Source organism: Artibeus jamaicensis, unplaced genomic scaffold, assembly GCF_021234435.1.
Source record: "Artibeus jamaicensis isolate MK-2021 breed Jamaican fruit bat unplaced genomic scaffold, CSHL_Jam_final scaffold_804, whole genome shotgun sequence".
NCBI lineage: Eukaryota > Metazoa > Chordata > Mammalia > Chiroptera > Phyllostomidae > Artibeus > Artibeus jamaicensis.
The window spans coordinates 1458941-1729670 of NW_026522055.1; the positions used below are offsets into that span (position 1 = coordinate 1458941).

Genomic DNA, 270730 nt, shown 5'->3' on the forward strand with positions numbered 1-270730 from the left:
TTTGCAAAACTGACAGCAGTGACTTCGTTGAGTCTGCGACCATTTATTTAACTGTGCTGAACACGGGACACTTGTCTCAATTCTCAGCATAACCGCTAGAGGCAAGGATCGCATTGGATTTCAGCACCTAGGACAGCTCCCGGGCTCCCAGTTGGCTTTCAAATCATTTGCTGGATGACTAGATCACCCCGTCCTAGCCTTTGTGAGTAGCAGAACAAGCACAGAGAGGTTGAGAGGCTTGCCCAAGGACACGCAGCTACAGAAGTTGAACCCATGCAGACCGTTTCACAGTCAGCCCTATGCAGGGTGCGACCCTCAGCCCCGGAACACAATCTGCCAATCTGCCAATCTTGAGACCCCGGTTCGCTCCGCCCTTGGGGACTAGTCATGCTCACTGAGGAGCTCACCCAGGTGCCCTTGCACTTTCCATTTAGGGGTGTAGGCAGGCACTCACCCCCAAATCACAAGGTGAGAGCCGGTGATCAAGGGGATGTCTGGGCCCCCCAAATGCACACCCATGCCATTTTAATCGGACTCCTCCTCTTGAAGACGCAATCCCTCTGTCTACCCCCCAAAGCTCCCCAGCCCCGACCGGAAAGCCTTCCCAGCACATAAACAGGACGCAATTTTTAAATGAAAAGGAAACTTTAATTTTGGTGGGGAATGAGAGGGTGGGTGGAAGGGGCCATGACACTTTTTCTTTGGGGGGGGGTGACATGCGGCAGCTTCTGCATTGGGCGGTTCATGCACCCAGGGTGGGCGTGGGGGAGGCTTGGGGGAGGGGCCGTGCCGACCCCTCCCTCCCGGCCCTGGGGGTGGGCTGAGAAGACCCGCCGTTAGCACCAGAGTTGGACGATTTGCAGACCTCTCCTCCCCTCGCTGACTCCGGACACCCGCCCCCATCCCTGAGAGCGCCCCCTTGCCACTCCCCCCCCTACACGTGGACAGGCCAGGCCCGCCCCACCCACGTTTGAGTGAGAGAAACTTATTGCTGTGTGTGTTGGGGGAGAGGGAGCCGCCGAGCTCGGGAAGCCCCCCGCCCTTCCCCCCTCCCCGGTCGCCCCGCCCCCGCCCCGTGCGCGTGCGTTCCCGGAGCGCAGGAGCGGCGCGCATGCGTGCGGGGAGCGCGTCATGCAGCGCATGCGTGTAGTTGCGGGCGCCCTGGCGGCCGGGGGGGTGGTGGTGGGGTGGGGGCGGGGAAAGGGGAGCGGGACTTGCGAGTCGTCCCTTTAGCTCGCTCTCTCCCGGTCCCCGAACCCCACACTGTTTATTGATTTGGGGAGGGGGGCTGTGGGGGTGGGAGTCACGTGTTGTAGAGGCTCATCATGATCGTGGTTATTTGTTAAAAGCTGAACTAAAAAGCTGGGTACGTGTGGCAGGTCGGCGAGCGCGGGGCGGGGAGACGTTGGGAAGAGGTCTGTACCCTTTGGAAAAGATCCTCACCCCCTTTCCCCGCACCGTTTGGCTTCCGTGAGGGTCTGGGGAATCTGGGGCGGGGGGGGGGGCTTTTTTTTTTTTTTTTAAGAAGTTGAACCCTTTGGCAATATAATCAGTCCCCACCCCCATACCCTGGTGTCTGGAGCCCCTAGCCCTTTGCCCCGCCACGCTCCCCGCAGAACCTGCCCCACCCCTCACCCCTGATTCGCCAGGGTTTAGGGTCCGAGGGAAGGATGGGAGGGGGGGACTCAAAATGCCCCTTGCATAGGAATCGTTGCATCAAGAATCGCGCTCAGTGGACCCTCCTCCCCAACCCTCGGGTGGGGGCGGTTCCTGAGGCTGTGGGAGCAGAGGGAGGAAGGTTGCTAATTCTGTGGACCCCCCCAGCTCCAAAAGGGGGGGTCCTCTAAAGATTCTGGGACCGGTGCTGTCCCCGGGCGTGGGGGAGGTAGCGCATCCTTGAGCCAGGATGGGATATGAGAAGTGGATTTCCACCCGCGGGCGTGGCGGGGCGAGGAACGCCGGGGGATGGCGGGCTGGGGTGCCAGCCCGAGTGGGCAGGCTGGCCTTTCCTAAGCTCCTGATGTTCCGGTGTCCGGCCGTTCGGCCACAGTCTCTGCTCGACATGGAGACACTTCTGACCTAAATAAACGGTGTTCTGGCCAAGCAGCAGTTGTACCTGGACTTACCGGCCTAGGTGCGAAGTGCCGTGAAAGACAAAACCTTTCCGGCGTTTGTCCTGGCACTTGCTAAAACCTCAGCGCTTTGGCAGAGGCACAAGCACGACCCTCGGGGAGACAGTGGTATCCATGAAGAGGGTACCACTTAAGGGAAGATGCTGTTGGGGGGCAGGGTTGGGCCTTAGAAAGGAGGTCCCCTGGAAAGGCCAGGTCCCCTGGAATTGCAGACAGGTTGGGCCCATCTGGGAAATTCTAGCGGCAGGGGAACCTGAGGTGGGTGTCTGATGCCAGAGATGTGGGGGTGGGGGTGTCTGGTGGTTTGAGGCCTGAGGATTTGGGGGGTGTCCAAGAAATGTCCGGGACGGGGAAGGTTTTGGAGCATCCCAAAGGCTGAAAGTGAGCTGCAGAGCGCGGCCACCTCTTGGAGGACTGAGAGGTGCAGGGATGCACTCCAGGGAGTGGGCGGCGGTGGAGGGCAGCATCTGTGCGCAGAGGCTACGTTCCAGGAGTGTGTGGAGGTTTGGGGGGATGCGGGGTGCCAGGGCCCGAGTCAGGAGTTCTGGGTGCAGGTCTCATGTCCTGGGAATCTCGGGGAAGTGTCGGGGGAGTTTCGTGTGCCGGGGCCAGATCGCCCCGGGAGGTCCGGGACCAGAGGCCTGAGTCCATGCAGCGAGAACCGAGGCGAGCAGATGGGGGGGCGGGGCGAGAGGATGCCATTCACCAGAGGGAGCGTCCTAAAGGCTGAGAGAGCCGTTGTCCACAGTCCCCTCCCCACTCCCATCTGGGCTCAGCTCCGGTTTTTGGCTTGGGTCACTGTTCCTCCTTCCCCCACGTTGTCACTACTTATTTTGTAAAAATCAGTGCATGATGGGTTGCCCTCCGGGGGTGCAGGGCAGGAGGCCAGGAAACCCTCCTGTGGCTTAAAGGCCAGCCCTGCCCCCTTGAGGTCCCCACCCCTTCCCAGAGTGCCCCTTCCCGCAACCGCGTGGCATGCAGCCCCCCCGGCGCTTATTGCTGAGGTGGAGTTGTGGGGGGAGGGGTCCGGGCTGAGGGAGGCATGCAGAGTAGGGGGAGGTGCCCCAAATGTAACTGGCATAATTTGGACATATTTACACGAGTTGATGGGAGGGGATGTCCTATGGCTCATGGAGACCTGAGAAGGCTTTATTTGGGGGGTGGGGCGGAGAGTTGAGGGGCACGGGCTTTGGCCCCTCCCCTCCATCCTGGGGCCCAGGTCGGTGTGAGGGGCCCGGGGGTGTCTGCTGGCATGGTCGTCTCCGTTGCATATTATTAATGACTTTTTGATTTTTTAAAAAAAACCCTTTCCCCAGCCCCCCACCCCCAGCTCCTTTGACCTTCTTCCCTGTCACCCCCGAGTCCCCCCACGGGGGGGAGGGGAGCGCTAGAGGATGGAGGGCAGGGCCGGGGGAGCGCGGCGGGCGGCCCTGGGAGAGCCGGGGGGAGTGGCAAGGGGCGCGAGGCGCAGGGACACCCCGCTCAGGCCCGCGATGCTGCTCAGGCTGCGGGATTTCTCGTAACCTGGGGGGAGGGGCGGAAACACGGGGAGGAGGCATGGAGCAGGGGGGCATGGGGAGGGTCCCATAGACGGGGAGATCCCACGACAGAGGGAGGGAGGGAGGGAGGGGGGCAGGAGAGAAACGGGCAGAAGGAATACCAGATGGAGAGAGATAAGAGACGGTGAGACACACCAAGACACAAAAAGACGAGGGAAAGAAGCAGAGAGATGGACAGAGGCGGACCAAGGAGATGGAGAGAGAGAGAGAGAAGTGAACAAATCGGACAGTCAGTCGCATCACGGAGAGAGGTTCAGACATGGGGAGGGGGGAGAGACTCAGGGTTAGGAGGCAGGGTGGCGCCCACCGAGCCTCCCCCACCCCACCCCCACGCAGCCCGGCCCCCCTCCCCTCCCCGCATTGGCCCCCTCATCTGAGGCAAAAGGGTAGGGGGGGCAGCAAGGCGGATGGTGGCGGCAGGGGCATCGGCGGGCGCTCAGGTGGGAGGCATGTAGGGGAGCAGCGTGGGGAGGACTTGGGAGGGGCTGGCAGAGCTGTTGAGGTGGGGGGCTCAGCTAGATGTCGAGAAAGGAGAGGGGGCGCTGTGAGGGGCTGAATGAATGGAGCCGAAGCCCTGAAGGGCCCCTGGGGCGGAGAATAGCTTGGAGGGCAGCCTGGGAGTGGAGGCTCACCTGAAGGTCACGTGCGGCCTCTTTCAGGGGCTAGGGACCCTCACTGGGAACCGTCTGATGGGAAGGTTCTAACCGTGTCTGAATAGCCACGGGGATCTAAGATCCGGGCGCACGTGAGTGGTTCCTTTGGAAGCTCGGCAATGTCTTAACAGTTCTGCCAGTGTCGGGGGCTTTTCTACGCGGTGCCGAGGGGTCTGTCTGGACAACGGTGTCTTGGCCACAGGAGAGCGAGCCTGGGGGGGTGGAAGCCCACTACCTCGGGGACACCCCGTCCCAGCCATTTCCCATTGCTAACCTGGGGGGAAGGGGCAGGGGGGGACCGAGGGTCTCGCGAGGTCTCAGGCGGTGACAAGAGCTGGGGACAGAAATACACAGAGTCATGGTGGGGGGCGGGGGTGGTCATGGGGAACCCCCCCAACACAGCGTCACTGTTGGGGGGTCGGAGAAACGCCGGCTCTCTTCCTCCTCTCTGGTGTTTTCCGGGGGAGGGGAGCAGTGAAATGGGGGGCCGCCAGAGACATCAAATATGGAAGGAGCTTCCGGGGTGGCTGGGGTTCTGGGGGAGGAGGGAGGAGGGGAGAAGGGGGGCAAGGGAGGAGGAGGGGGAAGGCTGGGGAGGAAGGGGGAACAGGTGTCAGGTGTTAGACTCAGGTGGCTGGTGGGGGCAGATGGAGAAGAAGGGAGAGGTCACCGGGCAGGTGGAGGACCATACGGGAGAGAGGGGCCTTGGGGGGAGGGGGGAGGGGGGAGGGCAATCGTGGAGGGCGGGTCATGGAGGGAGGAGAGGAAGAAGGGGTCCAGGATCCAGTCAGCCCCATCCGCTCCAGCCATTATTTGAGTTCAATGAATGAATTTTGGCATCAGAGGCGAGAGAAGCAGAGACCACCCCCACACACACACCTCCAGCCCCCCCTCCCCCGCACCCCCAAATCCTCCCCTCTCCCCCTCAATTCCAAGGGGCCCATCCAGACCTGGGGGGTGGGGGGGACAAAGGATGGGAACAGGCCTGGGTGCAAGCAGGGGCAGGGGTGAGATGGGGGTGGGGAGAGGCTGGTAATGAGATGAAAATGGAAGATGGTGTGGGGGGGGGCTGACGAAAGGGGAGGCGGAGGGATGAAAAAGCCACACGGTCCCCTCTGGTTCCCATCCCCTCCGCTGTGTGGCCTGGGACAGTCACGACCCTCCCTGAACTTCCGAGGAACAAGGGGGCTCAGACAGGTCTGTCTCCGGACCCTCCCCACCCCTCCCCACGTCCCACTAGTCTCTCCTCAGGCTGCGGGACAGGGATTTAGGTCGTGTCTGTATTTCTAAGGAAGAGTCCACAGACGTGTGTGGAATGAGGAAGTGATGGGCCGAATTCCCTCAGGGGGGCTCTTCATCCCTTTTAAAATCAGCCCAGCCTCTCCCCTTGTCCCCAAACACCCTCTTGAACCTTCCGCACGGTCTGCCTGGCACCCCTCTCCCTTCAGCTGCCCGGCTGCGGCCACACTTCCTTCCCTGATGCTTCTTCCAAAACCCAAACTCATCCCACCCCGGGACCTCAGGACCTTGGCACCTGCTGTCCCCTCTGGCTGGCTGGCCCTTTCTCCCTTCCGGGTTTCAAGTCACCTCAGAAAGCTCCTCCACAGGCCCCCTTATCTAAAGGGGCAAGAGGTTGTTTTTTGTTTTGTCTTTTAAACTTGTTTATTTTCTGCTTCCTCCACCCAGGGGGTATCAAACTTTTCCTGGAAAGGGCCTGCTAGTTTGGGCTCTGTGGGCCACACAGTCTTTCCCAACTGTTCTATTCTACTGTCCCAGGAAAGCTTTATTTATGAAACGGCCAGCCGACGGAGCTGGCCCCAGGGCCGGACTGTGCCACCCCACGGCCCAGAGCATAAACTCCGCGGTGGCGGATTCTTGCTGGGCACGATGCCAGACCTTCAGTGCCTGGAACTGTGCCCTGGATAGTTAATTGCTGGATGGATGGATGGATGGATGGATGGGTGGATGGAGAAATAGAGCAAGGGGTTAGCTAGGGACATTGGGAGGGTTACAGAAGATTCGTTAAATTCTGGCCTGGGCTAAGTGCTTGGTTATGTTCACTGAATGACTCACTGACAACTCTCTCTTCCCTCCGTCCCCTGATGTCCCCAGGGCCAGTGCTGGCCCTCCCCCTCCTGTTCCCTGACTCTCTCTCTCTCTCTGTCTCCTTCCTCTCCATCCCCACAGCCCAGGGATGACCCAGGCTCCAGACCTGTCCTCTCCCCTGGTCCCTCATCCCTGTCTCCAGTGCGTCCCCGAGGGCCCAGAGCTGACCTGCTCTTTCCGGACAAGGCCCCGGCTCTCAGCCCAGCCCTGCCCTGCGTTCCTGCCTCATGGTTGTACGTCAGCCCCCAGTCTCCCAGCTTTGCTTGTGCTTGTCACTTGCGTCACTATTGTCACCTGGGATTGTGTCCTCGCTGGCAGTCAGGATAACCCTGTCAGTAGTTATCAGTCCCTCCAGAACGTCTTTCCTGTGGCTTCCTCCTACCCCCGGGGGTGTTCCTTTACTCTATGGCCCTGGGCCACCTCCATGTCCTCGTATGTCACCCGAAGGGGTGACTTCCTCTATCTGTGTCTGCCTCTCCCAACGAACGGAGAAAATGAAGTCCCAGGCGGGGAATCTGTGGGTGCTTTAGAAGCTGCTCCCAGGCGACTAAAAAAGAGGCTGAGTCTTTCTCATCCCATTATGCACCCCGAAGAGTGTCCTGAGTGTGCACCCCCTTTCCTGGGTTGAATTTTTAAAAAAACCAAAAGGGGGGGTGCAGGGAGAGAGATGTCAATGGGGGTGAGGATGGGGGTCAGTCTCGAGGGCGGGGAGGGAGGTCAGGCATGTGGGGGGGAGGGTCAGGGTTAGTTGTGGGGGGTCGGTGAGGGGCAGGGCAAGTCCTGGGCGGGTGAGTGCAGGGTCAGTGTCAGGAGTGAGGTTAACTGGATGGAGCTCTTCATGGCGAAGGGGCGGGAGTCTCGGTCAGTGGGAGCTGCATTGTCTCAGAGGGGTTAGTCGAGAGGCAGGGGTTCAGAGGGTGGGGGCTACTTACCCCGGGGGGGAGGGGGTTCGTCCACTAGGGGGATATCCAGGCTGCAGCGTTGGCGTTGAGGTCGGGCAAGAAGCTGGGGGGGCCTGGCTTACGCCAGTCTGGGGGGAGCAGTGGGGGAGCACCGGTGGCTGGGGGTGGGGGAAGAGGCCAGAGGGTCGGGGTGGGGGAAATGGAGATGGAATAAAGACAGGTGGAGGGTCAGTGGTGAGGAAACTTGGGGTTGGGGGGGGCTCTGGGAGGGAGGAGGTTTGGGGACGGCAGGGGGGAAGGGAAGTCCAGCACCTCCTCCCCCATCCCCCTCTCCCCCCTCCCCTGGGGGAGGGGGGAGAGAGGGAGGGCCCCAGGGGTCCAGCGGAGGGCACCTCACCTTTCCGGATGGAGCCGTCAGGGGAGGGAGCGTAGTCAGTGAGGAGGAAGCAGGCTCGGTCCCGGCTGTAGCGGCCCCGGCTCCCGGGGGTGATGGGGCTCTTGTCTTCCGGGGACATGGCGGGCTGGTCGATGGCCGGGCAGTCCTCATGGGCGAGGGCGGCTGCTGCTGGGTCCCCGTTGGGGCGGGGATCTGTGTCCCCAGGGTCAGACAGAGACACAAAGGAAAGAGTGAGGCACGGAAACTCACGGTGGGGACACCGCTAGCCAGGAGAAGGTGTTGGCCGACTTGGGTGCTGCAAGTAGGTGACTGAAGGGCAGGGTGCGGAAGGAGGTGGCCGGAGGGCCCGACTGGGGGCAGGGCTGATGGGCTTGGGGAGTCACTGGGGAAGAGGGAGCAGGGGACAGCACTGGACGGAGGGGGGTAGAGGGAGGGCCCTGAGTGCTAAGAAGAGGTTGTCCATCCAGGTGTCAGGCGCTGGGAAGGGCAGGGCTGGGGCCAGGTGTGGGGCGTTCGGCACCCATTGGAGGGATGGGCGGAGGGGGACACGGGGAAGAGGTGGGTGGACAGCAGGGCAGGACTGGGGTTGGGCATCGGGTTGGCACACACGCTGGTGGGAATGTCGGGGGCTGGGAGGTGCTTGTTGAGGGAGGGATGCTGGGTGCCGGTAAGGACACAGCGAGGAAGGGTTAGAAGGTGACAGATGAGGGAGGGGGAAGTGGGGGTCCCCCAGGCTCTGACTCGAGCTATTTTTAATGGGTGTGAAACTGGGTCAGCGGCTGAGGGAGCAAGCCAGGGGGGCCGGGCGGCCCAGCTCCCTTTCTTGACCTACTTAAGGCTTGGGGGTGGGGCCCACCGGCCTCTCCCTCCTCCCCCGACTAACACCCCAATCCCTGCCTCTGAGGCACAGACTCCCCTGGGGGTGGGGAGGGACACTCAGGGCACGGCCGACTCTTCTCCCAACTGGCTGGTCCCACCTTTTCCTCTTGACAACACCTCTGTGCACCTCTCAGACCCCTCTCTGCAGAGCCAGGGACTGGGCCCCGGGTCCCAAGTCACTGCCCAGTCCACCCGCTGGGCCTGCCTCCCCTGCCATTCTCAGACCCTTAGTTTGTAGTCTTAAGTCTCACTTCCTCTCTTGGTCTCACTGTTTGATTCAACCTGAACTCTGGGCCCCTGACCGCCCCACCCCTCCCTCCGCCTCGGTCCTCTCTGGCTCTCTCTCCCTTCTCACTGGCAGTCTCCAGGTTTCAGACTCTGTGGCCTTTAGACTTTTTTTCAGGGCGTCTGGGAAGCTCAGATGCCGCAACCATCTCTTGGCCTCTTGTCTCCAGCCAGCCCATGAATCGTGTGTGACATTCTCTCCCTGGGTCTCTCCTGGGCCCCCCCAGCCCCCCAGTACTTTGGTGGCGAGTCTGTCTCTCTCAACAACTGTCTGTCACACAAAATCTCTGTCCTTGTCTATTTCTGCGCCCCTTCTCTGGCCTCAGCAATCGCCACTCACTTTTCTCAGCCCTCTCTGTTGCTGACGCCCCGTCTCTCTGAACCTCAGCATCCACCTCCTGCCCCCCTCGAAACCTCCCCAACTCCTCCCATGCATCTCCGTGCGCCCCCACCCCATACACCCCTCAGGCCCCCTCCTCACCTGCCCGGTTGATCTCAATTACTTCCTCCTGAGCCAATGGGCAAGGCTCCCCAGGGGCTGGCAGAGGGGGCAGCCCCATGATCCCGAGCCCACCCGCTCCCCCCCTGAGCAGCCCCGGGTGCGTGTGGGGCCCTGGTGGGTAGGCCCCAGCCATAGTCACCCCCATGGAGGGCGGGGTGATGGGTGGCGGGGGGCTGATACCACCACTGCCATGGTGAGGGTGGGGCGGGGGCGGCGGGGGCGGGTCAGGCTTGCAGTAGTTGGGAGAGCCGGGCTGCGGGGGCCGGGGTATGTGTTTATTCTTCTTCTTGGGCAGCTTCTGCTTGGCCATGGCCAGCGAATAGTACATGCCAAAGTTGTTGACAATGACAGGCACGGGCATGGCGATGGTGAGCACCCCGGCCAGGGCACACAGCGCCCCGACCAGCATCCCCGACCACGTCTTGGGGTACATGTCTCCGTAGCCCAGGGTGGTCATGGTGACCACGGCCCACCAGAAGCCAATGGGGATGTTCTTGAAGTAGGTGTGGTTGGAGCCCAGAATGTCATCCGGGTCGGCGCCAATGCGCTCGGCGTAGTAGATCATGGTGGCGAAGATGAGCACGCCCAGCGCCAGGAAGATGATGAGCAGCAGGAACTCGTTGGTGCTGGCCCGCAGGGTGTGGCCCAGCACGCGCAGCCCCACGAAGTGGCGCGTGAGCTTGAAGATGCGTAGGATGCGCACGAAGCGGACGACCCGCAGGAAGCCCAGCACGTCCTTGGCGGCCTTGGAGCTGAGGCCGGAAAGGCCCACCTCGAGATAGAAAGGCAGGATGGCCACGCAGTCGATGATGTTGAGGCTGCTCTTGAGAAACTCCACCTTGTCCGGGCAGAAGGTGATGCGCATGAGGAACTCGAAGGTGAACCAGACCACGCACACGCCCTCCACGTAGGTCAGGAAGGGCTCCGTCTCCACCTCCACGTTGGTGATGTTCTCCGGCGGGGCCCCGGGGATCGGGGAGGCCTGCGTCACCGTCTTGTTGCTGATGTGGATGAAGCCCTCGTGGGTCTCCAGGCAGAAGGTGGTGATGGAGATGAGGATGAAGAAGAGGGAGGCGAAGGCCACATACTGCAGGACAGGGCAGGAGAGAAGGCGAAAGGTGACCCGGGCATCTGGTCTACCAGCCATCTCCACAAGACCCTCCCAGTGGTTCCTTTTCCCAGCCCCAAACACTTCCCTCTCATCCTCCCCCCACTAGAGCTAGTAAAAGGGAAGGTAGAGGATCACCTCTGAAGGGGTGGCCAAAACGCACGGGCAACTGATGTCCTGGAAACAATTTCCGGCCCCAAGCTCTGTCTTCTAGACCCGCCCCTCCACTCTCCTGTTCCCTGTGCCCCATCTCTGGGCTGTACTATGGGACCCAGGTGTAGGAGGGGAGACTTAAGATCACACATCCTGTGTCTCAGAGGGTTTGGGGTGGGCCTGGAGCTGAGGGGAGGGGAAGGTGAGAAGGTGAGAAGGTAGGGAGGGAGGCAGAATCACAAGATGGCTAACAGTAAACTCTTGGGTTTGAGTCCAGCTTCCCCCCTGTCTAACTTGGGTGAGGTGGCGAAGCTTTCTAAACCAAGTTTTTACAGGATTATTGTGAGGATTATGGTAGGTAAGTAAACAAAGGTGCTGGTCAAAAGAACAATGCTTGGCCCAGTGTGTGGCACTCAGTAATGTTTGAGCTCTTATGAGGACACAGGGGCATCGGGTTTTTTTCTTTTTTTGGGGGGGGGCAAGGCCAAGTCCTCAGAAAGGAGTCAGGGTTTCCTTAGGCTCTCACTCAGAGAGGGCAGGGCAGGGATGGAAGAACAGAGGGGAGGAGAGGTGTTTGGGCCCTGAAGCGGGGAAGAAGTTCAAGTCTGCTGAAAGAGAGGGGGATAGATATGAAGAGAGGTGGGGTTTAAGGCTCTCAAGAGGAATGGAGGGTCAGGGGCCTAGACCTGGGAGACAGCACAGGACTTAGGGCCAAAGTAGGTGAAGGGGCTTTTCAGAGGTGCAGAGAATTGGGGGTGGGGGCATGCTTTGGTCCTCTCAGGATGGAGGATGACCGGAGTCCTACCAAACTGTGTTGTGGGTTTTGATGAGGAAGGGAGGGCATGAAGATCTGGAAGAACTGGATGGATCAGGCCCCTTCAGATGCCAGTGGGCTTTATCCAATACACGGTGAAGGAGTGAGGTTAGTCCTTGGATAGGGAAGAAAATTAATGTTGGGGCAAAGAGGGGGCTTTCATCAGATGGGGAGAGGAGGTGGAAGGCTCTGGGGTTGCTGAGAAGAGAGGGGGGCCGGGGTCCGGCTGCAGAGAGGACCCTAAATCCTGGGGAGGGTTGCGGGGGTCAGCGTGGGCCCTTTCTGCCCCGCCCCCCTCTTCGTTTCTCCGCAGTGGTTTAAGAGGCCAGAGGCCGCCGCAGAGCGCATGCCTGGAGCTCCCCCGCGCCTGCTCCTAGCCGGGTGCTCGGCTGGCTCAGGATGCGGCACCGCAGTGGGGGCGGGCGGCCCGGGCCGGGGGGCGGGGCGCGCGGCGGCCAGCACCGCGGACAGTTCCCCCGCCGCAGTGCGCAGCCGCAGGGGCTGGGAGCCCTCTTAACCCCTTCGGGGCTGCAACCCAGCTGGCCTCGCGCAGCCGCAGTGCTGCCGCTTCGCCGCGGGAGGCCGCGGCCCCGAGCTGTATTAACTCCTTCCCTCCCAGGACACAGAAAGGAAGGTGGGCTTCGCCGCAGTGTGCAGCTGTAGAGGCTGGACAGCATCGGGACTAGTTTAACCCCTGGTCCCGAGAAGGCTCAAAAGCAGAAGAGTTAGGGCACAAAGTCCCTGTAGGAAGAAAAGGAGAGATTACGAGGAAGGGGAGGAGGGGGAGGTCGGGCCAGACCCTCCACTTTTCATTGGTTTCAGCTCCCAACTCTGCCAAGCTATCTCACTTGAGGCTGGAAAGTGAATGCCATGCCTTGGACACTCAAAAATATTTGTGGAGTCAATGAGTGACCCCTGTAGCTTGTCCCGGACATCTAGCCTCACCTCAGCACCCTTCAATGGGGTCGCAAGAAGGAAGGGCACCCCAGACCATGGGGCGAAGGGGCCACCTAGAAGCCCGACGGGGCATGTAGGGTCACGTCCCTTCTGTACCTCGTCCTCTCCACCTCCCCCCACCCAACCCCAAATCTCGCCAACTCAGCGCTTCCCCGGGACCAAACTTTATGCGGAGCCTCCGGGCCCCCCTCCCCGTTGTTCCCTCCCCCAGCACGAATGCGGCACTGCGGCTCCGCGTCCTTCCCAGCTCAGGACGCGGCACCGTGGGGGGAGGGGGCCGGACTGGCTCCTCAGGGTGTTTAGGTTCCCAGGAGGCTAGGAGGGGTCCCTGGAATCGCTCTTTCTCTCTTTCTAATTCCCCCCACGTCGCACTACCCTCCTCTCTTCCAACACGCGGAGGAAGTTAGGAGGAAGAGATTCAAGGGAAAAGGGGGGTGGGAGGCCATTGAGCTTGGAAAGTTACAAATGTTTGAAGTTATAAAAGTTTTTTTGGGGGGAAGATGGAGGGAGCTCGGGGAAAATCTGGAATTCAAGGGAGATAAGGGTGGAGGAAATATATGGCTGGAGTGTGTATTCTCTTTGGTTCACCTTGGAGTGCGGGGAGAAGCTGAAAAGCTGGGTCCAGGGCTTTGGGCTGGAGGGAAGGAGCTGAAAAAGGGGGAGCAAGCAGGCCTGGGGGCGGGTGGAAAGATAACAAGGCAGGGTCGAAAGAACTGGGAGCTATTTTGAGAAGGAAGTTTTGGGGCTGACAACTTGAGGGAGGTCCCAAGGATTAAGGTTAGGCAAAGTTCTGGAGCAGAGAAAAAGTCCTTTATCCACTAGGGGAGGGGCTGCAGTCCGGGGATGGGGGGTGTCCCAGAGGGAGGGAATGGAGGCTGTTCAGCTTAAATGATGGAAGGAAGACGCTGGGAGAATGTACGAGTGAGGAGGACGCAATTCTGGAAAGCTCAGGGGAGGTCCTGAAGAGAACAGGCATATTATTGGGGGCTCAGGAGACACAGAGGACTGAGAAAGCCTCTGGGCAAGTCTGGCACTTTACAGGGCAAGTCCTTGGAATGGGAGTTGGTGTGAGGGATGCACGAAGGGACTTGAACACAGAGAGGTGCAGAGGGTCCCAGGAGGAAAGATGTCCCCAGACTTATCACTGCAGTGAAGGGGAGGGGAAAGTGTCTTAGCCAGATCAAGTGGTCTGGACTTTCAGAGGGGTTCGGGATGTGCTGAAATTAGGGTGGGGAGTCTTCTGAGACTTTGGCAGAAGAATCCGGTGGGGGGGGGTGTCGAAAATAGTCAGGAGACTCAAACTTCGGGGTGGGGGGTGAGGGAGGGGGCAAAGATAAAAGGAATCAGGGAGGTGTTGGGAGAATGGAGGAACTGAGGACTGCAGAGGGGGCTTCTGGCAGGGGTCTGCAGGGGGCTGGGAAAGGAGGGCAGGTATCACAGGACTTGGGATACTTTGGCCGAGGTTTGAGGAAAGGTCTTCTGAGAGTGTCAGAAGGGGAGAGGTTGTTCAGAAGAGCCCAGGAGCAAGTTTCTAAGGGTCTAGGGTGACCTAGAGAAGTGGGGTGGTACTTGAAGGAATCTCGGGGTTTCTGAAGGTTGGAGAGCCATCCTGAGGATCTGAGGATGGCCGGGAGAGGGGGGTGTGTTCCGAAGAGTGCGGGAAACTCAGGGTTGGGGGTAAAGGCTTCTACGAGACTGGGAGGCTGAGAGAAAGAGAGGGGCTGGGATCGGCCATAGGATTCTGAGGGTCTGGGAGTGCGTGGGGAGGAGAGAGGGGTGGGGACTCCGACGGCACGCTCACCCTGGCTGCCCGCGACGAGTAGGGGTCCTCGAAGAGCGCCCACACTCGGGGCTGCCAGCGGCGCCACCACGTGCCGCCCGCGCCGCCCGCGCCCCCTGGCGGCCCCCCGGCACCGCCGCCTGCGTCCTGGAAGCAGAGACGCTTGAGTTCGCCGCCTGCGCCGTCCAGGCCACCGCCGCCCGCGCCCGCCTCGTCGTCCAGGCCCGCGTCGTGGGCGCCCCCGGCGTTGGCAGCGTTGGCGGCTCCCGAAGAGTCGGGCGCCTCGAAGGAGTCGAGTGCTTCCTCAGCATCGCGGTGCTGGCGGTAGGTCATCCAGCAGCAGGCTTCCACGTCGGTCTCGTCGATGCCCCAGAAGCCGAGCTCCTCCTCGAAGAGCGGCCCGCACACGTCGGCCGGGCAGTGCAGCTTGCCCGTGCGGTAGTAGTTGAGCACGTAGGCGAAGACGCCCGGGTGCCGGTCGAAGAAGAACTCGTCAGTGCCGGGGTCGTAGTCGAAGCGCGCTGCCGCCTCAGGCTCCGTCAGACCGGCCAGACGCGTCCCCGGCAGGGTGCGCAGCGTCGAGCGGTACGTCTCATGGCGCACGCCGCCCACGTTGATCACGATCTTGCCGCTGTCGCCACCGCCGCCGCCGTGCCTCCCCATGGCCGCCGCCGGCAGCCCGGGGCATGGCTCGGCGCGCCAGTCCCCGGGCCCTTGGGATGCCGGGGGGCCCGCCGGGGACGCGGCAGGGCCGGGCTGCGCAGGCTGCTGCTGCTGCTGCAGCGGCGGCGCTGGCGGCGGCGGGGTGTCGGGAGGCTGCGGCGGCGGCGCAGGCTGCTGCTTGCTGGCCCCCTGGCGCCGGCGGAAGGAGGAGACGCAGACTGAGCTCAACATTGGCCGGGGGGGCGGGGCTGTAGGGGCGGGGCCTTGAGGGCGGGGCCTCAGGGGAGAGACAGACGGGATTGGGTGGGAAAGGCAATAAATAAGAGGGCGGGGCCTAAATTGGAGATTAACCGAAATGATTGGTCTGAGGGGTACTGAGGCGGAGTTGAAGACAAGAGAGGGGAGATGGGCGGGGACTCTAACCGGACCAAGCAGAGTGGGGTGGGGCAGCAGATAAAACACACGGACTGGATCTTTCCGAGAGCAGGGGCGGGGCGAGGTGTTGTAGGAGGTGGGACGCACCTCTAAAGTTGGCTGGGTTGGCAGCACAGAAAACCCAAGAGGCGGGGTTAGATATAAGAAATCTGATTAAAATGAAAAAAGGATGGGGCGGGGCAGAAAAAAAGGGACAAGTCCAAGCTATTTAAAGAAGCAGGATCAGCCTTGAAGGGCGAAGCGAGGGGGCGGGGCCACAGTGGTGGAGACCGCTCTGAGTGGACAGAGAAAAATCGCGGGGTCAGACTTAAAGAGTGAATAAGCAGAACCTGGTGGGGAAGGACATCTGGAGACTGCGGGGTTGGGCTCCTAACATTGTTCGGATGGGGAAGGATGGATCTTACAAAGAGGTGGGGTCGAGAAAGGTAGTAGAAATTTCTTGATTGGTCTGGCACAGTGAGGGGGCGGGACTAAATGAGTGCGGGAGCTAGAAAAGGAGAACGGAGAGTATGGTAATGCGAAATGGTATTAGGCTGTTAAAAGGGGACAGGGCAAAAGTTACATGGACGGAGACCCAGTGAGAAGGGGCGGAGATGAGTGAGGCCTGAGAACCTGAGAGCGCCTGGCTAGGAATACCGGTCGGGACGAGGTAAAGAAGGGACTTGGTCGGGGCTTCAGGTTTGGCCTGATTAGACCGGGCTGTACCGGGGTAATTAGTGTCAGGGTGGATGGGGCGGGACTAAGGAAGGTGGGTGGGGTCTACTAAGGGTAGTAAACGTCTTGAATGGGCTGTGGGAGGGCAAGATTAAGGGAGGGCCGAGTCATTAAGGGGTTTGAAAGCAATCAGGCTAGGCTGGGGCGGGGTAGGCCTAAGAGAGTAAGGAACGGGAGATGGGGATGCTAAGGGACCTGTGAAGTGTACAAAGCTGCTAGGCTGGACGGGGCGGGAGGGGAGACCTGGAACGAGGAGTCTTGAGAACTAGAGAACCTGGGAGAGAGTCCTAAGAGTCAATGCGAACTTAGGGGCTGGGGCGATAACTTCCAACTGGTGAGGGAAAGGGGACTAGGTCTAGATAACGGCCGACTGCAGACAGAAGATTCAAAGGATGGATGAAGACTGATAAAGAAAGAGCCCTATGAAAGGAAGAGGGGAGAAACCAAAGCGCTGCCGGAAGCACAGCCTAAGGCGGAGGCAATGGGCGAGGCCAATGAGAAACCGGGCGGGGTAAGGTGAAAGAGTCCTGGTGGAAAAGAAGGGAAGTGGGCGGGGTTAGTGGAGGGGCGGGGCCAGAGCTAGGCTCACTGCCCAAATGCGGCCCGGCCCCGCCCCCTAGGCTGGCCTAGCGGCTGGGTAGCAGGGCGCAGGCGCAGGGGTTGGGGCGGGGCCAGCAGCTGCGGCTGGGGCTGCGGCGGGAGGAGGTAGTGCCTGTGGGAGTGGAGGGGGCGGGTCAGGGTTGCGGGCTTTCTCTGGCTGCTAGGTCCCTGGCCCGCCGCCTCCCTCTGCAGGGCGGCGTGTGGTTCGTATTGCCCCCCCACCTACCCCTGCTTCCGTTTCTGTGTCTCTTTTTATTCTCTTTCTCTTAGATTTGTCCTCCCGTCTCTGCCCTCACCCCTCTGAGACCCTGGCCTCTCTTTTCTCAGTCTCCCTTTCTCTGGGTCACTGTCCCATTGTTCTCTGAATCTGTTTCCCTTCTTGAGTCTTTGCCTCCCTTCTAAGCCTCAATTGGCTCTCCTACCACCGTGTCTCGATACTGCCACCCGAGTCTCTTTCTCTTGGTCTTTGTACCTTTCCCTCAGGGATTTGCCTTCCTCTCTGGACCTCTGTCCCCCTCTCCCTAGGTCTCTTGTCTCTCCTCCTTGTGTCTCTATTCCACACTACCCCCCTCCCTGGCTTTGTTCTCCCACTCTCTGGATTTCTGCCCATTCATCTGGGTCTGTTCCCCTCACTCTTGTTGTAGGACTTCCCTCCCTGTATCTTTCCCCCCTTCTCTGTCTCTGCCCTCCCCCCACTGCCTTTTCTTTCTGCGCTTTTTCTTTTGGTCCCCTTCACGGGTCCCTATCCCTCTCCTTCCGAGTCTCTGCCTCTCTCTCTCTCTGCTAGCACTACTTTGGGACTCTGTCCCGCTGTCCTTCAGTCTTTGTCCCTGTCTCTGAATCGATGGATCTCTGTTCCTTTCTCTCAGGCTCTACCCTCCCCCATTATCCCTTCTAACCCCCATCCTGGCCAGGGCTCCAGGCTGCGTCACTGCAGAGCTGTCCTGCAGACCAGAGAGGTAGTTTCCGTCACCCCTCAGACTCGGGGCTCCCCAGTGTCCCTGATCCAGGATCCTCCAGTAGTCCTCAAGCCCCCGACAGGACCCAGGAGGACAGAGAAAAGACATCGGGGCTTCCAACTCCTCTCTGTCCCGAATTTTGGTGTATCCCCAGGCAAAAACAGTGAATCCTGAGGTGAGGGCTTGGGTTGAATGAAGTTCTGGGCAAGTTAGGGGTGGGGGGTGGAGGCTGGAGCAGGGATTGGGTAGACTCTAGGGGTTAGTAGTAGTGGCTAGGGTAAGGACCTTAGTCAACCATCCAAGATTATCCTCACCATCCGACCCCCACAACTCTACTTTTCTGCTTTTGACAGCAGCCAGGCACGAGATCAAGTTACTAAATCAGCATCTTCGCAAAGGTCAGGTGTGGGAGAAAGTGCCGGCTGGGTGGGGGTGTGGGGCTGGATAGGGGAGAGTATGGAATGAGACCCTGGATTAGGGACCATGGGAGGTGGAAGGAGGTGGCAGCAAGGAGCAATAGGATGGTCCAGACTCCGTCAGACCCTGGGAAATTGGATGCCATCACTCCTTTATGGCTGTCCCCAGGCCCCTCCAGGATATGTGAAGGACTTGTGGGCCTGGGTTCTCCATCCATGCGGGGGGGGGGCTTCTGGAGGCAAATGAGGGCTCTGGTTATGGGACACTCAGCCCCTCAGACAGACCAGGGCAAGTGGACTCGATTTTTAGCGACTGATACTAAGAACGGGGAGGCCAGTGTCCACATCTTTAGATCATTTGCCCGTCCCTCCTCTTTCCCAGTCTAGCCTTTCCCAGGTCCTCAAAGCACAAAATTCCTGAAAGGTCCTAACTCCCACCTCTATCATCCTCAGCGCCCCCTCCCTAAATCTCACTCCCCCATTTCCCAAGGTCCTGGAATTGGGAGTCTTTCCGTTCCTGACTTCTAACATCTTGCTTCCCCGCCCCCATATCTATCAGTTCCAGATCCAGGAAAGAGGTCTCCCGGACACTAAAGCTGAAAATGAGGGGACTTTGCCCATGATGTTTGTCCCCCGAGATCCTCCAACCGCCTTTGGCCTGTTATTGAGGGGGAATATCTCCACTGTAATCTTTGAGTCCCCGCCTCCCGAGTCCCCCGCCTCCACTACTGGGATTTGGACTGCCTTTCCGCCCCGGTTCCCTGAGCCTTTGTACGCTCCCCCGTACTCACCCCTAGTCGAGGCGGGGCGGGGATGGGGTAATCCCGGGCTGGCGATGGGGGGAGGGGTGACCCAGCTCTGGGCAGCAAAAGGCTGCGGAGGGGTAAGTGACATCATCGCCGGAGGAGGGGCAGCACAGTTCCCCTCAACTCGGGGGCTTCAAGCCCCGCCTTTAGAGGGGTCCAGGACCCAAGAGGAGAATGATCAGGAGATGAAGTCTCGGAATGACATCGCCTCCCCTTAGAACGAGAATCGGAAAACCCTTTACAATTGCAGCCAACAGCCATTGCCACCTGTCGCTGCCGTCGCGACCTATCGCCTCCCACCTTGTTGTGTCTGCGCCCGCCCCCGGCAGGCTGTGAACACGGCCTGGACTACGATGCCCGTGATGCTCCGCGGGCGGAGTGCCTTTGACGCAGTGTAATCGTAGAGCTTTGTGGGGTTTGTAGTACAGGACACCCACACCAGTGTGAACCCTGAAGGAGCGATACCATCATCCTATCCTTAATTACAGAGGTCCGGACACTAGTTTTTCCTCTTCAAAAATTACCCATCTAAAAATAAAAAAAGCTACCCTGGTAGGTTCAATGGAAATAGCGAATTTTTACTGAGTAGCGGGGCCTCATTTATCATAGTGTGCACGGGTCAATCCAGGGCTTCAAGCACAACTGCGCCTGCGTGAACCCACCCCTTAGCTGTCAGGCACCCAGAGAGCGAGCGCGCGCCAGCCCTACTCGGGCACCTTCTTTCCTGTTCCCGCGGTCAAAGACTGCCACATAGCTTCTCAAAAAGACATCTCCAAGGATCCAGAAGGGCCCTGCGGGCGGAGGCACGTCCAGAGCACCAAAGCCAGACAAGCAGACACGGATGCCACCCAGAGTAATCTGCAAGATGACAAGCCAAGCCACTGGGTGTCACGCCCACTAAGCTCGCTTCTTCCCCGGAGCCAAAGCTTCACCCTGCCCACTAACTACCCGGGCACAAAAATGGTTTCTGTGGCCTCTACTTCGTCTCTGGGTCTTGAGTTCTCACTCGCAGCTCCACCCTCTCACACTCCCACTTACCTCGCCACTCTGACGTCTTTGTGAGCACTACCTACCTGGATGACATAGTCCTGGGCGGTGAGGTTAAACCAGACGCCCCCAAGGTTAAAGGAGATTGGAGGGAGCGTTGAGATTTTCGAGCACTGGATAATGTGCTGAGGAAGAAGAGGAACGAGCGGAGATGAGGGATTCCTGCTCTGCTCGAATGCTATCTGCGGCTCCCCAGTGCCACACCTTGCTGGGCAGCTCGATGTTCAGGGCCTCCTGTGTCTGGCCCTGCTGCCTTCTCTAGCCTTCGCATCTGGCCTTTCACCCTGTGCAATTGTCAGCACTTCCCTTTGGCTTTCTTTGAATCAAACTGGTGGCTCGTTTGGGGGCCCCCAGGTGCATTTAGTTTGTTTTACACAGTGTCTAAAATGTTTTTAAAACCCATTACCAACTGTGTGCTATGGCGGTATACTTTGTATCCTGTGGAGTCTGCTGCTGCGCAACCTTATACAAGTTACTTAACCTCTCTGCCTCAGTTTCCTACCTGTAAAGGGAGATGATAATACCTCATAGGGATGTTGTGTGAGAAAGAAATGAGTTAGCTTGGTGAAAGGGTGACACATAGTAAGTGCTATTATTATTATTATGTACAAACCAGGGTCTTTCAAATAATGTTGTCAGGTTTCTCCAACAAACCAGAAGGTCTGGCTTTCCTCACATACTTGGCTGGAGCTGAGAGCTACCTTTTTAGATTGATGGGGTGTCTGCTCTTCGGTTCGCCTCAATTCCCACCACTCCCAGGGTCCTAGCAATACCATATTAGGCTATTATTAATAACCCAAGAAGTCTATCTTCCTGAGCAACCACTAGTCATGACTTTGTTGAGGAGGCCAGGAATGGGGAGAACAAGGTTGCATTAGAGATTGTAGAACACTCTGGGAAGATGATAACAGCAACAACAGAGGCAGCAAAGCATTGTCGTGAGCACCTTAAAAAGATTAATGGATGCAACCCCAACACACCTAAGAGGTGAGTATCGGTAACCCTGTATTAGGGGTTAGGAAACAGGCCGAGGAATGTTAAAGGACTTGTCCAGAATGGATAGCCAGCCAGGAAAGGCCGAGCTGGATTCCAACCCTCGGCCTTGACCACTCTGATCTACCGAGTTCCTTTGGCTCATTAAAGGCCTACATACGTCTTAGGCACTTGAGTTAGAACCTCGGGAACTGAGTTTACTCCACTGTCTCAGAGGCACTAAGAGCACAGTGATGGAGTCACAGATATTCAGACCTGGAAGAACCCTGCGTCATCATCTCCACACATCCACTGAGTCACTCAGTGCAGACACTCGGGAGGTGTCCTTGCTTCCTCCCACTTCCCCCGGCCACTCACAAGCTCCAGTGCCTTCTGCTCTTGAAATACCGCCTGGCCACCTGATTCCCACCCTCTGGCCCCAGCCTCCCGAGTCCTCACCTCCCCCCTCAACAGGGGAAATCCCCCGATGGCTTTATTCAGGGCCCGGATCTCCTCCCAGGGTCCCGTGATGAGAGACGTGCCCGTGTCCAGAATGGCAGCACAGCCCTGGGCACAAAGAGTCAGCCCTGTGCCCACCTTCACACTGTGAATGCAGAGGGAGCCGTCACTGGGGCCAGTATCCCAAGGGTCCCAGTCTGCCACCTCCTCCCTCAGACCCAGGAGCCCAGGTCCCCAGCCCTTCCCACCTCGGACCCAGGGGTCCGGGCCCCCAGTGCCCTTCCTGCCGGGACACTGGGGATAAGTCTCCAGCCCACTGCTGCCGACCTAGGCGGCCAGGCCCCTCACCGCTCCATGTGGACCTGCCAGTAGGCAGGGACTGTGACTGGCACGTAGGTGAGGGGTGGGATGTAGTGTGCTGGGTCCGAGCCCCCTAGAACCAGCTCTCCTCCGTCAACCACTCCAGGGTCCCTGCAGAGACAGAGTGCTGTCAGCGTGTCACCAGAGTCGGCCCTGCCAGCCCCACGAGTGGACGAGGGTGGGTTTCTGGGTTCGGGACGGGGCAGCGAGATACAGGCAGGGCCTAGGTGTTGGGGCTGGAGGCCAGGCAAGAAGTGCAAAGAAATGCAGCTTTTCTTGGTGGAGATGAGGGTCTTACAGTCTTGGAGGCTTCCTTGTGTGGGTGGGGGACTTCCTCGTTTGGCTGTGGAACGTGGGACTTTGGGGGGTAGATTTTAAAAGAGCTCAGTTGAGCCAAAACTGATGAATAGGCCAGGAGTAAGGCCTCTGAGGTTCCTTTTGGGGGAAAATTTAGGTGGAGCATTGTGGTTTCTGACTTGGCTCCAAAAGGTGTGATTGTGCAGGAATGGGGTGGCTTCCTAGTGGGTGGGGAGACTTTGAATTGCATGTCTTAGAATTCAGAGGCCACAGGCTTTCTGGCTTGGCTGAGAATGGTGGGAGTAGGGGGCAGGACTTCCTGCAGATGAGGGGGCGGGACAAACCAAGAGGTGGGTGGGACTTCCTGAGTAGGCTGGTGGTCAGAATAAGGGAAAGGGCACAGGATTCTCTCTACCTGTGGGGGATGGGCCTCTAGGAGGGAAGGTGGGGACTCCCCACCCCCTCCCCTACCCCCATGGGGGGGAACTTTCTGAGCTTCCTAAAAGGTGAGTGGATCTGGGATAAAAATGGGCAATTCCAGACTTCTGCTGTGTTTTCTCAGATGGAATTTGGGCTTTATGGTGAGAAGGGGGATTCTTAATGACTATTTGATTGAGTAGAGCATGGGATTCCCTGATTTCAGTTGGAAACATAGAGCTTTAAACTGATCATGAGCTTCTCTGGCATATCCGAAGGTGCTGCTTAGTGAGTGGGACTTATACATAGGGCTCGGATGTTCCTTGTATTGGGTAGGTGAACTTCAGGTACTGGGTGGATGACTTCCTAAATAGAGGAGCTCAGTGACTTCCCGAATGGAAGGTGGAACTTCCTGAAGGTGGGCGGAGCTTCCTCCTTGGGCTTAGGGCTCACAGGAAGGTAATCCCTCTCCCGTTACCTGTTGAGGTGGAAGGAGAAGACAGGCTTATCCAGTACGCCTTGGTCTACCAGGGAATCCAGTGGGGGCTGAACTCCATCCACAGCCAGAATGGGGAAGCCGAGGCCCAGTATCCCATCGAAGAGGGCAAAGGTGAAGACCAGACTGGGCTCCCACAAAGCCTCCCCAAAAATCACCGATGCACCCGTGGTTCCCCCAATCTAGGGGAAGATTCAAATGGAGTCAGACACTTCTGCGGGGACATTTCCTACATACCCCTGAGAGGCCCCCAGCCAAGGACATCTGGAAACAACTCCAGCTGCTCAGAAAGCCTCACCTCTCCCCTTAGGGACGCCAGCCCCTTTAGCCAGGAAACCCGCCTCCATGCTTGGGAAGCCCCGCCCACTGGCCCAGGACGCTCACCCTCCTCAAGCCCCTTCCTAATACATTTTAGACATTGGGGGTTAGCCTTCCTGGGGGCAGAGGTCACCCACAGTCAGCTTGTCCTCGCTCAGGACGCCACTGAGCCGCCCAGTTCCGTATTGAATGGCGAATTTAGTCCCATTGGGCTTGAAGGAGCTGGAGGCGTTGGAGTTGAAGCGGTTGTGGAACCCTAGGTCAGAAGGTCAGGGAGCCGTCACTGCGGGAGCAGAGTGTCCCTTGGGCACCTCAGAATCCCTTGGGAAGCTGGGATTCCCCCTTCTCCCTTGAACCCCGCTCAGCCTCACTGTCCCCCACGAAAGCTCACAGCAGGGCGGACTGAAAAAATGGCATCTCTTGGACGGGACCCAGAGATTGGAGGAGCCAGTGTCAAAGACGACTGAGAAGTTTTGTGGGGGCGTCCCCAGCCCAATTGTCCCATAATACTGGGCCTGAGAGAGATGAAAAAAAGAAAAAAAAAAGAGAGAGATGATGAATGGAGAACTTAACTTGAGGGCGGGAGGGCGGGGGCTATGGGGGGGCTGTGACTCACGTTCATGAAATTGGAGAGAAACACAAGGGTGGAATTGCCCCCAGGGGAGGGGGCCCCCAACCTGAGGGCCTCTCGTGGGCTTCCCCATCCCCTCAGTGGGTTCAGGGGCCCGCTTCCCGTGTAGACTCGGCGAAGAGGGACCCTGTGGAGAGGAGAAGACTGAAGCCACCTTCGTCCGGAAGGTATTTCAATTCCTTAACAGTTAAGGAGCAGTTACATTTAAACAGTCCTAAAATGACATTCGTCCCTTTGAAGGCCACTGGGAAGCTGATGTGGTCCCTGGTGACGATGAGTTCGACACCCGTGCATGACACCCTCTACCACGGTCTTTCCCAAATAGAATATAACGACCAAGCAAACATCATCGTGGCCCTACATGTAGGTAGTACCAGTCATTCCCAGAAACCTAAAATAACGACCTTCCGGGTAACCCCGCCCCCCAAAATACCTACCAGGCCACTGTGATAGAGTTTCCCAAGGCTCCACAAGAGCAAACCCACCGAGACAGGCCTTCCCCAAGACTTTTCCAGAAGAGACCTTCCAAATACCCCAGGGAATGGGCACTTGCCAACTTTTCTGAACACCCTTACATAAAACTAGCCTTTGCGAAAAGCCGTAGTTCGGGAAGCTGGAGACTATTTTCCCCATCACTGGGGGAAGAAATATAAGCACCAAAACCCAATTTCAGTCTTTAAACTAAAATACAATCCGGATATATCAAAGGCTTAATGTGAAGCGTAAAATTGTTGGAGCACTGGCAGGAAGTAAAATGTTTCAATAACTCTCGTAAGAGGACAGCTTTTCTAAGGGTGATACTAAGGTCAGAAATGTTGGGAATATTGCTGACTGTAACTCGTAGATTGTAAACCTCTGGGCTCCCTCCCCTCAACACAGAGCACTGTAAATAAAGAACAACAACAACAACAAAACTAGGGGAGCCCTGGCTGGTGTAGCTCAGTGGATTGAGTGCAGGCTTGCGAACCAAAGGATCCCGGTTCAATTCCCAGTCAGGGCACATGCCTGGGTTGCAGGCCAGTTCCCAGCAGGGGGCCCACAAGAGGCAACCATACATTGATATTTCTCTCCCTCTCTCCTTCCCTTCCCCTCTAAAGATAAATAAATAAAAAATCTAAAAAAAATCTAGAGGAAATAATTGCAAGCTGTATGTCGGAGTTCATATCGTATACCCAAAGAGCTGCTACAAATAAATAAAACAATCCAGTGTTGGGAGACGGTTTCTCCCATTTCTGTAGAGGCAGTGACTGCTTTGGTCCAGACGGGCTTGTCTAGATTTATTTAGTTATTTATTTACAGACAGAGGGGAAGGGAGGGAGGAAGGGGGAGAGAGAGCAATGTGTGGTTGCCTCTCGTGCGCCCCCTGCTGGGGACTTGGCCCGCAACCCTGGGCATGTGCCCTGACTGGAAATTGAACCTGCGATCTTTTGGTTCACAGACCAGCACTCAATCCACTGAGCCACACCAGCCAGGGTAGAATGGCAGACTTTTTTGCAAAGGCTTTCCAGGCTGGCTGTCTTTGTTGCTGCCCCCACAATTGTCAGTGGAGCAAGAAAGCAGCCATACACAACATGTCTGTGAATTGCAAAAACAGGTGACAGGCTGGCCCTGGCCAGGTATCTCAGTGGGTTAAAGTGTTGCCCCAATAGGCCAAGGTTGCAGGTCTGATCCCTGGTCAAGGCACAAACAAGAATCAACCAATGAATGCATAAATAAATAGAACCATGCATCAATGTTTCCCTTTCTTTCGTTTCCTCTCTCTCTCTAAATTTAAAGAAATTAAAATAGCCCCCGGCTGCTGTGGTTCAGTGGATTGAGTGCCGGCCTGCATACGGAAATGACACTGGTTTGACTCCTGGTCCGGGCACATGCCTGGGTTGTGGGCCGGGTCCCCAGTTGGGGGTGTGGGAGAGGCAACCAGCTGATCCATGTTTCTCGCACACATCACTGATGTTTCTCTCCCTCTCTTCCCCTCTCTAAAAATAAATACATAAACTTTATAAAAGAAATGCACTTGGCAGGCTGGGTTTGGCCCTTCACCTGAGTGTTTGCACTGGGCTGAGCTCTCGATGGAGTAGATCTGAGGCCTGAGAATTTGGGTCTCTTTTATTTTTTTAAGATTTTATTTATTTTTAGAGAGAGGGGAGGGAGGGAGAAAGAGAGGGAGAGAAACATCGATGTGTGAAAACATCGACTGGTTGATCGCTTCTTGCACGCCCCCAACTGGGGACCTGGCCCGCAACGCAGGCACGTGCCCTGACTGGGAATCGAACCAGTGACCTTTAGTAGGTCCACGCTCCATCCACTGAGCCACAGCAGCCAGGGCTAATTTGCATTGCTAAGGAGTCCCCGCGTCCTGCAATGCATTGCTGTTAGTCCCGGGACAACGCTGGGAAATATGGCCGAGGTATTTTAGGTAACACAAGCAGGTCAGCAGACCTCATGTGCAGGGATATTTTTTTACCTGTCTGTCGTCGCTCCTTGGCGCCCTGACTCCCACTCACGGCTTTGCCCTCTCCCCTCCGCCACTTGGGTTTTGAGAGGCTCAGGAATGTAAAGTGGGGACAACCTTTCCTGGAAGGCTGTGCCCTTCCCCCGCCCTCTAGAGTTTCAGCCCAGACGTAGAGCGAAGGAAGGGAGAGACTGGGGGAGTCACTGCCCAGATGAGGGGAGGGTCGTTGGGGCCCGTCCCCCCCACACACACACACACTGGACTTAACTGAGACCTAAACAATTTGGAAGCTGCAGATCTCCCCAGATCTGTTGGTGGGGGGAGGTGTGTCACGTTCTGGAGACCCCCAGTACCAGTTCATCAGGGATCAGGCAGGGACCTGCGGGGTCTTCCCAATCATAAACGTAGAGGAGGGGGGGCTGGTCTGCAAATCAAGGGTCTCTGGGCTGGAGGATCTTGGACTAAAAGGGCAGGGGGTCTTAGAAGAGAGAAGTGGGGAGCCCTCAGGGCCGAGAACCCAGTTTGGGGTCCCTGCAGCCAAGAGATAGCAGCCACGGGTCCTGGGGCGCCAGGGTAGTCCATGAGCTGGGAGCTCCAGACGTGAAGGACAAGAAGGGGGGAGTGGGTCCCAGGTTAAGGGGGTGGGGGTCCCCAGTACCGGATCAGCGCGGCCCCGATGGGCTGCAAGGTCAGCAGCAGCGGCAGCAGCAGCAGCAACGGTGCAAGAGACATCTCTGGGTACCCTGGTGTGGGCCCAGGCATCGGGCAGCCTCTTTTTGTATCCCTCGCCCCCACCCCACCTCAAGGCCCCGCCCTGTTCCCCGCCTACCTCCGAGTTTCAAAGGTGACCGCGACCTGAACTCTCTTGGTGGGTCACACAGGGGGAAGCGGGAGGTATCTTTGAGAGGACACGCAGAGTATTTTTGGCGGGTTGCAGAAGTATTACCCTGCGTCACTGTCGCACTTCGCTCTCAACCTCGGTGGTGATGATGGCGGGGGTCTCCTGTGCCCCAAACCCCCATCTTTTAGCTGGTATCGCCTTTACTCATAACTTCCACTTCCTTTTTCTTAGACTCATTAACCACAAGGGTTTCTTGAGCAAGCAAAGGGACGGATGGGATGGTCGGCGTGTGGGTACAAGGGTTGGGGGAGGGGAGAGGGGCCAGACTAGACACCCTCCTTTCTGTCTTAAGCGGCACCTGCAGCGTGTGAGCCTCCCTGACTCTGTATTTCATTGGGAAAATACTGAAGCACAAATAAAATCGCCCATAGGCCTCGGCCGCTCCACCACCGAAAACTAACAGCCCAGGTGGGGTAGTTCAGTTGGTTATAGAGCATGCTCTCCATGCACCAAGGTTGTAAGTTCGATACCTTATCTGGGTACATACAGAAAGCAATGAATGAATGCATCAATAAGTGGAACAACAAACCGATGTCTCTTTCTCTCTCCTTCTCCTTTCTGTAAAATCAGTAAATATAAAAAATTAAAAATAAAGAAAAAGCATAAAAACCATTCATGGTGGCTCTCTGTCTCTAGGCCTGCCCCTGTTTTCTTCCCTGAGGAAACTTCTCAAAAATTAACGAGTTTCAGAAAACCTGGTTAAAATGCAGATTATTGGACATCGCCTCAGAGATTCTGATTCCAAAGGCCTGAGATCCAGCCCAAGAATCTGCATTGTTCAACAAACCCACTGATCACGAGGCCAAAAGCATTGGTGAGAAAAATCTATTCAATTATTTTTGGTTTACCAAGCTTAGATTTATATATCTATATCAGCAGGCACTTTAATTTAAGTAAAGATAAGACATTGCCCCTGGCAAGTATAACTCAGTGGACTGAGCACCTGCTTGTGAACCAAGGGGTTGCTGGTTTGATTCCCAGTGAGGGCACCTGCCTGGGTTGCAGGCCAGGTCCCCAGTAGGGGGTGCACAAGAGGTAATCACACACTGATGTTTTTCTCCCTCTCTTTCTTCCTCCCTTCCCCTCTCTCTAAAAATAAATAAATAAATAAAATCTTTTAAAATTTTTCATCAAGCTGTACATTTAAGATTTCACATTTTACTTTAGGGTAAGTTTTACCACAGGAAAAAATTTAAAAATAAATATAGAGATGACTACCAGAAAAACAATCAAGTGCTTACGTTTTTACAACTCTTTAAATGCTCTGCCCAATTACATGAATTGGAAAGGCCTAGAGAACAGCAGGCTGGGGAGGATGTACTAGTCAGCTAATGCTATGTAACAAACCACCCCCAAACCGAGGACTGTAAGACAGAAATAATCATTTATTATCTTCTGTGAGCTCTCTGAGTTAGAAATTTGAAAGCAACTTGGCCACGGGGTTGCAGAGATGTCCTGAGATCGTCATTATCGAAGGTGTGGCTAAGCCTGGAGGGCCTGCTTTCCATATGACTGGTGCCCAATTCTAGAACATGGGCTTTTGCTCAGGATGATGTAGCAAGAAAGCCCCTGAGGTGGACCAGGCAGAAAATAGATATTGCAGGATGAAGTTCCAAGGCAGGGGTGGGGGAGTCCCAGGCAGAGAGGTAGGACCTAAGATCCCCAAGTTTCAGGAAGCTTCTTCAGCAGTACCATGAGGAGGACATGGGCATTCAGGGGAATCCTCAAGGAACAGAGGCCCAAGGGTTGTACAAACAATGAGGCAAGAGAGTGAGGACATATTGCAAATGGAAAGTTTTGAGTAGGGAGAGCAGAAGGGAATCAGGGCCTGAGTGGAGGCTGGGCCTCTTACAACTTTTCCGAGCCTGGCCTTGGGAGGGGCAGTGGCGTGGGTCCCTCCGCACAGGGCCCAGGAGTGTCCTTGAGGTAAGCACAGGCCAGTTTCTTTCTGATAGCTTCTATTTTTTTTATTTTTTAGCAAAAGAAGAAGTGAGAGCGAAAAGGGGAAGGGATGCTAGAGGTTTAGACAGAGAAAGTAAAAAGAGAAAGATTTTTTTTTTAAAACGTATTCATTTTATTTTATTTTTATTTTTGCAGTGTTTTCTTTTTTGAAGTTTAATCTCTTTTGTATTGTTTTCATTGCTATTTAGTCCCCTTAGACCTCCCTCACCCCAGCCATCACCACGCTGTGGTCCATGCCCGTGAGTCGTTTTTCCTTTTGGCCCAATCCCTCCGCCCCCTAAGCTCCCCCACTAGCTGCTGTCCTAGTCTCCATCCATGAGCCTGTCTCTGTTTTGCTTGCTAGTTGACTTTGTTCATCAGGCTTCACATATAAAAAAATGATTCTGCCCTGGATGCTGTAGCTCAGTGGATTGAGCACAGGCCTGCGAACCAGAGGATCGCGGTTCAATTCCCAGTCAGGGCACATGCCTGGGTTGCAGGCTGGTTCCCTGCAGGCCAGTTCCCAGCAGGGGATGCACGAAAGGCAATCATACACTGATGTTTCTCTCTCTCCTTCCTTTCCCCTCTAAAGATAAATAAATAAATAAATAAAAAAATAAAATTAAAAAAAAAAAAAAAAGATTCTTCCCTGGCTGGTGTAGCTCAGTGGATTGAGTGCTGGTTGCAAACCAAAGGGTCGCAGTTTTGATTCTTACTCAGGGCACATGCCTGGGTTGCGGGCCAGGTTCCCAGTGGGGGCCACAAAAGAGGCAACCACACATTGATGTTTCTCTTTCTCCCTCCCTTCCTCTCTCTAAATATAAATAAATAAAAATATCTTAAAAATGATTCTTGAGAGTCCTAATCAGTGTGGCTCAGTTGTTTGGGTGTCATCCCGCTCCATTTCCGGTTCCATTTCCGGTTCCATTTCCAGGTCACGGCGCACACCCGGGCTGTGGTTTGGTCTGTGGTGCATTCCAGAGGCCGCCAATGGATGTATTTCTCACATATTGATGTTTCTCTCCCTCTCTCCCTTCCCCCTCTCTAAAAGTAAATAAATACACCAAATTTATTTTAAAAACATGATTTCAGAGAGACTGGAGAAGAAAGCCGTGGATTGGCTCTGAATGTCCAGTTGGTTTTCGCAGTCCCGCATCTGAAGCGTGTCCTCTCACCAGCCCAGCTGGGTGAGAGCAGACACAGACAAGGCCAGCGCTCATTTTCACCAGAGTTGGGTTTTTTTCCAGCAAGTAAGATGGAGGGAGTAAGAGCAAGGGAGTTAACATCATGTGCGTAAGGACAAGATGATCATACAACAACCCAAGCTTCTAAAGAAGGAAGAAAGATCAACTTCAAGGAGTGCATCATCACCAAGCCCTTATTATATGAAATGTTAAAGGGACTTATCTAAGAAAAAGAAGATAAAAAAGATGAGCAGTGAAAGGACAGGAAACTCACAGTTATCAACAACCACACCTAAAACAAAAGCAAACTAAGATGACAGCTAGATCAGGAGCAGAACCATAGAAATGAAGATCACGTGGAGGGTTAGCAACAGGGGAGTGAGAGAAGGAGAAGGGGGGAGAAGGTACAGAAAATAAGTAGCATAGACAGTAGATAGAAAATAGATAGGGGGAGGGCAAGAATAGCATGGGAAATATAGAATCTAAAGAACTTGAGACACGTGGTCATGAACTAAAGGAGAGGGAACAGTGGGGGAGGGGCTGTGCAAGGTGGAGGGGAATGAAGGGGGGAATAGAACAAATGTAATGGCATAATCAATAAAATAAAAAATATATTTTAAAAAAAGAAGGAAGAAAGGACAGGAGAAGAGGTGAAAGAAACAGAAAAAAAAAAAAAAGGGGGCCGGATCAAAGGATAATCGAAGGATAAGAGGAACCAAGGGCATTACAGAATTGAAAGGCCTGACCTGCCAGGGTAGTTCACTACGTTAGAGTGTCGGCCCCTGAGCCAAGTTTGTGGGTTCCACCCCCAGTCAGGGCACATCCAAGAACCAACCAGTGAACATGTAAATAAGTGGGAAAACAAATCTCTTTCTCCTTCTCTCTCCCACCCCCCTCCTCCTCTCTCTTTCTCTCTCAGTCTCTTCTCACTCTCTAAAATCAATAAATATATAAAATCTTTTAAAAAAGATTTTAATTTATTTATCATTAGAGGAAAAGGGAAGGAGAGAGGGAGAGAAATATCAATGTATGGTTGCCTCTCGTGCGCCCCCTGCTGGGAACTGGCCCACAACCCAGGCATGTGCCCTGACTGGGAATCGAATGGTGATCCTTTGATTCGCAGGCCCGTGCTCAATCCACTGAGCTACACCAGCCAGGGCTAAATATATAAAATCTTAATTAAAACAAAAGAACTGAAAGGCCTACATGATTTGGTCCTGCTCCCTTTCTGATGTCACCTCTTTCCTCTCTGCCTCGTTCACTATGATCCGGCCACGTTGGTGTCCCCGCTGTTCCTCAGACACGCCAGAATCGCTCCTGCGTTGGACTTCCGCACAGGTTGCTCTTCCTAAATGCCCTCCATCCCAAATATTTCCAGTCTCCTTTACCCTCATCTATTTTTTAATTTTTTAAATTTATGTATTTATTTTTTAGAGAAAGGAGAAGGAAGAGAGAAAGAGAGGGAGAGAAACACCAATCAGTTGCCCCTCCCACGCCCCCACCTGGGGACCTGGCCCACAACCCAGGCCAGTGCCGACTGGGAATCAAACCCACGACCTTTCGGTTTTCGGGAGGATGCCCAAAGCCCTGAGCCACACTAACCAGGGTTACCCTGGTCTGTTTTTGTTTCTGTTGTTTTTAAATCTTTTTTTTTTTCAAAGACTCAAGGCTTCCTAACATTTTCTTGACCCTACGTTGGCATCCGTTGTAAGCCATGTGCGTGTTGGAATCAGTGAGAGTGTCTGTATTGGCAATTTACTGCCTGTCTTTAATGACTGTTTCCCACTAGACCAGTCGCCACAACCGCAGAGTTCTCGCTCGGTTTCCTTCCGCCCTGTTCCCAGCCCCTCGGACGGTGCCTGGCATCTAGAAAATACTTGACACAGACTTTTAACAGCCCACTTTGAGCACCGATGGGGGACTTCCCTGACACAGCAGACCCAGAGTCCGTTTCCCTAGCGTAACTTTCACCACGTCTTCAATATTTGTAATACTCTCATTTTTTTTAAAAAAAAGTATTGATTTGAGAAACATTGATGTGTGTTTATTTATGTGTTCTACATATTTCTTTATTAAAAAACATTTTCTACATTTAAAATTTTTATTTATTTTTAGAGAGAAGGGAAGGGAGGGAAAAAGAGGAAGAGAAACATGAATGTGTGGTTGCCGCTCACGCGCCCCCTACTGGGGACCTGGCCGGCCTCCCAGGCATGTGCGCTGACTGGGAATGGAACTGGAAGCCCTCAGGTTTACAGGCTGGCACTCAATCCACTGAACTACACCAGCCAGGGCTGTGCCATATATTCATATATTCATGTATACACTCGCTGCTTCTTGTATGTGTTCCAACCCGAAACCAAATCCGCAACTTTGGCATATCAGGCTGATGCTCTAATCCACTGAACTATCTGGCCAGGGCTAAACACTCGCGTCTAGACCTTTCAGGATCCACCCACCCGGATTCTGCCTCCTTCAGCCCCAGCCTGCAAATTCCTAAGTGGCCGCATGATGGTGCTGTGGGCCTATTTTTCAGCCAAGATTCGCTCTTCCGGCGCCGCCTCCCTACCCCTGGTCTTTTTCCTTTTTTCTTTTGAGTCCTAGTTTCTGACCGATTCAAACTTTATGAACCATGTTCCTAACAGCTACAAATCTGAAGACTTGTGGTTATTCCCTATGCAGTACAGGGAAAATATTTTATGATAGCTTATTTTACATGAATCCTGATAATATAGTTACCTTTGTTTTTCATGTAAATTTCAACATAAATTCTCTGCAAATCTTAAAAACATTAGTATACTGCCCGACTATACACATACTATTTTTATATTGTCAATGACGTTTGATAAGCTTTCTTGTAACCAAGAACCAATCTCTTAATTCAACGTAATTTCCTGCCATCCAACAAGCATTTTTCTTTCTCTCTTTTAAGTATTGTATTAGTTTTTTTAGAGACAAAGGGTAGGAGGGAGAGGGATGGAGAGAAATATTGGTCAGTTGTCTCTGTACACACCTGGATGAGGAACCAAACCCGCTTGTACCCTGACTGAGAATCTTGCGGGCTGACTCAGCCCACTGAGCCACACCAGCCAGGCTACTAGATTTTTTTCAACCCACCGTTTTAATTAAGAGGGGGTTTATTGTTCACATTTTATGGAGGGGGAGAACTAACATGCGGTAGGGTGTGTGTGTGGGGTGAGGCAGCCCTCTGCACTCGGTGGGGATTTGAGGCTCCACAAACTCAGAGTCAGTCCAGACGCCTTGCTTTCCTCCCAGCTGCCTATTACTGTCGTTCCACAGTCCACCTACCGGGATCAGTCACGTGGGCTCGCTAGCTGCAAGGGAGTCTGGGAAGTGTAGTCCACGTGTAGTCATCAAGGGCAAGAGACAGTTTTTTATGTGAAAGCTCAGCCAGTTTTGGACACATGACTGAATCTCCATTCCTCAAGGATCTTACCACCTTCCCTCCTATCCCCTTCACTCAGCACTGGCCACCCTGGCCTCCCTGTTGCTTTTTAAACATGCCAAAATGATTCATATCTCATATTATTGATAACATGACTAAGACTTGGCCAGGATTTTGGAAAAACTGCACACCTACCACAATGCTGCCTGAGGCATGTTAGTTGATGATACAACACCCCTGTGTCACACTGCACTGTGGCTTTCAAGTTCACAGTCACTTCAGATTTTAAAGATCTGTATCTTACTGTATTTTCTCTCTCATGTACCTATGTCAAAGTTGCTATCACTTTATCACAAACCCCGTTTATTTCTCCTTTGTATTACAGTTGGTAAAGTAAATTGTATTTTGTCATGGGAGGCATGGTTAAGCTAAAGTATCCCTGGATTTCACTTTAGAATAGTAAAAGCAGAATTGCATGTTACAAATTATTTGTGATAGAAAAGAGATAGAATTGGTTATCAGAGATGTGCAAATTAAAACCCTAATGAAATACCACTTCGAATCTGCTAGCATGGCTATAAGAAAAAAGACAGATAATAACAAGTGTTTGTAAGGATGTAGAGAAGTGGAAGTGTAGAAATCCTCATGTACCGCTGGTGGGAATATAAAATGGTGCATGCAGTCTGGCAACCCTCAAAAGGTTAAACACAGATGCCCTGGCTGGTGTGGCTCAGTGGATTGAGTGCCAGCCTGCAAACTGAGAGGTCACCGGTTCGATTCCCAGTCATGGCATGTGCCTGGGTTGCAAGGCCAGGTCCCTAGTTGGAGGTTTGTGAGAGGCAACCAATCGATATATCTCTCCCTCTCTTTCTCCCTCCCTTCCCCTCTTTCTAAAAATAAATAAATGCAATCTTTTAGAAAATCGAATTAGATTCAGATAACAAAACTGACTGGATGCTTAGATATGCTAGTCACTGCCCTTCCCAAATCTTCACACCCTTCATCATGTTACCGGACAGGAACCGGCCCAGAGCAGGTCTGCCCGGGGCCTGCCTGTCGTGTGGGGGCTCCTGACTTCAGGCAGGAAAGACCCCACAACACAAGTCCGGATGATTTTAAAAGCTTTATTAAAGCTGGGGACCGTGAAACAATGAAGGGCCTAGGATAGAGGCGGCAGCAGGAGAGAAAGGAAACAGAAAAGTGAGCTGAGGCAGGGCTGCTGTCGGCTCACTGGAGAGTCAGAGAAGAGGGGGCCTTGCAGACTAGTCATGGCAGCCGGTCTCGGTGACACCTGCCTGTTTTGGCTGCTTTGCTGGGCTCCAGCTGAAATACAACTGAGGCCTAGATGTTATCTCTAGGGAGGAAAGATCGGGGCGGGGCGGTCAAAACTGCATGACAGGAGACCAGCCACCGGAGGAAAGACCCCTGGGGGTGAGGTCCCCCGCCAGTTTGGCCTGTTGCTAGGCACGCAGGGCTTTCGGCCTCGGTGACCACCTACATCTGGCTGTAAATTACTCTCCCAGTTTGTTCAGCTCTGTCTCCGTTTCCCCATCGCACTTGCCAAGGAATAAGAAATACAAATCATTTCCCCCGTTTTACAGATAGGTCCACTGAGATTGAGAGTGAGGTGGCTTGTCCCCAAACTGTCGCAATTCACCTTCAGCCCTTTGTAGTGAAAAGTTAAACACGACACTACCATCTGCACGAATAAACGCAGCTCCCACAGCCTGGGCTGTGTATCTGAGCCTGGCCCAGTTCTTGCTTTTTAGTTCATGGAGCCGTAATGACGATGCAATGCACTCTGGTGCCCAACTTATAGATGGAAGAACTGAGGCATAGGACGGGTAAAGAACTTGGCTCAGCCCTAAGTGCTGTGGCTTAGTGGATTAGGTGCCAGCCTTCGAACCAAAGGGTCGCTGGTTCGATTCCCAGTCAGGGCACATGCCTGGATTGCAAACCAGGTCCCCAAGGCAGGGCATGCAAGAGGCAACCACACATTGATGTTTCTCACTTTCTCCCTCCCTTCCCATCTCTCTAAAAATAAATGAATAAAATCTTTTAAAAAAGAACTTGTAGCCCTGGCTGGTGTAGCTCAGCTGATTGAGCAGGGGCCTGTGAACCAAAAGATCACGGTTCGATTCCCCGTCCGGGCACATGCCTGGGTTGCAGGCCAGTTCCCAGCAGGGGCCAGTTCCCAGCAGGGGATGCACCAGAAGCAACCATACATTGATATTGCTCTCCTTCTCTTCCCTTCTAAAGATAAATAAATAAATATTTTTTTAAAAAAGAACTTGTCTCAACATTACACACCGAGAAAGCAGCAGAGACACCTGTTCAGCTATCCCCCAATGCCCACCTCAACCACTCTTTTTATTTATTTATTTTTAAAAGACTTTATTTATTTATTATTTAGAGAGAGGAAGGGAGGGACAAAGAGAGGGAGAAAAATATCAGTGTGTGCTTGCCTCTCAACTGCCTCCTACTGGGGACCTGGCCTGCAACCCAGTCATGTGCCCTGACTGGGAATCAAACCTGCCACCCTTTGGTTTGCAGGCTGGCACTCAGTCAACTGAGCCACACCATCCAGGGCTCAACCACTCTTTTCAATGGCAACATCCTCAGATGAGCAACCCCATGGCTCCAAGGCCATGTCATAATGGAACCAACGCTGCGGCTCTGGTCCACCTCTCCGAGCTTTTTGTTCCTGTGTACGAAATGGGAATAACCCGTCATAACTAAAAACATACTTTTTGAGTACCTATAAACAATTTCTCACTAGTCGATCAGAAACTGCCCCTCCCCCTACACGAATCTAGTACCATCTATCTTTTTTTTTTTTTTTTTAAGATTTTATTCATTTATCTTTAGAAGGGAAGGGAAGGAGAGAGGGAGAGAAATGGCAATGTATGGTTGCCTCTCGTGCATCCCTTGCTGGGAACTGGCCTGCAACTCAAGTATGTGCCCTGACTGGGAATCAAACCACGACCCTTTGGTTTGCAGGCCTGTGCTCAAATCCACTGAGCTACACCAGCCAGGGAAGTTTTAATTTTTCTTAAAATAATAAAGCATAATATGCAAAAAAAAAAGTGTATTTTCAGCTACACAAAAATTCACCAATTTTGATGTCTTTTTAATTTTTTTAATTTAATTTATTTTTAGAGAGAGGGGAAGGGAAGGAGAAAGAGTGGGAGAGAAACATCAATGTATGGTTGCCTCTCATGTGTCCCCTACTGGAGACCTGGCCTGCAGCCCAGGCATGTGCCCTGACTGGGAATAGAACCAGTGACCCTTTGTTTCACAGGCCAGTACTCAATCCACGGAGCCACACCAGCCAGGGCTTGATGTCTTTTTTAAAAGCACTTTGATATGACAGCTGTCATAATACAGTTGAACAAAACTGCATCAAATAAAGTTGAAGACAACTAAGCACTACTACAGGTATCTCACAGAAAAAAAAAAACGAACTTTTTTGCCAACCCAATAAATCTGATTATCAACTTCCATCTTTTCTCCGTTCAAATATTGTTTTTTTCTTTAAACATGAAAATGTTTAAAGCTATTAGTTGCATTTTTTCTTGGTAGGGGAAGGCTACGCTATTTTCTTTAATTCTTCCTGTTACCAAGTTACTTTTGAAATGTTTTTATTCTGGGCTTAGGTTTGTTAATTAAGTTATTTACAACCAATAAAAAGAGCATCTCCAAAATCCAAAAACTTAACCAAGAAGGGACCAACGTGCTTTAACTCCGCCCTGTGTGAAAACAACCTATAGCTAGGGAGATTTATAGCCAATTAAATCTTTTGCCGGGAGCCCAGGGGGGAAACACTCTGCGCCGGGCGGGAAAGTTTGGCACTGGCCAAGTCGGTCGAACTGGATGGGTCCGGAACTCTCCTGCCCGCCTCCTGCGGACCTAACTAGGAGGGAGTACGACTGCCCCGCGGGACGATCGATTTGGCTAGACCTAGGCGGACCGGAAGTCCGTCACCCCGACTCCCCTCCCCTTTCCGGAAGTGATGCACAGTGGGGTTGCCGGAAGAAGTGGCGAAGTTACTTTTGAGAGGACCGGAGCGGCGGCGGTGTACCGGGGAATAAAGAGGAGGAGAACGAGAAGCAGAGCAAGGGGACAGAGGCCAGGTGCATCAGAGTGTGGGGTGACGCGGGAGGAACCCCAAGTCCGGGGCTTCCTGGAGTTCCCAGCGCTCTTCTGCTCAGCCCCTTCTCTCCTCCCTCCTTTCCGTAGCTCGCGTCGCCCCCGGCTGTTTCCAGGGCAACGGGAGTAGGAGACCCCGCGAGAGACCGCCCACGAGACCCTCTCGCGCAGCCATGAGCCCCGCCCCCCACTGGTGTTTGGAGAGGGGCGGGATCTGGAGCGAGGTGTGGGGGCGGAGCATGATGGGAGGAGATGGGGCGGGATTGGGGGGGAAGGGTGCAGATGGAGTGGGACAAAGTGGTTGGAAGGCGCCTAACGGGGGGAGTGAGGGTGGAACCTGGAAGGGACCTAGGTGGAAAAGATAGGGGCGGAGCATAATAGGAGGAGGCGGGGACAGAATGAGAGGTTTGCTTCCTTAGTAGCGATGGGACGGAGTGGGAGTACGTGAGGTGAAACTTAGTGGGAAGGAAAAAGTGAGTGCAGAGCAGGATTGAAGTAGAAGGGGCAGCGCCTGGATAGATTAGGTGGGCGGAGTCTACGGAGTGGGAAATCGAGAGGAGGGCGTGGCTTGATGCCAAGCAGAGGCTGTTCTGGAGCAGAGGGGCGCGACCTATTAAAATAGGAGGGAAAGCTTTGTAGATTGACAAGGGCTGGGGTTGATGGAAGAAAGGTGTTCCCCTCAAGACCTGGGGCTGACCCAACCTGACTCTCCCTGGTCCAACAAGGCTCTCAGTCCCACTGTATTTTGCAGGCTGCTCCGTGACCCCACCATGTCCACCCCTACTTCTAGTTCCCAGAATACCCCCTTGCCTGGTGAGTGACATCCCCCCTTCCCAGCCCAGCCCACTACCCCATCACACACTTGCCAGGAGAAACTCACTGTACCTCCCTCTTCCAGGAAATGACCCCCCTCAGCCCAGCGCCCCCTCTTCTAAACCCCTTGTAAAGGAAGAGCGTCCTGAGCCGTGGCCTGGGGGTCCGGACCCCGATGTCCCAGGCACTGATGGGGCCGGCTCAGCCTGCAGCGTGGGTGAGATGGGGCCCAGAGACAGGGGCTGGGCGTTGGTAGGGGAGGCTGGGGGAGGGATGTAGGAAAGGAGAAAGGTCAGAAGTGTGGATAGGAGACTCCGATTTCTTGTTGATTTTTTTCCTTCTGTTCCTCCTTAATACTACTCACTTTGATTCATTCTTGGGGTTGGCTGACATACACATCTTTCCCTGTAAATCACTGTCTCCCCGGGTCACCCTCTGTACTCCCGCTCTTGGCCTCCGATCTCTTGCGGGCCTGTCTTTCTGGCTGGTGTCTCTCTGGCTCACTCATGGCTTCGCTCCACCTGCTGCAGTCATCCCAGACCCAACAGAAGAGCCAGAGCGCAAGCGCAAGAAAGGCCCCGCTCCGAAGATGCTGGGCCACGAGCTGTGCCGAGTGTGCGGGGACAAAGCTTCCGGCTTTCATTACAATGTGCTCAGCTGCGAAGGCTGCAAGGGCTTCTTCCGTCGCAGCGTGGTCCGAGGCGGGGCCGGGCGCTATGCCTGCCGGGGCGGTGGAACCTGCCAGATGGATGCCTTCATGCGACGCAAGTGCCAGCAATGCCGGCTACGCAAGTGCAAGGAGGCCGGGATGAGGGAGCAGTGTGAGTGCCGGGGAGGGAGCAGCCTGGCCGCTGCCCAGCCCTGGGGCCTCTGCTGAGGCCTGCGTGTCCCCAACAGGTGTCCTCTCAGAAGAGCAGATCCGGAAGAAGAAGATTCGGAAGCAGCAGCAGCAGCAGTCGCAGTCGCCCACAGGGCCAGGAGTCAGCAGCAGCTCCACCTCTGGGCCTGGGGCCTCCCCCGGAGGGTCTGATGGGGGTGGCCAGGCCTCCGGGGAAGGCGAGGGTGTCCAGCTAACAGCTGCCCAGGAATTAATGATCCAGCAGTTGGTGGCGGCCCAGCTGCAGTGCAACAAACGCTCCTTCTCTGACCAACCCAAAGTCACGGTACTGCCCCTTCTGCGGCCTTGAGGGGCAATGGGCCTGGCATGGAAAGGGAGAGGCTCCGGAGGGCAGGGGCTTGGAGAGGAGGGTCTTCCAGGGTGCAGGCTTTGCATCAAGGGGCCCCCATGGCCTTGGGTTCTTGGGAGGAGTTCCAAGAATAACTGTTCCCCACACTCCCCCAGCCCTGGCCTCTGGGCGCAGATCCCCAGTCCCGCGATGCCCGCCAGCAGCGTTTTGCCCACTTCACGGAGTTGGCTATCATCTCGGTCCAGGAGATTGTGGACTTTGCCAAGCAGGTGCCCGGCTTCCTACAGCTGGGCCGTGAGGATCAGATCGCCCTCCTGAAGGCGTCTACCATTGAGGTAACAGCCAGCCAGCCCATCTCCAGCACTGCCCTTCCCTCCTGCCTGCAAGGAGCCCCGGAGATAAGCCCGAGGACAGACACCAGAAACCGCCAGTCCCGGCCTTTGTGGGGATGGCATTCTGTGGGGGCTGGCGAAGTAGGAAGCAGGATGATCAGAAGTTCCCGTGGGCCAAAGTGGAAAGGAAACTAGCTGAGGCTGAGGATAATTGAGGGTTGGGCTGGAGGGACCCACTTTAGAATGTGCCAAAAAGGCTATTCAGAGAAGTTGACATTTGAACCAGAACAATGGTGACGAATAAGGACCGAGTGCCTAGTGTGTGCTAGGCTTCATTTCCAGTGCAGGACCTATGTCAATGAATAAAACAGCAAGAAATCCCTTCCCCTGTGCCTCCAAAACACCTGGGGAGAGTGCCCCGAGGGGAAGGCACTGTACATGCTGAAATTGGGGGAGGGGGAGAGCTTGCAGCCGGCTGCTGTGGCTGACAGCGAGAAAGTGAGGGGGGCAGAGGGACCAGGGGTGATCCTGGCAGGATCGGCCCCCATTTGGACCAGGAGCAGAGGGACCTCTGGCTAAAGGGGCCACGGGGAGTCCTCACGCCCCTGCGCACCGGTCCCTGCTGCCCTCAGATCATGCTGCTGGAGACGGCCCGGCGCTACAACCACGAGACGGAGTGCATCACTTTCCTGAAGGACTTCACCTACAGCAAGGACGACTTCCACCGCGCAGGTGCGGCTGGGAGCAGGCTGCGGAGGGGCGGGAGGCGGAGGGCTGCCCCATCCCTGTCTGCATCTCCAGTTCCTTCCTCTCTAAAGCGGGGTGAGGGTCCAGGCACCCTGGCAGTCAGGGAGGGGCACGCTGATGGAGTGCCGACTGTGCCCAGCAGGGTGAGGTGCAGTGAGACAGCGGGGTCTCTGCTGTCACCTCAGGCCTCTTGGTGGGGATTAAGAAAAGACACTGCCTTCCCTCCCAACCTGGTCTCACCAGGGGGAGGCTGGTTCTCGGTCCACTCCGAAGTATGCGACTGACCCAACTGTGCAGGGCACCCCTGGTCTCTGCCCTCGACCAGCACTGCACTGCGGGGTGCGACTCAGGTGGTGGGCAGAGGAAGGGCAGGTGCGCTGAGGCAGGAGGAGTGAGGCGTGAGAGGCATCACCTGGGGAGAGTGCGGTGGGAAGCGCATTGCCCACCGAGAGCTGTGTGTGCAGAGGGCTCTGTCTCTCTGCCTCTGATCTGCCTTAGTCGGCCCTGCTTCCTCCCTGGGGCCCTTTCTGCACTTCCCAGACGTCTGCTAAATCCTTCTTCCCTTTAACTCCTGGCCCTGCCAACACCCAGGACAGTCCCGACAACCCTGTTAGTATGTGAGCTTGTCAGGGGAGCATATGGGGGAGGGGAGGGGCAGTATGTGCAGAGGCCCTGAGACGAGAAAGAGCTGCATGGATTTAAGGAACCACAAGGAAGCCCAGGCAGCTGGAGCATAGAGATAAGGCTGGGGTCCCACCGCCTTATCCACTGCCACAGCCACAGGCCAGGCCTCAGCTGTCACCCTAGGACATTGCAGGGGTCTCTCGCTGGCCTCCTACCTCCACCCCTGCCCAGCATGCTTGTTCCCGTAGCAGTCGGAAGGATCCTATTAACGCCCTGGCCAGCTCATGTGCCTGTGCTCAGAACCCTCCATGGCTCCCATCTCCCCGGGAGAAAAGTGTACCAGGGACCCCCCCCCGCTCACCCTGCTCTAGCCACGCTGGGCTTTTCTTTCTTTTTTAAAAGCTTTTATTTATGTATTTTTAGAGAGAGGGGAAGAAAGGGAGAAAAAGAGGGAAAGTAACATCATTGTGTGGTTACCTCTTGAGTACCCCCTATTCGGGACCTGGCCTGCAACCCAGGCATGTGCCCTGACTGGGAATCCAACCTGTAACCCTTTGGTTTGCAGGCTGGTGCTCAGTCCACTGAGCCACACCAGCCAGGGCTCTTCCCTTTTATTTGAAGCCACCAAATGCGATCACGCCTCAGAGCTGTTGTGCTTGCTGGTTGCTCAGCTCTGAAATAGGGTGGCCTCATGGCCCAGAGGGCCAGCCAGGCCCGGCGGAACAGCTGGTCGTATGCCGCCTGTGACACGCACACCCTCGTACCCCTCTCCATCCCCTCGTTCAGTGCTCAGAGGTCACCTGACAGCAAGGCCTTCCTACAGCGCCACCCCCCAGTGACCACCTTGTCTGAGGTGCTGACGTGATTCTCAGCAGTCCCATTCCCCTTCCCTGCGTCCCCTTGACCTTTAGTCCTCATTGATGTCTCACAGTCTGGATCGGTGACAGATTTGTCTGTTACCTGTTCCCTCACCCCCAAACACAAGTTCCACTGAGCATGGCCTTTGTCTCGTAAATGGCTCAACCTGGGGCATGGCAGGTAGAGGTGCCCGGTGAAGTTTGAGGAAGGAATGAATGAGTCACTCTTAGAACTGAGAGTGGGTTTCGCCCTGAGAGCAGTGGAAGCTACCACAGGGGGTGACGCGATGTGACCTCGGCTTAGGAGCTTTTCCTTTTCCTGGGGAGAGGTGCCGAGGAGCTGGGAAGCAGCGAAGGTGGGGACAGGGCAGAAAACACTGAAGAAGCGGTCGCTCTCCTTACTCCCTCACTCAGGCAAGATGTGCGACAAAACTGCTCTGTGCCAGGCACTTTTATCCAAGGCAGCAGGGACACAGAGGGGAGCAGAAGTGACAGGAACACTATGACAGCTGCCGTTTTCCTCACCCTCCCGGGCAGAGTCAGAGTCCTGGTGAGGGGGGCCCTGTTTCGGGGGGGGGCGAGTTTATGAGGCGGCCTCCCACCCTGCAGGCCTGCAGGTGGAGTTCATCAACCCCATCTTCGAGTTCTCCCGGGCCATGCGGCGGCTGGGCCTGGACGACGCGGAGTACGCCCTGCTCATTGCCATCAACATCTTCTCCGCCGACCGGCCCAACGTGCAGGAGCCGAGCCGTGTGGAGGCGCTGCAGCAGCCCTATGTGGAGGCGCTGCTCTCCTACACTCGCATCAAGAGGCCACAGGTAGCAGAGCTCAGCCCCGCTGGGCAGAAGAGACACAATCCTACCTTCTAGAGAGGGACAGAGTCCAGACCTGGGTGGGGTCAGCCTGGGGTCATGCATCCTTGTCTAAGCCTGGCTTGTCTGACCCCCAGCAGCACTCTGAGCTCTGGCTAATGTCCTGTCCGCAGAGCCTGTCCTCAGGGCCCCATGCCTTCACCAAGGAGCCAGGGGTGGGGTCCCCATGGCCTCGCTAGCTTCCGGCTCAGCCTGGGGAGGGAAGCCCTCCCAGTAGTCCTAGCAGGCCAACCAGAGCCTCACAGGGCAGGACCCTGCCAGCACCCACCAGTCTCCCATCCCCCACAGGACCAGCTGCGCTTCCCTCGCATGCTGATGAAGCTCGTGAGCCTGCGCACACTGAGCTCCGTGCACTCGGAGCAGGTCTTCGCCCTGCGGCTCCAGGACAAGAAGCTGCCACCCCTGCTGTCTGAGATTTGGGACGTCCATGAGTGAGGGGCCCGGCCACCCTGCCCTACTGCCCTGTGCTCTCCAACGAATGGACGTGGCCACCCCTTTCTCATCCTCGGGTGGTGAGGAGCGAGGCCTGGGGTCCCACCTTGTGGCTTGGAGCACAGGCCCTGGCCCTGCCGGCCCTTAGCCCTCAGGATAAGCCCCAGTCAGGGTCCAGGAAGCTTCCTCCCTGCCCACTGAGTCTTCCTGAGAGGTATGTGTGGTCACAGATCCTGACCTCTGACCTCTCCAAGCACTCCCAGCAGCCCTCCCTGCCCAGCTTACACCTCAAGCCCACTGCGCAATGCACCTTGAACAGAAGGAGGGGAGGGCCCATGGCTCTCTCCCACTGCCTGAGAGACCTCAGGCCCCCCTCTCCCTCTGCTCCTTTTATTTAATAAAAACTAAAAAAAACCACACACACACAAAAACAGGAAAATAAAATATGAATAGAAACCCGCCCTGAGCCAGAGTGAATCCGAGATGGACAGGAGATGGGCTGCCAGGGTCCTTGGGGCAAGTGCTGGGACTGTGGTTGGGGTTGGGGAGGTTCACGGTGACTGGGCACTGGGAGTTGGGGGGCATCCCAGAGAGCCCCCTGATGGTCCCAGCGTCACCTATCTGTACAAGGTGAGTTGGAGCCAGCTAATGAAAGGCGGAGAATTTAAGTGATGAGGGGATTGGGGCATTCACTCAGTCAACAAATACTTGCTGAAGCCACCTGTGGCCATTCTGGGGACCCAGGCGTCACCCAACAAGTCGGTATGGAGCAGTTCCTATGTACCAAACACAGCTTTAGGCACTGGAAACATCAGTGAGCAAGACAAAGTCCCACCTCAGAGGTGGTTACAAGTCAGGGCTGGCGGTCCCAGTGATAGGGGAACAGCTAGAATGTAAGGAAATAAGGGCTTTAACGGGGGCAGCAGGTGGCAGGGTGGGTGCTGGAGGAGAAAGGCAAGGCTTCACAAAGATCCTGTCCTAGCTGAGGCCTAGGCTATGAGAACAAGGAACCTGGGCCCCCAAGGGCACATGCCGGCTCTAGAAGGTGAGAGGCCCGGTTGAGTTCAGAATAAGGAGGGAGACCATGGAATTCTCTTAATTCCTCTTTTCACTTTGCGAGGCCCTCGTGGAACATCGAAGGGAGCCGGATGGACGTCCTGGCCGAGGGTAAAGGGGGTTTACTTGGAGATATGATCTGGGTACTAAAAAGTGTGTTTTATATAGGACGGCAGAAATAAGAGTAGTTTTAAACGGTGAGCCGGGCGCCGCACAGGTGTGCCAGACCCGCGCTAAGTCTAGTTTACAAAGGAGGGAACTGAGGCCGTGGGACGGGAGAAAAGACCAGGCTGGGACCTGAGCCCGTGCAGCCCAGCATCTCCGGAGATGGCAGACAGCGGACTGCCAAGATGGTCAAGATGTTCAAGCGGTTCTCTGGAAGTGGCCTCGGGCAGCAGGGGGCGGGTGGGGGGGTTGTTTGGAGTTGGAGGAGGCTGCGCGCGCAGCGCCGGAGGGCTGGTGGGTGGGAAGTGTGTCCTAGGGCTGCTGCACCAGCATCCTGCGCGCAGCCATCCAGCGGCACCGAGGGGCGTAACTTTGCGCCGCACCAGTCAACAAGGGCGGGGTTTGTCCACGTGAGGACGAGGCCACACCCAAATTGAAAAGAGAGGGCGTGGTCCTCCCCGGAGTTAGAAGGATGGGGTGTGGCTCAGGGCCATGTTGGGCGTGGCCTGACCCTACTTGGGCGGGAGGGGCGTGGCCCATCTTGGCGCGCCGCGGATCTGAGCCTGCGCGCGAGGGAGTCAGGGGTCACGGCGGCGTAATCTGTGGCGGGAAGCGCTGTTTGAAGCGGGTGAGTAAAGGAACAAGGAGAATTGCAAGGGACTCCGCCTGGCAGAGAAAGGGGCTTGAGGAGCCGGGCGCGTAGGCCTGAGAGAGGGTTGTGAGGGGTCGCTTGGTCGTGGCGGCCGGAGGGACTCCCTTGGCTCAAGGGCGCGCGGAAGTGCGGCTGGGGCCGGGCCGGAGGCGCGCGGGGCTGTGACGGGGATGGGGGTCCTTTGGCGTGTTGCTGGGAAGTCATCGCTGGCCTCCCAGGCCCGGGGCGAGGTGAGGAACGCATTCTGGAGGGTCTTGAGGGCCACTGAATCCCGGTGGCGTTGGGGGACTGAATTGTACACGTGGGGGCATGGCGTCATTATTTACCAAATACCGAGGACTCTGTGCCAGGCACTTCCAGAGAAGTAAAGGCTACAGCAGGAATTAGTCAGAGTAGGTTCCTGCCTCAGGCCAAAAGAGACAGTTGACAAGTGATAAGTAACAATGATAAGGCAGTGCTTTAAGGCTTTGATACGCTATGCCAAGAGAAATACAGCAGATTATCCAACTTCTTTGGTTGGAGTGCTCAGGAATTCCTCTCTGGGGAAGTGACATGGGAGAGAGGTCAGCCCTGTAAAGAAAAACCCCGGGCAGAGGAACAACAAAGGCCTTGAGGTAGGGAGGAGCTTGTCGCGTTTGCCGAGAGAACAGGTGAGGGCTCAGAAAGTGTAGCTGGAGCGGAGGGAACGAGCGACGGTGGAGATGAGCTAGGGAACCAGATCCTGCAGGGCCTTGTAAACCTAGCCGTAGGCTTTGGCTTTTATTCTGGCTTCAGTAGGGAGCCGTGGGAGTTTCTGAGCCTCGGAGCAACGTGACGTGCCCTACGTTTGGAGAAACGCACCTGCTGTGTGAAGATGGAACTGGAGTGGGAACAAGAGTGGGAAGAAGGGGGACAGACCAGTTAGGAGGCAAGTGGGTGACCCGCCCTGCAGTGCAGGTGGAAAGAATCCCGTCGGGCTCAGGTTGCCTTTCTGCCAGCAGGACAGGTAGGGAAGAGGAGCCCAGGATGACTGGGGCTTGTGGTCTGAGCAACAGGCTGGATGGAGAAGGCTGAGGGAGAGCCGGTTTGGGGGCGCTGCTCTGCTGGTGGAGCTTAGACGGGGTGAGTGGGCAGGGTTTAGGGGATGGTGTCAGAGTCCTAGCTTTGTAGCCCCACCTACTCCAGGAACCTGTCGTTGCTTTGTCTCTCCTCTTCCATCCTACACTTCCCCACGCAGGCATCTTCCCTCCCTTAGAGAGGTCCCTTCCCCACTCAGGGCCTTTGCCACACCCTTCCCTCCTCCTGGATGCTCTTTCCCTCTCTCAGTCCTTCAGTCGGCTGCTCTGTGGCAGGCCCTCTGAGGGGCACAAGGGAACCAGGATAATTCTGTTCAGTTGGGACAAGGAGAGGAAATCTCCATTCAGAGTGGTTTCAGCTACGCAGAGGCAGGGGTAGTCTCTCTGGGCCCAGAGGAGCTGGGGCTCTGGGAAGACTCACGGGGTCGGTGGCACTGGAGAGCAGTCTAAAGTGACATGATTCAAAAGTGGCCTGCGTTCCAGCACTGTGCTGGGGACTCTAACTTAAGCAAGCCTCTGGCCCTGAATAGGGGGCACTCCCAGCCTGAAGCTGTCCCGGCTGGGGGTGGACACACGCAGTTACAGGAGCAGGAGCCCCAGGGGTGGGCAGAGGACCAGCCCGGAGGCCTGGGGCCAGAGCTGGGTCTTGAGGATGCAGAGGAGTGAGGTGCCGGAGAAAAAGGAGCATTTCCTTCAGCAAATGCTTCGAGAGGCCCTGCCCTGGAGGGGTCTCTCTTTAGTGAGGGAGTCAGACAGAGGCCCCGGGTGGTCTGAGGCTGCGACCAAGGGCAGCAGGAGTCAGGGAGGCCCAGTCTGTCTGCCCCTCTGGGCAGAGGGCAGGTCACCTGTGGATCTCCCCTGATGCACCCGGAGGCCAGGTTCTGGGGTGCTGGCCAACAGCAGGCTCTAGGGCCAACCTGCCTGGGACTGAACCCTGGCTGTGCCCTTGTGATCTGTCTGTGCCACCTTGGGCAGGTAGCTTCACCTCTCTGGGCCTCGGCTCCAGTAACTGTGTATCGGGAAGTCATTCGCCGCACCTACCTCGGAAGTTTTTGTGACAAGTCCATGTGTTCCCTCCTTCATTCTTTCCGAAGATGTTTATTGAGTATGTTCTCTGTCTCAGGCGCCTCTCCCAGGTGTGTGAGACATAGCAGGAAACAGAAAACAAAAGTCCCTGCTCTCACAGCTCCTTGTGGGGACAGACAATAAACAAGGTAGTAGTCCTGGCAGGTGCGGCTCAGTGGAGTAACTGAGTGCAGGCCTGCAAACTGAAAGGTTGCTGGTTTGATTCCTGGTCAGGGCACATGCCTCGGTTGTGGACCAGGTCCCCAGTTAGGAGCGTGTGAGAGGCAACTAGTTGGTATATCTCTTGCACATCCGTGTTTCTCTCCCCCGCTTTTTACCTCACTTCCCATCTCTCTAAAATAAATAAATAAAGTTAAAAAAAAAAGACCACAAGGTAATAAGCTGGGGCTCTCAGGTTTGAGTGCAGAGTGCTGGACCCCATTCCCGAGGGCTGGATTCCGGGAGTCTGGGCAGGAGCCTGATAATTCACATTCCAACAAGCTCCCACCCAAACTCAAGCTACGGGGGTCTGGGGACCACACTCGGAGAACACCGGGAACTGATACAGTGCCACAGTCAGTGACAAGTGGCTTCAAGGAAAATGAAGCAGGGAAAGGTGTTGGAGGATATCAGGACGGGGCAGCAGGGCTGTGCTTTTAAAACAGGCCTCACAGAGAAGGTGACATTTGAACAAAGGCCTGGCGGAGGGGCGGGAGGGAGCCGCAGACAGGGCCATCTGGGGAAGAACATTTGGGGGGGCAGAGGGGGTAACCTGTGCAAAGGTCCTAAGGCAGGACCAAGCCTGGAGTGTTGGAGGAACAAGAGAGGAGGCAAGTGGCTGAAGCTGCGTGAGCACTGGAGACGAGGGTAGGGAGGTGGCGCCTGAACGGGGGCAATTGTGCAGGGTCTGGTGGGCCACCATGCGGACTTGACTTTAACTCAGCATGAGACAGGCCCCAGGGACTGGCTCTGAGCAGGGGAGGGACGGGCTGACCTGCCCTGGGTGCAACAAAATCCTTCTGACTGGGGTGTGGAGAGCACACGGAGCGGGCAGGGTGGGATGAGGGAGACCCGGAGAGGCTCTTCCTTCATTCAGCAGGCGTTTATCCAGCAGCCTCTCTGTGCCAGTCACTGGTGTAGGCTCTGGCCATACTTCGGTAAAGCTCATCTTCCAGCAGGGAGAGACAGACAAACAGCAGGGCGCAAAATACAGAAGCCAACGGCCTGAGAGAGCTGAAGGACCAGACAGGGCAGGGGAGCCCAGCAGGGGCCTGGGAAGCTATGGGACTTCCGTTGGGAGGCAGAGCTAGTGGGATTTGCAGATAGAGCCAGCATGCAGTCTGAGGGGAAGGGAGAAGTTGGGGCGACTCCATGGCTGTCGGCCTGATGAGAGCTACTGTTTATTGAACGGGGAACGATCGGGAGCCGGCTCTGCAGTCTGAGGAGCCTCAAGAGACATCCTCATGGCGTGGGCAGCTGCGCCTGCTGTCAGCTTGGGGCCTGGGGAGCGGGCTGGGCCGAGGCACCAGACTCTAAGGCAGGAGCGGTGGGCGCAGAGATGGCATTTAAAGCCCTGAGGTTGGGAGAAATGGAATGAGAACACTGAGGGAGGGCGGGTCATGGAGAAACCAGCACCCAGCGTTATGTTCCTGCCACAGGCGCTGGTCAGGATCAGCTGCTGAAGGAGCAAGAAGGGAGAGAGCACAGGGTTTGCCGAGCTCCTGTCTGAAGGCAGGGTGCCCGAGGGGCACTGGGGCCGCCTCCTTCTAAAGGTGCCTTGCCTGAGGGTGCGTTGAGGGCCGGGCCTGGGATAGGGAACCAGCACAGGAACTTGATTTTGCTGCTGCCCACACCCTCCCTCCCACCGCACCCAGTCTGCCACAGCCCACGGACCCAGGGCAGCCAGCCGGCCCCCTTGTGCCCCACCCTGCCAGGTCAGGCCTGGCCACTCCTCCGGATTCCTGTAAGCCCCTCAGCTTGCTATAACCCACAATTTTGAAAAAGTATTTATTTATCCTGGCTGGTGTGGCTCAGTGGATTAGTGCCAGCCCGTGAACCAAAGGGTTGCCAGTTGGATTCCCAGTCAGGGCACATGCCTGGGTTTCGGGCCAGGTCCCCAGTAGGGGGCGCATGAGAGGCAACCACACATTAATGTTTCTCTCTCTTTCTCCCTTACCCTCTGTCTAAAAATAAACACAATCTTTCTTTAAAAATTTATTTTCTTTAGAGAGAAGGGGAGATTAATCAGTGTGAGAGAGAAACATCAACTGGTTGCCTGTCTTATGTGCCCCAACCAGGGATCAAACCCAGCCTAATCATATGCCCTGAGCAGGAATTGAACCAGTGACCTTTTGCTTTTGTGAGATAACACTCAACCAACCGAGGCTGCCCCACATTTTCTAAAACTTTTTTTTTTATACAAAAGGTAACACCCTAAGTCCACTGTTCTGTACCTGGCTTCACTCTCTAACAATGTGCCTTTCAGAGCCCTCCAGGTCGGTACACAGGGCACTTCCTCATCCCTTTGTCCAGCTGCATAATATTCCATGAGGTGGAGTTGGTACCATTTATTTAAACAGTCCCCCCAGGGGAGAACATTTAGGTGGTTTCCAACCGTTTGCCATCGCAAACAGTGCTGCCGGAAATACCCTGGTAAACACAGGTTTTTATCATGCGACAGTGTACTTGTAGCATAAAGCCCTGGATGTGGAATCGTGGCCGCCCCGCTTTGATTTGTTAACTGAGGTCTGATTTACACAGAGTGACACGTCCTGTCTCAGGCATACCCCAGGGTGTCCGGTGCGTTCCCATCACCCCAGAAACCCCCCCACACCTCCTTCCTCCCACCCCAGAATCGGCCCCTGGCCTGATTTCTAGCACCAGAGGTTGGTCGATCCTACAACTCTGTGTGAACGTCAGCGTACAATAGATGCCCTTTTTAAACGGAGGTGAAATGACCCACTTTGAAGGGTACACTTAGTGGCATTTAGCGCGTTCACCGACTTGTGCATCCACCACCTCTGGTTCCAGAGCATTTCCGGCACCCCGAAAGGAAACCCCTCACCCCTCTGCAGTCATTCCCCATTCCCCCAGCTCGTGCTCCAGTGTCTGGCTTCTTTCATGCATGTTTGAAGTGCGTCCATTCTGTGTGTGTGTTGGTAGCTGCCTCCTGTCTACCACTAAGAAATGTGCCTTTGCGGACCAACTTTTGCTGTGACACGTCCCAGTCGGCTCAGGGTTTTTCTGTGCTGCCAAGGTCTAGGCTAAAGTGCTATAACAAAGAAGCCCCAAAGCATAGTGACCCAGGCAAGATACAAATCTTTTCTCCACATAACCATCCAAAGGCAGGCAGGCATGCAAGATGGGCAGGTAGCTCTGCTCCAGAAAGGTTGTCAAGGGCCCAGGTTCCTTCCATCTTGTTGCTCTGTGTTACCTGTGGCGTGGGTCTTGTCCTGGTGGTCAAGGTTGGCTCCAGCCATCCTGAAGGGGGAAGAGGCAGGACAGCAGGCTTCTGCTTCAGGCTGTTCCAGAAGGTGAACACTTTCTGGTCACCCTGGGTCCATGAGCTAGAATTCAGTCATGTGACCATCACCCAGCAGTGCATCCTGGGAAATGTAGTCTCAGGCCCGCTGCCTGTGGCAGCTCCAAGGCGAGGGATCTGTTGCAAAAAGGACCAAATGAGGCTGAAATGCGGGAGGGGGGTTGGTTATGGGATCTAGAGGGTTTTTACTTGAACTTCGACAGCTGACTGTCCCTAATCCCCTCCTCCCTTGCAGCTGGGTCTCAGCCTGGCACTGAGGCATGTATGGCTTTAAAACTTTTTAAATAATTTCAAATATACAGGAAAGTACATTTGAAAGAACAAAGAAAGTACAAAGAACAAGTGAAGCCAGATTCACCTGTTTTCACATTTTTACCCAGTTGGTTACGACTTGCGTGCACACTTAAAAACATTTTCAAAAATATTTCCATAATAGTTATTTACCTCGGAAATACTTGAGTGTTGTTTAGAATACGCTCACCAAACCACAGTGAAGCTACCAGCTCAGGTAGGGTTAACCTGAGTCCAGTCCCAAGTCTAATCTACCAGAGGATGTGTGCCTTCCTGTCAATACATCTTGTCTCAAAACAGACCCCCGATAGTGTCTCGCAGGTTACAAGAAACATAAATGCAACTGAATAACGATTTGATGTGGACGCACTGGCTGTGGCGGCAGAGAGGGGGCGAGATGCAGTGGCAGCGTGTTGACACCTGGGGAGGCCTGGGAAGGGGACACGTTCAAAATAAAGAGTGCTTTTATGTTTGTGACGGCGCGGGCAGCCTCAGAGTGTTCCGGCTGGGAAGGGTGTATGCGTCAGGGCGCTCCCTGGCGGCTGGCACAGCGCTGGCCTGTTGAATGAAGGCCTGTGCTGATGGGCTGATGGGTAGGTGGTAACATCAAGGACGGGGATTTGTAGGACAGAGAGCGGCGTGCTGAGGACCAGGCCCGTGACCGTGACCCAGGTGGGGACAGGGCATGGCAAGGGGCAGGTAGCTGGGGACGAAGGGATGTCCGGGGCGCAGACATGTGAGGCGAGGGCTAGACTGCGGTGGGGAGTGGGGTGTAATCATATTGGATAATTATAATTATATTGGATAATTACACCCAATGTAATTACATTGGGCAATTACGTGTGGAGCACCTGGAATGCGCTGGCACCTGCGTGCCTGCAGGTGGCAGGCCTGCCCCGGCCCTCGGAGCACGTCACGGTGGGCGCAGGGCGGGCGTGGAGGACACGGAACCCTCACCCAGCCCCGACTGGCCCAGCAGGATGCATGAAAAGCGGCGGCCGGGCCCGGGGCCCGGGGTGCCCCCGAAGCGGGCCCGCGGGAGCCTCTGGGAGCAGGACGAGGCGCCCCGGCCGTCCCAGTTCGAGGAGGAGCTGGCGCTGATGGAGGAGATCGAGGCAGAGCGGCGGCTGCAGGAGCAGGAGGAGGAGCTACAGCCGGCCCTGGAGGGGGCTGCGCACAGTGAGGCCCGGGACCCCTGCGCCCCCACCCACCCTGCCTCCGAGCTGGGAGTCAGCCACAGAGCTCCCCTGTCACCTCTGACCTCCTTTGAGTGCCACAAAGGGTTGACCTTTCACCCCACAGCATTAGTGCTACCTCTGTTGCCTGTCACTTTTACTCTGACCTTGACCCTGCAATGCCTCCTGAGTTTTCTGCCTGGTCCAGACCACCAGCTCCGCCTGACTTTCCCTTCCCCAGGCCAGGCTGCGGGGGGACCACCAGTCCACGTGGCCCTGCCTTTCCTCCGCAGGGCAGCTCCCTTCAGTGGCGGTAGATTCCCGCTGGCTTCGGCCCACCCCGCCCTCCCTGGACCCCGAGAAGGAACCCCTCATCTTCCAGCAGTTGGAGATCGACCATTATGTGGGTGAGTCTGGGGGACAGAGGACTGGGGTTGGCCGCTGGGCCCCTGGGGTGGAGCCCGGGGCAGGTTAAGCCCCGTGGCTCTGGGTGTGGCAGATGGTCCCCGGCGGTCGGGGCTGGGACTGCCCTGAGGAGCCTGGGGGGGGTCAGAGTTCAGAGGTTAGGGGCCAGGTGGGAGGGGGTGTGACACTGCGAAGAGGTAGGTCAAGGGGGCTGTTTAGAATGACGGTACTGTCTTGTACCCCGATTCTGGTGGTGGTTCTGTGAACTCTACATGGGTTAAAGTTCATAACTTCATATACGCCAGGTAGATTTTACTTTCTCAAAAAATTTTTTTCAATTTTTTGCCGAAAACAGGTCGGGGTTCCCACGAGCTATGGGGTGGAAAGTGGGCCGTAGGGGACAGAGTGGCATTGGAAGGGCCGAGACGAGGTGGCGAGGCCAGTGCAGCGGCTGACGTGGGCGGCAGCTCCTCAAGCAACAGGAATGGGGGGCCTTGCTCCCAGCGCAGGAGGGGTGGGGGGGACAAGCCTCGGAGGAGTCTGGGGCAGCCCTGGCTCACCCCGGCACACCCTCAGGCCCCTCGCGTCCCCTGCCTGGGGCGCCCCCGCCGCCCCCCGGGTCCGTGCCCGTGCTCCGCGCCTTTGGGGTCACCGACGAGGGCTTCTCCGTCTGCTGCCACATCCACGGCTTCGCGCCCTATTTCTACACCCCCGCACCCCCTGGTGAGTGGCCCCAACCCAGAAGACCCCTCCTCTCCCCTGACCACCTGCTGGCCCCTGCACTTCTGACGGGCCCTCCCACCCCCAGGTTTTGGGCCCGAGCACCTGGACGACCTGCAGCGGGAGTTGAACGGGGCCATCAGCCGGGACCAGCGAGCGGGGAAGGAGCTCAAGGGACCGGCCGTGGTGGCCTTGGAGCTCTGCTCACGGGAGAGTGCGTGCCACTGGGGTCGGGTGGGGGGGGTGTCCCTCTGGACCGGTGCCAGCCCCTTCTGTCCCCCACAGGCATGTTCGGGTACCATGGGCACGGCCCCTCCCCGTTCCTGCGCATCACCCTGGCCCTGCCCCGCCTCGTGGCCCCTGCACGCCGCCTCCTGGAGCAGGGTGTGCGTGTGGCAGGCCTGGGCACCCCCAGCTTCGCGCCCTACGAGGCCAACGTCGACTTTGAGATCCGGTAGAGCCCCCACCTGGCCTCTCCGCCCTCCGCCCCACTCCCCCTGGGCCGGCCTCCGCCCACTGACCTCCTCTCCCTCCAGGTTCATGGTGGACGCCGACATCGTGGGCTGCAATTGGCTGGAACTCCCTGCTGGGAAATATGTCCTGAGGACGCAGGAGAAGGTTTGGGGCCCCCACCGGGGGTGGGGGACAGGGAGCTGCGTCCCTGCAGCCACTGACACACCCTGTCCCTCAGGCCACCCTGTGTCAGCTGGAGGCAGATGTGTTCTGGTCGCACGTGGTCAGCCACCCGCCAGAGGGGGAGTGGCAGCGCATCGCGCCTCTGCGGGTGCTCAGCTTCGACATCGAGTGTGCCGGCCGCAAAGGTCCGTCCCCAGGGCGGGTACGTGGGCAGTGGTGGGGATGGAGCGAGTGGGCAGGCCAGGGGGTGCTCTGGCGGCGCAGCCACCCCGGTGTGTCAGGAGGGAGAGGCCGGGGGTCCGGTCCCCATCACCCCCTCCTCCCTCTCCACGCACAGGCATCTTCCCTGAGCCCGAGCGGGACCCCGTGATCCAGATCTGCTCGCTGGGCCTGCGCTGGGGTGAGTCGGAACCCTTCCTGCGCCTGGCGCTCACCCTGCGGCCCTGCGCCCCCATCCTGGGCGCCAAGGTGCAGAGCTACGAGCGGGAGGAAGAGCTGCTCCAGGTGACTCTTGCCCCGAGTCCCCCTCATTTTCCTCAGCACCCCACCCCAACCTCCGCACCCCAAGCTCTCCTGATCCCAAGACTCGTGCCCCCGGGTTCAGGTCCCCTTGCATCGAGGGGTGAGCATTTTCCCTCTGGGCTCTGCACTATTTCCAGAAACAGCTGCCTGGTCTTTCTACCACAGGCAGGAGGCATCTAGGACTGCTTGTGAGGGCTTCTAGAACATTCCAGAGGATGGGGGAATTCATGGCAGGGGGACCACCAGGATGACAGGTGGGGTGTGTGCCCTCGCCCCCTGGCAGGCCTGGTCGAACTTCATCTGCACCATGGACCCCGACGTGATCACCGGCTACAACATCCAGAACTTTGACCTTCCTTACCTCATCTCCCGGGCCCAGCACCTCAAGGTAGGGCGGGCGGTGGGGGAGGCTTCACTTCAGACACCGCTCCGGCGGCTCAGGGTGGGGCGGCCACCCCACACCTCCCCCCACCCACTCCCTTGTGGCCCTGTCCCTGTGCTGATCCGCCCGGCTCTCGCCTGCAGCCTGCCAGCCCCAGCAGCTCCAGAGGCATCCCCGCAAACCCTGTTCTGTCTTGTCCCCACCCTGCTCCAAGTCCCGGAGCTCACCGTGGTGCCTGCGGGTGGGACAAGGGCTTCTGTGGTTCGGAGGTGCAGACTGAGCGAGGAAGGGGTGCAAGGCCTCGTCTTCTAGGCTGTAAAATATGTCAGCAAGGAACTAGGAAATGGAGGTTCCTTGAAGAATGTGGCAAAACCTGGGTTACTCCCTCGGGCTGGCACAGCCGAACCTCACCGACACGGGCTGTCTCGCTGTCCGGGGGTTGCACGTCCAAGATCGAGGTGTCCCAGGCTCAGTTCCCTCTGAGGCCTCTCTCCTAACTCTGGCAGCCTCGGGGTCCTGGGGGCTGGACGGCCTTCTCCCTGTCTGTGCTGCGTCCTCTGGCTCTGCCCGGCTGCTCCAGTTGCCCCTTGTCCTGAGGACACAGTCACACAGGGTCAGGGCCCCCTCATCCCCTGCGCCCCGTTGCTACAGCCTGGCTCAGGCCCCTGCCCGGTCCCTCCCGGGGCAGCATCTCCAGTGCAGACACCTCTCCTGACCCAGCTTTCTGTACTGACCCTGTTTGGGCTCCCACCCAGCCGTTCCCCAGGGCCCCACCCTGTGCACCTACCACCTTCCCACTGAGCTCAGCGTCCTCCCGACTGCTCCTCTGCCTACCTGTCTGGGTACAGCCGTCCTTGCCCCCGTCACCCTTAACAGCTGCCAGGCCCCTGACCCTGCTGGTCCAGCCGGGAGGGGGCTGCGTTGTACGGAGGCTCGAGGGTGGTCTGGGCTCCGTGCCCCTGGCACAGGCCTGGGCACCCTGGGTCAGGGCCACCCGCCCCCTCTGCAGCTGCCCGCCCGCTGTGCCCCCCCAGGTGGACGACTTCCCCTTCCTGGGCCGCGTGGCCAGGCTCCGCTCCACCATCCGGGACTCCTCCTTCCAGTCGAAGCAGACTGGCCGGCGGGACAGCAAAGTGGTCAGCATGGTGGGCCGCGTGCCCATGGACATGCTGCAGGTGCGGCCATGCAGGGTGAGCGGGCGGGCAGGCAGGTCAGTCTGCTCCCCGAGGGGCCACCGCCCCGGGCCTGTGCCCACCCTGCGCCTCCGCCCCAGGTGCTGCTGCGGGAGTACAAGCTCCGCTCCTACACGCTCAACGCCGTGAGCTTCCACTTCCTGGGTGAGCAGAAGGAGGACGTGCAGCACAGCATCATCACCGACCTGCAGGTGCCCCCCCACGTGACCTCCAGCCCCCATCTCCTGCCCCTGACCTCTGATCCTGTCCCCTTGTCTACTCCTTTGACCTCAGCCTTCCCTGGACCTTCCTGACCTTGGACTCCAATCTCCCACCCGTGCTCCTGACCTTCACCTTCACCTCCTGCCCCCAACCCCTGTCCCTGCCCTGCGGATGTAACTATTTCTGCTCGCTCACCTGACCTCTAGCACCGTGCCCTTGACTCTGCTCTCACACACACCAACCCTTCACACCGCTCCCCCCTCCCTCCGACCCCCCGACTCCCGCTCCCCACCGCGATCCACGCCCTCTCCCGGCCCCCCTGACGCCGCTGTGGTTGGTGCCCATCCCCAGAACGGGAATGACCAGACGCGCCGCCGCCTCGCCGTTTACTGCCTCAAGGACGCCTTCCTGCCGCTGCGGCTGCTGGAGCGGCTCATGGTGCTGGTGAACGCCATGGAAATGGCGCGCGTCACCGGCGTGCCCCTGGGCTACCTGCTCACCCGTGGCCAGCAGGTCAAGGTGGTGTCCCAGCTGCTGCGGCAGGTCAGTGGGCGGAGCCCAGGGCGGGCCTCCGGTCCCTGGCCAGGCCCCTCCTTCCCGTCCCCGCCCACCCGCCATTTCCGGTTACCTCCCCTCCCAGGCCATGCGTGAGGGGCTGCTGATGCCCGTGGTGAAGACAGAGGGCGGCGAGGACTACACGGGAGCCACGGTCATCGAACCCCTGAAAGGGTGAGACCCCGAGGCTGGGCTGGTGTGGGGGCAATGGGGGGGGGCTCTAGCCCTGACCCTTCCTGCACCAACAGGTACTACGACGTCCCCATCGCCACCCTGGACTTTTCTTCACTGTACCCATCCATCATGATGGCCCACAACCTGTGCTACACCACGCTGCTGCGGCCCGGGGCCGCCCAGAAACTAGGGTACGCGCCTCCCACAGCACAGGGACCCCCAGGCGTGCCAGGGGCCGGGCTCGGGCAGGTGGGGCCGGGGAGCAGAAATAGTGAGGAGGGGAGGGAGGCTTGCAAGAGTTGGGGGGTAGCGGGGAGGCTTGGCGTCACCCCCCGCCATCCTCTGACTCAGCCTGACCGAGGACCAGTTCATCAGGACGCCCACTGGTGACGAGTTTGTGAAGACGTCGGTGAGGAAGGGGCTGCTGCCCCAGATCCTGGAGAACCTGCTCAGCGCCCGGAAGAGGTGGGCTCCGGGGCCCCACCCACCCCTGCTCAGAGCTCAGACTTGCCCAGGTTCCTGGCGATCCCTGCGCCTCGCGGGTTCCCCCTAGCGCTGCTGCTCTTCACTTAACTGCAGCGGCTTGTGAATTAGAACAGGTCGCCCCCTCTGGCAGCCCCCCTCACCCCAGTGCTGACCCCCTCTGAGCAGTACACCACGCATACACCCACACCTGGGACCCCTGTGCTCAGACCGGGCCTCCTGCCCCCCAGACCCGGGACTCCGCCCCAGTGACCTGTGCGCCTCCCCCTCCCCCCAGGGCCAAGGCCGAGCTGGCCAAGGAGACAGACCCCCTGCGGCGGCAGGTCTTGGACGGGAGGCAGCTGGCACTAAAAGTGAGCGCCAACTCTGTGTATGGCTTCACTGGCGCCCAGGTGGGCAAGCTGCCCTGCCTGGAGATCTCGCAGGTGAGTGCTCGGTCCCCACAGCAGGCGGCGGAGGGCACGTGCTGTGAGGACCAGGCCTCTCTGCGGTGGGGCCACGCCCAGGAGTCTGGGCCCCAGTCGCCCCCCTCGCTGGCCTTTTCAGAGGGGTGCCTGAGTGACTGCCCACTTGGTTCAACACATGCCGGCAGAGTTCGAGGTGGGTCCCGCAGGTGGCGAAGTAGATGAGAGTTCGCCCTCCTGCAGCGCCCAGCCTACTGGGGGCCTCGAGGCGGACGGGAGCAGATGAGTGTGCACAGGCGCGGTCACCACGAGCTCTGCAGACGGATAAGATGGGGAGGGACCCGCGGGGCCGAGGACACGGGGGAGAGCAGCGGTTTTACCCATCCTTCACCGGCTGCAGTCATCCTCACACCCCATGTTCCCGGCAGCTACACCCAGCCCACATCCTCCCCTGGGCGGTCCCATGGGGGCAGGGGAGCGGAGCGCAGCCCCCCCCCTCCCTCCTGCCCACAGGAGAGCTGGGGCTTGGGGTCACGCAACAGCAGGGTCAGGCTTTAGCACTTTGACTTGCTGTGTGTCCTTGGTCACCGCACCATCAGGTATGAGGGCCGCCCCTCCCTCCCCGGACATGAAGACCCCAGTGAGGAGGATCAGCTGGTCCAGGGCCTCCCTCCCCACCCCCGGCAGCATCCCAGGGCTGTTTACCGGGGCAGCTGTGTGCTGGGGCAGAAAAAGACCCACAGCGCGACCACAGACGCTCTGAGGTCTTGCCCAGCTGGGAGTGGAGCTGCAGCTCATGACCTAAGAGGGCCTTCTGGAGGCCTCCCTGTCCAGCTTTACCCCCCCCAGGGGGGTTGGGCCCCTGTGCATCCCAGCCTTGGTTGCCTCCATCCACGGGGAGCTCCCTCCCGACCTGGCCATTGTGCAGGCCCTCGAGTGGCTCTGGGCAAAAGGCTTGGAAGAACTGCCGGTGGGAGGGGCTGGGGCACACCCACAGCACCTGCAGCTGGGTGCTGGCCTCAAGGCCACCCTCAGATCCAGGGACTTTACTAGAAGGATTCAGAGACTGAGAAGAGCTGTTAGACTCTCGGTGAGGATTTGACGCTGTGAACAGAGAGATACAGATCGGCCAGAGGAAAAGGTGCCCCGGGGCAGCGCTCAGGCCAGGCCACGCCCCAGCTTCCAGTTTTGGGGGGGGAGGCTGCCGTGCAGACAGACAGCGCGTACTTCTGTCGGTGGTGGGTGGTAACATCCACCGGGCATCACCTGCCAGTGCTTTTATTGGAGGTTGGTTACAGAGGCCCTGCAGAGCCCTGTGTGGCTGACCTTACTCTCCAGCCCGTGCAGAGCTCAAGGTGATACCGTGGCCCCAGGTGAGCAAAGGCCGTTGTCAGGCAGGACCTTCCCGGGCCTCAGAGGTTCACTCGCAGGGGCCAGTCCAAAGCCAGGCCTCGTTCTGGGCAAGGCGGACGCCTTCCTGCATGCCACCCTGTCGTTGGCCACTCACAGTCCCTGGGGGCCTCCCCCAGCCACCTGGGATGTTTAGCCACCAGGCTTTTTTAGTCCCTGAGCAAGGCCGGGCGAAAGGGTGCAGCCGTGCTCCCCTGGGGCTCCCTCCGAGGGGCCGCAGCCGCTTCCTGGCCTCAGCGCTCCGGCCTTTCTCTCCGTGCCTTTCCCTCTGTCTCTCTCCTGCATCTCTTCTCTCTTTGCTTCTTTCCTTATTTCTCTCTCAGCCTTTTGGAGCAGGGGGTGGGGGGGAGAGATAATGGAATACTGCATCCTTCCAGAAAAAGATAGGAAAAAAAGACGAACATAGAACAACAGAGCAAATAAAAGGTAGGTAGTAAAGTTGTGGACTGAAGCGCAGACCTAATGGGTAGTCACACTAAATGTAAGTGGCCTAAACGCTCCAGTTAAAAGTCAAAGATTTTTTTCTTCCCTGAGTGGCTTGGGCATTGCCCCACACACCGGAACGTCTCTGCTTTGGCTCCTGGTCAGGGTCCGTGCCTGCGTTGTGGGCCAGCCCCCTGCAAGAGGCACCCAACAATGTTTTTCTCCCTCCCTTCGCCTCTCTTTGGCAAAATTAATGAACTTTTTTATTTTTTTAATTCAAAGATTTTATGACTAGACCCAAACAAACAAAAACAGGCAAGTCACACTCATCCTTCATTGTGTTTGCCCCTCCTCATCCCCAGCCTCAGTTTCCTTGTTTTGTTTTTTAAGATTTTGTTTGTTTATTTTTAGGGTGAGGGAGAAAGAGAAACATCAATGTGTGGTTGCCTTTTGTGCGTCCCCTACTGGGGACCTGGCCTGTAACCCAGGCATGTGCCCTGACCGGGAATCGAACCAGTGATCCACCAGTGATCCGTTGGTTCGCAGGCCGGTGCTCGACCCACTGAGCCACACCAGCCAGGGCAGTTCCCTCATTGGTAAAATGAGGCTGTTGGGCAGGAGTAGTTGCTCCCAGAGGCAGGGGCAATGCTCTCCCTGGCCACACTTGACAATGTGCAGTGTCATTTCCAGTTGCCCAAGGAGGGGGTGGCACTGCCGACTTTCAGGGAAGGGACCATGAATGTCAGTGGTTTCGCACTATGAGGAGCTGCCGGCACTGTCACCAGATGTCACATCGCCTCAGTGGGGAGAGCCTGAGCCGGTGACCTCTTCCGGGCCCGGCGTTTCCGACACTCACCCGATGCAGTCACCTCCTCCCATGTGCCGGGGACCCACTCTTTCCAACAGGCCATTGGGGAGCAGCTTAGTCTCCCCATTTTGCAGATTTGGAAACTGATGACCAAAGTGGCAGAATGCTCACCCAAGGCCACGCCTCCAGGAAGCAGTGGAGCTGGGACCCTGAGCCCGTGTCCACAACAGACGGCCCCCAGGCCCTCACCACATGGTTCTCTCTCCAACAGAGTGTCACTGGGTTCGGGCGCCAGATGATTGAAAAAACAAAGCAGCTGGTAGAGTCCAAGTACACGCTGGAAAATGGCTACAGCGCCACTGCCAAGGTCAGGGGCCGCCCTGCCTGCTGTCCAGAATGCACCTGGGGGCATGCCTGATGGGGGGAGTTCACGGGTCTCTCAGTCACACACGTCCCCTCCCAGGTGGTGTATGGGGACACCGACTCCGTTATGTGCCGGTTTGGCGTCTCCTCTGTGGCTGAAGCGATGGCTCTGGGGCGGGAGGCTGCTGACTGGGTGTCGGGCCACTTCCCCCACCCCATCCGGCTCGAGTTCGAGAAGGTAAATGCCCCCTCTTTCCCCCCGTCCTGCGCTCCGAGTGGGCAGGTGTGGGCCTTGCTGGTTTTGGGGGAGCCTCTCGGGGTGCTTGCAAAGCTTACAGGTGCATCCATGTGGGGTCCCTCAGGTCTCTCAGCATCTGGGAAACCCCAATGTTCTCAGGGTCTCCATTCTGGGGGTGCCCTGATCAGGGTGCTCTGAGCATCCCATTGGGTTCACGAGCCCCAGTTTCAGGGTATTTCACTGTGTGGATTCTTCTGAGTTGGGGGCCTCGGTTTCCAAAACTCCCAACGCCTGGGCTTTGGGCTTTGCCTGATGCATGGTACCTGTTTTTTATTGCTGTTTTAAGATTTTTATTTACTTTTAGAGAGGGGAAGGGAAGGAGAAAGAGAGGGAGAGAAACGTCAGTGTGTGGTTGCCTCTCATGAACCCCCTACTGGGGACCTGGCCCACAGCCCAGGCCTGTGCCCTGACTGGGAATCGAACTGGCGACCCTTTGGTTCCCAGGCCTGAGCCACACCATCCAGGGCTGCACGTTCTGTTTCGACAACCTCGTCAGTCTGGAGCGGCTCTGGTTTGGACTTCCCCAGTGCCTGTCAAGTGTGGGGTCCATCCTGGGTGGCAGGAACTCTGACAGCCAAGTCCTGGATCTGGGGGAGGGGGGGCGGCCATTGCCTGGGGCTCCCCGCTCCTGGTGGTCAGTGGACTTGGGCCGGGAAATCTCACACCGGACTTCATCCGCAGGGTCGGGCTGCGGGGCACGGCCGCTCTGGGATTGAGAGCCCCCAGTGCGGGGCGGTCTTTGTTTCAGGGCTCACTCCAGGCCTTTATCCCCTCTCTTTGCGGGGTGCCCCCGTCTGCCTCAGGTTCTGTCCCAGATTGGGGGATCCACAGGCTTCACCCCAGTGCCTGGATCTCCTGTTTAGGGCCTGATTCTAGGTTTGTCCCCATCTCTGTTTCCTATTTGGGGGCCCTGGTCTGGGGGTCCCCAGCAATCCCATGCGGAGGTGATCCCAGTCTCAGGTGTTGAGGTCTGATCACCCAAGCACCCCAATCGTAGGGCACAGGAAACATACGTATCTCTCTGTTTTGGGGGGTGGGGGGGTCTCGGGGTTGGACACCAGTACCTGCAGCCTTAGGGGTCTCAGCCTCGGGCACCCCACAGGTCTACTTCCCGTACCTGCTCATCAGCAAGAAGCGCTATGCCGGCCTGCTCTTCTCCTCCCGGCCGGACACCCACGACCGCATGGACTGCAAGGGCCTGGAGGCGGTGCGCAGGGACAACTGCCCCCTAGTGGCCAACCTCGTCACTGCCTCGCTTCGCCGCCTGCTCATTGACCGGTGGGTGTGGGGTGGGGGGCGCCTGGATCCAAACCTGAGGCCAGGCCCCGGGTCTCCTCCCGCAGCCCCAGGAGCCCCAGCCCTCCCTCCCCGGGGGCACAGGTGGCAGGCCAGCAGCTTCTCGGTGCAGAGGAGTGTGGGGTTGGACAGCTGTGGGCTTGTGGCCTGTGGCTGGGCCCTCAGCAGCCACTTGCGATGTCCCATCTGGCCCACAGAGACCCCCAGGGTGCCGTGGCCCACGCACAGGACGTCATCTCAGACCTGCTGTGCAACCGGATCGACATCTCGCAGCTGGTCATCACCAAGGAGCTGACCCGCGCGGCCGCTGACTACGCCGGCAAGCAGGCCCATGTGGAGCTGGCCGAGAGGTCCGTCAAGGTTGGGGGAGGGGGGGTTGTCTGGACCATCTAGAAATAGCCCTACCTGCCAGCTGAGCCCGCCACTTCCTGGCTCCTGCCCGCCCTCACCCCCAGCCTCCCCGCAGGATGAGGAAGCGGGACCCCGGGAGCGCGCCCAGCCTGGGAGACCGGGTTCCCTACGTGATCATCAGCGCCGCCAAGGGCGTGGCTGCCTACATGAAGTCCGAGGTCAGGCCCACCTGGGCTGCCCACACCCGCCCTGCCCTCCCCGCTCTCACTTCTGCTTTCCGAGCCGGTGGGAGGGTGTTTCCCTCCGTGCGCCCCCGGGGGCCCTGGCAGCCGCCCCCAGCACAGCCGGGAGTCGGCTCCGTGATGCTCTGCTCCCAGGCCTCTCTGTGCCTTCTGAAGGGTCCCCCTGCCCCCACCCCCGTCCTTCTGACCCCTCCCTCGCTCCCCCTGCAGAGGCATCCAGCCTCACTGCACACAGCCTCCCTCCACCTCCGCCCATTTCCAGGTCCCTCTCTGTCTCCTCGACCCTCGTTCTCCAAACCTCTGGTTCCCGCAGATCCGCACCCACCCCTGTCCTGCCCAGATGTCCTGTGACCTCTGACCCCCACACTCCGGACTCAGTCCCTAGTTCTCATCCAGCCTCCGACGACAGTCCTTGTCCCCCTTCATCATCACCGTGAACGCGGGTCCTTTCCTGGTGACCTGAGGGCCCCACCTGTGGATCACAGCACCTGCGGCCAGGCGTCCCCTATGACCTGTGACCTGATCCCAGGCTGGCCACTCCCCACAGGACAGCACCGTGCCCAGTGACCGCCCCACACCGTGGTCCCTGGTCTGACTGGGGGACCCATCAGTGGTCTCGGTGCCCTTCGCCCCAGCATCCTGCTCTCCGCTGCCCCGCCCCTGCCCCCACTGCCCTGGCCCTGCTGTGGTGTGACCCCGCCGCCGTCCGCTCTGCCCGCAGGACCCCCTGTTCGTGCTGGAGCACAGCCTGCCCATCGACACGCAGTACTACCTGGAGCAGCAGCTCGCCAAGCCGCTCCTGCGCATCTTCGAGCCCATCCTGGGCGAGGGCCGCGCCGAGGCCGTGCTGCTGCGTAAGGGGCGCCCGGGGCGGGCGGGGGCGCCTGGGGGCTGCGGGGAGGGAGGACACCTGTCCACGCCTGACCCCACGCCTCGCCGGCAGGGGGGGACCACACCCGCTGCAAGACCGTGCTCACCAGCAAGGTGGGCGGCCTCCTGGCCTTCACCAAGCGCCAGAGCTGCTGCATCGGCTGCCGCACGGTCCTCGGCCACCAAGGTGAGCGCAGGCCGCCACCCCCCACCCGTGACGCGGCCCCCCACCCTCCATCCACCTTTGCCCAAGGTCCCCAGCCCACAAGCTGGCACTGCTGACCAGACAGGGCGCTGCCCCTGGGTGGGGGTCTCCTCTGCAGTCACCCCGGGAGGGTCCTGGGCCCCCCACCCTGGGGATTCCCCAGGGAGTTTTCCCCACACACTCGCTCCCTTGTTCTCTGTCCCTGGGGACTTTCAGGAGTCGGGATGGGCAGCGGGCGGGGAAGGGGCAGGGACGGAGTGGCCCAGACCCTGGCCGGGTCCCAGCTCCGTCCAGCTCTCCCGTGCTGACCACGCCCACCCCCCAGGAGCTGTGTGCAAGTTCTGCAAGCCCCGGGAGTCGGAGCTCTACCAGAAGGAGGTGAGGGGTCTGGCTTGCGTAGGGGAGGGGGTTCGGGGGTGGGGCAGAGCCAGGGCCGCTGCTCAGACCCACCGTCCCCAGGTGTCCCACCTGAACGCCCTGGAGGAGCGCTTCTCACGCCTCTGGACCCAGTGCCAGCGCTGCCAGGGCAGCCTGCATGAGGACGTCATCTGCACCAGGTGCCCCTGCCTGGCGGGCCCCCTTGCCCAGCACCCTGACCGTCTGCTCAGGACTCTCTGAGCTCATGGAGCTAGGGCCCAACTCCAGGGTCTCAGGAAGCAGCGTGCGTGCATGCACAGACACACACACACACACACACACCCCGTGCCCCCCGCCCCCCCTCTGCACGGTCTCACTGACCCTCAGCGTCCTGGCCTGCCAGATGGGCCAGTGCCCCTACCAGAGGGTGGGGGCTACTGAGCAGGGCAGGGGCAGGCACCCCCTGTCCGCCGGGAAGTGGCTGCGCGGACCCCCTCCCCCCCGGGTGGGGCCGGGCTTTCCCCAGGGAACGGGTGGGCGGGGCGGGTTCCCACGCCAGGTGACAGGTGATATACGGCTGGTGCCCCAGGGCCTCAGCGGGCACCCGCTGTTAACGGCTCACACCCCCACCCCACCCCCGGTGCCCGCTGAGCAAACAGCCTGGGAGGGGAGGGGGGCGGTGGGCAGCAGGCTGGGGCCAAAGTCCTGGGAACGGTCCCACTCCATCAGTGGGCCGTTCAGCGGGGCTCAGGTGCAGCCCCAGGCAGCCAGCCCTGACCCTGACCCTTGACCCCGCCCACAGCCGGGACTGCCCCATCTTCTACATGCGCAAGAAGGTGCGGAAGGACCTGGAGGACCAGGAGCAGCTTCTGAGACGCTTTGGGCCCCCTGGCCCGGAGGTCTGGTGACCTCTGACCTCTGCTGGCTTCCCCTGAGGGCCAGGGGGGGTGGGATTGGTGGAGAATCAATAAAGTTTGGGCCTTTTGTTACCTGGTGTTTTGGGGTCGGTGTCTGAGGGCACAAGGTCCACCGTCAGGCCCTGGCCCAGGTGGGGTGCTTCTCCTCTCTAGGACCCCTGACCCCCAGGATGCCCCCACTGGACCCCTTCTCCTCTGTGCATGGCCCCTGGGCTCCCACCTCTGCTGCCCGCCTCAAGGGCTAGGTGCCTCAGTGTCCCCCTGGGGACTGTGAGCACCTATAGGCACCCACTCTGCCCTGCCCACCCTCCCTGGGGGCCAGCTGGCCTCCAGGTGCCAGCCGGTTTCCTCCGGGCCTGGGGCAGCCCCTGGCACGGAGGTGCCCACTCCCCACCCGACCCAGGGGCCTCCCCTCCCACGTCACACCCACGATGTTTCCACCTGAGGGTCCACATCCGCTTCAGAGCTGTGTTTTCCTCGGGGACAGGCCCCCACCTGTGACCCCGACGTCACCGGCCAAGGGCCCCTCGGCTGCCCCTTCACTTTTTAGGGGTCCCCAAAACCCGTTCTCCCATCTCCCCTCAGGGTTGCCCTCTGGGCTCCCAACCATGGGGATCCCCAAATCCAGAGGGCTCCTGGGCCCGCCTCCCTGCCACGTGACCCGGAGGTTGTGCAATCCAGCCCCCTCCCCCGACCCCCTCCCTGAGGGGATTTTCGAGGAGGGCTGAGCTCACAGCGCCCTGCCGTCCAGGGGGCCGGGCCGAGGTATAAATACGGGTGGTGGCTGCCGGAGCGGCAAGCCCAGCCCTGCACCACCATGCTCGCCCTGGAGGCCGCACAGTGAGTGAGACCCCTGCACCTGCCTGTGGGGCCCAGCCCGCGGCACCCCCAGCCCCTCTGCCAGGCCTCCCCCAGCGGTGGTTTCAGGTGTCGGCCCGCTTTGGGGGTGCAGGGGCCCATGCTCACAGCTCCCCATCTGGGTCTCTTTTTTCCCTCTGATTCTCTCCTCATCTGGTTCTCTCCATCCCCTCCCTGCCTGCACTCGGACCCCACCGACCTTGTGAAGCTTGTCTCTCCCCACGGCTGTTGTCTCCCAGGGGGCCTCCATCTCTGTCTGTCTGTCTGTCCCTGGGTCCCACTCACTGTCCGCTCTGTTTCCTGCCTCACCTTCATGTCTCTCCTTCACCTATTGCTCCCCCTGTCCATCTGTCTCCGCTTCTCTCCAATTCTTTGTCCACCTGCCTCACCCGTCCTGTCCCCCACGGGCCCCCCACCCCATCTCTGTCTATTCTGGGCCTCACTCAGTCCTTACGTCCCTGTGGACACGTCTCCCCACCTTCCTTCCTCCCCTGCTCTCTCCAAGTGCCCCCACCGAGCCCCAGTCTCCCCACCTCGGCCGGGGCGCCTCTCCCACCCTCTCCCCGTCCAGGGTGGACCCATTGGACCGACTGGCCAACGGAGGCCCCACCCTGCCCCCCCGCTTGCCCACTGGCACCCCCATCTCTCTGGGGACTTTCTCTCCCTCACTTTCCCTACCCCCCCACCAGCCTCTCTCTATGCAAATCCCAAGGGGAGGGGGGACATTTGCCTGGCTCCCGCCCCCCACTTCCTGTCCCGGTGGGGGAGTGGGGGTGAGTGGCGGGGCTGCTCTCACACATGAACACAGAGAGCGGCTGGTGGTCACAGCTGCAGCCGCCTCTGCCCCGCCGACCCCAACCACTTCGAGACTCAGGTGGCGGAAGGCACCCCTGACATGCCCTTGTGTGTCTCCCCCTCCAGGCTTGAGGGGCCACACTTCAGCTGTCTGGTGAGTTGGGGCCCTGGGGCCGGGAGGGGTGGGAGGGCGCACATGGCCCCTCTGTGACCGCCCTGCCTCAGTTTCCCTCTCCACTCCTTACTGTCACTTTATCTTCTCTGACCCTCCCTCAGTGTCTTCCACCAACACCCTCCCCCCCCTCAATCCCCCCGCCCCCTGCCCCAGCTCTGGCACAGCTTCTTTTCCGACATCTTTCTCCTTCTCTCAGGCTCTGGGTCCACTTCCCTGGGGCGGGGTTGGGGGGGGGCAGTTCTTTGTGTCCTTGCCCTTCCAGCTCTTTCCCTGTCCATCCCACATTCAGCAAGTCTATCCCTCTTTCCTTCTCTTGCTTTACATTTTCAAAATTTTGGAGTGTCATATATCAGACGTGCACTACAATACCTGAAACCCACAGTCCAGTCCGGGAAATAAAATCTCACTCGTGGCCTTGAAAGACACCCCCTTTGGGTGTCCCGCCCTCCTCCTCCTGATGAGTTTTGCTTTTTTGAGAAAGTGGAGGCACCACGACTTACTAGGAGCTGGTTAAATGACACATCTGCTGTTCAGCTCGGTGAGGTCTGACCTTAGGCACACTCCTGGGCAACCTCCAATCAGAGCAAGATGCAAACGTCCTGTCAATACCCCCTTGTGCATCGATACCCCTCTGATTTTTTCCACCATGCGTCAGTTTTGCCTGGTTTTGAACTTTCCGTTAAGTGCATCCTGCAGAGTGTCCCCTTTTGGGTCTGTCTTCCTTTGCTCAACACCAAGCGTGTTTCAGGCATTGGCTCTTTTTCCTGGCTGTATAGTACTCCACCCCAGCCCTCACCCCTGGGGCTATCTCCTGCTTTTAATAAAGCTGCTCTGCTTATTCTTCTTAAACTAGGCTATTTTATGGACCTACATTTTCAGTTCTCTTGGGTTCCTACCTAGGAGTGAGTTTGTTGGATCTCAGGATGGTCCGTCTCCAGCTTTAGTCTTGACGAGACTTCAGTTGCTAAAGCAAAGTTGATTGTTGGGATGAATCGAAGCCACCGAGGTGGATAAAGGCAGCACTGAGGCCTTGCTTCTGCAGGAGAGCTTCCGCCCCCTCACCCTTCACCCCCCGCCCTCAGGGCAGGCAGGGCTGGGGGAATTCTTATGATATAGTGACCGCATTCCAGCGAGGGGCTGGGGCTCCTGGGAGCCCGCCGTGTTAGCAGGAACTGGCTGCCGCCTCTCACTGTCTGTGTGTGTCTCCCCCTGGGTCCCCGTGGGTTTCCCACGTTGCGTCTGTCTCCTCTCTCTGTCTCTCGCGCTCTGGCCGTGTCTCTGTGTCTTTCTCTGAGTCCCTGTGCCTCTCTCGCTCCTTCTCCCACCTCCTCTCTCCTGTCCCTGTTGAAGTCTCCCACCCGGTCCGGGGTGGGGGGCCGGGGCTCCTCATGACCTGCCCCCTTCGCCCCACCCATCAGTACCCGGATGGAGTCTTCTACGACCTGGACAGCTGCAAGCACTCCAGCTACCCTGACTCAGAAGGGGCCCCTGGTGAGCAGCCCTGGCCCAGACCCCTCCCCATGAGTCCCTTGGGTCCATTTCACGGGTGGGCAGCCAAGGCTCCGAGCGGGGTGGGGGCCGTCCCATGGCAGAGCGGACCGAGGTTAGTGCAGACCTGCGGCCCCCTCCCCCGTCCTCTCCCGCAGCGGGCGTCCATGCAAATCCTGGGGTCAGAGATTTGCACGGCCCACAATGGCCCCTCTGTGCTAGGGGCTTCCAGGGGGAGGGTGCCACGGCAGGACCTCCTGGCTCCTGATGCGGTGCCCTTCCCCCAGACTCCCTGTGGGGCTGGACTGAGGCCCCGGCTGTCCCTGCCACCTCCTATGAAGTCTTCGACCCAGCTGTGGTCACCTTCGGCCACCCCCAGGATGTCCAGCTCTGTTACGGACCCTCCTCGACCTACGCCCCTGTGGGGAGCCTGGAGTCAGCCACCAGCCTGGAGGCCCCAGGGCCCGGCTTCCCAGCCTACCCCACGGAGGACTTCCCTGGCCAGGTGCGCGGCAAGGAGAGAACTGGAATCCCCACCATTTGATTGGCATTTGCTGGGTGCCAGGCGCTGACTCCCTCCCTCAGACCAGCCTCTGAGGTGGGGAGCTGTGAGTGCCACATCACTCGGACCACCCGGCAGAGGCACGGGCGCGGTGGCTGTCACCCGTGTGGCGCAGGCTTCCGTGGAGGTGGTCCGGGTGACCCCTGACCCCGCTATCGAGGTCTGAGCCCAGCCAGGGTGCGGGCTATGAACAGTGGGGAGGCCCACAGCCTGGGCCCAGGAGGAGGAAGCGGAGGGAGGGAGAGAAAGGGGACCCCCTTCCTGCAGGTGACCCTGACCTTCCGTAGACCCTGGGTCCCCCGGCCTATGCCCCGTACCCCAGCCCCGTGCTGTCAGAAGAGGAGGATCTCTTGCTGGACAGTCCCGCCCTGGAGGTCTCGGACAGCGAGTCGGATGAAGCCCTCGGGGCTGGCCCCGAGGGCAGGGGATCCGAGGCAGGTATGTGGGAGCAAGTGGGGAGGGGGGCTCCCACTGGAGATGGGAGGAGGGGCTCAAGGACCATGGCTTCCCAAGTACCTTCTACTCCAGCACTGAAGGCAGTATCCAGATTGCTGTGTGACCTTGGGTAAGGGCCTCTACCTCTCTGTGCCTTGCTTCCCCATCTGTGCAATGGGGATGACTGCTCCCGGTGGCTGGGAGAACTGAGTGGGAGAATATTGTAAATGAGATGGCAGCACTTGGCACAGAGTCTGCGCTCAGTGGCTCTTCACCATCATTGTCGACATAACAGCGGTGGAAATAGTCACAATCTTAGCTCTCTAGCGAACCCCTGCTGCCGCCCCCCGCACCCCCCCTGCCCAACATCCATTAGGTGCCCCCTGGGGGAAGTCGGGACCCATAGCAACTTTATCTGAGCCTCGGTTTCCAATCTGTAAAATGAGTCGTCGCCGCCACCCCCATGTCTGGGGGTTATGGTGGAGAGGAACGGAGCTCATAATTGTAAAGCCCCTGGCATGAAGTTTGTAAAGGTAAAATACACACACACACACACACACACACACACACACACGCACGTAAGCCTCACTTATAGCTGAGGAGACACCAGCTCAGAGAGCTTAAGTAAGTCACCAACCACCCCAGGGTCACACAGCCAGGAAATGGCAGAGGCGGGGCTCTTGCATCCAGTGCTCCGCTGTGGCCACCTGCCCCAGTTCTGAAGGAGCCAAGGAGTCCGAACTCCTGGCCTCCTCCAGGATCCCAGTCCCCTGCGGGGCTAAAAGGCGGGGCTAAGAGGCGGGGAGGTGGGAGCTGGAGAACGGCCAGGGAGATTCAAACCCGCCCCAGGTCTCTTCAGCACCAGCCGGCTCTCTGTTGCAAACCTCTGAGGCCCTTTGTTGACCCATTTCACAGAATCTCTCATCCTGGGCTCAACGAATATGTATTCCTCTGCGTTGGCCACCCAGCAGAGCACAGGGTAGAAGCAAACCCTGAAAAAGGAAGCAGGGAGGGGCCGTGGGGGTTCTGGGGTAACAGCTTTAGGCCGGGAGAGGAGCTTGCCAGCTTTTGGGCAGGGCACAGCCACCTCCCTCCCCCTCAATTCTCTGGGGGAGGCGGGGCAACTGAGGCTGGGCGGGGCCAGGGCGGATGAGGGGGCAGGGTTCGCGGAACACAGTCCCTAACGTGCTCACTCCCCCAACCTCGCAGGCGCCCGCAAGAAGCTGCGCCTATACCAGTTCCTGCTGGGGCTGCTGACTCGCGGTGACATGCGCGAGTGCGTGTGGTGGGTGGAGCCAGGAGCCGGGGTCTTCCAGTTCTCCTCCAAGCACAAGGAGCTCCTGGCGCGCCGCTGGGGCCAGCAGAAGGGCAACCGCAAGCGCATGACCTACCAGAAGCTGGCCCGCGCCCTGCGCAACTACGCCAAGACCGGCGAGATCCGCAAGGTCAAGCGCAAGCTCACCTACCAGTTTGACATTGCGCTGCTGCCAGCCGCCCGCCGGGCCTGAGCCCCGCGGGGCTCTGGGGGCTGTTGGGCTCCACGCTGGTATCACGTTGGTGTCCCCTCACCCTAGGTCATAGGACCCGTGGATCCCCCACTCTGTGGGGGTGGGGGGGCTGCCATAACCCCTAAGCCCTGCCCAGGGCCCCTCTGGGATTCCCTGGTCGTGTCCAGGGTCCCCAGGATCTTCAGGGCTTGGGTCGCAGGACCCATCGATGACTATGTGGGGTGGGGCGGGGCAGTGCTCCCAGAACCCCAAGAGCTTCTCCGGGATCTCCTTGTCTGACGTCCCCCAACCAGGCTGGGGACCTCGCTGAGATCTCTTGTATGTCTGTGATCCCTCAGTCCCACGTGGGGGAGGGGGAGGCCACAGGTTTTCACACCAGAAGGGGGAACTGCCAGCCACCGAAAGCCCTGTCCAGGGTCTCTGAGATCCCTGCTCACGAGTGAGTCCCTCCTGTCAAATCTGGGATCTTCTGGTTATGACTGGGGCCTTCTGGGACCCCTGTATCATGTCTCAGATTGCCGTGCCCAGCTGTGACTCTCGTCCTCTCTGTCCCCTCAGATCTCTTGGTCATCATCTTTGAGATCCCGTAATTTGTCTGGAATTGTTCTTCTCTTTTTTTTTGGTGTGTGTTTGGAATTCTCCAGTCACGTTTAGGGAGACTCTCTGGCTTCTTCCCATTGTGTCTGAAAGCGATGGTCAGGTCTGCGGTGGGTCATGGAACCTCATGGAACCCTGGCTGTCTGTGCCACCTCCGGCCTCCCCTTGTCTGCTGAGATTCTCCAGTCACATCTGTGCCCCCACAATGGGATTTCCACTTGATATGCCCTTTTCGGGGCCCCACCAGCGGCCCTGAGTTGTCATGGCAACCCCCCTCTCTCCTGGGGTGTCCTCTGTTGGCCCATGCCCCGGGCGGGAGGGTCATTCTGGCCACTCAGCTGCTTTCTGGGTGACCTTGCCCCCACCATCACTGTCATTTCTAACCACAGGTCCCAAACTGGTGACTCCGCACCCCATGCCTTACCCCTCACGGGGCAAATCAGGTCCCCCCCCCCATGATCTTTTCTTTAGTTCACTTTACAGTTTTATTTTTGTTTCTTTTGAATGGGGGATCCAAATGAGCCAATATTTTAATAGAGGTTTCCACGAAATCCTTCACTTAAAACTTTGCACAACCCAGTGACCAGCTTTGCGGTGTGAAGAGAGGCTGGACCAAGGCGTGGCCCTACCAATGGGCCTCTGTCCTCCAGCCCATCCTGGACCCCAAGCCCCTCAGCTGTCATGCCCTGGCGACTTCTTTCAGTTGCCTTGGCCCTGGACCATTTGCATTTCAACCCCTGGTGTGACCCCAGCTGGAGGTGAAGTCTGGCTGGACTGTGGGTGTTCTGATTAAAGACCCGCTCCTCCCGGGCTTCACAGTCAGAGGCTGCTGCTGAGCGGAGTCCAGGTCCCTGAGCCTGGGTGGCTGGGGGACCTCAGGTCAAACGTTGCCTCTGGGCTTCCATCATCCCTTCTGTGAAAGGGAGTCCTGCCCGGAAGTCCGTTGCAGCCCCTGTGGGCGGGCCTGTGATACATCTGAAATCCACCCCCCACCCACTGCTGGCCAGGGGGGCGAGGAAGGAGAAACTCGGACCGGGAAGTGGAAAAGATCCTCACAGGAGCAGGAAATGGCTGGGAGCAGAGCCCAGGCTGGGACTTGCCCTGGAGAGAAGGACAGCCCCCCTCCCTACATGGGGGGAGGGGACAAAATGTCCTCCCCAGGGCCTCTTGCAAATGAGCTAGTTACCTTTTGCAAAAACTATCATCACCCCAAGCATGGAATGGAATTAAATAAAGTAAAATAAAATAAAACAAATCAAGGTAGACAGACCTTCTTCTAGAACCCTTTGTCAGGGACTGCTGTGCTGCTGGTCGGCCAGGACCTGCTGGCCCTCAGGGACCGTGGGACACTGAGGCAGTTAGAGCCGGGCCAGGCTGAGCCTTGAAGGCCGTGTAAGGGGCTCTTCCCTGCCCTCCCTCTGCTTCCCTTTCTGGCTGGGCATCTGCCCCTCACCCCCAGCCCCTCTTCTAGGTTTCTGTCCTCCCTCTCTGAGTCTCCGTCCCCCTCTCTCGGGATACAGCCCGAGGGCTGGCGGTGCTAGGCGCCTTCCTGGCTCCCGCGTCTCCACCAGCCCTCCGGGCCCGCAAGGAGCGCTCCGGTGGTCTGCCTAGCAACTCGTGACGCCACGGGAAGGCTGCCGCCGGGTTGGCTGGACGCTCCAGGAAGGCGGGGAAGTTTCCGGCTCAAAGGGGGTTTTGGAAAGCCGGAGGGGGCAGACGGGCGAGAAAACCTGGAGGGGCTTGTCTTTCTTTATACCGGGTCCCTCACCCTGGGACAGCACCTCCCAATCACCCGATCCTTCACCTTAACCCCAAGCCCGCCACACCCTTCTTGTCCCTCTCTTTCTCACGTTGCCCCTCCTCCCATAACACCTGGGGTCTCCAAGACCCTCTCTCCCCAACCCCCTCCCCCGACGCGGCATCCAGCCACCACCACCCCTCATTCAGAAAGCCACAGGTCCCCCTGCCGGGAAGGGCGCCAGCGTCCGGGCACCCCTCCAGGGCCTTCCCGGCCTCCCCACCCGCCCCCGCTGTCCGCACGCGCGACCGGTGCCCGCCGCGCCCGCTCCGGGAATCGTCCTCAAGAGCCGTCAGGGCGCGGTCCCAGGAGGGGCAGCGGCCAGTCCGGGGCCCCAGGTGGCCGGGTCCCCAAGCCTGGGCTTGTGCTCGCTTCCGGGGACCTACATCGGAGTCCTGGAGCCTCAGTGCCCCCTGCGGGCGCAGAGACCTCCTCCCCCGGCAGCCGTCCTGCCTCCTCTGGGAAACCGGGCCCTCCCCCCCGGGCTCTGGTTTCCCGAAAACTACTGACTTGCAGATACTAAGAATGGCTTTCTAGACCCTGTCTTCTCCCCACCCCCACCCAGGAGTTCAGGCCCTCATCCTTCTTTCCCCCAGCACCCAATAATCTGGACTGCAGGTCCTCTCTGCCCTCGGACCTCCTCCCTTTGACCCAGGAGTCCAGACCCCCGGCCCCTCCCCCCTCGGACCCAGGAGTCCAGGTCCCCGGCCCCTCCTCCCTCAGACCCAGGAGTCCAGTCCCCGGCCCCTCCCCCCTTGGACCCAGGAGTCCAGGTCCCCGGCCCCTCCTCCCTCGGACCCAGGTGTTCGAAGACATCCCCCTCCTCCCCGGGGACCTGGCGGTCAGCCATCTCTCCTTGGTCTGTCTGTTATTTGCTCCATAGAACAGGCGGACCGCGGGCTGGCAGGGGAGGGTGGGAAGGCCACGGATGCCTCCCGGGGCCTCCTGGGAGTCACTGCACTGTTTAAAGAGTCCCCCTTGGAGGCCCGCTTGTCCTCCCCAGGGCCCAGAGGGACACAGCTGCGGTCAGCGGAGCCGGAGTTTGCCGTTATGCCTGAGGCAAAGCCAGGTGGCTTCCAGCGCCCCCTCCCTGAGTGGAAATGGGTCCTCCTTTGTGAACGGGGACTAGGGTCTCCTCTTTTTGTGATGTCGGGAGAATGGGGCGCCTCCTCTGTGTGGGGGAGGGGTTTCCGCCCTTGGGTGGGGTGGCTGTCCCATATCTGCGTTGGGCCGAGGGTCCCCTTTCCCTGTGCGGTGAGGGGATTTCTTTGTAGGGAGGTAGAAGGCCAATCTCTGGGTGCAGGTGGAGTCTGATTATGACCTTGAGCCCTTCTTCTGGGTGGGGGTGGGCATCCTGGGTGTGAGTGTGTGTGTGTGTGTGTGTGTGTGTGTGTGTGTGTGCAGACTGTGGAGTGTGCCTGGCGATGGGGTCTCAGCAGAGCCACTTGTCTGAGGATTGGGGGTGTTCTCTGGAAGGGATGGGGTCCTTGTGTGTGTAGAGATTATGGATTCCTGTCTGGTGAGGAGAGCTCTGTATTGAGGATGAGGAACCCCCTTTCTACGGGAATCAGGGCTTCCTACATAGGAATGAGGGGACCTTCCCAAAAGGGCTGAGAGCCTTACTTTAGTGCAGACCGGGGGCCCTTTGAATGGGCCTGGGCCACTGGTGGCACTTGTAGATATGAGGACAGGGAAAATGAACAAAAGAGGGAAGTCCCCAGGGAGGGCCCCTCCTTTTGGGGTGTTCAGGCCACTGGACAGCCCAGGTCAACCAAGCTGTGGGGTGGGGGTCCTGTCCCTCACTGCGTCTGGGGCCCCAGTGGGCCAGGAACCAGCAGGAAGGGCAGGGCAGGGCAGGGCAGGGCAGGGATGCTGTGGTCAGCACGGGGTGTCCAGTTTCCAGCCCTGGGGAAGAGCTAATTTTACCCCCAGGACCCAAAAGGTTAGGGCCCGGTGGCCTGGACCGATGGGGCAGAGCCTGCCTGGGGCAAGGGGAAACCTGATCCCACAGACTCGGGATTAAAGATAGATTTACGGGAATCTGTCTGCGTGAGTTGAACTCCCCGTGCCAGGGAGCAGGGAGAGACTCCTGCGCTCTGGGAGGGGCGGGGCCTGCGCTCTGGGAGGGGCGGGGCCGAGCGCGAGCTCCATCCTTCTGAACACCTGTCTCACAGCGGCCAAGAAGGCCCCCAAAGGCAAAGATGCGGCCAAACCAGCTCCCAAGGAAGCTGCTCCCCCAGAGGCTGCTCCCTCGGAGGCTGCTCCCTCGGAGGCTGCTCCCCCGGAGGCTGCTCCCCAGGACGTGCCCCCAGAGGGGGCTCCCCCAGAGTCCCCCAAAGGTGAGAGAGTGTCCAGTGGGCTCAGCAGAACCCAGACCCCATCCCCCAGGCTGCCCTGGCCCTTCTGCACCCTCTCTGTCCCCCACAAGGCCCCAGAGCTGACCCGCCCCTTCCCAGCCTCCCAAGGCTCCCCAGGGCCCCCAGGACAGAGCCCAGCCCCTCAGCTTGACCTTCAAGCCCCCACCCAGCACCTGGCTGACGCACCACCGAGTCCTGCCAGCGTGGGCCGCTCTGCCCATCTTTACCCCTCTCCTTCCGCACAGCCCCGTTCAACACCGTCCATCCCACCCCCTCCCATTCACAGGTGGGAGAGCTGGGGCCCAAAGGGGTGGGCGCGCCTGGCCAAGGTCACACAGCTTCCCCGGTGACAGGAGGTCATTCCCAGGTCAGGAAAAACCATTTCATGCCAGCCATGGTCTTTGGCTTCAGAGCAGAGGGTCCCCTCCCCGGCTCTAAGTCTGGTCCCCAAAGTAACCTATTGCCCCTCCCAGCTGCCCTAAACCCTAATCCTGTCTCCCAGCAGAAGTTCCCTCTGAGGAGCAGTCCCCCGTTGCCGAAGAGCCCACAGGCATTTTCCTGAAGAGGCCAGACTCTGTGTCGGTGGAGAAAGGTGAGGGGGGCTTGGGGGACGAGGGGCTGGGGGCCTGGACTCCTGGGTCTGAGGGAGGAGGGCCTGGGGGCCTGGACTCCAGGGTCTGAGGGAGGAGGGGACAGGGGCTCTCAGCTTCACCGCCCTCTCTGTAGAGTCCCCGGTTCCTGCCTGGGCGCACTCCCTCTCATCCCCCCCACCCCCTCCCCTACCCAGGAAAGGACGTGGTGATTGTGGCCAAGGTGAACGGGAAGGAGCTCCCGGGCAAACCGACCATCAAGTGGTTCAAGGGCAAATGGATGGAGCTGAGCATCAAGAGCGGGGCCCGATTCTCCTTCAAGGAGACCCACGACTCCGCCAACAATGTGAGGACCCTGTGGGACGCGAGGGTGTGGGGGCTGGGCCAGGCGGTGGTGCAGGCCCTGCTTTCCAGAAGGCCTGTGAACACCTGAGATGTGGCCACGGGCCTTGATCTCCGGGGATGGAGGTTGTTCTGAGGTTAGGCAGGCTGCTCTTGGGCACGGTGTGTGCACTCCCAGAAAAGTCTCAGGGGATCAGGGGTCAGGGGCCCGGGCCCCCCAGGGTCAAGCTTATCCCAGCATGGGAGAGACCACTGCAGGGTGCAGGGAGGACTTGGAAGCAGAGCTGTGGATGGGCTCGGGGGGTGTGGGGTGGCGCTGGGGGAGGTCCCCTGAACCCACACTCCTGGCCCCGGCCCCCAGGTGTACAACTTGGAGCTGCACATTTCGAAGGTGGTCCAGGAGGACCGCGGTGACTACCGCCTGGAGGTCAAGGCCAAGGACACCTGTGACAGCTGTGGCTTCAACATCGATGTGGAGGGTGCGCTGGTGGGGGCGGGGCCACGGGTTGTGGGTCAGGGGTCAGTGTGGGAGGAGAGTGTAGGGATGTAGCAGTGAGGCGGGGTGCAGATTCAGTGGCCCGGGTGCTCCACGTTGGGGAGACAGTCGACATGCTGAGAGCGTGAGGGGCTGAGGGTTCAAGCTCCCCAGATGCGCCTGCAAAGGCTCAGGAGACAAGCTACGTCAGTCCCGGGGTCGCGGCAAACAGACTCCAGAAAGAAGCGGCAAGGACGTGGGAAGTGAGGGAGCTTCAGGGTTAAAGAGTAAGGGCCGTGGGTTTAGAGTGAGGGCGTATGGGATTCATGGCAGGGTACACAGATTCTTAGGCACGTGTATGGAGCCCCGAGGGTGTACAGATACTGGAAGGGGTCTATAGCCCAGGATGTGGGGGAGCTTCAGTCAGCAGGGCACAGAGAATGAGCTTAACTGGGCCTGGGGAGAAGGGCGCACTGGCCCAGGTGTGAGGGGCGCAGGGTGTGCAAAGAGGGCGGTGTGTGGCAGGCACGGTGTGTGTCCAGAAGCAGAGGGTGTCTGGGCCGCACTGGGAGAGCGTGCTGGCTCAAGAGGTGGGAAAAGAGGCGGCGCCGGCCTGGAGGCTGGGGCCTGGAGGGGCTCCCGGTGCTGGATCGGGACATGCCTGCAGCTCGCCTTCCCGTCCCCCATGGCCTCTCCCCAGTGCCCCGACAGGACTCCTCCGGGCAGAGTCTGGAAGACTTCAAGCGCTCGTGAGTGACCCTGCACCCTGGGGACAAGGGGAGGGGCTACCTAGGGCGAAGGGAGGACATGGGGACCCAGGGTGAGTCCAGGGGCACCTCAGCGGAGTTTACACCCCGTCTCCGTGGCCACAGGAATGAAGGGAAGTCCGAAGACGCCGGAGAGCTGGACTTCAGCAGCCTGTTGAAGAAGAGGTGAGCCCCACCCTCTGGCCCAGAGAGGGGAGCTGGAGGCCCACAGAGGAGAAGGTGGCGGGTGAGGCCCCACTGCCCCAGCTGCTTCTTCACCCACCCTTCCACCACCTCCTCCATCCAGCTGCCCAGCCATCTGCCCACCAGTTCCCCTACTCTCCTACCCTTTAACTCTTCCTTCTGATGCCCACTTTCCTATGCATTCAGGCTGCAGCTCACCTACTCATCCATTTGTTCACCCAGCCCAGCATCTGCCCAGCCATTGGTCCACCCGCCCATCAATCTCCTCCATCCATCCAACCAGCTACCGGTTTCTCCATCGACTAATCCATCTCTCCACTCACTTACCCACTTGCCCATCCATCAACCCACCTATCCATCCATCCACCCACCCCCTTCTCACCTGTCCTTCTGTCTGTCTGCCAGGACACTCAGCCACCTGGTTCTGAACAGGGAAGAGATGACTTCTGATGTGGGGGCCAGAAACATCCCTCTGGGGCAATGTGGGGGACGCACTGGAGATGGGGAGACTGGAGGGAGGCCAGGAGACTGGGGCCACGGTCCCGGAGGGAGAGCATGAGGGTACCAGGTCCAGGGACAGAAAGTGACGCGGGCAAGTCACACAGCAAGTGGGCGGAGAAGGCAGCGGGAGACCGCATGGTGGCCCTGCTGCTCTCCCGCCCTGCAGGGAGGTGGTGGAGCAGGAGAAGAAAAAGAAGAAAGATGACGACGACCTGGGCATCCCACCTGAGATCTGGGAGCTCCTGAAAGGGGCAAAGAAGAGTGAGTACGAGAAGATTGCCTTCCAGTACGGCATCACCGACCTCCGGGGCATGCTGAAGCGGCTGAAGAAAGCCAAGGTGGAGGTCAAGAAAAGCGAAGGTCAGTGCGGGTCTGAGCGAGGTGGGCCCTGCCCTTAGGAACCCCAGAATCATGGGGATCTGATGTTTGGACCCTGGACCTGTCTTTTGGGAACCTCCATGTAATGGAGGCCTGTTCTCAGGGCCCTCCAAGTTCATAGGAAGCTTAAACAGAGAGGGGAAGGGAAGGAGGAAGAGAGGGAGAGAAATATCCGTGTGTGGTTGCCTCTCATGCGCCCCCTACTGGGCACCTGATGTACAACCCAGTTATGTGCCCTGACTGGGAATGGAAGCAGCGACCCTTTGCTTCACTGCTGATGCTCAATCCACTGAGTGGATGATGCTCAATCCACTGAGCCACACCAGCCAGGGCCATAGATGGCTTCTTGACTTTGATGTTGGAGAGCCCAGGGTCTGGGGAGGGGGACTTGGCAGCTTGGGGGATGACCAGGGCAGGGAGAACCTCTGAGCTCCACCCACCTGCATCCCTCCACCTCCAGCCTTCACGAAGAAGCTGGATCCGGCCTACCAAGTGGACAGGGGCAACAAGATCAAGTTGGTGGTGGAGATCAGCGACCCAGACCTTCCCCTCAAGTGGTTCAAGAATGGCCAGGAGATCAAGCCAAGCAGCAAGTAAGTGCGTGGGCTAATCCCTGGGTGGGGGACACCTGGGGCCCAGAGACAGCACCCGGAAATAAGGTTGGTCATGCTTTTTAAAAAAAATATTTTATTTATTTATTTGTTTTATTTTTGGAGAGAGGGGAAGGGAGAGAGGAAGAGAGGGAGAGAAATATCCGTGCGTGGTTGTCTCTTGCTCGCCCCCTACTGGGGACCTGGCCTGCAACCCAGGCCTGTGCCCTGACTGGGTATCAAACCGGGCCCTCTTTGGTTCACAGGCCAGCACTCAATACACTGAGCCATGCCAGCCAGGGCCTAGATGGGTTCTTTTTGTTATTATTTTTTCCTTGGCTGGCTGTGTTTTCTCAATTTGTCGGCATGAGCATTTGGGCTAAGAAACCCGGCTATATTAGTGAAGGGGCAGTTAAGTGGCTGTAATAGAGTCCCATTCTAGAGTACATTAAGTTAGAGAGGCGGATGGCTAGTTGGTGGAGGCAGGGGGCCACCTCTTCTCTCAGAGACTTTTCCGAGACCCACTGTCCTTATTTTTGGCAAGACCGTCTGCATGGTGGAAGCTGCGCCTGGCAGATGGGAAAAGGAGAAGGAGAGAAGTCCAGAGCAAGTGCTCAAAGTTGGAGACAACCCAACATTTACTCACATCACACCCAGCTGCACATCACACCCAGCTGCACATCACACCCAGCTGCAGTCCACTGGTGCAGCTTCCCAGCTGCAAAGGAGGCTGGGAAGTGTAGTTCTCTAGGGGGGCGGCTGTGTGCCTGTGCTGAGTGGAAGGAGGAGCTGGGTGGGGGTGAACGGTTAGCATTTCATCTGTGGGTATTTAAACACTAGAAGTTGGACTGTCTGTGCCCTCCCACACACTTTCTCTTGGAGCCAGGGTGGCTTGCCTGGGAACTGGCCGGTGGCTCTACCCCAGGGCTGGCATCTGCTGCATGCCCCACACTGAGCTGAGACTTTTGCACCAGGTACGTGTTTGAGAATGTTGGTAAGAAGCGAATTCTCACCATCAACAAGTGCACGATGGCGGATGATGCTGCGTATGAAGTCGCGGTTGCCGATGAGAAGTGTTTCACTGAGCTCTTTGTCAAAGGTGAGGCCAGGGTTTGGGCCGAGCTTGGGGGGCATCAGGGTCCTGGCGGGGGTTCAGGCACTACTTGACCTCCTGTCTTCCCTGTGCCCACAGACCCCCCCGTCCTGATTGTGACACCCCTTGAGGACCAGCAGGTGTTTGTGGGCGACAGGGTGGAATTGGTAGTGGAGGTGTCAGAAGAAGGTGCCCAGGTCAAATGGTAAGTCACCCTCTGCCCCTGACTTCCATGCAGGTACCGACAGCTTCTCTGCATCAGCTCTGACCTTCGTGGCCTCTCACGGAGGCTGGGGACCTTTGTCCAGTTGTCCCTAGGAGGCTTCAGCTTTTCTCTCTAAATGCTGACCTCCACCCTCTAGAAATTCTAGAACAACATCTACCTTTTCCTGATCCCCTTTTCCTGATCCCTAATATCTCAAGTTTATTAAATCATTTATTCATCCATTTGATCACTCGTCTGTCCTTTGGTCTATCAGTTCATCCATTCATCTTCCCACCCCCCATCCACCCATCCATCCATCCATCCATCCATCATCCATCCACCCACCCATCTACCGATCCATTTGTCTATTCCCACATCAGTTCACCCATCTGACAAATATATATCAAGCATCTCTTGTGGGGGGGCATTCTTCCATATGTTGAAGATGTAATGGAAAGAAAATAAGTCAGCGTGGTACCTGCCTTTGTGGAGTGTACAACCTGGTTAAATTTCTGAAATGTGTGGGTGTGAGCGGCGGAGACAGGTATTAGTCAAGTCATCACATGAGTAAATGTAAAAGTTCCGTTTTGACAAGGGTTTCGGAGGAGCTGTAATGGATGCTGTAACCACTTTTTAATAGGAAGAAGGGACTCGGGAAGTCAGGGAAGCCTCCCTGGAGGAGGTGACGATGGAGCTGAGGTTGGAGTGATGAGGAGGTGGAAGTGAAGTAGGAAGGAAGGAGTGTCCCAGGCAGGGGGAGCGTCACAATATTTGGCATTTCTCTGTGACCTCAGGACGACCCCCGTGTTCTCTCCTCTCCCCTATGCCCCTTTTTTGTGTCTCCGCACCTCCGACCGGGACCTTGAGGCATCTCCTGGTGGCTCGTGACCTCCTTCTCTTTTTGTTCCTGTGACTCTGCCAGTGGCCCATTCATTGCAGATGCCTCTGCGGAGCTTAAACTCTCCTCCCTCCTGTGACCTCCCTTGGACTCCTGAGCCCCACTGAGGACGGTCTCTGTTGCCCCTGACTCACCCTCTGACCTCCAGACCCAGGGCTGTGCAGGGCCCTCACCTCCCCCTTCACGTCCCCTCCACCCAGGATAAAAGACGGCGTGGAGATGACGAAGGAGGATTCCTACAAGTCGCGGTACCGCTTCAAAAAAGACGGGAAGCGTCACTTGCTCATCTTCTCCGAAGTGACCCTGGAGGATGCAGGTCGCTTCCAGGTCATGACCAACGGCGGCCAGTGCGAGGCCGATCTCATCGTGGAAGGTACGGGGCCTCCCTGTGGGGCAGGGGCCTCTGGGCACAAGCCTCTCCTCGCTGCTCCAAGTTGCTCAGGCCCCAGATTTCGGAATTGTCCCTGACGCCTCTCTTTGCCTCACACCCTACAGTCCGCCATCCACCAGCAGGTCCTCAGAGGAGATCCTGACTCCGCCCAGGTCTCCGTCCGCGCATGCGCGGACCACTGAGTTGGTTCCCTCGCTGGTCACTCTGATTCCACACCAGCCTCACTTCTACACACACACACATGCCAGAGTGGTCCGTGTGAAAATCATGTCAGCCCTGGTTAGTGTCGCCCTAATACAACAAAAAGGCTGAGAGTTCGATTCCCGGTCAGGGCACCTGCCTAGGTTGTGGGCTCAATCCCCGGTCGGGACATGTATGGGAAGCAACTGATGGATGTCTCTCTCTCTCTCTCTTTCTCCCTTTCTCTCGCTCTAAAAAAATCCATAAATATATTCTGGGGCGAGTATTTCAAAAAAAATGTAGGTCCGATGGTCAACACTGAACACATCCTGTAGTCTAGGTGACGGTATTGTTCCCACGTGCACTCGTGGTTTTCTAAGTCGTCACACAGTCAGGGGAAGCTGGGTGCAGGGTCCATGAGACTCTGCATTATTCTCACAAACTCCTGTGAGTCTACAAGTTTTTTCCTTTTGTTTTAGACTTATTTATTTATTTATTTATTTATTTATTTATTTATTTTTAGAGAGAGGAAACTGGAGGGAAAAAGATACGGAGAGAAACATCAATGTGTGGTTGCCTCTCGCGTGCCCCCTACTGGGGACCAGGCCTGAAACCCAGGTATGTGCCCTGACTGGGAATGGAACTGGCAACCCTTTGGTTCGCAGGCCATTGTTCGATCCACTGAGCCACACTAGCCAGGGCTATAATTCTTTAAATATGCAAATTATGTATGGGTCAAATAAATTATGTCATAAAAAGGGGAAGTTTTAAATTTACTGACGTGGATGTATTTCCAAGACACAGTAATTCCTTACTTAACGTTGTTGACCACTTCTTAAAAGTGTGGTGAAATGATATATAATGAAGCCACTTTTACCGTGAGCTAAGTGACATTGGCAAGATTAGGTTCCTACAACTTCCGATCAACGTTATAACAAGACAATGTTGAAAGAAATGATGTTATTCGAGGACTTGCTACATATTATTAGGTGAAAAAGCAAATATGCTTTTATTTGTGTATGGGGGAGGGGAGGAGGGAGTGGAGGAAGGGAGAAAGGAAGGGAAATGTACATACACATCAGCTTTAGACTGGGTGCATGATGCCTTAGGGACAGGGACCTAGATCCTTGGAGGTGGGTGGGCGTGAGATTTTTTCCCCCTCTCTATCTAAATCTTCCTCTTATTTTATTTTTAACCATGTAAATGCATTGTTTTATTTATTTTTTAAAAGACCGTATTCATTTTTAGAGAGGGGGAAGAGAAGGAGAAAGAGAGGGAGAGAAACATCAGTGTATGGTTGACTCTTGTACGCCCCCTACTGGGGACCTGGTGCACAACCCAGGCATGTGCACTGACTGGGAATCCAATCAGTGGCCTTTTCATTTTCAGAACAACATCTACCCCACTGACCAACACCAGTCAGGGCAGCATTGTTTAAATTTTTTTTAAATGTTAAGAAATTTTTTAAAAAATTTAAAAATGTCCATCAGATTCCAGCTGTCCTTTCACTGCCCTGCGTGGCTCCGCCTTGCTCAGATTCAACAGGAAGTTTTCTCCGAGACCCACACGCCCGCCCCCGGCTGTGGCCCTGTCTCCCCAGCTCTGCCAGTGCCACCTCTCTTGTCTGTCCGAACTGACCTGCTTGCTGTTTCCACACCAACAAGCCTGCTTTGCTCCGAAGGGCCTTTGCGCACGCCATTCCCTCTGTCTGGGGGACTCCCGCATCCCCACTCGGGCTTTGTCGCTCCCCCTTGTTGTATGTTTATGTGTTTCCCTGCTCACTGCCCGCCTCCCAGTTAGAACCTGAGCTCCACAAGGCCATTGATTGTATCTGCGTTGTTCGTGGCTGTTTCCTCGGTGCCTGGAACAGTCGTTGGCACATAGTGGGTGCTCACAAATATCTGTGCACTGACCAGAGTTGTGACTGCTCCATCTCCTTCTCTCCTCGTCCAGAGAAACAGCTGGAGGTCCTGCAGGACATCGCGGATCTGACAGTGAAGGCCTCGGATCAGGCCGTGTTCAAATGTGAGGTGTCCGATGAGAAGGTGACGGGCAAGTGGTACAAGAATGGGGTTGAGGTGCGGCCCAGCAAGAGAATCACCATCTCCCACGTGGGCAGGTGCGGAGGAGACTGTGGGGGTGGGGCATGCGTATCAGCTAGCTCTAGCTGCGTAGCGACCATCCCTGGACTTAGTGGTTTCAAGGAAGAAGGATGTATCGGGTCGAGTCTGTGGGCTGGCGGGAGGCTGGCTGATTTCGGATGGCCTGTGTCACGTCTCTGTGGTCAACTGGGTGTTAGCCCAGCTCAGCTTCCAGTGCTCCATGAGGACCTCAGGTGGGGGGATGGGCTGCCTCTGCGCTGGTCCCTGTGACGCCTCATCTCCTAGCTGGTCTAGTCCCGGCATCGTCACGTGGTAGAAGCAGGTTATGAAGGAGAGGAAGGGAATGCGACTCTTCGGCCTGGGCTGGGAACTGTGTCCATACCACTCCCACCATGAAGAGGGGAAAATTTGTGGCCATATTTGCAAACAGTCTACTATGGGGATGGGAGGGTCCTAGCTAGGGAAACACAGGCCTTGGCCTGGCTGGTGTAGCTCAGTGGTTTGGGAATCATCCCACAAACCAAAAGGTTGCTGGTTCGATTGCCAGTCACTGATGTGCAAGAGATACATTCGTCCATCAGTTGCCTCTCACATGCTGCCTACTGGGGACCTGGCCCGCAACCCAGGCACGTGCCCTGACTGGGAATTGAACCGATGACCCCTTGGTTAGCAGGCTGGCCATTCAACCCCCTGAGCCACACCAGCCAGGGCTCAGGGAGTTTTTCAAGTGCTTTACAACCCTGGGGTGTATTGTTATCGTTACTTGTATTTTACAGATGAAAAATGAGGCACAGAGAGGTTAAGTAACTTGCCTACGGTCACACAGCTAGTAAGGGGTCAAGCTGAGGTTTGAACCCAGCATTCCAAAGGCCAGAATGAAAAGGGTGGGTGTGAGCCTGTAAATTGCATGGAGGAGGATGTTTTTCCTAGGTAGTCCCCAGGGTGACCTGGCCCGACACGTGCCCTGTGTTCCCCACCCCTTAGGATCCACAAGCTGGTGATCAATGACGTCCGGCCCGAGGATGAGGGGGACTACACGTTTGTACCTGACGGCTACGCCCTGTCTCTCTCGGCCAAGCTCAACTTCCTGGGTGAGGAGCCCCCTTACCCCCAGGGCCCCCCTGGGGGTTAAGTTTCTCTGACTGCCCCCTGGGGCGGGGGGTGGGTGGGGAACAGCAGGCACCTGCCCATCACGGGGACAGTCAAATAGAAGATGGGGGAGAGCACTGTGTGTGCTACAGCGTGACCGTGTGGGGACATGTGAGACAGCCACAGCCCAGAACCCACCCCAGCATCCCAGGTGCCGGGAGACACCAGACCCTCCTCTCTGCCTCGGGGGTGAAGGTGGGACACGGGCCCGCTGACTTTAGACCTAACTGTCCAGTCTTCTGTGTTCCCCAGAAATCAAGGTGGAGTACGTCCCCAAACAAGGTGAGGACTGGGGCTGCTTTGGTAACTGAGGCCCAGACTCCTGGGTCCGAGGGGGGAGGGGCTGGGGCCTGGACCCCTGGTCTGGGGGAGGGGGCTGAGGGGCTGGACTCCTGGGTCTGAGCTGGGAGGGGCTCTTGGGTTTTCATGGCTGTTGGAATCCAGCTTCTCAGGAGATCCCGTGGAGGCAGGATTGGGACGGTCCCACTGCCCACTGCCAAGTCCCCCACAATCCCGTCTGTGCCCCCAGAGCCACCGAAGATCCACCTGGACTGCTCGGGGAAGACCTCGGACAACTCGATTGTGGTCGTGGCTGGGAACAAGCTGAGGCTGGACGTGGCCATCACAGGGGAGCCCCCTCCTGTGGCCACCTGGCTGAGGGGGGATGAGGTAGGGCGGGCTTCCCCCGGGCGCTGTCTCTCCCTCTCAGCTCTGCTGGGCGACTTGAGGCAAGTTGCTTTCCCTCTCTGAGCTGCAGTTTCAATGTAAAATGAGGATTATGATTCTTTCCTCAGGGGGTTGTTTGGAAGATTGGAAATTCCGTTTGTCCTCCCCATGGCCCTCTCCCAGCACATGGTGGGTGCTCCGTCCATCCGTCTGTCCATGCATCCTCCACGCACCCATCTGTCTTCCCATCCATCAGTTAATTGATTAATTCGTGCATCCATCCACTCATCCACTATTTAACCCAGTTGTCCATCTGTTATTCACCGGCCAACCCAGTTATCTATCTGTCCGTCCATCCATCCGACAAATATTTTTACCCTGCATGTTCCAGGCCCTGGGACAGCTCAGTTTTTCTTCTCTCTGGGCTGCAGTTTCTGCTTCTGTAAAAGGGACACACTCAGTGCCCTTCGCTCAGCCAGCAGCCCCTGAGCCCTCCCCTCTGCCGGGCTCTGTGCGCAGGCGCTGAGGTCACAGGCCTTCTGGGAGGGAGGCAGACCGGTGCGGGATGGTCGCTGTCCAGGGTGATCGGTGTGAGATAAAGGGAGGTGCTGGAAACTGTGGGAATTCAGAGGATGGGGCCATCACTGCCCATTGAGAGCATCCCGGAGTGCTTCCTGGAGGAGGTGACTTTGGGGCAGGTCCTAAAGGATAAATAACAGGAGAGCAGATGGAGAACGGGGTGAGGGTGCTGCGTGGGACGAGCCAGGGTGGGGTTTAGAGGATGAGGAGGGCTGTGGGGGGTGGTAAGGCCGTGCAGGTGGAGCAGGTCCTCTTGCGCATAGTATGGCGGTGGGCAGGCACAGGGGGCGGGGGGCGGGGACTGAGCGCAGGGGAGGGGCGGAGGCGGAGCACGGCCATTCGGCGGCTGTGTCCAGGTGTTTACGGCCACGGAGGGCAGGACCCGCATCGAGCAGCGCGTGGAACTCAGCAGCTTTGTGATCGAGAGCGCGGAGCGGGCGGACGAGGGCCGCTACACCATCAAGGTCGCCAACCCCGCCGGCGAGGACGTGGCCTCCATCTTCGTGCGGGTTGTGGGTGAGCAGGGGCAGAGGAAGGGGCTCAGCTCGGGGGGTGGTGCCCCGTGGCCGTGAGGGGCCCTTGACTCTCCTGCCTCCCACCCAGATGTCCCAGACCCCCCGGAGGCTGTGCGTGTCACCTCGGTTGGAGAGGATTGGGCCACCCTCGTGTGGGAGCCCCCCAAGTATGACGGAGGGCAGCCAGTCACCGGTGAGTGTCTGATACCACAGTTCCCATGACCTCCGACCTCCTGTCCCTGCTAATTTCTCCTTAGTCTCCTCAGGGGTGGCGCCCCACCCCTGGTTTCCAGCTTTGACTCTGGACATCCCTTCGGTCTTTGCATCGTTCTTTACTCTCTAACAACGTGGGTTGGGTCAATCACCTGGGATTTTCTATGACCCTTGACCCCCCAATTCATGACTTATGTCCCTGCCTGCTCACTGACCCATGCATGACCAGTGTGACCTCTGACTGCTGGTGACCTTGAGGTCAACCCAGGATTCATGGCCTCGTGCCTGTCTGGGCCACGTGGCCTTTTGATGTGACCCTCACTGCCCCCTACTGCCCTTTGACCCCCCCACGGCCTCTTCATGACCTCCCACTCCTCTCTGCCTGGCGGGGCGTCCAGGGTACCTCCTGGAGCGGAAGAAGAAGGGCTCTCACCGCTGGATGAAGCTGAACTTCGAGGTCTTCACGGAGACGACCTACGAGTCCACCAGGATGATCGAGGGCGTGCTCTACGAGATGCGGGTGTTCGCCGTCAACGCCATCGGGGTGTCCCAGCCCAGCCTCAACACCAAGCCCTTCATGCCCATCGGTGACGCCCCTCTGCCCCCGCGCCGCGCCCCTGTCTGCCTCTGACCTGGGCCCTGTCCATCATTGTTCTCCGACCCTGCACCCTGGCCTTTGACCCCACGGAATCTGCTAGTGTCTGTCACCTCCCATCCAGTGACCCAACCCATGGACCCCTCAGCCTCACCCACCCGCCCAACCCCTCCCAGACCCAGTACACCTGCGGCTGACCTCTGTGACCTTGCACTCCATGCTGCGGCCTGAGTATCTCGCTGACCTCTCACCTCTCAGACTAACAACTGTCTCTGTCCTCAGAGACTTCGCTGTCCCTTGCTGTCTTGTTTTAGTGACCCTCGATGACATGTCCTCGCTCAGTGACCTCTGGCCCACCGTAATGATCCCTCTCTGACCAGTGACTCCATCTCTGACTCCTGACCTTTCCTGCTGACCCCTGATGTAGCCCCCTCTCCCCTTTCCCTGGGTCCTCACAGCACCCACGAGTGAACCCCGCCACCTGACGGTGGAGGATGTGACAGATACCACCACCACCCTCAAGTGGAGGCCTCCAGACCGGATCGGGGCCGGCGGCATTGACGGGTACATGGTGGAGTACTGCCTGGAGGACTGTGAGTGGCCCCATCAGGCCGGGTGGGGGGCCGCGGCTGGCCCGGGCCCAAGGGGGCGTCTGGTCCCGGGGACCCAAAGTAGGACAGCGCAGGGGCCCATCTGTGAGGCAGTGAGCCGCCCTTGCGGGATCGGTGTTTACCTGAATCCCCGGGATGGGGATGGGTCAAGCCAGGCCCTCACTGGCCAGCTTGCCCCCTCTCTCCCTCCTTCACTCCCTCCTTCTCTCCCTCCTTCTCTCCCTCCTCTCTCCTTCCTCCCTTTTCTCTTCCCCTACACCCATCCTCCAAACAGCTGTACCTTTTCATCCATCCATCTTTTCATCCAGGTATTTATCTATTAGTTATATTCCTTCTTCATCTTTTTTGTTCATTTATTCATCATCCATCTATCCATTCATCCATCCATCATCTATCCATCTATCTTTCCCTCCTTTTTTTTTACCTTTTATTTCTCTCTCCCTCCCTCCCTTCCTTCCCTCCCCTTCTCCTTCCTTCTTTTCTTCCACTTTCCCACCTAGTCATCCATCCAAACCATCTCTCTGTGTCTCCAAAAATTCTTTGGATCATCCAGCTAGCCATCTCTCCTATAACATTTTTAATACTTTTAAATAAATATTTTATTTATTTATTTTTAGAGAGGAAGGGAAGGAGAGAAGGAGAGAAATATCAATGTATGGTTGCTTCTCGTGAGCCCCCTGCTGGGAACTGGCCTGCAATCCAGGCATGTGCCCTGGCTGGGAATCGAACCGAGATTGTGTGGTTCCCAGGCCCGAGCTCAGTCCACTGAGCTACACTAGCCAGGGCATCTCCTGTAACATTTTTATGCGTAAATCTCTCTTCACTACCATCTTTCTTCCCTTCCCTTCCTTCCTTCTTTCCACTCATCCATTTACCTGGTGGCCATCCATTTATCTATTAACTATCCAACCATCCATACATCTACCTATCTATGGTCTGTTCATCTGTCTATCCACTCACCCATCCATCCCTCCATCCGGCCCTCTGCCCAGTCCTACTCCGTACATCCAACTCTCCATCCTCCACTGAACAAACATGCATTGTCATGGCTATGAGGACATTGCCAACGTGGTCATCCCACTGGGAACAGAGATGAGATCACCTTTTTCGTTGTTGTTCACTTTGTATTGAATTTATCAGAGTGACATTGGTTAGTAAAATTGTATAGGTTTAGCCCTGGCCGGGTAGCTCTGTTGGTTAAGCATTGTCCTGATACGCTAAGGTTGTGGGTTCGATCCCTGGTCAGGGCATGTACAAATCAATCAAAACCAGATTTCTCTCCCTCTCTCCTTCTCCTCTTCCCCTCTAAAGATAAATAAATAAAATCTTTAAAAAAAAAAAAAAAAAGAATCAATGAATGCATCAATAAATGGAACAACAAGTTGATGGCTCTTTCTTTCTGTCTATCTCTCTTGCTCTCCCTAAAATCAATCAATAAATTTAAAAATGTTGATGGACCCTGGCTGGTGTAGCTCAATGGATTGAGCTTGGGCTGCAAACCAAAGGGTCACAGGTTCAATTCCCAGTCAGGGCACATGCCTGGGTTGCAGGCCAGATCCCCAGTGGGGGCCATGTGAGAGGCAACCACACATTGATGTTTCTCTCTCTCCTTCTCCCTCTCTTCCCATCTCCAAAAATAAATAAATTTATTTTTAAAAAGTTGAAATTTTATAGGCTCAGCTGTACAATTCTACAACACATCACTTGTATATTGTGTGTTCACCACCCCAAATCTTCTTCCATCACCAGACGAAATCATCTTGACTCCGCATCCCAGGTCTTACATACAGTCAGACAGATGTGGGCTCGAATCCCACCCCTGCACTTTCTAGCGGTGTGGTCTTGGGCAAGTTTCCGTGCCTCAGTTTCTTCATCCAGAGATGGCGGACAGTTCCCACCTTGTCAGGGCACCGCGACAGCTGTGTTTGGTAGTGAGTGTGTGTACGCGATGGATGGCGTCTTTCCCTTCCCTTCCTAGTGCTCTTCACTCCACTCCCGCCCCTGGGGACCCCTCCCCAATCTGTGTCATCGCCACCCGCTCCTTTCAGAACCTCCTCCTGCTGGACTTCGCCCTGGCTCTTGTTGGTCTGACCTACGTCGGGTCCCAGTGGGAGGGCTCCTTCACAGAGGCAGGTCCTTGCCCTCTCTGGACCTTGATGTCCTCATCTCTGCCACGGGAACAATGAGGAGTGGAGGTGGGAATAAGGAGCTACCACCTGGTGACAAGTGCTGAGTAAATGTCACCTGCTGCTAGTTCGAGGCCCGGGAAGGGAGGAGCAGCAGAGGGGCTCAAAGGAAGGTTTGGAGGAACCCCGACCCTCCAGGCCCCGCCCCTCTCTCGCAGCCGAGGACTGGATCCCTGCGAACGCGGATCCCATTGACCGCTGTGGCTTCACCGTCAAGAATCTGCCCACGGGAGCGAGGATCATCTTTCGGGTGGTTGGGGTCAACATCGCGGGGCGCAGCCAGCCGGCCACCCTGGCTCAGCCGGTCACCATCAGGGAGATCGTCGGTGAGGGACCCCTGACCCCCACCCCACTCTCCCAAAGACCAGTCCTTTTCCTGTCATCACTCGGGTCTCCCCCAGCAACCGCGTAGCCAGGGTCTCAAGTGTCCCTGGCCCAGCGCTGAGCCCTCCGTGTGTCTGTGTCCTCAGAACAACCCAAGATCCGACTCCCCCGCCACCTCCGCCAGACTTACATCCGCAAAGTGGGGGAGCCCATCAACCTCCTCATCCCCTTCCAGGTGCGTGGGCCGGGGCGGGGTCGGGGTCGGGGGTCAGGGGGTCAGGGGTCAGCCTGCACCCGGAGAGCGCCCGGCTGACCTCTGCTGCCTGCCCTCCTCCCCCACGCAGGGCAAGCCGCGGCCCCAGGTGGTGTGGACGAAGGGCGGGGCTCCCGTGGACTCCTCCCGCGTCAACGTGCGCACCAGCGACATCGACACCGTGTTCTTCGTGCGCCAGGCGGCCCGCTCCGACTCGGGCGAGTACGAGCTGAACGTGCAGATCGAGAACATGAAGGACACGGCCGTCATCCGCATCCAGGTCGTGGGTGCGTGGCCAGGGAGGGGCCGGGGCAGCTGGGGTGGGCGGGGGGGCGAAACGACGAGGGCGGCCCAGGAGCGGGGAGGGGAGACACCGACCTGGGGGAGGGCGTGAGGGGCAAAGGGCAGGAGGAGGTGAGGCCGTGGGAAGTGGGGGGAAGGCCGACGCAGGGACGTCAGAGTCCGGAGGGGGACAAGGTGGGGGACAAGTGGGGACCCTCGGGCTGGCACGCAGCACCTCCCGCCCCTTCCAGAAAAGGCAGGGCCACCGTTGGACGTGACGGTGAAGGAGGTGTGGGGTAGCAACGCGCTGGTGGAGTGGCAGCCCCCCAAAGACGACGGGAACAGTGAGATCACGGGCTATTTCATCCAGAAAGCCGATAAGAAGACCATGGTGAGAGACGGCCCGGAGGGGCGGGCCACGGGGTGGGGGTGGGGCGGGAGGGAGGATGGTGATTCTCGGAGCAGGCGCTGCTGCTCTCCTTTCCCAGCCGGGGAAATGGAGGCACCGAGAGACTGGGAGAAAGGGCCCGGGCCGGGAGGGCAGGCTTTGGGCCGAGACTCGGTGCATGATGGGTTTTCTTTTTCTCTTTGATGGTGGTGAAGTTCCCCTAACAAAATGTGGCATGACCTTTAAGGTGGCATCTAGTACATTCCCAGTGTTATGCAACGGTCACCTCTATCCACTCCCAAGACATTTTTTTTCTTTTTTCAGTAAAAGATCTTATTTATTTTCTTTTTAGACAGAGGGGAAGGGAGGGAGAAAGAGAAGGAGAGAAACGTCAGTGTGTGGTTGCCTCTCACGCGCCCCCTACTGGACAACTGGCCCACAACTCAGGCCTGTGCCCTGACTGGGAATCAAACCGGCGACCCTTTGGTTTGCAGGCCAGAGCTCTATCCACTGAGCCATACAAGTCAGGGAGCCCCAAGACGTTTTCATCACCTAAAAGGAAACCCTGTATCCATTCCCTCCCACCCAGTCCCTGGCAACCCCCAATCTGCTTCCTGTCTCTATGGATTTGCCTATTCTGGCCCCTTCCCATGAACAAAATCACACAAGGGGTGGCCTTTTGTGTCTGGCTTCTTTCACGCAGCCTCGTGTTTTCTAGGTATCAGTGGTACATTTTAGCAGCTCTCAGAGTTCTATCCCCTTTTCATGGCTGAGTAATATTCCGCAGCCTGGATGCTGCCACATTTTGCTTCTTCATCCATCCGTTGATGGGCATTTGGGTGATTCCCATTTCCCGGCCACTGTGAACAGCGGGTTTTCTTAGCTCTGTGCACACTGGGCTGTGTTTGTCTCATCCTGGCCCTTCTTGTGTGTGTGTGTCCCTGACTTTTCTGGCCCTTCCCGGTCCCCATGCTAGGAGTGGTTCAATGTCTATGAGCACAACCGCCAAACCCACTGCACGGTGCCCGACCTCATCATGGGCAACGAATACTATTTCCGAGTTTTCAGCGAGAACATCTGTGGACTCAGTGACTCCCCTGGTCTTTCCAAGAACACAGCTCGGATCCCCAAGGCGGGTATGGCCACCCCCCTCTGCAAGGTCCCATCCCCGCTCTTGGCCGGGGTTTGACGGGGAGTCCTCTGCATCCCCCCACCCCTGGACTCGAAGTTGATGGCAGCTGGTGACAGAGGAGAGGTGTTTGGGGGCACAATGAGGATCGGTCACCTCACAGGTTCACCTCCCCTCCCCCAGGTATCACCTACAAACCTCCTGATTACAAGGAACACGACTTCCGCACGCCTCCCAAGTTCCTGACGCCGCTGCCGGACCGGGTGGTCGTGGCTGGTTACGCTGCTGCTCTCAACTGTGCCGTCAGAGGCTTCCCACAGGTGTGTGCGTGTGTGCGTGCGTGTGTGTGGCCCTGGAGGGAGACCTTCAGCAAGGTGGAGCCCCTGCAGGCACAGGGGGTCCCATTACACCCCCTCTTCCTCTCTGACTCACCTCTTCTCGGTTCATGAAATTTGCTCCCTTTTAATTGGCTGGTCCAACCCACCCGCCACCAGTTTCTCTAAATAAAGTTTTATTGGAACATGGCCTTACACAATTGTGTGTTATCTGTGGCCGCAGAGACCACGGGGCCACAGAGCCTGAACTGCCAAGTACGTGGGCCTCTCTGGATCCACTTACCTGGTTCATTCATTCACTGCATCTGGTTATTTATGTCATTCATTCACTCAGTTTATTCTTTATTTTTTAATCCTCACCCAAGGATATGTTTATAGATTTTAGAGAGAAAGTAAGGGGAGAGAGAGAGAGAGAGAAGGAGAGAAACATCGATCCGTTACTTCTCACATGTGCTTGGACTGGGACTCAAACCTGCAACCTAGGCATGTACCCTGTCTGAGAATCAAACCTGCCACCTTTTTGGTGTACGGGACGATGCTCCCACTGACTGAGCCATCCAGCCGGGGCTCGTTCATTCTTTCAACACATATTTTCAAAGGCTTTCTGTGTGCTGGTGAATTGGATAAGGCATACCCCTAGGGGGGAGACAGCCTTAATTCGACATCACACGAGTGACTACAAAATTGTAAAGGGTGATAAGTGTGCCGGAGAAGTAGAGCAGGCACGAGAGGGTAAAACAAACAGCCTTGAGGCTGGGGAGTGACGTGGGAGCTGAGACCTGAGACAGGCAGGTGCTCATTGGTGAAAAGGGGAGGAAGAGCAGTCTTGGAATCGGGAACAGCCAGTGCCAAGGCCCTGAGGTAGGGACCTGTCTGGTTCGTTGGAGGTGGCCACTGTGGCTGGGGCAGAGGAAAGCGAGGCCACGCGAGGGGGACACACGAGGAGTGAGCTCTTCCTCTGACAGAAGAGGGGACTGAGGGTCGGAAGAGGGACGAGGCCAAGGTCATCCCGCCAAAATGAAGAGGTGGCCCAGGCAGAATGAGGATTCAGGTCTTCCTCCCAAGACCCATGGTGCCATCGCCCAGGGGACCGTCTGTCAGCGGGCCTCCTCTCCTGCTCCCCTCAACAGCCGAAGGTGGTCTGGATGAAGAACAAGATGGAAATCCGAGAAGATCCCAAGTTCCTGATGACCAATTTCCAGGGGATCCTGACGCTGAACATCCGCCGCCCGACCCCCTTCGATACCGGGACGTACACCTGCCGGGCTGTCAACGAGCTGGGGGAGGCGCTGGCCGAGTGCAAGCTGGAGGTCAGAGGTGAGTGGCGGCCCCGCGCGCGCATGCGCCTTACAGGGCCAACCGCGTCTGGCTGGCTGGGAGGACGCGGGGTAACCACAGGCTGCTGCAGGGCGACCAAGCAGGGCGTCGGAGCACCTGACCGGCTTGGTCAGTCGTCCGAGGATTTCCCAAGTTGTTGAAGGACAGAGGAGTGAGTGAGGAGAGCTTGGCAAATGCTTTTGAAGGTCTCCAGTGGGGAGGCGTGTGGAAACACATGCGTGGAAACAAACGTGGATAGTGGCGCAGGGCCTGGGGCTGTGGGAGCCCCGAAACCTGCCTCCCTCCCGCACAGCCTGTCCCCACGCTCTGTTCCTCCTTGCCTGCCTCGGCCCCACAGCCCCAGCCCCGAAGGTCATCCTCTTCCTTCTGAATTCCCATCTGGCCAGCCTCCCCAGCTCCCTCCCTGTCTCGCTCCCATCCGCCCCACACAGGGCCCTAGAGGACTCTCTAATCCAGGGTTGACTTGCCCTCCATGGGCTTCCCAGCAGCCCTGGAGCCCCTCAGCCTGGTGTCAGCGTCCCGCATCTCCCCACCCCTCTCCAGCCTCCCGTACCCCCATTTTCCTCCACATTGTTCCGGCCACACTAAGCTGCTGGCAGTTGGACAGACTGACCAGCTTCCTCCCGGCCACTCTGCCCACTGGGAACACACTTCCTCACCTCCCCCACCTCGGCCTTTCCTCCAACCAACTTCCTCCAGTCAAGGCTCTGTGGGGAGGCTGCTAACCAAGTCCCATAGAAGTGGCTCTCAGAGTCCCTCCCCGACTGTGACTTCCCCTGGCCCTGATGACAGCCCAGCAGACAGAAGTGGCTTCAGACCCTTAACAAGGGTCCAGAGACCTCCACGCCTTCCTGATGGTCATTCCTCCAGGTTGACCCAGTTTCTCAAGTTCTGTCCCCTTTATCAACTATTGAGTCAGCTCCGAAATATCCCCACTTGAGGATTCCAGTGACAGCCCGTGTCGCAAGCCGCTGCTCAGAAATCCCTGATCAGAATGTCCCAGTTTGGAGTTCAAAGCTACAGCAATCAATCACCGGGCACAATGGGGTGGCTCGCAGGGTGGTGAAGGGGAAACTTGCGCCCCCTGCTGGCCAACTGAACCCAGCAAGCAAAAGGGCCTGGTGGGGGCACTGGAGCTGCGGCAGCCAGGTCCCTGCAGACCCTGAGCCACCCTTGTCTCACTTTGCCCACAGTGCCCCAGTGACACTCTCTCCGACCTGCCCAGATCATTGGCTGCTGAGTCCTGCCCCGACCTCCCTGAATAGTGTTTCCCTTTGAGGAGGTATCACTGAGAAGATAAGAGTCTTGTCTGGAAACGCACGTGTCTGTCTTTCTTGAGTCTTTGCTCTGCCTGCCTCCTCCTGTAGGGGCTAAGCACCTGGGGGTGGGTAGTGGGGACAACCAGGCTGGAGTGGCCACCACCGAAAGGCAACAGGCCACATGGAGGCCGCCATCTTGGAACAGCTACTTTAGCAAGGCCGCTGTGTTGCCGTGGCAACTCCATGGCGTCTGCGCACTCCAGGTGACCTGGAGGGATCCCTGGTAGAGTAGCTATCAGGAGTAGGGGTGAGGCAGGCCAGCTGCTGCGGCAACTATGGCGAGTGAGAGAGGACCTAAAGGCCAGGCTGGGAGGGGTGCTCTGGTGAGGTAGCCATGACGGCATGGGGGTACTAGGTCTCAGGGGTGCCCCCCAGTGGCCAGATGTGATGCCCCGAAGTCCATGCGGAGCCGCCCGGGAAAGGCTGCTTCTGCCAGGCGGCCGTGTTGAATTGCTGACCCCCTGATTCTCGGTTCTTAAGTGGACAATCTTTTGAACTTTAATAATTCATCTCTCGGGCCCAAAAGTAGGGTACATAGCTCTCTGGCCCTTTGGGGACATCAAAGGGTGTTGGAGGAGGAATCGGAGTCCCCGGAGTGAGAAGCCTTGCGGGGTCCAGTCTGGCATCCATGGCCCAAAGCTGCGAACAAGAGGGTTTGTCTCAGAGGCCTTGGCCGCACCCGTAGTTGCAGTTTGGGGTGGGTGGGGGGCCTCTGTCCTTATCGGGGAGGCAGGGGGAGCGGATGTCTCCAGAGGAAGAGGCCCCTCGGGTTCCCACCTTCAAGGACAGGCGCCCCTCCCCTCCCAGGCCTGATCTTCCCTGCAGGCCCCGACATTCCCTCCCCAGATCCCGTTGTGGAGAGAGGCTGGAACGGGGCGGGGATGCCCAGTTCCGGAACTAGGGCCACTTTAGCTGGCGCACTGTCCCTGAGGCGCAGACTTCAGACTCTTTCAGGAATCAGGAGTCCAGGCCGTTGCACTTCCTCTCTTAGCCACAAGCCCTCAGGCCCCCGAGTCTGACCCGGTCTCCCGCCTCCTCGCAGCCCCGCCCCCTCACCTCCAATCGCTAGGTCAGATCCTCTTCTTCTTCCTCGTCGTCCTCCTCCTCGTTACCGTCCTCCTCCTCCTTCTCCCAGGTGTTGGCCTCCAAGTACTTTTGCGTGAAGTGTTCGGCTCCCCGGGCCGGGTGGAAGCGCAGGCGGTAGAGCAGCCTCACCCACTGGCCGAACTTGCGGCAGCGGGTCTTGTGCGGACCCCGAAGCTGCAGGTAGAAGGCGCGGCCCGTTTGAAACTTGACCTTGAGCTGCCAGTGCCTTTCGTCGTGGACAAAGAGCTGGACGAACTGCAAGGGGAACAGACTGGGCGGACGGGAGGGGCGCTCTCAGGTCCCGAACCTCCCAGACTCCGTAGCTCGTAGCTCGGGCGCCCTCGGAGTCCGGGGCGCCCACATCGTCGCCGCTTTCTCCGCCCGGAAGGAGTCCTTTTCCACTTTCTCTGCCTCTTGAACCTCACCCATCCCCAACTTCCACCACACCACAAAGCACGCTTGGTGTCTCCCGCCGGTCCTCCTTCCTAAATCCCAGACTTGAACAGACAGCCTCTTAGCTGAAATCAAGTTCCATTTGGATGCTGGATCCACATCGGACACAGAAAATGCTGACCTTATCCCCAGCCCAAACCCTCCTCTCTGTACTCCCAGTTTTAACTACACCCTCCCAACTTACTTGGTCAGTCAGAACCGTGGAGTCCCTCTTGACCTGACTTTCTCTCTCACCCTCATCCAGTCCTGCCACCGAATTCTGATGGCTCTACCGTTAAAATGTATCCATAATCCGACCGCTTGCAACTCCCTCCAACGCTTTCCCTACAGTCGAGCCACAGTCGTTTCCCATCTCGGGCCCCCAGCTCGTCTGTTCTCCACGCAGCCGCCAGAGGGCGCCGGTCAACACCTGAGTTGGCGCGGAGTCAAAGCCAAGTCCTCACCTCCCGCTGGAGGCCCTGCAGGGTCTGCCCGCTTTGTTCTCTCTGCCCTCACCTCCCGCCTACTTCCTTGGCTGGCTCTACTCCAGCCACACCGGGCTCCTCGCTGTTCCGTAAATCTGGCAGGCTTGGTCCGACTTCAGGGCCTTTGTACAAGCTGTTCCCTCTGCCTGAAATCGTCCTCTAGCCGCCCCCCTGGCTTGGCCCCTGCGTTTCTCTCAGGGAAGTCTGTTTACCACCTTTGGCCCACTTGCAACCATGTCTGCGCTGGCCGATATCCCCATGGTCCCCTGAGTGATGTCCCCTGCCTGATGTCTCCACAGATCTTTTATCACGTTGGAACAACTGCTGTTTATTCTGTCTGCCTGCCCAATAGAAGGTGCTATTTCTGTCACCCTCGCACCTGTGCACTTGGATGTCCACTGCCTGCCACCCTGGCTGTTATCCCAAGACATGGGACACAGCCTCGGTGGCAGGCTCCATCTATGTCATTCCCCAAATGGAAGAATAACAGCTGAGATTGATAGAGAGCTTACTTTGCGCACTTTTACCTAGTTTATCACCAAGCAGCCCCGGAGGTGGGTCTCCCCTTATCCTCATGTTCCAGGTGAGGAAACTGAGGCCCGGATAGGTAGGGGGAGTTGACCAAAGCCAGTGAACAGGTGAGGCCAGGGTTTGAACCCAGGGCATCCAAAGGCGGCCTTTTGTTCAAGGATGTTTCCTACTACGTTGTAACAGTGTAAGAGTGGTGTCCAAGGGGCCAGTTTTTTCAACCATGTACGGCCACCACAGGGCCTGGTGGCCGGTACTCGTGTCAGTACGAACTGAATACTGCTCTCCTGCCGAGGGAGTGAGCAGAGGGAAAGGCAGTACGTAGTCTGGGCCTGCGACTATTACCAGGCAGCGCACACGAGATGCCCATCAGAGACGGTCCAGAGGAACTCTGGGCTGTAAGCTGGTTAGCAGGGAGGTGCCAGGGTGAGTCTTGAGGCTGAGTCTGCAGAGCAAGTTCAATATTTTCACTCCGATGGTATGTTTATTTGGGGGCCAGCAAGGGGAGGGTGCGGCAGGAGACTATGAAGGTCAAAGCCCTCCCTTAGCACCTTCCAACCGCAGGTCATGACTCAGTGGGTAATTATGGGTAATTATACTACACCCATAGAAATATTTTGGTATTTGCTGCTGGAGTTGGATGCAGGAGCCTAGGACGGGAGAAAAGTATATTTTGTGTTATGTGTGTTTTATGTCTTGGTGTGGATCTGCATTACTTTTTTTTAAAAAAAGATTTTATTTTTAGAGAGAGGGGAAGGGAGAAATTGATGTGCGAGAGATACATCGATCTGTTGCCCCCAACCAGGGACCTTGGCCTGCAACCCAGGCATGTGCCCAGACTGGGAATCGGACCGGTGACCTCTGTATTTGCAGGACAACACCCAGCCCACTGAGACACACCAGTCAGGGTGGATCTGCATTACTTTTTCCGTGAAAAAAAAAACAAGGATCTGAAGAGGCACTGTGTAGCGTGACACAGGAGTTTGAGCGCCGTGAGGTCAGAAATCATGAGAAGCCTGAGGTTCTGATCCTGGGCAATCCTCGACCCCCTGTGAAATCCTGGGCAAGTGGATCCCCTCTCTGGGCCCCAGTTTATCTCTTTGGAGGATGGGGCTAAGGGGTCCCACCATAGAAGAGTGTGATGTCAGAATTGAGATAATGTGAGGGGCCAGGGTGTGCTTGGCATGTAGCAGGTGCTGCAGGTCATTGCCTTGACCCCTGCCAGGGTGTCACTGCGGACCGACCGTTCCCCCTCATGTCTGTCTATCCCTGATTTTGTGCCCCTGCCGACTGCCCTGTCCTCGTTCTCCTGGGTGGCCAGCAGGCCAGAGAGGACTGGTAGTCATCCAAGGCTCCTGACCCTAGGGGTCATCTGGGTGAGAGGAGGTGCTGCTGGGAGCCTAGGACGGCCTGAGCTGGGGAGCAAGGAGGTATGGGTGGGGGTGGGGGTAAGGGCAGTCACCCAAAGAGCTGCAGGTGTCCGTTCTCCTTGGCAGGGCCCGCCAGCAGCAACAGGTCTGGGAGTTCCAGGGCTGGACTGGAGGATGCCACCGCCATGGTTACTTTGTTGGCAACTTCTCCTAACCGGGTCACCTGGGGTGGGGGTGGGGGGGTCAAGGGTTAGAAGCTGGATAGATGTGGGCAGATTTGTGGAGGGATCAGAGACAAGAATCTTGGGAGGATTAAGGGTCAAGAACCTAGTGAATTAAATACCAAGATGGGAGTCAGATACCCTGAGGTCAAAGGTCAAGAGTCACACAGTTGTTAAGTCAGGGAAACTGAAGGGAATCCGAGGCCAGGCTTCATAGAGAAGTTAAGATCCGGAGGGATGGGGAAAGGGGTCGGTCAGGAATTCCAGGAGATACATATTATCGGGGAGTTGTCACGAGGGAGAGCCGGGGTTGCCAAAGCCAGGAGGTCAAGACTCAGGCTGCCGCTCAGGGGGTCTTGGGGCTCCACACCTGCACGAAGTTGCTCTCAAAGATGGAGAAGTCTCGCAGCTGGTCGAACTCGCCGCGCAGAAGGTAGCGCTGGAGACGTCCAGGCCGGCCCGTGGGACAGGCTGGAACCAGGGCACGTTCTAGGGTCGAAGTTCGGGGATCTATTCCAAGAGGCTGCTGGGTCGGACACCCCCGGCTGGCAGGGCCGGGGGCAGCCCGGCGCTGGGAGCAGGGGTTTCTGGGCTATCGGTGTCCACTTCGCCGACCCCATCCCTCACCTGGTGCAACCCGTCCAGGCCTGTTTCCGCCATCCCACCTGGTCCCACCGCACCTGCTTCACGGGGGGCCGGCTTAGGCTCTTGCCCCTGCTTCATCGCAACGCCCTGCCCCTTTGGGGGACGGAGGGAGGAGCCGAGGGAGAAAACCGACAGGCGGGACCACGTATTCTGTAGCCGCAAAATGGTGCGGACCAGGAGATGCCCCCAATTGTGCCGTCACCCGACGGACGCTGGCCACCCTCCGTACGTCAGGCCCCGGGAGCGGGCAGGCGCTAGTGCGCAGACGCCAGCGCAGGTGCACAAGCGGTAGGTTGCAGTCCGTTTCTCCCGGCGTGCTCTGCGGCTCCCAGCTCACCTCGCCCGTTGGCTGGTGGGAGGGGAGCAAAATGGCGGCGGCCGGAGCTGTGGCCAGTAGGCTGTTCCTGCTCTTGCTGGTGGCGGCCGCAGCTCCCAGTCGCGCGCGAGGCAGTGGTTGCAGGTCCGGAGCCGCTGTACGAGGGGTAAGTACTCATTGACTCGGCACGGGGGGGTGAAGCCGACGGAAATCGTGTCTCGGACTTTGAAGTCGATTGAGGTGGGAACGGGGCTGCGCAGGGCCGAGATGGGAGAGAGGGGAAAGAACCGTAGAAAGCGAGTCGGCAGTCCTGCGCATGCAGAGGCAGCACAACTGGAAGAGGCAAGGGAAAGCGTGAGGGGGCAGGGCTCCGGTGGGATTTTGGCATCTGCACGTTGTTGCGGGGAAAACAGAGCTGCGTTCAAGGTTGCCCTCTTGACGTTTTGACTGTGAGCATCTGTACTCATGAATATGCATGAGGAGGTGTGGCCCGGATGGAATACTGGCTAATAAGACGTCGGGCAGCTAAAATGAAAAGAGCGGGCGGGGGTTGGGGAGTGCTGTGGAGAGATTGGAGAGGAGTTCTGCCGGCTGAATATGCACGTGGAGGGCGGGATCTTGATTTGTAGGATTAAAATATGGAAACCAGGTTGCGCAGGTGCAAGGGCGCAGAGGTAAAATAAATTTGGCGATTTGGAGGAAAGGAAGGTGTGGATCCTCGTTTGTGTTTGATAAAAGGCAGAATTAGGGTGGCATCAGGGCTATCGAGGCAGTTAAGGTGAAAACGAGGCCGCCTGGATATTATTAGTTTGGAAAGGAAGCTAAGGTGCCCTTTAACTCAGGAATATTGATGATACTAGGCATAAAAATGAGCCAGAGATAGTTGTCTTGGAAACGAGCTTACTGATTCTTTGCAGGCTCTGCTTTGCTGGGGACCGTCCGGATCTTGAATTTTCATGAAATAGGCGGTTCAGGGAGGAGCTGTGGGCAAGCGGCAGTGTTTAGAGATGAGTATGAAAGCGAGGGCTCTCTTGGGCCTCACTCGGAGTCCTCTCTGTCAATCTGCAGGCGGGGGCGGAAGGTCGAGAGAGTGAGGGCTGTGGCACCGTTGGGCTGCTGCTGGAGCACTCATTTGAGATCGGTGAGTTCAGCGATGTCCCCGCCTTGCCCCGCGCCCTGTGAAGTCGGGAACCGCAGTCCGGGTGCTGTGCAGTGTGGAACACCATGCTTTCACTAACAGCTGGGCCTCTTGAGAGTGTGTGTGCATTACACTGGGGCGGTGGGGGAGGGGAGGGCACTAGAGAATAGGAACTTGCCTTGAACTCTTCTGCACCTGTAAAGCAATAATAACTTCAAAGCAGACTTTTCTGACCCGTGCCCTGCACTAGATGCTCTGCATGTATTAACTCAGACATCTCATGACAGCCACGCAAGGCAGTAGGTGTTAGGGGTAACTCCGTTTTCCAGAAGGGAAAACTGAAGCTCAGAGGGGCACCACACAAGATCCTCTTGTAAGTGGATGGCAGGGCTGGGACCCACCCCAAAGCCCAGCCTAAACTGCCAGAGGGCAGACGTCAGTGTGGCCCAGGTGTTAATAATCCAGTCTGGGGCCCTGGCTGGTGTGGCTCAGTGGATTGAGCACTGGCCTGCGAACCAAAGGGTCGCCGGTTTGATTCCCAGTCAGGGCACATGCCTGGGTTGCAGGCCAGGTCCCTAGTAGGGGATGTGTGAGAGGCAACCACAGACTGATGTTTCTCTCCCTCTCTTTCTCCCTCCTTCCCCCTCTCTATAAATAAATAAATAAAATCTTTAAAAGTAGTAATAATTACCAAGTCTGGGCTCTCAGACTTCCGGGGCCCTTGTTGTAAACCTGGAAGCTGGGGCTGTCTGAGGACCATCCGGGTCAGACCCCAGCCTCAGCCTGGGAAAGCTGTGTTGAGCCTAGCTTGGCCCAGCGGCTGGGAGCCCTTGGGCTCTGTAGCCCTGTGTTTTGCAGCTTGGAAAACTGAGGCTCAGAGAGGTTACGTGACTGTCCCTGGGTCACCTGGCAAGGCAGAAGCAGGGCTTAGGAGCTGTGGGGTTCAGACATCTGCCCAGGTGTGAGGATGTGGTGGGGGGTCCCTAATTTGCCAGCGGGAACATGGGGGCTCAGGTTGGGGCCTCGAGCTGGTGGCTGCAGCGGTGAAGGGTGCTGTGCTGGGGTGCTTGCTGAGCCCAGGCTCCCCGCAGATGACAGTGCCCACTTCCGGAAGCGGGGCTCCATACTCTGGAACCAGCAGGACAACACCTTGTCCCTGTCACAGCGGCAGCTCAGCGAGGAGGAGCGGGGCCGCCTGCGGGTGAGGAGGGGACCCCGGGCTTGGCAAGCAGGGGAGACACAGGTGCCTTAGGGTGTTACACGTGCCTCAGGGCCTTTGCTCGTGCTGCCACTCCGTCCAGCACACCCTCTCCATTGGTTTTCACACGACCAGTCCCTCTTACCCTTCCAGGTTCAGCCAAGGTGACTGACAGTCAGTTAGGCTGAGTTTGGCTTTTGAGGAGGAGGAGGTGCCCCCAATAGCTATGGTCAAACAGCAGGACGTTGTTTCTCCCACAGCCCTCCTCATGGCCTTCCCGAGGGCTGGGCTCCTCCCAGGCCAGCTCGGTCCTCCCCACGCAGGGTGTAGGGAGTTGCTGGGGCTCCTGTGGGGCTCCAGGCTGCAAGGTAGACGAGGAGAAGAAGGGGCTGAGGGAATAGCCATATTTTAGGGAAATCTGGCAAAAAGCTGCCATAATCCACTTCCACCCTATCCCTGTGGCCACATGTAGCTGCAAGGGTCCTGGCCCTACGCGTGGTCAGCTGGGTGGGAAGAGCCCTGGGCATCCTCAGCCTGGCTGGCTGCACAAGACCCAGGCAGGGCCTTGTGGCCCACGGGCCTGGTGGGGGGCTGGGCTTAGCAGGGGCTGGGCATCCCTCTCACCGCCGACTGCGTCTTCCCTGCAGGATGTGGCAGCCATGAACGGCCTGTACCGTGTCCGGGTCCCGCGGCGGCCTGGGGTCCCTGATGGCCCCGAAGCTGGCTACTACGTCTCCTCCTTTGTCCCCGCGGTGAGTCAGTGACGAGGACCAGCCCTCCTCCCACCAGTCCCAGCCTGGTGTCCACCATCTGTGACCTAGTATTTATGGACAGGGAGGCGGGGGTACTTGCACTTGTCCTTGCCCTTGAAGTTCCCCCCAGCTGCTTCCATGTGGTGGTGGGGCCTGGGGATGGCTGCTGCACTTGGGCTGGTGCCCGAGGGGGGCTGGCAGCCGTAGAGGCTTTGAAAGGTGCTTCTGGGGCTGTGGGAGGGGCAGGAGGCTCCGGGGTCCCAGTGAGGGCAAGGCCTGGGCAACAGCCCCTGCTCCCCCTCTCCCGACCCTCCCCACTTAGTGCTCCCTGGTGGAGTCGCACCTCTCGGATCAGCTGACACTGCACGTGGACGTGGCTGGCAACGTGGTGGGCGTGTCGGTAGTGACGCACCCCGGGGGCTGCCGGGGCCACGAAGTGGAGGACGTGGACCTGGAGCTGTTCAACACCTCTGTGCAGCTGCAGCCGCCCGTCACGGCCCCAGGGTGAGCGTGCGGGATGGGGGCGCAGACAGCCCCTTCGGCTTGGCCACGCCCCCGCCTTTCCTGCTGTTCCGGGGGCTGGCCCCATCCCTCACCACGTCTCCTTCCTCCACCCCCAGCCCGGAGACCGCGGCCTTCATTGAGCGCTTGGAGATGGAGCAGGCCCAGAAGGCCAAGAACCCTCAGGAGCAGAAGTCCTTTTTTGCAAAATATGTGAGTGGGGTACCACCTGTCCCCCTTCTGAATGAGCCCCCTTCCCTTGCTGAGTGCCCCCTGCCCTGCTCATCTCCCCAGCCTCCTGCTTGTGGGCCCTGCTGCTCTCCCTTGGGGCCTCCGTGCCTGTCCCATGGCCCCTGGGCTGAGCCTAAGCCCCACGGAGTGGAGCAGCTGAGGGCTGCAGCCCATGTCAGCCCGTAGCACCCGTCACGGGCGTCCATTCTCAGTGAATAGCCGGCGCAGAGCTGGCATTTCGGGGAACCCAGGCTCCTGGGCCGGTGGCAGACTCGGTGTGGGGAGCGTCAGTCTTGAATGGAGGCCTGTTGGAGGAAGGGCCTTGAGGAGGGCTGTGGGGAGGGGAGGGGAGGGGCAGGGGCAGCTCTAGGAGGGGGCGAGACCAGTGTCCAAGGGAGGGTTCGAAGTCTGAGCCACTCGGGCCAGGGCTGTGGGCGTGGAGTAGGGGTGGTGGAGATTTCAAAGGCACGGTGTGGTCTGGAAAGAGGGGCAGCTGGTGGTGGCCTCCAGGCCCGGAAGGCAGCGGCTTCGGGCGTTTGGGGCGGCAGCACTCTGGGCCAAGGCGCCTGGGAGGCCAGTCTGCAGCTGAGGAGGGGACGCCCGGGAAGCGTCCTGGGGTCGTGGGCCCTGTACTGCCAGGGAAGCTCTGAGGTCGAATCCTTGGACCTGGGGGTGCTGGGGCTGGAGGCAGCCAGTCCCACCTGTGGCTTGGCTGGGCCTGTGGAGGCTGGTGTGGCAGGGTGGCCGAGGCCGCGAGTGAGAAGATGCTGAGCCCTGCCGCAGGGGGCGCAGTGCCCGCGGGGCCCCTCACCTCAGGACAGCCTGACAGCTGGGTCACAAGGAGACTGAGGCCCAGAGAGGCCTAGAGCTCGCCTCCCCTGGCGGTGCCCTCCCTGGTGGCTGCTGGACCCTGTGGCCACCATGGGCCCTGACCCACGCCCCCTCCCTCCTCAGTGGCACCTCATCCTGGGGGGGGCCGTGTTGCTCACAGCCCTGCGTCCTGCTGCCCCTGGGCCCGCGCCATCACCGCAGGAGGCCTGAGTGAGGACCGAGCCCCCTCCCGCCTCTGCCCCCCCTGCACCCCGGCTGCCCTACCCCGCCCGTAGTGATGTAGGGGACCCGGGCCCCTCTCCTCACCTGGCTTCCTCTCACGCCAGCCCCCACCTTCCCCGCCCTGCGGGAAATGCTGCTCGTACTCACCTCCCTTCTCTCTGTTTCTCTGTGTCTGTCTGTCCAATGTCCTGTCCTCCTGTCTGGCCCGCAGTGGATGTACATCATTCCTGTCGTCCTCTTCCTCATGATGTCTGGAGCGCCAGATGCCGGGGGCCAGGGGGGCGGCGGCGGCGGAGGTGGCGGCGGGGGCAGTGGCCGGTGAGGGGCCTGGGGCCAGTCAGCGCCCACCCGTCCTCTTTCACCCAGGAGACTACTTTCCTGCCCAGAGTGCCCGTGTCCTTGGTCACCCCAAGAGTCCCTTCCCTGTGGGCCTTGATGTTCCTGTCAGGAGCTGGGTGGCTGCACCCCTGGCCCTGTTGGCCCCCCTGCAGTCCCAAGGGCCTCCCTTCACCCACAGTCTGGGGCCCATGCTCCTGGGCCCCTCTGATCTGGTGGCTGACACCCCCAATACCCCCAAGCCCTGCAGTCCGGGAACATGCCCATGCTCTCCAGCCCCTGTGCCTTTCTGGGTGGCCCAGCTCCTTTGCCACGCTCCTGTCACTCTCCCTTGGGGGCACAGGGCGGGCCTGGGCAGCTGGGCTGGCCGTGCCCCGGGCCCTGCTCTGCCCTTTTTCTGCCCAGGATGCCAGAGCCTGTGGAGGCTTCTGGGCTCGAGGGAACGATGTTTAAAATCAGCACAAAGTGAAGCAGCTGCAGGGAGCGGAGCCCAGGGCCGGGGGTGGGGGGTGGGGTGGTGTGTGTGTGTGTGTGTGTGTGCAGCCCCGCCCCACCTGAGCCGTCCTCCCTGGGATACTGGCACCAGGTGAGGCCGCCGGGCCTTTGCCGTGTATTCCCCACACTTGCCGGTTTAAAAACATTGACGAGAATGGGTTGAAATACTTTCAAAGACCCACACCTTCCGGCAGCTGAAGGCTTCCTGATGTACATGCGCATGTAGGGGTCGTTGGTTGGGTTGGGTTCCGGCGTTCGCGCGGTGGGTTACGCAGAAGCCCTGAAACTCAGCCTTTGTCGTTGTGGCCAGGGACGCTGCTCTGTGTCACGTGGCCGTGTATGAAGCTGTCCCCCCACACGTCCACCACTTACGGTAGCCCGCTCGCTGCTTTCCGTGGTTATAAATAGGCCTACGGTGAGCCAGCCCATTCGGTGTGAGTCTGAATTGCTTCCTGGGGACACGTGATCGACATAGTGGCGTCCCTGGGGCAGTTCACAAGTATTTGTATGAGCAGGTGGTGCAGGACGGGATGTGGTGGAAGTTGTTCCCCTCCTCGCTTTTATCCTCTTATTTCCTCCTGGAGCGTGTGTATGGAGCACAAGCCAGCAAGGCCGCTGTTAATCCCCCCCCCCACTGGGTAACATGAAAGTCGAGAATGCCACAGGCCGTCTTGCACCTGGCTTCACTCCAGCTGCCCAGAGTGGCCTGGTCCTCCTCACCCCGCCCTCCCCAAGGCCCCTGGGCTCGGTCAGCTAGGAGTAGCGAAGCTCAAAGCAGAAACTGGAATGGCTGGGGCGGATGGCCCTTGCAAATCGGTTCCATGTTGCTGAGTTGCCTCCACAGGGCAAACTCTGGTCCCTGGTTCCTCAGTCTCGCACACAAGGCTGGGCGTCTCTCTTAAGGATGAGGCGGGCCCTGGCTGATGTGGCTCTGGGTCGAACCCCTGCCGGCGAACCCAGGGGTGGATGGATGGTCAGGGCTCACGCCTGGGTTGTGGGCTGGGTCCTCAGTTGGGGGTGTGCAAGGAGCAGCGGATCGATGTTGCTCTCCCTCTACTTCCCCCTGCCTTCCCCTCTCTCTAAAAAGTAAATGAAATAAAATCTTTACTTAAAAAAGAAAGGACGAGGTGTGGAGCCTGGCTGCACGGGGGTGACCTCACCAGTTTGTTTTTTTTTGTAGCTTTGTACGTAAAACGGCGGCGTCCTGGCTGTAACTCCCACAGGCAGGAGACCGAGTGAATTTTCCCGTCTGTTCCGCAGGAAATTCCGTGGCTCTTTCCCAGGTGATGCCCCCCCAGTGCTTTCTCTGACACTGTTCCTGACTCAGAGTTCTTAACCCTTCGTGTGCCGTGCAGACAGTCTCCCCACCCCCCAGCCATTCACCCAGCCATCTTGTCAGTGTTTAATGGGTTGCAATTAAGATCTTTATCTGATGACATCCTTTTCCTCTAAGACTTTCTCGATCCTGGCACAGTTACTCTGCAGTATATTCTAGTCATCGTGTGAGCTGGTGTCGGCTCCCCAGGGCTCTGTCCTTATTAAATTCTCCTCCAGTTTCTCTCCCGTCCCTGGAGAGCTGGGCCACGCTTCCTTTTATGGGCCAGGGGATCCGGGGATACAGCACGAACATCAGAAGGTGCAGAAGGGTCTGCTCACCCAGCCCACACGGTGTCCTCTCACCAGGGGCCACCCGAGTTTCAGTCTCGGGGGGCTTTGTTCCAGAGACATTCTCCCCACGCACAGGTGATCCTGTCTGCCGATGGTTTCCCAGTAGCGTGTTGCTGTCCCCCCCGTGACAGAAGTCAGAGAGGTTTCCTCCTGGGACATAAGGCGTGAGTCCTCTGTGAAGTGGCCGGCCCCAAGCTGATCTCGCTGCCCCTGTCCTCTGGCCTGCAGGGTCCTTCGGGAAGCTGCATTGGTTTGTCCGCTGTGTGCGCATTTGCAGGCCAGACGGGGACATGCTGGGGGATGTTGTCCTTTCCTGTGTGGCCACATTGGTGGTTCCACACCCACCTCCAGCTCAGCCCCCCGCTGGTCTTCAGACCCAAATGCTGCCCCAGGAGGTGCCTCTGGGACCATGAGGACGTTCATGCCGCCGCCCGCCCAGTCTCAAGGCCTGTGGTGCAGCCTGCAGTCAGCAGTGCTGCTCTGCCCCTCCCGGCCTCCTCCCTTCCCCTCTGTCCCTGGGACCACAGCCCTGCCCTCATCACCCCCACTGGGACCGCCGGCCCGGCCTCCTCCTGTCTCCACCATTCCCTCTCCAGTCCACCCCCCTCACGGGGGCTTTCTGACGTCTGGGCCACTCTACTCCCCCCCAGCTCACAGCCCTCCTGAGGCTTCCCAGTGTCCTCAGGACAGAGTCCCAGTCCCTCAGACTGGCCTTGATGTGTATTCTGTGTTAATTACCTCTGTCCTCCCCAGCCTCGATTAAGGAGTCACTTAGATACTGCCAGGCAGGACTGCCCTGCCAGCAGTTCCCACCCCACCCGTCTCCCCACAGCCCCGCCCCCTCTTTCTGCCCCCACTGAGCTCAGACCGCCCCCTCCCCAGCCTCCTGACCTCAGGTCTCAGATGGGGCAGCACCTTCAAGGTGATTGCCCCTGCTCCCCAGTTTCCCGCCTCACCCCGTGGAGGCCCTTCTTTGCCCTACAAAATACCACCTGCCCCCCAGCGTTGGCGAAGCCGCCTTTCTGCCTGGGCCCTTCCCACTGGCATTCAGGTGACCCTAGCACAGAACTTCGTGACTGGCTTTGAAAATGCATAAAGCTAATTTTAGTATGTTTAAAAGCCTCCTTACTACCCTAAATTGTGCACTGTGGCGTGTGGCTTTTGGAAGCGATTCTGTGGGCGCCTTCATTTAACTCATCTGAGAGACTCCGCGGAGGGCGTCCCTTTAGCCGTCACTGGCTTCGGACCCACTTCCGGTCACAGAGGGATAGCGGCCTCATCACAAAGGCAGCACGTTCAGCGTGGCCCAGTTCTTGGAACTGGGCTCCCTTCCTTTGGTTCCCACCCGGTCCCATGTGCATTTCCATGGCAACACAGACTCTACCCAGAACAACTGGAAAATACATGAAGTCCAGAGGTGTGAATTGGCATCCAAGGAGCTTGCTGAGAATATGTATTGACTACGAGTTAAACATTTTATTTTTACAGGCTTTTGAAAATTCTCCCTCTCTCCTCCTTACCCACCAACACCAACGCCCCCGCCCCACCCCGAAATCCTGCATTCTAGTCACTGTCCATGTTTGGGGGGCCGGTCCCAGGTCTAATACAGCTGGGTTGCAGTTCCACCCTCTGCCGCTAGGTGGGGACGGAGGCTTCCATGCAGACCGTCAGGCCTCAAGCAGACCCAGGTGTCCCCCTCCGTGGAGAGAAGTGCCCTGCAGGGGGCGCGGCTGGTCCTTTGGGAAAGTCGGGTTCCCACGAAGCCTCTGTCTTAGCAGATGCTGTTCCTCAGGAACACTGGGTGTCTGTGTTCTCCGCCCTGTCCACTGCCGATGGGCTTCGTGCTGCCTGAGGAGAGGAGAAAGCAGAGGGCCGGGGAGAACGGAGCAGAAAGGAGCCATTTCTCTGCTCGCTGAGCTCGGACTCGGGGATCAGCAGAGTCCAGAGGGAGCTGGTTCTGGGCAACCCCAGGCCTGCCGCTTACCTGCTGTGTGGCTTTAGGCAACTCGCTCCCTGTCTCTGAGCTTCTTTGCTTCCTCCTTCCCGGGCCTGGGACAGCTCTCACTCCTCCAGGCAGGGTCCAGAGTCCAGGACAGACAGAAAAGAGAAAACATGGGCGTCACAACGGTCCTTCCACCCCAGGGCCTCTGGCCTGGCAGACCAGCTCCAGGCTTTCCCGCCTCCTGCCCCAAAGGCCTGTGAGGAGCCCTGGATGGGCTCCCGCCTCCGGCTCCGAACCTGGAAACCTCAGAACATTGAGGGCAGGGGAGGAAGGCAGAGAGAGAGAGTGAGGGGGCCTGGGTGGGGCGCAGGATGCAGAGTGAGGGGGGCTGGTGAGGGGAGAACCATGGGTGGGGGGAGAAAAGAGGTGACGGGTTCATGGAGGAGAAAAAGGAATTGGGATTGAAAGAAGGGAGGGGAGAGAGAGAGAGAAACTGGGGACAGGAGACGGTGTGAGTGGGAGAGAGAGTTAGAAAAGGAGAGATTCAGAGAGAAGAGAAATCCACGGAAGAGGGAGAGAGGAGAGAAAAGAGATGGAAGGGAGAAAGGGGGACAAGAACGTGCTGGAAAAGTAGGATGAGGGGAGAAGGAGGGGAAGGGGGTCACTCTGAGGAAGGGAGGTGAATGAGAGACCAGACAGCACCAAGGGAGGGCCTGAAGGTGGACAGGAGGAGGGAGAGTTCAGGCCAGAGGAGGGAGAGGAGGGAGGAGGAAGACAGGCTGTGAGACAGGAAGGGAAGGGGGAGGAGAGAGAGAAACAAGAGAGCAGGGCTGGAGGGCTGGGGGGAGGGGGGAGGGGTTAAAAGGTGAGTGACGACTGAAGGCGGCAGAGACCAGGCGAAGAAGAAAAGAAGAGGCCGGGAAACAGGACAGAAAAAGAAAAGAGGAGTGTGGAGAGAGAAGGGAAAAGGGAAGAGCCAGGAGCCGGATGAGGCAGAGAAAAAAACGAGGGGAGGGAAGAGGGCAGCTGAGAAAGGAGAGGAGAGGAGGAGGAGGGTGAGGAGGCTGAGGGAGCCGGAGCGGGGACAGGGAGAAGGGGGGAGGGTGTGGGCAGAGGAGAGGCCCCAGGGAGAGACACGGGTGCAGAGCAGAGCAAAGAGTGAGGAAGGTGCGGAGTGAGAGTGTGTAAGCAGGTGTGGGCGAGGGGCTGGAGAGAGGAGGAGAGGGGCGGGAGTTCGGGCGAGAGGGCGGCAGGGGCTGAGCGGAGAGAGCGCGGGCAGACACGCACCTGCACGCGAGCACCTCCGGAGGCCGGGAAGGGGGCGGCCCCGGCCGAGGACCCGGTGCAGGGGTGGAGGGGGAGGAGGCCAAGGGTGGAATCTGAGAGGCAGGGACAGTGTGAGCCAGGGAGGCAGGGGTGGGAGGCAGCCTGAGGCCAGGGCGGGCGGTGGTCTGCCGGAGTCCCGGCCCTGCCCGCTGCTCGCGCCTCTCTCATCTCCACTGCCTGGCAGCCACCCCTCAGGGGTTTTTTTTTGTGCGTGTGTGACCCAGGGAGAGAAAAATGGACAAGTGGGGAAAAGAGAGGCTGTACAGAGCCAAAGGTGTGGCAGAGCAAGGGGCTGGGTGAATAAAGTGGGAAGGGAAGGGGGGGCAGCAAGAGGGGAGACAGAGAAAGAGATGTTCAGAGATAGACAGAGGGACAGAGGGACAGAGAGAGACAGAGGAGGACAGAGAAGGAGGCCGAGAACGACCCAGAAGAGGGAAGGGAAGTTGAGCGTGCCCTTCCCAGTCAGGGGCACCGTCCCTTAGTCCCCTGGCTGCAGACCAAGGAATGGTACAGCTGCGGGGGCTGGGTGGGGGGCAAGCCGGTCATCGATGGTCCGGGACCCGGCAGGACATGGAGTGAGCTTCATTAACCATCACATCCACCACAGGACTGTCGGCTCGGAGGCGGGATGAGAGTGTCACCAGCCTGCAGAGCTGGCTGCCTGTCCTGTGGGTTATCTGGTGTCTGCCAGGGCCTCCCAGCTGTTGCAGCAGCAACAGGAGACAGGGGAGGGGTGGGGGTGGGCAGGGGTGACCGCCTGGAGGGGGGGGGGGGACAGAGAGTGACGGAGCCGCTCCGGGAAGACGGAGGGCGGGGAACCCGAGGGGGAGATGGCGGGTTATAGCCCTCGGGCCAGAGGTGGGGCCGAGAGGGACCCTGACATCGGAGGAAAGGGTGGGGAGTATAAAAATGGACGGAAAGAAGGTACAGGGGTGAGGACAGACTGGGAGGGACAGAGGAGACCCCCGTGGGGGAGGAGGGGATGGGCGGAGGGGCAGAGACAGGGACAGAGCGGACGTGACCGCTGCAGGCAGGAGGAGCGGGGAGGCGGCGTGAGGACCCCGGGGAGGGAAGGGAACTGGAGGCGACGGGGCCGGAGGAGGAGCGGGGTGCAGAGGGCGAACCTGGGCGCAGAGGCCCCCAGCCTTGGCGGGCTGGGGGAGGGAGGAGACGTTTCCAGAGGGGGGGGTGGAGGAAGGTGAGGCGGAGACGGGGACCCAGGTCCAGGAAGAGCAGCAGGGAGGCATGTGGGTGAAATAAAGAGGAATCAGCGGCCAGGCCTGGGGTGAAGGGCAGGTGGGAGGACTGAGGAAAACCTGTGTGTGTGTGTGTGTGTGGGAGGGGGGACAGACAGAGGGACGGTGCAGAGATGCTGTGATCCGGATGGGGGAGGGGCACCGGCTTGTAGAGAGAAGTGGAGGAGGTTAAGAAGATGTGAGCTGAGCCGGAGAGGGGAGCGGGTGCCTGGAGGGCGGCGGCTGTCAGAGAGCAGAGACCGGGTGACGAGGAGCAGAGCTGAGAAGGGGAAGGAGGGGGTGCAGAGAGAATGGGATTCGGAGAACGGGAGGGAGAGACCGTGAGGCAGAGAGGGAATCGGAGAGAAGCAGAGGCGAGGGAAGTTCAGAGGAAGAGAGCGCACGCCGCCCGCCAGGGAATGGGGGGGAAGGAGGGGGGCCGGGGCTCGCAGACGGAGAGACGGGCAGAGAGGTGGTGACAGTGAGCCGTGGCCGGACGGCCGAGTTCTCTTCCCCACCTGAGCCTCGGTTTCCACGTTGGCTCCCCAGCCGCGGGGAGAGGTAACCACTCGGGGCTGGCCGACCAGGGCAGCTTCGGGGCCCATCGGGGGGGCGCTGCTGCCTCCCAGGGTCTGTCCCAGCACCGTCCGTTTTCCTCCCTCTCACGGTCTCACTCAGCCCCCCTCTCCCTGCCCCCTCCCCGCTGGGGAGAGACTACTATTATTCACCACGAAGAAATCAGACCAGAGCCCCAATCTGCTGTCCCCGGCATGGCCCCCGCTCTGCTAGAGGACTCCCGAACCCCTCGGTCTGCAAGCTCAGAGCTTCCCACGCTGAGAAGGAAGGAAAGGGGGATGAGAGGAAGCCCGTGGGGCGGAAGTGGCGGGGGAGGCCAGAGGGCAAAGGGGAAGCGTCGGTGTGTGTAAATTACCAGCACACAGCTGGTGCTCAATTAGTGCCCTCCTCTCCTGGTGGAGAGCAGGATGAAACGGAGAGTGTGAGCAGGGGAGGCCATGCTTGCAAAGAGCCCAGCACACCGTAGGTGCTCAATAAATGCACCACCCCCTTCTTCAGGAGAGAAGGAACAAGTGAGAAATGAGGCAAAGAAACCGCCACGGAAGAAGAACAGAAGGAAGGAAAGTCTAGAGAGACGGGGCCGTGGGTCGAAATGGCTGGGCAAACAGCAGGTGCTCATTAAGTGTTAGCTCTTTTCCTAGAAGAAGAGAACAGGAAAGGGAGGGAGAGGAAAACTCTAGTAGAGAGAATGAATAGGAGGAGCTGTGAGGGAAGGAATCTATATAAAGCAGTGGGCACACAGTAGGCACTTAATAAGTGCCCATTCCCCTCCCTGGCAGTGAGCACAGAAGGGGCAGCCCAGAGGAGGAGGCAAGCAGAGAACAGAGCCCATGAGGCAGGCAGTGAGGGACAAACAACATGTAGGAGGGAGGGAGCCGCATACAGCAGGTGCTCAATCCATGCCTATTGCCTCCCCTGGGGATTGCCTGCTGGGCCCAGAGCAGCGGGAGAAGCCAGCTGAGAGAGAGCCAGGGAGAAGAGAGGAACTGTGGGAGAGAGTGTGTGGGGGGAGGTGGTGGGCACAGGAGGCGCTCAATAAATGCACACTGTCTTCCTGGGAGGAGAGAACAGGAAGCAAAGGAAGGCCCTGAGACGGGAGGGAGGAAAGGAGGGCGCGTGCAGAGGAGGCCACAGGTCTGTCCAGCAGAGGGGCCAGGTAACTGAGGAGTCAGGCAAAGGAAGGAGAGGCTGATCCTGGGGCACACAGAAGGCGCTCAATAAATGCCTGTGCTCTTCCCCAGAAGGGAACCCAGGGAACACAGTGAGGGAGAAAGAGGCAAGAGGAGAAATGGGGTGTTAACTGTCAAATACAGTAAGCGCTCTGTAATTGTCCTGTTTTCTTCTCCAAGTAAGAGCAGAGGGAGCAGAAAGAAGGGACAGGAGTCGGAGCTAAAGGAACAGGGGGAATTGACGGAGTAGGGGGAGTGTGAGAAAATTGGCTGGCACACAGTAGGTACGGAGGAGAGAGAAAGCACAGGCCACCGCATGGCATACCACTGGGGCTCTATAAATGAGGGTTCCATGCCTTGGAAGAGCAGAGACGCCAGGGAGAAAAGGGGAGAGAGCGGAGACGGGAAGGAAGAGGGTGTGAGGAAGGGACGGGCTGTGTGAACTGCCCGGCGCACAATAGGCACGCATCCTGTGTCCATTCCCTCCCCAGGGGTGGGGGGCAGAGAGTCAGAAAGGAGAGGAAGCCGAGAGGGAAGGAAAGAGTGCAGGCAGGAAGCGGAGAGGAAACGCACGCAGTAGGTGCTCCATAAATGCCCATTTCCTGCCCAGGGGAGGCCCGGCAGATCAGGAGGGAGGGGGAGGAAGCCGAGGGGAAGGGGCCGAGGTGCGGAGGCAGTGTGTGTGGGGACAGTGCCTGGCGGACGCTAGGAACTTGCTGGATGCCCATTTCCCCCCGAGGAAGGGGGCCGGGCGCTCGGCGGGGCAGAACCAGCAGCGGGCACCGGGAGGGGCAGGGGAGACCCGAGGGTGCCCGCAGAGGCCAGGAGGCATTTCCGGTACCTTCAGCAGGTGGACACTGGGAGCAGGTGAACGGACACTGGAAGGGAGGCCGGAGGAGGAGCAGGAGGCTGAGGGTGGAGGCCTCCCGGGGGCGGCCCCGCCCCCAGGCCCAGCCCACCCTCCCCCACCCGAGCTGCCCCGGGGCAGCCGGGACAAGGGCGCTTTGTCCCTGGCCTGGCACGGCCTGGCGGGAGGGTGGGGGTGGGCCACCACGGGGTGTCGGTCTCCGAGCCTCTCATCTCCCCGCCTCACTCTCTGTCCCGGCGTCCTGCTGTCCGTCCCACATCTGAGTCCCCCGTCCCGTCTTGCTCTCCGGGTCTCCCTCTACGTCTCTCCGTCTCTGTCCCCCGCCCCCCCCCCCCCGGTCTGCCTCTCAGCCTCGGTGTCTTGCCGTCTCCGGGAAGGAGGACCCCCAACGCAAGCCGTGGCCCCGGTTCCTGCCCAGCACCTGCCGGGGATCGGGGATCAGGGCGGGGGCGCTGAGCTCAGAGTCAGAGGAGTGGGGAAGGGAAGGAGGCACAGGAGCGAGAGAGGCGGGGACAGAAACAGCTTTATTCTGCACAAACCACCACAGAGGGGCCCCGCCGGGCGCATCGGGGAGCTGGAGGGAGGTGGGGTCAGGGGTCAGTGAGGGGGAAAGAGAGACAGAGAGAGAAGAGGGAAAGAAAAAAACAAAGAAATGAAGGAAGAAGAAGGAAGGAAAGTGATTGAGAAACCAAGAGAAACACAGACAGGAAGGAGAGAGAGGGCTGAGGAAGAGTTGGAGATGGGGAGGCAGGGTCAGAGAGAAGGGGGGAGAGAGAAAGGGCGAGAAAGAAATGGAAAGAGGGACAAGAAGAGAGAGACCCGGGGAGAAAGAGGCAAAGACTGTGAGAGGGAGGTAGACAGAGCCGGGAAAATGAGAGAGAGAGAGACTGAGAGTGAGTCAGGGCCGGAGCTGCTGCCTGGGGAAGTCGAGGAAGGACTCTCTCTCACCTGGGCTGGACCAGCCGATTTAAGGGGCGCCCCAGGGGCGGGGCTGTTCCCCTCACTGCCATATCTGGTCAACCTCCAGCTCCACAAGCTAAATCCGGCTTCAGCTGTCAGCACCACAGGGCAAGGGACAGCTGTCCCCCCCAACACCTGCTGTGACACAGCAGGGCCCCTCCTCCTCACCCCTCCTGCAACTGGGGTGGGTGCTGAGAGGCCCCTGCGGGTCTGGGCGAGGCACCCGCCATGGGCAGCCGGCACCCCCAGACCCCCACCAGCTTTGGGACCTGCGGGCTGGCTGCTCCGGGGCAAGGGACAGCCCGAGTTGCTCCCGAGTAAAGTTGGGGGCCCCAACAGGTGGGGTGCCTGTGCACCATAGGAGCAAACAGTAAATGCCCAATCGGTGCACTGGCTTCCTGCCCAGGAGGAGGGTGAGTGAGTGAGGGGGGCCGGCCAGCCTGGACCCTTCCCCTCCCCGAACCCCCCCTCCCTGGTTCCCCACTCGGACCATATTAGGGCACAGCTGCAAAGGCACCTGGGGAGGTCACTTGGGGCCCAGAATAGAAACACTCAGGAAGTCTCCGCCAGGCTGTCTGGGACCCGGTGGGACAGGCGACAGGCGCAGAGGGAGGAGGGGGCCCCCGGAGGGCCCAGGGAGACAGACACACAGAGACGGGCCAAGAGACAGAGAGAAACATCCAGAAAGTGAGACCTCTTAGGACACAAAGCAGGAGACAGGGGTTCCGAGACCCAGGCTGGGGTCAGGGGGCCAACTGGGTAGGCAGAGAGGGGAAGACCCTAGAAGGAAGTTGCCCGGCAGGGTGGGCTGGCTCAGAGTTGGGGTGTCTGGGACCCCAGCCCAGCCATTTTTTCCCTCCTGTGCTGGTTGGCTTCTACAAGTTGCCCTTCGACCTGTGGAAGTCGTGGGAACTGGCATCCTCTATGTCCCCATCCCTGCCTTGTGGCCAGTGGCCAGCGGCCAGCTTTCACCGGTGTGTGAGGCTGGTGTCTGCGCCCTGCCTGCTTTGGGGTGTCAGGGCCAAGCTGGGGCCCTGCCTGCCTCTCCCAGTCCCCCACCTCCTCATGGCCTCCCATTTCCGCCCAGCCCTAAAGGGGGGCCCTGCTTTTGCCCAGGCCCCTCTGTACCTGCTTCCTTCCCTGGGTTCACACACACCCATGCCTCCCAGGACAGGCCATGACCCCTGAAGTCTGACCCTTGTTTCTGGCCCTAGTCCTGCACCTGAAGTCACCCAGCTTGCCACGCCCCTTGCCCCCCACTGACACGGGTCCCCCTAAGCCACTGCTCTTCCCCCCATGTCTCAGCGTCGGACCCCTGGGCACCTTCTTCACTCCCTGTCCCCCTCAGCCCAGAGCCTGCCAGGCCCAGACCCATCCTTTCTGTCACCTCCTCTGTCCCCAGGGCCCTGGCTCAGGCCTCATCCTCTCCCATCGGGACCCTCAGCCTCCTCCAGGGCTTCCAGGCCGTCCATCTGCCCAGCACACCCAGAGGGTCTTTCTGCACCGAGGACTGACCTGCCCCCCACCCTAGCCCCAGCTCACCTTTGAAGGCCCCCCAGGTTCGGGCCTGGCCAGGACCCACCCTCAGCTCTGGTCCCCTCCTCAGACAACTGCTCATCGCCTCCCTCAGCGGTCCTTGTCTCAGCACTGTTTCTGAGTCTGGAAAGTGCCCCGCTGCCCCCGAGAGCCCCTCAGCCTTCCACAGCCAGCCTCCCCAGCCCTCCCACCTTCCTTGGCCCCTGAAGCACCCCAGACCCCCGGACAACGGGACAGGCAGTCCTCCTGTCCCCTTGAGTGTTCCTCCCTGCCTGGGAGCTGGGGTGCACAAGGGCCCGGATGCACAGGCCCAGCCCGGTGCTGGGGCTCAGGAGACAGCTGGGAAGCAGACAGAACAAGGGTCCTGCAGAAGGGGACAGCAGGCCCCCAGGGGGAGGACACAGACCAGGACGGGGCCTGATCAGGTGACCATGTGGAGGAGACACCTAATGGGAGCCTGCCCTTGCTCTGTTCAAAATTGCTGCTGCCCTGGGGACTGTCTTCCCCCTTTGTCACCTCTGCACTCTCCCCTCCTACCCTGCCCTTCTCCACACAGGCACACGCCTGCCCCAGGGCCTTGGCGCCAGCTGCGCTCTGGGCCTTGGGTGCTTTTCCTGCAGACCTGCCCGTGGCTCCCTCCTTCCCCTGCTTCTGGTCAGTGCTCAGTGGCACCTTCTCTGGGAGGCCCACGACCCTGAGTGACCCCGACCGGCCAGCAAGTCTCGGCTCCACGCGGCACACATCCAGTCAGCAGTGCTCAGGGGGGTCCCGCCAGGCCAGGGGCCTTCTGGGTCCGGGGGAGGCTGCGTCCCTGCCTGCTGTGGCCCTCCGTCCCTGGCCCCTTCTGTCTGCACAGCGCCACCTTGTGGCCCCTCTCGGACCTTGCTTCCCTCTTCACAGCTGCCGCCCCTCTCCTGCCTCCCCCTGCACTTCTCCAGACCCTCATGATTCTCCCCGGAACGGAGGAGCCTGTCTCCCTGTCTGAAGGTCGGCTGCCAGCAACCTCAGTGCCCAGTTCCCCCACCCTGCCAGGTGACCAAATGCATTCCCAGTTCCCCGGATTAGGACCAGGCCGTCTTTGGGGACCAGTACTGCAACCGATGGAGGATGGAGTCCAATCAAGACCAGAAATAAACCCTTGCTTCCTGCCTGTACCAATCCCACCGAACCTTCCAGAGGGCACCTATCTGTGGGCTCTTACTCTGCCCCTCCCCCCACCGGGACAGGGGCCTCACGAGGGCAGAGGGGAAACTGAGGCCAAAGGGGAGTGTGGCCCACAGGAGGCCGCAAAGGTGGGAGGCAGCAGAGAGCCAGCGCTGGGGCTCCTGGCGGGGCCCGCCCGGGCGACCAGCGTCGTGGAGAAACAGGGGTCACTGCGAGAAAGGGGCCCCAAGGCAGACGCCGGCCAGGCCAGGCTGGAGCTAAAGAGCAGCTTTACTGAGGCAGCAGCGCGCCGGGGGGGCAGGGCGGGGCCGGGCTCCGCGAGGCAGCGAGGTGAGGTCCGGCCCTTTCTTGCGCAGGAGCTGGGCGTGGACTCGCAGCACCGCGCGCTGGGCCGGCAGCTGTGGTTCCGTCCTCGGCGGGGTCAGTGCGTCTGTAGCCAGCAGCCCTTTTCCTCCACCTCCTTGGTCACCACCAGCAGCACCTGGCACAGGTCCTGAGCCAGGGCAGCCTCCAGGAAAGTCCTGGGTGGGGAAACGGGGAGGCTGAGGCCCAGGCGGCCTGGCTGTCAGCTCTTGGGGTGAGGGGCCAGTCGTCTCCCCTCACCTGACGCCATTCTCATCGCCCAGGGCCTCGGGCGCCCGCAGCTTGGAGTCCAGGTTGTAGTAGACGCCGTCCACCTGGCGCAGGGCCACCCAGTGCCGCCGGCGCAGCGGCAGGGACAGCAGCCCCAGGGACACGGGCGAGGGCAGGTTCAGGATCAGCCCCAGCACCTGGGGCAGGGCCAGCTGGGACAGGGGCCTGTGCGGGCGGGGCAGGACCGCGTGGTCAGGGCGCAGGGTCGCTGAGCGCGTGTGGCTGGCGGAGCAGCAGGGCCGCGGAGCTACCCAAGGGTTCACCTCAACCCACCCACCCACCCACCCAACACGGGGGCTCCTTCCTCACCCATCCACCCATTACCCGCCCACCCATTGAAACCTCCCAGCCAACCATCCGCTTCCCATCCACTGTTCATTCCACTACTGCCCACCCACCCACGCCCCCAACCACAGTCCACCCCACTGTCCACCCACTCTTCACACGCCTGCCACTGATCTGTCCACTCTCCACCCCCCACCCACAGCTCCCCCGCGCAGTCTGACAACCGTCCACCATCCTACCGCCCACCGTCCCAAAGCCGTTCACCCACTGATGGAACCGGCCACTGTCCAGCCAGCTGCCGACCCCCCAACTTACCCACCGCCCACTTGAGCCTCTTCCAGTCTTTACCCGACCACCCCCCGTCCACCCAACCACCTGTCTGCTGGCCACTGCCTGTCCACGAACTACCCACCTTTCATCCACTCGGCCGCTCACTCACCCACCGGTTCCTACAGCCCACCACCCAGCTGCCACCCACTCGACCCGTCCGGCCACTGTTCACTATACGGTTAGTCATAGCGATCCCGTGAACCCACCTGTCACCTACATATCGACAATCTAGGCACCCCACGTATCCCTCTGCCCCCCCACCCCCTCTGCCTGCCAGCCACCACTCACCGTGCAGACCCTCCCTCCCTCCCCGAGACCCACCCATCCCCCTCCTGCCCGCTTGGCCCCACCCCAGCCAGCATTGCCCTTGGCCCAGCGTGCCACGCCCAGCAAGCAGGTCTCTGTGCTTGGGGCCCCACCTCCTTCGGTCCCACCACACAGCGGCCAGGCCCAGCCCCTGCAGGGCGGCCATGATCACGTTGACGTCATAATTGCCAGTGCCCAGGAGGCTGCGATGGGGGTTCAGCCGGCAGTCTGGGGCCAACCTGGATGGAGGGGTGTTGGGGGGGGGTGGTCAGAGCCTGAGTTGGGGCCCCTAAAAAGGCCTCCGCTGCCCAAGCGTGAGCGTCCCAGGGTCTGGGAGTTGCTCGGCCTTTGAACTTTCCCCTCTGCTCAACCCCCAGGCCCCATTCCTCCTGCCCACCCCTCCCCCACTCTCTGGGTCCTCTCCTCCGGCCACATCTCCCCTCCCAGGCCTCGCCCTCCTCCACCTGGACCCTGACCCAGCCTCCAGTCTCTTCTCTGCAGGCCAGCAGGGCCTCGGGTTCTTTCTGCAACTGGTGGTGGCCCTGCCCCTCCCCTGGTCCCAGCCTCCCGGGTGCCTGTCACCTCAGGAGAGTCCCAGCCCCTCAGCCTTCAGGATCCCACATGGTCAGGTCCCTGTGGCCTTCCTGGCCTCAGTCCTCTTCCCAGCCACCTGTTCCCAACCACATCTTTCATGCTCCTGCCCCCAGCCTTGCCTCTAGCTTTCCCCTAGCCCAGCAGGGCCCCCCAGCCACCACTTGTCTCTCTGGTGACAACAGCATCTTTGTTTTCCCCCCCTGGGCACTTGGTGGGCAGGGCAGGGGAGGGGTTGGAGAGGGAAAAGCTTGTATTATTTTCCTGTGTATCTGTTTTCCTGGCCACCCTCAGGGCAGGGCTCCCATGGGACTCTGGGTCTCCAGCGTGGGCTTGGTGTGAAAGAGTCGCTTGCCCCCTTTCCTGAATGACAGAGGAGATGCACCAGCCCCCTAACCATCAGCCTGAGGGGCTGGGACTCAGCCTGAGGATGCTGGGGGGCCCTGGGAGGGCTGTCAGCAAGCGGTCACAGGGTCCCCGGTGGATGCTCATGTCGGAATCTGACTGGAACGGAGAGACTGGAGGCCGAGGGGAGGGCCCAGAGAACAATGGGGCCTGAGCTGGGGCCAGGGGTGTGTTTGTGTGTGAGCAGATAAGGCAGAGAGATAAGAAGAGCTGGAAATCTTGCATAGTGAGGAGCAGCAGTATGGGCTGCCAAAAGGAGGAAGCACACCAGGCAGAAAGAAGCGGCCATGCAAAGGTCCAGAGGCATCGTAGTGGGGCTCCTTCACTCCTGGAGAACAATGTGGTTTGAGGGGAGCAGCGAGATACGAAGCTGCAGAGGCAGGTGGGGAGCAGAGCACACAGGGCCTTGTACATCAGGCTTCTGGCCGTGGGACTTCTCCCAGGCATGCCGGGGAGCCAGCGGAGGGCTGTGGTCCGGGGAGGGGCAGAGGCAGTGCTGGGGTGCACGCAGAATGGATTGGAGGTGAGGAGGAAGCTGGGAGGCCAGAGGGGCAGTGGGTGCCAGGATCCAGAGAAGAACAGGTGAGGTAGAGATGAAGGCCCAGAGAAGAGGAGGTGAGGCCCGAGTCCCAGGGTCCAGCCCAGACAGGTGATGTGGCAGCAGAAAGCCCCTGGGCTCTGCCCCGCTGCTTCGCTAAGACCCCGGTGGGTGGTTGCGCCTGCGAGCCCTGCTTCTGCAGGTCCGCGGTGGACGATGGTCACCTCTTGCAGATCTCATCGGCCGCCTCCTGGCTAAACAGCCGCTGCTGCAGGACGTTGTTGAGGGCGTGGATGGCGCACAGCTCCAGGCGCTGCCGCTCGTGGTACACGGAGGGTGGGCCCGCCTGCGCTCCCGGGCCCTGGGACATGCCGCCCTCCGCTCCTGCTTGGGAGGTGCGGGAGAAGGCGCTCAGGGGACCGGGATCTGGAGGCCCAAACTGTCAGCGGGCTCTGGGGCACTGCCGTTGAGGCGGAGGGCTGGGTGCAACCTAAGGGGCCGCTTAGCCCCTGACTCTGCTCCCCAGGCACTCTTCTGGCAACAGGGAAACTCCATCCCCCGTTCCTAGGAAAGACTCCTTTTTCTGCTCATCTAGCAACAGAGGACCACCCCCAACACGTCCCTAAGTGAAAGGGTCCTATGGTTGTCCCTTCCCAGGAGAGGAACTCCCCCTCCCCCTGTCCATAGGTAACGGGCTCCCTCTCAGGCTACCTAGCAACAGAGAAACCCCCCACCCCACTAGGTAACAGGTCTCTCTTCTGGTTACTTAGCAACAGAGGAATCTTCCTCCTCCTGTCTCTAGGTGACAGGGTCTCTTTTGGTCGCCTAGCAACAGACGACTCCCCTCCCCTGTCACCAAACAACTGGGTTTTCTCTTCCTGTCACCTGGCAACAGGGCCCCTTCCCCGGACACAAAGTAACAGCCCTTTCCCCAACGCACCCGAACTGCCGCGCTCGCTCGTTGCCAAGCAACTCCCCTCACCCCTCCTGCCTCTCTGCTCCCCGGAACCAGGGGCTCCCGCATCCCCCTGGGCGGCGGCTCTGGGCTCCGGGTGCGGGGTGGAAAGGTCGGCGCTGACTGGGCAGGCGGGACGGACTACAGCTCCCGGCATCCACAGCGTGGCGGACTACGACTCCCGGCAGCCCTCGCGAGGACCCTGGCACAGCTTCGAACTCTGGGCGGCATGGCGCCCGGAAGTCCGCTAACTGCCCGGAGAGCGCGGAAGGGCAACTTCCGTCACTCTCTGCGGTGAATCGCTAGTGTGCCCTGTAGAAACTTCCGCCTCCTCCCACCACGACATTCATCGCGATAGCTTCCGCGAGCTTTGCTCCACCCCCCTGCTGTGGCGAGTAGCACAGTGCGCGCTACAGCGTGACGTCACAGAAGGGAACTAGGGATTAGAGATACCAAGCTTTGCAGTGAGAAGATCCTCCAATCTTTACTGAGACTGGAGGGAGGTCCGGGGAGACTGAGTCCTGGGAAGCAGCAGGACAGTGGCGGTGGGGGGCTGGTAAAGGACAGGAGTATGTCCTCTGGCGGTGGGGGGCCGAGAGACTTCTCAGCAGAGGTGGATTCCAGGCCTGGAAGGGAGCTGGCAGCATCCTGCAGGGGAGATACGGGGAAGGAAAGGCTGAGACCAAGAAAGAGAGACAGACACCCGGAGGAAGGAACAGACCCAGGTCGCGGTGGAGGAAGGCCTAGAGAGAGGCACTGAGACCCAGAGTGGACAGAGATCTGGGGAATGGCCAGAGATAGGGAGAGAGAGACAAAGATTCAAAGTCATGACGTAGAGGGTTAAGGAGATTCAGAAAGTTAAACCAGCAGAGACCAAATCAGAACTGCAGAACCAGAGCCGGAGACGCAGGCTCTGCAGAGCACAGAGCCCGTGGCTTGGGGGCCGGGGCCACTAACACCTGGGAGGGCCCAGCCCTACTCAGTAGGCTGCGCCAGAAGGCATTGACGGTGGCAGAGCCGGTGACTGCGCCTGGCTTGGCCAGGTTCTCTCTGTGGGTGTGCACAGCAAAGCCTCGTCCTGTGGGGCCTGGGGGTCTGCTCAGCTCCACGTCCACCACGTGCATGTCCGTGAGACTGGGCCAAGCAGGGTGGTCAGTCTGGCTGCCCTGGCCCTGGCCCTGGCCCAACCCCCTGGCTCAGCTTAGCTCACCTGAGATCGGCCACAAGCACCCCGATCACACGGTCGAAGCCCAGGCTGGGGGCAGCCAGGGCAGCGGCTGCCATGGTGTTAAGAGTCGCGAGGAGCAAAGGGGCAGAGCCCGCGGACAGGACCTTCATAGAGCACTGTATGAGGCCTGGTGAGGTGCGCAGCAGCCAGGGGGCCCTCGAGCCGCAAGCCGTCTGGGTGTGTGGCCATAGTGACATGGAGGCTCTGGAAGTGAGAGCCAGAGGGGGACTGGGGCTCCCACAGGGCCTCTCTGGTTCCCAGGAAGTCTAGCAGGCCCTCACCTGGAGGCCCCCGGCTGCGTCCAATCTGCTGATGTCCTCAGTGCCCCACAGGGCTCCCCGGGCCACAAACACAGCATGGTCCCAGCGGTTGCAGGCCTCCAGGAGCTGCTGCTCTGTGGCCTGGTCAGCCAGGGCTGAGGGGGACCCTACCTGGTGTGGGTGAAGGCGGGAGGGGCAGAGGTCAGGGGACTGATCCCACTTTGGGGTGGGGTGGGGCCAAGGAGGAAGGGGCAGGGCTCACCAGGAGATTGGCATAGTGCAGAATCTGTGCTCCAGATTCGTGGATTATTTTGGGATGGGCTACTTTTTACCACAAGGTCAGGGTGCCTGGGAGAGAGGAGAGATGGGGAGGGCCTGGGAGAGGTATTAGGCCTCTCCTCCCCAGATTTCCACAGTTTGTAGAGGCCTGTAACCCTTCACTCTGGCCTCGGAGGGGAAATGGGATGGATGGGCTTGTCCCATTTCACACTTGGGGAAACCGACGCCCAGAGAGGTTAAGGGGCTTGCCTGAGATAACACAGCCGCCAAGGGAGGCCAGAGCAGCAGCAAGGCCACTGACCTCTCCCCAAGGGCATCTAGGTTCTGGAGCTGCAGGGACTGGGGCACTGTCCCCACCATTCGTCCAGGGTCACAACTCCAGACAAAAACAAGTTCCAGGCCCAGTTCTGGCCCCTGAGTCAGCAGGTGGGAGACTAGGGACTGTCCTGGGGAGAGGGAAAGGGACTGAGAGGAGAGGGCTCAGAAATCCGGAGAGAAGGGGACAAAGACCCAGAGGGAGGGACGGAGCCCCGTGCGGTGCGCACTGGAAGCTGCTCAGGCAGACACCGCCCACTGGGGCACAGACAGGGCCCCAGACGGGAGGTGTGTTTGTGGTGGACACAGGGCCTTTGGTGGTGTCAGGAAGGGGCCTGGGTACGAGGGCCCAGACAGTCAGGGACTCACCGAGGCGGCCGTAGCCCACCACCCCCACCCTCCTCGGCTCCCTGTTCAGGGCCATGTCCTTGAACCTGGTGGTCTGTGGTCTGGCTCTGAGCTCGGTCAGCTGCTGGCTGCCCGCCCCCTGACACACGAGGCCCGGGCAGCCACTGATCTTTGGACGTTGACCCTTGAGCCTCTCCCAAGCCTGCCCCCTTTCCCACAGTGGCCCAGGGGTGAGGGGGCCAGTTTGCTGGATGGGGGCGGGGTGAGAAACCTGGGGGCGGCGGAGATGATGTTTTGGGGTCCCAGGGGCCCTGCGTGGCCCCCACTGTATGGGCCAATTCCTTCCCTGCATCATACCCTCCTCTCTTCTTGCCGATGTGGAAAATTTTCTCTGCAGTCCCCCGCCCTCCTTTCTGGCCAGCCAGGTTGTCATGGTAACTGCATCCTGCTTGGGGTGGGGGTTGAGGGTTGGGAGCAGGGAGAGGAGATGGTGACAGGGACTCTGGGCTCTCAGTCTGTCCCCTTGCTTCTGCGTTTCTAATCCCCACCCTTTCGGCCACTGCCCTGGTCTTGGCGGCGTGTTTCTTGCCAGCATCCCTCCCTTTGGGTCTCAGTGTCCTTCTCTGGTCTGTGTCCTGCTCCACCTCTGTCTGTCTGTCTCCCTGGACCTCCAGCCTTCCACCCCCTGCCCCCACCTCTGCTGGGCTTGCTGCCATCCTGTCCCTCCCCAGGCCAGGCCCCGAAGGAGACCTGGTCTGGTCATTCCCGGTGTCCCCACAAGGCGGCGGGAGCTGGAGTTCAGCTCCTCACAGCACCTGTCCAGAACCTCGCTCAGTTCACCTTGACTTCCCACCTTTCATCTTCCTCTTCCCAGCCGCCATGCCACTGCCACCTCCATACTGTCCCTCCCCCTCCCCACCCCACGGAGAAGCCTGGGAGGCCTGAGGAGGCTGAGTGCCCCCCCCAAAACGAGCCCCAGCCAGCCCGCCTCATGGGTGCCTGGCATCGGAAATGGAGGAGGCTGCGGCAGTGCCCGCTCCCTGCCCCCAGCTGCCACCTGGTACCCGCTGCAGTGTTGCCATGGCAACCAGGATGGCTCTGAAAGAGATGAGGGAGAAAGAGAGCATGAAAGAGGGAGCGAGGGGGAGTCCCAACTCGACAGGCAGCAGAGCAGGCAGATACGGCCTGAGACCCCAGCCATGGCGGCGGCGGCTGCCCCTGAGGATGAGGGAAGAATTTGCTCTAAGAGCTGCAGGTGGGGGAGAGAGAAGATGCTTCAGGGTGGGGACATCAGGGCTTTCTGTGCACCCCCACGTCTGTCCCCAACTCCGCGGGGGCCTGGGTGTCCCCCGCAGCACCCACGAGTGCTGTGGGGGGGGCCAGGGTGGGCCGAGGTGAGGGTAGAAATGGGGCTGAGACCCAGCCCGCTTTGCTGGCCCGGCTCTGCATGTCCGAGGCCTCACGCTGAGCGGTCCCACTGCCTCCATCAGCCTCTGCCTGTCCAGGCCTCACCAATGGCGGACCTGGTGGGCTCAGCCCTCTGGAGGCCGAAACACGTGCACCTTGGCCTGGGGGGGTGGCCACCAGCAGCTGACCTCTGGCTTTTGTCCCATTGGCTGGCTCCTGTTGCTCCAGTGGGCGGCTCTCTGCCCTGGGCCACAGCGTAGCACCCTTTCTCTCCCCAGGCCTGGACCCCATCTCTCCCGCTGCCTCGGCGTTTACAAGACAAAGTGCAGCCCTCTCCCTCACTGCTGCCCCAGGCCCCAGCTGCCGCTACAGCGCCTGGCACTGCACCCCTCCCCTCCCCTCCAGTGTGCCCCGGGGCAGTGTCTTAAATGGGTTTGCAGTGGACACGGTCACTCCCTGTTCTGGCTCTAGAAGGGGTTGAGCCCTGTCCCCAGCAGGACCTGTTGACGTCCCTCCAGGACCTGGGGGCGTGACCTCATTTGGATGCAGTCTTTACAGGCGATCAAGGATGCTGGAGTAGGAAGGTCTCTCACCCACGGGCCCGAGTCCTAAAAAGGGGGACTTGGGACGCAGACAGGCACGCTCAGGGGGAAGATGATGTGGAGAACGCCAGGGGGAGGTCTGGGTGACCAGAACTGGAAGACGTTGAAAGGCTCCTGCCCTACAGGTTCCAGACGGCGCCAGGCCCTGCCCCCCCGCCACCCCCCCAGCCCCTGCCCCTCATCTGGGACTCCTGGATGCTGACCTTCGAGGCACCACAGGCCCGCTCTCCTGGGCCGCCCAGAGTCTGTGACTTTGCCAGGACAGCCCCAGAACACTAATACGGCCCCGTCCGTTTCTGCTGAGAAGTGAGGGTGGGAAGAGGCCCTCAGGACCTGCCTCAGAGGGGCTGCAGGGGGACTCAGTACCGGTGCTGGGTGCTGAGCCCCTCCAGGGCCTCCAAGGTCGGGCGTGACGGGTCTCGACACCCCGGCAGGGCCTGTGTCAGCCTCTCATTTTGTACCACATTCACTTCGTTTTCTCTCTCTCCCATGCTTTCATGACCAAAAGAAAATATTTTTTTACTTTTTCCGTGTTTTTTTTTTAAAGTAATTACAGAGCAGGTAGTCGTTGACGCAAACCTCCCTTCAGTATCAAAAGAGTCTGTGGGGCGGGTGGGGGCTGGGGCGGGGGTGGGGGCCGGCGGGGGCTGCCCCGCCCCCAGCCGAGGGGCCCAGGGGTTGGAGTGGGCTCAGGAGGGGGCAGGGACAGGGCATCTGGAGGCGCTGACAACCACGCATCTGTCTCATCAGTTTAGAGGGTGGATGGGTGGGGGGGGGGGGGCAGGCGTCGAACTGCAAAAAATGAACTGTAAAAGGAGGGCCGTTGGGGGTGAGGGGAAAGGACGCCCCTCAAAAAACCTCCTCTCTCCCCTGGAAGGTGGAGGACTAGGGCGGTCGGTCGGTCGGTGGAGAGAGCCAGGAGGGAAAGCCGGGAGTAGTGGGGGGATTGGTTCTGGACCCTTCTGAATCCTGCATCCCCTCTGGTCACCGGGGATGGGGGCGAGGCCGGAACCAGGGGCCTTCACACCCGGGGCCCCACCCTGTTGTCGGTGGCTGGGCCAGCTGCCCTGGGGTCCAGACAGGCTCGGGGCCCGCCTTCCCCGACCTTCCCCAGGCCGTCAGAGGGGCCTGGGGCTGCGGAGAGGGTGCCAGTCTGGTCGGAGCCCAGTCCCCCGCCCAGCAGGTGGCGGTGTCAGATCTGCGTCTCTTGCACGTTCTCCTTGGAGCCGCTCTTGAAGAGCAGAGGTTCGTGGATGGAGTTGAGGCCCGGCGGGCCCTTGCCCCCGCAGCCCCCGCCGCCGGGGTTGCTGCTGTAGTGCGCCTTGAAGGCGGCCGCCACGTAGTGGTGGTGATTGAGGTGGTCGCGCTCCAGGGCGGGCAGGGCCAGGTGGCTGTCCCCGCCGACGCCGCCCGCGCCGGCCACCGCCGCAGCGGCGGCCACCGACACCGCCGATGCGGCGGGCAGCTCATCTTCCACGTTGATGATCTCCACGGTGCGCGTGGGCCCGTGGTGTTTGTGGAGCTGGTGCTGCTTGCGCAGCTTGTAGAAGGCCACGAGCATCACGGCGGCCATGAACGTGATGGCCACGAAGCAGCCGATGATGATCTTGGTGGTCTTCATGACGTCGTCCAGGTCCTTGAGGGCGTTCTCCGTCACGTCCGTGATGGGCACCGTGAACGCCTTCTCCGTGGGCCGCGAGGAGCGCGGGGCGGGCGCCGTGGTGGACGACGAGGCCGGGCCAGCCGCATCCCCGGGCCGGCCCCCGCCCCAGACGCCGTCCGTCGTGGGCCCCGGGGGCTCCTTCTCCGTCCCCCGCGTCTGCAGGACCTCCTCTCCGGGCTGCGTCTCCAGTGTCTCCACGGTCACCGTGGTGAAGTAGGTGTAGCCGCCGCTGCCGCCCCCTCCGCCGCCGCCCCCGGGGCCGCCCCCACCTCCCGCTGCACCACCGGCCGCCACGGGGTCCACGGCCGAGACGTTGAGCGTGGCCGAGGCGGTGGTGTTGCCGGCCGAGTTCGTCACCATGCACGTGTACTGGCCCGTGTCCTGCACCGTGACGTTGGTGAAGTTGAGCGTCCCATCGTGCAGGACGGAGATGCGCACGCGGTAGGAGCCGTGCGTCATGAGGGTGCCGTTGGGCGTCAGCCAGTTGACCGAGGTCATGGAGGTGCCCGTGCGGCACTTGAGCTCTGCGGCCATGCCCTCGGTGACGTTGAGGTCCGTGGGCGGCTCCACGATGACCGGCGCGTAGCAGGTGAAGTGCGACTGGTCCAGCTCGCCGATGTAGCGCCCCTTGAGGCCGGCGGGCGCGTGGCAGCGCGCGCAGCACGTCGTGTTGCTGGGCACCGTCTCCTTGAGCCACCAGCTGAGCCAGAGCACGTCACAGTTGCAGTGCCAAGGGTTGTGGTTGAGGTGCACGCGCTCGAGGCGGTGCAGGGGCGTGAAGAGGTCGTGGGGCAGCGACATCAGGTTGTTGTGGGACAGGTTGAGCTCCTCCAGCGACTTGAGGTCGTCGAAGGCGTTGCGCTCGATGGTGGCCACCTGAGCGTGCATGAGCCACAGCTTGCGCAGGCTGGTGAGGCCCTGGAAGGAGCCCGGGCGGATCAGGTCCAGCCGGTTGCCCGACAGCTCCAGCTCCTCCAGGCGCACCAGGGCCGTCAGGTTGGGGATGTCCTTGAGGTTGCACATGCCCAAGTTGAGGTAGCGCAGGTTCACCAGGCCCTCAAAGGCCGCCTCCGAGATGTACTCCAGCCGCTTGAGCTCGCCCAGGTCGAGGCGCCGCAGCGAGGGCACGCGGTTGAAGGCGTAGGAGGGGATGCTCTCTATGGGGTTGTTGCGCAGCCAGAGCTCCCGCAGCTTGGACAGGTACTCGAAGGCCTGCGTGGGCACCGTCGTCAGCCGGTTGTCGAACAGCTCCAGCGTGTTCAGGCTGGGCAGCCCGTTGAAGGCGCCCACCTCGATCTTGCGCACCAGGTTCTTGCTCAGCTGCAGGATCTCCAGGTGCCGCAGGTGCTTGAAGGTGTCCGTCCGGATCACCTGCGGTGGGGGAGGGGAGACACCCATCAGCGACACTCGTAACAATGCTAACGAGCACCCAGTTGCCACGGGGTGGAGTGGCGAGCTCTCCAATTCTGCAGGCGGGAGAGTATGGCCGGAAGACCATTTTGGAAAAACAAATGGGTTGTTTGTTTGTTGTTGTTTTTTAAATTGGTTTTCAGAGAGAGAAAGGGGGAGACAGGGAAACACCGATTCATTGTTCCCCTAATTGATGCGTTCATTGGTTGATTCTTGTTTGTGGCCTGAGCTGAGATCGAACCGAACCCATAACCTTGGCCTATCAGGAGGATACGCGAACCAACTGATCTACTCGGCTGGGCCTGTTTCTTTGAAAGTTAAGTATAGAGCTACTCAGCGACCCAGCCTTTACACTTTTGAGATCCTTCCCCAGAGAAATGGGAGAGGCCCATTCAAGTGCTTGGAGTGGGCGCTCACAGCCTCAGTGTTCGTTGTAGCCTAAACCGGAAGATGCCCAAATGTCCCTGAGGGGGGGCAGGACACACTCTCTGTGTCCCTACAGTGACTGCGGTTCAGCGCGTAAAGAAACCGAGGGTCGCCCTGGCTGGTGTAGCTCAGTGGATTGAGCGCAGGCCTGCGAACCAGACAATCGCGGTTTGAATCCCAGTCAGGGCACAGACAGGGGTTGCAGGCTGGTTCCCTGCAGGCCAGTTCCCAGCAGGGGACGCACAAAAGGCAACCATACATTGATGTTTCTCTCCCTCTCTCCTTCCCTTCCCCTCTAAAGATAAATAAATAAAATTTAAAAAAAAATAATTTAAAGAAACCGAGGGTCTAGAGGCCTGATATCTAGGATGAATTTCACCGACATCGTGTTGAGGGCGAGAAGGCAGATGCCTGGGCACGCATGCGCGCTGGGGTCCCATTCATTCCGCTCTGCGCAGGTGCAAAGCGGTGTCTCTGAGCGTGTGTGTGTGTGTGTGTGTGTGTGTGTGTGTGTGTGTAGGGGGCAACAGGCTGGGAAGGGGCACCAGGGAGCTTCCAGGGGTGATAGAAATGTTCCAAATTGGGGCGGTGCCTCCATGCGTGAATGCAACTGCCCAAACCCCCCAGGCTGTACACATAAGACGGAGGCATTTTATGCGTAAATTACACCTCAATAAAGAGATTAATCAGCAGCCAACATGCGTTGGGCACGGCTTTAGTTGCCAAATCCTGTTCTAAAGGCTCTATGGGCAACCACCGATTTAATCGGCCAAACCACCCTATGGGATCCGTGTTCTTTTCCGACACCTGCAGCTCAAAGCCATGAGCTCAGAAAACCAGACGTTTCATAATAACTTTGGCACCACATCCCCGTTTGGTGGCAAAACCCGACCAGAACTCATGTGGGCTATTCAAGCCTTTCATCAATCCCACTCACGTGACTGTTCAAACCCTCCTCTCTAGAAAGGTCCCCACATTTTGTAAGGGCTATACTAAGATTTACTGTGGTGCTGTAAAAAAAACCACATCTGGCCCTGAGGGGTTCACATGAGCAGTTATGAGTTATCCCTATCCAAGTGGGAGGGCACAGAGAAGGGCGGTGACTTGCCCAAGGTCACGCAGGAAGCAGGCAGTCGACCTGGGATTGGACCGAGGCTGTTGGGCTCCTGAATCCTGGCTCTTAAACCCTGAACGTGGCCTCCACCTCTCAGGGTTGACACTGGGATAGGCCCAAGAGGTAGGATCTACCAGATTTTCTTCACTGATCACCGTGCTGTGTATGCCGAGGCACAGAAGTCCAGGTAGCTCAGCTGGTTTGAGCGCTGTCCTGATACACCAAGGTTGTGGGTTCGATCCCCGGTAAGGGGACATATTACAATCAACTAATCACTTTGGCTGCTGTGGCTCAGTGAGTTGAGTGCCAGTCTGTGAACTGAAAGGTCACCGGTTCAATTCCCATTCAGGGCACATTCCTGGGTTGTGGGCCAGGTCCCCAGTAGGGGGCGCTTGAGAGGCAACCACGCATTGGTGTTTTTCTCCCTCTCTCTGTAAAATCAATAAAATAAAAAGGTAAGAGAAAATACTATACTTTTTCGAAAAGGTGGAAATGGAGAGTGCCCCAGAGCATACTGTGCGGTGGTGACTTTGTAAAACTTAAAAAGGAGGCTGAACCAAAGATGTCTGAGCATGTGCAGCAGGAAGCCTGGGAGGAAGCAGTCTGCGCTCTGCTCACAGTGAACTCTACCTGTTGGGGATTAAGGGTAATTTTTATTCTTTCTTTTCCTAAGATTCTATTTATTTATTTTTAGAGGGGAAGGGAGGGAGAAAGAAAGGGAGAGAAACATCAGTGTGTGGTTGCCTCTCTCATGCCCCCTACTGGGGACCTGGCCCACAACCTAGGCATGTGCCCTGACGGGGAATCGAACTGGCAATGCTTTGGTGTGCATTCCGTGCTCAATACACTGAGCTACACCAGCCAGGGCATTTTTATTCTTTTTTTTCCCCAAAATCAATACACAGCTTTTATTTCATCTTTGTACTCCCTACACAAACAAATGTAAGGAATATTACAAGTAACTGTGAGGAATCATTCGGCATCTTGCTGTTGCTATAGCTGGACAACTTAGATCTTATTCATCAGGCTGCTGAACTGTTCCTTTTTCAGAAACATAGATACCATCCAAAAACTTCCTGATATCCTTGTTTTTAACTGTTGTGGCTTGCTGAATTAAAGCAGCTGAATTTGATACAAGTTCAATGTCATTTCCTTCCAGAATCAACTCATCTTTCGGGGCCTGAGATACTGAACAAGCAACACCTGACCTCATCGGAACCCTGCGGATATATTTTTTGCCCAAGAAATTTCTGATTTCAACAAAAGAACCATTCTCCTAAATAACAACGTTGATGGGGAAGTGAGCACAGACCTCATCTCGTAACGGGAGCTCAGTGTAACACCCTTGATCATGTTCTGTACGTGACTGCAGATTGTGCGCACAGTGGCCCGCTCCTTTGTATTTCCCCACCATTTGTCAACCCGGAGCCTCTCTTTTTCTTCCCAAGAAGACTGAGTTCTACGTTGATGTCGTTGAAGTCCCTTCGCAGGGTGCCTCTGGGGCCCTTCACAATAACTGTGCGCCCCTTCAGAGTGATGTCGACATTCTCGGGGATGTCGACAGTCTGATTGCTGAGAATGGTCTTCATCCTCGCAGTAGAAGTGGCAAAGAGAGGGCGTCTTTCCTTTATTCTTTATTTTTTAATTCAGTGGACAAAAAGCACTTTTATAAGAAGTAGCAAAACACTTTTTAAAAATGTTTTAAAAAACAAGACCACACCTGAGAGGCACCGAGCCTGCAGGGATGACGGTGTCTGGGACAATCCCGGCCATAAAACAGTAACAGGCACTATTTATGCCAGTGCGACGTAACAGAAATGTGACGTAACAGAAATGTGACGTAACGGAAATGTGACGTAACGGAAATGCGACGTAAATTAGTCAGTGAATTTAAAAAATAATTAATTAAAATAATGTTATGGTATTACTACCCCACCAGCCACCCCCCTCAGCCAACCCCTCCATCCTTGTCCATGACCATGAGTCACGCATCACGTTCTTTGGTCAGTCCCTTCCCCACCTTTCATCCTGTTGCCCCTCCCCTCTGACAGCTGTCAGTCTGCTCCTTGTGTCCATGCTTCTCTTTCTGTTTCCTTTGTTAGTGGATTGTGTTCATTAGATTCCTGTGCGACCGTGTGCTATTTGTCTTTTACCAACTGGCTTATTTCACTGAGCATAATTCTCTCCAGGTCCGTCTGTGCTTTATGAAGAGGTAGGATTTCCTTCTTTTTTACTGCTGCATAGTATTCCATTGTGTAGATATACCATCGCTTTTCTATGCGCTCATCTGCTGCTGGGCACTCGGGCTGTTTCCAACTCTTGGCTATTGCAAATAGCCCTGCTGTGAACACAGGGGCGCACACATCCTTTCTGATTGGTGTTTCGGGATTCTTAGGCTGTATTCCCAGAAGCGGGATGGCTGAGTCAAATGGCTGTTCCGTTTTAACTTTTTGAAAAGGTTTTATTTATTTATTTTTAGAGAGAGGGGAAGGAAGAAAGAGAGAGGGGGAGAGAAACATCCATGTGTGAGAGAGGCATCTATTGGTTGCCTCTTGCACGCCCCGAACCGGGGACCTGGCCCAAAACCTAGACACGTGCCCTGACCAGAAATTGACCCGGTGACCTTTTGCTTTTGAGGAAACTCCATACCGTTTTCCGCAGCAGCTGCACCAGTCTGCATGCCCACCAGCAGTGCGTGAGGGCTCCCTTTTCTCCACGGCACTTGTTTGTTGATTTATTGATGGCAGCCATTCTGACAGGTGTGGGGTGATACCTCATTGTGGTTTTCATTTGCATCTCTCTGATGGCTAGCGATGCTGAGCATCTTTTCTTACGTCCACTGTAGGCCATCTGTACGTATTCTTTGGAGAAATGTCTATTTGGGTCCTTCGCCCATTTTTTAATTAGATTGTTTGCCTCCCTGTGTTAGTTCTTTGTATATTTTGGAGCTCAAAGCTTTATCAGATGTATCGGTGGCAAATATGGTCTCCCAAACATACAGCGGGTTTCCTTTTCATCTTGCTGATGGCTTCCTTAGCCGTGCACGACTCACTTAATTTTAAACTTCCTGAAAGCCGTATTAAAAGAGAACCCAAAACAGGTGAAATCAGTTCTAACCATCTATTTCATTGTTTAAAAACTTTATTTATTTATTTTTAGAGAGATGGGAAGAGAGGGAGAGAAACACCAATGAGTGGCTGCCTCTCACACGCCCCCTACTAGGGACCTGGCCCACAACCCAGGCATGTGCCCTGACTGGGAATCGAACCGGCGACTGTTTGGTTCACAGGCCGGCGCTCAATCCACTGAGCCACACCAGCCAGGGCTGGTCATCTCTTTCTTGAGCCCACTAGATCCCAAATATCTTGACTGCAAACATGTCATCAGGACGGAAACTGACGAAGGTGTTTGACACACTTTTTCACAGGCCGCCTTCCAAACCCTACACAGACCTTTCAGCCCATGCGCTCGGTGTGTGAGGTTACCGGGTGTCACCCTGGCTCCGCGGTGCTTTAGGGGCACCGTTGCCTTTTGTCCCCCAGCAGCCTGTGAAAGGTGAGGGCCCCGCGTGGGGAAGGAGGGGACTGGAACCGGCAGAGGCAGCATCTGAGGCCGAGCCGCGGACGTGCCTGTGAAGGCAGAGCTCCGGTCTCATCCCATCGTCCCCTGTCCCGGCTGTAGAGCCTGTCCTGGACTGACCGGGGTCCCTGGTGCACAGCTGGCCCTGAAGGGAGCAGGACGGCCACCACAGCTGGGAAGGCGGAGGTCGCGGTGCTGGCTCCCTCGCAGGGTGCCCGGGGGTGGGGTGCTCCTCCTGTCACTACCACTGTCCACCTGTGGAGGACAGACGGCTTCCGGGGGGTCAGTCTGACACTGGCTTCCCCGAGCTGGGCCTCTGTGCCCTGACTCCCTATTCTGTCCCTTCCTCCCTGTCCACGGCCCCAGCCTCCTCTTCCCCCACCTGGACACCAGGCTTGGAGAGTCTGTTCCTACCTACAGCTCCAGGTCCCCCCCTGAGTCCCCATCATTCTTCTACTCCACACCCGGCCACAGACAAAGATGACCGCCCGCAATGGTCCATCCCATAATAAGACGGTCCCTGCAGAGAGCTCCCCCCTCCTCTTCCCCATCCATCCCCATCTCCCTCCTGTTCCAGCAGTTCCCCAAACACAGCAAACTCACCCCTGCCTCTCGGCCTCTGTACTTGCTGTTCCCTCTGCCAGGAACACTGTTCCCACTTTCTTTTCTGGCTACTTCCCGTCTGCCGTCAACACCCAGCTCAGAGGGCGCCTGCTCCAGAGGCTGTCCTGGCTCCGTGACCCCCCTCCCGGGCCCTGTCCCATGCTCAGCTGCACCCGGCTGCCTGTCTGCCACTGTCCCGAGACAGCCCCTGCCCGCACCCAGGGAGCCGGGGGACCGGGTCTCAGCTCCTGGTCTGCAGCCCACGAGTGCACGCTCAGATTTCGGGATTTGTAACCAAGTGAATTTGAAAGTGGCCCCTCTCACAATCTGCCATCTTGGGGAGTCCTCTTGGATCAGAGTTGGGGTCCGTTCCCTGTGTGGTAACCAGATTCCTGGGAATTCAACAAGCAACCTGGCACCTTGACTGAGGGAAGCTCCTTGAGGGCTTCAGGATGCAAGAGGCAGATGAAGAGATACATTTAGGCTCTGAAAAGTCTGGAGTCTGCCCTGGCCAGGTAGCTCACTCGGGTGGTTAGAGCATCATCCAATAATGCCAGGACGGCAGGTTTGATCCAGGTCAGGGCACATACAAGAAGCAACCGATGAATGCATCAATAAATGGAACAACAAATTGATGTGTTTTCCCCCTCCCTGTCTCAAATCAATAAACAAAAAAAATTTAAACTTTCTTTAAAAAAATACAACCACATTGGAATCTCCAGCTCACTTAGAAGGATTCGCACGGACAATGAGGTGGAATTGGAAAAACAGCACAGAGTAGAGGTCCAGGAAGGGACTGTCCTCTTTCGTCCCCATCCTCCCTCCTCCTCTAATTAACACCAGCCAATGTCTCCCGGGGCCAGACCCGTGCTCGGTACCAGGTTAGAGTAACAAAGCAACTCTCCATATACCTTTTCTTCCCCCCTGCTGATAAAAGTAACACACACTCAGTTGCTGGTTCGATTCCCAGTCAGGGCGCATGCCTGGGTTGCATGCTAGGTCCCCAGTAGGGGGCGTGCAAGAGGCAACCACACATTGATGTTTCACTCCCTCTCTCTCTCCCTTCCCATCTCTCTAAAAATAAAGAAATCCCCTCCCACCTATCCCCCTTTCCTTCCCTTCCCCTCTAAAGATAAATAAATAAAATCTTAAAAAAAATAAATAAATAAAATCTTTTCTTAAAAACCTTAAAGAAAAAGTAATACACACTTAGGAAAAAGCATACAAAGAAAGGAAAAACCAGGCAAAGGGCCTCTGCCCAGAATTCGCTTCTGTTAACAAGTGGTGAGTGCACTTCCTTCCAGTCTTTTTTTTCCTATGTGTCTAATGCAGGGCTATGTTTTTGCATCATCCTCTTATTTTTTTTTACAACATTTTGGTGACATGATATTCTCTCTGGGGTCCTGCATTTCCCTGGAAGAGTGTCACGTGGTGCTCATCTCCCTTGTCACCAAATTCGCTTCCAGCGGGACATCCTGCCATCCTGCAGTTTTTCCCAGCCCAGGGCTACTTTTGGACGTGGAGATGCAGCGGGCGGGCTTCAGTTCTTTACTTTCCTCAATATGCTTCTGCTTTCTCTCACTTCCTCCACTGAGCCGGGCTGACTCGCGGGGCCGGATGAGTCCTCACTCAGGGCTGTTTCGTGCAAAGGAAGGAGCGAGTTGCTTCCGAAGCGAGCTGGTGGGTGGTTGGCCTGAGGAAGCTCCCGCCAGCGCGGAAGTGATCCCTGCAAGACGTGGCTTCCTGGGCGCAGATGGGCAGCGACAGTGGCAGGATGGCCTTGGAGGTGGGGGCTGGGGTTTGGGGAGAAACCCGGTGGGTCACGTGGCTGTGTCTGCGCAGGAAGCTGGGCGTCTCAGAGCCGGGCTGCACTTGAGCCCTGAACGCTGGCTCCGCCTAGTGGTGGCGTGGCCAGGCTGGCACCTCAGTTTCCTCCTCATCCTGCCAGGTTCTCAATGGCAACATAACAAAAAAGCTTTCCTGCTTGGTGGGGTAGCTCAGTTGGTTAGAGCGTTGTCCCCTTACACCAAGGTTGGGGGTTCGATTCCCCCCCCAATGATTAGATATGTGGAATGACAAATTGATGTTTCTCTGTGTGTGTGTGTGTGTGTGTGTGTGTGTATTCTGCTCTCAGTAATGAAAAAAGAAGTTAAGTTACAAAAAAGAAACTGTCAAACAAGTCTGGAGCCTGAATGCCCGCCGCCCCTCCCCCCCCCACACACACACACCAGAGGTGCAGCCCGAAGTCCCAGAAGCCCTTGGGGGAGAGGACGGTCTCTCTTCACCAGGGTTCTGTGTTTCCCAAACATCCGGACCAGAGCGCCCTGTGCCCTTGGATTCTCCTTGCCCAGGAGATGCTGGCAGAGCACAGAGCAGGCCCTCACTGTTTGTTAACAACAAAAATAACAGAAACAAGAACAACAGAAGGGGGCGGTCCCCACGGTCACTGGTCACTGGGGAGAGAACGAGGCGGGCTCCGAAAGGTCAGGCTTGAGTCTGCACCTGAGTCTGGACTGGGAAGCTGAGAAGGGAGGACTGCTGGCCCAGGTGCCGGAAAGAACCCTGGGGATGTCCCCCCCTCACCCTGTCTTAGCGACACTTGGTTGGAGGGGGCGGCCCCCCAGTTCCCAGCGAGCCCATCTGCAAGCCCAGCAGGACCGGGCTGCTCCATCTGCTCCTCCTTCCTCCCGGGCCCTTGTCCTCGGCGTGGCCCCTCGGGCTCACCTCCTCAGTCGAAAGCAGGACTGCAGCCTTGAACCCCACACCACCCAGGGCCTTGCCCGTGGGGTCAGCCAGCAAAACCGTGGGTCCTGTCCTTTTTCAATGTCCCAAAGCCCGGCTCAGGCCTCAGCCTGCCCGGCCTGCAGCCTCTCCCCCTGGGTCTCACTACACCCAGGGCTGACCCTGCCTCTCTCGTCTTGAACACTCCAGGGATCCCCAGGCCCCTCAGTGGACAGTCAGCCCGTGGGGAGGCCCTGCTTGGCCTGGCGTCTGCCCGCCTCGCCCTCCCCCTGCCGACGACCCTCCCATGGGCGGCCTCACTCCAGCTGCCTTTTGGCCAATGTCAACTCCTGAACTCTCTCACCGGGTCCCCCAACTTCACTGATGCTGCTCGCTCTGCTCAGGATGCCCTTCCCCTTTTTGTCCCCAGTCCTCCTCTTGGACCTGCCAAACGCCTCTTCTGCATCCATCATCATGTGTTTATTTATTGAGACGTCCGTGCGGAGCGAGCAAACGGGTGGGCCTGGTCTGGGAGAGGGTGTCGCAGGGACACAGAGGTACATGCGGTGTCCCCAAGTCTCACGGCTCCGGAGCAGCTGAACCAGGACCCGAAGGTGGCTGCTTCCAAACCGAAACGCCAGGTCCCCAGCCACCCGCCTGCCCTGAACACAGAGGACTAGCCTCTCAGTGGGTTTTGGTGTGTTTTTTGATCGTCTTGGCCTGTTCCTCATTCAGACGTTGCCGTTCATGTGTCGATCTGCTCACTGGACAGATAGTCGGACGGATAGTCTTTGGGTGCCTGCTGTGTGTCAGGCACCACGCCGGGCTCTGGGGATCCTGCGGTGGACAAGGCAGCCACGGCCCTCTTCCCAGAGCCCGACCTCGAGTCGGGAAGAAAGACGCTACCCGTAATCGTCGCCCACACAGTCACAGAAGTGGCAGCGGTGTGACTGGCCTGCCCCGGCCCCCATCACTGTTGTGGCCACTAACACAGAGGGGGTCAGGCAAGGTGGGGGTCCTGCCTCGGACGGCCCAAGGCCCAAGGTCCCCTCACTCTTTCTGCCACATTTGCTGAGTCACCCCGACCCATGCCTGGCTCTGTGCCAAGTGTCAAGGAGACAGACATTCACCAGGGAAGGGAAGACGGTCCCATTGGGGACCGCCTCCCAACCCTAATAGGGACTCCCGCCCCCTCTTTCCTCCGCAGCTTCGGTGTGGTGACTAAATGTCACTAACACCAAAAAACCCCCCACTGTGTTCTGTTGGGGTTTTTAAGAAAATGAGCTGTCAAGAAATCCTTCATTAAAAATTTAACTGTGGTAGGAAAAACGATTAAGTGAATTGTTTATCTTAACACTGTTAAGATAAATTATTCTTTTTAAAGACTTTATTTTTAGACAGAGGGGAAGGGAGGGAGAAAGACAGGGAGAGAAACATCAACGTGTGGCTGCCTCTCTAGCGCCCCCTACTGGGGGGACCTGGCTCACAACCCAGGCATGTGCCCTGACTGGGAATCAAACCCTCAACTCTTTGGTTTACAGACCAGCACTCAATCCACTGAGCCACACCAGCCAGGGCATTTGCGTACCTTCTGAATGCAATAAACCGATAGCAACAATGTAGCAAGCGTACTCTTCTTTTGCATTAACTTCTTTACATTCACAATTTCACAAAACATTGTTATTTTTTCGACCACTTTTATGAGTTCTCATACTCCCTCCTTCCCTGAGACCACAGGCGCATGCTCCCTGGTCAGTGAGGACGTCACTGGGGCCCCGGCACACACCCCGCTCCCTGAGCCACTCAGGCCTCGCCTGGGCCTCCCAGGGCCTCGGCCTCCTCTGCAGGGTGGAAACGGGGCCCCCAGGACCAGGTGAGAAGCACAGGCCGAGAGGCAAGGTGGCCACTCAGAAGGTAGTGTCTCCTCATTTCATCAAGTCCATTATCACCATTTTGGGCAACATCGCCTCACCCCACCTCCCCACCCAACAAGAAGTCCTAAACTTGTCCCTACTGGCAGCCTCCAGGCCCTGCCAGGCAGTGGGGTGGGCTGGTGGGAAAGTGGGGTTAAGCTGGGGCTCAGGGGTCAACCACCTCCCTCCCAGGAAGGTGAGCCTGCCCCCAGCCCCTTTCCTGCCTGTCTGGCTTACTCTCAGTTCTCACCTCCAGTTAACACGCCCTGCACCGCACAGATGACCTCCCAACAACACGGGTCTGAGCTGTGTGGGTTCGCTTATAATGTGGGTTTTTCCCCAGCTAATATCTTTACTGTTTTGTAAAAACAATATTTTACTTATTTATTTTTAGAGAGAGGGGAAGGGAGGAAGAAAGAGATGGAGAGAAATACCCGTATGTGGTTGCCTCTTGTGCGCCCCCTACTGGGGACCTGGCCTGCCACCCAGGCATGTGCTCTGACTGGGAATCGAACCAATGACCTTTCGGTTCTCAGGCCTGCAATCAATCCACTGAGCCCCACCAGCCAGAGTAATACCTGTGCTATTTTTGATCTATGGTTGGGAGGTTGCAGATTCGGAGGGCCGGTTCTAGGCACTCATTGTTCTACACCCTTTTATACTTGAGCATCCAGGGCTTTGGGTATCTCAGAGGCGTCCTGGAATCACCGCACCTCCCCCCGCACGTGAATACGAGGGACAACTAAGTTTGGGGGGAGTCAAAAGTTACATGTGCATTTCTGACTTAGCGGGGGTTGGCACCCTTAACCCTCGCGTTGTGCAAGGGTCGGCCGTGCTGTGTGCCTCTGCCCGTCTCTCCGCCCAGCTTCCCGCAAGGCCTGGCACGCGGTAGGTGCTCAATAAACCAACCAGGGGCGGGAACTGGGTACTGCGGGTGCGCTAGTGGGGCCTGCCAGACACAGGGAGACCGGGACTCATGGTCTCAGCAGGGTTCCCCGCACAGAGCTTGTTTCTGGGTGCAGATGGGACCCACTTGACGGCGGCAGTGGGGTATCTGTAAGCCACAAGAGTGAGTGGGGAGTGCCGGCTGGGGCTGCGCCTGCGCCTGGGTCAGCCTCTGGTCCCAGCAGAGGGCGCCCTTGAGTACAGTGTGACTGGGCAGGGTCTTCACTGCAAGGGGGACCGGGGCTGTTTTAAAAAGCCCAGGGAGGATGTGGTAGCTCTGGCTGGGGTTGGGAGACAGGAGGGAGGCCAGGAGGTCGGGTGAGCATCCCGATGGGCAAGGATGAGGCCAGAGCTTGGGTGGCCTGGGCGGAGGGCCACAGTCAGGAGTGGGTTACAGTTCCGTCATTAAGTCACCAGAGCATGAGCCCAGAGAGCTACGAACTGGGAAACCTCAGAAGCGCTTTAAGAAATGAAATTCTTCCCTGGCCGAGCAGCTCAGCTGGTTGGGGAGTCGTTGGGATAAGCTGAGGTTGCTTGTTCCCAGCTGGGGCACGTGCAGGAATCAACCGGTGAATGCATGGATAGGCGGGGAAACCGGCTGATGTTTCTCTCTCTCTTCCCCCTTTCCTCTCTCTCTAAAAGCAATAATTTTAAAAAATTTTTAAAATATTTTATTTATTATATTTTTAGAGAGGGGAAGGGAGGCAGAAAGAGAGGGAAACATCAATGTGTGGTTGCCTCTCGAACGCCCCCTGCTGGGCACCCGACCCACAACACAGGCCTGTGCCCTGACTGGGAATCCAACCAGCGACCCCTTTGGTTTGCAGGCTGGTGCTCAATCCACTGAGCCACACCCAACATGGGAAAACCAAATTTCTTTTTAAAAAGAAAGAAATCAGCTTCTGTAGCCCACCTGCTGGTCTCAGTTCCAGTCCCACTCACCGAGGATAGTTCTCTGGGCCTCAGTGTCCTCATTTGTAAAATGGGGATAAGAACAGGGCCCCCTCACGGGGTGGTAGGAAGGCTGAAATTCGCCCACCAGGGCCTCAGGCAGCGCAAGCAAACAGCGGGGATGGCACTCCCACTGTCCCTGCCGGGGGCCGTCATGATGTTCAGAAGCCACACACGTGTTTCTCCGGATTCCGTGCTTCTAAGGTTTGGCAAGCTCTGTGCTGATGTCCCCAAAGTCGGGGGGCCGTGGGGGCCAGTGGGGCTTGAATGCACCGGGGTGTCAGTGACAGCGCCTCTGAGGTTGACGTTTCGCTGACTGGAGAAACACGACAAACATGGAGGACAGTGAAACTGGTCTCCCTGATGACACTCTGGCGTTCTCAGAAGTCGAGCATTCACCAGGCTACCTCGTGCCTCAGGTGATCTGCTGACGACCGCAAGTCCCCAGGGCCCCGAGGAGAGCCTGGCACACGGCACGTGGGGTGCGTAGGACACGCTTGTCCAAGGTCGGAGGCGCCAGGTTTCTCAGCAGCTCAGCGGCGGAGGGAGACAGTCGTGGTCCCCATCGGTGACGAGTCTGAGGCCCAGACCAGCTTGGGGACAGGCCCGAGCCAAGGTGGAGTCAAACCTCAACTGACTGTAAGCGCCACTAACACTTTTGGATGGTCCCTGCTGTTGTCTTTAAAATTAAGTTTCAGAAACAACTTGGACATTCTGCTCGCGTCCTTTGAAAACCCAATCACGCATTCTAAGCACTTTCCTGGGTCATTCGATATTCTTCGAAACTCCATTCTTAAGTGGTTGCATAACCTTCTGTTGTGAAAATGCACCGTGACCCACTTCTCCCACGTCCCGGGTGTCAGGCAGTCTCGTGGCTGTGGGGCCGCGGCCTTCCACCTGCCGCCTTCAACCTGCCTCCGCTGCGCTCCTGGCTGTCTCCTTGGAATTGCTTCCTTTGGACTGAAGTGCGCTCCTCGCCAAGAGCCACGCACGGTGCAAACGACCTCGCTGAGACCCCGAGGGACTCCGGGCAGCCCGCTACAAGCCTCGGCGGATCGTACTTTGTTAGGTTGAGCTCATGTCCTCTGGGCCACCAATCCCCCTGCCGCACATTCCAAGACATTATCACGAAAGCCCCAAAGGGCTCCCGAGGGAGGGGCGCTGTGGTGGGAGCAGCCCGAAGTCTCCCAGGGGTGTCTGCCCTAACCAAGGTTGGGGGCGTGATGGGGGGAGGGCAGGAGGGACGCTCATCAGAGGGAATTCTGCAGCCAAGCCACAGAGGAGACCTGTCCTCGCGCATGCGCGCCCGCGCAGCCGCAGCAGCCACGTGGCGCGCACTGAACCCCAGCGGAGTGAAAACAGTGAGACAAGCAAGCCATCTATAACCCAGCCTCATTTACATACATTAAAAATGCACGCAGACAAAGCGACAATAAGCATTTCCCACCACACGCACACGCAGAAAGATCCACAGTAAACACAGGAGGGGGGGGGGGCTGGCTGTGGGGAGGAGGGGCCAGGAGCCAGGGGCGGCACCCAGGCGCAGAAGCAGAGCCAGCGGCTGGTGACCCTCCTCCTGGCCCCTCCAGGACCGAGGTCTGCTGGGCCGCGGGTGCTTCCCCAGGGCGCTTTGAGCAAGGCGGGCCATGGCTCGGAGGCAGCGGGAAGGCTCGTCCCCGGGCCTTGGCCTTAGACAACATCTTCGTAGGCCCTGGGCTTGCATGCCCCGTCTAATCTCAAACAGAATTAAGGGCCCCGAGGGAGACTGCCAATTCGTCTCAAAAAATTATTCTGCCCATTGGGGCCTTCCCTGTCACGTCACAGAAGGGCATTTTAACTCTCCCCAAACCGCTCGGCGCACTTCCGAGTCTCCCACACCCACCGGTGTGGCCCTCGGTCCTCACCGCTTCCCAGGACAGGGGACTGGGAACAGGTGAAGGGGACCCTGGGCACCTCCATTCTTGCAGCACTGCAGGGACTTGGCTGCCAGATGGTTCCCCGCCTGTCCCGGTCCCCCGGGGACAGGAGTTCTGGAGCTGGCCTTCCTTCCCCTCCTGCACAAGCGTCTGCTGAGAGCACCTGCGGCGCACCAGGCTCCACTCTAGGTGCTGAGGCAGCAGGGAGTGGGCACCGTCCCCGTCGTCATGGAGGTGACCGTGGGTGCAGGAGCCAGATGACAAGCAAGTGACCACGGACAAGGGAGGCTCCCAAATCTCCTGACCATCTCGACTGAACTTCGGGGCCAGCCGTCAGGTGCGCGTGCGCATGCACGTGGTGTGCGCATATTTGGGGAGGTCACGGCCAGCACTCGAGTGAGGACGCACAGCGCAGACAGGGCGGTGCCTCTGACCTCCCCTCTGACCCCGAAGTTCCACCGCCAGGAATTTATCCCAAGGGCAGCGCCCAGAACGAACCTCAGGAAGTACAGCGCAAGGATGTTCGCTGCGGTGTTGCTTATATCTGTGACCCTGGGGGCACAAGAAGGAACATGGGACGCCCACACACCAACGTCCCTACACTGCCGCCAAAACTGACATTTGTAGACACTTAGTGTCGGGTTGAAAGATGTTCATCGTTAAGCTCCTATGTTTACTTTTTAAAAGATTTTATTTGTTTTTAGAGAGAGGGGGAAGGAGGAAGAAAGAGGAGAGAAACATCAATCTGTGGTTGCCTCTCACGCGCCCCCTGCTGGGGACCTGGCCTGCAACCCAGGCATGTGCCCTGACTGGGAATCCAACCAGCGACCCTGTGGTTCCCAGACTGCGCTCACTTAATCCACTGAGCTACACCAGTTAGGGCAAGCTCCTAGGTTTAAAAACCAGTGGCAAACCGGCATGAAACAGTGTGATTTCATTTTTTCCTGGAGGAAAAAGAAAAGCAACCTGAGCCTGCTGTGCACTCGCGGAGGACGTGCGTGGAGAGCGCCACCTGTGGCTGTGGGCAGCACTTGGCTTTCGCCCCGTGTTTTCGCTTGAGGTATGTTTTCTCGTGTTTCTGAATTAATTTGTATTCATTCTGTAATCGATCATTTAAAAACACATTTATAGAAGCACAGAAAAGAGCCAGGAAGGGCTGGAAAACAAAATGTAAGCAGTAGTTATTTATATCTGGATGGTGGGACTAGGGGTGATTTTTACATTTTTTTAATTTGGATAATGAGAAGGCTATTATTTCTTAAGGTGCCTTTAACAGCTCCCGAGATGGTCCCACTTCCACCACCTGCAAGGTGCCCACTGAGGGGGCCAACTCCACTGCCCACTGTTGTGGACGGGATACCCCTGCCCTTGGGGGACATGCAGAGTGTGTGGGGGGCCAGCTGGTCTCCAGAGTGGGGGTGCAGGAGCCCCAGGATGAGAAACGAAAGTGTTGGGGTTTTGACCCTTTAACAGAGTCCATTTCACCCTGGCTGGTGTGGCTCAGTGGATTGAGCGCCAGCCTGCAAACCAAAGGGCACATGCCTGAGTTGCGAGGGCTTAGGTCCCCAGTAGGGGGCACACAAGAGGCAACCACACGTTGATGTTTCTCTCCCTTCCCCTCTGGAAAAATGCATAAATAAAATCTTTTTAAAAACCCGACAGAGTCCATTTCTGCTTGTTCATGTCTATGGCTTCAGGAGACAGAGCATGACTAAACAGAAATGCGTGTTTGTCTGTGGGGCACCTGTGTGTTCTGGCAGGAGCGTGGTTCCAAACGGTTTGCAGGCCAGTGGCCTGCAGATGCAGGGACAGACAGACACATGACAGACAGGTCCAACCAGAGTGGCCAGCTCAGACCTAGGACCTCAGAGTCATCCTGTCTGTCTTCCTCTGCCCCACACCCCCTCTGCAGGACAACCCTGTCACCTCCACCTGCAAAACAGACCCAGAATCTGTCCACTTGTCACCACCTGAGCCCCGTCGCCGGCCTGTCTGAGCCTTTCTGCAGCTGTCCTGAACTCTGCACCAGCCTGTCAGCTGTCCCGCTGACCCCTGCAGGTGACACCCAGCACCTCAGACACACCGGAGTCAGAGCGCACCTGTCCCCTGCCTGGAGCCACCCCTGGCTACCGGCTCATTCAGAGAAGAGCCCTCGTCCTCACCGTGACCGCCAGGCCCAGCAGGATCTGCCCCCGTTGTCCCCTCTCCTCCACCTGGTGGCCCACGGCCTGCAGTGCCCTTCCCCAGATGTTCGCAGGCTCCCCGATGATCTTCCCTACACATGTGCTCAAATGTCACCTTCTCCAAGAGGCCACCCTGACCTGCCTGTCTTCAAAGCTGCACACACCACCCCTCCCCCCAGTTCCTTTTCCCACGCCCTTTAGCACGCGCACTGCTGACTCTGCCTGCGTCTCTGAGGCGGGCTCAGCGAGGGCAGGGCTTGCTGCCAGTTTTGGTCACTGAGGTGTCCTGAGGGCCCAGGACACTGCCTCCCACACGCAAGGCAACGAGGAGACATTTAACAGATGCATTCAGGGCAAGGGCTGGGGAGTCTGGGGTTGGCGGTGAGGGGGGTTCACCTGGGGGACCTGGGCCAAGGAGACGCATGTTCAGACAACTCGCTTCTCCTCACTGGGAGAGTGACCGGTGTCAGCCGCAGAGGCTGGTGGCCATACCCAGCTCCTCCAGGGACTTGGTGAGGGCAGAAAGGAGCCTGGAGTTTGTTCCTCGGAGGGTTTTCGGCAGGGAGCAGAGGGTAGCGTGTGTTCCCGGCAGGGAGGACGGGCCGGGCAATGAAGGGGTTAGGGGCTGGGGAGGCTCAGGGGAGCTGTGGGTCACTATCAGCTACTGGAGTCCTAGGTGGGTCTGTGGGCAGCGCTGAGAGCGGGCAGGCGCCGAGCACTCTGTGGGACTGACTTGTTCCTCGAGGCCTCCCCCCCCCCCCCCAAAGAGAAAACAGGCTCTGCTCTGGCCTCCGGGCTGCGGCGGGCCCAGCAGCTCCTCACAGCCGCAAGCTGCGACTCACACCAGGCTGGCTTCCGCTTCCATTTCTCTCACACAATGTCCCCACCTGAACTCCACCCTGTTCGCTCCTTTCTTGCTTCTTCTCCCCTTGAATGGAAGCCCAGCAGGGGCAGGGGAGGGCTGCAGGGACCTCGGCCACCCCCCGGACAGCGGCATCTGCTGCCTGTCATGTGAATAGATGGAGGATGGGTGGGCGATGGAAAACAGGGCTGGGGGGGGGGGCAGGTGCATGGTCACAAGGCAGGGCAGAGTGTTGCCCCTTAAGGGAGCTGCGGTCGGGTTGGCTGGGCCTGCAGCTGGAAGGACCGGGGTGGGCGCAGAGGCGCCCTGTTGGAGGCAGTGACGGGAGGGGTGGCCTGGAGCCAGAGGACACAGGCAGCCCTTCGGGAGCAGAAATGGGCCGTGTGACAAGGCCCTGCTGTTCCTGGACTGTGACGCTGGCTTCACTGGTCCCGGCCCCACAGCCACCCAGGAAGGGACACCTTCTTGCCTTTGGCCGCCCCTTGGCACCGTCCTCCTGTAACAGCTCTGTCCCCGGGCTGTCCAGGACAGGCAGATGGCGGCCAGAGAGCCCTCCCGCTCTGGAGGGACGGGCCAGGAGGTGTGGTGGAGGAGGCAATGGCAGCTCTGGGGGACTGGGGGTGCCTGTCCTGGAGCCCCCTTCTTCCTGGCCGTACAGGCTGGGGCTGGAGGGGACTCCCGGGGACAGGGGACTGACCGACGCCTTTGAATCAGTGGGACCTCAACCAGGGGTGAGTCACTGCAATATCTGGCAATATTTGGAGACGTTTTGGGACCCGGGGGCGGGGGATGACCAGCACCTAGTACAGAGGGATGGCTCAGCCCCTTATAGTGTGATGGACGCCCCACCCCCACCGTGGGGAAAGGCCCCAAAGGCCAGCTCCGAACAAGCACAGCTCTGCCCCGCAGCCTCAGCCAGGGCGCGTCTGAGTCAGCCTCGTAATTGATCAGGTAGCAGCTGCCCTGGGGCTCCCAGTCTCCGAGGCACCGTGCCCACCGGCTTCCAGAAGGACGCGGGGGCGTGTGTGTGCCCCACGCAGGCAGCAGAGGGGGCTCCCCAGGTACCAGGATGACGCTGTACCCTTGACAAGTACGAGACCATCCCCAGCCCCTCGGGCAGGGGCTCTCAGCTCCTTTCTCAGATGAAAACAGAGTCGCAGACTCCATCACAGGCCTGAGGCCACACAGCAGGTGGGACACGCGGCACAGAGACCCCGTGGACGGAAGGGGGGGGCTCTCAGCTCGACCTGTGACCCCAGGGCCGGGCTGGTCGATCGATTGATCGGGCGTTTGCCTGCCCCGCTGTGGGAGGCAGGCAGGTGGTTCTGCCCTGGGCCCGACTCTCTTGGCACAGACACAGAGAGTCTTGGGCCTGAGAAAACCCAGACGCCGGGGCTGAACTTAACCGGATCCAGACGGCGTCTTGGACGTTCCCAGGGGCAGACATGAAGAGCAGGTGGGGTCACTGAGGAGGCCCTCGCCCACTCAGGGGGGAGGGACAGACCACTACCCGCGCCCACCCTGCCTCCGGCCGCCTCCTGGGGGCGGGGACTCACCTGGATGCTGTTCTCCTGCAGGTTCAGGTACCGAGTGTTGACAGGGATGCTGGCCGGGACCTCGGCCAGCTCTCTCCGTGTGCAGATCACCCGGCTGGCCTGGTTGCTGCAGGAGCAGGCTGCAGGACAGGAGGTGGCCGGCGGGGAGCCCCCTCCAGCAGCCAGGGTCAAGGCCACGCCGCCCCCGCCGGCCCCCAGGGGTGGGGAGAAGAGCCAGAGGAAGAGCAGGGCCCCATGGGGCCAGGACATCCTACTGGGCGGCAGTGGGGGGCACGGAGAGCCGCGGGCACACGCCATCCTCAATGTTCATGCTCCGCGCGGGCGCCGGGGGGCTGCGAGGGAGAGAGAAGGAGAGTCTCGGTGAGGGACGGCGGGGGGGGGCGGGAATCTGTGTGGCCCCCCTGTTCCCCGACCCCCAGCTCTGGGCCGCTGTGGCCTCCGCCATCACTTCCCTGTCTTCCTCTCACGTCCCCCTCTCCCCGCAGGGAAGACGTTCCGCCCATTTCACAGAGCTGAACACTGAGGCTGGGCCCAAGGTCAGAGGCGGAGTCAGCCCGATTCAACACTTAGTTCTGGGCATGTTTTCAAAGAGGTGGGTAGGTGGGCAGCGATGAAGAGAGAGACAGACGAGACAAAGGTGGCAGGACGGGTGGGACCTCGGGCAGGGAGTCTGGGCGGGGTTCCGGCTCCCAGCATAGCACCCACCCCGACCCCCACTTGGTCACCTGCGGAGCCTCCGGGAGCCCACTCCAGCCTCCCGTCCTGCCCCCTCCCCTCCCCTCTCCTTCCTGGAGCCTTGGCGCCTGCCTGCACGCCCTCCATCACCGTCGCCCAGCCAGGTGCCGGCCCGGGGGCCTCATGGCAGGGGCACGGATTGGAGTGAGACAGGCAGGGGAACCAGCAGGAACACGAGGTGCCAGCCAGGCAACTGCAGAGGTGAGGGGTGTGGCCCGGGAGGCAGGGAGGCCGTGTGGGGAGGAGGCTGGAGGCCGTGCTGGGGGATGAGGGAGCCCGGGCTGACCTGGGGCGGCAGGGTTTGCAGGCCAAGACTTGGGGCAACTGAGAGGCCCGAGTTGGGGGGCCCCGGACCCTGCGCCTGAGCTCTGAGACGGGCGGGGGGGGGCCTTTCCGCCCCCATTTCCACAGGAAATGATAAGCTAATAGTCACAATCCCCACCACTGTGATAAGCTAAGAGGAACAACAAGCTATAAGCTAATAGTCACAGTGAAGAAGATGGCTTGGGACTTCGGAGCAAACCTTTGCTACACACACACACACACACACACACACACACACACACACACACACTCAGCTTCACCGAAGGAAGCCTCGTGCTAACCGTAGGAGGATGCGGTGAGGGGTCCAGCTCACAGATGAGGACACTGAGGCCCCAGGACAGAAAGTGGCTGTCCCAGGGCACAGGGCCCTGTGGCAGGCGGAGGGGGCAGGGGGGCTGTGGCCCCGGGGCCACCCTCCGGCTCCCAGGCCTGGTGCGCGCGCGGTGCCCGAGACACCCGGGTGCACCCACACCAGCGAGCCCCGCTCCGCCATGCCGAGCCGAGACCTCAGAGTCCCCAGAAGCCGGCTGCACCCTCGGGCCACCAGCCGTGACAGGGGCACGCCCTCACACGGCGGCTCGGACCCTCGGACACAGGCCCCCGGCCCGCGCCCGACCCCGCGTGTTCCCTCCCTCCTTCTGCAGATTCCCAGGTCGTTTCCACTCAGATGAAAATGCGTGTGCGTGTGTCTGCGTGCCCGAGTGGGAGCGTGCGAGTGAGCGGTGGACGGAGGCAAGACGGACGGAGAGACAGGGACAGACAGACAGAAATGAGAGAGAAGGACAGAGGGACAGACAGACAGCGGGCCGGAGAGAGGGTTGGTAATTCTGTCTGTCTCCCAAACTCATTTTTCCGCCTGCAGGACTGGGGGCCCAGGAGACCCTCCCTCTGAAGAGACCGAGGCTGGGGACGCGGGCCAGGACGCCCCTGGGACAGCGGGGAGCCTGCTGGCCCCCAGGTCCCTGCCGGCCACTGTGTTCCTCTGCCTCCTCACCCGTCCCCGTCTCCCCTGCCACCAGCCCACGCCCCCCCCATCACTGCTTCTGCAGCGGCCGGGCCGCCTCCCTTCCCTCCTGCACCCTCGCCATCGCCGTCCTTGTCCCCTCCCACAGAAGGGACACTCACCCTGGTGGCTTGGCTTCCGCTGGGCCTCTCCCTGCACCCCAGGCCCCCCCTCCACATGCCTCCAGCCGCCGCTGCCCGGCTCTGCCTCCCCAGCTCTCTGGGTTCTGTCGAGGTCGTGCTGGGGGGGGCGCAGGGGCTTCTTGGGTCTCCCCGCGCCCCCCCCTCGTCTCCTGTCACCCTCCCCACCCCCGGGGGCAGCTGTCCCAGGCCCCACTGCAGCAGGCCTGCTCCTCCTCCCCTCCCTGCGGGCCTCCTCCCGGCCTCGCCCCTGCCCCCACCCGCAGCCTCTCTCCTCTCCACCTGCCGCCCACCCGGGCCCTTGTCCTCTCTCCCAGCCCCTCTGTCTCCCGTCCGTCCCTTCTTCAGGCCTCCAGCCCGGTCAGTCACGCCGCCCGCTCACTGCCGGGCCTCCCCCGGGACCACCGGGGCCCCTCTCTCCTTCTCCCCCATGTCCCCCTCACTCTCGCTCGGTCCCCATCACCCTCTTGGCTCCCGGGAGCCTGTCTCGGTCAGATTCTCCGTCCGTCCGTCTGTCTGTCTTGGGCTCTCCCGGCCAGGCTCTGTCTGTCTGTCTCTCCCTCCCTCCTTCTCTCTCTCTCTTTCTCCGCGATTACAATTTCTAGTCACACGGCAGTGCAGAACCCAGCGGAGCCCCGCTCCCTCCCGCTCCCCCTCCCTCGCCTTTCTCTCCTTCCGAATGGGGAGGGCGCCGCTCCTCCCTCCTCCTCGCCCCCCTTCCCAGTGCCCAGAGGCCTCCCCCTCCCCCGCTAATCAAAGGCTCTGTTATCTAATTAACCCGTGGGTTCTGGGCAGCAGGGAAGGTCGGGGAAGGAGGGCGAGGGGGAGGATGCTGCCGGCCCAGCCTGGCCTCGTGGCCCAGGCCTCCTCGTGGGCTGCAGAGCCAGGCTGAGCGCCCCTCCCACTGACCAGCCACAGGCTCGGATCCTGCACCTGCCCCCAGCCCCAGGGCAGACAACCTGGGCAGGCTCCGCGGCAGGCACCCCCTCCAGGACCCGAGGGGCCCCTAAAGCCCCCCCACCCCCCACCACACCACACAGCCATTCACTCCAAGCCCCAGCCCCGCTGGACCAGCACACTGGGACCCACACCCCACACGCCCAGTCTTCCGGCCGATAGTTCATGCCCAAAGAATCCCCCCCCCCCCCAGCGCTCTCTCCCCTGGACCTCAGCCATGCCCTGGCAGCCGCCTCCTGGTACACTTCTGCAAAATGGGCAGGGAGGCTGCATTTGCTCATTCGACGCGTCTGTCCGTCCAATCTTATATGCACACACTGGTGCAGGTGCTGACAAATGCTGTCTCCACAGTGGGTGGCCACGACAGCCACGGGCCACAAAAGCCGAGGAGCAAGAGGAGACAGCACCGCTCAGCGCCAGGGCCGGGCTGGAGCGCTGGGCCCGGTGTGCTTGCTGCGTGGCCTCAGGAGGAAAGATGCTGTGAACCAGGGCGATGAAAGTGTCTATCTGGTCGGGGTGACCAGGGGCCGACCAGCTAAGTGATCAGTAAGCAGCTGTGCCTTTACGAGACAGGCGGACCCCTCATCGCCCTGGCCCGCCGCCATGTCCCCGCAGCAATCGGGGGAGCCTCATCATGGGTCTCCCCACTTCCACCCTTGTCTCCCTCCCAGTCTGTCCCCAGAACAGCCAGGGGGTCCTGCCAGATCCTGCCTCCTCTGCTTAGCAAGCCCCTCCTGCTCCAACCGGATGCCTGGCTAGGTGTCCAGGGCAGAGGCCTCTCTCCCTGGGCCAGGCCGCTGCTCTGACTTCCCAGGCCGCCCCCTCCCTCTGCTGGCCCTGCGGCCTCTTCCTGGTTCCAGGACGAGCTGTGGGCATGTCTGGCCGCCGCAGGGCCTTTGCACAGGCCCTCCCCTCGGCCTCAGTTGTCCCTGTCTTCTCTCAGGCTTTGGCTGCAATGTCACCTTCACAGTGAGGCCATGGTGACCACCTCGCAGCACACAGTTCCCCCTTCACCACCACTCCCACCTCTTCTGGAACCTTCTCTGCTTTGTTTTTCTGTATAATGTTTTTTTTACCATCGACCTCTCCTGAGCCCTTGCCCTGGAGCGTGAGCTCCCCAGGGCGGGGGCTGTGTCTGTTTTGTGTGGTCCCAGTGCCCACGGGGCATGGGAGGTGCTCAGAACCGTCAGGAATGGACGGGTGAGGTGTCGTAGCCGTTAGTCCGTGTTTCCCCCGTTATACCGCATGCTTCACGGAGTCACACCGAGACACGGCCATCCCCACGTCCCCTGGTCTGCACACCCAGGCAGGACACACGCCAGCAGCTGCCCACCTGGGGCTCACGCCTCAGATGTCCCCCGAGTCTGAGGTCCCTTCCCATGCCAGGAGGGCTGCCTGGCAGAGGCAGCACATCCGTAGGCCGCAGACACAGCTGCCTCCAGCCCAGACCATGGCGCCACCTGGCTTGCTTGGTCTCGGCGAGTGCACCGTAGATCCCAAACTGCGGGTGCACCCCACTAAATAAATGCCATGCCCTGCGGAGAGCTGCCTTTTTCTGTATCGCTCGAGTGAGCTCCACTCCTCCCCTTCTGAGTTTGTTCCCAGAGCCAGGCCCCCCGTGTGCATCTGACTTGTATAACACCATGAATAACACCACTGCCAATCACGAAACATGTGCCACACACCTGGCACCAACCAGGCCCTGTTCTGTGGTTCCCCCACCCACCCATTTCCCAGATTGGGAAGCTGAGGCACAAAGGTGAGGGCAACACAGCTAGGAATGGCCCCTACTGGTCAGCTTCTCCAAACGGGCCCCAGAGAGCCCCAAGTTTAATGACAGTCCCACTGAGGTCCCCTGTGGGTCATGTAGAACAAGACCCATCCCCCCCAAAAGCCCCTGCCTTCACCCCCACTGCAGAGGATGTGACAGTGTTGCCCCTGCCCACACCCGGCTGGTGGAGGCTCCATGACCTGCCTTCTGTGACCCTTCCACTGGCCACGGCCTCCTAGTAGTGACAGGAAGCAGTTACCGAACACCTGCCACCCGCCCAGGGCCACGCTAATCACAGCCCATGCCTCGGGCTGCAGCTGGCTTCTCTCCAGGTCCCAGGGACAAGGGGACTGTTCTTGCATCCATTTCACAGATGGAGAGGCAGGTCCGGAGGCCCGAAGGCATTGGCCGGGGGTCACACGGCCTGTAGGAGACTGGGGCCCAAGGCCCGGAGCTTGGCCGGGCCGCCAGGGTGCCTCTCTAACCCAATGCCCTGCACACCTGTTGTCCACCCCACCTGGTGCGAGACACCGGTGCAAGGGGCCCTGAAGAGAGAAGAGGTGCAAAAGGCAGAGAGGGGTTGACAGGAGGAGAGCGAGAGAGAGGGAGGGAGAGTGTCGGGGGGGCAGGGAGCGAGGTGAGATCCAGAAAAGGCAGCGCGTGAAGGCCCCAGCACTGGCGACATGGGGCCCAGGTCGGCCATCCTCTCCCGCCTAAGTGCCGAGGTCTGAGCGCTGTGCCTGAGAGGATTCAGGCCGATGCCAGATGGGAAATTCGGGTGGCCCGGGGGGAGGCGGGGCGAGGAGAAAAGGGAGGCAGAGGGCATTCTCATCAGGCGTATTCATTTTTTTTTTTCTGGGGGAAGTTCAGGAGGTGAGAGAAAAGATAGGAAATTGACTGCCTTCGCAGCAAGAGGGATGGAGGTGAGATCTAAAGAAGAACTTCCCGACTGCGAGGGACTGTGGCGGAAGTGGAGCCCGGAGCCGGGAGGGAGGTGATACATCAAAGCCAGGGAGAGCCGAACACTTCTCTCCACGCCTGTCGCCTGTCGCATGGGCAAGGCCTTGAGCTGTTAAGGGGGGGGCGGGGGGGGAGGGTATGAGCAGCTCAGGCTTCAGGGATGGATGAAACACCTTCATGTGTGAGTCCCTCTGAGCCAGCCGGTGTCCTAAATGCTTTTAAAATAAAAGTAACCCCAAAGCCCTGAGAATCGGCAGGCCCCTAACGTTTGAGATAGAAGAACCGCGAAAAAGAGCTGCTCTGGCTCCCTCCTAGCAGCTGCTGAGGACACAGGGCTGCGGGCTGGGCTTCCTGGGGGGCCACATGGAGCTGGGGACGGGTGGCTTGCTCGGAGTCATGGAGTTGTCCTGTCTCCCCCAACTGCCCGCTTGCCCCCCAACTGACTGTCATTTATTCGGTCTTTCTGTGTTTCTCTAACCAGCATTTACCCATCGAATCCTGGCCTGGCTCCCGCCGCCCTGCCTCGGAGGCTGCTCCCACACCTCAGGCACCTTCCCGCCCCAGGGCCTTTGCTCCTGCTGTCCCCTCCGCCCTGAGCTGTCCTTCTTGGGTCTAAAGGCTCTCTCTGTCTCTGTGGCAACGCCACCTTGGAGATGAGGGTTTCTTTGTCCCCGCCCCACCTGTTTCTTTCTTTAAGATATTATTTATTTTTAGAGAGAGGAGAAGGAAGGGAGAAAGAGAGGAAGAGAAACATCAATGTGTGGTTGCCTCTCCCCCATCCGCTACCGGGGACCTGGCCTGCAACCCAGGCATGTGCCCTGACTGGGAATCAAACTGGTGACGCTCTGGTTTGTGGGTCCGCACTCAATCCACTGAGTCACACCAGCCAGGGCTGCTGCTGCTTTTTTTTTCCTTTACAGCCTTCCTATTCTGGCTTGGCGTCACCCGATGGACAACGACTGGTTCTCTGCTTATTGTCTGTCTCCTCACCAGAAGGGGAGCACTGGGGCGGGGGGGTGCTTTGGGTGGCCCGTTCGCTGCTGGTCTTCAGGGCCTAGGACAAGTCCCCAACCCCAAGTCAATACTCGCTGCACAAAGAATGAGCGAACCAGCGCCCCCTTCTGCCAGGTCCCCTGACAGCACCCTGTGCACAGGGGCCAATGAGTCCTGTTTTGTTTTTGTGTCCAGGGAGTTAGTGGACCCCGTGGCTAATATGCAAAGACTATACAGGCAAAGACTGTTTCGAATGGGCACTGCCCCTGGCCCGGAGGTGGACACCGCAGTGAGACTGAGCCCTGAAGGACCTGCGGGAGGCGGATGGGCGCACGCGTGCCCAGGCCCGCTGGCTGGTGAGGCAGGTGGGGGCCCGGGAGCCCCGTGGAGTCGGGCTCGGGCCCAGACGTCCACCTGCACAGCGGGCTCAGAGGCAGGGGCGTGGGGGCTGGAATGAGGAGGGCAGGGTCGGCTCCAGGTTGGAAAGACCCCCATGAATGGGCTGGAGGCTGGGGAGGAGCTGGGCTAAGGGTCCCCGGGAGAGGATGCGCCTGTGGCTGGGGCCATGGGGACAGTCCCCCATGGGGGACCGTGGGGACCCAGAGGGGGAACCAGTGAAAAGTGACAGAAAAGCAGAACTTAGCAGAGGGCGGAGCTTGGAGGAGCTGTGGGAGGTGAGGGAGGGGGAGGGGCCGGGCCCTTCCTGGCAGAGGGTGGGGCTGGAGTGGCGGAGGGATACACGGTGGGGTCTGGTCACCACCAGCCTGGGCTCCCACCTCCTGCTTTGTGAAGCTGGACCTGGCGACAGTCCTTGGCTGTCCCTCCATTTCCTCCCCTGAGAAATTGGAATTAATAATAGGCACCATAGAAGCCAGAGCAGGGGGGCCAGGGGTGGGGGACGCAGGAGGGCCTGAGGGCGCGGCTGTTTACTACCCTGGTGCAAGTGTCTAAATGTCTGGAGGTGTCACTGTCTGTCGCACTCGCTGCCACCCACTGTCCGGTATGGCGGGCCACCAGCGAGTGCGCCTGTCGCGCTCTTGCCCCCACCCCCCTGGCGAGTGTGACTGAGGGACTGAACTGTTCATTTAGTTGAAATTCGTCTACAGGTGAATGGCCACACGTGACCGTGGCTGTCTTGGTTACTGTGTCAGACAGCGCGAGTCTAACCACTGGTAACCGTGTCCCAGCAGAACCAGCTTCTGCTCGAGTCCCCCCAGCTCGGGCCCCTGCTGGGACACCCTCCCAGGCATCTTGCGGGGCCGTCTCATTAAAGCCTGAGACTGGAACCTGACTGCAAGTGACATGCTCACGTCTTGAGAGCCGTGTCCCCCGTTCCCAGAAGGTCACACTGAGGCAGGGCGAGGTCCGGACTGTACCCAGAAACGCCCAGGCCCAGGCGGCTGGAGGCCAAGGCCGATCCTCCGGACTCCCTGCCCGCTGTGCGACTCTGGGAGGTGGGAGCAGCTTAACACCCCTGGACCGAGTCTTCCTGGGAGTGAGTGAGACTCAGGGCCCCACCTGGTACTGGTGATTTTTAAAACAGAGGTCGTTGCCAAGGTCATTGCCAAGGCTTCTGCAGGGGTGCCTGAGGCTGAATCTGCAGACTGGGATGGGTGGGGTGCGAGCCAGCTTGAGTCTGGCCTCCCTCGCTCCTTCTGCTTTTGGCCCCTGCCATTTCTCCTGCAAGGCCAATGCTGGGACCCGTTGTCTGCCCCACGGGGAGTGCTACTATTTTACCTTAAAAAAAGGGGGTACTACTGTCCTGACTGGCGTGGCTCAGTTGGTTGAGAATCATCCTGCGCAATAAAAGGTCGCCGGTTCGATTCCCAGTCAGGGCACTGGCTTGCATTGCAGGCCAGTAGGGGGCGCGCAAGAGGCAAACACACACTGATGTTTCCCTCCCTTCCCCTTTCTCTCAAAATAAATAAATAAAATCTTAAAAAGAAAAAGGAGGGGAGGATCCTACTACAGTAACAAAAAGTTGGCAACTTTTGTTCCTCAGGCATCAACGGGAGCCCGATGGCCTGGGGGCGCTGAGCTGGTCGGTCTTGGTGGGGTGAGGGGTGAGGGGCGAGGGGCCAGGGGCGGAGGGTCTTTAGGAGGAATAAGGACCTCCCCTCTGCCCTCCCACTCTGCTCTGTGTATGGATGGGGCAGACTGGGTCAGAACCTCAGCCGCCGTGGTGACTAGCTGTGTGGTCTCAGATAGGGGCCTCCATTTGCTCATCTGTAAAATGGGGAAAATAGCCCATCTACCTCCTAGCGTGGTGGGGCTTCGGTGGTCGGCTCCCGGAGCTGGAGCCTCGAGCAGTGCCCGGCACAGAGAAAGCTCTCTGTGAAATTACTTGACAACTGTGCGGCCGGCCCTCAGAGAGGTGGAGGGAAATCGCTGCCAGCAAATCCTGGGTTGGCACGGTGACTCTCGCTGGGGTCCCCCTGCTACCCCCCAGGCTCTGTCTGTGCAGGTGATGACACCCAGCTCGGGGGTGAGGATTTGTGGGACATGCTCGGTGCTGGGCACCAAAAGACAGCAATATGAAAGGTTGCCGTTTATTCTCACTGGCCCCGAAGAACAAGCTCTTTCCTCATCCTGTGACTCTGTCCCCTGCTTCCCAAGCATAACTCCAGTCTTTCGGGCTGAATTCAAAACTGCTCATTCATCACAGGTTGGGGGGGGTCCTTAGGGTCTGTGCCTCTCCCTGCGGCCGGACATGGATTAGATGCTGCCCGCCATCAAATTCCGCTGTGAGAGTTGGGTGGGGAGGCCCTTTCCCTGGGGAGCTGAGAGAGCCTCAGGGTTGGGAGGCTGGAGCCTCTGGGTTGGAGCAACTCCTGAGTCTCTTTGAAACGCCAGTCCTCATGGAGTCTGCTGGTACTAGGCGTCTAACGGTCACAATGAGCACCATCCTTGCTTCCCCCTGGGAGGGCCTGGTGTTTCCTTCTCTGGGCCTCAGTTTCCCCTCTGGAAAGCGGGGGTCACCGCTGGGGAAAGCCTGGGCTTGCAGCCCCAGCTCTGCCACTTCCAGCCCCCTGGTCTCGGGCGAAGGGCCCGTGTTTCTGTGCCTCAGTTTCTCCACTATGTGGGTGTAAAACTAGTCCACAACACCACTACAAGTGAGGACGGTGCCTCCCGCGCAGGGCAGCCGGGAGGAGTGAACGGGCAGAGGGATGGATTCCTGCGGGGTGCTCAGCACGCAGCCTGGCTCCTGGGAGGCGCTCCGGGATGTGAGGTCATCATTATTGCCTCCTGCCCTGCATGCGAGGGTTCTAGGGCCGGAGGGGGACCCATCTCTGCCTTCGTACCTGGGGTTTGCTCCCCTCCCCGTTCCAGGAGACTTGGGGCTGACCTTTGCGTCAGTCAGCGCCCAGGGCAGGACCTCGGACTGAGAGGTTCTGGGGGACGCAGCCAAGACGGCAATTCCAGACGCGCCTGCGGCTCCTCCCCCAGCCCCACTACCATCTGGGTCACACACGGGCTCCCCACTCGCCCACCAGGACCCAGCTCTCTCACCCTCAGCAGGCCTCTTGGGGACCCAGCGAACTCCTGGGGTGGGGACAGGCTCCAACCCTGCCCCTCAACTGCAGGGCCCCGGACAGCCCATCTCCCAGGACTCCATGCAGCCCCTCCGCCCCCGCCTGCCATGACAACTGTAGCGAGTAGGTTTCCAGGCAACAAGGGGCATCCTGCTTCTCTGCTTACTTTCCTGCCACTGTGTGGCGGAGCCACCCGGCTTTCAGGGACCGGGAAGGGGAGGGGAAGGGTTTCTTCCCGTGGAGGGTGGAGGGTGGAGGGTTCCTGGCCTAAGAGACAAGTTTGTTCCTCTTTACTCTCCCAGACACAAAATGGGGACAGGCTCCCTGCACCCGACAAGGTGGCTGTTGGCTCTGCCCCCTGACCTTGAGCTGAGACCTCTGGAGCAGGGTCCCGGGCTGTCACTGCAGTGATGTGAGTACCATGCCCGCCCTCTGTCCTCTGGGATTTGCGCTCAGCTAGATGAACGTCTCAGTGCATCTCTGCTCCACACACACACACACGCAGACACCGACTCCCACCTGGGGCTGGTGTGCAATCTGGCAACTTGACACACCCATGCCAGGGACACACGCGCAGGGTTTGCGGCTGGCCCGGCAGCCAACCCACGGAGGACGGGTGGCAACGTGGTGGCCTCATGCAACACGGACTCTGGAACATTGGCAGGGCCCGCGGTGGCCAATCAGGTGGCCAGGGTTGGAGGGGCACTTACTTGCCTACACTCTGCAGCCTGGTCCCAAAGCAGGGCCCAGTTCCAGGGCAGCTGGGAGCTAGGGCAACCCTGACCCAGGATGATGGAGGACGAGGGGTGGGCAGAGCCCCCCGGCCAATGGGCTGCGAGTTTGGAAGGAAACCCAGGGAAGGAGTGTAGGGGGAGTGATAAGGCAACAAGTGTGCCACGTGGGCAGGAAGGGGAAGAGTAAGGTCAAGGTGGAAGGCCCAGCCAGCGGACTGGGGGTCAGCAGGGGAGACAGATGGGCCCTGCAGTGAATGAGAGCAGGGGAGGGGTTGGTGGCCTGCTGCTGGGGTTTCGGTGGGGGTGTGTTTCAGAAGAAGCTGGTAATCTGCCCTGGCTGGTGTGACTCAGTGGATTGAGAACCAAAGGGTCACCGGTTTGATTCCCAGTCAGGGCACATGCCTGCATTTCCAGCCAGGTCCCCAGTAGGGGGCGCGCAAGAAGCACCCACACACAGATGTTTCCTCTCTCTCTCTCTCCCTTCCCTTCTCTCTAAAAATGAAGAGATCAAATGTTTGGCCTTTGCTGGTGTGGTTCAGTGGATTAAGTGCTGGCCTGCAAATCAAAAGAAATCAAATCTTTAAAAAAAAATTAAAAAGCTGGTCATTTGGATTGTTTTTGGAGAAGTAATGGACGTGACATTCTATTAATTTCTCGAGAATAACATAAAGGTTCCCTGTCTGTGAGTGATCGCCTCTGCAGGTCTCCTTATCCATCACCCTGGTCAGAGTTTCCTTTTCCTGGGATGAGAATGGAGAATGGATTTTTTAAAAAAAGATTTTATTTCTTTATTTTTGGACAGAGGGGAAGGAGGGAGAAAGAGAGGGAGAGAAACATCAATGTGTGGTTGCCTCTCACGAACCCTCCATGGGGGACCTGGCCTGCAACCCAGGCACGTGCCCTGAGTGGGAATCCGACCGTCGACTTTTTGGTTCGCAGGTCAGGTGTTCAAGCCACTGAGCCACACCAGCCAGGGTGAGAATGGATTCTTATGTGAAATTGCTAATTTATTTGAAAATAGTTAGTGACAAATGAAACCCATCAATAGCCCTGGGGGAAATCACACTCGCGGACCGCGGGACACCTGTGGACAGGCTCAGGGATGGGGGGCCAGTGCGGGCAGGGCAGAAAAGAGAGGAAGCCCAGCGGGAGGTAAAGGAGCGTGACAGTGGCCAGAGACCCGCTAAACTAGGCAGAACCAGAGGCAGGTTTCCCAGCAGATGGGGCGAGAGAGAGAAAGACAGGTGAGGACAGGAAGGCACGGGCTGAGGGACGGGACGGGTGGAGACGGGTGAGGGACTCCATACAGACAGGAGGTCCAGGTGACACCTCAGGACACATACTTGCCCAGGGAGGTGTGGGAGAGAGGAAAGACTGGAGAAATGACGATGGTCCCAGCTGGCCCGACAGGTGAGCGGTGGGGGTGGGGAGGAGGGCAGGCAGAGGCGGGGGGGGGGGGGCTGCGGCCGGGCGGGGCGTGGAACCGGGGCCCTGGAGGGGGCTCACGATTCAGCTCGGCCTCCGCGTGCGCGCGAGGGGGCGCGTGCACCGTCCGCGTAGCCCCGGCTCTACTTTCGAGAGATGTGTCTGGGCCCTTCAATGCCTAAGGTCTTACTCAATCCCGCTGTCCTCCGGGCTGGCAAGGACACCCACTGGGGGCGCTCTGACTTCCTCACTGCCTCCGGCTGGGACCGAGGGTGGGGGTCCGGTGGGGCTGGGCCCCCGCTCCAGCTCACAGGTGCGCGCCTCGCGCTGGGCCTCGCGACCGCATCTGCAGCGCCAGGCTGCACCACCGCCTCCCTGAGGCCCCCTCGTGTGCCTCTCGCTCGCGTCTCTCCGTGACTGCGAGGTCCCCAGTCCAGCTCTCGGGACAGCGCCTCCCTCCGTGAGGGGCCGCCTTTGTCTCTCCCGCAGGCCTCGGGGTGAGGGGCTGCGCCTGAGTCTCTCTGTGCGCGCGCCGCACTCCGGGGCTTCCCGCCGGCCCCTGGCTCACTCCGGGCGCCGCAGCCACGGGTGTGACCGGGCCTCTGATGCCACTCGGGGCCTCTGGCCGCCCGCGACTGACTCTGTGTGTGCACGCGTGTGCGCCTCTGCCTCCGCGGGCCTCTGTGTCCCTCACTCACGCGCTCCCACCCTGCGCCTGTGGCTGATCCGGGTCCCTCTGGCCGTCACACGCTGTGCCTCATCCCCCCTGCTCCTCCGCCTCCGCTGTGCGCGCCCACGGTGTTGCCCAGTCTCCCCGACTCTCCGTTTCTTTTGGAAATTAAGTAACTCCGTGTGTGTGTGTGTGTGTGTGTGTGTGTGTGTGTGAGTGTTTGTCAGCAGGACCCCTCTCTCTCAGTGTCTGGGCTCTCCGAGTCCCACCTTCCCCGCCTCGTCCGAGAGTCTCTCTCGGTCCTTTCTGCTGCTCCACCCTCTGTTCCTCCTTCCGAGGGCCATGGACAGGCAGGTGGCCAGGATCACAGGACACCCAGGGAAGAAAGAGCAGGAGGAAGGTGGGAAGGGGAAGAGGAGGCTGCGCGATGCAGGTTAGAAAAAGCGCGGAGACCGAAGATGCTACAGGAAGAGGGAGGGGCTGATCCTGGTCCTGGTCCTGGTCCTGGAAGGGGGAGGGTTTTTTTTTGGGGGGGGGGAGAGGATGCTCCCGGCTGCCCGGACGCGGAGGGAAGCGACTCTGGCTACTCCCAGCTGCCACTGAAGCCCGAGCTCCGTCTGGCGGCTGCGCGGCCGTGACTCGGGATGTGCGGCGCATAGCAATGGGGCGCTGCGGAGGCTCGACCGCAGCTCCCAGCTGGGGAGGGGGCGGGGTGGGGGCTGAGGGGCGGCCCTGAGGCTCCCCCTCCCCCTTCCCAGCTGGGTTCTCCCCAGGGGACTTCCCCACCCGAGAAAGCCTCCTCGGGCTGAGGCTGAAGGGAGCAGGGCGGGAGAAGCGGAGGTGGGGGTGGGGAGCGAAGGGTCAGGTGGGAGTGTCAGGGAGAAGGGGACGGGGTGGGCGGGCGAGGTGGCGTCCGGGCCGCGGGACTCGGGCCCTGGAGAGAGCCTGGCAGGAGCCCATGAAAGAGGGGGCTTGGAAACGTGGGCAGAACCCTGGACCGAGCCCGGGCCTCTGGCTCCGGGACTGATGGGGAGTTGGAAGGAGCTGAGGTTTGGAGGAGCAGAGGTTCCGGGGACGCGGGCCCTGGCACTGGGAGGTCTGGGATTGGGGAGCCCCCCCCCGGGGTGAAGACACCAGGACAGGGGCGCTGCGTGAAGGAAGGTCGTAGAAGGGGGTCCCGGCAGAGAGAGAGGGGCTGAAGTTGGGGTCTCCTGGAGAAAGGGAGGTGTCTGCAGGGGGAGGAGTCAGAGACGGTGGGCACTGAGGGGAAGACGGGGTGCAGTTGGAAGGCCCCAGAACAGCGGCGTGAGGGTGGGAAAACTCTAGAGGGCAGCAAGCGGGGGGTGGGGAGACCCCCGAAAAGAGAGGGCCGAGGACCGAGGGAGGAAGGTAGTGGTCCCGGGGTGACACGTGCCCAAGGAGAGAGGCCCGGGAGCAGAATGGGGTCAAGGAAGGGGGGCTTGGGAAGAGGGCTCGGCTGCTGACCGGCAGGGGTTAGGGGGCGCCCCGAGGGAGGAGGGCTGAAGATTGGGGAGGGGGCTGTCTCGCTCCCCAGTCTCCCCCTCCATCTTTCCCATTCTCACTTCCCAAACTCCCCGGTTCTCCCCGGTTGCCAAGGCAACCGCTCCTTCCAGGCGCGGTCACCAAGGAAACCCCGTGCCCGCCTCGCCCCCCCCAATCACTGGCGTGCTCCCCCCGCCCCAAGCAGCAGCGGTGTAGAGGGTGGGAGGGGCAATGGGGGGGTAGAACCCGAACTCCCGCCCCAGAAAGGGGGGCCCAGACCTACAACCGCGAGCCCCCCCCACCGCGAGCCCGCATCCTCCGCCCCACAGCTGGATGCGCAGCGGCCGCGGGACGTGCACCCCCACCCCTGCGGGTCCCCAGGCAGCGGCGACCCCCCCAGGCAGAGCCCCCCCACACACACGGCTGCCTCCCCCACGCGCCACGGCTCCCCACCAGGCCCCTCCCACTGTCCTCTGCCGCCGCCCCCCATCCCGGAGGAGGCCCGCGACCGCGGCCCCCTAATTAGAGAAGGCCCCCCACGCGCCCCCCACGGTCCCGCCCCCCGCCCTGGCCCGGCGCCCCTCGGCGTCTACTCACAGCGAGGACAGGGGCTCCTTCCGGGGGGCAGCATGCCCGGCCCGCGGGGGGAGGACCCCCCCAGCCAGGCGCGGGGACGCGGGGTGCGGGCCCGCTGCGGGGAGGCGCGGGGGGCGGGGCTGCGGCCGGCCCGGGGCGCGCGCGCTCGCCCCCCGCCCCGGCTCCGGGATGGGGCGGGGGCTCCGGCAGCCGCCGCCGCCGCCGCCGCCGCGGCGAAGCGAGGGGCGCGGGGCGCGGGGCGCGGGGCCGCTCCGCCTGCTCGCCCGCCCGGCGCCCGCCGGCCCGCCGCGCGCCTTCCTTCTCGCCTTCCTTTCTTTCCCTCTTTCTTTCCTCGCTTCCTTCCTTCCAGCCTCCCCTCCTTCCTTCCCCCTCCGCGGGCCGCCGGCGCCGCGCTCCCCCCACCCCACCCCCCCAGGCCCCGGCCCCGGCCCCGGCCCCCGCCTGGGACGGTGCGGCAGCGACCGGGAGCAGCCGAGAGCGGCGGAGACGGGAGCGGAATACTGATGATGGAGGGGGAGCGGGAGGGAGGGGAGGGCGGGGGGAGGCTGCCCGGGAAGGAAAGGAGGGGGGAGGCGGGGAGGAGGAGAGGGAGAGGGAGAGGGGGAAGGAAGGGGAGGGAGAGGGAGGGCTGGGATGGGTGAGGGAGGGAAGGGGGAGGGGACGGAGGGGGAGGGAGAAGGGAGGGAGGGCGGGAGAAAAAAGGGGGGAGGAAAAGGGAAGGGAAGAAAGAAGAGGGAAGGGGAAAAGGAAGGAAGGAAGGAAGGAAGGAGAAGGAGGGGAAAAAGTAGGGGAGAAGGGGGCAGAGATGGAGAGAGGAAGGGAGGGGGAGGGCCCCTGAGACGAGAGAGTGGAGGTGAGTCCACCTGGGTGGGTGCGCGCGATGCGCGTGTGAATTCGGGAGGGAAGGGGAGGCAGGGTCGGAGGGGAAGGGTGGAGGGAAGGACCGCGGTGGCCAGAGGCTAGGACAGGCCCGGGAGCTGGAAGTGGGGGGGAGAGGGGAAGGAGGCAAGGGGACAGGCGGAAAGGACAAGGCAAAACTTTGGGGCAGGGGCAGGGAGAGGGGGAGGGGCAGTCAGCAAGACCAAGAAGATCCAGACCCAGAGTCTTGGACTCAGGAGAGGAGGGTACCTGGAAGGAGCTGCAAGAGGTGGGGCCCTGGCTTGGAGCTCCTGGCCCGCCCAGACCTGTCAGGGGGAGGTGCCTGGGAGGGGGCGGTGGCCCCGGCCGGGGCAGGCAGCCCGCGCCCCTCATTCTCTCACCTCCCCCAGGTGTTGGCAGCGGGTGTGGGGATGCATTTAGAACTGTGAAGCCAGCACCTTGGGTGCAGGGAGGAGGAGGGAGGGTGCAGCGGCCTGGGAGAGGTCACCTGGCCTTCCCACCAAAACTCCCCCTGTCTTCTACCCCCCAAAGGCTGGGGCACCAGTGGCCCCTGGGGATTCAGGGGCAGAGGACAAGGGCTGAAAAGACGCAGCCCCTGTCCAGGGCACGGAGCCTCCTTCCAAGTCCTGAAATTAGGACAGAAACTTCATCTCCTCCCTGTCCCTTCAAAAAGTCAGGGAGAGAGACTTTTCTCTCTTCTCAGGTTCTCAGAGCCTGACCCTCCCTCTTGGCCCTTCTCATTCCGAGAGCCCCAGGGTGGGGAGAGTGTGGCCCCTCACCCCACAGACAGACATGGGGCAAAGCAGAGGCAATCTGGGGTGTGAGAGACGCTCAGGTGCAGGCAGGGAAAGTGGGCCAAACAGACCTTTGAAATGAGCGGGAGCCAGAGACAGACCCACAGACCCGGAGTTCATGAGGCAAGTGAGGTCCCGTTCGGGTGCATCAGAAGCAGCTGTAGATGGGGGTTGGTGAACCCCAAAGATGGGAGAGCCACAGAGGGGCAGCTGAGGGCCAGAGAGCAACAGGTGGGTTGTGGAGGAGCGTTGGGTTCCCACCGGGGTGATGCTCCAATCTGCTGTAGGGGAGGGAACAGGCGTGCCCCACAGACGTGCACCCCAGAGCGCAGTACACTGCAGACTCAAGGTCAATGGCAACACGGGGGAAACAACAGTAATAAGAGCACCGAGCGTGTCCATGTTCTCGCTACAGTCAGATGCTGTGCTGGAACACCTCATTTATTCCTCACAGCCGCCCTGAACTTGACTCCTAGGGGATGCAGGCACTGGTGGGCACTGGCTTGCTGTGCCCAGCCTTAACCATCTATCTGGTTACTAGACGGTTTGAAGGGAGAGGCCAGAGAAAGGAAATAGGGACGAACTTCAGGATCTTACCAACCGCAGAGGCCTCCTCAGATGGGCCTGCACCTCTGCCCGTGGGATGGGACTGTCCCTGCGTGACTGAAGGACAAGCGAGTTGCCACCAACCACCGGCGTTCACCGAGGGCCTAAGCCGTGCCAGGCGCTGGTGGGGACCCCAAGAATCAGGGGCAAAACAGGACAGAGCTGGTCTCTACGGTCAGGGAGTGTGCCTTCCTGAACAGGTAGCCCAAGGACTCATTTCAGAAAGATAAGAGGACCCTGGGGAGGACAGGGACTTTTGATCAAGAGCGTCCTCCTGGAGAAAGGGGCTTTAAAAAAAAATTGGAGAAGTGGGGAGAGAGACGTACGTGTGCTTTTACTGAGGCCGAACCTTCAACCCAGGCCTATGCACGGACCAGGATTCGATCCCACAACCTTTCAGTTTACTGAACAGTGTTCCAACCAACCACCCACCCAGCCAAGGCTTTTAAGATGAGGTCTAAACAGTGACAAAGAGGCAGTCTGCAGGTCCGCAGGGGAGAGGCCCCAGGCAGAGGGACATGGAGAGCCGGAGCCCTGGGGGGGGGGCGGCCGGCTTGGCCTGTTTGGGAGAGGAAATGAGACCGGCATGGGCAGAAGGACGCTGAGACACCAGGACAGAAGGGTACGGAGGGGTACGGAGCCCCAGGTTTAGCTCAAACACCACACCAAACCGCAAAGCTCTGTCCCCTGAGCTTTGCCCGAAAGCTTAACTCAATCAGCGGTCCTGAGCAACCTGAACTTGACCCTCCATTTTCACTCACGTTGGCGACATTGACTGGGCCTCCGGGGGCACCAGGAACTGTTATGTAAGAAGGGGCAGCAGTGGCCCGAGCACCCGCATCAGGAGGGACTCCACAGGCGTGTTTACTGTTTCAAACAATCAAATGTAAGCCTCCGCGATCTCTGGAACGGCGATTTAGAGGTTCAGTCACACGCTGGGTGTCTTCACTTCGGGCTGTAAAAAAATTTGTTTTGAATCCACTCTGTGTTTTCACTGCTTGTCTCAACCTGATTAAGAGTTCTGAGGGGCAGTTAGGTACACCTTTGATGAATCAAAGACGGGTGGCGGGGAGGAAGAGAAATTTCTCTTAATGTGATTTGGTTCGCCCAGAAAACTCTTTCAAAGGGGGACCTGCCGGCGTTCACGTATTTTGTTCAATATGCGTACGCTGAGCAAGTGCTGTGAACCCTCCCCTCTGCTGACAAATAATCACGATGGTCACCGAGGGAGAAGAGTTCTAGAAAGGGGGCGACCTCCCAGTGGATGCTAAGCAGGACCCTCGACCTTCCCTCCAATTCTGACCTAGCATTCCCAGTGCTCCCCCTCTGAGGAGAGATGGCAACCACTGAAAAAGGAACTCGGAGCTGGGGGCTGGACCTTTACTCCGTGTCTGGCTTCCAAAATGTCTGTATTTGTGTTGAGTGCATGCGGCCCAGCTGTGTGTCACAGTGACGGTGGTGACAATCTCTTCCATTCCCCACACTGCCCCCTCTCCCCTGGCACGTCCCTGGGAACTGGGAGAGCTTTTGTGGCTTGTTGGACCAAGGGAGTGTAGCTTCCAAGGCTAGGTCATAAAAGAGATGCAGCTTTCTCTTTACTTGCTGGAGTATTTGCTCCTGAGCCTTTGTCGGCTGGATACGCCCACTGCTGGCCCCCGAGGCTGCCATGCTGGGAGGAAGCTCAACTAACCCATGTGCGGACACCCTGACGCTGAACAGGGACAGAGGCTAAGCCAGCACACGGTGGCTTTAGCTCTCCTCTGTTGCAGAACTGCCAGGCAGAGTCCTCCCAAATTCTTTTTTTAAAGATTTTATTTATTTATCTTTAGAGGGGAAGGGGGGAAGGAGAGAGGGAGAGAAACATCAATGTATGGTTGCCTTTCGTGCGTCCCCTGCTGAGAACTGGCCTGCAGGGAACCGGCCTGCAACCCAGGCATGTGCCCTGACTGGGAATCGAACCGGCGACCCTCTGGTTCACAGGCCTGTGCTCAATCCACTGAGCCACACCAGCCAGGGATGACTTGGTTGCTTTAAGCCACAAAGTATCAGGGGCGATTTTTTTACCCAGAAACAGACCAGTACAGTGGTCAGCAGCACAGAACAACAGCATCTTGGTCCGTGCCAGCTAGGGCGGTCTCGAAACATCTGCTGTTGTCAGTGGCTGAAAGTCTGGCTGAAACTATCACGTGTATCACCCGGTCCTGGTTTCTAGATATTATGTTCCCCCCTGCTCACCCCCTGCCAAAGGAAGCAGACTCCTTGGAAAAGTAACGGCTTCCAGGTTTGGGTACAAGGAAAGCCTGGGACACTTTTGGGGACAAAAGGCAAGGAAGTGTTCAAAGACATATGGGGTGTCGCATTTAAAGGACACAGTGTCCAGGTTGAAGGAGACCCTACTGGCAAAGTTGGGACAGTTGGAGCCCTGGCTGGGTGGCTCGGTTAGAACATTGTCCCAAATACCAGAAGGTTGTGGGTTGGATCCCCGGTCAGGGCATGTATGGTAGGCAACCGATCAATGTTTCTCTTTCCCACCAATGTTCCTCTCTCTCTCTCTCCCTTCCTCTCTCTCTAAAATCAATTTAAAAAATACCCTCGGATGAGCATTAGAAAAAAATTAACATTTTCAAGTGATACTTATTATCTTATAGACAACAGTTTCGGCATGAGATTTACTCGACGTTATTGGGGAAGATTAACTCTTTGGGAAGCTGGGTTTTCGATGAAAGGCAAGCATTGCCCTGAACGTGTTTATGAAACAGGATATGAGCATAGTGCTGTCCAATCTGATTCTGGAGTTTCGGAGGCTGAACCCTGCCCAACAGGTGCACACATCCCGTCAGTAGTGGTGTCATTTAAGCATGCAATTAAATAAAAAAGAATGCAATAAAAGCTCTGGCTTGTGTGGCTCAGTGGACTGGGCGTCATCCTGTGAACCAAAAGGTCACGGGTTCGATTCCCTGTCAGGGCTGTGGGCCGGGTCCCCAGCTGGGGCCATGCAAGAGACAACAGGCAACCAATGAATGTTCCTCTCCCTCACTTTTCCCCTCTCTCTAAAAATAAATAAATAAGGTCTTGAAAAAATGAATGCAACGAAATATTTTTCTTTCCTCTGTCTGGTGTAGCTCGGATTTAGCGCGGGCATGCAAACCAAAGGGTTGCCAGTTTGACTCCCAGTCAGGGCACGTGCCTGGGTTGCAGGCCAGGTCCCCAGTAGGGGGCGTGCGAGAGGCAACCACACATTGACGTTTCTCACCCACTCTTTCTCCTTCCCTTCCCCTCTCTCTAAAAATAAATAAATGAAATCTTTTTAAAAATGATCAGAAATAAGTGATTTTTCTTTCAACTGTTGCGCTTCACTTTTTCAAGTGTTGTTAAATCGTTAGGACACAAATACTTCTTAAGTTGTAGGGACCTAACTACTTAATAAGCGGAACCATTAGGGGTTTCTTTTGGGTCCGGAACCACCATGGAAACAGAACAAACGCGAGACGCTGGCCGCGCTGCGCAGTGAGAACGTCGGGGCACCTCTAGCTCCAGACCGCGTTTCCTTTCTCACGGAAAATAGGGTAGAGAAACAAGTTAAAAGCCACCATGAAGAAACAATTCGTCAAATGCAGAATGTGGGGCATTCTGCAAGATCGTCAGCCTGGCCTCTTCAAAAAAGTCAGTGCCACGGGGGAGAAAGGAAAGGCTGGCGTGTTTGCTCTGGGTTAGAAGAGATTAAAGAGTTATAACAACCAAATGCAATGTGTGAGTTCTTCTTTGGATCCTAGTGTGAAACATTTTGTTATAAAAAAAAAAAAGCCCTAAAGGACAGTCTCCGGGCAATTGGGAAAATGTGCAGTTGGACTTGACCTTACAAACATCCGGGCATGAAGGTTAATTTTTCTTAGATGTGATAATGATATGATACTGGGAGTATGTAGGTGCATGTTCTTATTTTTAGGACATTCAGGCTGAAGTGGTTACATCTGCAACTTACCTTCAATTAATCCGGCATTTGAAATGTTAACAAATGTTGAATGGAAATTGTGGGTACATGGATACTCATTAAGTCCCCACCGCCGAATTTTCTGTGTATTTGACAATCTCCAGAAAAAAAAATGATGCAGCGGGTTGGCTGACAGAAGGAACCCTTAGTACAGGTTGTCTCTTGCAATGAGTTCCTCCCTCTCCTGCATAAACAATTGCACCCCCCCCCTTTCTGCAAAGGCACTACGCTCGCCCTGGTAGCTTTTATCTTAAAAATATTACTCAAGCTTTGCCTGGTGTGGCTCAGTGGATTGAGCACTGGCCTGTGGACCAAAGGGTTGCTGGTTCAATTCCCAGTCAGGGCACATGCCTGGGTTGCAGGCCAGGTCCCCAGTGAGGGGTGTGCGAGGGGCAACCGCACATTGATGTTTCTCTCCCTCCCACCCCCTCTGTCTAAAATAAATAAATAAAATCTTAAAATCACTCAAGCCCTTCCTTTGTCACCAGTCTTCCTGCAGCTCACCCTAGACTCCGTCCTTTTCTTTCTTTCTTTTTTTTTTAAAGATTTTATTTATTTATCTTTAGAGGGGAAGGAGAGAAGGAGAGAAACATCAATGTATGGTTGCCTTTCATGCATCCCATGCTGGGAACTGGCCTGCAGGGAACCTGCCTGCAACCCAGGCATGTGCTCTGACTGGGAATCGAACTACGATTCTCCGGGTCGCAGACCTGTGTTTAATCCGCTGAGCTACACCAGCCAGGGCCAGACTCTGTCTTTTTCAACGAAACTTCTGAAGCAGCAGGAAGACTCACTAGCTCTCCTTGCTCAGGTCCTGCTCTCTCCTCAAATGCCAGCTGGGCTTCTGCCCCTGGCTCCACTAAGCTGTGCTTGTCAGGGTCCCCGGCGACCTCAACGCAGCAAACCCAGGGGCCCCTTCTCGTTCCTGTCCCCACTGTACTTGGCAGCACCTGACATGGGACCCCTTGAAACCCTTTCTTCTCCTGGCTTTGCAGACTCCAAGCTCTCGTTGACTTCTTCCTCCCTCCAAGACTTTGCCGGGTTTCTCTACCTTAGCTCCGCCTCCCCCACCCGCCACGGGAGGGCAGTCCCACGGGCCAGACTGCTTGGTGCTGGGCTCTCTCCCCGCAGGTGACCTCGCCCAGTTCCCTGGCTTGAACCCCACAGCCAGCCAACGACTCCCCAGGGAGGTCTCCGGGCCTGACCTGTGTGCTGTGCCCTCCACACCCACACAAAGGACAAAAGACTCCTGGACCTGTCCCCTCTCCAATGCAACCCGTCCAAGACAGAGCCCTTGACCCACATCCCTACTCACCCCTACCCACCCCCACTTTTTTTTTTTTTTTGCCTCCAGTCTCTCTTCATCTCAGCGAACTGGACCGCCCACGTCACAATGGCTGTTGAGGAAAGAATGTAGAAATCGTTCGCCACGGTCCTTTATTCCTCACCCTGAAATCCAACCTATCAGCCAGTCTTGTGGCTCTGCCTCTAAAACATACTGCAGGCAGTCCCTCCGTCCCTCACCTTCTGCAGTAGCAACAGCCACCATCCTCTCTCCCACGCTGTCCTCACTGGCCCTCCTCTTGCCACTTCCACCCCCCCTGCAGCAGCCAGAGTGACCTTGTTAAAGTGTAAATCAGATCCTAGTATCTCTCCTCTTAAGACATTCTGAGGACTTCCCACCCTACTTTGAGTCGAACCTGCACTCCCCCCGGTGGCCTCTAAAGCCTTACACGGTCTGGACCTGATACCAGTCCAGCCCCACCTCCCGCCACCCTCCCCTTCCCTCACTGCAGCTTCCCCCACTACTGGGAGCTCACTCCTACCCCAGGGCCTTTGTACTAGCTACTCTCTGCCCCAAAGCCTTTCTCTCCCAGATTTTGACATGGCCGGCCCTTTGTAGTTTTTAGGTCTTAGTTCAAATAGTGCCACCTCAAAATGGCATTCCTTGTCCAACCTTATTAAAACATTTTAAAAATACGCCCTGGCTGGTATGGCTCAGTGAAGCAAAGGGTCACCAGTTTGATTCCCAGTCAGGGCACATGCCTGGGTTGCAGGAAAAAAGAGAGGGGGAGAAACATCCGTGTGTGGTTGCCTCTCACGTGTCCCTGGTTGGGGACCTGGCCTGCCACCCAGGCATGTGCCCTGACTGGGAATTGAACCAGTGACCCTTTGGTTTGCAGGCTGGTGCTCAATCCACTGAACCACACCAGCCAGGGACAAATGTAATATCTTTGGAACTCTGGAGGCCAGAAGGCCAAAGTCAGTCTCACTGGGCTGCAATCAAGGTGTGCTTCTGGGGGCTCTCAGAGGCAGCCTGCATTTCTTGATGTGGTCTCACACCACTCCAATCTGTGCTTCCACGGCCACATCACTTTCTCTGACTCTGATCCCCCTGTCTCCTTCTCCTAAGGACCCTTTGATGACATTGGGCTCTCCGGATAGTTCCGGATAATCTTCCCATTTCAAGATTCTTAATTTAGTCACATCTGCAAAGTCCCTTTTGCCATAGAGATCAACATATTTGCAGGTTCCAGGGATTAGCACGTGGGCAGAATAAACTGCCACAGTGATCATGAGAGAACAGATGGAAAATAGAGAAAAGTAGGAAAAAAAAGCCTTGGCTGTGTAGCTCAATTGGTTACACCAAGGTTGTGGGTTCTGTCCCTGGTCAAGGGACATACAAGAATTGGCTATTGGCTGTGGCGGGTGTGGTTCAGTGGATTGAGTGTTGGTCTGCGAACCTAAAGGTCGCTGGTTCAATTCCCAGTCAGGGCTCATGCCTGGGTTGCATGTCAGGTGCTCAGCTGGGAGCATGCAAAAGACAAATAATTGATGTATCTCTCGAACATTGATGTTTCTCTCCTTCTTTTTCCCTCTCTAAAAACAAATAAAATCTTAAAAAAGAGTCAGCCAGTGCATGCACGAATGGGTGGAATAACAAATTGACGTCTCTCTCACTTTCTCTCCCTCTCCCCCCACCTCTGTCTCCCTCCCTTTCTAAAACCAATCAAACATTAAAAAAAAAGATTTTATTTATTTATTTTAGACAGAGAGGAAAAGGAAAGGAGAAAGAGGGAAACACCAATGTGCCGTTGCCTTTCGCGCGCCCCCTACTGGAGACCCGACCTGGCCAGCAACCCAGGCATGTGCCCTGACTGGGCATCAAACCGTGGTTGCTTGGTTCCCAGGCCCGTGCTCAATCCACTGAGCTACAACAGGCAGGGACTGGTGCATTTCTATTTAGCCTTTAAAAGCATAGTTGAATTCACACTTTATATTAAATGCAAGCATTCTGCTTTTTGCTCATTGAACATGACTTCGCTAGCATTTCCTACATGCTTCAAAACGTCATTTTAAATGGCTGTGTAATATTCTCTCGAGTGAGTTAACTTCCCCATTCCCTTCTAGTTGGATACCCTGGTAATTTCATTTAAAACAAGCCGATCATACATACCTCATGGTGAACCTCTTTGTCTCTAAGGCTCTGCTTGACTTTCAGGTGGATGCCCAGGCTTTCAGAGCCCCAGCATTTTTCCCGAACTTGACATCTGCTGCCAAATTGCTTTCCAGAAGGGTGGTAGCAATTTCCATTCCGACGCTGAATGGGCACGAATGCCGGTTTTGCTGTGCTCTCGCTGGCATTCAGGAGAACCTTCAAACATTTGTTGCTCATTTGATGGGCAGAGAAAAGAACCACTGGGCTGCTTTAATGCCATGCCCACGGGCTTTGTCGAAAGGAACCACACAAAACAGTTAATGTGAAAATCACTTCAGCTTTCACTGCAGAGTTCTGTTAACGACCCAGTGATTCAACTTCTAGGAACTTACACTAAAGAAATAATCTGAGAGGTAGACACGAGTATACGCTTTCAGATGCGAACCGTAGCATCATCTGGAATAGCCAGTTGGAAAGCAACTTCAGCGTTAAAGATTATGATGATGGAGTGTGCGTGGTCTTGGGGAAGTCGCTGGAACCACATCCTGCTGTTTTCATTTCTAATCACTTTTGCTTTATCTATTTATTAATCGTTCATTCATTCCTCTCCTATATGGGTTAGGCTCTGTGCTGGCAACTGGGGATATACTGAGGCATTAAAGAGGGGAAATCAAAAGTGATTGCTGCCCTAGCTGGTGTAGCTCAGTGGATTGAGCACCGGCTTGTGAATCAAAGGGTTGCTGGTTCGATTCCTAGTCAGGACACATGCCTGGGTTGCGGGACCAGGTCCCCAGTAGGGGGCGTGTGAGAAGCAAATACATATTGTTGTTTCTCCCCTTCTCCTTCTCCCTTTCTTCCTCTCTCTCTAAAAATAATAATTTTTTTTTAAGAAAATGATGACTGTCTCACGGAAGGATTGCTTTGCTTCAGTTTTCCCATCTTTAAAATGGGGGAGTTAGACTAACAACTCTTATTGGCCTAGCGTGTATTTCCTCCTCTTCCTGGTAATGACACTATAATGTTCTCTGAGGACACTCCCTGTCTTTCATTCTGTGTGATTTTGGTGGAGCTAACCCATCCTGGGGCACTAGGAGAAAGTTCTTCTCCTAATCAATGAGAACCAATCTCAGGACTTTTGGGGGGGTTACCCTAACAGTGGGCTGGGTTAGCGGGATATAATGGAACTTGGAGCTGCTAGAGACCGTCTTGCTATACAGGGCTGTGAGCTTATTCAAGCAATGCTGGGTTCAGGACTGTGCCAGGATGGGATGGAAGGAATGCCTTTTTAAAATGTATCCACCTAGAAATAGTCACTTCTATAATTTGTTCATCCCAGAGGCCTCTTTTTTTATTGTTTTGTAATTTTCCCTCTAAGACAGCTGGTGACCCTATCGTAGTACAGAAGAGGCTGGGTGAGAATAGAGGAAAGCAGAACAGGAGAGACAGAAAGACAAGCTCCAGACTGACCCAGCCATTCCTGACGCAGGCTCCATTCATGAACTTTTCAGTTACATGAACCAAGAAATATGCACTCTCTCCTGCCCCACCTTTTTTTCTTAAACCAGTTTTCACTGGGGTTCTCTTACTTGCAAGTGTAACAGAACTGACTGATGTTGCTTGCTCACTCTAGCTGCTCATTCTGCTCCGCATCCTCTCTCATTTCTCCCCTACGGACTGCTGGTTTACTTAACTCTAAAATGACAGGCTTGAATCAGCAGTGCTTCCCACTTGCTACAGGAAGTAGGGAAGGTAGTTTATTGTTCCTATTCTACCCCTGCAGTGATGGCAGTCGGGAGTGATTAAGTGATTTTGCCCAAATGTCCCTGGGATTTGGACCTTGGGATATCTGGCTTCAAGTCCCGTGTTCCGTTGACAAGTGAGTAAGCTGTGATCTTCACAGAGAAAGCAACTTGAAAACTGGGAGCCGCAAGAGGAGTCATCAGTGGCTTTTCTGATTTCCATTCGTGCTTTTTCTCTTGTGGCGCCTCTTGGCTGACAGTAGCTATAAAAGAATTTTTTTGGGGAAAAAAGTGCCATTTATTTCTCCCCACAGGATTGGCAGAAACCAAGCTGACTGGTGAATCAAGCGCTGGTGAGGATGTGGGAAAGCCGGTCCTCCGTCCCTTCACTCGTGGAAGTAAAAACGGGTGTGCCTCCACCGCCTCCACACCCTTGCAGTGGCTTCTCATGCCCCGGGGCCACCGAACTCTGTGCATGGTTGTGTGACAGCTTTGGCCAATGGCATTGGGCAGAAACAGCAGAGTGTCAACGTGAGGCTAGAACTTACGAGGCCTTGCATGTTGCTGCTGGCCCTCTGTGTGTCTGCTCCGGGCATGAAAACCTTTCTGTCATGGCTGACCTGCCCTGGGCCTGGGCCCTAGAATGGGCCCCCTGGAGCAGCCCTGAGCCAGCCGGACCTGCATGCAGCCTACAGCAGAGCAGCCCTCGACAAGCCAGTCTAGATCAGCTGGCACCTAAGCAATAACACATGATTATTATTTGAAGTTGCGGAGTTTCTGGTGTTTGCTAGATAGCCACAGTGGAAAGTTATGGGAAGTGCCTATTAAAATTAAAATGGATATGCCCACATGACCTGAAGACCCCGCCTCTCCTTACTGACCCTAAGGAAACACACCTGTACCCAAGGAAACCTGTATAAAGATGGTCATGGCAACATTGTAAGAGTGAAGAAACCAAAAGTAACCTAAATGTCCAGCAACAGTAGAATGGAAAAAGAAACATGAGTTTTACCGGAATATCATTGCAGCTCTTTAAAAGAAATGGTACGGAGTGATTTAAATAAATCTGGATAGATTTCTAAGACATATTGTTGAGTTAAAAAGCGAGCTGCAAAACAACATATACGGTGTAATCCGATTTATGTTAAAACACACTCCCATGCTTGCTCAACACAATACTACTCATTTACTATACAATTCTAGGTGCACACTATATTCCCGGCTAGACGTGCACTTTTACACAAAGATCCTCAAGGACCCACCATAAGCTGATAACCATGGTGACTGCCAGGATACAGACCTAGATTGCAAGGAGGTGGTCAAAGGGAACTGGAGCTTTATCTGTAATACTGTTTTTAAAAAACAGTGACAGCCCTGAGCGGTGTGGCTCAGTGGGTCTGGCGTCATTTCGCAAAGCGAAGGGTTGTCACTTCGATTCTCCATTCTCGGTCATGACACGTGCCTGCATTGCAGGCTGGGTCCCCGGCTTGGGCCATATGCAAGGCAGCCCATAGATGTTTCTCTCCCTTTCTTTCTCCCTCTCTTCCCTTGTGTCTAAAAAACAAATAAAATAAAATAAAATAAATAAAAAACAAAGATAATTTATTCATACATTTCTTATTCAATTGAACAATAATTTTCCTAAAGGAAAGAAATATTTATGGACATATGTACATGCATACTATGTATAAAAACTATGGTTCTGGGTTTTTTAAAAAGATTTTATGTATTTAATTTTAGACAGGAAAGGAGGGAGAAAGAGAGGAAAACATCAATGTGCGGTTGCCTTTCGCACATCCCCTTCTGAGGATGTAGCTTGCAACCCAGGCATGTGCCCTGACTGGGAATTGAACTGGCAACCCTTTGATTCATAGGCTGGTACTCAGCCACTGAGTCATACCGGCAAGGGCCTATGGTTCTGTTTTAAATGTCCTTTAGAAGCAAACAGACCTGAGTTCAAATTGTACCTCTGTTACTCTGAACTGTCAGAGTGAGCGGGGTAGGACAAAATGGCAGCTGAACTACAACCCAAAATGGCGGCTGAACTATAACCCGGAAAAGACGGCTGACGTCAAACCAGAGCGCCAAAAGGGCGGGCTTTGCCAAAACGGATATCCGCATAGCAACCTGAGCCCAAGGAAAGCGACCAATGATATATTGCCGCTTTGTTCAAAGGGGACCAATCCCCAGCTCCCACGAAGAGACCCAACCAAACTGAGACCCCACCACATTCCCTGTTTGGGCGCTACTTCCCTGACCCTACTCTGCGGACCAGAGAACCTTGCCCGGGTGTGCAAACCACAATAAAGCTCTACACTGCCTAACTTTGTGGCTGATGGCATTTCTTCCTCAGCGGAGCCTAAGAAAACCTTTCACAAACATCTGTTTTCTCATATGTGAAACGGAGATACTCACGTACATGAAACAAGGTTGTCACAAAAACCAAACAATAATGTAGGTAAAGTCCCAAGAATAGTGTCTCACAGGTGGTATGTGTTCAGTTAAATGCTAATTCCCTTCCAGCCCATTTCCCAGCTCCTCTTAACCCTGACCTTGCTTCTCACCTGGGAGTCAGACTGTGGTGGCTGCCTCCTCGGCTTTATCCCCTCTCTGGTACATGGCATAATGGCTCCCCGAAGATGTCTTAATCCCCAGAACTTGTGACTATGTCAGGTTAGATGGCAAAGGAGAATTAAGGCTGTAACCGATAGAGCTAAGGTTGTTGATGAGCAGGCTGTAAGATAGAGTAGCCTGGATTGGGGGTGGGGGCAAGCAATATAACCACAAGGTTATATTTCCACCAGGAGGGGAGAGCCAGTGTGAAGGTGAAGAGGAAGTCAGGGCTCAGAAATGCAGCGACACTCTCCGACACTCTCCTAACGACATCATGGGGGTACCTGGATAACGCTTCAAGTTTTGGGCTAGCCACGACTTTTCACTTAGAGGAGGCAGTAAACTTCCACACCTCCCTTTTCAAGTCAGCTCAAAGTGGAGTCTCATCCTTTGCAAGAGGAACAACGCTTTGATACTCTAATGGACTAGAGTTCCTTTCTCCAGAGAAAAAACAGGCAAACAAATGCTTGTCGCTTGTCCACAGTTTCAGGGAGACTTCTGAGCCCCTACATTAGCGAGGCCCCAGGTTATGAAGTCCTGCTCTGTTCCGAACACATGCCTCCGGGCAAGGCATCAAAGACAGTGAGCCTTTAGGGAGTCCGGGACGCCTCCCTCTGCTCCAGGCAGCTTTGATTTGGGTCACAGTCAACTGGCTGGGTCAGGGAGTGGACGGTGGGCACTCTCTGCAGAAGGTGCAAAAGGGTCTTTGGGCATCGCTTCACTTTTAGCTTCTTTTAGGGAAATCTTTCAGCTCCTCCTTTGGAATCTCCTGGGGGGAGGGTGTAAAATGGGGAAAAATCCAGCATCTCTTGAATCTCCTTCTTGCATCATTTCTCTTTCCCTCTTTTTTCTCTTCCCACACTTGGGGCAACTACAGATCAGAGAGGTTGAGTGCATTGCCCAAGATACACAGCCAATGTGTGAAGAAGGTTTTCAATTCCGGCCTAGTTGGCTTTTTGACATATTAGGAGGCCTTCCTTTTCCTCTTAGAGTGAAGAAGATACATCTCACTGTGGCCAAAGGCCTTATACATGTTGGCCCCTGCCGCTATTCTGAGCTCCTCTCTCTCTCACTCTATGCTTCCTCTAGCTGCACTGGCTTTCTATCCCTCAAATGTGCCAAAACATGCTTCCTGTTCCCTGCTCTTCCTTCTCCCGGAGTCAGCATTGGATAAAGCGAGAGGCAAACCAAATACCTGCTCAAGGACCAGCAAAGTATGGGTTCTCCATCCTTTTTTTCTGAAAAGATTTAATACTGCAAGCAGCCATTAATGGAAAAACCAGAACATGGTTCCCTTACATTCCTTTTATCACTTAGTATTCTTAAAATAGATATTGGTGTAGAATTGTCTTTCCTACACGCTCCTTGTCAGGTTTTGGAATCCAAGTGAGGCTAACCTTACAAAATGAGCTAGAGAGGGTCACTCTTTTAGTCTCTGGAAGACCGTGGATGATATTGGAATTATTTCTTCCTTAAACGTTTAGCAGAACTTGTCGGCAATAATGTCTGGACCCAGAATTTTCTTTGTGATTAATTTTTTTTTTAAGTTACTGATTTGAGCCCTGACTGGTGGGATTCAGTTGGTTGGGGCTTGTATGAGAGGCAGCTGATCAGTGTTTCTCCCTCACATAAACGTTTCTCTCCCTCTTTCTCCCTCACTACCCCTCTCTCTGAAAAATAAAATCTTTATTAAAAAGTTTTAAAAAATTGCTGATTTGATTTGTTGGAAAGCTTTTTAGCTAATTAAATGGTATATTGAGTTATTTTTGTTAGGTTTTAATTTTCTAGGGATTTGTCTTTCATCTATATTTTCAAATTTATTAGTATAAAGTTGTTTTTAATATCCAATTTTTTACCTGGTTAATATCTGAAGCACCTGTACCAATGTTCCTTTTTAATTCTTTTAAAAATATTAACAATTTTTTATGTATTTTTAGATAGAAGGGAAGGGAGGGAGAAAATCATTGATGTGTGCAAGATACATCAACAGATTTGCCTCTTGCGCACCCCAATCGGGGACCTGGCCCTCAACCCAGGCATGTGCCCTGACTAGGAATCAAACTGGTGACTTTACATTGGCACTTAATCCATTTTTCAGTCCAGCACTCAATCCAATGAGCCACACCGGCCAGGGCCCCTTTTTAATTCTTAATATTGGCTATTTGTGCCTTTTCTCTATCACTGGAGGCTTGATAATTTAGTTACTAGACTTTTCAAGGAACCAACTTTTGGCATAGTTGATCATTCCTATTCTGTGAATGATTTCTATTTACTTTTTCCCTCTCTATTACAATTTTTTTCTTTTACATGTTTGGGTTTTTGCTGTTCTTCTTTTAACACCTTGAAGTCTCTATCAGCACATTGATCTTATCTTGGCTTCCATGGTTATTGAGAAGTCAGTTGCTACCTAATGATTGGTCTTTTTTAGAACATCTCTTTTCTCGAACTGCTAAAACTGCTATCAAGATCTTTGCTTTTGGTATTCTTCAAATACACAATTATGTTTCTAGGTGTGAATTTCTTTATGTTTACCCTGTTTGTGGTTCTTGTATCTTCAGGTTAGTTTCCCATCAATTTTGTAAAATTTGACAATTCCACCACTATTTCTTTTGCCATATTCTCACTCTCCTCTCTTTTGGGGACTTGGAATAAATATAGATAAGCCCTTCTCACTCCATTCTTCATGTCTCTTAACTTCTTTTATACAATATATTTTTTGCTCTCTCTCTTCATGGTGCATTGTGAATAATTTCCTTTGACCTATGTTTCAGTTCACTAGTTCTCTATTGAGCTGTTGCTTTTAACTTTAAACTTATTCACAAAGTTTTCAGTTTTTACTAGTTCTGTCATTTTTAAAGTATCTAGATTTTTAGAGTGCCCAGTTTGTGCAAAAATGGCAATCTTATACTTTATGTAAAATATATTGTTTTTGTCTAATATAAATTCCAAAATTACAGGTATTTAGTGCATCTGTTTCCAGTGTCTCCAATTTCTGCTGTTTCTTGCTCCTGGCAATTTGTGTACTTGGTTATATCTGTGTGCTCCCCACTTGCTTTGAAAATGTTTAAAGGAGTCATTTGAGGCTTTTAATGAAATGTCTTTTCACCAGAGAACACTTCTTGTGTGTGTGTGTGTGTATTGTCAAAAGCTTGGAAACACTACCATCCTGAGACTAAACTAAAGTCACAACCTGAGGTCTCTTGGACCACCCATGAAATAGGCTGGAAATTCACAAATGAGGGTTATTTTCCTTCTGGTTTCCCTTACCCTGAAGGTATAGCCACTGCTTTCCTGGTGTAATGTGGACTCTCCACGTCCAGTGGGCCCTGAGCCTAGTTTTTATTTTATGAGCCTAGCTTCTGAGAAGCTATCAAAGGAAAAGTTCAAATTTTCCAGGATTGTAAAATTTCTTCAGGGCTGAAGTACTCTGATTACTTCTCTGGCTTCTCATTTTCCCTTTAGTTATGGAATGATAAATCTTGTGAAAACTTCAATGCTTTGAAGACTGACAATAAATTTCATCCAGCATTTTTAGTTGTTTCAGTGGGAGGGTTGATCTGAATAACCTAGCTTGCCGCTATCAACAGCTTCAATTACTGTCCTCTTAGCTTTGCTTAATTTTTCTTCTTAGCATGTAACGCTACTTGACATTATATATTTAATTGCCCACCAACTAGGTTGAAAGCTTCATAGATGCCTATGTTTTGTCTTGTGTGTTGCTGTTTTCCCAGAATAGTGGCTGGCAGATAGTGACTACTCAACATTTATGGATGAGTGAGAAAAAAAGCAATTTTGCGGCCTCTTTGTGCTGTGGCTACAGAGGACCAAAGCATGACCAGGAGATTAAGAAACATGATCACAAATCTAGAGTCTGTATGAAGACCTCTTAAAGCACAATCCCAGGTCAAAGTCAGAACTTAGCAAAGTGGCATAGAAAGTGAGCATGAGCCTCCCTGGTTCTCAGTGCTTCCCAGGCTCAGGTATCAGGCTGATTTGTGGGCTGTGGTTGGTATCCATGGATACCAACCATGGTTGGTGAGTCCCTTTTACTCTCTCTGGGATGCTGTTTACTTCCTCACTCATCTTTGCCTGCCTGTCACTGAGTCACTGAGTCACTGAGACTCAGGTGAGAGTGATCTTCCCATTTCCTTTCCCCTTGCTCTCGTCTCTCTATAATTTCATCTGTTTTTGTCTTTCTGTCTCTTTCCTCTTCTATAAGATACAATCCCAATGGTTCCAACTCTGCCTGCACCCCTACTCCCTAGCTTTGTCTCCAGGATGTCTGCCAAGCCGATTTCTATCCTCGTCACCAATCGCTCTGTCTCTGCCCCACTCCCCTTTCTATGATTATGCCTTTTCTGTTTCTACACTCTGTTTCTGCTCTGTCACCTTTGTCACTGTTCCTCCTGTCACCAGCTCCTCAGCCTTTATTTCTTCATCTGTCACCGTGTCACTGAATGTGCTCTGTTACTCCCACTCTGGCACTGTCACCCCTATTGCTCTCCGCTCTAAGTCTGTGCATTGCTGCTGCTCCTTTTCAATCTTTCTCTGTCTCCTCTGCCTCCCCCGGCCTTGAACCCCCCACTCTGCTTGTTTCCTATTCTTCTGTCATAGTCCCCTCTCTGCTCTTGAACTGTCCGGCTCTGTCTCCATGCCCTCTGCTCCTGCTCCCTCCATTGCTCTGCCATTTTGCCTTCTTCCTCTGTCCCCTCTGGAAATCGGTCCACTCCTCACCTCATATTGTTTTGTGTTGCTGACATCATTACCTTTACCCCCACCCTCTCTGTCTGCAGGTGTCCTCTTTGCCTCTGCCACTGTTGCCTCCACCATCATCTCTTGAACTTTTGCCTTTATTTTTGTCACTTGTCATTCTATTATGTCTGTTTCCTGTTCTCTGTTGCTGTCCTCTATATCTTCGTCACCTCCGAGTCTCTGTCTTTTGTCTCTATGATTGTCACTTCTCTATATCTGCCACTGTCCCCTTTTTCTTTCCCCTCTATTACTGACCCCTCAGTCTTTGTCCTTTCTGTCACTGTCTTCTCTGTTCATGACACTGTTCCGTCTCTGTTACTGTCCTCTTGGTGTCTCTCCCTTCTTTCTCAGACCCTTCAGACTTTGTTCAGGACGCCTGGGGTCCCCGTCTCAGTCCCTTCAGTCTCTGCTGACGGGCTCTTCATCTCCTCTGCAGCATTTACCCCTGTCTGGCCCACTGTCTTCTCCTTTGCTTCTGACCATCCTCTTCGTCAGGGTCGATATCACTTCTGACAGGGTCCCTTCTGTCATTTTCTGCTGCTGTCCCCCCCACCACCCCGGCCCAGGTCCCCTCTGTCTACGGCCCTCCATCCGTGACCGTGACCGTGGCTTCCACTTCCGTCCCAGCCCGCAAGTCCAGAACAACCCTCCTCTGTCGGTGCTGATCGCGTCACCATCGGCCTCGCCTCTAGGCCATTGCTGCCCCACTCTCTTCCTCTGAACGCGTCTAGTTCTTCCGTTGGTGAGTCGTCTCCTGTTCCTAGGCGTTTGCCTGTGTGTTTGCGCGCGCACGCGAGGCTCTGTCTCTTTGGCGCCCTGTTTCTCCAAGTCCATCTGTGCATGTTTCTCTTCAGCATTTTGTCTCTTGACGAGAATTTGAGGGAGCCACCTCCTTTCCCAGGACTTTTCTAGGGCAGAAACCCACCTCGGTTCATCAGTCAGTGAGCCCATCTTTCCCCTACGTGTCTCTCTCCTCACATCCTTTCCCGCCTTTATCGCTTGCTCAGGAGCAACAGCGAAACTCGAGCGCATGCGCACCCACCGCCTGCGGGCTCGCGGGAGCTCCTGCGAACTCCCGCGCGAGCTCGCCTATTGCGGCGGCTTGCTCGGCAACTGGTGACGCCACGGAAGCTCTATCCTGCCCCCTTGGCTGCCTCAACCAGCACGCGGTTGCAGAAGTTGGTAGCCAAGCGTTGCCAAGCACCAGGTGGCGCTCAGCTCTTGAGATCACAGACCCTGCAAAACTCGTGTCGTCATGGCAACTCTACCGCATCTAATTGGATACCTGAGCTATTTGGTTGGATATGCTAATCTCTGGAGTCAAGGCCCGTGTGATTGGATGCCAGAGAATTTTGATGTTCTTTTCTCAGCATTTCTCTTCTCTGGTGGGGTGTCTCCCACAAACGCGGGCAATAGAAAGTGACTTGAGTCGCCGCGGGCGAGAGGGGTGTCGCACGGGGCACTGAAACACCGCCGGTGTCAGAGGACCTGTACAGTCTTCCGTTATCCCGCTAGAGGGCGCCACAGTGTGCTGGGCCCTTGGAGGCCTGGTGACTGGTGATGTCACAGGCGATCCACTCTTGATTGGCTACATCTCTCTGCAATAGCAAAGTCTTAAGGGAGGCCTTAGAGAGCTTTATCGTAGGAGGGAAACTGTGTGCCCAGGAATAAGTGAGGACCTTGGTCTAAAATACTTGAATATGCAAAGGGAATTCACCTTCATTATCTCTTCTAATTTCCATAATCACTCCCAGACGTGCAAACCACTATTATTATTCAGCAAACCTACCGAAGCTATGGACCCGTGTAATGGACACCTGTTGTGTTTGCCTGACTAACATCTGTCATCCATGATTTAAAAAAAATTTATAGGCTTTTCTTTTAACAGTTTTAGGTTTACAGAAAAATTGAGCACAAAGTAAGGGGGTTCCTATATATTCCAATGGGTATATGGTGTAATGGAACCCTATTATTAACATCTTGACTTGATTTGATACACTTAAGGGCAATACTGTATGATTCCACTTATATGAGGTGCCTAGAGCATCAAATTCAGAGAAACAAAAAGTAGAATGGTGGCTGGGAGGTGGGGAGAATGGGGAGCTATTGTTTAATGGATATAAAGTTTGTTTTGCAAGATGAAAAGAGTTTAGAGATCTCTTTTCATTTTGCAAAATATGTGGATGTACTTGCCACTACTGGACTGCATACTTAAAAAAGATTGAGCCCTTGCCTTGGCTGGTACAGCTCAGTGGATTGAGCATGGGTCTGCAAACCAAAGTGTCGCCAGTTTGATTCCTAGTCAGGGCACATGCCTGGATTTCGGGCCAGGTCCCCAGTAGGGGTCACATGAGAGGCAACCACACCCTGATGTTTCTATCCCTTACTTTCTTCCTCCCTTCCCTTCTCTCTAAAAATAAGTAAAATCTTAAAAAAATACCTTTACGAAAAGGGTTAAGATGGTAAATTTTATGTTGTATTTTCCCACAATTAAAAAAATACTGGGCTCCCCAATTTGAAGTCTTTTTTTTTTTAAGATTTTATTTATTTATTTATCTTTAGAGTGGAAGAGAAGGAGAGAGGGAGAGAAACATCAATGTACGGTTGCCTTTCGTGGGTCCCCTGCTGGAAACTGGCCTGCAGGGAACCGGCCTGCAACCCTGGCATGTGCCCAGACCCGGAATCGAACCGCGACTGTCTGGTTCGCAGGCCCGCGCTCAATCCACTGAGCTACACCAGCCAGGGCCTGAAGTCTTTTAAAAAAATATTTCATTTATTTATTTTTAGAGAGAGGGGAAGGGAAGGAGAAACATCAGTATGTTGTTGCCTCTCACGCGCCCCCTACTGGGGACGACTTGGCCTGCAACCCATCCATGTGCCCTGACTGGGAATGGAATCAGCGACCCTTTGGTTCAAAGGCCCACACTCAATCCACTGAGCCACACCAGCCAGGACCCAATTTGAAGTCTTCAATATCTTTTAACAATTGTATACAGTGTGTGACCCCCTGCACCATGAAGAGTTTCATCATCCCCAAAGGGTCCTTCATGCCTGTGTGTAATCATGACCCCATCTCCTCTCCTTCCCCCCAGGGTAGCCCTGATCTGATTTCTGTCCCTATAGTTTCCTGTTCCCTTATCTGCAGTTTCACATAAATGGAATCATATAGTCTGTTTCTCTTTTGTATCTGGCTTCTCCCACAAGACATGCTGTGTTTGAGATCTATCCTTGGTGCTACACTTAGCAGTAGGTAGTTCTTTTTGTTGCTGACTAGTATTCCAGCCTGTGGACATACCACACCTTGTTTACCCACTCCCGTTGATGGGCATTTCTGTCATTTGCAGCTTTCCAGATTGGGGCTTTTATGCACAAAGTTGCTATAAATATTTGCATGGCTGTATGTTTTTCTTTCTCATCGGTAAATATTTAGGAGTAGGATTGCTGACTCACGTGGGAAATTTATGTTTAATTTTAAAGATTTTGTTATTCATTTATAGAGAGAGGAGAAGGGAGTGAGAAAGAGAGGGAGAGACACAGCGATGTGAAAGAGAAACATCAATTAGTTTCCTCTTGTATGCACCCCGACTGGGAACTCAACCCACAACCCAAGCAAGTGCCCCAACTGGGAATCGAACCAGCAACCTTTTGCTTTGGGGGATGAAGCCCAACGAGCTGAGCCATACTGGTCAGGACTAATTTTAAATTTATATTAATGATAAACCATTTTTCAAGGTGGGTGCAGTGGGTTGAATGGTGGCCCCCAAAAGATATGCCCATGTCCTAATCCCCCGGAACCTATGAATGTGACCTGATTTGGAAAAAGGGCCTTTGCAAATGTAATTAAGTTAAGGCTCTCCAGATCAGATCATCCCAGATTTAGAGTGGTCCCAAATTCAGTGACAGGTGTCCTTATAAGAGAAAGGCAGAGCCCTGGCTGGTGTAGCTCAGTAGATTGAGCACGGGCCTGCAAACCACACGATCGTGGTTTGATTCCCAGTCAGGGCACATGGTTGGGTTGCAGGCCACTTCCCAGCAGGGGACGCACGAAAGGCAACCATACATTGATGTTTCTCTCCTTCTCTCCTTCCCTTCCCCTCTAAAAATAAATAAATAAAATCTTAAAAAAGAGAGAGAAAGAGAAAGGCAGGAAAAAAAAGACACGTAGGAATGATTACCTATTCAAAGCAAACTGGTGGTAAAAAAAAATTGTCCTGTTTACCTGTTTACATTTCCTTGTATGCAAACGTCTTGCTCCCTTCTGGAACAGCTAATACTTATGTATTAGGCCAGTCAATATTAAAGTGATTAAAAAGATTCCTAGTGCACAAACATATGGTAATAATATATGAGTTGAAACCACCCTGGCTGGTGTAGCTCAGTGGGTTGAGCGCAGGCCTGTGAACCAGAAGATTGCGGTTCGATTTCCAGGTAGGGTACTGGGTTGCAGGCCAGTTCCCAGCGGGGGACACATCAGAGGCAACCATATATTAATGTTTCTCTCCCTCTCTTCTTCCTTTCCCTTCTAAAGATAAATAAATTATATATATATATATATATATATATATATATATATGAGTTGAAACCCAAAAAACCTGGAATTATCTTCTGGAGGGCAGACCCCTTGTAGTTCAGGATTCCCCTGCTAGGTGAGTGTTCTAGGAATTCATTTGAATCAGTGTACCAGCTGGCGTTGTTGTGAGAGGCTGCATTTGGCTTTAGTGAAAAAAAATTTTGAAGACTCTCAATACCTTTTCCCATTTCATTTTTTAAAAATATTTTATTTATTTACTTTTAGAGAGGGGGGAAGGGAAAGAGAAAGAGAGGGAGAGAAACATCAGTGTGCAGTTGCCTCTCATGTGGCCCCCACTGGGGACCTGGCCCACAATCCAGGCATGTGCCCTTACCGGGAATCGAACTGACAACCCTTTGATTCGCAGCCCACACGCAACCCACTGAGCTACACCAGCCAGGGCCATTTCCTCATTTCATGATGGTGACTTATGCGCACACATGCCCACACTGCACTGAACATTCAGCAGTTTTTGACCAGGAACAGCATGATCCCTGGGCCCCACCCTCCCTATTCACCCGAATTGCCCTGAGTGACTTTTTTTGTTTCCCCAGATGAAAAAAGTTCCCCAAAGGAAACGTTTTGCCGATGTGGAAGAGGTGAAACATAAAAAACAACAGGAACATTAAAAGACATCAAAATCAGAGTTTAGAAACTGTTTTAAGCAGTGTAAAAAAAAGTCTCAATAGGTATATTGCATCAAATGGAGAGTACTTTGAAGGCGACTGAAGTTTAAACATTGAAGAATAAATACACAATTTTTAATAAATACATTCCGTTTGGGGGGCTCCCCCTATATGATAATCATGAGCAATTATAATCGGCATTATTATCAGTAGGAATAGCTAACTTTTGAGTCACATGTCTGTATGTTTAGTACTGTGCTGTCTCATTGCATTATTTAAGTCTTCGTCACCTTCTCATGAAGTAGGCATTACCATTTTGTGTATCTTACAGTTAAAGAAATTGGGGCATAGGTTGGTTATACAATTTGCCCAAACTCACAGAGCTCATGCGCAGGGAGGAGGAATTGGAACATAGGCTTGTCTGGCTTCCAAGCCTCATGTGCATCCCAGATATACGCTTGCTGAAGACGGTGGCCCATCAAATATTACAAAGAGTAAACCAGCAGCCTGCCCAAGAAACCAGTAGAATATGACATCGATTTGAAGGTTAAGTTTCTTTGACACGGCAGAATGTCTTCCCATGTCTATTTTCAAGGTATTTATCAGATCAAAATTAACCTGCAATTCTTGGGGAGACTAATAGGCTGGCCTGTTCACCCTTAAGCTAAACTTGACAAATGATACTGTAGTTTTATAACCTTGACATTTATTCGGGTTTGAAAAGTGCAGCTTGAGAAAAGAGAGTAAATATGCTCCTGGTGTAATTAAAAAAAAAATTAGCGTTATGCCCTGGCTGGTGTGGTTCAGTGGATTGAGTGCTGGCTTGTGAACCAAAGAGTCAACGGTTGGATTCCCAGTCAGGGTACATGCCTGGGTTGCCGGCAGGTCCCCAGCAGGGGGCGCGGGAGAGGCAACCACACACTGATGATTCTCTCCCTCTCTCCCTCCCTCCCCTCTATCTAAAACTAAATAAAATCTTAAAAAAAATAAAAAAGTGTTTATATGTACATACGGAGAAAAAGGCAAAGGAAGATTCGAAATAGAGAAACACAAGAGACAAGAGGATGTGAGGAAAGAAGCAGAGTGATATGTCTACGAGCCGAGGGCCACTGCGGATGGTTGGCAACTGCCCAGAGCTGGGAGAGAGGCGTAGGGAAGATTCTTCCCCTGAGCCTCAGAAGGGACCACCCCTGCTGACACCTCGACTCCAGACTTCCGGCCTGCAGAACTGCGAAAGAGTAAATTTCTGTTCTTTGCAGCCAGCCAGTTTGAGGTAATGTTAAGGCAGGCCCTACCTAGCAAACTAATGCAGTGGTTTTGCCATTTTTCACGCTCCATTTTTTGGAAGCAATGTTTATGGGCAAGTGGGTATGAATTAATGCCCAGGAGCCAAGAGAGGAATGTACTTAGCATTTACGACTTTGAAGGGCTGTCCCCTGCCCACTGCCATGGGATTCTGTTGGGGCTGTCAATCAAGGGACACGTGTTCTCTGCTAAAAAACTGTACGACTTCAGGAAATGAACCCACAGTGAGTAAGAGAGGGCGAGGTCCTGGGCCAATCCCAGGTCAGATGGGCAGGGGGTGGGCCCAAGAGAAGGCTTCCTAACTGGACACGTGATTGGCTTGAGGTGGTCATCCAAGACCCAAGTGCAACCAATCAGAATCCTTTTCCTGACTCACTCTCCGTGTGTGTGTGTGTGTGTGTGTGTGTGTGTGTGTGTGTGTGTGTGTGTGTGAGAGAGAGAGAGAGAGAGAGAGAGAGAGAGAGAGAGAGAGAGGAGACCCTGATTTTTTTCCCTTTGAAGTTGTCTGCTTTGAAGGTGATTGCAGCTGGTCTTGTTCGTTCCCTCCCTAACAACCCTAACAGCCCGTGCCCCTCTCTGTGCTCTGTGCTTCCTCACTGATGAAGCCCCCGCCCCTCCCTGCCCTGGATAGAGACTAGAAATGACAGGTGCTCACTTTCGCAGACTTAGGTAGCCAGTGAACCCAGTTCTGGCAAACGAGAAGTAAGGAGAACCCTTCTGGGGAGAAAAAGAGACAAACAGAAAAGGGGAGGCCCCTGCCCGCATGTCCGTTCTAGATGTCACTGTGTGAGAACAGAATGCATGGTGCTAGCGTGTACTGTGTGTACTCCTGAGGGGAAGGCAAACCGACTCTCAGAGAGGCCAACCCACTCCAATGGAACTAACCCTGGGACTCCGTGTCTTTGAAAGATGTGTTATTTGAGCAAAAGCAATCTCTGTCATTTCAGCTCTTTCTGTCAGAAATGCAGCTGAAGGCATCATAACAGATACAGCATTATAAGCCCGAAGCTCCAAATGGCTGTCTTATTGCCATTGCAAAAACCTGCTTGGAAAATAAAGCCAATAAAGAGCTAAGGAGAGGCACTTGAACACCTGGATCCAACCATGCCTGAAATCCTTATATATGCTCAGAACTTGCCAAATCCACAAGTTCTCCTTGTGGTCATGGTAGTTTGGGTTGCATTTTATGTCCTTAGTGGTCTTGACCAATGTCACATTTACAAATTAAGGCTTAAATAGATCAATCAAGTTGCCAAAGGCTATCCAGCCAGCGGATGAAACATTTGTCTGAACCCAGAACCAGGCTGTTCTCACCCAGTGGCTGGGTTCCAGAGAGGACAGGAGCCCCAGAGGAAGTGAGACCCATGTGTGTTTATTCTGGGGTGAACAGCAGCAGCAGTGGGTGGACTGGCCACACGCAGGGGCAGACACAGGTGTGGGTCATCTGTATCTGGGGGAGCACAGAGGATTGGTCCACGGACATTCACAGTGAGAACGGGGGTCAGACACCAAGTCTTGAACAAACAGCAAACAGACAGACAGACAGACGGAGGGTTTTGGGGGCTGGGGTCCCCCAGACATGCACGGCCCCTCGCCTGGAAGGGGAGCCCCAGGGAAGGACAGACAGACACAATGGAGACTGAATGCCCCCCACCCCAAACAGGGAGCTGGGCCCGCCGGCCTCCTGCCCTCACGCCTCTGGGGGTAGAAGGATGGGCAGGCCCAGGACCGCCCCGCACCACGCAGCTCGGACGTTATGGCTTCGAGGAGATGGATTCACGGTCCGGGCAGGAAGGGATGGGGTCCTGAGGAGGCTTGGTCCGATCCCCAGCCTAGGACAGACCTGCAGGGCCGGGCAGGGAGGAGATGTCAGTGATAGCAGGGGGTGAGCCCATGACCTGCCGGAGCTACATCACAGCCCAGAGACCCAGGAGTCCTGATCCCGGACCCCTCCCTCTCAACCAGGATCCTTACCCCTCACTCTGAGTTCTCTTTCTCTGACAATCCTTTGCTGCCTTTTGTGAAGCTGGTCAAAGTCTTTTCCTGAAGTGGACAATCCAGAAGGTTTGGGAGTGAAGGGCAGAGGCAAAACAATCACCGATAATCAACATAACAAGGCACCCATCCTGTTTTTCCTCATTCACAGTGCTCTTCCTCACTCAGCTCTGAAGTGACGGGGCAAAAGGATTGACCATCCTGTTCTACAGATGGGAAAACTGAGGCACCAAATAGTCACTGGAAATGTGAGGAGCCATGAGGCCACAGGGGAGAACCGGGCAGACTGTGTAGGGCCTCAGCGGGGCTGAGACTCTGTCCTGGGGGCTAGGGAGCCACAAGAGGTCTGTGAGCAGAGAGGGGGCAGGGCCAGCTCTAGGGATCAAATGACCTCCCGAGGCCACACAGAACTATTGCCTGAACGTCAGAGTCAAGGCCAGACTCAGCCAGGGTTCAACTTCTCTCTGTGCCCCTACCAATGCCCAGTATGATGAGCACAGCCAACAGAGGCTTCTGGAGAAGTCGGTGGAATGAATGAATGAGTGAGTTACGAGAAAAATGAGTGCCAGAAGGAAGGAGTAGCTGCCATCTGTTGGTCTAAGCAGAGACACAGTCTTTTGAAAACTCAAATCTGAGTCCACACTCAGCTGCTGAAATCCCTCCCTGGCCCTGGACAAAAGCCCAGTGCAGGGCTGGACTAGAGTGAGGCAAAGGAGACATTTCACCCAGGGCCCAAAATGCAGGGTACACTCAACCCAAGTCAGCAATCGAGAGAAATACTATGGGAATGTGACGTTTTTCAAAAATCAAAATTAATGGAAAAAAAAAAAAGCCCACGATGAACAAAATATAAAACTTAATAAAGGCCAGTCCGGTGACCTATCAGAACCCGAAATAAATTTAAAAAATATGCACCCTGATTTTTATAGTTAAAATAATTGAAAAATAGTCCTGGCTGGTGTAGCTCAGTGGATTGAGTGTGGGCCTGTGAACCAAATAACCGTGGTTCGATTCCCAGTCAGGGCACATGCCTGGGTTGCAGGCCAGTTCCCAGCAGGGGGCGCACGAGAGGCAACCACACATTGATATTTCTTTCCTTCTTTCCTTCCCTTCCCCTCTAAAGATAAATAAATAAAATATTTTTTAAAAGCCATTAAAAATAATTGAACAATAGTGAAAAAGGAAGAGTAACTGTTTAAATCCACATAACTTGAAGTTTTTTTAAATTAAAAAATTTTTTATCTTTTATTTTTAAATTTTATTATAATTGCTGTTCATGTATAATTTTTTGTCTTTTACTCCCATCCCAGCCCATTTCCCGTTAACTTGAAGTTTAAATGTCTTATTTATACCCTAAATAGAATTTAGTATAATTTTACTTTCTTGGCTTTACTGGCGGCAAATTCAACAATAATTTTTTTACAAAACTGATAGCTTTGTTTTTCTTGGTTTCAAATGAGACAATGGCCATGTTTGAAAATTTCTCTGGACCATGTGACTACCTTAAATGATTTTTGTTTTTATTTTATTTAGTTTTTATATTGTATTTCTTTTTAGACAGAGGGGAGGGGAAAGAGAAAGAGTGGGAAAGAAATATCAATGTATGGTTGCCTCTCACACGCCCCCTACTGGGGATCTGGCCTACAACCCAGGCATGTGCCCTGACTGGGAATCAAACCCATGACCCTTTGCTTTGTAGGCCGGCGCTCAATCCACTGAGCTACACCAGCCAGGTGACTTTCTTTTCTTATTCATTAAAAAAAATGGTTGAAGCCCTGGCTGGTGTAGCTCAGTGGACTGCGCACGGGCCTGCGAACCAAAAGATCGAAGTTCGATTCCCAGTCAGCGCACATGCCTGGGTTGCAGGCCGGTTCCCAGCAGGGGATGCACCAGAAGCAACCATACATTGATATTTCTCTCTTTCTCTCCTTCCCTTCCCTTCTAAAGATAAATAAATAAAATAAAATAAACTTTAAAAAAGTTTAAAAAATAAAAAAAATATTTCATTTATAAAAAAGAACGGTTGATCCTTATCCAGTAAACCACAATCCACAAATTTTTACACCCTGCTTAAACAAACAAAAAGCCCAGCGCTGCTCCAACCTATCACTCAGTTTTCCCCCTTGATTTTGGCCTTAGTGTCGTGAGAAATGACAGGAACAGTAGACAATCATGGGCTGAGAGACCTTCCTAAGAGGCGGACACTTATTCCTGCATTTACTCACGGAATCCCCACGTCTGTACTAACGATAGATGCTGTTAACAGCCCCATTTCCCAGCAGAGAAAACTAAGGCACAGAGAGGGCAAGCAACTGGTTCTAAGTCACACAGCAAGTCGGTAGAGCACGGTTTCCAACCTAGGCTATCTGACTCCAAAATCCAAAGAGACGTGATACGCTGGGTGAATGGCGCCCCGCTCACCTCCACCAGCTGATGCCAGTGCTCCACGGGCTTGCGGGGGTTGGCCAGCATCTCTGCCCAGTGCTCGCGGCCGTGGGGGTCGGCGGCGTCAGGGCCGACGCGGCACACGCCGATCACCTCGTTGTGCCCGATGCTAGGGGTGGAGTGGGTTGTGGGCCATGAGCACCCAGGTAGGTAGGGGGCGACCCGCCCCCGCTCCTGCTCGCGCCCCCAGGCCGCGCGCCTCACCAATCATAGTCCACCACGGCGATGCTGAGTCCCACGTTCTCCACGCTCTCGGGGGCCACGTCGAACACCAGCGCCTCGTTGTAGGTGGGGTTCAGCGTGTTCTTCTTGATGGAGGTTTTCCGCTTCTTGAGCCGCCGCCCCTCGCTGATCAGAGAGGCCTTCACGTAGGGGTCTGGGGTTGGGCAGGGAGGGCAGTGAACGGCTGCTTCCTTCCTTGGACCCTTCCTGCCCCTTCCCCCAAGGGTCCGGGTCCCCAGCCTTTTCTCCCCCAGTCCCTCCTCCCTCAGACCTCAGGGCCTCCTCAGACCCACCCGAGAAGCCAGTGAGGTCCATGGCTTTGAGGTTAGAGGCTTTGATGATGGTCACGGTGAGGCGCCCGGCCGTGGGGAGGTAGCAGAGTGAAAAGTTCAGCTCCCCAAGATCTGCCTTTTCCTGCAGTTGGAGAAAGGGGTTCTGCCACTCGCCCTCCCTTTGTCTCCCCATCTCTACTGGACTCCTCTCCCATCGGAAGCCCCCAGGGCTCTCCTCCCTGTGACCCATCCAGGGCTCAGGTTTCCAATCCACTTAACAGTCTGACTCTGGGCCAGACCTGGTAACTCCCCAGCCACAGCTGCCTGTCACAGTCAAAGCCTATTTGTTCTGCAGGGAAGAAGATGGGAAGAGGCAAGAGCAGGAGCTGAGGTGGGGGGTGGAGCGGGAGACACACACACACACACACACACACACACACACACACAGAAGACTGAGAGAGAGACCAAAACACTGAGAAGCAGTTACCCAGACAGACTCTCAGGGTTCCAAGTAAGACAGAGACCCAGTAAGATGGGGACCCAGAGGCCCAGGACCACTGGGGGGAATGGCGCCTGCAGAGGAGGTGACAGAGCCCTAGGGGCAGAGAAAGGGGGACCAAGAGACTTGGCAGGGAGCCATGGAGACCCTGAGAGATAGACCGGAATGAGAAGGGAGGTGCAGAAACCCCAAGAGATAAACAGAGACCTCCCCGGAGACCAAGAATAGACACACAGAGAAGTCAGTGTGAGGGAGGGCAGAGCCGGAGTGAGGCTAAAAGGAGACAGGGCCTCCCATGCTGACGGACAGACAGACAGACACAGACGCAGTGGGCCAGAGCTAGCCGGGACCCACAACCGGCTGCTCTCCTGCCTCAGCGGGGCCCCTGGCTTCCCAACCACACTAACCGAGGAGGCCTCGGACCCTGGTCCCCCTGCTCACTCCCTCCCCTTGTCCCAGGCTGTTCCCTCCTCAGTCTTCAGGACTCAACTCAGCTGTCACCTCCCCCCACAAGTTCCCAGAGCCCCTGCAGCCCCGAGCAGGTGCTCCTCCTGTCCCTCCCAAGGCTGGCCCCGGACAGCCAGCTGCGTGACAACCTAGGTCTGGAGCTCCGGAGGACTGTCCGAGGTCCCCAGGTCCCAACCTGCAAAAAGAACCCCGTTGTTGAAGGAGAGAATGAATACATGATGGGGGAAGACCCTGAGTAATAAGGAGGGAGGGAGAAAATGTGCAGGGACAGACGCGGAGACAAAAGATGGATGCAGGGAGAGGGCCTGGGTGCGGGACTGACTCGAGTCATGACAGGCAGAGGGGGCACAGTTGGGGACCTGGGGACGAGGATCCTGGAACTAGGCACAAGGCTCTCAGAGGTGGGGCTTGGACCGAGCCAGTGGACCACGGAGTCTCCCATGATGGCGACCGCAGGCAAAGCCACGGCACTGGTTCCACTACGTCATTGTACATATGGGGAAACTGAGGCTCAGAGAAGGAGACAGCCTTGATCACGGCCATCGTGTGGGCAGCCAGCCCTCTCCCGGTATGAGGACAGGGCTCACCCGCAACACCCTCCGGCCCCCCGACGCACACAGCCTCCCCAGACTGGCCGAGTTGAAATGTTGGGAATCCCCAGATGGAAATTGAGGGAGGACGGGGTCTGGACACCCACCAAGGACCTGGGAGCGGGGCTGCAGGAGGGGCTGCCACCCAGGAGAATGAGGTTCCGGAAGGTGAGGGTCAGGAGAAACGAGGAAAGGAGCCGGTGGGTCTCGCAATTTGAAAGTTGGGGGGTTGGGGGTGGCAGGACATCAGGATCCCAGAACGTCTAAGCCTGGGGGGGCGTGAGGCCGTGAGGATTCAGGCAGAGACTGAAGAAGCCGGATTAGAGATTCAACGAGAGAGTTTGGAGGTCAAGGGCTGGAAATGTGGAATGACCAGAGATCGGAACAGTTGGGGGTTCGGGCGGCGTGGGAAGTGGAAAATCAGGAGATTGGAAGGGGAAGGAAGTTGGAGAAACAAAAGCTGGAATTCTGGGGTCAGGAGGTTGGAGGATCAGGAAGCTGAGGTCAGAGGGCAGAAGTCACGGGGTCGTGGCACGCAGTTTTGATAAAGCTGCCTCGTGGGTACTGGGGCATCTATTACAGCTTATCAGATGTCAGTGCGGGGTGAGAATTTGGGAAATTTGGGGCCCAGGCACGATGTGACTATTTGACCAAGTGCGGAGGGCTCTGGGGGTCAGTTCTCTAGTCTTTCTTGTATACTTGCAATGTTTTGCAAGAAAATAAAATTTAAAAGAAAATGCCGGGGGCCGCCCTGGCCGGGTAGCTCATTTGGTTGGAGCACCATCCCGACACACCAAGGTTTCAGGTCTGATGTCCAGTAAGAACACATCCAGAATCCACTAAGGAATGTGTAAGTCCGTGGAATAACAAAATCTATGTCTCTCTCTCTCTCTCTCTGTCTCAAATCAGTTAAAAAAAAAAAGAATGATAGAAAGAAAACTCCAGGTCAAGAAGTGAGAAGGTTATGAAGTCCCGCGCAGCGGAGGCTGCAAACCAAAGGGCGACACAGGGGCCACTGACCGAGCCGCCCTCCACGATGTCCCGCCACAGCGGGCGGTCGGGGGGCTGCTCCGCCAGCTCCAGGAGGTTGTCCAGCACCACCTGGCCGATGAGGTCGTGCCGCGAGAAGCGGTCGAAGTCGTAGACGCTGAAGTGCAGTTTGCGCTGGGCCAGCTCAGCCAGGGGCACCGAGAACTGAAATGTCTCGTTGAACACAGGGTTCAGGGTCTTTCTGTGCACCTGGGGGGCGGTGGGGACAGACAGACAGACAGACAGACAGCATGCCCACCGGCCCATCGTCCCTCAGACCCAGGAGTCCAGGCCCCCAGCCCCTCCCCCGTGGGACCCAGAGTCCAGCCTACCACCCCGGACCTTGGTCTGGAATTTCTTCTTGCGATCGGGCAGCAGGTAGATCTTGACATAGGGGTCCGAGAAGCCGTTGGAGTCCTTGGCGGGGAGGTCCAAGGCCTGCAGGATCCGCACCACCAGCTGGTCGGAGCCGTAGAGGTACCGCAGGGCAAAGCTGATGCGGCCGCAGGGTGCGCCTGCGCCGGCCTCTCCTGAGCCCGGGCCCCCGCCGCCCCGCCAGCTGCCAAGTCCAGTCCCCTGGTACAGCTCCGGCTTGATCTGTCCAATGAGCTTGGCCTTTTCTTCGCCGCCGGGCAGGGGTAAGGGCAGGGCGGGCGGCCGCTCCTCACTGCTGGGGTCCGGCTGGGGGGTCAGGGTCTGCTGGGTGAGGGGCCGGGGCAGGGCTGGGTACCTGCAGAGGGGTGGGGGAGACAAAGGTGTGGCGAGGGGCTCTGACCTCTGAAGACCTGGGAGACTCCTCCCTGCCTCGCACCGCGTGGATCCCCTCAGCCCTTGTCTGCCCTTCTCCAGATCTCCCTGGCCTATCCTATTTCTGAAAAGAAAACTACAGGTCAACCTTCCTGATGTACATAGATGCAAACATTCTAAAAAATATATATTAGCTGCAGACCCATTCCACATACACGAAAAAGATTATACACCAGGCCCTGGCTGGTGTAGCTCAGTGGATTGAGCCCGAGCTGCTAAGCAAAGGGTGGTAGGTTCGATTCCCGGGCAGGGCACCTGCCTGAGCTGCGCGCCACGTCCCCAGTAGGGGGCGCGTGAGAGGCAACCACACATTGACGTTTCTCTCCCTCTCTCCCTCCCTCCCTTCTCTAGAAATAAATAAAGCTTTTAAAAGAAAAAGATTATGAAAAATAACTAACTAAATAAAATTAAGTAAAATTTAAAAAATAAAATAAAAATTAAAAAAAGAAAGAAAAAGATTATACACCAGGACAAAGTGGGACCGCAACCCAGGGACGCAAGGGTGGTTCAACATCCGAAAATCAATCTGCGGGCAATTCGCGCGGCACAGCACACCCCCCAGCGGCTGTTCCCTGAACTGCCCGGGCTGCGCGCAGCACTGGCTGGCGGGCTGGACCGACACAGCCGGCCTGGGGACTCACTCCTCGTGGGCTGTGAGCGACGTGAGGGCGGGGGTCTGCCTGCTCGCTTACCTTTGTGTTTCCAACACTCAGGCCTTGTGCACTGCCTTTTGCCTCAGGATCCCGGGGTGCGCGGGGCTCACCCTTATTCTCTCCACCTTCCTGACTTTGGAGTCCTATTCCCAGCCTCCTTATTCTCTTGGACCCAGGAGCACAGGCCTCCAGCCACCGCCCCTCTTCCTCCCCATTCAGGCCACCTCCTCGCCCAGAACCCTGAGTCTGCAGCCCCAGCCTCCTTCACCCCCAGAATCTAGGCGTCCACACCTCAAGCCCGCTATTGCCCCGGGACTCAGGAGTGCCGCAGGCGGAAGACACACACAGAGGAGGAACAGGCGTTCCGAGTGGACCCCCAGCCCCGCAGCCGGTCTCACCTGGTGGTGGGCGCTAGGCTTGTGACCTGCTGATGGGACTGGGCACTGGGCAAGCCCCCACCACTGGGGGGCATCAGGAGCAGTCCAGAGCCTGCCCCACCCTCGGAGGGCAGCTCCGGAGAGGTCTGGCTGGGTTTGACCCCGGCGGCGACTGCGGCTGCCGCCGCCGCGGCCTCTGGATACGAGTCCATGTCCAGGTAGGAGGGCTCAGGGGGGTCGGAGCCCCCCAGGCTGCCCGCCTCCAGCAACTCCGAGAAAGGCGGGTGGTGGGCGGTGTGGGCATGGTGATGCGGGCCCCCCAGCAGGGGATGGCCACCCAGGCCAGCCCCCAGGTGGTGCCCACCGCCGCCTACCAGGCCCGCCAGCCCAACCCCGGGGCCCAGGTCTTTGCGCAGGGGGCCGCCGCCCACGGCCGAGCCTCCCTTGTCCCGCCAGGGCACCCAGCACAACTTCCAGGACACGAAGAGGGAGACGCCCAGCAGGACGATGCCACAGAACGTCACGATGACGGACAGCAGGCTCACGGAGATGTCTGGGGAGAGTGAGGACAGAGGTCAGGGGTCAGGGCGGGAGTCACACTGCATCTTCCCACTGCCATCCCCGAAGAGCTAAGCTTTGAAAAATAATTTTTGACAAAATAACTTTTAGTATTTGATGCGCATTGGCCAAAGCAATGTGTATGTGTATATATATATATATATTTAAACTCCATGACCCTACAAAGTCAGTATTTTTATTTTTCATGTTTTTGAAAGATTCTTTTATTAAAACTGGGTATTAAAAACAGGAAACCAATTTCCTCCCCCCTCCCCTCCTCCACTACACCAGCCAGGGCAAAACTGGGTATTTTTTATGTAACCATTTTAAAGATGAGGAAACTGAGGCACAGAGAGGCTGAGCGACTTGTCCAAGGCTGCGGCGGATGGCAGATCTGGAGTCTGAACTCAGCAGCCCGTCTCCAGATTTTCCTCTCTTTGTCATTAGCAAAGTCCCCCCAAATACTCAGAATATCCAAGAGAAAAGAGTGCACGGCACAGTTAGGCAGGTCAGAGTTCAAGTTCAAATCCCAGCTTGCTGTGTGGCCTTGGGAAAATATCTTAACCACTCTGAGCTTTATATTCCCCATTTGCCAGATAGAAAAATCAGTCCTGCCTCCCAGGGGTGCCTGGTTCCAGAGCCCGCTGCTCTGCACCATTATGTTACCATCCCTCAACATGTCCCAGTAGGTGGGAGCTCAAACGTGACTTTTTACTACAAAAAAATCTGGCCGCGCCCCGTGTATCCACTCCCACAGCCAACACATTCTGAGTGTCTACTAGGTGCTGATGTGCCTTCCCGAGAAATGCAAGTACAGCCCGGTTCTTGAACCAAAGGCTCTCGCTTATTCTGTAATTGGTACCAGGAGTGGAGTTTCTCAAAAAAGACCTACGGCCCTGGCTGGTGTGGCTCAGTGGATTGAGCCCTGGACTGCGAAGCAAGAGGTCACCAGTTCGATCCCCAGTCAGAGCACATGCCTGGCCAGGTGCCCAGTAGGGGGCTCGCAAGAGGCAACCACATATTGATGTTTCTCTCCCTCTCTTTCTCCCTCCCTTCCCCTCTCTCTAAAAATAAAAGAAATAAAATTTAAAAAAAAAAGACATTCCAGCCTTCGGAACATGGGAAGAATTGAGCAAAGGGGGTCGTTTTGGAGGACAAGACAGAGAAAAGAGGAGAAACATGAACAGACACCTTTTTCCCCACTGTCAGCCTGACCCAGATCCTCTGCAAGTCAATGCATCAATCCTCGAACTCTGCCAGATTCTTCCTGCCTGGGCTAGGGAGCCCCAGGGTTGGCAAGGCCGTGGGGCTGTGTGCGGAGGGGTTCCCCCTGCCCAGAAAATGGTGGGCCCTTGAGGGAACCTCTAAGCCTGGGGGACAACCCGCCTGACCGTTTCTGTCCACCTGAGAAACCTGGAGTCACGCCAGGTAATCTGTGCAACAATGTGATTGATGGTGGAGGTCTAGGGCCACCTGGTATCAGCTGACTTCTGGTGGGGCTGGAGACCAAGGTCAGCCACAGGGACAGCCAGCGGTGTCTACGCGACTGAGCCTCAGTTACAAGCCCTGGATGCCAAGGCTCGGGCGAGCAGCCCAGGTGGGTAACGGTCTGTGCGTGTTGTCACGTGTCAGTCCTGGTCGAATGAAGCATGGTCCGACCCGGCTTGCACCTGCTCTCTCCGGGACCCCGCCTGATGGGTCTGTTCCCTTTGTTGACTTTAATCTCCTTGTTTTGCTGTAAGAAACTGTAACCATGAGTTCAACAGCTTTTCTGAGTTCTGCGAGTCCTTCTGGGAAATCTCTGAACCTGAGGATGGTTTGGGGAATCCCTGCATTGTAGTGGTGGACTAGACTGCCCGGGGTCAGGTTTGGGGTCTTTTGAGTATGCAACTGCAGCTCTCAGGCCTCACTCCTCGTTCCTGTCCCCTGGACACCCTGCCAGATGCCGAGCCTTGCCCCCGCGATCAGCAAGTGTGACCGTCACTCAGCCTCCTGGAGTGTGTTTCTGCAGGGCGCCTCACCCAGACATGGCCCTCAAAGTATTTCCTAGCTCTCAGAATCCCGCTGGCTCCGAACTGGGTGAGTCAATCCACCTTTTTCGAGCCTCAGTTTCTCTCACTGGAAATGGGGATTAAATGTACCACAAAGGGTCCTTGTGATGTGTGGATGAAACAGGTGAAGGACCTCGTACGTTGCCTGGGACACAGCGAACGCTTCATAAACACACCCCAATATTGGTTAAGTGACCACTGTGTGCCCAGCCTGTTCTAAGCTCTTCACAGGTGTTCTATCATTTGAGTCTCTCTGTTGTCCCACGAGGTAGTCACTGTCCTTATCTCCATTGTCTAGGTGAGGAAACTGAGGCACAGAACAGTCACTTGCGTAAAGCCATCCAGTTAGGAGGTGGAGGAGCTGGGATTTGAACGCAGACAGGTCAGTCTCACTCAAGAACCTGAGATTCTGCCCTGGCTGGTGTAGCTCAGTGGATTGAGCGCGGGCTGTGAACCAAAGGGTCTCGGTTTGATTCCCAGCCAGGGCACATGCCTGGGTTGTGGACCAGGTCCCCAGTGGGGGCCATGTGAGAGGCAACCTCACACTGATGTTTCTCTCCCTCTCTTTCTCCTTCCCTTCCCCTCTCTCTAAAAATAAAAAAAGAAAATAAATATTTTTTAAAAAGAGCCTGAGATTTTAAGCATTTCTGTGAGAGGGACAAAGATATCTGTAGGAGATACAGGGCAATAGTGTGCAGGATGGGGAAGGACCACAGGACAAAAGGCCAGGGGTTGAATGGACCACAAGGTCCTTCTCCTTAGGTCAGAATTTGGGGGGACCAGCAGCAAGCAAGATGGAGGCAAGACTCTAAGAGGGATCGGCTCCACAGGGACCAGAGAGCTGAACAAATCTGCTCTGAATCTCTGAAAATCCTGGCTGTGGGGGCGGCAGCGGGCTGGGGGCGGCAGCGGGTGGGGTGGGGGGCGGGAGGCTGACCTGCATCTGGGCCCCGGGGATAGCCTCGAATTCGCAGGTCGTTGAACTCCTGGCACCTGTCGCTGGTGTCCGCGTCTCGGACCCGCGCACAGAGGTCTGAGACCAGAATGAGCGCCCGTCGGCAGAGGTCATCCTCATAGTCTCCTGACATGGTGACCGGTGGGGTCCTGTGTTTGGGAGTGGCCGGCAAGGGTGCAGGTGGGGCACGGGATGGGGGGCAGAGAGTGGATAAAGTGGACAGAGAAAGAGAAAAGGAAGGATGGGCAAGGGGACGGAGATGGGGGGGCGCGTTGACAAGGGGATGGAGGTTAGGGAGGGACGGACAAAGGAACGAAAATCAGGGGCCGCTGAACAAGAGGACAAAAATGAGGGGCGGACAGGCAGGAAGACAGTAACAGGGGCTGGACAAACAAAGGGAGAGAGATGGGCGTGAGCAGAGAATAGGGACAAATGGACCAGGGGGAAGAGACTGGGGAGTCCACAAGGGGCAGAGGTTAAGGAGACACCAAAAAGGGGTGAGGACAGACAAGGAGACACAGGGGTGCATAGGTGACCGGATAGAATTTAGGGATGGACAGACAAGGGGACGGTCATGCATCATTCATGCTTTCAACAAATATTCATGGAGCGCCAACTCCATGGCAGGAGCTATGCCAGCGGCTGCAGATCGAGCAGGGAACGAGCCCCAGGCATGCCTTGAGTTCCTGGTGTCACCACCCAGGGAGAGGTGACAAAGAGTAAACAAATCCACAGTCACACACAAACACCTAAACACTCTCAGACTGTAAGAAGTGCTCTAAAAAATTAGTGGTGGATGTTCCACAAAGGAACTGGGAGGTGGGTGGTCATGGGGTGGCGGAGGGGTGCGGGGTGGTCTCGGAGGCCGACCTCAAGGGCGAGATGGAGCTGGCCAGTGGGGCTGGAGCGGGGAAAAGCATTCAAAGCAGCAGGAACGGCATGAGCAATGGCCCAGGGTGGGAAAGGGCTTGGTGAGTCCGAGGGATGGAAAGGAGACCGGAGGGGAGTAGACGGGGACAGAACTGGGAGAGAGGGATGGGTGGAGGCAGAGGAATAACAGGCGGTTCTGTGTGCTGGTGGCTGGGGAGAGATGAAGCGGCAGGAGGCAGAGATAAGGGACCAAGTTGAGGGAGGGAGAGACGAGGGGCGGGGAGACAGAGATCATGGGAAGGGCACACTGGGGCTCAGCAGAGAGGGATGGAGAGACAGAAGTCAGGGACCGAGACTTGGAATGGACAGCGGAAGAGAACAGGCTGGTGTGTAATTCATGGGAGTGTGAGAGATGGGCAGACGAAGGGGCAGTGACGAGGGCCAGGCAAGACGGTGGACAGCAATGTCTCTGAGAGAGAAACAGTGGACTGGAGAATGGACGGGAGGCAGAAAGAAAGACAGGCAGATAATGGCCAGAGATCACAGATGGACAAAAGGATAGAGCAGAGGGCTGGGCACACAGGCAGGGGCTCAGACGAAAGGTTGGAAGCGGGGAGCATCAATGAGAGGAGACCAGGAGAAAGAGGTGGACGTGGGGAGAGGGGAAATAGCGACACATGGTGTGGGGCCAGGGAAAGACTGGAAGGAGAGTGCAGGGGAAACGGGACAGACAGATCAGGGCTGACAGATGGACAGGTGGCATGGAGGCTCTGCAGAAGGCCAAGACTCTGAGTCAGGCACGGTCAGACTCACCTGCGCTTATCCCTGTCGTGTCCTGGGTGGCTGCCGAGGCGGCGGCTGGCGGCAGCCCATGGGGGTTGGAGGGCGGACAAGGGGCTGTGGACCCGCCCCCACGCGCGCCAGGTGGTAAGAGGGGGTGCCGGATCTGATGGCTGGGGCCGGAGAAAAAGCTCAGTCTGAGCCTCACATCTCGTCCTACGCGGGCGAGCTGCTCGACCCCAGGCGACCCCAGGGAGGTCGAGCCACCCCCTCCCACCTCCGGGCCCCCACCTCCCGCGAAGCTCTGAGACTACAATTCCCGGCAGGCCTTGCGCTCGCACTGCAGCGACTTTATAGGCCCAGAGCTGCAGAATCTCCCGGGAGTTGAAGTCCGTAATGCCTCTCCCGGCTGCAGAAAGGATGGGAATTTTTTGGAGGTGGGGGGGGTTAAGAGATGCCGGGGTCCCAAAGCCCTGCAGGGGACAGGAATGAAGTCTGGGACCTGGAGCGGCCGCAGAATACTAAGTCTTTAGGGACTGTGGAGTGGATAAACGATCCCCACGCCCAGGGGAATCGATGGGCGAGGTTGGGGTACACGCCGGTGTTTCGGGAACCCCCCCCTTCCAGGGCCACGTGCCCTTCCCAGGGGCAGCCAGTGAGCGCTGCAGCACTCCCACTCCCGGGCCCGAGATCGGCGCGCCTCTGCAACTACCCCGCCCCCACGCGCCCCGGCTGCCCCCTAGGATCCGGCTGGGGCGGGGGCTGGGGCCGGGGCCGGGGGCGGGGGGGAGGAGCGGACTCACCGGAGCCGCCGCGGCCGCCGCAGCAGCCCCGCACGCCCGCCGCGGTGCGCGCTCGGCTCCTCCCCCCGCCCTGGCGCAGGTCCGCCGCTCCTCCCCTGCACCCCCCCTTTCCCCCCTCCGAACCTGCGGCTTCTAAGCCGAAATCGCGCGGCTGCCGGGAGGAAGGAGGGAGACTTCCCGGGACCGAGGCGTCAGAGCCCCCAGCGCTCTTCCTGACCTCTACCCCCCCCCCCCCCCCCCCCCCCCAGGATCAGGGGACCCTATCCATGGCCCCTTTTCTCTCAAACGGAGAAGTCTGGGACCCTAGTCTCCTAGCTTCTCCCAGAACCTCGGATACGGAGCCCCCCCCCCCCCCCCCCCGCCCCATCAAATCCAGGAATCCACTGCTCCCGCCCTCTCCAACTCCGGGACCCGGGCTCCAGGTCTCCGGAGCTCGGTGGCTGGAGGTGGGACGGGAGGCGGGGCCTCGGAGCCCGCAGGGGGGCGCCGCAGCCCTGCGCGGAGGTGCCAGCAGCACCCGGGTTTGAATCCTGCCAGAGCTGGCTCCTGCTCTGTCATCTTGCGCTCTTTGCTCTGAGCTCGTTTCCGCATTAACAAAATTTGGACCGTAAACCAGATCCCGAAGGGATCGGTCGCTACAGATGGGCACCAAGTAGGTGCATCATGAATCTTTCTTAAAAGCAGCAAGAAACAGTTAACTAGTGTATTAATCGCAGTCAAGGACAATCGCCCCTGGCTCTGATGGGGGCACTGAGGCTAAGTGCTGTGAAAGCTCTTTCTCATTTAATCTCTACTGTGGCCCTAGGAGGTGGGTGCAGTTCTGTTATTCCCATTTTACAGGGGAAACAAGTGAGCTTCGTGGAGGGTCAGTCCCTTGGAGAAGGTCCAGAGCTCGTAGCCACAACTGTGATGCACAGACAACCCCGTTCCCCAGGGAGAAACGCGTGGAAGGACGGGGGCTATGATGTAAACGCTCAGAGACACGTGCACAGATGGGCTTGCCAGGTTCCTGTGCCGTGTTCCCAGACACTCAGATTCTGAGGCTGCCGAAGCACCGACAGGCAGCTGTAGTTCTCTGGTCCGCGTGTGAGACTTTTAGTGCAAAATACTGGAGTTCAAATTCCAGCTCTGCTCTGTCAGTACTGTGTGACCTTGGATGACTTACTTACATTCTCAAGGCCTCACTTTCCCCAGTTAAAAACAACAACAACAACAAAAAACGCCACAGCAGTTTCTGCCCTGGCTGGTGTGGCTCAGTGGATTGAGTGCCAGCCAGCAAACCAGAGTCGCAGGTTCTATTCCCAGTCTAGGGCACATGGCTGGGTTGCGGGCCTGGTCAGGTCCCCAGTAGGGGGCGCGCGAGAGGCAACCACACATTGTCGTTTCCCTCCCTCCCTCCCTCCCTCCCCCTCTAAAATAAATAAATAAAATCTTAACACAAAAAAACCTAGTTTCCATGTCATTACGTTATTTTGAGTATCCAATTAAATTTATGAGGTGAAAAGATGCTTAGTATTTAGTAGTAGTGCCATAATTAGTAATTACATGCTTTGCTTATGTGTTCTTTTCCAAAAAGATTTCATTTATTTATTTTTAGAGAGAGGGGAAGGGAGAGAGAAAGACGGGGGGAGAAACATCAGTGTGTGGTTGCCTCTCATGCGCCCCCTACTGGGGCCCTGTCCCAAAACCCAGGTATGTACCCAAGAGGGAATCAAACCCATGACCTTTTGTTTTGCAGGAGAGCGTCCAACCCACTAAGCCACGCCAGTCGGGAATGCTTACAGGTCTTTCAGCAAGGCTATTGCGGCTCAGAAGAAGGAAGTACCCTGCCAAAAGTCACACCGCTGGGAAGTGTTGGACAAGACTCCTGCCTCTGCTTTGTCTGCACCCAGGAAGCGTGAGGACCTGGACCGTCATCGCCGGTGGGAGTGTAGAACAGCGTAGAACACTGGGTGGGGACCCAGGAGACAGAGAGTCCTTTGCATTCTTTCAGTTTAATCTACACGGCCCTTTGATGGACGCATGCTGAGCAGCAGGCTTGCAGCTGGGAACGCAGCAGAAGAAAACCCCAGCCTCGGGACAGGGGCACATACACGATGGAAAGCCCAGGGTGCGGTGAGCGCCAGGAGGAGGGGGTCTCGGAGTGAGTGACCTTTGCACTGAGCTCGCAGAAAGGTGAGGGGGCATGAGCCAGGCGAAGGTGGGAGGGGGAGGGGAAGAGTTTGAGGGAGGTTGTTACCTGTGCAAGCCCTGGGGCAGGAGAGAGATTGGCGTATTGAGGGGGACTGCTGAGCTCATAAGCCTCATGGGGATGGAACTTTTGTTTACTGCTGTGTCCCCACTGCCTGCTATGGTGCCTGGCACACAGTAGGCGCTCAATAAATTAGTGGTTGGTTGAATGAATAAATGAATGAACAAGGAGGGATGGGTGGGTGGATGGATAAATTGGATGGAAAAAAGAGTAGATGGAGCCCTGGCTGGTGTAGCTCAGTGGATGGAGCACGGGCCTGTGAAGCAAAGGTTTGCTGGTTCAATTTCCAGTCAGGGCACAGGCCTGGGTTGCAGGCCAGGTCCCCAGTAAGAGACACATGAGAGGCAACCACACATTGATGTTTCTCTCCCTCTCTTTCTCCTTCCCTTCCCCTCCCTGAAAATAAATACATTTAAAAAAAAAGAGTGGATGGATGAAGAAATGGACAAATGAAAGGAAGGATGGATGGATGAATAGACAGAAATATGGATAAATGGAAGAAATGAAAGGAAAAAGGAAGAGTGGGTGGTTGGATGGATGGATGGAGGGATGGGTGAGTGGATGATGGACGGAGGGAAGGATGGATGGATGGATGGATAAATGGACAGCTGAGGGGATGGTTGCATGGTTGAATTTGTGGATGCATGAGTGAGTACAGAAGTTTGAACAAATATGTATGGATTCACACACAAATGTGGCTAGAACTAAGTGCAGACTCATGCCCAGAGACATGCACACACGTGTGTAAATATAGATGCACCTGGTGCTCCCACTGCAGGGAAGAGACACTGGGAGGAAGGGTAGGCCAAGCTGGCCGGGGCCTGCGTGGACGAGGGTGCAGGGAGGCGAACCCTCTGACCAGCCCCTCCCCCACTGCGGCACTGACATAATTTCTGGAATAGGAAGAAAATGCTGATTCAGGCATTTGTGCCCCAGGCTGTGTGCCAGACCAGGGAGTGGGGCAGATATGGTCTGAGAGAGATGGGGTAAGTGGCAGAGGGGAGGAAGGTGGGGCTGAGACAGAGACAGGGAAAGAGACAGACAGACAGACACAGAGCAACAGAGAGGGAGAAAAACAGCAGTGGAGACAAGCACACACACATGGACAGACTGAGAATTGCGGAATGGTACAGACACACAGACATCAGAGAGAGACTCAAGAAATAGAAATTCAAACTCGGACACACAGGGAGGTGCGGCCGACTTCCAAAGACAGACAGGTGGGGAGAGGGGTAGAAAAATATAGGCACACAGAGAAATGGAGAAACCCAGAGGTGCAGATTTTAGAAGGAAAGGGAGTGAGAGAGAGAGAGAGAGAGAGGACCTCTCTAAGGAGGGAAGCAAGAGAGCCAGCTTCAGAAGAGGGAGCGAAACCTAGGTTCAGAGAGGACAAGACATTTGCCCAAGGTTGCACAGGCTGGACATGGCATTCAATGCCGTTCTGTTTTGACTCCAGAGTCCTTGCCCTCTTCTTCACTCTCTGTTGCCTTGAGAGGACCAAGAGGGCCAGGGAGGATGGGGTTGGGGCTACTGAGTCTGGGCACAGTCACTCGTTTATTCACTCAACATACATGCTCTGCACTTCCCTGAGTGAGGTGGTGCTGGAGAGGCAGAGGGGAGTTAGAAGTGGTCTGTCTGGTGGAGGGAGCCAGGCAGAAGTTTAAATCCCTGAACAAGACAGGTGGACTGGACAGGGCTCAGAGGTATGGGGAAGGGTCAGATAAAGAACACTCAGAGGAAGAATACAGAAAACACAACTGGGAGAATGAGGAGTCCAGGAAGGCTGCCTGGAGGAGGGAGCATTTGAGTTTCTTATTAGAAGATGAGAGCATTCCAGCACTGGGAAAAGGGGAGTCCAGAAGGGCATTCCAGAAGGCACAGCATGTGGAGAGTGGAGACAGGAGTAGGGCTGGAAGACATTCATTAAATAAAATCATTCATAAAAGGTGACTGGAGAGTGTGTGAAGGGGTGAGATGGGAAGGGAGTGGGACCAGATCAGGTGGATCTCAGAAGCTTGGGTGAGGTGCTGAGGTGTCTGGGGAGCTGTGAGCAGGGGAGGGGCAGGGTCAGCTCGGGGTGCAGAGAGAGCCCTCTGGAAGCCTGTGGAAGAGGGAATGAGGACAGGAGGGCAAGAAGGAGGCTGAGGAAGAGGATCCAGGCAGGAGGAGGCAAAACCTGAGTGGGTGTTGGCCGTAGGAATGAAGAGAAGAGGAAGCATAGGCAGGAGGCAGAAGGGATGGAGCCTGGGGAGTGGCGGGCTCTGGGGACTAGGTGTACCTGCCGTCGTGGGAATGAAGGATGTTCTCTGTCCTGTAGGGATGGTCGTGGCAACTGAAAGTGGAAGACAGCCTGGTGGGAGACAAAGATACGAAGAAGCAGAGGAACTGAGTCCAGAAATGAGTCTATTTCAGTCTAGACTATTTTCATTGCCAATGACAGAAACATAAATGATGTAAACATTAAGGGGGAATGAATGGTATGGATGAGGGTTTCAGGCACAGCTGGATCCAGGTACCCCCTACTCCTCATCCAGAATCTGTTTGCATCGTTGGTCTCTGCTTTCCTCTGGCCTTTGCTTTCAGGCAGGCTGCCTCCTCACCATATGGCAATGTGACGGCCCCCCGCAGCTCCGATCTAGACTCCAACCAGCCTGGCAGCCTCAGTGGAAACAGAAAGATCCTCATTAATAACAAGTTCAGCAAAAGGCCAAACATTGTTTTCTTGATTGATTTCTAAGCTCACCCCTGAACAGCTCACGCAGAAAATCAAGGTGCTACTACCTAGAAAGCAGGGAACTGGTGCTAATCAAGCAGGAACAGTGGACAGCCCGGACGGGACACTCTCTTCCTCCATCTGGAAGTGGAGAGAAGAGAAGGAGAGACACAGGTACAGAGACAGACTGAGAGGACAGACAGAAGGATAAAGAAAGTCTGGCCCCCCTGGCACAGTTCCTGCTCAGAGCTCTGCAGACGCAAAGAAAGGGATGCGGACTGGACACCTACGTGGTTAGACCCCTTCAGGCCTTCGCTTGGGGCCCAGGAGCCCCCAGACCCAGGAATCCAGCCTCTCAGCCCCCTCCTCCCTCAGACTCACAAGTCACAGTCCCCAGCCCCTCCCCGCTGCAGGTACCATGGCAACCAAGCCCCGCCCCCTCACCTTTCCCTCCCCCATACAGAACCCAGTTTCTGTTTGAATCTTAACTGAGTCTAACCAGTTCGTGCGTGAGACAGGGATGAGCGGAGGGCAAGTGGGGGCAGAAAGGGGATGACAGAGGGGAGGGCAGACCAGAGGCAGGGCAGAGGCAGCCAAGAGAGAGGAGAAATGAGGAGAGATGGAAAAAGGAAACTGGGGAGAGATGGGGAGAGAGGAAGGGAGGCAGAGAGGGTGAGGGGGTCAGAGAGAGGCAGACAACTATGAATAGAGGGAGGGACGGCGGGCGGGGGAGATTTTGGGGAAACTGTTAGAGCAGGAGCCTGGGGAGATGGAACCAGGGAAGGGGAGAGAAGTAGGGAGGAAGGGGGAGGAGAACGCAAGGGAAAGAGTGGAGACGAGATGGGGCGAGCGATTAGCAGTCAGGGGAACAAGATTTGGACAGAGGGAGACAGGGAGAGAGAGAGGGAAAAGAAGAGACTGTAGGAGTCAGGGAGAGGTCGAGGAAGAAACGGGGAAGCGAGAAAGAAGGAAGTGGGGCACGGAGGAGCTCCCCAAAGTTAAGGGAGCCGGGATCTCGACGTGGTCTCAGTCCTCCTCTTCCGTGTGGGTTCCCTGGGGCTTCGAAAAGGAAGAGGAGGCCGCAGGGGGCAGCAGGAACGGGGGTGGGTGGCCCAGTCAGAGATGTCCTCTCCACCCTCCTGAGACAACCCCCACCCGCCTTCCCAGGATGCAGCAAGATGTGGAAGCCCTGGGAGGCTCCACCATGGGCAGCCCCAGCATGCACAGGGAAGCAGGTACTGAGCCCCGTCCGTCTGTCTGTTTGTCTGTCTGTGCATGGGCTGGGGGGGTGGTTTTCTTCATGCACGGTGTCATAGCCCTGGACTGCAGTGTGGCCTCCAGTGCGTCGCTGGCATTCCGAAGAGACAGCCACCCAGACTCGCACGTCGACCAGATTCCTGAAGAGTAGTACCCATTGGGCCTCGCACTACATTTCCCATGAGCCTCTGCAGTTCCATGGGGACCCAGAACTACATTTCCCATGAATCTCCGGGGGCCTTAACTACTATTCACAGGCCATTATCTCCCCTAGACCCCTGCCCTGGTCCCTCACACTCTCCTTGTCACCCACACTGAGCTCAGCATCTTATCCAAAAGCCTCTCCTCCATGTTTGCCATCTTCTACTGGCTGCACCGCTGACAGAATCACTGGGCCAGAACCCAAGAGCTGCACCCCTCCATGCCCTCCATACCCATCGGTCCCCAGTCCCACCTCCCCGCCCAATGGCTCTCTCTGCCTCACCCCTGCCCCTCCATCCCACAGCCTCAGCTCACGTCTTACGCTCTTCCTTATGGACCCTTTCTCTATCTAATTCCCTGGTGTCTTGTTTCTCCCCTCCAACCATCACCACATGCCCCCAGAGGGTTCTTTCTGACCCCAGCGCTGATTCTGTCTCTCCCCTGCTCACAGCTCTCCGTTGTTTCTCAGTGCCCCAAGGGCAGAATCCCAGATCCTCCGCCTGGTGTTCGAGGCCCCGTGTGGCCGGACACCCGCGGACAACTTCAGGCTCATGTTCCACGGCTCCCTACTTGCATTCTCCTTTAGCACAGTGCATTCAATCACTCACTCATCCAAATGCATTCTGTAAGAATGCATTTGCCTATCAGGTAATAGAAAACTAGACTTAATGTAGTGTAAAAATAGGCCCTGGCTGGTGTGGCTCAGTGGATTGAGTGTCGGCCTGTGAACCAAAGGGTCATTGGTTGGATTCCCACTTGAGGCACATGCCTGAGTTGCAGGCAAGACCCCCAGTACAGGACGCAGGAGAGACAACCACACATTGATGTTTCTCTCCTCTTTCTCCCTTTCTTCCTCTCAGTCTGAAAATAAATAAAATCTTTAAAAAAGAATAAGAAAGTCATTATCTCACCCAAAAAAAGAGCCCACAGGTAGGGCTTGGTTTGGTTGAGTGAGTAGCCCAATGATATCATTGAGAACCCCATATCTACTTCCAGGCTTTTGTGGTCCAAGGAAATATTCCCTTTGCACACCAGCTAACCTCATGGTCACAAGATGGCTGCCAGAGTACCAGGCATCACTCCTGGAGGTCTTCATCTTAAGAACTCCCAAATGATTACTTCTCACATTTCAGTGTTGAGCACTCACTCACCTGCTCGCTCTTACTCAGTGGGTGGCAAAAGGAATGACATCATCATGGTTCTTTTAGTCAGTGGTCCTCGACTTTAGCTACCCATCAAGTGGGAGGATTAAAAAAAAAAAACAACCTATACCCAATCCCCATTCAGATCCAATTTAACCTAAATCCATAGGACTGGAGTCTTAGCATCTATATATTTTGAATGTTTACTGGGTAATTATGAAAAATGCTGGGGTTGGAAGGCATTGATTTAAACCGGATGGAATATCCCTGAGGGAACCGGAGATCAGTGAGCCTCCCTTGAATCACGTGGGTGAAGAATGGACTCCCCACCTTCAACTGAGGGAAGAAGGACAGAAATGGCTGAAGGGGTCTCTTATCTGGGTGTCTTCTATAAGCACCTACTCTGTGCCAGGTGCTATACTAGGCGTGACGAATGCTCCGGTGGCAAAAGACGCCACTCTTCTATCCTCAGTTCCCTTTCAGTGTCTTTGAAGGACCCTTTCTTTTGGAGACCCCACCTTACACCATCTTTAACCTAGACCTAATCAATATAATTAATGTAGCCCTAGTCAGTTTGTTGGAGTGTCGTTCCATGTCCCGAAAGGTTGCGGGTTCGATCCCTGGTCAGGTGTGTATAGGAAGCAACCAATCGATGTTTCTCTTTTACATGGATCTTTCTCTCTCTTTCTAAAGTCAATAAACATATCCTTGGGTGAGGATTAAAAACATACATATATTATACCTATACTGTATATATTTAATGTATAGTTCTAGGAAGGCTAAGTGGAATTGAGTCAACCAGTTGGCTGGTTTTAAATATCAATATTTGCTCATGTTCAGCTTTGCTATTTTCTTTGTGGTATTTTGGAACCAAGAACACTTTTAGTTTATCAGGTTGCAAACTTTGGACTAGGCCATTAGGAAGCTTGTGGGTCCCAAGTGTCTTGCCTGTAAAGCCAAATGAGTGAAATGACCCAGCCTACTGGTATGCAGGGAGGTCAGACTTGAAACACATCATCTCATGAATAATTAATAACCTAAGAGGGTCATAAGTGCTCCCGAGTCTGGGGGCTGAAGAGAATTCTGGGAAGTTTCTGCAGATGACCACATTCTCTTTTGCTTAAAGACGAACATCCTGCCCTGGCTGGTGGGGCTCAGTGGACTGAGCGTCGGCCTGAGAAACAAAAGGTCTCCAGTTTGATTCCCAGTCAGGGCACAAGCCTGGCTTTCGGGCCAGGTCTGCAGTTGGGGGCATACGATACGAGAGGCAGCTCATAGATGTTTCTCTTACACATCCATTTCTCTTTCTCTCTCCCTCCCCCTCTCTCTAAAAAAATAAATAAATAATTTTAAAAAAAAGACCAATGTTCTGAGGCAGGAGAGGACGTGGGGAGTTCTAGTCACAGAAGGGCAGTGCTCTGGAATGCAGCCAATGGAGATGACCGTGCCTGCCTAGGCTTAAGACAACAGCAGGGTCAGATCATGTGTGGTCTCGTGAGCCACAGGGAGAACTTGGGGCTTAATTTGCCTCCAGGATAATCGGGATTCTCCAATTGAGAAGTCTTGGGAGGGAGTGGGTGGTATGATTGGATCTATATTTCAAAATGCTATTCTTCTGAGGTGACTAGAGAGAGGAAGTAGACAGGTGAGAGGCACGAGACTGAGGGGCTGGGACCACAGACTCTGGATCCAGACACCTCGATTCGTATCCTGATTCTATGACTTTGGGCTTTGGGACCTTGGGCAAGCCACTTAGCCCCCCTGTGCTTCTTTTTCATCATTGGTTAAACTACACCATCTCAGAACAGTTGCCGTGAGACAACTTTCGAAAGTGCTTGGCTTTTTTAAAGGGACTGTAGACTTGTAGTTCTTTTGATTGTCAAGCGGACAGATTCTAGAAGGAGACAACTGTGTGGGAGACTTGGAGGGCAGGCCAGTGTGGCTGGAGGAGAATGATCGGCAAGTTCAACAGGGGTGACCACACACAGGGCAGGTGCTTCTCAAAGGAGATCTTGTCAACATGCAGATTCTGATCCAGCAGATTTGAGGTGGCCCCTGAAATGCTATGTTCCCAACTATGAGTCTTGACCCTGAAGGCAAAAGGAAGGCTCTGAGGGTTGATAAGCATAGGATGCAGAGATGTGAAAATCTCCCCAGCTGCCCTTCTAGAACAAGTGGGAGGTGGAAGGATGGAGGTCAGAAAAGGGGGCTTGCTAAGGTACAAGCTACGACTTGTTGATGCCCCGAAGTCAAAGCCACCCAGAAGCATAGTTGTGACATAGCTGAGTGCTGGAAACAGCCTGTCCCGGCTCACAAGAGCCCATTGTTGAGTTTTGCAAACTGGCTGCTAAAACTGTGGGCAGCATGAGATTGGTTGTGGAGGAAGTATTGACATAATGCAGACTGACAAGCGCTGCAGTCTGTGTGTGTGGGGGGAGCACAGCACTGAATTTATTGACTTGTGATGAAGGAGACCCTAACACATGCAACATCTGAGTAAGGAGCGTCAGAGAAAATTTTACATAAGAGCTGGGAGGACTTAGATGACTTTGGGAGGGTTTGGAGAAGCAGGGCTGTGCCCTGGATCAGATGCTGGCAGAGAAGTGAATGGAGCTAACGCCCTGATTGGAAGAGAAGCAGCATCAGCTCTGAGCCAAGAGGGGGATGTTTGGTCATTTTTGTGGTTTGGGCAGTGCTCATATTTTGTTGTGTTGAAATATGATTCTGTGGTGATCTTATTTTTATCTTGGTCCATCGTGATCACAGAGTGGCCTTTGCAAATGTTAGTGTTCTGTGAAATTGTTGATGTTAACAGGAGGCTACCAGAGCCAGATTGGGATGCCAGGCCAGCTCCTGGCTGTCAGGGGCTGCATTCCACTTAGTTCAGCTGCTGTAACAAAGAGACCCCCAAGCACAATGCTGTTAAGAAGACAGTTTATTTCTCTCCTGTGTAATGGGAAGCAGGTGTTCCAGATGGATGAGACATGTTATCCCATCAGATGACTCAGGGACCCAGGTTCCCTCCATATTGTGGCTCCATCATCTTTAGCATGGTTGAAGCTGGCTCATATCTGCATCCACATTCTGGTTTAAGGGAAGCGGCAACTAGTGCCGATGAACAATCTTCTTTTAAGCAAATGACTCCAAAGATGCATCCTCATTCCCTCTAACATTGTGGGTGAGAACTTGGTCCCATGGCCATACCTAGCTGCAAGGGAGCCTGGTAACTGTTGTCTCTAGCTGGGTAGCCACGTGCAGGTAAAACTCCAGGATTGTAGAAGAAGGGGAAAATGGCTTATGTGGGGCAACTAGCAGCTAGCCATAAAGAACCAGTTAGCTGACTGTGGGGTTGTCTAGACGGGCACAGATTTGAGAGCTGTTATCAGTCAAGTTCCAATCAGAAGGCTGTTTCTGAGAGTGTTGGAAAAACCACAAGCTGGATTCAAGTGATGCTGTTGGAGCAAACTGACATTGTCAAGAAGTGAGGCTGGGGTGACTGCAATGGGAAGCAAAGAAAGGTCAAGTCCCTTCCTCTTCCTCCTGCCTTTCAGTCCCCCTCCAGCACCACCTTGAGGTAGACCCTACAAGGAATCTAGTAAGAACCTAGGTGTCAGAGACAAAACAGGGTTGGTAGAGCCTGGTGTGGAAGGGTGGTGTTTGAAGCTGAAAGACAGTAGCTTAATAACAAGAGCTATTCTGGGGGTGGCATGGACAACATTCGGTGATGCCCAGTTAAGTGGAATAATGTGTGAAGAGTACTCAGGGCAGCTGACGCTGGGTTCTCCATCTCCAGAAGCCCTCCTTGTGGACCTCGAGACCTCAGAAGAGACACAGGCTTGGAGCCTGGGCAGGCCCACCAAGACCTCGTGAGTGATCCCCTGCCCCATGATTTCTGACCTCAGCTCCCTGGAGTGCGATGTCAGTGACCCCTGGCTTTGGAGGTCCTTGCCTACTCACTCTCTCCCCAGGAAGCAGTACCTGCGCCGGGTCCTTGCAGAATATGAGGCACTAGACCGAGAGCTCCCGTGCATCCGCAAGTTCCCCATGCCACCCACAGCCCAGCCCCTCTGCCTGTGCATGGAGACCTTGGTGAGCAGCCCCCAGCCTTTGTGGCACTGGGTGGGATAGTGGAAAGTGCACAGTTATGGAGCCAGGTGGATAGAGTCCAAATCCAGGGTCTGGGGCTTACCAGCTATGGGCTTGGCACCTTGACAGGTTGCTGAAAATTCACTGTGAATTTGTCAGACTCAGTTATCAAATGTATCACTGCTGATCCCAGAGGGGCAGAGAGATGGAGAGATGGAGGGATACAGAAGAGGAGAGATTGAAACACAAAGAGCCGTGGCTGGTGTGGCTCCATGGATTAAGTGCTGGCCTGTGAACCAATGGGTCACTGGTTCAATTCCCAGTCAGGACACATGCCTGCATTGCAGGGCAGTAGGGGGCATGTGAGAGGCAACCACACATTGATGTTTCTTTCCCTCGCCTCTTTCCTCAGCAATTTTGTACACTATAATTGATGTTTCTCCTGCCCTTCCCCTCTTTCTAAAAATAAATAAATAAAATCTTTAAAGAAAAAAGGCAAGGAGAAGGGGGACTGAGGACAAAGGGAGTCCTGCTAATTCATCTACGATGAAATTCCGTAAACTTTACAGATACAGCAAAAACATAACAATGTCCCATGTTTTTAGTAGAGTCAGGTGACTTGGTCACTCAGTGTACAAATCCTTTGGTAATCCCTGACCTCAGTCAGAGGATGTATCTCAGTTAGGGTCTCACTCGTGAGAAGAGTGGACATGAATGGGACATTGACTGTGTGCCCCTCAGCTGATTTGGGTGGCTTTACCCCAACACAAGGATTGCTGTCATTGTTTTAGGGATCAATCCACACCCATTGCTCCTCTTCCTTATGGCTTTGAACATGGACCCCTCTCTCCTCCCACATACGCACCCAAGGCTTGCCTTCCTGGAGGAGACCAGTTTCACAACTTCAGTTTAGTTCCTCAGCAATTTTATACCCTATGACCATGGCATCATTACCTTTGACATGCTGAAAATGGGATGGTGATTAATATATATTTCTGAATGTTTGAGAGATTCGCCAGAAGTCAAAACCCCCTAGGATCCTTAGTTTTTGACAACTGAACGTTCCTTAAAATGCTAATATGAATACAAAAAGAAAAGCATGCAACTTAAATTCTTTCAGAAATCTCCAAGAGCTGCGAAAAGCTTGCCATCTAATGCAGCTTGCAGCAAAGCTGGCCAAATTGGTGAATCATTCAGCCAACTGTTCATTGACTTTTGACAAATCAGCTTGGTGAGAATTGATTTTTTTTTTTTTGGAGCATGACCCTGAATGACAGTAGATGACTTTCTACCTGAGAGATGCCTGTCCTCCCTGCTCTGCCAAGAGGGACAGGACGCTTTGATCAGGTGTGATACTTGCCCTTGAAAGGCCACCTGGGATTCTGGCAAGTTCTGCAGATAGGGTTTAGGGTGGGGACTTCCGAACCCGGAGTGAACCCGCTGTCATGGGCTGAGGTTCTCTCTGACTTCCCAGCCCGAGGAGGACCTGACCCACCTGGAAGTGCTGGAGGCACTGGAGGCCGAATTACCCGGGGCCTTGGAGAGCGGCCGCGTGAGCAGCATCCGCTTTGAGAACATGAATGTCATCTGTGGGACTGCGGGGCGCAGGGACCGGTGAGCCCGCGGCTACGAGGGGACCTGGAGCGACCGGAAGGAGTGGGGCAACGGAGAGCCAGTGCGGGACCCAGAGGGCCCGTGAGGGGCGGGGCTTAGGGCGGAGAGGAGGCGGGGCCGTTGAAAGGTGGTGTCCAATGAGAATGCGGGGAAGAGGCGGAGTCAGGGCTAAGGGATCTAGTGGGCGGGCCCTGGAAGTTTAGTTAGTGGGGGTGGGGCAGGGCCTTGAATGACTCAGAAGAGCAGAGTTGATGTGGGGACCGGTTGACAGGGCTGGTGGTAGGCACACGGAAGGGGCGGAGCCGAGAGTGGGCGTGGTGAGGGTCTAGGGCCAGGTGAGATCAGAGAGAAAGCCTGACCTGGAGGTGATGGGACTTTGATTCAGGTGAAGACGAAGACAAGCCACACCAGGGGCGGCGGGGGGGCGGAGCCTGGACTGAGGGCACCTTAGGGGCGGGGCCAAGAGATTGGTGTGTAGTTGGGTCCAAGTCCAGGAGGGATGGATGTTATGGGCATGGGCTTGAGAATCACACTAAAACGGTGGGGTTAAGTGAAGGAGAGGGACCTGAAAATGCTGGGTGAAGGTCTGGCCTTGAGCGCAATCTCGAAAGGGCAGTTTGACCGCGATTAGAAGACAAAAGCAGGCCGAGAAAGAAGACGGGTTCTAGAATGACCCAGGTGAGGGTCGAAGGATATAGGTTGATCTTGGAGAGAGGCTTAGGGACGGGGAGATGGGTTGAGGGACCTGAGTCGGTAAACGCACAGAGTCCAGGCAGGGACATTTCGACAATCAAAGGCGGGGCTGAGACCACCAGCGATTACCCTTCCGTGTCCACCCGCCCCTCTTCTCTTGGCTCGACCCCTTGCAGGTGGCTCATCACGGTCACGGACTTTCAGACCCGCTCCCGCCTGCTGCGCTCCGGGCTCCACCTCCGCGGGTCAGCGCACCCGCTAGCTCGCCACGACGAACTGCTGCTGAGCGATTACCGCCTGCACCTGCGCCGCTCCCTGGTCCGACGGCGCATGCTCGAGGCTCTGGGGGTGGAGCCGACCGAGGAAGACTGACGTGTGGGGACGGGCTCCGGCTGCGCTTGCGCAACGCCCAGCTGGTTCGGGCGATTCACGCGGAACCCGGGAGGAAAGGGGGCGTTGCCTCCCCAGGAAGGAGGCGGGGCCAGCTCGAGGGGGTGGATACTGTGAGTTTAATTATAAAGAATGACCTGGTACAAAAGCCATTTCTCTCTGCAAAATCTTGGTGGGGAGTCAGGGGAGATGATGGGGGGGTAGGGACGAAACCCCATAATATAATCCCGCTTTACTAATCTTCCCCCAGTCCCTGCAAATGGTCGCCTAGGTCCCAATCCCTTGAGGGATGAACTGAGGCCCGCGAGAGGGAGGACCTGGGCGCCGGGGCTTTCAACCCGTGTCGATCCCTGTCTCAGCGAGAACCAGAGGTCCTCATGCTCCCCACTCCTGTTCCTCCTCCTCACCCCTCCCCTTGGAAGACAATTCTCCGGGCTTTTATTTCAGGTTTTTTTTTTTTTCTGGATTTTTTTTGTGAGTTCTAGGGTACTTTTTTCTTTTTTGCATTTTCTTTTGTTATTGTAACTCTTTTTGCTTTGTCTCTCCTCTCCGCCCCGCGCTGCACCCCCATCCAGTCCCTTTCCCCTCCCCACCCCGACTTCTCCTCCCCCCCCACCCCCTACACCCTCCCCAACCCCGCGGCACCCATCCAGAATGATCAAGCCCTTGATAGACAGGCGCCGCGCAGGCCCCCTGCGGACGGGGGCATCCGACAAGGGGGAGGGGGCGGGTAGGGGCCCAGCGCGACCTCCGCCCCCTCGTTGCCACCCCTCCCCCCTCCCACGACCCTCCCGCAAGGTTCCCCGCAGATCCCTGACGTGGTGAGGGGAGAGGGCTGCAAGCACCCTCCCCCCACATGGACGGAGCCCCCCCCTCGGGGGTGGGGGGCAACAGAGGGGGAATGGGCTTGGGGGAAGGAGGGGGAGCTCCCTTCTTTGGCAGCTGAACATGGGGGGACCTGAGGGCGATGCCCTCCCCCCTTTACCCACAGTAGGGGAGGGGGCTACCCAGGGGAAGGGGTGGTTTTAAAATTTCCAAGCCCCAGGAATAAAGGGAGGGGGGAAGCGTGCGGGAAGAAGAGCCATGCTGGAGGGAGGAGTTTTTGGGGAAATGGAAGTGCAGGGGGCTGGGGGTCTTCGTGCAGAATGGAAAGACAGATGGCCCAGGAAGGATGAGAGGAGAGAGGATGTGCAAGAGAGCAAAGGCTGGAGCAGGGACAGGAGGAAGCACGGTGAGCAAGACGGGAGTGTGCGTAGGGTCCTCGCTCGCCAGAAAGAGAAAAGGGCGCAAAGGCGGGAGAGAACAGGCAGACGGGGGCTGGCCCCGCAGGGGCTGTTCCTTCACGGGGATGGAAAACGAACCTGCCAGGGAAAGAAATCAAAAAGTGCAGGCCAAGAAGTGTGGAGGGAGCTGAGTGTGCAAAAGGCAAGAGGCGGCAGAGTTCCCCGGGGAGATGGAGAAAGTGTGCCCAGGAGCTGAGAAGAACGAGTAGAAATTCAAGTGCGCAGCCAAGCCACAGGGTGCGAGAACATCGCTAGAGCAAAGAAAAAGGCTTTGAAAGAGCAGCGGGAGAGCTGGGGAGGATGCACGTGGGAGAGTCTGCAGGAAGGTCCACAAAGGAGTCGATGGCGATGGACAAAGACTTGGAAAAAGAGGGCGCAGGGGAGCGGGAGCCTGGCAAGGAGGAGAGGGAGGAGCGCTCGAGAGAAAGTTTCTGGGGAACAAGTGTGCAAGCCATGTGGTAAGAGGTGACTGAGAGGGGGCGGGGAGAGGAGGGGCACTGGAGTATCACCGTGACCGGCAAAGGTGGGGGGGAGTAAGGATGTTGGGGTTCAAAAATAAGAGGCAAAAGTGCTTAAAGAAAATGCAGTCAAGTGTGTTTGGAGAAGTGCGTGGACAGCGAGTGTGCAAGGGTTGAACGAAGAGAAGGGTGTTCCACAGGATGAATGTGTGCACAGAGCTTGTGAGGGGGTCAGGGAAAGGGTATCCCAAGTGTGTCTGCAGCAAGGGCCCAGAGATTTTCAGAAGTGGGGTGTGACAGGGTGGACGCGGAAGGAAGAGCGTGTGAGCAAGAGTTGGAGAGAACGGGGTGGGGGGGGCGGACACGGCGTGTGGGAAAAGCAATGCCAAGTGTGCGAGGGAAACAGCTGAGGGGGCCTCACAGGACGGAAGCGAGGGTGGAGTGTGCAAGACAGCGAGAGGGCAAACTTGTGCAAAATTGTAGCCCAGGGAGGGGAGAGAGGCAAGCAGGCGTGCAAAGGAGCGTGCAAGAGGCTGGGAGGGGGTGCTGTGTGTGCCAGGGGCAGGGGAAGGTGAGGGAACAGAGGGGCCTGGAGAGGGGGGAAGGGTTGTTAGAGGGGCGGCAGGTGGTGGAATCTGAGGGCACCCCCTTCCCCTGCGGCCTGGGGGGGTGACCCCCCCATCCAGTCAGGCTCAGGGCTGGCCCTCTATGGCTCTGTCTGTCCCCCCCTCCCGGAATCGACCCTTCCCTCCTTCTCCATCCCCTCTGAGATTTCTCCCATTCCCACGCCCTCCGCTCCCAGCTCCACACACACACAGTCTAGTATCAGCTGCCCCCTCCTGTGAGGTGCAAATGTCTGGCCGGAATCAGGCCACCTGGTGACCTCCAGCCTTGGGAGATGAGGGCAGGGCACAGTTTTAGCAGAGTCCCTGGCCCAGGGAGAGAATAAGGGTCAGGGGTCAAAGGTCCAGAGGCCAGCGGGCTCAAGGGTTCGGTGGACGGGCTGGTCCGCCCGAGCCAGCCATCACCTCTCCAGGAAAAATTTGAGAGCCCGGTCGATGTTCATGCGGTGGCCCACCCTGGTCACGCCCAGATCGACGTAGTCCTCCTTGGTCAGGGCGGGCAGGTGGGACCCATCGATCTCGTGGTCTAGGAACCGGGCCCGGTGCTCAGCCAAGCCCAGCCACTCGAGCCAATCAGCCACGTCGAACTTGGTCCAGAACCCCAGAGGTTTCGCGCCAAACGGCTTGTCGGGGGGCAGCGAAAGCAGGCGGGTCGGCGAGAGGGAGCGGGAGGCTCCCGACAAGGCTCCACCAAGCCCCCCGGACATCCCCGGGTGCGGCGGCACAAAGACAGGGGCGAAGGGGTCAGCCGAGCCTCCTGCCCCTCCGGTGGGAGAGCCGCGGAGGTCGAAGAGGCCCGGGTAGAGGGGTCCAGAAGGCAGGATGGGCAGGGACGAGGGCCGGGGCGCAGGGCTGACCTTGTGCTCCGAGGCGGGCAGCAGCGAGGGGCTGGGCGCCCTGCGGAGCAGAGGCGGCCGCATCTCGAATTCCACACCCTGGAGGTGCCGGGTGGACGTGGAGGAGGAGGCTGAGGGTGAGGTGGCCCCGGGGGCCGCAGCAGCTGAGTGGGGGACCCCGGTTCCTGTGGGGAGTGGCGGCAGAGGTGGTTTGGGCCAGTTCTGAAACAGGCTGCTGACCGGTTTGGAGAGGAGCGAGGACTGGGAGTCTTCCGAGAGTCTGGAATGTGACAAGGGGGCGGGGTGGAGGAGAGGGGTTTGGGGGGGTCGGGGGCCGGGTGAGAAACCGGAAGAGAGGAAGAAAGACATAGGGCGGGGGGTGGAGAGATGGAGAGGAGAGATGGGCCGAGATAGAAGGAGTGAGGGGGGGGAAGATGGATGCCAGGACAGAGATGAAGGGAGAGAAAGATGCCAGGACAGGGAGAGGGCGACAGTCAAGAGAAATGAAAGAAAAAGAGACATTAAGTGATAATAATAATAATAGTCACCACTTACTGACGCTCATGTGTGTCAGGCATTGTTCTAAGTGCTTTACAGGTTGCATCTCAATTTAATCCCCGCGGCAGCCCTGGTGCAGGTTACTATTATTATCATCATCATCGTCATCAGCAGCACAGAGAGGTTAAGTAACTTGCCTAAGGACACACAGCCAGGAAGTGGCAGAGCCCGTTTATATGGCACCGAAGTCTGAGCTCTTCACCACTATTCTAAACTGCCTTTTGGGTTATGGCCAGTCACAGCAGAGTGGAAGACAGGGAGACGGTGGGAGAGGAACAAAAAGAAGGTGAGCGTTCGGGGGGTAGAGAGAGAGAGAGATGGAAGGGGGCAGGGAACAGAGAGAGAGAGAGAGAGATGAGGAGAGGGAGATGAAAGAGAGAAGAAACAAGGGGAGAAAAAGGTTCCCCTCATCCCTTTAGCTCCCTCCAGAACAGTCCAGCCTCAGGGCCTTTGGACTGGATGTTCCCTCTGCCTGGCTCACTGCTCCCCCCAAATAGCTGTGCCTTTGCTCCCCTCCTCTGGTGTGTACTCATCTCACCATCGAGACTTTCTCTAACCATCCCGTACTTGTATCCCCGCAGCCCCGGTGACTGAAATTGTCTTGTTGTCTGGCCCCTACCTGTCTCATTAGACTATGAACTCTACGAGGGTAATGTTCTGCCCATCTTGTCCACTGAGGGGCCCCTCTCACCCATAACAGCTCTCAGCGCATAGTAGGTGCAAAACCAGCGATGGTTCGGTCGTCACCTAAATCCAGCATCCTTTCCTCTACCCAGAATACTTAGGAATTCTCAGTGAGCTGCCCCTGAGATCTCGAAGGCCTGATAAGGCCACATTCAAATAGCAACCATAAGGCCATCAGGCCTTCAGACAGAATCAGAGTGAGCTCTGCAGATGGACAAGGGGATTAAAAAACCTGCCTTTGCTCTCTCTGCGTCCGGATCAGACATTTGACGCTACTTTCCTCAAAACCAAGTCTTGAATGAACTTGAACTCTGTGGCAATAGCGGCTGGCTAGCTGCTTTGGAAAACTTCCGCATTCTACATTTCTCCTCCGTCTGTATTCGTTGGGCCCCTCCCCCTCATCTCATGTTATAACGATGGTCTCAAAAACTCTTTTAGGTGGGTGCTATGCTGCCCCCCTTCTACAGAGAGGTGGGCTCCTTGGCCTCAGGTCCCCCAGTTAGAAAGTGCAGGGTTGGGACCAGAACCACAAGAAGCCCAGCTCCAGAATCACTCGGGTAACCACTGTGCCCCGAAGCATCTTGTCTTGAGCCACAGTGGGCTCAAGGGCCGTGCGGATTTCAGGGATCTTCAGAACTGACAACCCGCCAAGGAACCAGACATCGGCAAGTGGGGCTCCAGCCTCCTTTGTTAATAAGTCTTTCTGTCCATCATGGCATGTGGGTTGTCATGGTGATGGGAGGAGACCACAAAAGCTACTGAGATAAAAGGAAGTTTAAAAGCACCTGAAAGCATGGTTCTTTGAGGGCAAACTTCAGCGAGCCAGCCTGGTTTCTGTTTTCTAGCACGGGGGGACCCCAACGGGACACAGCTACGGGGAAGGTGGACTCTGGTCACCCAGAGCATCGGCCCTTCGCTGCCAATGACCAGCCCCTGCTCACCTCTGCCGCTGCAGGGAGGAGGTCCTCTCCGGGATGTAGGTGGCTCCCCCGTGGTGGCTGTCCCCGCTGCCCCCGCTGCCTCCCCGGGCCCAGGGCAGGGCGCCACCAGCTGCTGAGGACCCCCCAAACTGCTGAAGCTTGGAGCTGAGTTCGCTGATGATGCTGGCTTTTACTGTGGCCAAGGCTGAGGCCTGAGGCGGGGCCAGGGGCCCGGGCAGGGGTGGCGGCGGCGGGCCCGGGCCCTCCTCCCAGGGTAGCAACTTCCGAGGCAGGGAGGAAGAGGACGGCAAGGGCACGGGTGGGCCTTCCGGCTCTACAGCTACCGGACCCCCGGCCACGCCTGCTGCCGAGGGTCCCGAACAACCACTCAGGGCCAACAGGCCGTCGGTGCCAGCCCCTGTCACGGAGACGGTGGGGCTCGTGGGGGTGACCGGGTCGCGGAGTCCCCCACTGGGGGCTGGCCTCAGGCCTCCGCCGGCCCCCAGGGCCCGGCCTCGGAGCTTAGAAGGAGTCATGAGCTGTGGGGGGTAGGGCGGGCCAGGAGTACCGCTCCCCCCAAAGGCCTGGCCATCCAGGTAGGCCACGTACGTGTCCAGAAGCTCCGGTCCGCTGGCCACGCTGGCGGCACCTCCGCCGCCGCCGCCCCCTGCACTGCCACCTCCTTCGGCAGACAGGCTGCTCAGCGTGGACGCGCTGCTAATGGTCTCCAGAGGGTGGTCACTGCTGCTCCGACTGTCCACCTCCTCGATTCCAGAGTCCGTGCCGGGGGGAGGGTCTGGCCCCGGCTGCGGGGCGGGGGCCGCCGGGGCGGCGGGGGCGGGCGGGCCTGGCTGCGGGGCGTCCCCAGGAGCCGCGGGCGCCCCCTGGGTCAGCGTGGCCACCTCGCTGTCATAGGAAGTCAAGCTGGATGCGGTGGAGTCCAGGGTAGCAGGGGCGGCCGCGACGGCAGGGGTCGGCACAGGGGGCAGTGGGGTGGTCGGGGTGGGCGGGTCCGGCAGCGGGTGCGGAGGCCCTGGGGTGAGGGGCGACTCGGGCTTCTCGAAGCTGTTGGAGAACTCCAGGGGCGGGGGCAGCGGCTCGGCGAAGAGGAACTCGCCGTCTTCCACGTCCACCGACGGGGCGGGGGGCGGCAGGACCAGCAGGGGCAGCCCGTTCTCCTCACTGCCCCGCGGGGAGGTGGGCGAGGGCGGCAGAGACCGGCGCGGGCTGGGCGGCGGCACCCCGGGGCCGTCCTCCGACGGGGGGCCCCTGCCACCCGCCCCGCCGGCGCGCGGCTGGCAGTTCTCCAGGAACCGCACGTGTAGAGGCAGCCGCTCCGCGTCCTCGGGGGCTCCCGACCGCCAGGCCTTGCTCACCGCGGGGTGCGCGGCGGGCGGCTCCGGCCCCAGCTGCAGCAGCAGGGGCCCGACCCCGGGGGCCGTGGGGGGCAAGCGGTGCAGCAGGGAGCGCCGCGCCGCCGGCGGGCTGGCCGTCAGGGGCTTCTCCTGGCCGCCCAGCCCCGCCCGGTACCCCAGCTCCCGGCGGGCGGGGTCCGGCGGGGAGGCGCCCCAGAGGCGCAGCACAGGCTCGTGGTGGGCGTGGGGCGAGTGGTGGTGCGGGGTGGGCGGCGGGGCCTCGTAGCGGGGCGACGGGGGCCTGGGAGGCGGCTGCGGGGCGCCCCCGCCCTCCGAGGACTCCTTCAGCGCGCGCTCGCGGGCCGCCAGGGCCAGCCCGAGCGGGGAGGCCGGGTCCAGGGCCTTGCCGGTCAGCGGGTGGACCAGCGGCCGCGGCGGCAGGAAGCTGGTGAAGGCGCTGCTGCCCCCGCTGCCCGCGTAGGCGCGGTTGGCGGCCGCGTAGCCCGCGTAGCCGCCGCCCGCGGCGCCCGCCGACTCCAGCCGGAGGTAGGGCTCGGCGGAGAACATGCCCTCGTCGATGGACTTGGAGTGGCGCAGCCGGGGGCCCGGGGGCGCGCCCGCGCCCAGCACGCTGTCGCCGCCCTCCTCGTCGCCCGCGTCGGTGGAGAGGAAGAGCGTGGAGCGCCGGCGCGCTTCGTTCTGCCAGCCCCCTTCCCGGCGGGCCGCCCCGACCAGCGCCGCTCCGAACTGGCTGGTGAAGTCGAGGGTGGCCGGGCCGCTGGGCGAGGCGGGCGTGGGCACGGGCGACGGCGACGGCGGCACCGGCGACATGGCCGGGGCGGGGCTGGGCGCCGCGGAGCCGCCGGCGGCCTCAGGCTGGGCCGGGGGCTCGGCCTCGGTGCTGCTGCCCTGGCTGCTGCGGCCGCTGCTGCTGGTGGACGGAGCCTTGATGATGATGGTGGGGATGGGGATGGAGTTCTTCTCCGACGGCGCGGCCGCGGCCGGCGGCGGCTGCGGGGACGCGGGGGACGCCGGCGAGGGCGCGGGCGGGAGGCCGCCGCCCTTCTGCGGCTCGCCCTCCACTTTGGTCTGCTTGACCAGCGGGCCCTTGCGCCCGCGGCCGGAGCGGGCGGGCACGTACATGGCCGCGCTGGCCGCCCGAGGGGGCAGCTGGAAGTAGCGCAGGGCCGGCGCCTGGGAGGGGCCGCCGCCCGCGCTGCCGCCGTGGTGCGACGGGGACGGGGCCCCGGGGGTCGGGCTGGGCCCGCCGCCCCGCCAGCCGCGCAGGCTCGGCTGGGGCCCCAGAGCCAGTCGGGGCGGGGGGTCGTCGGGGGAGCCGCCCGTCTCCATCTCCGGAGGGTGAGGGGGGTGGGCGTGGTGGTGGTGGGGCTGCGGGGGAGGGGCGTGGTGGTGGTGGTGGTGCGGCGGGTGGTGGTGCGCGGGGGGCATGGGTCCGCCGTGGTACAGGCTCTTCTCCCGGCCCCCGAGGCGGGCGTCGGGAGGGGAGGGCCCATCAAAGGAGGCGGGGGAGGAGGCCGGGAGGGGGCCGCCTGAGCCCGGGTTGAAGTGCCCGCCGCGCGGGGAGGGCGTGAGGCGGCCGGAGATGGAGGGGGCTGGAGGGGTGCTGTAGGGGGGCTCTGGGGGGGACGTGGTGGGAGGCGGGGGGATGTCCTCCGAACCAGGCACCGACAGGCTGCGGCTGAACTTCATGGTTGGGGGTGCTAGGTAGGGTCTGTCGTCTTCGGCAGCCCCTGGGAGGACACAGAGGAACCGAACCAGGAGTAGGGCGGGGTGGGGTGGGAGTCGCCCTGGTACCCTATCCCGTCGACCTACAATTGTCGGTTAAGTAGTAGTAATGATGATGATGATGATGATGATGAGGGCCTGCGAACCAGAGGATGTCGGTTCGATTCCCAGTCAGGGCACAGGCCTGGGTTGCAGGCCAGGTCCCAGCGAGGGACGCACGAGAAGCAACCGAACATTGATATTTCTCTCCCTCTCCTTTTCCCCTCTAAAGATAAATGAATAAAATCTGTTTAAAATTAAAAAAAAAATAATGGCACCCCTATATGGAAGACCTTCGCATGAATTAATCCAGAGCTTCTGCACCGCTGATACATCCAAACCAGCGTGTGCGCCACGCCACGCCACGCAGCACCGAGCAGCCGGGGAAGCAAAGGGGCCCGGGCGAAATTCAGCTGAACTTCCACCCAGGGCCAGGAGGGGGCGCCATTTCCAACCCACACAAAAGCACAGTGTTAGTCCTGGGGCTCGGGGCGAGCAAAAGCGGCTGGAGCCGGCAAGAGGTGCCACGGTTACGTGCATCCTCCCAGATTCCTTTTCGTGTATAGACAGTCAGGAGAGGCAATTGGCACGTCACACCCGTGGTTTCACAGACAGAACTGCTCAGCGTGAGGCTAGTGATTAAGAGACAGAGTCGACTGGTAGGTTTGGGATGTTCTGTAGACTTTATAGGTGGCCGATATTAGGCCAAGGATGAGATACAGGTAGACCTCACAGATGCAAGACACACACTGGTAGACTGGACACTGGGAGCCGAGGAACACTGGATCCAACCAGCAATGCGGCTGGAGGAGCGAGGTCCTTTGCCTGCTTATCAAGGGTCAGGGCTCAGTCTCTGACCCTCTTCTCAAGTCTCCGGCTACCCTCTCCCTTGACCCGTGTGTCGGCTTCATTCACCGCTTCTCTGCTGAAGGCTCCCACCCCTGCCTCGGGCCCAATCCTCTCACCTGAGCTCCAGGTTCCCATAGCTCAATGCCACCTCCACTTCATGTCTCACTGGCATCTCAGACTCAGCAGACCCCTGATGGAGCTCCTGATCTCATCCCGCCCCTGGTCTCTCCCAGCAAATGGCAGCTCAGCTCTACCTCAGGACCTTTGCACTGGCTGCTTCTGCTGCCTGGAATGCCTTTCCTCTGGAGATAGCCATGGCTCCATCCCCAAGGTGCGGCCCAAACCTGCCCCTTCCAGCACTTGTGATGCCTCTTATCCTACTTTACTTTTCCTATTTCCCCCTAGCACTTTGCACATTTAACATCCTATATAATTTCCCTTAAAAAAATCTTCATAACAAGTTGTCTGTCTTCCCCTCATGTAAGCTCCATGAGAACAGGACCATTTACGGCCTACTCTGCTCACTGACATATCCCCTGTGGTCTAACCCGGCATATAGTGGTGCTCAATAAGCATTTACAGGATGGATGGATGGATGGAGGAATGAATGAATGGAGTCAAGTATAAGACAGAAGGGTCTGTGACCAACTCAAATGCATCTAAGCAGGGGCAATAATCTCCCCATTTTCCAGATGCAGAGCCCTAGGCCCAGAGAAGTAAAGCCACTTGCCCCAGGTCACACAGCTGGGATGGATAAGAGAGAGGCCCTTATTCCTGCTGTGAACAGTCACCTTCCCAGCCTCCCCTTCCCCCGCCCGCAGCCCTGACAGCCACCCTTCCGGTGACATACCGATGGATTTTTGCCGGAGCATAAGCCCAGGTCCTGGAGGCAGGTAAGAAGGACGGTCATAACTTGGCTGTGAGCGGTGGTGGGGATCGAAGTTCGACTTTGGGGTGGCAGTCGGAGAAGGGAGAGAAAAGACAGCAGGAAGAGAACAGTCAGGCGGGAAGACTGGAGCCTTCCTTCCATATGTGGCCACTCCCCCCCTTCTCCCAGCTTTTGCAGGTGAGGAGAGGGTTCTGGAGCAGGTGGAAGGGGATTCTGGCAGAGGGAAAGGTTTCTGAGTCTGCACAGTGGGGAGAAAGGAAGGAAAAGAAAGATTTTTCAGTTGTCGCGGTTGGCTCTGAGTCCCATACTGTCACCCCACTGGGTACTTGTCTCCACTCCTGGAGTGACTGCCCAGCCCGAGTCACCACCATGGCCTGCCTGGATGGCTGTCGTAGACTCTTCCCTTGTCCTCTCCACCCCCACCCACCCCCTTCTGGTCTGCTTTCCACACGGGGGTCAGAGGGAACTTTTCGAAAAGTAATTCAGGTCATGCTACTACCCTGCTTCAAATCCGACAGCCGCTTCCTGCATTGGCTAGAAGGGATCTGAGTTCCCAGCGCCAGTCTTCACACCCCTCTGCTGCTGCAGACACTGCAAGCCCCAGCCCCGTCCCCCCAGGTCCACTGGACTGGGATGCTGTGCCCATCCCCAGCTGCGATGTCACCTGCCCTCTGCTCTGAAGAATCACCCACCCCCAAGAAGTGGGGATGTGCCCAAGCTGTTACATGACCCCACTTCTGGGGGCCACCTGCAGCCAATGACCGACTAGCAGGAAGGTCCACAGCAGGATTGACCCTTGAGGGCAATTCACACTCCAGAGCTGTCCAAGGGACCAGGCTGAACATGGGCTCCATCAGGGACCAGGTCTGCTGCCCTCTGCAGTCTATTGTGCCTCCCTTACTCCCTTACCATAACTGTGGTTCCCCCACAGTGAGCAGGAGATCCAGACTCAGTTACCCTGTTCGCTCCAGTCCCACCCGCACCTCCTTCCTGCTCGATCTGGTTGCACCATGCACCCCTCCCTCCGCTCCCCCCAGGCTCCGAGGTCCATCTGTGCTTTAGAAAACTTGCAAATCCGGATCTTCTCTCAGCAGTGGTTTCCTCGTTATCGTCACAGTTCCTTTCCATCTGTAAGTTCTCCACTCCACTGTCCCCTCCCAGCCACGGTCTACTGCATGTCCCTTGTCCTGCTTTGTCCCTGGCTCTTTTCTCTGACTGAGATGATCTCCTTTACTTGCTTATTGTCTGTCTCTCAGCCTAGACTATCAGCTCCCTGAAGGCACTGCATGTTACCCCAGGTAAGACTGGGGTACTGTCTTGAGGGCCCATGGTCCTTTTAGGGGAAATGTGTTCATTTCTTTTAAAATCAGAAAGGGAAAAAATATAATCAACCTGGACAATATTCATCTTTGTAGCAACACAGTCATAAAAATAGAGATTTTAAAACTTTTTTTTTTTTTTAAAGGAGGTCAAATCTCACAAAGGCAAAACTGCTAAAGACCCATGGAAGTCATGGATAACTGCTTCAGGATGGCAACTTCGTGGGACTCGTCCGCTGGGTCCTCAGTCCCTACACAAAGCCTGGTGCTCTTTAAGTTCCGGTCAAGTGAACAAGAGACTCAGAAGGAGCCCTGGCTGGTGTGACTCAGCGGACTGACTGCGGGACTGTGAAGTGAAGGGCAGCCTGTTCGATTCCCAGACAGGGCACATGCCTGCGTTGCCAGCCAGGTCAGGTCCCCAGTAGGGGGCGCGCGAGAGGCAACCACACATTTACGTTTCTCTTCCTTTTTTCCTCCCTTCCCTCTCTCTAAAAATAAGCAAGCAAACAAACAAACAAGTCCTCTTTTAAAAAGAGAGGCTCAGAAAGAGCCAATGTCAGGCATTGCTATTTGGTGGTTTCCCCTAATGAGGTACAGCAGTATCCCATTCTACACAGTCCCCCCAAAATGTAAATATTCTAAGGGAAGTGACTTTGGTTGGCTGGTTCACCCCCATACCCTCAGGGCCCAGTAGCAGGTCAGCACATAGTAGGTGATCGATAAATATTTGTAGAATGAAGGACTGATTGGGAGTGATACAAGCTCATGACGAGATGGGGGAGCGCCCTGAGGGCGAACCCCCAGTCCTGTTGGTCTGAACATCCCCACGAACCAGCAGCCAGTCAGCCCCAAGAAGGCGTCATGAAGCGTCTTCCGAAGGCATGTCATTTTGGCTGGTCTGCCCCGTTCTGATCTTCTCTGAGCAGAATTCTCAGCCTCCCAACTCTTCTCGACTTTGCTGCATGCCCTTCTCACACATCCTCCTTCAACCATTTCTCCCTAAGCCTCAGCTGAACATCCTGCTTGGTTTTCCATCCTTTGCTGCAGCTCGTGACGATCTATGTGGTATCAGGGAGCCCAACCCCGCAAAAAAGGGGAGATTGGGTGGTAATGCAGAGAAAGAGAGAGAGAGAGAAGGGAAGTGAAGGGAGTCACTTCTCTGCGACCCCCTTTGCCAGCTACTTTACGTATAAGTCCTCACTGAAGCCTCAGACTTGTGAGTTAGGGTTGGTTACACCCATTTCGGTGACAGTGAAAGATGCTGGGGGTCAGAGGAGAGGGCTCATGTCCTCGGTCAGCCAGCAAGAGGAGGTTATACAGCTCTTGGAGAAAGCAGCCTGGAGTGACTAGAAAATGCTACGGTTAAGTAAGAGGGAAGAAGGGTTAGAAGGGCAGAGAAAAGGGCTGGGACCTGTCAGAAAGGATGCAGGGACCGCTGAGGGGCAGAAGCCGGCTGGGAGAACACGGAGTACAGTCCATCCCGAAGAGGAAGGGCGAGGGGGTAGCTGGGAGGAGGGAAGGGAGGTGGGGGACGCATGGGCTGTGGGGCCTGTGGATGGATGTGGGGTCAGAGGGAGGGCTCCGAGGGACAGGAGAGGGGTCAGAGAGATAGAGGAGGAGTCCCGCGACAGGGCAAGAGAGCCGCTAACCAGAGAAGGTGCCGAGTGGGGAGAGACAGGCAACAGATTTACAAACGGACAGAGGGACACATCGAATTGGGAGGGAGGGATCAACTCATGGGTTGGCTTGACGTCATAAGGCGTCAGAGTGGCAGAGGAGATGTCAGACTAACAGAGGATCCATAATTGATTCTGAACAGGCGAACTGATCATCTGAGGGGTGGATTGACTCAAGGTGGGACAGGCTGACCTCCATCAGCACACGCGCAGCACCTGCTCCCGCGCCTACGAGGCCGCCAATCAGGACGCCAGGAGCGCGTGGCGTCATCGGCTGCCGGGCAGACTCCTCCCCAGCGAGTGGTCCAGAGGTCCGATGCCTCATTGACAGAGTAGGAGCCCTGGCGCCCAACGCCGGCTGGAAGCTGACCAGGGGCTGGGAAATTCGCGCCACGGAGACAGCCCCCGAAAGGGCTCAGGGGAGAGAGAAAGGAATGGGAGACAGATGGAGAGACAGACATAGACAAAGAGGGAGAGATGGGAAAAAGAGAGCGATGAGGGAGAAACGAGACAGAGATTCAAGTCCAGAGGGAGGAGAGACAGACATTGAGAGACAGGAGAGGAAAGTAGGGCCTCAGAGACCCTGCAACGGGGAGGGCTGAAGCTGTCCCCAGGGGAAGAAAGAGGCGGAGAAGGCAACCAAGAAGCTGTGACAAAAATAATCAGAGGGAGAAACCAAGTCCGGAGAAAGGCTGAAACCTGCACCCGTACAAAGACTGGGGGAGAGAGGATGGGCAGGGGACCCTCCGGCCTGCGGCGCTGGAGTCAGTGACCAAGTAGCAGAGACAAACAAAGCTACACCGAGGGGAGGCCAGATGGCTGGACAGCAAAGCCCTGGGAGGAGACAGAACCCAAGAAGCACCCTGACCCACCGTGGACTGGCCTGGGGTCTGTGCCCCCACTGTTGGCCTCAGGGGGTCTTCCCTAACCCTGTAAGTTTTACTCAGAGGTGTGTCTTTTAGGGAGGGCCGAAACCGCCCAGTTCTTAAGTTTACACAACAGTGGCATCTTGTACAGTAATTCTGCTCTTGCTCGCTCCTGGGCAGGTCTGATAAAAGAGGCCTTGGGGCCACACTGGGCCCCCCCGCCCTGCCCCCTCTGCTCTAGTGCAGAGGGTGCAAGAGGGAGACTGACGAGGGGATGAAATGGAAACAAACGGGGGATGGGGACACAGAGGACAAGGCCACACACCGAGAGAGAGGCTGTGGAGAGAACACACAGAAATGTCAGGAAGAGGCCCCTGCAGTGATGCAGGGTGAGGAAGATCAGGATGGCTGGTGGGAAGGGAAAGGCAGGACCCCAGCAAGAGAGGGCCCGGAGGAAGGGCCCAGAGGTAGGCCCCAGGGCCGGAGAGACAAGGGGAGGTCCCACAGGGGAAATGACCACCGGCCTCCAGGGCCCAGAGGGAAGGGAGCCCTCAGGGAAGACCTGGGCAGACAAAGTGGGGGCCAGCAGGCAGCTGCTGTTATCGTTGGCCAGTGTTTGGGCCCAGCCAGGGGCGTCTTTGGCGCCCAGAGGACAAATTCTGTGAGAGCCAGGATCTCTTTATGCAGAGAGGGGCTGGCACCATGGCCGCCTGGCACTTCATGGGGGCTCCAGACAGTCACAGATAAATGCTCTAATCTGTTACAGGAGACCCCGAACTGAGCCAGCTATGCATCTGCGGGGTCCCTGGGGCGCAAGAGTCACAATGGGGTCTCCAGTTTGTTATTTTGCGGCCGAGGGTGCTCACCATCTGTTGGGAACTTGCTGTGCTGGGAGCTGATCTCATTCATTCATTCTTTGGAAGAACCAGCAGGACCGACTTTGGTCCCGTTTTACAGAACAGAAAACTGAGGTGCAGAGAAATTAAGTAGCGTGGTCCAAGGAAGCTAGAGGAAGTCGGGATTTGGAAGCAGGTCTGCGGGCTCTATGGGAATCACCCAGGTGGTGATTCTTACCCTGACCTTGATGGTGGGCAGGTAGGCTCGGAAGACGACCCTAAGACCTCCAATTCCTTGAGCAACCAAGAGCAGGCGTGGAGTGAGAATCGACCACACAGAGGGTGCTCTGCCAGGCCCTGGGAGGGAACCGAGGACCCCCCAGCCTCTAAAAATGAAGGAAGTTCTCACAGTCTGGGCACAGAACGTCCCACCTGAGTTTGGTTCTTGTAAGAGTACCAGATCCTCCGGAGAAGGCTGTGCGCTTGCACGGGAGAGAAATTACATCTTTATCTTCACCATCCTCCAAGTAAAATGCAACATTTCCTCAATTAAAAATGTAGGTCACACACCGTGGTAGTGTTAGCAAGACCTGTGACTACATCCCCAACAGAAGTCACAGATATTTCCCTATCTCATCGCCGTGGTTGCAGTTCCTCAAAATAGTATTTTATGCTCCTTCTGTCCCGGAAATTAGAGTCGTTAAGATCCACCACCACTAGACCCTGCTGGCTAACAGGGCGAAAAGGAACTGGTGTTCCTGTACCATACATTTGCTTTTTAATAAAATACTTTGAAGCCCTGGCTGGTGTAGCTCAGTGGATTGAGTGCGGGCCTGCGAACCAAGGCATCGCAGTTCGATTCCCAGTCAGGGCACTTGCCTGGGTTGCAGGCCAGTTCCCAGCAGGGGACGCACGAGAGGCAACCACACATTGATATTTCTCTCCCTCTCTCCTTCCCTTCCCCTCTAAAGATAAATAAATTTTAAAAATCTTTAAAAAATATTTTGATAACTGTATTTCAGTGTAATTGGCTCCTTTCATTAGCTTAGGGATTTTAAAATGTTTTTTTAAAAAAAGGTTTTATTTATTTTCAAAGAGAGGAGAAAGGAAGGAAGACAAGCACCAATGTGTGGTTGCCTCTCATGTGGCCCCCACTGGGGGCCCACAACCCAGGCATGTGCCCTGACTGGGAATTGAACCGGTGACCCTTTGGTTTGCAGCCCATGCTCAATCCACTGAGCTACACCAGCCAGTGTTAACTTCGGTACTTTATTGTAGGCTTCTATAAGTGTTAATTCTCAACACTATGCTGGCCCACCAAAGAGGTCCACGGCCCCCATCCCCAGAAGCCGAAGAACCTAATTTTAGAGTAAATGGTCCCTTGGTCACCAGATGGAGGGTATGGACTGTGAGAGGAGGGGTTCAGAGACCAAGGCCAGAGAGCAGGGCCTGTGCAGAGAAGAAGGAAGTGCTCAGAGAGAGGTAGAGCCGAGTGTGAACACTGGAGGGCAGAGCTGGGGGACAGGGTGTCCCAAAGAAGCGACACAGGTCAGTGGGGCAGACACCAGACAGGGGCCAGCAGGGCCCCACTGAAGAACCACGGCTGAGGCTGGACCGTGGATCCAGCGGCCTGACTTCCCGGGTTGCAATCCTGGCTCATTCTCTGAGCCTCAGTTTCCCCTCTGTGAGTGGGCCACAGGGTGGTGCTAAGGCGTGAATGACGTGATTCGTGGGAAACGTACTGTCTAAAATACTACCGACACTCAGTACAGTTGGCCTCTGTCATAGGGTAAAGCAGGCAGAGCCGAGACAGAGATCGCGATGAATATTTCAGTAACTACCACTTTGGAGCAGCTATTAGGAAGCCCACAGCAGCCCACAGTGCTGGGCCTATGCCAGGGCTCTCCGTCGTGACATTGGCTTACCGTCCCTGGGACCTTTGAGAGGTGGATGGACAGACATGAACAGAGAGGGAGCGAGCATGAGGCACACGAATGGAGAGTGGAGTGGGGAATGAGAGAGAGAGAGAGGGCGAGAGAGAGAGAGGGATCTGGGGAGGTGGTGAGAACAAGGGAGAAGAGGATGGGCAAAGGGGGAAGGAGGCCCTAAGGATTGGAGAAAGAAGTGGGCCCCAGGAAGAAGAGGGGTACCCACAGGACTGGCGTTAAATACGGGAGCTCAGGAAGCATTTGCAAGCAAAGGGGTGGGAGACTCCAGGCTGGTATGTGCACCCCGCCAGCTTCCTTCCCCCAAGACCCCAATCCCCAGCCCAGGCCGCCTACCTCAGTGGCAAAGAAACCCTTGGGCCGGTGTTTGCCCAGGGACGCGAGGCCGCCAGGCCCCGGACTCTCGCTGGCGCTGATGGTCTGCTGAGCTGCGGCCAGAATCTCATCCAGTTTGTCTGGGTGGGGGGCAGAAGGGGGTGGAGACACAGGGCAATGAAGATTTCTGTGGCCTCAGAGACAGGGCTGCCGGGAGCCCATGCAGAGGCTGGTGAGAACCAGGAAAGGACACCCTTGTCTCCTCCCCGGGCGGACGGGCTGCCCTGTTGGAGACGCAGGACCCAGCAACTGGCAGGAGTGAGGGTGCGGAACAGGTCGGCCATCGCGGGAGGTGGGAGGTCAGACCTGAGGGCTGGGGCCAGGCCGGGTATGAGGGCGATGAGTGGCTTGAAGAGGGACGAAGTGGGCGGCACCGCCCAGCGCGCGGGGTCAGGGGCCCTGGGCTGCCCGGGGGGGGGGGACGACACTGCAGGGGTGGGCCATCTTACTGAGCGCCATCTGATACACGGTCCGCTTCTTCTCCATGCTGGGCACTGGTGCGGGCTGCTGCTCGTACTCTGTGGGCAAAGGAGGCCGCTGTAGCCCCGGGGCGTGGCCAGCGGGCGTGCGCAGCGCGAGCCGAGCGGGGCGGTGAGGGGCCGGGGCGGGGAGGGGCGAGTCCGCCGGCGGGGTCGGGACGGGGGCCCTCCCGCCAGTCCTGTGCCCACTCACCACTCTTCTTCTTCCAGGGGGAGACTAGCCCGGGGGAGAGGCAGTAGAGGAGCCAAGAGTTAGGACGTCAGGGCGAGGCGAGGGGCCCCCTGTCTGGAACGCCCACCTCCCGCAGGGCCCCGGGGTGGGGGCTGCGGGTCGCCTGACCCGCCCCTGTCAGCGGGAGCCCGAGGCTGGACCCCCCAGGTCCGCGGGGTCTGGAGTGAGGGGCTGGCCTTCCTTTCTGTTTAGTGGGGGTGGGGGCAACTGGTGGGGGGTGATGAAGAAGAGGGGGCTGGATAGATAGAGAGGGGCTAGAAAGGAAACGGACCCTCAGAAAGGGACAGACAGACCCTGAGAAAGGGACAGACAGACCCGGAGAGACGCCAACCACAAAACAAATACAATAGTGACAGCGGCAAGTCTCGACTCTCCGACGGATGCCCTTTCCCAGCCACACACACGCAGGCCAGAGACAGTCTGGTCCCCGGACCGAGGACAGGAGGACGAGGACCCCGGGTCACTAACGACACTAACAAGCCGGAGGGTGGCACCGCCCCCTCCGCCCCTCCCCCCGCTCAGCACCTGGGCCCCAGCAGCCCCGCAGGCTCACCCATCTCCTCCAGTTCTGAGGTCATGGACTTGGAACGCAGGGAGATGGCTGGGGGTGGGAGCCGCTTGGCCTGCTGGGGTGCTGAAGAGGGGGTGGGGGGTCAGGCCTCAGTACCTCAGGCGGGGAGAGCCCCGTGACCCCCCCTCCGACACCACCACAGAGCTTCCGGAGCTCAGAAAACAGCCGCCACCAGCGTGATGGACGCTCCCTGCCTCAGTGTCTCCCCAGAAGGGCCCCGGTCGAGCAACCTTTAGGAAGGGAAGGTCTGGGGTGGGGCGGTGGGGCGCTCCCGAGGGTCCCAGTCTGGCGGCAGTGGCGTGCCAGGCCTGGCCGAACAGTAGGGGGATCACCTTTCTTATGGACGGCCTCCTCCATGTCTGGGTGCCTGGTGACCATCACCACCTTGACCATCAGCGTGTTGCCGCCCTGGCGGATCATGTTCACCACCTGCCGGTGGCCGACCTTCACCACGTTCTGCCCATTCACCTGCGGCACAGACACCCCGAGTCACGCCCAGGAGGGGAGGGCGGGGTGCTTCCCACTTCAGGGTCCCTCCGGCCCTCAGACCCTCCCCACCACACTCTCCCGAAGGCCTGGGGATTAAATCCGTGAAGAAAGCAGAGGCCGGGAAGCCTGGCGAATCTGCACTTGGGCAGCCAGACCCTGGTGTGGATCAGAAGGGGCCTTTGGATTTGTCACCAGGGTCCCCGGGCGAGGCCCCTGGAGCCGGGGTGGCGGGACTCACCTCAATGAGGAAGTCTCCCATGCGCAGTCCGGCGCGCCACGCCACGCCACCCTCGTCCACCGACTCCAGGTACTGCAGCGCCGGGAAGGCCGGGGTGGGGGTGAACTCCTCGATGGGGGTCTGCGCTGCAGATGGGAGGAGCCGGCGGGGTCGGAGGGGACGGGGTAGAGAGGCCGAGCAGGGGATGGGGCTCAGACCCAAGTCACGGAGGCCTCGCCGTAGCTGAGGGACCAGCACCCTGGTTTTGGGGCGGTAGGTGGGCTGGGGTCCCCTCCCCTGTCCACCCCACCCCCGGGTCGGACAGCCACTCCTCCAGCCCCTCCCGGCCAACACTCACCCTTGGCCCCCCGGAGCACGAACCCAAACCCCTCACTGTCCTTCTTCTGCAGCAGAACTGTCTTCTCCTTAATGATGTAATCGCTGGGGAGGGGGGGCGGGGAGGGAAGGGAGGGGCGGGGGTGGGGCGGGTGGAGAAGGGATCATGAGACTGGGAGCCAGGCCCCACGGGCAGCCTGCACCCCCGGACCATTCACCGCACCGAGCGAGGATCTCCCTCACCCACTCCGGGAGCGAGCGTCTGCTGGCGGTACCTCAGACAGGCCTCCCCCGCGGAGCTCGGAGTGCCTGCTTTCCCACTCACCCTCTCCTCATTCATCCATCCACCCATCCATTCAGCAAGCAGCCACCAAGCCCACTGTGCAGCAGGCACGGAGCGAGGGACCGGCAGGCGCACCACCGGACCGCCAGACAGGTTGCTGTGGTAGCAAAGTACAGATAGTATTCAGCACCGCAGCCGGCACATCACATGCGCTCGAGAGAAGCCCTTCTCGGTCTCTGGTCAAGTGTCGAAGTCAAGAGCACGTACGTACTTCGCTGATACGCCTCCTGACTCTGACTATATACGCGCTACAGCAATACCTCCTCAGTTCCCCAAGCATATTGTAATATTGCTTATTCGGCACTGTCCAATACGGTGGCCACTAGCTGCATGTGTCTATTTATATGCAAATTAATCAAAAGTTAAATTGAGCCCTGGCTGGTGTGGCTCAGTGGACTGAGCGCGGGCCTACAAACCAAAGAGTCGCTGGTTTGATTCCCAGTCAGGGCACATGCCTGGGTTTTGGGCCGGGTCCCCAGTAGGGGGCGCTCGAGAGGCAATCACACCTTGACGTTTCTCTCCCTCTTTTTTCTCCCTCTCTTCCCCTCTGTCTAAAAATAAGTAAATAAAATCTTCAAAACGATTGCATTGAAAAAATTCAACCTGTCAGTCTCACCAGCCACACTTCCAAGTGCCCAGTAGCCACCTCAGGCTCGTGGGTACCACATGGGCAGGGCAGACACAGAACCTTTCATCGCGGAGGAAAAGTTCTAGAGGACAGCGCTGGCTTCCATATTCCCTGGTGTATTTCACATGTGTCTCCTGCACGCAGCGGGCAGATTCTAGTAAAATGTGAACCACCAGTGACTCTGGGGAGGCTTCTCAGTAAGGCCCACGGAAATCTGCTCCCACGCCCAGGAAACTCAGCTGCGCTCCGTGCTCCTCCACACCCACCTGCGCTCGCTCAGATACGGCCCCCGCCCGACCTCGACCTCACTGCCGCGTGCCTCACTATCGCACACCTTCTCCATTCCGGGCACCCCAGTGTTGAGAGGAGTATAAAACGGACCCCCTGGCTCCAGCCCCACCCCCCTTCAGAACCCGCGAGAACGCCAAGGTAAGCACGCCCCGTGCCTGGCTGCGCCCCATCCAGCGCGCACGCAGACCTCCCTCCGCACGTTCCTCGTACCTCCGCCGGCTCCAACACGCGCCGCAAATAGCGCGCCTGCTCCTCGCGCACCCCAATTGCCTGCCCCCACAGATTCGGCAGAACAGCCCTCCGCGAATACTCCAGTGTGTTTCAGAGACAGCCCCATGAGTCCCAGCATGCTGCCGGGATGACTCCCTTCCCCCTGATCTCAGTCTATGCCCGCAACACCGAGTTCCGGCAGCCACCTCTGCCCAGCCACACGGGCACCCTGGACGCGCCCATGACACCCCACAACTTCCACCATTAAATCTGTACATCCGGACTGTAGCGACGGTGTTCTGCCTCCGCGCAGGTGCGGCAGCGCCGGCCCCTGCCCCCCCCTCCTTGTGGTGACTGGGGTGCTCAACGACACAGGTGTGTCCAGGGAGACTCCCCTGCAAGCGCCCTGGCTCAGAGTTCGCCAGGGTCCAGCAAACGTGAGCACTCCATACCTATTATGTCTTCCTTGATATCAGCCCAGGGGTCAGCCGCCTTTGTAGTGGGGTGCAGGGGGTGGGGGAAGAGGAGGAGGGAGGGGAGGGAATGGGTTGGGAGGGGAGAAGGGAGGACCAGAAGGCTGGGACAGTGAGGGGACAGGGCCAGCAGAAACCGGTCGGGAGGTCAGGGCTGCTTGCCCTTGACCATGCACTTGGCCCCACTTCTGTCCTCGCCGCATACCCTGACAACTTCCTCATGTCCTTGCTACCTCCATATCCCTCCCAGGTCTCCAGGGCACCCCGAGGGGCCAGCAGCACCCTACAGCTCTCCTTAGCTCCTCATCTACAGCCAGTTTGCCTTCCTTCCTGCACGTCGCCAACCCCCAGCGTCCCCACACCTTTCCCCTGGCCCTGGAATCTCTCCTTTTATCCCCATGCTATCCTGACGCTGCATCCATAAAAGCCTTCGCCAAACATCCCAATCCTCCAACACAATTCCAGAACACGCCCATATCCGTCACAAGCCAAGAAGCAGCATTTGCTATGTGCGAGGCAGTACTTGAACCCTTCCCAGCTAAACACTCCCAGCCTCTGTCTGAGGGAGGCGAGAGTGTACTGTTTCCACCTCACAAGTCAGGAAACAGAAGCACAGAAAGGGGGCACAACTGAATAACCCTCTGCAACAGACCCCCAAGGACACGCCTGGGTGACCGCAGTGGTCACACCCTGCACTCGCCTCGGCACCCAAACACCTCAGGCACAGACGCATCTGCCCCAAGTCCACTGCCACCCGTGCCCCTCCGGCGCCTGAAATCCGACCCCGGCTATGCCGACAGCGTGACAACAATGGTAAATCGGCAGTGAACCTCGGCGAAGGCCGGCCAGGGTTCCCAAGCATCTGACGTTTTTTCCTTTAGTCCTCAAAACACCCCGGGGGCGGGCAGTTCAGGGCTGGCGGCCGACTCTTCCCATTTTACAGATGAAGAAACTGAGGCACAGAGAGATACGCTCTGCTCAAAATCACGCCAGCTAGAATAGTGTCAACGTGAAATACGGAAATCCTTCACCGCCAACCCATACACCCCGGCGATGTCCCAGCACCCCCAAATCATCACAGCACCCCACTTCCCTTCCCTCTGGAGCATCCCCACCACGGATGTGCTCCTGCCCCTCCCCACCCCTGGGACTGTCTCACCCAGCCCCCAGCTCTCCCTGGTGTCTCCCTCATCCCACTACGCTATCCTTGAACTTCCGACCGCACTCTTGCCCCCGCAGCTTTCTGAGACTACAAGCTCCCTTTGCCTCACTCCTGTGGGTCCCTCCCCCCCTCTGCACCCTGCTCCCAGCTCCTCCACGTCTCTGAAAGCTTCGCTCGCCTTGACAGCCCTCACCCCAGCCACGGGGCCACCCCTCCACCTCCCCCTTTGCTCTGGCAGGCACACCTCCCACCCCCTTTCTCAAAGTGTTTTCATGGGACGTCCCCCTCCTCTCAGTCCCCTCGCCCCCTTCCTTGCCTTCATCCCACCCACTGCCCATACCTCTGCACAAATCCCACCGTGTTCCCCTACAGCACCCTGGGCTCCTCTCCTGCCCCCTGGTTCCCCCCTCCCATTACCTGTGAAAGCCTCTTCCTCCTGCACCCCCCAACTCACCCCATCACACACCTTTCCACCTCCTGTTACTTGCAACTGTATTTCCTGCACCTTCTGTCTACACTGCCTACCCGCCCCCCCCTCCCCAGTCTCCCTTGCTTTCCCTCCTTACCCCATTGCTCCTCACACTCCACGCACCCTCCCTGCTCTGGTGCCTCTACTTCAGTGTGCCACACTCTTCCCCGGTCCGTTCCCACCCCTCCCCCTCCCCCCCAGGACCCTCCAACCCCACCCCCTGCTCCAGCCTTGCGACCCACGCAGCAGCACCCCATTCAGCGTCGGAGAGGCGCCGCTGCGCCGCTGACGACCTGCCCGGCAGGAACGCGCACAATATGCGCCCCCAGGCCATCAGCCCCCGGCGCCCCGAGCGGCCTCGGGCCTCCGCAGCCGGCTCTTGTTCCCTGGATCCCACACCGCGGGGACTGCAGCAGCGTCCACTCCCCCCACCCCCACCCCGAAGGTCCCTCTCACACACCCTGCTGCTGCGCATGGCACCCCCTCCGGGACCCGGCCCCTCCCCGTGTACCCATCTCCGCGGGCAGCCCCGCGGCTGGCACAGAGGCCCCCGTGCAGGGAGCCAGCCCCCTCCCGTGCCGAGAAGCGGTGCACACAACAGATGCAGCTCCCCGCACACGTGCCCCTCACAGACACAGACCCCTGGGGGCAGGGAGAGGAGGAGCACACGGGGGGGGGCGGGGGAGAGACCAGCAGGGGAGGGGGGGCTGTGGGGGAGGGGACAGGCCTGGCGTGGGAGGGGGGGTGTGGGGAAACAGCCGCACTGCCTGGGACAGACAGACAGACACACACACACACACACACACACACACGCAGTCCCCAGACAGCCTCTCTGTCGCTCCGAGTCACACACGGAGACGGACGCTGTCACACAGACACACACAGATGGACGCAGCTGGGGGGTGGGCCGGGAGCCCACCGCCTCCCCGTCCTTCTCTCTCCCCCGCTCCCATACACACAGCTGCAGGCAGGCAGGCACACGCACGCACACAGACACAGCCACACTGACACACGCACAGCCGCTCACTGACACGCAGCGGAAAAAGCGGAGGGGAGAGGAGGCCGGGCGGGATGCGTGTGTGATGGTGGTGGGGGGGGGATGACTGTGAATGGGAGACAGGGGTATGAATGGGGGGCCTGGCCAACTCCGCCGAGGGGGGTGGGGGCGCGGGGATCAGTGGGCCCGGGGCCTGCGCTGCAGGCGCCTGAGGGGCAGCCACGGCGGCTCCCCAAGGGGAGGGCTCCTCGGGGTGGGGGCGCTCAGGGCGTCATGTAGGAAGGAAGGGCAAATGGGTTCCAAACCCCGACCCGGGGTCCGCTGGCGGGCCTCGCAGAGGAGAAAGGTCTTGGAGGAGGAAGAGCCGAGGGGGGCCTGGAAGGGCCTGTGAGGGGGTGGAGGACGGATTCCTGGGCTGGGAGGGGTGTTCAGAGAGCGCGGCCCCAGGGAAGGGATGAAAAGAAGGGTTGCGAAGAGGGGCCCGATAGGCGTTTAGCGCTCAGAGAAGGTTGGGGGGGCGTCTGGGGGGACGAGGAGGAGAAGGGCCGGCGGCGGGGGCAGGGGCGTCACAGCGGGCCGGGGCCTCCGGGCCGGGCCGCGGGGGAGAGGGCGGCGCGCTCGGTTACCTGTAGATGTACCAGACGCTGCGCCGCCGCGGCCCCAGGGCCGGCCAGCTGGAGGAGAGCGCGGGGGGCGGCTGCGGCAGGGAGCCCCCCGCGGGGCCGCCGCCGACCGCAGACAAAGCCATCGCCGCCGCGGCCCCGGCCCGGGTCCCGGTGCCGGCCGCCCCCGCCGCCGCCGCCGCGTCCCCGTCCCCGCTCGGCCGAACCCCCGTGTCCGGGCCCCCAGGCCCCGCCTCATGCTGACCCGCGCCGGGAGGGGGGAGGGGGAGGGGGCGCGCACCCTCCCGCGGGAGGGAGGGCAGGGCCGGGGGCTCACATGCCGGGGGGCGCGGGGGCGCGGGGGCGCGGGGTCGGGCCGCCGCTGGAGCGCAAGGACCGCGGCCGGCGCGGGCTTCAGCACCGCGGACAGCTCCGGAGGCGGGCAGCCGGCGCGAGGCTTAACCCCTTGGCGTCCTGCGCCGGGCGGCGGAGGGGGCCGGGCGAGGGGGAGGGGGCCGGGAGGGGAACGCAGGGGCCCCCTTGGCGGGAGAAGGGGGAGGGGCGAGGCGCGGGGGGGAGGAGAAGGGGAGGCACTTCCGGTCTGGGCCCCCCCTTAACCCCCCTCCCCCCTCCAGGGCCCTCCCGCGCAGGTGCAGAGCGAGGGAGAGGGACGCGCACACCGCACAAGATGCCTCGAAACCTCGTGCCCGAACGCGCGGACCGAGCCCCGCTTCCAGGGCAGGGAGATCGAGGTGAGAGAGGCCCCAGGAGGGGACGCACAGAGCCCCCACCCCCAACACAGACCGACATACGAAGCACCCCGACACAATCTGGAAAGGCCAGAAAGGGAAGGCCGGGACGTTCAGATCGGGCCCCAAGGCAGAGAGACACCCCTGTCTCCTGTAAGAATCCCAGGCAGAGAGACATACATACACTACCCCGCCCTGCAGACCCACAGGAGAGGAGAGAGGAAGGCACCGATGTGGGGGGTGAGGGGGGTGGGAGCAGGGGGTGGGGTGGGGGTGTGCGCAAGAGGCAAAGTGCAGGATACAGAAGGGGTGGGGCAGAGCAGGGGCCAGGCAGGAGAGCCTCAGACACACACAGACAGGGCAGCACATTCCAGTGGGTGAAGGGGGGGGTGCGCACTGGACAGGATGGACCTGAGGGCCAGAGGGACCACCCCCATCCAGCAGCAGGTAGATCGAGTGACCCCAAGACCAAGGCCATGGAGACACGCTCAGAGACACACCGACAGAGATGAGAGGGAAGCAGAGGCTGTTGGGGACGAACCTCAATACTCACCCACTGCCCAGAGCCGGAGACGTGCCAGGCGCACAGGCACAATGGTCAAGCGCCTCAGACACTTGGGGCGCGGGGCAGCACCCCAGCCCCACCCTCTCTGCCCGTGTGTCACCTGTCTTCCTCCCCGCCCCAACTCGTCCCCACCGGCCAGAACACAGACACATAGGTTTGGACACATTTAATGGAAGGATGCCACAAACAAGAAGACCCTTCCCTGGGTGGGTGGGTGGGCTGGGGAGCAGCAGGAGAGGGTGTCCTCTTGCGGACGCCCAGTTATGACCTCCCCTCCCCCGCAGCCTTGCCCTTCTGGAAGCCCGACTCCTGCAGTCCTCCCTTCTCCAGGCTGGGGGCCCTCCCCCAACACCGCAGGTCCTGATTTCCAGCCAATCAGAAAGATGCAAATGCATGCACACAATTCTACGGGCTCATGGGCACCAACGAGGCCATGCAGACAGAGGGACAGGTGGGTGCAGAGACCCACCTGTCCCTGGGAGGTAAGCAGACACACCGCCATCTCTAGAAACACTTGCCCTCATTCTCGGACACATGGATTCAGGGACACATGGAGGTTCGGGGACAGCTGCACCCTTAGCCACAGTCCGGCAGCCACTAATAATAACAGCCACAGAGGCACCCATCTCTACAGAGCAGGCCGGGCCCTCCGGCCTTCCCGGGCGTATGCCCGGGGCTACGCGTCTAGGGGACCCCAGTCACGCATGCACACGGACACGGGTCAAGTGCACCTACACAGACAGGTGGGCTAGAGCACAGTCAAGGAAACAGGACAGGGGCACGGGCCTGTGTCAGCTGTTCACGCACAGGGAGCTTCAGCTATGGCCGTGCACACGCGAACACCCCCACGCCCCCAGGCACCCCTTCCTTCCCGTTCCTGACCCCGTGCCCTCCCGTCCCCTCCCGTCTCACCTCCCTGGGCCAATCCCATCCATTAAGCTTCGGAAGCAAGTCAGCCAGCAGCCGGGGAGGGGAAAGGTGTCAGTGTGCCCTTCCCCGCGCCCCCAGCTCGCCTGGCCTGGCCTGGCTCTGCCCACACCCGGTGCGAGACGTGGGATGCGTGCACCTTCCACTGCACAGGACCTCCGGCCAGCCGGACGCGGGGGACCCCCAGGGCCCCCAGGAATTCCCCTCCCCCACCCAGCCCCGTCCACCCCACCAGTTTTCGGCTGCCCCAGAGCTGAGCAGCCTCCCTGGCTGCCCAGGCAGGTTGGGCATTGGGCTGTGTGGCGGGAAGCTAACTCCTCCTTCCCCGGACCCCGGCCAAGCCTCAGAGGGCAGAGATGAGACAGGAAGGTGGGGCCCCCGAGGGGGTAAGGACATTTACCTTGGGGCGTCAAAGCTGTCGTAGGAGCCCACGGTGTAATGCCGGAAGAGTCTCTTCGCCTTATCACTGCGGCTTTCTGCAGGGGGGACAAGGGGCCACCTTGGGTCCTCGCTCCGGAAACCACGAGCCCACCCCCAGTGCCCCTGGACCACGCCGTCCCATCCTCCCGGCCCCCCATCGGTAAGGGAACAGGAAAGGACATGAGTAAGTACCCGAGGGTGATTCGGTAACAGTCCAGGGTTCCCCGTTACCTTGCTTCCCCTCCTGGGAGCGGTTTGCCACCTCTTCCAGGCAGTCAGAGGGGAACCAACCAACGCGACCTTTCACTTGACCTTCCCAGAAGCCTCCTTCCCCGATGCTAAGCACTGGGCGGGGAGAAGGAACAGACACGTGTCTACGTCTCTGTGCTGCTCCTGCCCCCAACACACCGGGCACAACCTTTCCATCGTTTCTGCACCTGGCGCAGGTCCCGGCTGCAGGGCCTTAGCAAATGTCCCAGGAAGGGGGCGAGGCCGTGGCAGGGAGATACAGATCATGTCACTCTTGCATGCTAAGCGTTCCGGATCCAATGAGGACATCCAGAGGCAACGGGGAAGAGGGCTGTGTCCCATGGCGCTGCCTCACAGGTTAGGGACAGCTCGACAAGCGGCCCTCATCCCCCCCGGTGACAGGTTTCAGTTCAGTGGTTGGCCCCACCCACAACTGCCACCGACGGCTGGCCCCACCTCTTAAGCCATCAGCCCAGGTTTAGTGGGAGCCTGGGATGTGCCCCCCCGTGCTGCTGAGCTGGGCGCTGACGTTCAGAGATGGACGGCAGGGACAGCTCACGCCTACCCAGCTCTCACTGTGGACCAGAACCCTCAGAGGGGCTGCCGTTATTATCCCCACTCCACTGATGGGGAAACAGAGGTGTGGCGATCCCAGGCCACTTGCTCAAGGCTACATGGCGTGTAATACACAGAGGCTGGGTTTGAACGCAACTCTGTGCACTTCGGGAGCAAACGCTTGTGGTCGCTAAGGCTGCTCTCTCTGTTCAAGCGCCTTGTTCGACACACAGTCCTCCCTCCCTCCCTCCCTCCAGCATTTTCAAGGCTCTGTCCGCACTCAGCCCCTCACATACCTCCCACCCTCAGCCCTCACGCCCACCCTGATAGCCAACAACGGACTTCCCACTTCAGAGATGAAGCCGTTAAACCCAGAGCCCAGAAGTGCCTTGCCCAGAGTTGCCTCAAGTCATGCTAGGATTTGAGTCAGGGCCACCCACTGCTCTTTCCTGCACAAGTTGCCGGCCCTCCTGGAGGGGACCTGGGAGGTGAGATCAAGAGATGTTCAAGGCCACGGAAGAACAGGAGACGGGTGGCAAGAGTCTGGGCTCTCGGCTGGCTCTGCCCTGCCTGGCTGGGTGGCCTGGGGATCGATCGTTCACTCACTGAACAATCACGAGTCGGAGCCGTCAAACACACCACAAACGTGGTTCTTGCCCTCACGGGGCTTCCACACTGGTGCCCAAGGGAAGTGTGAGTCTACAGGCGACCTCGTGATTAGAAATCGGGGACAGCACTCAAGAGAAAAAGGGTATCTGGAGAGAGGACGTCGGGAGGGGGGCATGTAAAGGGGATGGCGGAGGGAGACGGACCAGGGGGGCATCCAGGAGGGCGTGACCTACAGGCTGAGACCCGAAGGACCCCAGGACTGGACACCATGAGAGGGAGCAAAGGTCGTCCAGGCAGAAGGAACAGCACATGCAAAGTGCTTTGTATGGAAAAGGGCTCGGGGCGTCTGAGGGATGGAGAGAAGGGTGCAGACCTTGGAACCTTGTGGGTGACGGAAAAGTGGCCTGAGATGAGGCAGGCGGGGGTTGGGGTGCCTCATGGGCCAGGCTCAGGCCCTGGGCTGGGGTCCTGAGAGCAGAGGAAGCTCTGCTGGCCCGTGAGATGCGGCGACACCCAGTGACGTCATGCAGGTGGGCACGCTTTGGGGCAATGAAGTATCTTTTCATGAAAGGGACGGGTATTAAAAACAGTGGTGTCTCTTCTTGGGGCTTGAAGCTCAGACAGGCACATGGGAGATGCTGTCCGTGGCCCTCCCTCTGCCTGCCCGGGAGGTCCCTCACCCCTGCCTCAGTTTCCCTTTCTTCTTTCTCACCCTCCCAATCACAGACGAACCCCGACATACACGCAGTCTGTCTGTCTCTCCTCTGCAGACACTGCTGTGGCCCCCACCGCTAGCTGGTGCATGTGGCCATTCATTCATTCATTCATTCATTCAGCGGACGAGTGTTGGGGCCTCCTGTGCGCCCAGCCATGAAACTGGGCCCCTGGGACCCAGAGACCAGTGTTGCGGAACCTCAGCTCCAAGAATTCGGGCCACGGCAGACAGACAGACCGCAAAACAGAGGCACCTGCACAACCACGCCCTGTGCTCTGATCCCTGACCCACTCGAACGCAGCCTCCTCTGTGCTTTGTCACGGCGGCTCTCTGCAGGGGGACAAAGGGATGACCCTGGGCCCTCACTGTGGGAGGCCCCTCCCAGCTTCCCCCGGCGGTGGCCAGGGGTCTCCTTCCTCTAAGTGTCTGCAGTGGGGGGAGGGGCACTTTGATCGGGTTGGCTGTGCTCGCTCCGTGGGAAGCGCTGTTCCAAGCGCTTCAGGTGAGAGGATTCCTCCAGTCCTCAGAAGAGTCCCATTTTATGGATGAGGACACTGAGGCCCAGAGAAAGTCAGTCCCTTGCCTGAGGAGGTGAAGGCAGGATTTGAACCTCAGCTGCCTGGCTCTCAACTGCTACACTGCTTAGCTCCTCCGTAGCCTAGAGGTGGGCAAAGACCGGCTCTCCCAAAGCGGGCTGACTACCCCGGGGACAGCCCCTTTCCTGTCTCCAAAGCACCCTTCGGCCCAAGAGCACAAGTCACCAGCCCAGCAAGTCTGCCCGCGGGGGCTGCAGGCACTATTTTGCAGACGCAGACAACAGAGAAACCTGAGAGAAGCGAATGCTCACAAGGACAGTCCCTGTTTGGGGAGCCCTGGGCATGGACCTGGTTTCACTCACAGCCCCATCTCATCTCAGCGCAGCCTCCCCCTCCCCCCACATAGGCCCCGCCCCCTTCCTCACACAGGGGACCAAGCCTGCGGGTTGTGGGTTGCAGGGGGGGGGGGGGGGGACCTGGGGCAAGTGGCCATCACCTGCCTGAGGTTGTAACCCTTCAACTGTGCCACAGGGTCTGGACGCCCAACTGCAAGGGGGGTCGTGAGTGAGTCGCGACCCTGCCCGGAGGGGTCCCGACGCCACCTGCTGGCAGCATCTCAGTTACACTTTACGCTCCTTGGGGCAGAAGGGACATCTCGGGGCTGGTGCTCAGAGGCCTCCAGAGGGCGCGGAACATTCTAGAACCCTGTCTCTGACCGCCCCTCCCCGAGTGGTCGGCTCACCTGCCTGCCCCTTACCTTTGATCTTTTCGCCCTTGCTCAGGGAGATCTCCCCCTCGGCTTGAGCCTGGTAGGACTTCACGGCCATGAAGGAACGTCCGGGCACCGCCGAGTACAGCTTCCTGCGCCTCCCGCGGCTGCCCAGGGAGCCCCCAGGCCCCCCTGAGCCCCCGGTGCCCCCGGTGGGCCCTTCCCGGGGCGTCCCACTGGAGCTGCGTACACAGAGGGTGTGAGAGGCAGGGCAGAGTGGAGGGAGGGGGCACCTCTGGGGGAACAGGGGTCCTTGGAGGGGCGGGGAAGAGACGGAGCATCGGGGTGAGGGACGGGGTTTGAGTGGGTTGCCCAGCTCCGGGGTCCCTGTGTCTGCCTGCTGCTGCCCCCCGGACCCCTCCCTCTCCTGCTTCCTGGCTCAGCTCTGCCCCCTCCCACGGGCCCGAGAGCGCCACCTGAAGGCGCCTCCTGAGGCTAAGCTCTGCCCACACCATTCTTCCTCTTCCTCGCCTTCAGGGACGGACTCCCAGCTTCCTCCGGGGTTGGGTCCAGCGCCCCCTGCCCGCCATTCCTGGTCCTGCATGATCTCCCTCCCTCCTACGTCCCGGGGATATGCGGGCTGGCCACAGCTCCCCTTCCGGCCCTCCCTGGCCAGCTTGGCCTCCTCACCCCACAGTGCCCCTTCTCACCCTCCCCGCTGCCCTGAGGGGCTTCTCTGCTCCCCTCCCACCTACCCTTCCTCCAGCTTCATCTCCCGCCTGTCTCGGTCACCTCCTCCCAAGGCCCTCGGAGGCCCCCTCTCTGTGTGGCCTCCTCTCACCTCACCCTCTCTGTCTGTCTGTCCTCAGGGTCTAGGACCGACATTTTGGGGGGTGCCCCCAGGCCTCTGGTGTAGAGCAAGTGCATGGCTTGAACTTGTATGCACTTGGGAAGGCTGCAAGACTGGCTCGCAACACCCTCCCTTCCTCAAGGGTCGGGAGAGAGGCCTAGGCCTGGTGGTGGGGGCAGGTCCGCGGGCCAGGAGGGGGGCAGCCGAGCCGGCCTGGGGCCTGGCGACTGAGAAGGGGACTGGGCTGGGGTCTGTTGTGGGGCCAGGGCTGCGCCCTCCCCTACCTGGGCCGTCCACGGGGCTGCCTCTTGGCCTCCTCGGGGTGCCTCCCGCGGGATGGGGAGCGTGCCCGGGCGCCCCGGGGGCTGCTGGCACTTCGGAGGGTCCCGGTGCTGAGCTTGGTGCTGGGGGCCGAGGGCTGTGACTGGCCCTGGGCCCCTGAGGTAGGGCCAGGGGCCCCGGCGGCGGACGAGGTCCCCGGGGCTGCAAACACCATCCAGTCGGGCAGGGCCATACTGGTGTCACTATTGGCCCGCAGCAGCGCGGGGGGCACCGTCAGCCCGGCGCTCGGGGGTCCTCGTCGCCGGGCGGCATACTTGGGGGACTCCTGGAAGGGCACTGAGAGGGCACAGTGGCAGGGGACGGCAGGGGAGACAGAGGCAAGCAAGGGAGGATGGGGACAGACGTGAGGGAGGAAAGACGGACATGAGAAAAGAGCGCGGGAAGCCAGGAATCCCGTCCCTTACTAATCAGAAGTTCAAGGCCCTACAAGGTTTTTTCTTTTTTCCAATCCCATCCTGGCCCCCACACCAGCTCCCCTGACCCCTGATCCTACCATGCACCCCCGAAGCGCCCCAGGCTCTGCCTTTTCCCAGTGCCCCTCACTCACCCACATCTTGTTCTCGATGGTTTCGAATCAGCTCCCCCAGTTCGAAATTCCCAGCGATCACCGCCACCTGCAAGGAGAGAGACAGGGAGGTGGGGTGGCCCGGGCACCGGGAGAGGGGACGGGAAGCACTGGCCAGTCCCTGGCCGGCTGCTCCCTCTGCCCTTGTGGGCCCAGACCTCTGCCTTCCCTCTCTCCCCCCCCCCCCCCCACGCCTCAGGGATCCACCTTCCCGCACCCCTGGGTGGTGCTTCCTTGCCCCGCCCCCAGCCTCAGTCCGCCCCGCCCCCAGCCCAGTCCGCCCCGCCCCCCAGCCCCAGTCCGCCCCGCCCCCCCCAGCCCCAGACCTGGAAAGCCGTCTGTCCATTGTTATTCTTCACGTCCTTTTTGGCCCCTCGATAGAGGAGGATCCTGGCACAAGTCTCCTGAGGGAAAGAAAGACAGCGAAGGTCACCGTGAGAGGAGCCTCAGCAGCAATCCGATCTGGCCCTGCCCCGCCCAGGACAGCAGCCACCGGCCAAGTGCGGCTCCCGAGACGAGCATCTGTGGGATCAGGCTGAGACTCGCCGTGTGTGCAATAACTACACCCTGGATTTCAAGGGCCTAGCGCAGGAGAAAAAAAAGAAAAGAAAATTTCTCCAGTCATGTTTCTATTGATTTCATGTTTAAAGGACACTGTTTTGGATACAATGGATTAAATAAAATATGCTACTAAAATTCACATCACCTGTTTCTTTTCTCTTTTTTTTTAAAATGTGGCTCCTGAGTCGTTTAAAATTACATCTGTGATTTGGGTGGCGCGAAGCTGCACCAGGGTTTCTCAGCCATCCTGCGCAGAAGGATGCTGAGCACCATCCCCTCCTGGCTGTGACAACCAAGAATGTCAGCAGGCGGTGACAAATGTCCCCTGGGGGCCAGAAGCAGCCTGGCTGAGAGCCATCCATCTAAACCTCATGGAGGGCTTACTACAAAGCAGGCCAGGCGCTTGGCACTTGGGAGGAAGCAGCTCACTGAACCGCCCAGCGGACAAGGAGGTCAAGGTCACGGGGCTGGTGGATCTGTGTCCACATTCGAACCCAGGTCTGTCTGTCTCTGGAGCCTATGCTCTTCCTCACACACCCTGCTAGAGCCAGAAGGAAGGGGGTGGTGGGATAGAAATGCCATCCACACCCAGATCAGTCCCTTACTTGGGTGACTCACGACACGTTGCTCCCTCGCGCTCCGGACCAAACCCAAGGTCCTTCCCCTGGCGCAGGAGGTGCCAGCTGATATGCCCTGCCCTGCCCCCCCCAACCTCACCAAGTTCATCTTCGCTCCCCACGTTCCAGCCACAGTGGATGCCTTCCTCTGACGGGCATGCTCCTGCCCCAGGGCCTTTGCACCTGCCGCTCCTTCTGCTTGGAATTCTCTGCCCTGCCATCTTCCCATAGCTCACTTTCTCGCTTCACTCAGGTTTTTTTCTCGAACACCACCTCCTCAGAGGGGGCTCCTCTGACTGCCCTGTCAAAAATAACCCCCGGTCCCGCTCCCTGCTTTATTTTTACTTCTGTGATACCTGCTACATCCCAGGCAACCTTCCAAGACAGTATGAGCTCATTTTCTTCATAACACTGTCTCTCTGCAATTACATTTCTATCTTATTTGTCTCTTTAGCATCCCACCACCTTGTCCCTTGCGTAGGGGCAAGATTCTGTCTGCGGCACTCACCACCTGGGATGGCATCTGGGCCACAGGAGCTGTTCAGTAAACAAGGTGCTGAATCAGGGAAGGTCCTCTGCCTTTTGTCTTCACCTGGCCAAAGCCAGCCCTCCCCTCCCCTCCCCCTCAATTCTTCTCTAGATCCCCAGATACCAACTGAACCTGCATTCACCAAGAACTGACTTGGTCTGACCCTCTCCACACGACAAATCCACCAGGGGTGCTTGCATGACCCCGTCTTGCAGCACTAGCTCAGAGAGGGCAGATCTTCACCTAAAGCCACACAGCTGGTTAGTGGAGCAGCTAAGACGCCTTCTAAGCCTATTGCTTATCTATTTTCTGGGAAAGCACAACTCCAGCAGGCCAGGTCAGTCACTGGGCAGCGACGCTGGCCCAGTGAGCTTCTGGATGTGTTTGTGAGTGTGCGTGTCTGTGTTTGCACCCGTGTGCACACACAGTTTCTCCAACTAGGCTGTTAACCACTGTCAGGTATGTTTCTGCATGTCTGCATGCTCCAAACCACCACCCAGCAGGCCTAGCACAGAGCCAGAACGTCAACACCAGCTCTTCAAACTACTCCCTGAGAACCCCATATTTACCGGTGCCCTGGCGCTTACGTCTCAGCTCCGCAATGATCTGTCTACTCGTCTGCCTCTCTGCCCGTCCGCCACTCCCCTTCTCCCTCCCCAGGGCAGGCACCATGCTGTGTCTTATTCACCTCCCATTCTGCACATAGTAGTTGCTCAAGAAAACAGGCACAGAGAGGATGCGGATGGAGGATGTGGGGTTGAGTCATTCAAAATTCATTCGCTCACTCATTCGTTCATTCCTTGAGTCACCCAATCCATCTTGAAGCAAACGCCTGTTCAATGTTCTAAGCTGAGTGCTGTGCAGGCTTGGAGGAAATCCAAGCTGGCTTGACTTCCTTCCTTCCTCCCTTCCCTCACTCAACAAAGATGCTTCTAGGCCTGCCATGCGCTGGGGCTTTGGGACGGCAGATTGATGAGACATAGCCTTGAGTATCTCCGAGCCTAGACACGGACCTGATCATCACCCCATGCAGATGCCACGGGGCCAGGGGAGTGCAGTGAGGAAATGTCAGACCCAGCTCTGGGCCTTGGGACCCTGAAAGTCTGGGAGGGCAGACGAGGAGAGAGAAGGCGAGAGACCTCACACGTGCCAAGCATCTGTTCATTCAGCACCTTGCCAAGAACAAGCAAATATTCACCCACTTGGTCCCTCTGTTACTGACCCATTTAGAAGACGAGGAAGGGGATGTCCTAGGCCGGGGGGTGGGGGTAGGGAGATGATTGGCTCCTCTGACTTGCTAAGAGTAATTGCTCTTGCTATTAATTCTTCATATTAAACTTTCCCCGTTCAGACTGATGGTATGGTTTCCACCTCCTGCCTGGATCCTGACTGATAATGGTTACGACCATCACGATCATAATGATGATTATTACAGATGCCCTCTGGGGACAGGCACTTTATTTACACGCTCTTTCATCCCCTTTGCTCAGGGGACGTGATTCCCATTTCGGGGGAGAGGGCGGAGCCTTGCAGAAGGGAGAGGGCTTGTCTGAGGAGCCCACAGGCCACGCCCACAGGAGGCGGGGCGCCCAGGGAGTCTGGGCGCCAGGCCTGTGTCGAGGAGCAGGGGAGAGAGAAAGCACCACCGGGAGGGGAAGTGACGGAAGTGACGGCACCACGTTGGTCGGGTTTGACAAACACCGAGTTCTCCCTCTGCGGGCGCCAAGCAGACTGCTTGCTGCCACAAGGCGGCCTGTGGCTACCTGCCACATTCCCAGCACTGCACGTCCTGATGAGGCAGAAGGGGCTGGGCTGTTCCGAAAGACGGAACAGGGGAGGCGGGGATGGGGCCGACCACCAGCAGCAGCCCTGGGCCAAGCCTTGTCCTCCCAAGCCCCCACGGCAGCCCTCCAAGGACAGGGAACCTTTCGGCGTGGGCGGTGGGGGAGGCCGAGGCACTGAGGGGGCTGCCCTGCCCCGGACTGCCTGTCACACAAGAAGCAAGGGTGAGACCCTCCCCCCCAGCACCTGCTCTTTACTGGTCACCTCCACTCCTGAAGTGGGCACCATCCACGCAGCCCTGAATTGCTACAACTTGCATGCCACCCTGGTCCCCTTGGGGGCTGTGGTTTGTTTGGCTTTTCCTTGGTCCGCTGCAGTGACTGGCCCCTACCCATGATGCACGGGCGCTCAGCAGGTGATTCACTGGCGGTTGAGCAAGACTCACGGGAGGGAGAGAACCCCGGAGTGAACCTCTGGCCATGCCCCCCTGCCTGGCATGCCTTTTCCCCCTTCTCTACCCGGCTGGCTCCTGCCCACCTTAGCACAGGTGGGCACATCCTCTACAGCCCCCTTGACCCCAGCCTCCAGCCCAAGCCAACATGCAGGGTCCCATAGGGACCTGCGTTCCCTGTAAGCTCCCTCTGAGTGGTCTGGACTGTGATGGCGGACGTGCCCGGATCGGGGGCTGTCCTGCTTGGCTCACTACTTGGCCCTCAGCGTCCAGTTCTGGGTCTGACACCGGGAAGGTGCTCAGTAAATACTTGTTGAATGAATGAATGAATGAATGAATGAATGAATGAATAAGGGAGCGAGTAAATGGATGAATGAATGAAGGAGTGAATGGGTGAATGAATGAATAAGTGAACGAATGAAGGAGTAAATGGGTGAATGAATGAAGGAGTGAATGGGTGAATGAATAAGTGAACGAATGAATGAGTAAATGGGTGAATGAATGAATGGGTGAATGAATGAATGAGTAAATGGGTGAACGAATGCATGAAACAGAGAAGGAGTGAGGGCTGGAGTCGGAGCCCAGCGGGCAGACCTTGTTGTAGAGGGCGCAGATGTGCAGGGCCGTGTTCCCCGAGGCGTTCTGGGCTCCGGGCTCAGCCCCGTAGAAGAGCAGATGCTCCAGGTGCTGAGAGTGACCCCGCTGGCAGGCCTGCGGGGGGGTGGGCAGGGAGCCGAGGAGGCTGGTCAGACCCTCCGCTCATGGCGGGGGTCCGTGTCCTTCACCTTGAGGCCGGGAAGCCCTGTGTCCACCGCCCCTTCTCCTTTCAGCCCCGTTCCTTGTTAGAGACCCAGGCGGTCAGCTTCACGAGTCATTCCACGGCCCAGAGGTCCGGCCTTGCCCACCCTGGTCAGGGGTCAAGGAGTCCAGTCCCCCCAGCCCATGTCCCTTCAGGGTTCCAGTGTCGACACCCCCATCTTTTCCTCTTTGGGGACCATGGGCCCTCACCCCCACCCTCTATGAGGCCCCTGAGTCTGGATCCCCAGCCCCTTGGACCAGGGTCCCTGCCCCTGCCCCCCCCCCCGTTGGGCCCAGGCAGCTCCGCCCCCGCGCCCACCCGTCCTGGCCCAGACAGGAGCACCTGGTGGATCTCCTGCCAGCCGTTCTCATCCGAGACGCCCAGCTGGGCCCTGTTGTACAGCAGCAGCTCACAGCAGCGGGGGTCGCCCCCCACCATCGCTGTGTGGAAGAGAGGGGTCAGACCCCGGCGGTCCTTGTAGTTGGGGGAGCCCCCAAGGTCCAGGAGTGCCTAGGGGGGGAGACAAGGCAGGTGACAGTCACAGGGCGGGGGGGGGCACGGGCTCATTCTGAAGAGCCAGTGGGATGAGGATGAGGAGTCCTGGGCCACCGCCACTGGCCAATGGCGATCTCAGCTCTGCCACGATGCCCTTGTGCGACCTTGGGCCTGGCCCTCCCGCTCTCTGAGCCTCTCCCGTCCTGTGAACAAGGAGGGGATCAGGAAGAGGCCGGCAGAGGAACCCTCCTTCTCTGACATCCAGCCCACCCTTCTCCCACAGCGGGCACCCACCTACGTGGTGGGGTGGCTGTGGGGACAAATGACAGAAGTGATGCCGGAGGCCCCTGGCCAAGTGGGAGGAGCTGTTACTTCTGTGCCCTGAGTGGGGGGGCATAGGAGGGGGCCTGGGAAAGAGCAAACTCCGGGCCAGGCAGCAGGCCAGCCTCCTGGAGGCCAGGGGCTGGGGGCCAGGGAGTGGTTCCACGCAAGGAACAGCTCTGGGCACAGAAGGCTGGTCACGGCGTCGACGGTTAGTAGGACAGCATTGGGGTGGCCCTGTCCAACGGCGTGTTTCTTGACAATGGGCACAGTCACAACTGCACCGCCCAATACAGCGGCCACCGTTGGCAACTGAGCGCTTGAATGTGGCTAGTGAGCCCGACAAGCTGAAGGTTTGATTTTAGTTCGCTTTAACCAGTTTAAATCTCAACAGCCCCAGGTGGCTAGCGGCTACTGGATTGGCCAGTGCAGGTCTGGGTATTTGGGAGGACATAAGAGGGTCTGTGGGTTCCAGGGGTTTGAGACATCTTTGTGGCTGGTGAAAGGGTTGGTGAAGGGGAAGGAGGGTTCAAGAAGCTGGGGCATCCGTCAATCAGGGTATTTATCCATAGCTACATATTTCTGGAGCAGTCCGTCCTGACCTCTGTGTGAAGAGGGATCAAGAACCCTTGGGAGGAGCCCTAGCTGGTATGGCTCAGTGGATTGAGCACTGGCCTGAGAACCAAAGGGTTGCTGGTTCAATTCTCAGTCAAGGCACATGCCCGGAGTACAGGCCAGGTCCCCATTAAGGGGGCGCACAAAAGGCAACCACACATTGATGTTTCTCTCCCTCTTTCTCTCTCTCTAAAAATAAATAAATACCATCTTTTCTTTTTAAAAAAAGAACCCTTGGGAGGGGGTGGGAAGAAGGAAATGGCACTCCTGGTCAGGTAGCTCAGTTGGTTAGAGCATCATCCAAACACGTCAAGGTTGTAGGTTTCGCCACTAGTCAAGGCACATAGGAAAATCAATCAGCGTGGCTGGTGCGGCTCAGTGGATTGAGTGCCGACATGCGAACCAGAGGGTCACCAGTTTGATTCCCAGTCAGGACACATGCCTGGGTTGTGAGCCAGGTCCCCAGTAGGGGGCGCGTGAGAGGCAACCACACATCAATGTTTCTCTTCTCTTTCTCCCTCCCTTCCCCCCTTTCTCTAAAAATAAAGAAAGAAAAATCCTTATTTAAAAAAGAATCAATCAATGAATGCATAAATAAGTGGAAGAAAAAATCAATCTCTTTCTCTAAAGTCAATAAATTTCCAAAAAAAAAGAGAGAGAAGGCAACAGTATTTTAAAATAAAAGTGCCAGCTGACTCCGTGTATGCTTTTTGTGGGTACATGAGGTTCATGTATTTGGGAGCAGGAGGCCGTATCTGCATGTGAGAGAAGGGGAAAGGTTGATGGGGGGGCGTGTTGGGCCAGTGCCTAGCGAGGCAGATTGAGGGGCTGCATTTGCTGGGTGGGTGGGGGGGAGGGTGTCTGGAAACAAAGCAGGGGGCTCGCTGGGCGCTGCAGGGGCCAGGAGGAGTAGGGCTGGTGCTGGGCTGGGTGGGAGGGAATGAAGGACACCAGTGTCTGAGTGTCGGGAGAGTCACGTCATCCACTCGGGCATAAGGAAGTCTGTGTGACCATCAGCGACAGCTGGTCGTGAGCCAGGGGGAGTGACTGCACCTGAGCGTCTGAGGGGGACTCAGATTCAGTGGGAGGGGTCACGATGAAAGGCAGGAAGAGGGAGGCTCTGGGGCGGTTTTACCCAGTGCAGCGTGTGTGGGGAACACGGCAATTTGGGGGTGTCTCTGATCTGCGGAGGGCCCCAGGGTGGGAGGGGGCAGTGGTGGGCACCTCACCGTGAGAGCAAGGCAGTGCCGGGCACACGCGGCCTTGTGCAGGGCCGTCATACCATCCCGGGCTCGGAAGTCGATGTGGGCTCCGCCCAGGCACAGGGTTCGAATCACATCTACAGAGCCTTCCGTCTGGGCGGCCAGCGTCAGGGGGGTCTCTGAGGGGCGGGGCGAGAGGCCAGTCACGTGCAGCGCCCAGGCCTCACGCTGGGCATTCGCCCTCCCCAAGCCCCGCCCCCGCTCCCCTCCCTACCTCCTGAATCCGAGTCGTGATAATTGGGGTCCAGCCCCTTGTCCAGCAGGCGCGCCACCTTGTCGGACGTGCCCAGCTGCACGTACTCCAGGAATTTCTTCAGGCCGGTCTGAGCCCGAGCATGAGAGACAGAAGACAGGCCGATCAGGAAGCAAGAGAAAAAAAAAACCACGGGCCCCGAGCTGCGCTGTCCAGTGAAATACACAGCGAGCCACTTGTGACACTCAAAACTCTCTAGATGCTGCTTTTTAAAATTTTCTCTTAAAGGAAGGGGGCCCTGACTGGTGTGTCTCAGCGGGTCGAGCGTCATCCTGCCAACCCCAAGGCCGCTGGTTCGGTTCACCCGATGGGTGTGCTCTCTTCCTCCCGCCTTACCCCTCTCTCTAAAATGAATAAACGGACAAATCAATAAAATCTCTACCACCAAGGAAGGGGACCTGGGGGTGCGGGAGGCAGAAGAGGATAGAAGGGGGATAAATGGTGATGGAAAGAGATCTGATCTGGACTGAAGACACAACACCATATACAGAAGATGCATTACAAAGTTGTACACCCGAAACCTATATTATTTTATTAACCAATGTCACCCCGATAAATTCAGTATCAAGGTCTAAATAAATAAATAAATAAGGAAGAGGGGCTATCAACGGTGTTGAAATCTCCCTTAACGACGTACCTCTTTTAACCTACTGTATATCGACCATCTTGGCACGTCATACATATACAATTTATTAGGGAGCTATTTCACTTTCGCGGAGTATCCAGAGTCTTTGAAACCTGCCATGCGTTTCACACTTGGGCTAAGCTTGGGCGCCGGCCACACTGCCAGTGCTCGGGAGCTGTGGGTGGCCAGTGGCCCCTGCAGTGGACAGCACAGGTGTGGAGGGGTGGAATATTTGGGGGAGGACGAGGATGAATGCGAGGTGGGAGGAGATGAGGAAGAATGGGGGCGGGAGAGCGGGGCTTTCTCCCCATGTGACAAGAATCCTTCACTTGGCTACTGACCAAAAGAGGCCCCTGGCTTCCTCCTGGCTCTTAAGGGGCCAGGAGAGACACGCGGACATATGGTCCAAGGACTGGAATGGAAGGTGCCTGGAGCATAGGTGTGGCTGGGCGGGGGGCACCCTTGGATCCATCAGAGAACGAGGCCACAGGAGTGGGGGACGGCAGAGCATCTATGAAAAAGCCCCAGACAGAGGGACACGAGATGTCAGAGTCCAGGCTGAGGGGGCCCCGCGGGAGTATGAGGCACCAAGACACGAGATGGGAGAGTCCAAGGATGAAGAAAGTGGGAGCCAGGCCCCGACCCGGGAGCTCGGCCAGTTACAGCGTCATCCCGATACACCAGGGTTGTGGGTTCCATCCCCAGTCCAGGCACATACGAAAATCAGCCAGTGAATGTATAAGTGAAACAAATCTCTCATTCTCTCTCAAATCAATAATAAAAAACAAAATGAAAGAAAGAAACTGAGAGCCAGGTGGAAGTGGTGTAGGCCCAGGCAGAGGAATGAAGAGGAAAAGGGGTGGTTATTTGGGGCTATCCCAAATGTCCCCAAATGGGGACCCTGGCAGAGGAGCAGAAGGGTTGAGGGGTGTAGCAGAGGGCCGTTGGGAAGAGGTGGGAGAGGAAGGGCCGCGGAGGGAGGGGTTCCACGTGGGGGATGGTCGAAGGCGGGTGGCCGCCAGCAGGCTCTCACCTTGGTGTGCAACTTGGCCAGCTGCTTCTCATCCAGGTTGGTCTGTTTGTAAACTCGGGTCTTGTACCGGAACTGAGGCGAGGGGCGGGGCGAGGGGAGAGACAGGGACTCAGACTCAGGCCCTCGGAGGAAAGGCTGGACGCCCTCCAGAGCCCAGGGTCAGGGTGGACACAGGCCCGGCCCTGGCTGTGCGGGCAGAGAGGTGCAGGACCGCTGGGGGCGGGGGGTGTGCAGATCGCGATCCCTAACGTGAAGGAGAAGGCGTCTGGATCCCACAGGGAATGTTCTGGAACACTTGCTCTAAGTGGGGAATCCTCCAGTTTCACAGGCGAGGAGAAGCTTGGAAAGGGGCAAGTGACCCTCCTCCAAGGCCACTCTGCTGGCCAGAGAACCGACAGTAATTTGCACTCAGGCCCCTCTGACGCTCTCTGACTCTTGGGCCTGGAGATCCGGAAGATCCCTCCGACCAAAAAACCCGGGAGGGGCCGGCCGTGCAGCGAGACCGGCCTTCTGTCACCTGGGCAGGCCGCGGGCCTCACCTCCAGGTAGGGCACCCCCTTCTCGAAGGACTGGGGGTACTCCCGCAGCAGCCGCTCCTCCTCCAGGAAGTTGGCGTCCCGGCCCGAGGTGGCCGGCTGGAACAGGCCGTAGTTGAGCACATCTTGCAGACTCTCGCTCAGGGCACACAGCACCTGCTGCTTGGCTGTCCAGATGGTGGCATCAGGGTTGAAGCGCAGGCATTTCTGGGAGGGGGAGGGGGCAGCCGACAGGAAGGAGTGTCAGGTGGTCGGGGAGGGCGGCTCTGGGGGCAGGTTGGGTGGGTGGGGGGCGGTTTGGGGAAGCGGGTGTAGGGGTCTGGAAACAAGGCCCAGCCGCAGAGAGGCCTCGCGGTGCGGGCCGGGTGGGGCGGGCGGGCTCACTCACTGTCTGGTGCAGGTCAGGGATGCCGATCCTGAAGACCATCATGCTGAAGTGGGCGTCCTCCGGGACAGACATGGAGCGGCCCTGCAGGCCTCCAGCTGAGGAGGCCAGGTTACCAGGTGCCCCGCTGCCCTGGCCCCGGGTCCCCCGGAGGCCTCTCCCGGGACCGTCTGGGGAGCTGTCGGACTCTGAGCCCCCCTCGGGACACTCGCTGGCACTGTGGCGTTCCTCGTCCTCGCTTGAGGCGGGGCTGTGGGTCATCGTGGGGCCACGGGGCGATGGGGGACGGCAGCATCACAGGTCGCTGTGTGGGGGGGGGGGGGCCGAGGGCGGTTGTCAGGCTAGAAGCCCCCTCCCCCACAACCCCTCGAAGGCCACAGGCATACTCGGTGGTCCCGTGGTCCAGGGCAGAGGCCCCACACTGCCAGAGGCAGGCAGGCCGGAGGCTGGACACACCCCCGGATGTTCTGCCGCCTGGTGCACACACCCCCATCCCTGCCACGCTGCCGGCACATGTCTCCTTCCCTGCCCTTGGCCCTGCTCGCAGCCCCCGCCCCTCCTGCGCCCCACTTTGCCGCTGACCCAGTGTGGCGGTGTCCCAGAAACCGCGGAATCACCGCGGGAGCTACTGGCCCACTTTGCCAGGCCACGGAAAATGCAGCTAAAATTAGCCGAGGACAGACAGGTGGACGGCCCACCGGCATCCTGCCCTCCTGGCCCCAGCCTGGCCTCTCACCCGAAGCCCTCCCATCCTCCTCCTGGGCAGCTGGGGAGGGGGGTGCTGAGACGTAGTAATGGGGAGGGGGGCCGTGAACCGGGGGCAGCCTGAGCCAGAGAGTGGGTGGAGCTGGTGACTGGAGTGAAGGGAAGCCAACAACGTGGGCAGAGGGCTGGAGAACCAGAGTCCCCGGGGCGCCCGGCACCTGGGTGGGGATGCCATCGGCCAGAGCATCTTGGTGCACAGGGATCCCTGAGAGGGCACCATGAGCGGTGGCCTGTTCAGGTTGTTGGGGGGGCATCGTAAGAGGGTGTGTGGGCGGCCGGAGAGGCTGGCCCTGGGAGTGCCGTTCACGTGACCGTGGTGCGGTGGCCTGTGGCCATGTGGGGTGGAGGGAGATGACCTGTGGGCACCTTTGGGGTCTGGCCCTTCAGGGCAGGTACCTCTCAGCCTTGCACGGGGTGGGCAGCCCCACTCTGAGGGAGACTGGGGGTGGGGGCTGGGAGGGACAAAGAATGGGGTGAGGGTCTGGGGGACTGGGTTGGGAAGTCATCTGGGGGGGGAAATCCCTCTTCTTCTCCAATGAAGTAGCCTTAGGAAGCTGGGGAGTGGGGTCCGCCTGGCTCATCTTCTCCCCGAGACTCCTACCTACCCCAGGACCAGAAAACAGAATGTCTGGTCTGGTCCCTCCCCCCCACACCAGGCCCAGCTCCTGCGCCGTTGCCATGGAGATGGGAAGCAGTGGAGGGTACTGCTGACTTTGGGGGAGTGGGGATGGGCTGGGGGGTTGGAAACGTGTGTCTGAGAAGGAGACTTCCAAGAGCTGTGGGCGAGCCAGTATCGCCACCGGCCGGCCAACCCCTCCCCCCCCACCCCGAGCGTGCCCAGGGCTACCAAGCCCCTTCCCCCTCCAGGTACTGGGCCGCGCTGCCCCCCGTCGCCCTGACGGAACCCCGGGCCTCCTCCTCTCTGCCGGGCTCCACCTCACACCTCCCTCCCAGGGCCCCGCTGCCACTCCCCCCACGGCTGACCCTGGCTGACCCCCAGCCTACACTGGGCACTAAACGGGTGGCCATTGGGGAGGAAAGCAAAACTGGCCCGGCTCCCCGCTGCACCCCCGCGTGTGCGGCGGCCCCCAGCCCCCAGGACCAGCGCCGGCCCCTCCCCCTCCGGCCCCGAAGGAGGGAGCGGGCACGCTCCGCCGGGGCGGCATGAATCAAACGCTCCCCGGCTAAGAATAGCTGGCACGCAGCTGGCACCGAGACGGGCTGAGGACTCGGCGACGGGGGGGACCAGGGGAGAGAGGGGGTGCCCTGGGAAGATGCGGGGGCCGGGGGGCGGCCGGCGTGGCTGAGAGCGGGACCCGGGAGAAGGAGAGGAGGAGGCGAGGCGGGGAGAGGAAGCCGGGGCTGGGAACGCGGGGCCGGGGCGGGGGGGAGCCCGGGGCCGGAGGGAGAGGGTGGAGGCGCCCGGGAGCCGGACCGGGGGCGGGAGCCGAGGGGGCGCGCCGGCCGGCGGAGAGGGAGCTTGACGGGGTGCGGGAAGGGGGGCTCGTGAAGGGGGTGGGAGCGGACTGCAGGGGCCTGAAAGGAGAAGCAGGCGCGAGAAGGGGGGTCGAAAGGGGCGGAGGAGGCCGAGGCCCAGACTCACCCCCCACCCCTCCCGCGCAGGCTGGGGTGGGCGCCGGGGCGACCCGGGGAGGGGCCTCGCGCGGCACGGCCGCTGCAGGGGTCCCGGGCTCGGCGGGCCGGGCGGGGAAGCGAGGCGGGGGAGTGGCCGGGCAGGGCCCGGAGGCGGGCGCGGCCACCGAGCCCTGGGCGTGGAGCGCGCGGGCAGGCGGGCTGGGGCTGGGGGGCTCTGCTCGCGGGCCACGGGGGGCGCAGCCTCCCCCCCACTCTGCGATCCGGGACCCGGCACTGGGGACTGGGGTGTAACCCAATTCGGTGCCGCCCGGGGCGATGGTCCCCTCCTCGCCCCCACCCCCCATCGCGTGCCCCGGCCCGGAGCCCGGCGCGCGGCCAAGGACGTCCGGGCGCCCCCGCCCCCTCCCGCGGCTCGCGCCCCGCGGCTCCCCGAACACCCCCCCGGCTTCTCGGCCCCCTTACCTGCCTGGCGGGGCTGCAGAGTCCCGGTCGGCGGCGCCCGCAGCCCCTCCCCCCTCCCCCCCCCCCCCCACCCCCCCGGAGACGGAGGACCCTCAGGCCATGCCCCACCGCCCCGGGGGGCGAGCGGGCCCGGGGAGGGGGCGGGCGGGGGCCAGGGGGGGGCGGGCGGGGGGGCCGCGGACCTCACCCCCCCCGCGGACCGGGCCTGGCCATCCGCAGAGCGCCCCCCTTGAGCCGCGGCCGCCGCGCCCCTCCTGGCTAGCCTGCCCCGGGCTCGGTCCGGCAGGCTCCGGGCGGCGCGGCTCCTCCGGCTCTTCCTCCTCCTCTTCCTCAGGCCGCCGCGCCGCCGCCCGCTCCGCACCTCCTCTGTCTCCCTTCTCGTTCTCTCGCTCTCGCTGTCTCTCCCTCACCCTGTCTCTCTCTCTCTCTCTCTTCCTCCCTCCCTCTTTCCCTCCCTCCCCTCCCTCCGCCCTCTCCCCTCCCTCCGGGAGCCGGCGGTGGAGACTTCGCCCCTCCCCGCGCCCCCAAACCTCGCCCATCCCCCCCACCGGCTCCGCCCCCTCCCCCTGCCCTCCCCCACCACTCCCTCTTGACACCCGATCCCAAACACGGACGGCACCCCTGCTTGCTTCCAAACCCCACAATGGGGCCCCGCCCCCCTAAGGGTACCCCGCTCCGCACTCGAACCCCAGGAACGCCCTTTCCAGAGCGCCTCCCACTCTCTCTACACACAGTAGGGTGCAACCAATATTTGGTGCTGAACTCTGCACCCCCAAATCGGATTCCGAGAGCTATAGATTCCTGTGCTGTCTCCCCAACATACACGCATCCGCTTCCCCCAAGGCACAGGTGCAAAGTCCCTGGCTGGCCCTGCAGCCATCCCCACCTATACGGACTCTCCAGGTCATGCACAGCCGCCTTACCTGAACGCACATCTGCAAAAACGCACTCGGCTCCGGCATGTACGCACCACACCTGTGCACCAGAGCGTACAGTCAGCACAGCGCGTGCATTTATGCCCCCCCCCACCGCATGCACCCCAGTGTGCATGCTCAGGTCTCCAGCTCACACATAACCCCGAAACACAGACACACACACACACACACACACACACACACACACTGTAGGGAGATGAGTGCGAGCATCCCCAGGGTACTCCCTCAGCACACTAGCCGTCACACAGGTGTGCACAGGACCTTTTAGATAGACCCCCTCCACCATGATCGTCGCTGACATTTTTGGGGCGTCTCCTGTGTGCCAGGCTCTGTTCTGGGTTTACTCACCAACATCTCCCACCAATCCAAGGGCTAGGCAGGGGTTCAGAGAGGCTAAGCAACTTGCCCAAGGTCACCCAGGGGGTGCCAGGGATCAGGGTCAGGTAGGTTGGCTGAAAGTTGTCACACCACTGTTGTTCAGTCTGGGGAACACCATGGGTGTATATCCTCCTTCATGGCTCAGCTTGCTGGTGCCCCAGGTGCACCCACATAGACAGGGCAGATCCCATAGGGCTTTGGTGAGGGAAGCACTCCCATAGATCAGACGCTTAACCTTCTCCCAGCTCTACCAGCACCTCCAGGGCCACCAGTCCCAGCACAGGTGCCTGTAGGGGGCAGTTCTAGGTAGCCTCTGGTGGCACGTCCAGCTGCAGGCTCTGGAATACCACTGTTTGAGCTGGAGCAGGTGCCAGCTGAGCTCTGGGAGGCCTCCCTCTGGATGCACACCCACCAGCCCAGGTGGTTAGCAGCTGGGCCCTGGGAGACAACAGCTGCCCGCGTTGGCTCCAGCAGCGAGAGAGGCTGTGCACCGCCCTACACTTTCCAAGGCCTTCCCAGGCCTGTGCATTATGTCGGAGGCCTCTAGCTGCTGGTGAGGGGGTCCCCAGAACCCTAATGGGCACCCGGGAGGTCCAGGCTCTCACCTGGGGAGCAGCCTGGCCAAGGTCATGCTGCCCTCTGCTTTCTTGGAAAACGGAAGCACTGATTTCCAAGGCCCCTCCTGGGGTTCCCAGCAGCTGAGGGCAGTTGCCCTGCTCTTGCTTAGAGCCAGAAGCCCTGGCTAGCTGCCTGCCTGCTGGTGACCTCCGGCAGGCCGTGCTGTCCCCTCTCCGAGCCTTGGTTTCCTCCCTTGGAGAGTGGGCCCTCCATCCCTGGCCAGTGAGCCTCCATGCTTGCTGGCGCAACCAGCCAGGCCGACTCTGGAAAAGCCCTGCATGAGTCACGAATCTGGCACAGAGTGGGCATGGCCTCTTGCTTCTCTTGCCTGGGCAGTCTCCCTCCCACGGCCTTCACTACCTCCACCCTGGCTGCCACAACCCTTGCCTGTGCCCCCCTCACCCTGTGCCCCTGCCTCAGGAACTTGGGGGGCTCTCTGTACACAACAGTCAAGCCTGCAGTCTTTTGGCTAAGCCGTTACCTCACCATGAATGGCTACTTCCATTCTCGTTCAGCAGACTGACTGAGCACCTACTATGTGCCAGGTTGGCCCTGCTCTAGCTCTGGGGGATACAGCCATGAACAAGGAGAACCCCTGCCTTCGTTGGCAGGTGACAGACCACAAACATGTAGGCTAACTAACAAGACAATGCCAGTCTTGAGCACACTGAAGTGATACAATGGGGTGTCTTAATAAAGTAACTGGTGGAAGCGAAGCTTCTTCAGATAAAACCGCCAAGGTGAAAGGCCTCTCAGAGCTGAGACTTCAGAAATGAGAAGAGGCTGGGCCACAGAGCCTTATTCTAGGAGGAGGAAGACACTAGTGCAAAAGCTATGAGGTGGGAAGAAGCTTAGCATTCAGGAAATAGCAGAGAGGCTGGCTACCCACACTCCAGTGTGGCTGGATCGTGGGGGGCAGGGGAGTGGGAGTGGGGAGCTGGCAGAGGTGCATAGGGCCCAGCCTTGCCAGCCCCCTGCAGGGCAGGCCAGGCTGGTTCAGACCAGGGTTTGGGCAGCTGGGGGAGCAGGGGCGTGGGGCGTGACGCGATCTGATTTACAGTTTGGAAGCATTGCTCTGGCTGCGGCAAGCGGCATGGATCGGAGGGGCTGGGAAGGAAGGAGGGGGAGAGCAACTGCAGTGGTCCAGGCTGGAGACGATGAACCTGGCTGACTGCTCAGAGCTCTGGGTGCACCCAGCGCAGCACCGGTCTACTCCGAAAAGCTCCCCCAACCGCCCCCCACCCCCGCCCCACAGTCTTCTCCCTCCACTCTGCCCTAGCCCCTCAGCCAGTGGGCTGGTCTCTCTGCCTGTCTGGAGTCCCCATGAAGGGCCTGGCCGGCAGGCTTCCAGAAAAGTATGACAAATGAATCCCAGAGGCCGGCCTCCTAGGGCTGCACATACAGCCACATGCATGCTCTTCCTGTGTGCCCCTCATACTCACTTGCATCTTGGGGCAGGAGCCTGGAGGGCGGGATGGGAGATCTGGGGGCAGATGGCGCCCTCGAGCCTCAAAATGATGGGAAAGCCTCTTCAGCAGAGTGTGTAAGCAACGGTGGCCACAGGGTAATAACAGCCCTTGGAGGGACCCTGCTGAGGAGTAGCCAGGGAACAGAGTGGAGCAGGGGCAAGTCCCGACAACCCCCGGCAGGGGTTCCAGGGCAGAGGCTGTGTCTCCAGGACCCCTTGGACGGCAAGCCAGTTCCATGCTCTTCCTGACTATCAGAGCCCTGGCCTGGGCAGAAGGAAAGAACAGGGCGGAAGCGAGCTCTGGAAAGTGGGAAGAGGGGGGTGTTGGGGGGGAGACCCAGGGCGGGATCCAGGCTTTGGAACGTTGGAGGTTTCCGGCCACAGAGGCAGGGCCTCGGGGGAGCCAAGAGAGGCGGAGAGAGACACACATCGAGGAACAGAGGCAGGAGCTGGGAGGAGAGGGACCAGAGAGGGGCTGGGAGAGGTGGGGACCACGGGGCTAGCGATCACACACGCTAGTCCCCAGAGACTCCCCCTCTCCAGAGACATTTGCCCGCAGCCTTGGGTGTTGTGAGGCCACCCTGATGCAGGCAGCCTGGCTCCTTGGGGCCCTGGTGGTCCCCCAGCTCCTGGGCTTCAGCCACGGGGCTCGGGGAGCTGAGAGGGAGTGGGAGGGGGGCTGGGG

The 270730-nt window shown here is 57.8% G+C and overlaps 15 protein-coding genes, 1 long non-coding RNA gene and 1 pseudogene across 28 annotated transcripts in view; 8 read left to right on the forward strand and 9 right to left on the reverse strand.

Moving 5' to 3' along the window:
- Positions 1-3251: 3251 nt before the first annotated feature.
- Positions 3252-15483, reverse strand: KCNC3 (potassium voltage-gated channel subfamily C member 3). Of its 4 annotated transcripts, XR_005083047.2 has the most exons (6): positions 14249-15482; positions 9395-10502; positions 7750-7941; positions 7383-7510; positions 4324-4678; positions 3574-3656 (listed from the first exon to the last, which is right to left on the reverse strand). XR_005083047.2 is itself a non-coding variant. In XM_037148984.2 (5 exons), the coding sequence occupies exons 1-4, from the start codon at positions 15119-15121 to the stop codon at positions 7407-7409; spliced, it is 2247 nt and encodes a 748-aa protein (XP_037004879.2). In that variant the 5' UTR covers positions 15122-15483; the 3' UTR covers positions 4060-4678; positions 7383-7406. The 4 variants fall into 4 exon arrangements, 3 of the variants coding, with proteins under 3 accessions (XP_037004876.2, XP_037004879.2, XP_037004877.2); XM_037148984.2 differs by lacking the exon at positions 3574-3656 and having other exon boundaries at positions 4060-4678; positions 7383-7480; positions 14249-15483; XM_037148982.2 differs by lacking the exon at positions 3574-3656 and having other exon boundaries at positions 4060-4678.
- A 748-nt stretch (positions 15484-16231) lies between these two features.
- Positions 16232-19383, forward strand: LOC119052010 (uncharacterized). Its single transcript, XR_005083048.2, has 4 exons — positions 16232-16550; positions 17509-17773; positions 17952-17996; positions 18574-19383. It is a non-coding gene; the product is annotated as an uncharacterized LOC119052010 (long non-coding RNA).
- NAPSA (napsin A aspartic peptidase) lies at positions 19378-27042 on the reverse strand. Its single transcript, XM_037148986.2, has 9 exons — positions 26928-27042; positions 23803-23944; positions 23578-23701; positions 23324-23442; positions 22851-23050; positions 21647-21769; positions 21299-21443; positions 19894-19992; positions 19378-19678 (listed from the first exon to the last, which is right to left on the reverse strand). Exons 1-9 carry the CDS (start codon positions 27029-27031, stop codon positions 19493-19495), a joined length of 1242 nt encoding a protein of 413 aa, XP_037004881.2. The 5' UTR covers positions 27032-27042; the 3' UTR covers positions 19378-19492.
- A 10659-nt stretch (positions 27043-37701) lies between these two features.
- On the forward strand, positions 37702-44170 carry NR1H2 (nuclear receptor subfamily 1 group H member 2). Its single transcript, XM_053659751.1, has 10 exons — positions 37702-37831; positions 37938-38071; positions 38599-38660; positions 38746-38877; positions 39191-39481; positions 39558-39823; positions 40003-40182; positions 40812-40911; positions 43017-43225; positions 43568-44170. Exons 3-10 carry the CDS (start codon positions 38618-38620, stop codon positions 43712-43714), a joined length of 1368 nt encoding a protein of 455 aa, XP_053515726.1. The 5' UTR covers positions 37702-37831; positions 37938-38071; positions 38599-38617; the 3' UTR covers positions 43715-44170.
- Positions 44171-45483: 1313 nt separating this feature from the next.
- POLD1 (DNA polymerase delta 1, catalytic subunit) lies at positions 45484-65998 on the forward strand. The gene is made up of 27 exons (XM_037148987.2): positions 45484-45560; positions 52516-52715; positions 53005-53118; positions 53693-53839; positions 53925-54050; positions 54122-54290; positions 54373-54454; positions 54528-54657; positions 54810-54976; positions 55278-55382; positions 56411-56551; positions 56650-56760; positions 57122-57313; positions 57411-57499; positions 57574-57690; positions 57851-57964; positions 58260-58407; positions 61299-61394; positions 61491-61628; positions 62791-62966; positions 63182-63334; positions 63451-63553; positions 64299-64431; positions 64521-64634; positions 64978-65030; positions 65112-65209; positions 65812-65998. Exons 2-27 carry the CDS (start codon positions 52517-52519, stop codon positions 65915-65917), a joined length of 3321 nt encoding a protein of 1106 aa, XP_037004882.2. The 5' UTR covers positions 45484-45560; position 52516; the 3' UTR covers positions 65918-65998.
- A 687-nt stretch (positions 65999-66685) lies between these two features.
- Positions 66686-73603, forward strand: SPIB (Spi-B transcription factor). 2 transcript variants are annotated; one of them, XM_037148989.2, is made up of 6 exons: positions 66686-66766; positions 67706-67733; positions 69173-69245; positions 69530-69747; positions 70092-70242; positions 71449-73603. In XM_037148989.2, the coding sequence occupies exons 1-6, from the start codon at positions 66744-66746 to the stop codon at positions 71745-71747; spliced, it is 792 nt and encodes a 263-aa protein (XP_037004884.2). In that variant the 5' UTR covers positions 66686-66743; the 3' UTR covers positions 71748-73603. The 2 variants fall into 2 exon arrangements, with proteins under 2 accessions (XP_037004884.2, XP_037004883.2); XM_037148988.2 differs by lacking the exon at positions 66686-66766 and having other exon boundaries at positions 66927-67733.
- Positions 73604-75177: 1574 nt separating this feature from the next.
- Positions 75178-97053, forward strand: MYBPC2 (myosin binding protein C2). Its single transcript, XM_037149030.2, has 28 exons — positions 75178-75211; positions 76317-76481; positions 77005-77091; positions 77287-77435; positions 77793-77910; positions 78607-78655; positions 78779-78838; positions 79524-79717; positions 80196-80328; positions 81300-81424; positions 81518-81623; positions 82722-82894; positions 85046-85211; positions 86179-86285; positions 86596-86625; positions 86873-87012; positions 87945-88104; positions 88192-88296; positions 88715-88903; positions 89370-89504; positions 91867-92034; positions 92179-92267; positions 92377-92572; positions 92819-92958; positions 93932-94091; positions 94268-94404; positions 95550-95736; positions 96951-97053. Exons 1-28 carry the CDS (start codon positions 75193-75195, stop codon positions 96959-96961), a joined length of 3498 nt encoding a protein of 1165 aa, XP_037004925.2. The 5' UTR covers positions 75178-75192; the 3' UTR covers positions 96962-97053.
- A 496-nt stretch (positions 97054-97549) lies between these two features.
- Positions 97550-102105, reverse strand: GARIN5A (golgi associated RAB2 interactor 5A). 2 transcript variants are annotated; one of them, XM_037148995.2, is made up of 5 exons: positions 101879-102102; positions 101569-101687; positions 101070-101200; positions 98133-98433; positions 97550-97715 (listed from the first exon to the last, which is right to left on the reverse strand). In XM_037148995.2, the coding sequence occupies exons 1-4, from the start codon at positions 101919-101921 to the stop codon at positions 98142-98144; spliced, it is 585 nt and encodes a 194-aa protein (XP_037004890.2). In that variant the 5' UTR covers positions 101922-102102; the 3' UTR covers positions 97550-97715; positions 98133-98141. The 2 variants fall into 2 exon arrangements, with proteins under 2 accessions (XP_037004890.2, XP_037004891.2); XM_037148996.2 differs by lacking the exon at positions 101070-101200 and having other exon boundaries at positions 101826-102105.
- A 63-nt stretch (positions 102106-102168) lies between these two features.
- Positions 102169-109414, forward strand: EMC10 (ER membrane protein complex subunit 10). 3 transcript variants are annotated; one of them, XM_037148991.2, is made up of 8 exons: positions 102169-102325; positions 103228-103300; positions 104389-104498; positions 105143-105247; positions 105570-105751; positions 105868-105961; positions 106934-107020; positions 107244-107333. In XM_037148991.2, exons 1-7 carry the CDS (start codon positions 102212-102214, stop codon positions 107018-107020), a joined length of 765 nt encoding a protein of 254 aa, XP_037004886.1. In that variant the 5' UTR covers positions 102169-102211; the 3' UTR covers positions 107244-107333. The 3 variants fall into 3 exon arrangements, with proteins under 3 accessions (XP_037004886.1, XP_037004885.1, XP_037004887.1); XM_037148990.2 differs by lacking the exon at positions 106934-107020 and having other exon boundaries at positions 102170-102325; positions 107244-108983; XM_037148992.2 differs by lacking the exons at positions 106934-107020; positions 107244-107333 and adding an exon at positions 109044-109414 and having other exon boundaries at positions 102171-102325.
- Positions 109415-120559: 11145 nt separating this feature from the next.
- On the reverse strand, positions 120560-124547 carry JOSD2 (Josephin domain containing 2). Of its 2 annotated transcripts, none has more exons than XM_037149032.2 (5): positions 124378-124547; positions 123620-123779; positions 121975-122100; positions 120911-121105; positions 120560-120828 (listed from the first exon to the last, which is right to left on the reverse strand). In XM_037149032.2, the coding sequence occupies exons 1-5, from the start codon at positions 124505-124507 to the stop codon at positions 120729-120731; spliced, it is 711 nt and encodes a 236-aa protein (XP_037004927.1). In that variant the 5' UTR covers positions 124508-124547; the 3' UTR covers positions 120560-120728. The 2 variants fall into 2 exon arrangements, with proteins under 2 accessions (XP_037004927.1, XP_037004926.1); XM_037149031.2 differs by having other exon boundaries at positions 124336-124543.
- A 247-nt stretch (positions 124548-124794) lies between these two features.
- ASPDH (aspartate dehydrogenase domain containing) lies at positions 124795-126923 on the reverse strand. Its single transcript, XM_037148977.2, is given in 9 exon segments — positions 124795-124998; positions 125330-125484; positions 125561-125640; positions 125642-125782; positions 125860-126009; positions 126101-126166; positions 126168-126186; positions 126419-126563; positions 126802-126923. Coding segments are annotated over 9 exon segments (855 nt in total). The 5' UTR covers positions 126857-126923; the 3' UTR covers positions 124795-124954.
- A 2668-nt stretch (positions 126924-129591) lies between these two features.
- Positions 129592-166001, reverse strand: LRRC4B (leucine rich repeat containing 4B). Of its 2 annotated transcripts, none has more exons than XM_053659738.1 (3): positions 165977-166001; positions 150632-150963; positions 129592-131823 (listed from the first exon to the last, which is right to left on the reverse strand). In XM_053659738.1, the coding sequence occupies exons 2-3, from the start codon at positions 150926-150928 to the stop codon at positions 129982-129984; spliced, it is 2139 nt and encodes a 712-aa protein (XP_053515713.1). In that variant the 5' UTR covers positions 150929-150963; positions 165977-166001; the 3' UTR covers positions 129592-129981. The 2 variants fall into 2 exon arrangements, with proteins under 2 accessions (XP_053515713.1, XP_037004928.2); XM_037149033.2 differs by lacking the exon at positions 165977-166001 and adding an exon at positions 152816-152992.
- Positions 134297-135021, reverse strand: LOC119052042 (60S ribosomal protein L9-like; annotated as a pseudogene).
- Positions 166002-192657: 26656 nt separating the features above from the next.
- Positions 192658-206713, reverse strand: SYT3 (synaptotagmin 3). The gene is made up of 11 exons (XM_037148997.2): positions 206665-206713; positions 205895-206034; positions 204194-204360; positions 200669-201200; positions 199153-199540; positions 198802-199020; positions 196246-196366; positions 195935-196106; positions 195707-195839; positions 193265-193333; positions 192658-193133 (listed from the first exon to the last, which is right to left on the reverse strand). Exons 3-10 carry the CDS (start codon positions 204342-204344, stop codon positions 193268-193270), a joined length of 1782 nt encoding a protein of 593 aa, XP_037004892.1. The 5' UTR covers positions 204345-204360; positions 205895-206034; positions 206665-206713; the 3' UTR covers positions 192658-193133; positions 193265-193267.
- A 6083-nt stretch (positions 206714-212796) lies between these two features.
- Positions 212797-221019, forward strand: CUNH19orf81 (chromosome unknown C19orf81 homolog). Its single transcript, XM_037148979.2, has 5 exons — positions 212797-212863; positions 218022-218094; positions 218197-218317; positions 219789-219928; positions 220798-221019. Exons 1-5 carry the CDS (start codon positions 212797-212799, stop codon positions 220991-220993), a joined length of 597 nt encoding a protein of 198 aa, XP_037004874.2. The 3' UTR covers positions 220994-221019.
- A 646-nt stretch (positions 221020-221665) lies between these two features.
- SHANK1 (SH3 and multiple ankyrin repeat domains 1) lies at positions 221666-270345 on the reverse strand. 4 transcript variants are annotated; one of them, XM_053659721.1, is made up of 25 exons: positions 270020-270345; positions 267570-267621; positions 263827-264127; positions 263442-263645; positions 262903-262974; positions 261206-261314; positions 260959-261110; positions 258641-258808; positions 258094-258210; positions 253886-253963; positions 253542-253608; positions 252937-253270; positions 251851-252044; positions 248661-248774; positions 248410-248485; positions 240616-240698; positions 240279-240403; positions 239884-240019; positions 239534-239614; positions 238942-238965; positions 238719-238787; positions 238231-238349; positions 231213-231309; positions 226395-229479; positions 221666-224491 (listed from the first exon to the last, which is right to left on the reverse strand). In XM_053659721.1, exons 3-25 carry the CDS (start codon positions 264082-264084, stop codon positions 223777-223779), a joined length of 6477 nt encoding a protein of 2158 aa, XP_053515696.1. In that variant the 5' UTR covers positions 264085-264127; positions 267570-267621; positions 270020-270345; the 3' UTR covers positions 221666-223776. The 4 variants fall into 4 exon arrangements, with proteins under 4 accessions (XP_053515696.1, XP_053515699.1, XP_053515698.1 ...); XM_053659724.1 differs by lacking the exon at positions 258094-258210; XM_053659723.1 differs by lacking the exon at positions 238942-238965.
- Positions 270346-270430: 85 nt separating this feature from the next.
- CLEC11A (C-type lectin domain containing 11A) overlaps positions 270431-270730 on the forward strand; it is a 2401-nt gene continuing 2101 nt past the window's right edge. Inside the window, exon 1 of the mRNA XM_037149035.2 lies at positions 270431-270730. This exon is cut by the window's right edge and continues 46 nt beyond it. Coding sequence (XP_037004930.2) covers positions 270630-270730 — 101 coding nt within the window. The 5' untranslated portion in view covers positions 270431-270629.

Excerpts from the sequence above, each read along its gene's own strand:
- KCNC3 (XM_037148981.2), bottom strand. The coding sequence starts at position 15,121 with ATGTTGAGCTCAGTCTGCGTCTCCTCCTTCCGCCGGCGCCAGGGGGCC. Across the intron at positions 7,942-9,394 it reads AATTGAGATCAACCGGGCAG|ATCCCCGCCCCAACGGGGAC; the intron begins GTGAGGAGGGGG and ends CTGGGGACACAG. Across the intron at positions 3,657-7,749 it reads TGACGGCTCCATCCGGAAAG|GTTACGAGAAATCCCGCAGC; the intron begins GTGAGGTGCCCT and ends CCCTCCCCCCAG.
- NAPSA (XM_037148986.2), bottom strand. The coding sequence starts at position 27,031 with ATGCCTGGGCCCACACCAGGGTACCCAGAGATGTCTCTTGCACCGTTG. Across the intron at positions 21,770-22,850 it reads TTCTCCTTCCACCTCAACAG|GGACCCTGGAGTGGTTGACG; the intron begins GTAACGGGAGAG and ends CTGTCTCTGCAG. Across the intron at positions 19,993-21,298 it reads TTCCCCTGTTGAGGGGGGAG|CACATTATCCAGTGCTCGAA; the intron begins GTGAGGACTCGG and ends CTTCTTCCTCAG.
- NR1H2 (XM_053659751.1), top strand. The coding sequence starts at position 38,618 with ATGTCCACCCCTACTTCTAGTTCCCAGAATACCCCCTTGCCTG. Across the intron at positions 39,824-40,002 it reads CTGACCAACCCAAAGTCACG|CCCTGGCCTCTGGGCGCAGA; the intron begins GTACTGCCCCTT and ends ACACTCCCCCAG. Across the intron at positions 43,226-43,567 it reads CTCGCATCAAGAGGCCACAG|GACCAGCTGCGCTTCCCTCG; the intron begins GTAGCAGAGCTC and ends CATCCCCCACAG.
- POLD1 (XM_037148987.2), top strand. The coding sequence starts at position 52,517 with ATGCATGAAAAGCGGCGGCCGGGCCCGGGGCCCGGGGTGCCCCCGAAG. Across the intron at positions 54,455-54,527 it reads TCCTGAGGACGCAGGAGAAG|GCCACCCTGTGTCAGCTGGA; the intron begins GTTTGGGGCCCC and ends CCTGTCCCTCAG. Across the intron at positions 65,210-65,811 it reads GAGGACGTCATCTGCACCAG|CCGGGACTGCCCCATCTTCT; the intron begins GTGCCCCTGCCT and ends CCCCGCCCACAG.
- SPIB (XM_037148988.2), top strand. The coding sequence starts at position 67,680 with ATGCCCTTGTGTGTCTCCCCCTCCAGGCTTGAGGGGCCACACTTCAGC. Across the intron at positions 69,246-69,529 it reads TGACTCAGAAGGGGCCCCTG|ACTCCCTGTGGGGCTGGACT; the intron begins GTGAGCAGCCCT and ends CCCTTCCCCCAG. Across the intron at positions 69,748-70,091 it reads CGGAGGACTTCCCTGGCCAG|ACCCTGGGTCCCCCGGCCTA; the intron begins GTGCGCGGCAAG and ends GACCTTCCGTAG.
- MYBPC2 (XM_037149030.2), top strand. Across the intron at positions 80,329-81,299 it reads GAGATCAAGCCAAGCAGCAA|GTACGTGTTTGAGAATGTTG; the intron begins GTAAGTGCGTGG and ends CTTTTGCACCAG. Across the intron at positions 87,013-87,944 it reads CCTGGCTGAGGGGGGATGAG|GTGTTTACGGCCACGGAGGG; the intron begins GTAGGGCGGGCT and ends GGCTGTGTCCAG.
- GARIN5A (XM_037148995.2), bottom strand. The coding sequence starts at position 101,921 with ATGAAGCAGGGGCAAGAGCCTAAGCCGGCCCCCCGTGAAGCAG. Across the intron at positions 101,688-101,878 it reads GCCGGCCCCCCGTGAAGCAG|AACGTGCCCTGGTTCCAGCC; the intron begins GTGCGGTGGGAC and ends CTTCGACCCTAG. Across the intron at positions 101,201-101,568 it reads TTGAGAGCAACTTCGTGCAG|GTGACCCGGTTAGGAGAAGT; the intron begins GTGTGGAGCCCC and ends CCCCCACCCCAG.
- EMC10 (XM_037148990.2), top strand. The coding sequence starts at position 102,212 with ATGGCGGCGGCCGGAGCTGTGGCCAGTAGGCTGTTCCTGCTCTTGCTG. Across the intron at positions 103,301-104,388 it reads GGAGCACTCATTTGAGATCG|ATGACAGTGCCCACTTCCGG; the intron begins GTGAGTTCAGCG and ends GGCTCCCCGCAG. Across the intron at positions 105,962-107,243 it reads AGTCCTTTTTTGCAAAATAT|TGGATGTACATCATTCCTGT; the intron begins GTGAGTGGGGTA and ends TCTGGCCCGCAG.
- JOSD2 (XM_037149031.2), bottom strand. The coding sequence starts at position 124,507 with ATGCCGGGAGCTGTAGTCCGTCCCGCCTGCCCAGTCAGCGCCGACCTT. Across the intron at positions 123,780-124,335 it reads GAGCGAGCGCGGCAGTTCGG|GAGCGGAGGGCGGCATGTCC; the intron begins GTGCGTTGGGGA and ends CCTCCCAAGCAG. Across the intron at positions 122,101-123,619 it reads GCCGATGAGATCTGCAAGAG|GTTGGCCCCAGACTGCCGGC; the intron begins GTGACCATCGTC and ends CCCTCCATCCAG.
- LRRC4B (XM_053659738.1), bottom strand. The coding sequence starts at position 150,928 with ATGGCGTGTGCCCGCGGCTCTCCGTGCCCCCCACTGCCGCCCAGTAGG. Across the intron at positions 131,824-150,631 it reads TGCAGGAGAACAGCATCCAG|GTGATCCGGACGGACACCTT; the intron begins GTGAGTCCCCGC and ends CCCCCACCGCAG.
- SYT3 (XM_037148997.2), bottom strand. The coding sequence starts at position 204,344 with ATGTCAGGAGACTATGAGGATGACCTCTGCCGACGGGCGCTCATTCTG. Across the intron at positions 196,367-198,801 it reads ACATCGTGGAGGGCGGCTCG|GAAAAGGCAGATCTTGGGGA; the intron begins GTCAGTGGCCCC and ends CTCCAACTGCAG. Across the intron at positions 195,840-195,934 it reads GCCGTGGTGGACTATGATTG|CATCGGGCACAACGAGGTGA; the intron begins GTGAGGCGCGCG and ends CTCCACCCCTAG.
- CUNH19orf81 (XM_037148979.2), top strand. The coding sequence starts at position 212,797 with ATGCAGCAAGATGTGGAAGCCCTGGGAGGCTCCACCATGGGCAGCCCC. Across the intron at positions 218,095-218,196 it reads GGCAGGCCCACCAAGACCTC|GAAGCAGTACCTGCGCCGGG; the intron begins GTGAGTGATCCC and ends CTCTCTCCCCAG. Across the intron at positions 219,929-220,797 it reads ACTGCGGGGCGCAGGGACCG|GTGGCTCATCACGGTCACGG; the intron begins GTGAGCCCGCGG and ends GACCCCTTGCAG.
- SHANK1 (XM_053659721.1), bottom strand. The coding sequence starts at position 264,084 with ATGACCCACAGCCCCGCCTCAAGCGAGGACGAGGAACGCCACAGTGCC. Across the intron at positions 248,486-248,660 it reads CTCCCAGGAGGGGAAGCAAG|AAAGCCGCAGTGATAAGGCG; the intron begins GTAACGGGGAAC and ends TCCCCCCTGCAG. Across the intron at positions 238,350-238,718 it reads CGTGTATCAGATGGCGCTCA|ACAAACTGGATGAGATTCTG; the intron begins GTAAGATGGCCC and ends CCCCCCACCCAG.